Source organism: Saimiri boliviensis, chromosome 1, assembly GCF_048565385.1.
Source record: "Saimiri boliviensis isolate mSaiBol1 chromosome 1, mSaiBol1.pri, whole genome shotgun sequence".
NCBI lineage: Eukaryota > Metazoa > Chordata > Mammalia > Primates > Cebidae > Saimiri > Saimiri boliviensis.
Window position 1 is genome coordinate 25,429,303 of NC_133449.1, and position 230,982 is coordinate 25,660,284.

A 230,982-nucleotide genomic window follows, 5' to 3' on the forward strand; every position below is an offset into this window, starting at 1 on the left:
TCTAGGCTGCAAGGCATATCAAGGCCCAGGCTCCGAAGCTGGTACAATATCACTTCTGCCATTCTTACTGGTCAGAGCAAGTCATAAGATCATCCCATAGACTACTTCCATTAATTCACCTCTATTAATTTTGTTTAGCTATTGTCACTGGCTACCACTTTGAAGAGTCAGTAACAGAATGGACTTAATGTGAGATATAAGTATATCAGCGTGAAAAAAGGTATATTGTACCCTGCACACCTTCCCTTGGCATAAAAGTTCTCACTCTAATGCCTTTTTCCTGCCAGCACCTGTGACCCTTTGTCTGGTGGCTTTCTGTGGCCATAGGTATATATATATATATATATATATTTTTTTTTTTTTTTTTTTTTGAGACGAGTTTCACTCTTGTTTCCCAGGCTGGAGTGCAGCCATGATCTTGGCTCACTGCAACCTCCGCTTCCCAGTTCAAGCAATTCTCCTGCCTCAGCCTCCCAAGTAGCTAGGATTACAGGCAGGCACCACTATGCCAGGCTAATTTTGTATTTTTATTTATTTATTTTTTTAACTTTTGTATTTTTAGTAGAGAACAGAGTTTCTCCATGTTGGTTAGGCCGATCTTGAACTCCCAACCTCAGGGGATCCACCTACCTTGGCCTCCCAAAGTGCTGGTATTATAGGCATGAGCTACCACACCCAGCTTGCCATAGGTATGTATTTAACCCACACTTGAGGCAGACTGCAATCACTATGGTGTTAATGTACTCAGAAGGAACCTTCAACCAACAACTGAAAGGAGTTGGTGTATAATAAATACCCCAACTTATTTTTTGAGACAGTGTCTCACTGTGTCGCCCAGGGTGGTAGGCAGTGGCACAGTATCAGTTCACTACAACCTCCGCCTCCTGGGTTCAAGTGATTCTCTGGCCTCAGCCTCCCAAGTAGCTGGGATTACAGGTGTGAGCCACCACGCACATCTAATTTTTTGTGTTTTTAGTAGACATGGGGTTTTGCCATGTTGGCTAGGCTGTCTCAAACTCCTGGCCTCAGGTGATCTGCCCGCCTCAGCTTCCCAAAGTGCTGGGATTATAGGCGTGAACCACTGTGCCCAGCCTATACATTTTTTAGTGTTTTTTAATCCTGTTCTATTTCTTTAGTGACATAGATTGTTAAAAATGACTCCTAATAATATGAACAATAAAATAATCATCAGCTGGGCGCAGTGGCTCATGCCTATAATCCCAGCACTTTGGAAGGCTGAGGCAGGCGGATCACAAGGTCAAGAGATCAAGACCATCCTGGCCAATGTGGTAAAACCCCATCTCTACTAAAAATACAAAAATGAGCTTTGTGTGGTGGCACACACCTGTAGTCCCAGCTACTCCGGAGGCTAAGGCAGGAGAATTGCCTGAGCCTGGGAGGCAGAGGTTGTGGTGAGCTGAGATCATGCTGTTGCACTCCAGCCTGGGTGACAGAGTGAGACTCTGTTTCAATAATAATAATAATAATAATAAAATAATAATCAGAAGTGTAAAATAAATACCCATGAGTCCATACTGATATAAATGACTAAAAAATAAATAAATAGGAGAAGAGACAAATTTTCTGTGAAAAAGAATTCCAAATAATGCATTAGATGATCCTTCACCCTTAAGGAGGTGGGGCATAGCTCCCACTGCTCGTATGGGCTACTCACAGTGGCTTCCTTCCAAAGAGCACAGTAAGGAAAGTGGATAAAAGAGAATAACTTTCAGCTGGACGAAGTGGCTCACGCCTGTAATCCTAGCACTTTGGGAGGCTGAAGGGGTCAGTTCAGGAGTTCGAGACTAGCCTGACCAACATGGTAAAACTCCGTCTCTACTAAATATACAAAATTTAGTTAAGCTTGGGGGCATGTGCCTGTAAACCCAGCTACTCAGGAGGCTGAGGCAGGAGAATTGCTTGAACCTGGGAGGTGGAGGTTGCAGTGAGCTGAGATCGCACCACCGTACTCCAGCCTGGGCAACAGAGCAAGACTCCATCTCAAAAAAAAAGAAAGAAAGAAAGAAAGAAACTTTACAGTGGAGAAACCTAATAATCACTACCTCAGCCAGGTGCTCAAGGTCAACATCAGCAGTGATAAGTCATGTTGATAGTATATATATGATGTGATGAAAATGGCACTTTTGGGAAGAAGACCTCTGTGGTCTTCACCACTAGGTTCAACCCTTCTCCTCTCAGGTTCAAGCTATTCTCCTATCTCAGCCTCGTGAGTAGCTGGGACTGCAGGTGCACACCGCCACACTTGGCTAAATTTTTTTTGTATTTTTAGTAGAGATGGGGTTTCACCATATTGGTCAGGCTGGTCTTGAACTCTTTGCTCTGTTGCCCAGGCTGGAGTGCAGTGGCACAATATCAGCTCATTGCAAACTCCGTCTCCAGGCTCAAGCGATCCTCCTTTCTCAGCCTCCCGAGTAGCTGGGACTACAGGTGCATACCACCATACTTGGCTAATTTTTGTAGTTTTAGTAGAGATGGGGTTTGACCATGTTGGCCAGGCTAGTCTCAAAATCCTAACCTTAGGAGGTAATTCACCCACCTCAGCTTCCAAAGTGCTGGGATGGCAGGTGTGAACCACCATGCCTGGCCCTAGAGATTACTTAAGTGGTTGTGATCAGAATGCTGGTTGAAATATGGTCAGTAAACACTATTTTAATGAGATCTTAGATAAAAATTAGGAACAGGGCCGGGCGCGGTGGCTCAAGCCTGTAATCCCAGCACTTTGGGAAGCCGAGGCGGGTGGATCACGAGGTCAAGAGATCGAGACCATCCTGGTCAACATGGTGAAACCCCATCTCTACTAAAAATACAAAAAAAAAAAAATAGCTGGGCATGGTGGCACATGCCTGTAATCCCAGCTACTCAGGAGGCTGAGGCAGGAGAATTGCCTGAGCCCAGGAGGCGGAGGTTGCGGTGAGCCGAGATTGCGCCATTGCACTCCAGCCTGGGTAACAAGAGCGAAACTCCGTCTCAAAAAAAAAAAAAAAAAAAAAAAAATTAGGAACAGGGTACACGCTGGATGTTAGCCAGAGCTCTCCTGTAGGAGGTATCCATCAGCTCCTGCTGGGAGGTCTCTCCCAGTCAGGATACGTGGGGTCAGGGAGCCACTTGAGACAGTCCGACCCTTATGGGAGCTCAAGCAAAAAACAAAACAAAACAAACAAAAAACCCACAAAAATTAGGTCTCTCAAAAGGAGAGTTAAAAAAAAAAAAAGGAACAAGGTATTGCAAACTGTAGGAAAGGCCATCGTTCTGTAAAGTGGCAGAGAACTTGGCTGAGTTGTATTTGTGTTTTAATGCTTTATTGAAGGGAGAATTTGCAAGTGATGAACTAGGAGATTTGGCAGAAGTATCTAAACAAAATGTTGAGGATGCTGCATGCTTTCTCTTGATTGCTTAAAGTAAACTGTGAGGAGAAAGAAGCAACCTAAAGACATAATTTATAATAAAAGGAAAGCAGAAAAAGATTTGAAAAATTCATAGCCTTCCCACATTGTAAAAACATGTTTGGAAGAGAACATTGAGGAACTGTTGGATAAGAAGATTCACATGGCTAGAAGAAACCCAAATGCTATTTATCAGGATAATAAAAGCATGTCCCCGAAGGCATTTCAGAGATTATTGGTGCTGCCCCTCTCATCACAGGCCCAGAGTTCTGACCTGATGGACAGAACTATGTCAAAAGAAGGGTCTTGGGTGCCCACATGAGAACTTAGCATTTACTGCCCCATGCTGCCTCAAGTCTCTGCTCCCTGAATTCTGGTGCAACACTCCATGGCCACCCCAGTTGTGTTTCAAACAAGGTGCAAGTGCAGTTTAGGTTGCCACTCTGGAGAGCACAAACAATAAACCTTGGCAGCATCCATACAGTGCTAACTGTGCAAGCACCCAGAGTCCAAGAGTTGTGCAAGTATGGCTCTCTCCACCTAGATTTCAAAGGATACCTCAAAGAGCCTTGAGGCCCAGGTAGAGAACTTCCGTGATGCAGGGATACAGCAGAGAGCCCCACTAGGGCAAAGTTTAGTGAAGCCATGGGGGCAGAGTTGCCTTAACACCCCAGAACTCTGGAGCCACTGGCATGCAATGCCAGCCTGGGAGAGCCACAGGATTGTGACTCCGATCGCTCTGGCAAGCAAAGCCATGGTAACAGGGCTACCTAGGGTTTTAGGGGCCAGTGCATACCCCAGTTTGTCTGGAAGGCAGGACATAGAGTCAAAGATTATTCTTGGCTGGGTGCGGTGGCTCACGCCTGTAATCCCAGCACTTTAGGAGGCTGAGGCAGGCAGAACACGAGGTCAGGAGTTTGAGACCAGCCTGACCAACATGGTGAAACCCCTGTCTCCACTAAAAATGCAAAAGAATTAGCTGGGCATGGTGGTGCACGCCTGTAATCCCAGCTACTCGAGAGGCCGAGGCAGGGGAATTGCTTGAACCAGGGAGGCGGAGGTTGCAGTGAGTCAAGATCACGCCACTGCACTCCAGCCTGGGTGACAGAGCAAGGCTCTGTCTCAAAAAAATAAAAATAAACAAAGATTATTCTCAAGCCTCAAGATTTAATATTGTTTGCCTTGTTGACTTTTATACTCACTTGGGACATTTTAACCCTTCTTTCTTGCTGATTTCTCCCTTTTGGAATGGGAATATCTATCTTTTTTTTTTTTTTTTTTTTTTTTTTTTTTTTTTTTTTGAGATGGAGTTTCGCTCTTGTTACCCAGGCTGGGGTGCAATGGTGTGATCTCGGCTCACCGCAACCTCCGCCTCCTGAGTTCAGGCAATTCTCCTGCCTCAGCCTCCCGAGTAGCTGGGACTACAGGCACGCAGCACCATGCCCAGCTAATTTTTGTATTTTTAGTAGAGACGGGGTTTCACCTTGTTGACCAGGATGGTCTCGATCTCTTGACCTCGTGATCCACCCACCTCGGCCTCCCAAAGTGCTGGGATTACAGGCATGAGCCACCGCGCCCGGCCCTGGAATGTCTATCTTATGTCTGTCCTGCCATTGTATTCTGGCAGCACATAAATTTGTTTGATTTCACAGACTCACAGCTAGAGAGCAATTTGCGTCAGGATGAATTATACGTTGAGTCTGACTCATATATTTATTAACTGATATTTAGGTGAGACTTTGTACTTAGATTTGAAAGTTGATGCTGGAACAAATTATGACTTTTGGGGCTATTGGGATGGAATGAATGCATTTTGTATGTGAGAACAACAAGAGTTTTGGGGGCCTGGGGTGGAATGCTATGGTTTAAATATGTGTCGCTCCAAAATTCATATGTTGGATCTTAAACCCCAATGTGAAATTTTTTTTTGAGACAGAGTGTTGCCCTCTTGCCCAATCTAGAGTGCAGTGGTGCCATTTTGGCTCACTGCAACATCCACCCCCTGGGTTCAAGTGATTCTCCTGCCTCAGCCTCCCAAGTAGCTGGGATTACAGGCCCCTGCCACTGAGCCTGGCTGATTTTTGTATATTTAGTAGAGTCAGGGTTTCACCATCTTGGTCAGGCTGATCTCAAACTCCTGACCTCCTGATCCAACTGCCTTGGCCTCCCAAAGTGCTGGGATTACAGGCGTGAGCCACCTTGCCCAGCCCCAATGTGCTACTATTAACAGGTGTTACCTGTAGAGTGATTAAGTCACGAGAACAGAAGACTCATGAGTGGATTAGTGACTTTATAAAAAGGTTGAAGAGGCTGGGCACCGTGGCTCACACCTTTAATCCCAGCAGTTTGGGAGGCCGAGGCAGGGGGTATCACAAGATCAGGAGTTCGAGACCAGCCTGGGCAACATGGTGAAACCCTGTCTGTACTAAAAATAGCAAAATTAGGCCGGGCACAGTGGCTCACGCCTGTAATCCCAGCACTTTGGGAGGCTGAGGCAGGTGGATCACGAGGTCAAGAGTTCAAGACCAGTCTGGTCAATATGGTGAAATCCCATTGATAAATAAATAATTTCTATATTTTCTACTTAAAATATAGAAATTAGCTGGGCATGGCAGTGGGTACCTGTAATCCCAGCTGCTTGGGAGGCTGAGGCAGAAGAACTGCTTGAACCCAGGAGGTGGAGGTTGCAGTGAGCCAGGATTGCGCCGCTGCACTCTAGCCTGGGTGACAGATCGAGACTCCATCTCAAAAAACAAAACAAAACAAAATTAGCCGGGAGTGGTGGCACGCGCCTGTAATCCCAGCTACTCAGGAGGCTGAGGGAGGAGAATTGCTTGAACCCGGGAGGCAGAGGTTGCAGTGAGCTGAGACTGTGCCATTGCACTCCAGCCTGGGCGACAGAATGAGACTTCAGTTTTTTTCAAAAAAGAAGGTTGAAAAGCGGCCGGGCGCGGTGGCTCAAGCCTGTAATCCCAGCACTTTGGGAGGCCGAGGTGGGCGGATCACGAGGTCAAGAGATCGAGACCATCCTGGTCAACATGGTGAAACCCCGTCTCTACTAAAAATACAAAAAATTAGCTGGGCATGGTGGCGCGTGCCTGTAATCCCAGCTACTCAGGAGGCTGAGGCAGGAGCATTGCCTGAACCCAGGAGGCGGAGGTTGCGGTGAGCCGAGATCGCGCCATTGCACTCCAGCCTGGGTAACAAGAGCGAAACTCCGTCTCAAAAAAAAAAAAAAAAAAAAAAAAAAAAAAAAAAAAAAGAAAAGAACTCCAGTTTCTTTTGCCCTTCTGCATTTTATCATGGAAGGATAAAGCAACAGGGCACCATTTTAGGGGCAGAGATTGGGCTCTCACCAGACACTGAACCTGCTGGTGCCTTCATCTTAGACTTCCCAGCCTCCAGAACTGTGAGCGATACATTTCTATTATTATCATTATTAGCATTATTTGAGAGAGGATCTCTGTGCCCCAGGCTGGAGTGCAGTAGTGCTATCTCAGCTCACTGCGACCTCCACTTCCTGGGCTCAGGCCATGCTCTGGAGTACCTGGGACTGCAAACATGCCACCACACCCAACTAAACTTTTGAATATTCTGTAGAGATGAGGTTTTTCCATGTGGCCCAAAATTAATAGAAATAGTAATTTATTGCATTGGAACTGAAAAAAAAAAGAAATAATAATTTATATTATGGATAAATTACTCAGTTGTGGTATTTTATTATAGCAGCAGGAACAGACTAAGAGAGCAAGGTCAACCCTGAGAAGGCTAAATTTCCTGCCTTCTGTGAGTCCAGGGGTTGGAGCCGTAGCTCAGCCCTTATCAAGTATGTCTCATCTCTCAGACTGGCCTTCAGGATTCCTGGGAGATAAACCGGCATACACTTTGGGGGCCAAGAGCCTCTCTTGTGCAAATCCATAGTGAAAGGCTACTCCTGTGTCTTTGCTTCAAATTGTGTGTAACACAGTACCCCCCAGGAAGCAGGGCTCAGCCTAGGAAAAGCATCAGGTGGCTCACTCAGCTTTTCCCTCCAGCTCGTGCCTGTGAGTAGCATGGTGATCGTATCTAGTGACACATCAAAGAAAGCAAGAAAAAAAAAATCAATGTTTGTCGAATGTTTGTTATAATGGTAGCTACTGTTCTAGGCAGTGTTTCTCTTTCTCTCTCTCTCTCTTAGCTTTTTCTTGTGAAAAGTTCCAAATACAGCTCGGTGTCGTGGCTCATGCCTGTAATCCCAGCACTTTGGGAGGCTGAGGCAGGCGGATCACGGGGTCAAGAGATCGAGACCATCCTGCCCAACATGGTGAAACCCCGTCTCTACTAAAAATACAAAAATTAGCTGGGCATGGTGGCAGGCGACTGTAGTTCTGGCTACTTGGGAAGCTGAGGCAGGAGAATTGCTTGAACCTGGGAGGCGGTGGTTGCGATGACTCAAGATTGCGCCACTGCACTTTAGCCGGGCAACAGAGCAAGACTCCATCTCAAAAAAAAAAAAGTTCCAAACATATACGGAAGTATAAAAAATAGTATAATGGGCTGGATGTGGTGGCTCACGCCTGTAATCCCAACACTTTGGGAGGCTGAGGTGAGCACATCACCTGAAGTCAGGAGTTCAACACTAGCCTGGCCAACAAGGTGAAACCCTATCTCTACTAAAAATACAAAAATTAGCAGGGCATGGTGGCACACGCCTGTAGTCTCAGCTACTCAGAAGGTTGAAGCAGGAGAATCACTTGAACCTGGGAGGCAGAGATTGCAGTGAGCCGAGATTGAGACACTATACTTCAGTCTGGGCAACAGAGGGAGACTCTGTCTCAAAAAGAATTGGTATAATGACCTCCCATGTATCATTACACAGTTTCAACAAGTATTCGTAATGCATGACCACCCTGATTTTACTTTTAATCTCTGCCCTCCCCTAACCGCTCCATATTATGTATGTGTGTGTAGGTATACATATATATATATACATATATGTATATATATATGTGTGTATATATGTGTGTGTGTATATATATATATATATATATTTTTTTTTTTTTTTTTTTGAGATGAAGTCTCACTCTGTTACCCATGCTGAAGTACAGTGATGCAATCTCGGCTCACTGCAGCCTCCGCCTTTTGGGCTCAGGTGATTCTCTGCCTCAGCCTCCCAAGTAGCTGGGATTACAGGCGCAAGTCACCACGCCTGGCTAATTTTGTATTTTTAGTAGAGATCTGGGTACACCATGTTGGCCAGACTGGTCTCAAACTCCTGACCTCAGGTGATCTGCCTGCCTAAGCCTCTTAAAGTGCTGGGTTTACAGGCATGAGCCACTGCTCCTGGCTCCCCTCCGTATTATATTGAAGCAAATTTCAGATATCATCATTTTACCCAGAAATAATATTTCAGTCTGTGTCTCCAAAAGATAAGGACTCTTTTACAACATAACCACAATGGTATTAACATACCTTTCAAAACTTACAACTTCTTAGTCTCATGAAGTAGCCAGTCCGTATTCAAATTTTCCTAATGTGTGTGTATACATATTATATATATACGCACTGTATGTGTGTATAAATTCTTCACTTCTCTGAACTAGTTTCGAACCCATCCTTACGCTTTTACATCTCGGTGCTTTTCTGTTTGTCATCCTTTCTGCCTAGATTGTCGTTCCTTTCATGCCTAACTGACAAGACACAGTCTTCCAGATCTGTTCAAATATCACCTCCTCCAGCAATCTTTCCCTGGCAAAACTCAGGAGTTAGTCATTCCTACAGCACTAACACTCTGCACTCTGCCCTGGGTATTTGTCTACATGTTTATCTGTTCTCCAGATTGTGAGCTCTGTGAAGACTTGAACCATATTCTTGTGGCCTTTGAGAACCCCAGCACCTGGCATGGTGCCTGGCCCACACTATTTGCTTCAAGCCAGCCTATTATTTCTAAGGAGGGGCTCCCGAGGCCTCTTGCATGGTTCTTGGTGTTGATTTATCCTTTTTAAAGTTCACCGTCTTTTGCAAAGATAATGGCCTCTCCACTTTTCCCATTTGAGCTGGGAGTTGACCAAATGTTTTCAATCTTTCGCTTTAAGAAGCCACTGGAGGCAGAATTAATTGGTTTAGAGGTGGTGTTTTTGTTTTTGTTTTTTTCTTTTTTAAGATCCCCGGATTGATATAAAGCAGAAAGACTGAGACACAGAAAGCCACTTGTCAGTCGGCAGTCACTCTGGGATTAATATCATAAGAGCTGTACAGAATTTAAAAGCAGAAAGCATTGTCTTCATCCTCTAATTGAATACGATCCACAAACCTTCTGGTTCTCTGAGGAGGACATTGGAATGTGCTTGCAGTTTCCAAACTAATTAATAACAGTTCAAATCATAGTTTTCAAGTGATCCTTTTACCTCAGAACCCCTTCCTCAGTTTTTTTTTTTTTTTTTTTTGAGACGGAGTTTCGCTCTTGTTACCCAGGCTGGAGTGCAATGGCGCGATCTCGGCTCACCGCAACCTCCGCCTCCCGGGTTCAGGCAATTCTCCTGCCTCAGCCTCCTGAGTAGCTGGGATTACAGGTACGTGCCACCATGCCCAGCTAATTTTTTGTATTTTTAGTAGAGATGGGGTTTCACCATGTTGACCAGGATGGTCTCGATCTCTTGACCTTGTGATCCACCCGCCTCTGCCTCCCAAAGTGCTGGGATTACAGGCTTGAGCCACCGTGCCCGGCTATCCTCAGTTTTATCTACCTGGAAAATCTGTTACACAGATAAAAGCTCTGGTGGGGCCAGGTGCAGTGGCACAAGCCTGTGGTCTCTGCTATTTATTTTTTGAGGCAGGGTCTCATTCTGTCACCCAGGCTGGAGTGCAGTGGCACCATCTTCGCTCACTGCAACCTCCACCTCCTGGATTCAAGCAATTCTCCTGCCTCAGCCTCCTGAGTAGCTGGGATTACAGGCGTGAACCACAGCACTTGACAAATTTTTGTATGTTGAGTAGAGACAGGGTTTATCATGTTGGCCAGGCTGGTCTCAAACTCCTGACCTCAGGTGATCCACCTGCCTTGGCCTCCCAAAGTGCTGGGATTACAGGTGTGAGCCACCATGTCCAGCCTAGTCTCTGCCATTTCACAGGCTAAGGTGGGAGGATCGCTTGAGCCCAGGAGTTCAAGTTTGAGGCTACAGTGCACTATGATTATGCCTGTCAATAAGCATTGTACTCCATCCTGAGCAACATAGCCAGACTGTGGTGGAAAGGTGGCAGACAGGTCCCTGGGACTCAGTTTTATTGGACCATCTGCTAGGCCTTCCCGGACATGGCTCCTGAGACACGGATCCAGAGCAGTTGCTCAATCATTCATCAATCTCTCAATCTTCCATCATACAACTGTTTATTGAGTGCCTGCCACATGTGGTGCTGGAGGTACTGTACTGAACAAGACAGATGGACTTCCATTTTCTTGGAGTTTACGTTCTAGGTCAGGCATGAGAGAGAGAGGAGAAATAATCACTGTAAACCAGTGCAGTGGTTTGAATGTGTCCTCCAAAAGTTCATGTGTTGAAAAGTTAATTATTATTGTAACACTATTAAGAGGTGGGGCCTTTCAGAGGTGATTATCAGGCCATGAGTACTCTCCCCTCATGAATGAATTAATGCTATTATTGAGGAGGTGGGTTACTTATCATGGGAGTGGCCTCTTGATAAAAAGGAAAAGTTTGGCCCAATTTCTACACTGTCTGTTTCACATGTTCACTTGCCCTTCTGCCTTCTGCCATGGGTGACCCTCTTCAAATGCCAGTGCCATACTTTTGGACCTCCCGGTCTCTAGAACTGTGAGCCATGTAAACATCCATTGTTTATAAATTACCTGTCTGTGGTATTCTGATGTTGCAGCAGAAGATGGACTAAGAGTGCCAGTGGTTGCCAAACTTTAATTTTCATCAAAATCATGTGGAAAGTTTGTTACATACAGATCTTTGGATCCTATGCTCACAACTTCTGATTCAAAACGTCTAGAGTAGGGCCTGAGAATATGCAGTTAGAACTAGATCCTGGTGATGATAACACTGCTGGTCCCAGGACCAAACATTAAGAGCTACTAAGGTAAACAATCAAGGAAGTAAAAGACCTTCAGACACTGGTAAGTGCTATACTTTCAGAAAATCAAATAGGGAAACAGAATAGGAAGTTATCTGGTGGTGGGTAGCTACTTTAGGTTGGGTAGCCAGGGAAAGACTCTCTGAGAAGGTGATGTTTGATCTGAGCAGGCCACCTACAAATCTGGGGGAAGGGCATTTCTATGAAAAGGACATATCAAGTGGGTGGGTGCAGTAGCTCATGCCTGTAATCCTAGCACATTGGGAGGCTGAGGCAGCCAGATCACCTGAGGCCAGGAGTTTGAGACCAACCTGGCTAACATGGCAAAACCTCATCTCTACTAAAAATAAAAAAATTAGCTGGGTGTGGTAGTGCACGCCTGTAGTCCCAGCTACTCGGGAAGCCGAGGCCGAAGAATCGCTTGAACCTGGGAAGCAGAGGTTGCCATGAGCTGAGATCGTGCCACTGCACTCCAGCCTGGGTGACAAAGCAAGACTCTGTCTTGGAAAAAAACAAAAAAGCCAGGCCCAGTGGCTCACATCTGTAATCCCAGCACACTGGGAGGCCAAGGCAGGCAGATCACAAGGTCAGGTGTTCCAACGAGCCTAACCAATATAGTGAAACCCCGTCTCTACTAAAAATACAAAAATTTAGCCAGATGTGTTGGTGTCTGTAATCCCAGCTACTTGGGAGGCTGAGGCACGAGAATTGCTTGAATCGGTAGGTGGGGGTTGCAGTGAGCTGAGATCACACGTAACTGCACTCCAGCCCGGGTGACAGAGCAAGACTCAGTCTCAAAAAAAAAAAAAAAAAAAAAAAAGAGGCCAAGCGTGGTGTCTCACATCCCAGCACTTTGGGAGGCTAAGGCGGGCAGATCACGAGGTCAGGAGTTCAAGACCAGACTGACCAACTCTCTCTACTAAATATGCAAAAATTAGCCAGGCATGGTGCCTCGCGCCTGTAATCCCCGCTACTTGGGAGGCTGAGGCAGGAGAATTGCTTGAACCCTGGAGATGGAGGTTGCAGTAAGCCAAGAGTGTGCCATTGTACTCCAGCCTGGTGACAGACTCAATCTCAAAAAAAAAAAAAAAAAAAAAGGACATAGCAAGGGCAAAGCCCCTAAGCAGAAAACAAGCACAACCTGTGCTTTTTGTTTTAAGAAACAAAGTAAGACATTCAAAGTGCCAGGACAGCTGCACGGTTTTGTTTTTGTTTTTTGGGACCGAGTTTTGCTCATTACCCAGGCTGGAGTACGATGGTGCACTCTTGGCTCACTGCAACCTCCACCTCCCTGGTTCAAGTGATTCTCCTGCCTTGACCTTCTGAGTAGCAGGGATTACAGGCACACACCACCACACATGGCTAATTTTTGTTATTTTTTGCAGAGACGAGGTTTCACCATGTTGACCAGGCTGGTTTCCAGCGCCACAAGTGATCCACCTGCCTCGATCTCCCAAAGTGCTGGGATTACAGGCATGAGCCACGACACCCGGCTTCATTTTTTTTTTTCCTAAGATGGAGTTTCACCCTTGTTGCCCAGGCTAGAGTGCAATGGCATGATCTGGGCTCACCGCAACCTCTGCCTCCTGGGTTCAAGCGATTCTCCTGCCTCAGCCCCCTGAATAGCTGGTATTACAGACAAGCGCCACCACATCCAGGTAATTTTGTATTCTTTTTTTTTTTTTTTTTTTTTTGAGACGGAGTTTCGGTCTTGTTACCCAGGCTGGAGTGCAATGGCGCGATCTCAGCTCACCGCAACCTTCGCCTCCTGGGCTCAGGCAATTCTCCTGCCTCAGCCTCCTGAGTAGCTGGGATTACAGGCACGCGCCACCATGCCCAGCTAATTTTTTGTATTTTTAGTAGAGACGGGGTTTTACCATGTTGACCAGGATGGTCTCGATCTCTTGACCTCGTGATCCACCCACCTCGGCCTCCCAAAGTGCTGGGATTACAGGCTTGAGCCACCGCGCCCGGTCAATTTTGTATTCTTTAGTAGAGACGGGGTTTCTCCGTGTTGATCAGGCTGGTCTTGAACTTCCGACCTCAAGTGATCTGCCCGCCTTGGCCTCCCAAAGTGCTGGGATTACAGGTGTGAGCCACCGCACCCAGCTATTTTACATTTTAAATAGGAATTATTTGCTATATCTTTTTTGGCTATTGTGTGGAGAGTACCACGGAGGATGGTGGTGATGAGGATAACAGGGTGTATGGGAAAGCAACGAGAAACTGAGAGACCAGTCAGGAGGTCTTGCAGTATCCTGGGGAGGGGAAGCAGCAATAGATATGGTGAGAAATGGTCATTTATGCAGCAGTGAGGACTTGCTAATGAGAACGACACTTAGCATAATGTCTTGCACATGGTAGGTATTCAGGTAACAGTCATTGAATTAATGAATGAATGAAGCCCCCTTCCTTTCTGAAATGCATGATTATAATCCTTCACTTTACTGATAAAGCAAAGAATGTTGTAAATTGTTCTCCAAATTGGATTCCATTGTCTTGTTGGTAACAGTGGTTTTGTGTATGTGTGGGTGGGTGGGTGTGCTTGTGTTACTTGAATTTTTTTGGATTTAATATTCCCCTCCACTCTCTAGCTCACTTATTAAATATTTCACTCCTACCCCTTCCCTTTTTTTTTTGGGTACAATGCAGGTTTCCAACAGCTTGCTAAGAATTATTTTCCCTTTGTAAAGCAAATTGAGTGGGGGTGGCTCCAGAGCTTGGCAATTCTCTAGGGAGGTAGAAGGGGTTGGTTGGTCTCCAGGGCCTCTGGTTGCTGGGAGAGGTGAATTGTGAGTGCTGGGAGTGACACAAAACTCTTCCTAGTGCACTGAGGGCAATAAATTGCAAGCTATTCCTCTAAGTCTATTTCTTGGAAGTGTTTTTATTGTTTCCACGGTATTTCATCCCTACTGCAACCAAAGGCAATCAACATATGGGTTTAATTTGACAAGGGAAAAGGGCCATAAACAACTGTAAATTGTCAAAACTGGCAGATGACAGCCCTGATCTCTGCAATAGCAAAGATGAGCCAAGCAGCCTGCTTTCGCACATCAAAGAGAGCTGTCACACTGCTCAACTGATGACGCTGGTTAGGTGTGGAAGAAAATATCTCAAACACAAGTCGTCTCATCCAAGGAAAGAAACTATTGTTTCAGCACAAGTTTCAAAAATTAAATAATAAAGGCAGAAAATCCGTTTTTTCTTTGCAGAGACGACATCGAAATCCTTCCACCAGCCAATAGGATTGATTTCAAGGTCGGTTTTAACTTGCTTTCCTGCTGGGGCCCTGGAGGTCTGCGGAGCACAGTGGGCCTCCTGCTGAGCCTCTTCTCAGTCTCTCAGAGACTGCATTTCTCCCTGCATGTTTCCTTTCTGAATATTGTTTTCTTTATTTCTTCCTTTCTTTCACAGGGTCTTGCTCTATCGCCCAGGCTGGAGTGTGGTGGCACAATCCTGTGGGACCACAGGCACATGTGCCACCCTGTCTGGCTAATTTACTTTTATGTTTTTGTAGAGATCTTACCATGGGGGGGGCGTGTCTTACCATGTTGCCCAGCCTGGTCTTGAACTCCTGGCTCATGTGTCCAACCCCCTCAGCCTCTCAAAGTGCTGGGATTACAGGCATGAGCCACCGCACCTGGCCTCTGAATGCCATTTTCTAGGTGATGTCTCAGGACAGTGTTTTCACTTATGTCTGTCTGTCTTTATTGCTTTCCTGCAAACCCATTTCTTCTCCCCCCATCTTGAATAGGCATGTATTACAAATCTTAAATAGCAAAACATGTAACTAGCCAAAGGCCATGCATGGTGGCTCATGCCTATAATCCCAGCACTTTGGGAGGCCAAGGCAGGCGGATCATCTGAGGTCGGAGGTTCGAGACCATCCTGCCCAACATGGAGAAACCCCATCTCTACTAAAATTACAAAATTAGCCGGGCATGGTGACACATGCCTGTAATCCCAGCTACTCAGGAGTCTGAGGCAGAAGAATAGCTGGAATCTTGGAGGCAGAGTTTGCCGTGAGTCGAGATGGCGCCATTGTACTCCGGCCTGGGAAACAAGAGCAAAACTCTGTCTCTAACTAAGTAAATAAATAAAACTAGCCAAGTTGCACAACTGAAGTTGTTTTTTCCTTTTTCTTTACTTTTTTCCTTTTTTTTTTTTTTTTTACTTTACTGGGTAGCTGGGACTACGGGCATGCACCACCATACCCAGCTAATTTTTAAATTTTTTATATAGAAATGAGGTCTTCCTATATTGCCAAGGCTGGTTGCAAACTCCTGGGCTCAAGGGATCCTCCTGCCTTGCCCTCTCAAAGTTCTGGTATTACAGGCCTGAGTCACCTCATGCAGCTATTTTATAATTTTTTTTTTTTTTTTTGAGATGGAGTATTGCTCTGTCACCCAGGCTGGACTGCAGTGGCATGACCTTGGCTCACAGAAACCTCCGCCTCAGGGGTTGAAGCAATTCTTGTGCCTCAGCCTCCTGAGTAGCTGGGACTATAGGTGACTGCCACCACACCTGCCAATTTTTATCTATCTATCTATAGATATCTAGATATAAATATAGATACAGATATAGATATCTAGATATCTATAGATATCAATCTATTGATATCTAGATAGATATCAATCTATTGATATCTAGATAGATATCTAGATAGATATCTATCTATCTAGATATCTATAGATATCAATCTATAGATAGATATCTAGATATCTAGATAGATATCGATAGATATCTAGATAGATAGATATAGATATAGATATCTATAGATAGACAGATAGATAGATAGTAGAGTCTACTACTAAAATGTGCCATCCTGTTGGCCAGGCTGGTCTCAAACTACTGATCTCAAGTGATCTGCCTGCCTCAGCCTCCCAAAGTGCTTAGATTACAAATGTGAGCCACTGTGCCTAGCCTGCATACTTTTTACATGTTTTTTCTCATAAAAATATTTTTCTCAGATATATATGTAATTTTTTTCATAATTTTTATGCTTTTACTTAATGAGAGTTGTTCTCTGGTCCCTCTCCTCCCAAGTCCCACAAACCTTGGCTCTTCTCCTGGCTGAGATGATTGGACTTTGCAGAGAGACCAGAGCCTAAGGAATACAGGAACAGGAACAGGGCCATGCATACAGCTGTGGCTAGAGCACACAGGTTAAAGTGCAGTGGTGCTATCACAGCTCACTGCAGCCTTGGCCTCATGGGCTGAGGCAATCCTCCCACCTTAGCCCCCCGAGTAGCTGAGATATCAGGCCTGTGTCACTACATCTGGCTAACTTTTGTATTTTTAGTAAAGATGTGGTTTTGTCATGTTGGCCATGCTAGTCTTGAACTCCTCACCTCATGTGATCCACCCGCCTCAGCCTCCCAAGGTGCTAGGTGCTGGGATTACAGGCATGACCTGCTTTGCCCGGCCAATATAAATGATGATGATGATGATGATGATGATGATGATGATGATGATGATGATTTGAGACAGAGTCTTGCCTTGTTGCTCAAGTTGGAGTACAGTGGCACAATCTCAGCTCACTGCAACCTCCATCTCCACCTCCACCTCCCTAATTCAAGTGATTCTCCTGTCTCAGCCTCCCACGTGAGCAGCCATGCCCAGGCCATACATTCTTTAACAAATAAGGAGACAAGAAAGTTGTTGCCAGGCACTGTGACTCATGCCTATAATCCCAACACTTTGGGAGGCCGAGGTGGGTGAAATACTTGAGACCAGGAGTTCAAGACCAGCTTGGCCAACATGGCAAAACCCCGTCTCTACTAAAAATACAAAAGTTAGCCCAGTGTGGTGGTGGGTGCCTATAGTCCCAGCCAGTTGGGAGGCTGAGCCAGGAGAATCGCTTGATTCAGGAGGCAGAGGTTGCAGTGAGCAGAGATTGTGCCACTGCCCTCCAGCCTGGGCAACAGAGGGAGACTGTGTCTCAAAAAAATAAAAAGAGAGACAATTGTTTCTCACAAGTTAATGCTGATGAATACGTGTAGAAAAAATAATGGCGGAGTACGGCTGCATCTTCGAGTGGTGAGAAGGAGAAGGAGCGGCTGGGAGGCGGTTTGGGAGTGGCAAGCGGTAGCGGCTGCTGTCTGCACTTGAGGATTTGAAGTCCTGTCTAGGGAACTTATAGAAATGCTGGCAATTTCAAGAAACCAAAAGTTGTTAAAGGCTGGAGAAGAAAACCAGGTCCTGGAATTGTTAATTCATTGAGATGGGGAATTTCAAGAACTAATGAAATTGGCAGTTAATCAGGGAAAAATCCATCATGAAATGCAAGTTTTGGAAAAAGAAGTAGAGAAGAGAGACAGTGATATTCAGCAACTACAAAAACAGCTAAAGGAAGCAGAACAAATACTGGCAACAGCTGTTTACTAAGCAAAAGAGAAACTCAAGTCAACAGAAAAAGCAAGAAAAGGTGCTATCTCCTCTGAAGAAATAATTAAGTGTGCACATAGGATCAGTGCAAGTAATGCTGTATGTGCTTCACTAACCTGGGTTCCAGGGGATCCCTGGAGACCTTACCAAACTGATTTAGAGATGAGAAGTGGTCAAAATAACACACACACACACAAACACACACACACACACACACACACACACACACGAGATGAGAAGTGGTTTACTGGGTCAGATGAACAATCCTTCCACTAATGGTGTGAATGGCCATTTACCAGGGGATGCACTCGCAGCAGGAAGATTGCCAGATGTCCTTGCTCCTCAGTATCTATGGCAGTCAAATGACATGTCAATGAATATGTTACCACCAAATTAGAGTAGTGACTTTTTGTTGGAACCTCCTGGGCATAATAAAGAAAATGAAGACGATGTAGAGATTATGTCAACGGACGCCTCAAGCAGTAGTAGTGAGTCTGATTAAAAAACTGTAAAAGACAATATACAGAATTGAATACTGTCAAATTCTGTTTCTTTAACAGTAGCAGGGTAGGATAAACTACAGATGGCAAAGAATACCCAGGTAAACACTGGCTTTGGTAGAATTGTGCAGCCATTAAAAGTCAAAATGAACTTCCTTTTTGAAGCCAAAGATTATAGTTTTAGTGTTAAGCCCCTAGGCAGATATTTAGGGGAAGAGTCAAAATTTACTATTGTAAAGAAAAAGCAGTTCCTAAGTGCTGTTTACCCTGATCTGTTCCAGTTGTGCTGGATTCGTCACCTTCCTCTTCTTGCAGTTTCCCAGAAGTCACTTTTAACCACTTTTAATTTCTGGTGGTTAACCTCTGTGTTTAAGTGATATGCGTATATAACTATTTCTTGATGTATGAGTTTTAGACAATGTATCTTTTTCCTGATTTCAAAGGTAATACAACATATTATCAAACATTAAGCGAATACAGTAAAGCACAAAGGAAATACAGCTGAGGGAAATGATCCATGTACTTATCACTCATAGGCTTCCTGGAATTATTTAGAAAAGCATTTTTAAACTGGCAGTGGATAACTAAATAGGGATCATATTTTTGTGTGTCATTTAAAAATGACAAAAACTCTTATTTGACAGTAAAGGCTCTTGGCTTCTGTTGGAGGAATGGGAAACTGTCTCAATTTGTACAGTTTGTCATTTTTGTAAATAAATTTACTTTTGTTTGTAAAAAAAAAAAGAAAGAAAGAAAGAAAAAATAATGGCATTTAAAAGCCACAATTTAGCAATCATCATAGCAGTAATTATTTTGTGCAAGAAATGTCACAAAATGTTACAACTAGTGGGTGAAATTCAGAGGAGGAGTGGGGATATTTACATAGTTACATAATATCTCCTCATAAAATGCTTATTAATTAAAAGGGGCAAATAGTAACTGTATAATAGGGAATCCTGGCAGATACCATCTGAATCAAGTGCTCAAAGTTAACATTGCCAGTAATGGGTCAAGGCAATGTCATCATATGCACCTGTGGGATAACGTGAAAAGACCACAGCGTCAGTTCTGTGTACCACCTGAATCTAATCATGAGACAGTAGACAAACCTGAATTGAAGGACTGTCTGCAAATTAACTTGCCTGGACTACCAGAGTCTGTTAAAGCATTAAGGTCATTAAGGTCATGAATGGACTGCGGAACTTTAGATAGCAGACTAAAGAGATATGACGATGAAGTGCAACCCAGGATCTGGGTTGGATCCTTTTGCTGTAACGGTCATTCTCAGGACAGTTGGCAAAACTTGAATGGGGTCCTTAGATTAACAGTATATGCGCCGGGCGCGGTGGCTCAAGCCTGTAATCCCAGCACTTTGGGAGGCTGAGGCGGGTGGATCACGAGGTCAAGAGATCGAGACCATCCCGGTCAACACAGTGAAACCCCGTCTCTACTAAAAATACAAAAAATTAGCTGGGCATGGTGGCACATGCCTGTAATCCTAGCTACTCAGGAGGCTGAGGCAGGAGAATTGCCTGAACCCAGGAGGCGGAGGTTGCAGTGAGCCAAGATTGCGCCATTGCACTCCAACCTGGGTAACAAGAGTGAAACTCTATCTCAAAAAAAAAAAAAAAAAAAAGAGTATATGCAAGTTCTTAGTGCAATATCCTTCTTGCAGCTGTTCTGTGAGTTTTATTTATTCCTTTTAAATGTGTTTTTGAGATGGAGTCTCACTCTGGAACCCAGGCTAGAGTGCAGTGGCATGATCTTGGCTCACTGCAACCTGTGCCTCCTAGGTTCAAGCAATTCTCCTGCCTCAGCTTCCCGAGTAGCTGGGATTACAGGCACCCAGCACCATGCCCAGCTTATTTTTTGTATTCTTAGTAGAAGCGGGGCTTTACCACGTCAGCCAGGCTGGTCTCAAACTCCTGATCTCAGGTGATCCAGTTGCCTCAGCCTTCCAAAGCGCTGAGACTATAGATGTGAGCCACCATGCCAGGCCTGTTCTGTGAGGTTTTTGTTTGTTTGTTTGTTTGTTTTGAGAGGGAGTCTGGCTCTGTCACCTAAGCTGGAGTGCAGTGGTACAATCTTGGCTCACTGCAACCTCTGATTCCCAGGTTCAAACAATTCTCCTGCCTCAGCCTCCCGAGTAGCTGGGATTACAGGCATGTGCCACCGCAACTGGCTAACTTTTGTATTCTTCGAAGGGACAGGATTTCACTATGTTGGCCAGGCTGGTCTCGAACTCTTGACCTCATGATCTGCCCGCCTTGGCCTCCTAAAGTGCTGGGATTACAGGCGTGAGCTACTGTGCCTGGCCCTGTTCTATGAGTTTTCAATTATTTAAAAAGTAAAAAAAAAATACTTGGGTGGGCACAGTATTGGTTGGTTGGCTCACACCTGTAATCCCAGCACTTTGGGAGGCCGAGGTAGGCAGATCACTTGAAGTATGGAGTTTGAGACCAGCCTGACTAATATGGAGAAACCCTGTCTCTACTAAAAATACAAAAAAAAAAAAAAAAAAAAAAATTAGTCAGGCATGGTGGCACATGCCTATAATCCCAGCTATTCAGGAGGCTGAGGCAGGAGAAAAGCTTGAACCGAGGAGGCAGAGGTTGCTGTGAGCCAAGATCACTCCTTTGCACTCCAGCCTGGGCAACCACAGTGAAACTCTGTCTCTAAATAAATAAATAAATACAAATAAAAAAATAGCGGAGTGGGAGGGGGTGGCAGGTGCCTGTAATCCCAGCTACTCTGGAAGCTGAGGCAGGAGAATCGCTTGAACCCAGGAGGCAGCAGTTGCAGTGAGCCGAGGTCGTGCCATTACACTCCAGCCTAGGCAGCAGAGTGAGACTCTGTCTCAAATAAAATACAATAAAATAAAATAAACACACAACAAAAACCATAAACAGTGTGTCTGACTCATCCGTCCTCATGCCTTCCAGGCCCATCTCGCCTGCCAATCATTTGTGCGACTTTCCAGAATCACTTTCCTTTTCTTGGCCTACTTTTCCCTATTGCAAAATAAGGGCTTTGGATATAACAAATAATCACTTCAGGCTGGCATAGTGGCTCATGCCTGTCATCCCAGCACTTTGGGGGGGCTGAGATGGGGAGATTGCTCGATGCCAGGAGTTTGCAACCAGCCTGGACAGTATAGCAAGACCCCAATTCTACAAAAAATACAAAAACTAGTTGGGCATAGATACAGGTGGCATGCACCTCAGTCCCAGCTACTTGGGAGGCTGAGGTGGGAAGATACTTGAGCCCAGGAGTAGGAGGTTACAGCTATGATTGCTCCACTGCACTCCAAGCTGAGTGTCAACCATTTTTAATTATTGTCATTAATCAAAAACTAATAACAATAATCATCATCATCACTTTGGTTTCCTAGTCCAAAGAGGGAAGCACCCCGCCCCTCCCTCCACCATGTTGTGAAGAAGGGAAACCACCAGGGTGCCTTCGAATGGCTTTGTGCCCTCTTTGTGCTCTACTACTCCGGAGCCCAACCCTAGTGTCACATAAACAGTGAGGCCCCAGTGCTGGGCCTATTGAAGAGCAGGCCCACTGTGAGGATGGCTCTGAATAACAAAGCTGGGACTGAGATTCTCACACTTCAGTGAGTAGTCCCAGAGATCACCTGGAGGGAGCAGGCATGGTGGCTCATACCTATAATCCCAGCATTTTGGGAGGCCAGGGAAGGCAGATCACTTTAAGGTCAGGAGTTCAAGACCAGCCCGGCCAACATTGTGAAACCCTGCCTCTACTGAAAACATACAAAAATTAGCCAGGCATGGTGCCATGTGTGTGTAATCCCAGCTACCTGGGAGGCTGAGGTAAGAGAATCCCTTGAACCTGGGAAGTGGAGGTTGCAGGGAGCCAAGATTGTGTAACTGCACTCTAGCCTGTGCAACAAGAGTGAAACTCCATCTCAAAAAAAAAAAAGAAAAAAGAAAAAGAAATTGGCCAGGCACAGTGGCTTGCTCACACCTGTAATCCCAGCACTTTGGGAGGCTGAGGTGGGTCGATCATGAGGTCAGGAGTTTGAGACTAGCCTGGCCAACATGGTGAAACCTCATTTCTACTAAAAATACAAAAATTAGCTGGGTGTGGTGGCATGTGCCCGTAATCCCAGCTACTCACGAGGCTGAGGCAGGAGAATTGCTTGAACCCAGGATACAGAGGTTGCAGTGAGCCAAGATCACACCACTGCACTCCAGCCTGGGCAACAGAGTGAGACTACATCTCAAAAAAAAGAAAAGGAAAAAGAAATCACCAGAAGGTGCTCATTTACGCTTATTTTTTTTTTTTTGTCTTTTTGTTTTTTTCCTTTTTGTGGAGAACAGGGTCTCGCTATGTTGCCCAGGCAGGTCTCGAACTCCTGGGCTCAAGCTATCCTCCCGCCTCTGCCTCCCTAAGAGCTGGGATTACAGGCGTGAGCCACAGCGCCCGGCCAGAAGGTGCTCATTTAAGTTCAAGACTGCAGTGAGCTATGATTGCCCCACTGCACTCCAGCCTGGGTGACAGAGCAAGACTCTGTCATAAACAAAACAAAACAAAACAAAAAAACCCACACTTATCATTATCCAACGTGCAATAAGTTTTCTTGTTTAAATAAGTCTTTCTTACCACGCTAGAATGTTAAGCACCATGAAGACAGGGACTTTTTTTTTTTTGAGACCGTCTCACTCTGTTACCCAGGCTGGAATGCAGCCATCTTGACTCACTGCAACCTCTGCCTTCTGGATTCAAGCAATTCTCCTGCCTCAACTCTCCCAGGTAGCTGGGATTACAGGTGCACACCAGCATGCCCAGCTAATTTTGGGGGTATTTTTAGTAGAGATGGGGTTTCGTCATTTTGACCAACTTGGTCTTGAATTCCTGGCCTCAAGTGATTCACCTGCCTAAGCCTCTGAAAGTGCTGGGATTACACGCATGAGCCACCGCACCCAGCCAGGGATTGTCTTTTCTGTTCATTGCTATATTCCCAGCACTTAGAACGTTACCTGGAACGTACAGGTCCCCAAATCAAAGGACCCTCGGGAGCCAGGCTAGCTTTGGAGGTTCCAGGCAGGCTCAGGGATTAGGTCTGGGCCCGAGGAATCCAGGATCCACTGGAGACAATCTGGACTCTGCGACTATGTGGTGGGAGCAACAGCACGTCCCCGCCAGCTCCCTTCCCAGGGGAGGCATGGTGGGCTGCAGTCTTACTGCCAGCAGCCCAGTCCTTGGGTCTAGACCTGCCATTCCCCATCCACACCATCTCACGCTCACCTGACTCTGAGCGCTCTCTTGTCCAGATCCCCCCTACCTTTGAGATGCTGCAATGCCCTGGTCCACAGTCTTATGGGCAGCTAATAACAGGGTTTCCAGCAGGATCTTGGTGGCACTTCCACCCTTCATCTGGGAGGAGCTGCTGAGACCCTCAGGCTGAAGAAGGCGAAGACACCCAAGAGGAACTGGGAGAGGATGAAGACTCCGGAGACCGCTTGTTAGCGACCCCCGGCCGTGCATGTGATAGTACTGCTGGCCCCCAGTGTGCCTGTGAGGAAGGGTGCTGGGGTGCGCTTGACTAAGAGGAAGAGTGGAAAGAGGGAAAAGGCCTCCTCTGGTCATTCCTGGGTATATATTCAGGACTTTCTGGGGACGAAGTCACAGTGACTGGGTCTCTTGTCAGCTGGGTCAAGGGTTTTTCATAAAGTGCTTTCCTTTTCTTTCTTTTTGTTTTTGAGACAGAGTCTTGCTCTGCCACCCAGACTGGAGTGCAGTGGTGCGATCTTGGCTCACTGCAACCTCCACCTCCCAAATTCAAGTGATTCTCCTGCCTCAGCCTCCCAAGTAACTGGGATTACAGGAACCTGCCACCATACCTGGCTAATTTTTATATTTTTAGTAGAGATATGGTTTTACCATGTTGGCCAGGCTGGTCTCAAACTCTTGACCCCAAGTGATCTGCCCACCTTGGCCTCTCAAAGTACTGGTATTACAGGCATGAGACATCACACTTGGCGCAGAGAGCACTTTTCTTTCCAAGAAATTTCTCCCCCACCTCCGTCACCTCCACCAATTTCTGTGGTAGTTTATCAGTCCAAATACCACATGTCACATGCTTTGGACAGACCAATGAAGCAGCTGTTGCAGGGTCCAGATGTGGAACACAGCACACCGGACAGCAAAGAGATTCCAGCAAACAGAATGATAACAGTAGTGACTGAGAAAAGATTGAAAGTCAACATTTGCAGAGAGGAGGAAAGAGAGATGAGTATTTGGGAGGTCAAAGCTACGGAATTCCTATGTCATATGGAATTCTACCTTCCTATCTTACAAAAGGAAGATGGAGGAGAAAGTCTCAGATCGCATGGCCATCACTGGTAGAGGGAGGCACTGGCTGGAATTTGGCTAAGGCCCAAGTGAGGAGAAACGGGGCTAGTGAAATGTATCCAGAAGCCAGATGAGAAAAAAGGAACAGGAGAAAACAGCTTTCAAGCTAAGAAGGGCCAGCCAATTTTGGAGAGGATTTAGAAGGCAAAATGAAACAAAACTGCACCCCATTTTTTAAAGCCCATATTTAAAATGTAAATACATAAGACAGACTGAGACATAACCGTGGCTATTCAACACTGTCTATATATAGATGGCAAAGAGCTTCTTTAAACAGAAACTGCCCCCGACCACTAAAGTGCTTAATGATTACCGATTTGAGAGACAGAGTTGGAATCAAGATGAAACATCTTAAGGTGAAAAAGTAAATGGGAAAATAGGATTTGGTTTATAACATTTTAGCTGACTCACAATGCCTCAGGAATTTAAACAAGATGTAACAGAACCTAAAATCAGAGGCCCCAAGGAGGTGGCAAGCAGTTCCCAGGCGTTGAGGGGTTGGAGAACATGAAAAAGGAGAAGCCCTACCCTGATGGTAGGATTGAGCACAAAAGCTGTCTGTTTCTCCTGCATTTTCTGCATCCGCTCTGCCACTTGTCGGAATGTTGAATTCCAGTCTTCAACGGGGTCATTTCTGGGGTCCAGAGAGACACAAGGTGGGGAGATTGTCTGTGAGGATTTCAAAGAAGGACCTCAGCTGGGAGTCATGATCAAAGACTTGAGGATTGAGGTCAGAGGTCAACAACTTCACACAGACTTATGCTTTGGAGCTTTTAGAGGCACTGTGTCCCTGAACCCCAAGGACGGGGGTTAATAAAACATTCAGCACCTCAAGCCCAGAACAAAGCCAACACTCCAGTTTAAAGTTCCAGCCTGAGACCCAAACTGTCTTGTATAAGCCCCAGTGCCATGGCCACAGTAACCTCACCCTCTGCAGGCCCCTTAGGGAATGCCTGTCATTCAAATGTCAAAGTTGCCACCTTATTTTCCATCTTAAGGTTCATCAGAAGCCCTTCCCATTCACAGAAATACATTCTGGAAATCCCTTCAAAGAGTGAACCCTCAGTACTGGAGGGAGGGATAACAGTGAGGGAACCAAGCTGCAAGGTAGATGGAGCACCTCGCAGTTGTTAAACATTCCTTGAATGAATTGATCAGGAACAAATCAATGTGTTAATAATGCAGACTTGTTATCTGCTTAGTTACAAAGCATGGAATCTCAAAGAATGAGGATCTTCTTTAGTTGATTTCTTTTTTTTTTTTTGAGACGGAGTTTTCGCTCTTGTTACCCAGGCTGGAGTGCAATGGTGCGATCTTGGCTCACCGCAACCTCCGCCTCCTGTGTTCAGGCAATTCTCCTGCCTCAGCCTCCCAAGTAGCTGGGACTACAGGCGTGCACCACCATGCCCAGCTAATTTTTGTATTTTTAGTAGAGACGGGGTTTCACCATGTTGACCAGGATGGTCTCGATCTCTTGACCTCATGATCCACCCGTCTCGGCCTCCCAAAGTGCTGGGATTATAGGCGTGAGCCACCGCGCTCGGCTTCTTTAGTTGATTTCTAATGGCTTTGGTAAAGGATAATTTGTGAATCGTCCATTATGGCAGGACCTCAAAGAGTTAGTTACCTCTGTACACGGCACCCCACATTTCGCCTTACCATCCCATCCTGTAAAGTTTCCATCCCTTCTTGAACTATTTTTGTATCACTGCTAGGGCAGATGAGTTTCACATATTTCATGTCCATTGTGTAAAATGTCTTCTGTCATTTGTCCTCAAACTATTTCTGAAACTTGCTAGAGATCTAAGAAAGAGGAGACTAAAGCAGAAAGCAGAGACAGGGTTCATATTGTATGGTTTAACGTCTAGATTCCTAAACACAGCTGGGCATCCAAATAATCTGGGGAGTTTTGTTTTTTATAACTACCCATTTCTGGGTACCACATCCACCCTAAGATTCAGATTCAGTAGTTCTGGAGTGGAGCCCCAAAATTTGTATTTTTAGAAAGCTTCCCAGATGAGTCTGAAAATCAGCCAAGTTTGGGAGCCACTGATTTAAGGAACAACTGGAAGATCTCCACGCCTACACTGTTTTGAAATTCTTCATTTCGCTTAGTCATAGGGCCTGAAATTAGCATCCACTGCAGCAGATACAATTTTGGTGAAGGAGGGCCCTCCATGAAAAGGATCAGGGTTAGGGTATTTCAGATTCATTTACACCATCGTATGAATTATACAGCCTAGAATCTGGGAGGTGGAAAAGCACCTTTCAAAAAAACCCGCTGGTCTCCCTTCCCAAGGCCACCGCTAAATATAAAAAGCTGCTCTAAAATCATCACCAAGCCTCTGCCGCATCCCTCTGGTGTCAAGAAGCCCTCAGCTTTGTCAGGTGGCCCACTCCAATGGTTTATTTAGCAGAGTTCCCCAATTCTGGCTCTGCATCAGAATCTCCAGGGATGCTTTCAAAAAATAGATATTTCAGGGCCTTACTCCAAACCTACAAAACCAGACCTCTTACACAAGGAACTAAGAATCTTCTTTATTTTTCTGTAACATTCCCCCAATGGAGCTCATGCACAGAACCACATCTGAGCATGGCAGGGGGAGGCTGCAGCGAGCTGAGATCACACCATTGCACTGCAGCCTGGGTGACAGAGCGAGACTTCATCTCAAAATAAATAAAACAGGCAGCTGGCTGCATTGGCCAGCCACTATAGTTCACTTACCCCTGGACCAGTCCACCTATCTTGGTTGTTGATTGATTGATACAGTTATTCTGAAACAGAATCCCTTCCCCATCTTCCCACGTTCATAAAACTCGATCCAAGTTAGTGAAACGAAAACCAAAATTCCTTGAGCAAACTTCCTGCTTTCTAGCACCCACCTCATTGATCTAGCTCCCATGCTATTCCATTCCCACTCACTTCCTGTCTCTAAAATTCATCCACTCAACCCATCTTTCTACTCACAGAGAGTCCCACAGAAATGCCAACGACAATCACCCTCTTCTTCCCGGCGGCCACCTAGGAGAGGAGGATGGACAACGTGGTGTAACTGGGAGGATTCCAGGCCAGGAACAGGGGAGGGAGGGAACAGGCTTTGGCTGAATGCTGGGGCTTTTATGTCCCCATGAGAAGGAACAGATAGAGGTCTCTGGTCAGGTAGCAGTGGGAAGCACAGACCTTCTTCAGTTCCTCAATCCCGTGCAAGGCACTGTCTTCCGTCCCCTCCCTAGAGGCCACCACAGACCTAAGAGGACAGACTCGAGGTCAGTGGCACTGGCTGGGAAGCAGAAGCCTATGGTTTATTAGGGCAGGCTACATTAAGAGATGGGAATAAAGGGAAAACTGTCATTGAATCAGCACCCATTGTTTGTTGGGCACCATGACAGACACTCCACAGAGTTGAAAAACCCAAATACCTACAACAGCCGGTCAGGCAACATAAGTATGTAAAGTGGACCAAGTGTAAGGCAATAAGGAATGGGGGGACTAAGGCGAGCTGGGCACGATCTCTGCCTAAAGGCATTCAACTCAATTTCTAAGAAGCACCATTCAGGCCAAACAAAATATTCACAGGCTAGCTTGGCTTACCTGTCACCCCCTGCAATGAGGTAGGTGTAAAGAGGTTTCTGTCCCAGACCCTTCATCAGCTGATTAAAGGACACCTGTCAAGGGGGAGAGGATGTGAAGGGGTAATGACAGAGAAGAAACAATTATCCTGGATGTTCAACTCCTAGAGGACAGAGACTATGTAATGATTCTCTTAGACCAGTGCTTAACGCAGTCCTACATGGAATGTGGCGCTTAAAGCTGCCACTTGGGGATGATTAGTTGGCGGTGCATGGGATGTAGAGACATTGACAACAGACTGGTGGGACTCAGATGGGCTCAGAAGAAATGGGACTTCATGGTGACGTCTAGCTTTTGGAAGAGAGAGAGAGAGCCGGGCTTGGAGTCCAGGTCGAGTGAGGGGGGCACCTGGGAGCTCAGTTATGGTGATCTTTATGGTCCTGAGGGTCACCTCAAGAAGTGGAGAGGGAAGAAAACCGGGGACCAGGGTGCTCACCGACATGAGGAATGCCATCCGGCCAGAGGTGCCCCCTCCACTCAATACAACCAGCCCCCCATCTGGCTCCTGAAGAAGGAAAAAAGCATATATCACCAGGCCCTGGCTTAGGTTGGGGGAAGCATATTCTTAGTCAGTAATGCAAGAGGAACTGAAAAGACTCCTTATCCCTCCTCTCATCACAAAGGTGAACAAATACACGCAGTGTAGTGTAGCAAAAAGACACGGATTAGAGAAACCAGTTTGACTCCCATGTCTTGCTCCACTACTTATTCAAATCCTTACTTATCCCTGAAAGAACTGAGAGCAGCTTTGTCATCTAAATGAAAGTACATAATAAAAGCAGCGTTATCCAGCAATTATTAGCTGGGTGTATTTGAGCGAGCTACAGTGATTGTCTTTCTAAGCATTTGTTTTTTCATCTGATAAAAACAAACAAACAGAAATCATATCAACTTCACAGGTTTTTGTGAGGGTAATAGCTGTGAAAGTAGATTATCAATTATAAAGTATTAAGCAGGTAAGTTATTATTAATAATAAGATAAAAATAAGGACCCAAAAGGGAGGATCTCCAAAAGGGACAAAGGAGAATGAGATCTATTTTTTTGGTGAAATAGACACCAAAAAAAAGGAGAAAGAGGGAAACAGAAAAGCTGAGGCAGGGAGCAGAAGGAAGGTGGTACCTTCAGCACTTCCTGAACTTTTCCAGCCACTTGCACCATGGTGGTCAGAATGGATTCGCTGTAGAGTCTCTGCAGGGAACAGGCAGGAATCAGAAGCCAAGAAGAGGCGGACGGTGGATGGGGGAGGAGGTCTCGGAGTTTCCAATATCAGGAGCCATGGTCAGGGAGGGCAGAGGTGGGATTGGGGTTGGCATGTTTATTTGCAGGGTCCAGGGCACGGGTCTGGGTTACCTGGTATGTGGGCAGGGCTTGCCCCTCCTCCTGGAAGATCTCAGCATCACGTTGCCCCAGCAGTCGAACAATTTTCTCAGCATCTGCTTTGTCTAGGTCCCGGGTCAGTGGATTTGACTTCTCTGTGATTGGCACAGCTGCCTCATACCCAGACAACTAGAAGGAAGAGGCGACAAGGAAGGAGCAGGAAGCCACCGCCTCATTCATGCCTGCTGAGCTGGAGGTGGGAGTGGCAGCAGGCACAGAGTTTGTACACACACACACACACACACACACACACACACACACACACCCCACACCAGAAACTCAGCCTGCACTTGCTACTCCAGGCATATTAGGGAAAGAATATCAGGAAAGAAAAAGAGGTGAGCAGAAACCCAGGGCAGAGGGAAGACTGGATGAAGAATAATTCTAGGAATCAGCACGGAAAGCCAACATGGAGAAGGGGTCTCACCTCCCACTGGCCAGGCTCTGGGGTCTCAATGACGTGTTGAAACCGTTTTGTGGCTGGCATGGTCCCGCGCTGTGGATACACTGTTCTGCCTGCCTCTTCAGCTGCACAAACCCCTCTGGTCACAGTGACTCTGCTTCCAGTTGGCAGGGCCTTACCTGAGCCACAGTGATGATTAACCCAAGCACCCTGGGCTCTCAGGGCACCCCCCACCCCATACCACCACCTGCACCACCCTTTCCTGGTCACTAGGCCCCAGCCTTCTGGTAACCTCAGGGAAACTCCTCTTTGCATTCACCCTGACTCCCCAGCCACTGCTTTGGCCCCTGAAGAGGAAGACCTGAGGCTCGTGACTCTTGCCCTACAGGGACAATGCCCTCTTCTCCGGAGGACCTAGAGCCTGGGAGTGCAGGACAACACCCAGGGCAGTGAGAATCCCTGGGCAGGTGTCCTCCAAGGCCAGAGATCAGGTCTACAGGTCAGAAGTCAGAGGACCTGGCCCATGACTTGATCACATGCTCCACAGGCAAAGTCCCACTGGTCCCATTTTACCCTCTCCTCTCAGAAAGGAAGGCAGCTGAAGCTTCTGAGCCCCAAGTGTGCACACACTGTATTGAATATTACAGCTGGAAAAATGCCACAGAGACAGAAATACTGCATGGAGAATTAGAAACCAAAGGATCTGCCCTAAACACAATGTTAGCCAGCAGCTATTTACACTGAACAAGACACTTTTCACAGACAGTAATTCATGGGATACACCAACACGAAGATGTTGGCCAATATCGACACCTTCATTTTTCAGATGATGAAACAGGCTCCGAGTAGTTGAGCTGGTTGCTTAAGATCACACAGCTGGACAAATTGGGACTCACACCCAGGTTCTCACTCCAGCAGACTTCAAGCTCAACCAAAGCATGAAATAATGTAAGGGCTTACATGCTTATTGAGCAAAGGAAGTAACCAAAAAATTGGTGCAAATTTACGATCATGATCCATTCACACATTGTTGTGAGATTTATGTATTTATTTATTTATTTAGAGACAGAGTTTCGCTCTTGTTATCCAGGCTGGAGTGCAATGGCGCCATCTCGGCTCACCGCAACCTCCGCCTCCTGGGTTCAGGCAATTCTCCTGCCTCAGCCTCCTGAGTAGCTGGGATTACAGGCACGTGCCACCATGCCCAGCTAATTTTTTGTATTTTTAGTAGAGACGGGGTTTCACCAGGTTGACCAGGATGGTCTCGATCTCTTGACCTCATGATCCACCCGCCTCGGCCTCCCAAAGTGCTGGGATTACAGGCTTAAGGGATCGCACCCTGTTGTGAGATTTAAAAAGATCTTTCCCCAGCATTGGTTCATTTGAGCCTCACAACAACCCTGTGAAGTTTCACTTGCTTTGCTTTACATGTGGGAAACCTGCGGTACAGATAAACCAATTTCTCCAAAACCACACTGTAAGTGGCAGAGCTTTAGAAAAACAAAAACCAAAACGAACAAACAAAAAAGACAGAAAGGAATAATTTTTTTTTTTTTTTTAAGCCATAGGTCGGCTGGGCGCGGTGGCTCACGCCTGTAATCCCAGCACTTTGGGAGGTCAAGGCGGGTGGATCACAAGGTCAAGAGATCGAGACCATCCTGGTCAACATGGTGAAACCCCGTCTCTACTAAAAGTGCAAAAAATTAGCTGGGCATGGTGGCAGGTGCCTGTAATCCCAGCTACTCAGGAGACTGAGGCAGGAGAATTGCCTGAACCAAGGAGTCGGAGGTTGCGGTGAGCCGAGATCGCGCCATTGCACTCCAGCCTGGGTGACAAGAGCCAAACTCCGTCTCAAAAAAAAAAAAAAAAAAAAAAAAAAAAAGATGCTCAATAAACATTTGCTGAATAAAAGAATGAATGAGAAAGCGAACGGAATGAAATCAGATTATGAATGGGAAAGAGACTTAAAAGCTGACGCAGTCTGTAAGTAACGGATTGTTAAAGCAATTATTATCTCCATGACTCTGTCCGCTCTCCTCCTAGCCCCTCGGGCACTGGAGGTGGAATTCCTCCTCCCAACTTGGCTCTTCCACGCGGGGAGGAAGGGGCTCTCCCAGGTGCCGGAGACCCTCGCACCCGAGCCTCCCCCGACGCCCCCGCCGGCTCCTCCGCCTGAGCTGGGAGAGAGAAGGGATAAGGGATGGAGGCGCCGGAGGCGCCATTGGGAGGGTCGTGGGAGGAGCCCCGACAGGACGGAGGTGGGGGGCTGAAGGGGAATGACGGCGGCCAGAACCCCGGCGGGGCGGAGCGGGCCCGCGCGTCCCGGTCGGGGCCAGCGCTGCAGAAGGCGGCTGGCTCTCCGGGACGGTCATATCCCGCTGCAGGGGCGGGCGGACGCCGCCGCACTGCCTCCCGCACCGCGGACCCAGGCCAGCGTCCGGGCAACGCCCCCCGCCCCGGGACAGACTCCCCGCCCGCCCGAGCTCTGGGGGCTCCGCAGACCCGCGCCCGCTCGGCCCGCAGCTCGGGGCCCCGCGCTGCCCGCCTCGCCGGGCCCGCGCCAGGATGGGGTAGGGGCAGCGCCACCGAGTCGGGCGATGGGCCGCCCTCTGGACACCGAGCAGCCCCCGGAGGCCTGACCGACCGCGAAAACCGGCGGAGGTGGGTGTGGGCAGGGCTGACCGCGCTCTGGGGGCGCCCGGGCAATGCGGGGGCGGGAGGACGCGGGGAAAATAAGGCTGTTGTGAGCTGTAGGGAGCCCAGGAGAGCTGCTACCCTCCCCCTCGTGCGTTCTGGGCAGTCCTTGACCCCCCACAACTCCTGCGACCTCCAGGAGCCCCGCCTGGATGTCAAGCGGATGCCCCAGTGCCCCCCCAGCGGACTCGGTGGGGACATGGCTTCGCTGATGCCCCTTTCCCCATATCTAAGCCCCACGGTCCTCCTGCAGGTCAGCTGTGACCTGGGCTTCGTGCCAGCAGGTGAGTAGAGGGGAACGGGGCTGAGGGTCCACCAGAGCTAGTCAGAGGGTGAACCTATTAACACCCTGGCTCCTGCAGACCGGCCTCCCTCTCCTGTGAATGTGACGGTCACTCACCTCAGAGCCAACTGGGCCACTGTGTCCTGGGACGTCCCAGAAGGCAACATCGTCATTGGCTACTCCATTTCCCAGCAAGTATGAATCACCCTTCTGCTCCCCCAACCTGTGTCCTTGGATTTCTGCACATTCCTTCACTTAGGTGGGGGGATCTGGAAGCAGGGCAGCTCAGGCTGCCCTTTTCACGCCACTCCCACGGAGTGCTTGGATGTTGAAGAGTCTCGGCTGAGCCTTGTGGCCTGGCACTGGGTTGAGGCTGTCCTCCTCTCTCCTCATCTCCCTGCAGCGGCAGAATGGCCCCGGGCAGCGTGTGATTCGGGAGGTGAACACCACCACCCGGGCTTGTGCCCTCTGGGGCCTGGCTGAAGACAGTGACTACACGGTGCAGGTCAGGAGCATCGGCCTTCGGGGAGAGAGCCCCCCAGGGCCCCGGGTGCACTTTCGAACTCTCAAGGGCTCTGACCGGCTACCTTCAAACAGCTCAGGCCCAGGTGAGGGTCTGTGCTGTTGGATTCTTTGGCTGCTTACCCGGCTTGCAGCCTCTTACTTCCCCAAGACAAGAAACAGTCTAGCTGAGGTGAATAGGATGATTTAATTCATTGTACTGCCAGGAAAGGAAGGAAAAGCAGGTGAGAAGGGGTCTGGGTATAGACAGGCTGCTATTGAGCACAGACAGGCTGGTACTGAGTTGTTCAGGGGAAAGGCTTCTAAGCTTCCTGTTACCCAACTTCACATCAGCTGCAGCCTGCATGAGTGAGTAATTAACCTGCAGCCATCTGCTTTTTGGTCGCTAACCACCTGTCCACCAGGCTTCCTCCCAGGGAAAGGCTACCCTACACTCCAAGGGCAACATTATGACGGTCTGCCCTCTCTAATCCCCAGCATCTCCATCCTGCATATGTCTGCACAGAGAGCTATTCCCCAGTAACCTGGAGTCTGCCTTCTCCCTTCTCAGGTGACATCACAGTGGAGGGTCTTGATGGAGAGCGACCACTGCAGACTGGGGAAGTGGTCATCACTGTGGTGGTGTTGCTCGTGTGGGCTGGTGAGTAAGCAGCTAGACAGCGGACCAGGGACTCAGTAAAGGTGGGAGGTGGCAAAGGTTGTCAGGAGAAAAAGAAGTGAGAGAATTGAGCTGGTCGAGGTGGCTCATGCCTGTAATTCCAGCACTTTGGGAGGCTGAGGCAGGCAGATCACCTGAGGTTAGGAGTTTGAGACCAGCCTGGCCAACATGGTGAAACCCCATCTCTAGTAAAAATATGAAAATTAGTGGGATGTGGTGAAGGACGCCTGTAATCCCAGCTACTAGGGAGGGTGAGGCAGGAGAATCGCTTGAACTCAGGAGGTGAAAGTTGCAGTGAGCTGAGATTGTGCCACTGCACCCCAACCTGGGTGACAGACTGAGACTCTGTCTCAAAGGAAAAAAAAAGAGATGTGAAAGAAATGGAGTGGGGAGATACTCAGTTGAGAAGGGATGATTCGAAGTTTGCAGAGAGGGAGAGGAGGCTGTTGAGAGCCCAGAGAGGAGGACTGCATTGGGCACCAGGAATTCAGGATGTTCTTCACGGATTTTTCTAGAAGCCATGTGGGTATCTACCTGTTGGGGGAGATGAAGGCTCAGACTGTATTGTGTTTCAGCTGTAATTGGGCTGTTCTGCCGTCAGTGTGACATCATCAAGGACAACGACTCCACAACAATTCCAAGGAGAAGGGAAAGGGGCCAGAACAGAGTCCTCAGGGAAGGCCAGTGGGGACAAGACAGGTGATGTGGGGGCCAGTGAGGGCAGAAAGGGTGCTTTTGCCCCCGAGGGGCAGCCAGGGAAAGGAAGAAGGTCAAAGAGGGGCAGAAAAAGCTGGAGAATGGAAGACCTGGGATGGGGGAGGCTGGAGAGAAAGGGTGGCACCTATTACCTTCCTGAAATTGAGACTCAGACCATTTTCTTTCACAGAAAAAGTCACCATCCATCAACACCATCGACGTTTGAGGGAAGAAACACAGCCAGAAGAGAGATGCACTAACAACTTGGGGATGGGGGTGGGGTCAGGGAAAGCCCAAGATGGTGATCTGCTGGAGACTCCGAGGGTAATAACACGCCCACAATCTCAGGCCTGGTACCCATCCTCTTTCCACCGTGAGCAGAGCCAGTCTGTTAAGAGTCTGTGCCCCTGGACCTGGGGAGCGGATATCAGATGGGACATCTCCTCCCATCCCCTGGTCCAGGGGAGAGTCACTTGTTCTACCCTATCCCATTAGGTCCCAAATGGGGGCCCCATTCCACCTGTATCAGGACTCTCAGCATCCCCAGCTGCCCCCACATCTTGCCTCTGGGCCTCAGAGGGCGGTGTTTCTGTGGGTACTCCTCTTTCCCCAGCAAACAAAAGGAATTGTCACAGCCTAGAGGCAGATGCTGCACTGCACTACTCCAGTGTCTTCCATGGAGCCTCAGGTGCTCCCCCTCTCACCTGGCAGCCCCTTCAGCTGCCAGTGATCTCACTCCTTGGACATTTTTCCGATAAAGGTTCGTGGACAAACTGGAGCTGACTGCATAGTATGCCGAAGACATTTCCTCACCTCGTCTCTCTCCTGACCCTCCAAGGGCCCCTCACACCACCACCTACTTGACAGGAGCGGATTCTCATTGCAAGGTGTAGTCATACTCCACCCTGGGATAGGGACCAGGAAGAAGAGGTGTAGAAAACTAGAACCCCAGATTCTGTTGCTTTGTTGGGTGAGAAGGAGAAAAAGACAAGAGAAAGATTAAGTTCCAGCACCACTGGAGACTAAGGCATGTCATATGAGAGGGCAGTAGCTTTTTTATCTTCACTTCTTGCATCAACAGCACAGCTCCTCACCACTTATTCTTCTGACCCCTCCATCAACCCGGGGTTAACGGTCAGAAAAGAACTAAGCAGTGTCTTGGGGACTAATGAATGGACAGCTACACTCGTGGATTCCTGGTGCCACATGCTCCTATCCTATGTGTTCCTGTGGCTGTTCCTCCCTCCTTTGCGTTCCCTTTCTGCTCTGTCTCTGTTTAGTCAAAGTCAATAATAACTGTAAATCATAAGTGAGTTTACATTCATGCTCTGCCACCATATCCAGAGGAAGATTCTGAAAATAAAACTGAGGGGTTGAGACTCCCCTGTCAAAAGAATTTTTTTTTTTTTTTTTTTTTTTTTTTTTTTTTTTTTTTTTTTTTTGTGAGACAGAGTTTCGCTCTTGTTACCCAGGCTGGAGTGCAATGGCGCGATCTCGACTCACCGCAACCTCCGCCCCCTGGGTTCAGGCAATTCTCCTGCCTCAGCCTCCTGAGTAGCTGGGATTACAAGCATGCGCCACCATGCCCAGCTAATTTTTTGTATTTTTAGTAGAGACGGGGTTTCACCATGTTGACCAGGATGGTCTCGATCTCTTGACCTTGTGATCCACCCGCCTCGGCCTCCCAAAGTGCTGGGATTACAGGCTTGAGCCACCGCGCCCGGCCCAAAAGAATTATCATTTGAGCTCTGAGGCCTACTTGTTTCCTGTGAAAATAGCGGCTGTCCTCTACTCTTTCCTATTTTCTTTTTTTTTTTTTTAATTGCACATGAGGACAACAAACATATTAAAAAACTTCTCATCATCACTGGTCATTAGAGAAATGCAAATCAAAACTACATTGAGATACCATCTCATGCCAGTTAGAATGGTGATCATTAAAAAGTCTGGAGACAGCCGGGTGCGGTGGCTCAAGCTTGTAATCCCAGCACTTTGGGAGGCCCAGGCGGGTGGATCACAAGGTCGAGAGATCGAGACCATCCTGGTCAACATGGTGAAACCCCGTCTCTACTATAAATACAAAAAATTAGCTGGGCATGGTGGTACGTGCCTGTAATCCCAGCTACTCAGGAGGCTGAGGCAGGAGAATTGCCTGAACCCAGGAGGCGGAGGTTGCGGTGAGCCGAGATGGCGCCATTGCACTCCAGCCTGGGTAACAAGAGCGAAACTCTGTCTTAAAAAAAAAAAAAAAAAAAAAAAAAGTCTGGAGACAACAGATGCTGGAGAGGATGTGGAGAAATAGGAACACTTTTATACTGTTGGTGGGAGTGTAAATCAGTTCAACCACTGTGGAAGACAGTGTGGCGATTCCTCAAGGACCTAGAAATAGAAATTCCATTTGACCCAGCAATCCCATTACTGGGTATATATCCAAAGGATTATAAATTGTTCTACTATAAGGGCATATGCACACGAATGTTCATTGCAGCACTGTTTACAATAGCAAAGACCTGGATCCAACCCAAATGCCCATCCATGATAGAGTGGACAGGGAAAATGTGGCACATATACACCATGGAATACTCTCTCCTATTTTGTAAGGGGTGGTTGGTGGCCATGAGACAAACACCTGTTGACATTTGCAACCACTGTCGGCGAAGGCTTCTGGACCCACAGTCTCTCTAGAGAGCATATGCTACACTTTCTGGAGAGGCACAGATCTTCCCAGCTTTGGATCATTTCAGAGCAGGCTTCTGAGTAACTCCTTTTCTGCGTTTCAATATCTCTGGTATGTTAGAAGATAGGCCAAAAATTCGGAAAGGAACTCCAATCCAAACAAAGATCAACAAGTCAGTATCTTTTCTACTTAACCAACCTCCAGCCCCAGGTATCACAAGACAACTATCAGGTGAGCCAAGTCTGGCCTGCCCTCAAAACTGAACCATAAAAGCATCCCAGTGTAAACAGCAGTCTTTAACCCACCATTACCCAATTTGGAAGTAGGGTACCTTACATTTCTCTGGCAGCTGGTTCGAAAACATTCATCTCTCAGATTCTGAGAATAAATATCGTCATTTATTGGGATGGGAGTGTCACAGGGTATAGTATCATGGCATGGAGAGAGCGAGCTAGGGGTCGAGAAGGAACATAAAAGGTGTTTAAAGCTACCAACTCTGGGTTGAATCCCAGTTCCAAGTCCTTTGCTGACTGTGTTAGTTTGAGCCAGTGCCCTGAGTCTCCTGTTATGTAAAATGAGACTAATAATAACCCTATCCCCTTCAAAAGGCGGTTTTGGGATTAAATGACATAAATACATGTTTAACACTTTGCATAGTACCTGGCAGACACATACTGAGCGTTAATCGTTAGCTATAGTTATTAGCCTTGCGATCCCGAGCAAGTCATGTAAACTAACCTATTTGGGCACAATTCCGTCAACTGCAAAAGGCCTATCAAGGCAATCGCCCTACTTTCCTCCAGGGTTGTGAGAATTAAAAGACTGCACTCGGCAACAGCCAGGTATGACAAGGAGCAAGAGGGACCGCGATGACTTAGGACTCAGGGCGGGCCGAAGGCTTGTGGGCGGGGCTTGATCTTGGGTTTGCAAGCGGCGACAGGATTGGTGAAGAAGAGCATTCATCAAGCCCTCTCAAGGTCCCGCCCCAGATGTCACTGCGCTTGCGCACCTTCTGTTTGATTCGCCGCAAAGCTACGTGTGACCTTGCGACGCTTGTTCCGCTAGAGTCGCAGAAGCGTCAGTGGCTGTCTCTGCGGCTGCGTGGCGGGTTGTCCAGGTAACCACGGGAGTTGTCGCTGTCCGGTAGCATCTGAGCAATAGTTGCGCGTCAGGCAGTTGAAGCACCTGAGGACCCTGCTGAGCTCTCAGGTGAGGAGTTGCGTGCCCGTCCCTCCCCCTTTCGCTTTACGTTCCGAGAAAAGTGGGGAAACTGAAGTTTGTTAGTTTGTTTTTTCTTTTTTCGTTTTTGTCTTAGTACCTGGGTGCCAAGAAACTGAAGTTTAATGATGTGGAGCTCCTACTTTGTGCAGAAGGCTGGAAAACGGAAGGCTGGAAAGGATATAGCGATGACCCAGACCCTGTCCTGTCGATACAGTTCAGGAGGTGAGATGCAACGCTAAGCTTTCCTTATATTTCATTCACATCAGTTGTGTACAGGCCCTGGCCCCGTGCTGGCGCTCGAAGGAATTCCAAACCACCGGACTTACTGCCCCTGCCTTCAGGAGGCTCGTATTACAGGGAGAGGTGCACGTGTAAGCAGCGAGTATACACCCACCCATAATTAAATAAGCGCCTTAGGTGCAAGCCGTGAAGGGCGAGTGCAAAGACCGAGCGGTGTATACTGATGGTAGAGATCTAATCTCCTCCACTGAGGAGAGGCAGGGCCCTAGGGGAGGAGCCCTGGAACAGGGTGAAGAAAGGGTGAGCTTTGGAGTTAGCACACCAGAACTTGAGGCCTAGCTGCTCCACCACTGCTTTCTTACTTGCTTTTTAAGATTTCTTACCTTGCCCTTATTTCAGATCCACCACTATATTTATTTAACAATTTATTTGAGGCTGAGTCTTGCCCTGTCGCCCAGGCTGCAGTGCAGTGGCACGATTTCACAACCTCTGCCTCCTGGGTTCAAGTGATTCTCCTGCCTCAGTCTCCTGAGTAGCTGGGATTACAGACATACGATAGCACGCCCGGGTAATTTTATTTTTTTGGTTTTTATTTATTTATTTTTGTGGACATGGGGTTTCCTCATGTTGCCCAGCCTGGCCACCACATCTTTAACCAAACGACCCGATATCTCTAACTTTAGCCTTCATCATACGGTGTCTCTGAGCACTCACCAGCTTCTTCATTTGGAAAATATGAGTACTAATAGCAACTTTAGGGGACTTGGGTAAGAGTTCGAGTAATATACACAAAAGAGCACTGTAAACTGAAAAGCAGTGTGAAAAACTCATAGACAACAGGAAAGGGCATTCAAAAGTCAAAGGATGGAATAATACAAAGCTAGTAAGAATAAGATGTCTGGTCAGACACAGTGGCTCACACCTGTAATCCGAGCAATTTGGGAGGCCAAGGTGGGAGGATCACTTGAGCCCAGGAGTCCAAGACCTCTACAAAACATTTTTAAATTAGCCACATGTGGCGGTGAGCACCTATAGGCCCAACTAGTAGGGTCACTGAAGTAGGAGGATCTCCTGAACCCAGGAGGTCGAGGCTGCAGTGAGACATGATCGCACTCCAGCCTGGGTGACAGAGTGAGACTGTGTCTCAAAAATTAACTAATTAATTAAATCGTGGTTCTACCAGTTACAAACTGTGTATGGGAACTTGGGCAAATTACTTAATCTTCTTGGGCTTTCATTCCTCCATCTGCAAAACGGGGATAATAATAGCATCTACCTCAGTGTTATGAGGTAAAATGAGATTATGCTTGTCAGCCACTTATCAAAATGCCTGTTCTATGGTAGGTACTTGTCAAAGGCAAGCTCTTATTATTTTATTCCCTACCTCACTCAATAAAACAATTTAGTCAGGTACATATTGTAGAGAAAGGAGAATTAATTGATTATGGGAATAAGGAAGGCTTCACTTCATACCTACTGTGGCATCTGGACAATAGAAGGAAATTCGAACACGGGCCGGGCATGGTGGCTCATGCCTGTAATCCCAGCACTTTGGGAGCTCCATTAAGACAATTGAGCCCACCCTGGATGCCTGCCGATGGAAGAAGGCAATTTATATATTAGATCTGCAGGACCAGAACACTGCATCCAAATACTGTCCTCTTGTGGCCCAACACTCTGCATCTCTGCAGGAGTATGAGGTGAGGGACAGTCCTTTCCGCAGCACGAGGTGGCGCAGTAGAGGATAACAGTGAGAGAACCCAAAACAGGAAGTGGAGGCCAGTTCGCCTGATCCTGCTTTCTGGGCCCCAAACAGCATCGCCACCTTGAATGAGAAAAGAACAGTTTACTTTCCCAGTTTCATTCCAGCGTGACACAGATACCTCCCTTCACCCCAGATATATAAAGTGAGTCTCTAGCTCTATTCCAGCCAGCATGAGTGATTCTTCATGAATAACTCTTTTTTTTTTTTTTTGAGACGGAGTTTCGCTCTTGTTACCCAGGCTGGAGTGCAATGGCGCGATCTCGGCTCACCGCAACCTCCGCCTCCTGGGTTCAGGCAATTCTCCTGCCTCAGCCTCCTGAGTAGCTGGGATTACAGGCACGTGCCACCATGCCCAGCTAATTTTTTGTATTTTTAGTAGAGACGGGGTTTCACCATGTTGACCAGGATGGTCTCGATCTCTTGACCTCGTGATCCGCCCGCCTCAGCCTCCCAAAGTGCTGGGATTACAGGCGTGAGCCACCATGCCCGGCTTCTTCATGAATAACTCTAACATAGTTACAATATAAAATTGCTTTGTATTTCAGGAACATGAGGTCCTTTTGAATTCCACTGTATTGTCCTTGTACTGTTTGGGGCTGGCCTTTCTTTTTAAATGGTAGACTGTATGAGACACCCATACTCATCTTTTCTTCTCTATTACTATAAGGTCATATTGCAGGCTCTCCACCATCCCAGCTGAGGTTTGTTCTTTCCTCGTTTAAGCTGCTTTAAGTCTGTTACTCTGACTTTTGTATCTACCTGTCATCAACTACAGATTGCTGAGGAGCTTTATACTAAGGGAGACTGGACAAAAGACGCTATAGACGTGAACACCCAGGCTGGCCGTTGGGAACAAGCCCGCAAGGTAGAGATGGGTGGAGTTTATGGCAAAAGAACTCTGCCTTAGTGGCAGTGTGGCCTCATTCCTGGGTCTGTTTCTCCTCTTTGCCTGACTCCCTGAAAGTTGACAGAGAGAACCAAAAAAACAGTCTGAGCCACGTTGATGTATACCTGAAAAATATTTCCAGAAGCGGAGGCAAGAATGAAGAAATGTGGTAAAGGAAGATCCTTGGAAGGACATGATAGAGTGGCAAGAATAAATTAACTGCTCCTATTCCCTAGGAGTCAGAACAGTGTTTAATTTTTGGCCGTTTTAAGAAGAGTGGAGAGGAAACAGATTGTAAAGCTGGCACTGCAGACTGCACTAAGCCAGTCACTTGTTTCTGGGTAGCGGAAGTGTGATTCTGTCAAATGCAAAGTGAACTTTTCTTTTTTTTTTGGAAGCACCAGAGCTCATGAGGTATTTTATTTGTAAATACGTATTACATCTCTAGAAAAAGAATCCCAGGATTTTCCCTCTGATGTGTTGTTGTCTTGCTTCTTCATGGTTCATGATGCCAGCCTCTGAGGCTGTCAGTACAATAAAACCAAACCGGTGGCCTGGTGCGGTGGCTCACGCAGCACTTTGGGAGGCCAAGGCGAGCGGATCACAAGGTCCAGAGTTCGAGACCAGCCTGGCCGTTATGGTGAAACCCCATCTCTACTAAAAATACAAAAATTAGCCAGGCATGGTGATCGGTGTCTGTAGTCCCAGCTACTTGGGAGGCTGAGGGATGAGAATCGCTTGAACCTGGGAGATGGAGGTTGCAGCAAGCCAAGATCCTGCCATTGCACTCGAGCCTGGGCAACTGAGCGAGACTCCATCTCAACAACAACAAAAAACCAAATTGGCAGGATGGGAGCAGATTATTCTGCCATTTTTCTAGATCTCTGAGTTGCATGTCGAATCTGGGGCTAATTACTCCACACTTGTTCAGCCTGCCTGTGAGGTTCACAACAATTTTCCTGGCTCTGTGATCATCAGTGTTTTCAAATCCGCCCAATGTAACCATATTTCATCATCACACTTAGAAACCGGATGATGACTTTGGAGCACAGCCTGATAAGAGCCTGGTGTTCGCCTCTTTTTGGCATTGCTGATGCTCTTGAGAGTATCAACTAGGACATTCATGCGCACCATTGTGGTGGCACAGAAAGATGGCGGAAAGAGAAAAGTGAACTTTTTTTTTTTTTTTTTTTGAGACAGAGTTTCGCTCTTGTTACCCAGGCTGGAGTGCAAAGGCGTGATCTCGGCTCACCGCAACCTCCGCCTCCCGGGTTCAGGCAATTCTCCTGCCTCGGCCTCCTGAGTAGCTGGGATTACAGGCATGTGCCACCATGCCCAGCTAATTTTTTGTATTTTTAGTAGAGACAGGGTTTCACCCTGTTGACCAGGATGGTCTCGATCTCTTGACCTCGTGATCCACCCGCCTCGGCCTCCTAAAGTGCTGGGATTACAGGCGTGAGCCACCATGCCCGGCCTAAAAGTGAACTTTTCTTAAGCAACTGTTATAAATGGCAATCGTGGAGTCTGATGCTGAGGGTGATCTTGCTCATTTTTTGGAGAGACTGTGTTTCCGATAATGTAGCTGGGGCTCAGGAGGAGGTGGTGAGCACCAGGAGCCCTCCTGGCCCTGTCGGCAGAGGACTTCGAGGCTCACTCCTCCCTTCCCCTTCGCAGGCGCGTTCTCCTTCCTCAGGAGCAGCTGGCCTCGGGGAAGGCGTAGGTTTTTCCAGACGTCTCTTGATCCACACCGACAGTGACGTCGTCTTTACAGGGCTGCCTGCCTGTCTTCCTTTTTGTCTCTATTCTTTTCTGTCACTTCATGTCTGTTATCCTTAAGCCAGTCACTTTTTCTCCTCTCAACCCTGTCCTTTCTCTGTTTTGTCTTGTCTTGAAGGGAGGTGTGAGGTAAGAAAACTTTATCTGCACCTTCTGTTTCAGTTCCTTTGAATTTGCTTTTGAACTCTCTCGGCTGGCCCTCAAGCACAAAACCCCCGAGATCCATCTCAAATACGCCATGTACCTGGAGGATGAGGTATGGGTGTGATGTGGACCCTGACCGCAGAGCCCTCTTGTTCCATCCCTTAGTGCACTGCTGCCTGGTGTGCAGACCCCAGTCTCCTGGCTGCCTGTGATGCCAGTCTCCTTCCCATCACACACGGCTGCCTTTCTCCCTGTAGGGTAAATTGGAAGAGGCTGAAGCTGAATTCATCAGAGCTGGTAAACCCGAGGAAGCAGTCCTGATGTGAGTTACCCCATACATTCCTTAATCCTGTTTCCCCAGTCACAGTCCCAGGATCTTTCATGACTATCTTGACTTCATTCAAACCTAGAACAAATCAGTGTTACACCCCTCAGTGACATGGCTGTTTTTCTCCCAGAATTGGGGCCTCAGTCCTATACTCAGTCTCTCCTCTGTCCCCATCTGGGGGCGAGTTTGTCCATAACCAGGACCGGGAGGCAGCTCAGCGTGTGGCCGAGGCCCATGACCCTGACAGTGTCGCCGAGGTGCTTGTGGGACAAGCCCGGAGGGCCTTGGAGGAGAAGGACTTTCAGAAAGCAGAAGGGCTGCTGCTCCGGGCCCAGAGACCAGGCCTGACTCTCAATTATTATAAGGTGGGGCACTGGATTCAGGGCCATGAGGGGATGGGGAGAGTCTGAGAGCCCACAGAGAGCCACACTGACCCCTGGTATGAAGAAAGATCAGGGAGGTTAGTACTGGGGAGTGGGAAAGACAGGAAAGATGAAGGAAAAGAGAGGTCTAACGACCCAGGAGTCCGTGGGCCAGGGCACCTGTGTGGCAGTGGGAAGCTGTCCTGCCTGCCTCTGCCATCTTGATACCTGGAAATCTGAGCAGGAGGCTGGATGATGGAGTGACGCGCTGCGGATCTGCAAGGACTATGCGCCCGGCCAGCTGGAGGCTCTGCAGGAGGAGTATGAGCGGGAAGCTACTAAGAAGGGGGCCAGGTATGAGGCCAGAGGTCCAGCAGCAGTGGGAGGGCTGGGAGGGTCATGAGGCGTGCACAGGGTAGAGCACACTGCCCCCCCCACCCCCCGTGCCTAGTCCCAGTGCTCTAATCTCCACAGGGGTGTGGAGGGACTCGTGGAACAAGCTCGACACTGGGAGCAGGCTGGAGAGTACAGTCGTGCCGTGGACTGCTACCTCCGAGTGCGAGACTCTGGAAACAGCGGCCTGATGGAGAAGTGCTGGATGAAGGTGAGGGCAGCAGGCTCTTTCTGGCCCTCCTCCTTCCTAGGCCTCCATTCACACTCAGCTTCCCTTCTCACATCTGCAGCTGTCTCCTCTGTGTCTTTTCCTTTTCAGTCAGGTAGCAGGAATCTGTAGAGCTCCTGCTGGATGGCAGAGCCAGAACCTCTGAAGGCTGTTAGGCAGACATAAGACAGAGCCCTGACAGCTCAAAGTTAGGGGAGCTGGACTAACATGGCTCAGTTAATATCATATCAGAGTAAAGACCAAAGTGCATGACTTAGAGTTAGGTATTATGGTGAGCAAAGAAAAGTCAAACTTGGTGTTTCCGAAGTGATTTTTACAACTTTAAAAATCATTGGGCTGGGCACGGAGGATCACACCTGTAATCCCAGCACTTTGGGAGGGTGAGGCGGGTGGATCTTCTGAGGTCAGGAGTTTGAGATTCACCTGGCTAACATGGAGAAACCCTATTTCTTCTAAAACTACAAAAAATTATCCGGCCATGGTGGCCAACACCTATAATCCCAGCTACTCGGGTGTGGTGGCGCATGCCTGTAATCCCAGCTATTCAGGAGGTTGATGCAGCAGAATCGCTTGAACCTGGGAGACAGAGGTTCAGGTCTCCCAACTTCAATCCTCTTTTTTGAGACATAGTTTTTCTCTTGTTGCTCAGGTTACAGTGAGCTGAGATCGCACCACTGAACTCTGGCTTAGACAACAAGAGTGAAACTCCAGCTCAAAAAAGAAAAAAAAAAAATCGTGTCTTGATATGCTATCCTTTCCAACTTTATTCCTGCAGTATTACCTAATTCATTTTTCTAAAATACCATTCTGTTGGCTTCTGGTCAACAACCTTCACAGTGATGACCCCGTGCCATCTCTATATTGTCCAAAATGCTTTCATTCTCTTAATGGCCCCAGACAAGGCTTTTAGAAAGCTCTGTGCTGCATTCTGGAGTGTGTGGTGGCGTGAGCCTGTAGTCCCAGCTACTCAGGAAGCTGAGGCAGGAGAATCACTTGAACACAGTAGGCGGAGGTTGTGGTGAACTGAGATCATGCCACTGCACTCCAGCCTGTGACAAAGTGAGACTCTGTCCCAAGAAAGAGAAAAAAAAAAAGGAAAAAGAATGCTTTGGCTTGTTTTATTAATCTTTGTTATAGCATGAATTGATTCCTTGTACACTTTTTGTGTAGTGAATTAGCCCTGGAGAATCCAGTCACATCTGGATGACCTGACAGAATAAATGTTCCAGACTTGGAAAGTGAGACTGTAGATTCTGGAGCAGAGCGATCCTTTAAGTTCATTTAATTTCCCTCTCTGACATCTCTTTTCTGTCCCAGTGCAATAGCAGCTAGGAAATGTGTCAAGCCTTAGATTTAGGAAACCGTATATCTCTAATGTTCTGAGAGTACCTACTTAAAATATCCTAGATTTCTTTAATTTACTTGATCTTGTATTCTAGTTTGTGGTTTGGGACATTTAACCCCATACCTGGACTTATAGGAAGTGATTGGCCCTAGAGAAAATGCTTGTAGAGCAGAACAGTCCACTTGGAAGGCCTGCGTCTTTGAAACCTTGCCCCTATACTCCCTACTTAATGACAAGCTGTCTAGCCCAATCCTAGAAGAGTCATAAAGGAGTTCTTCCCTGAGTCTGGCTGTCAGAGCAGAGCCTATGGACAGCTGCAGGAAGGGGCAGCAGATGCTACTTTGGGTGTGGCTCAGAGAAGAGATCTAAGCAGCATGCACACTGACTGCATGCTGTCAGATTTCCCTTGGAAAGCCCATTGTGATGTCACATGAAGTCACAGCCTGGAGGCAGAAAACTCTTCGGCTGAGAAGAGCATCTGGTTGAAAAATGGCACCATTTGGGGGATGGACATCCCACTGCCATCATGTATCAGCCTTTTATTATTTTTGGGGGGGAGGGGTTCTGAATGCTGTTTTCTGGAAATCAGAGCTGGAAGCAGTTGCCAGCCAAGATAAACTCAAGAGGTATGCAATGTAGCCCTCCCTTGCAACTCACTGGTCCCTGCTCCTGAGGCCATAGAAACTCCTATACTTTGGGTCAGGGAAGGAATTGGATGTGGGGAGAGGGAAACAGAGACAGTGCCCATGGATGTCTTCCTATAGGTCACTATAAATCATTTTTCCTTCAATTCATTTCAACAGACCGTGAGCACCTATTATATATGGCAGTGTAGTAGACATTGAGGAAGAATAAAAAACTATCCCCACTTTCTAGAAGCTCGAGGTGAAGTGGGGGAGACAGATAGACACATAACTTCAAGGAAAGAGAATGTGTTAAGAGTTAATAGATGTATAAATGTTGCTAAAGACATGGGAGGTAGACAGCATTTGAACTAGGGGCTCTATAAAATGCCATCTGGGAGAGCTCAGGTTTGAGTATGCTTCAGAGGAAGAGTGGGATTTGGAAGGTGATTGGGGTGAATACATTGGAAAAAAGGCATGGGAAAGGGAAGAGTGTTGGATGTGTTTGAGGAGAGAGTGTAGTCCTGTGAGGACTGCATTCACCAATCTGGATGGAATATAGAACTGTAGGGACTCAGAGCTAGAAAAGGGTGAGAAGTTGACAGAGGTCACATTGTAGTTTTGAACGCCAGGCTGAATACTTTGTGTAAATACGACTCTGTGCAGTTTGAAAGATATCAAAGATTTTAAAGCCAGGCAAAAATGTGCTTAGATCTGTGCTTTAGAGCAATGCTTCTCAAACTTTAACATGCATATGTATCACCTGGGGGGGTCTTATTAAAAAGCAGATTCTGATGTAGGAAGTCTGAGGTAGGGATTGAGTTTCTACAGTTCTAACAAGCTCCCAGGTGATGCTGCTGCCCTTGGACCAGGACCACACTTTAAGAGTGAGGCTTCAAATACCTCCAGCAAGCTTTTATTATAGTTCTCTGGCATAGCTAGGCCATTTTAATGGTTTAGTGGGAAGAAGGGAGGAAATAAGAGCAGTTTGGTGAAAAAGAGAACATAGCCAGGTGGGGGGCTCACACCTGTAATCCCAGCACTTTGGGAGGTAGAGGTGGGTGGATCACTTGAGGTCAAGAGTTCCAGACCAGCCTGGCCAACATGGTGAAACCCTGTCTCTACTAAAAATACTAAATTAGCCAGGCGTGGTGGCATGCACCTGTAGTCCCAGCTACTGTGGAGGCTGAGGCACGAAAATCACTTGAACCCAGGAGGTGGAATTTGCAGTGAGCTGAGATCATGCCACTGCGCTCTAGCTTGGGCAACAAGAGAGAAACACCATCTCAAAAAAAAAGAGAACATAAATTAATTCCCCAAATATTTATCCCCCACCCCTACCCCCGTTTACACTCCTCTGTGCACTATTGATACAGCAGTAAGTGGAAGAGATGGAAGTATCTGCTGTCAGGGCTGTGAAAGTGGAGGCGGTCTTGGGGTGAACATCTGCATGTGGAAGGTGATGCAAGACTCCCTTGCAAAGGAGGGAGAAGGGACTGAGTCTATTTTTCTTTAAGCAAAGAGTCAGTCATAAACATTATCATCATTTTCTATGAGGACTACATTCATCATGGCATTTCCAGTGCCTAGTACACTGCCTGGCATATTAGTAAGTGCTCTGTAGTTGTTTGTGAAATGAATGAAAGACTTCTCGGCCGGATGCGGTGGCTCAAGCCTGTAATCCCAGCACTTTGGGAGGCCGAGGCGGGTGGATCACGAGGTCAAGAGATCGAGACCATCCTGGTCAACAGGGTGAAACCCCGTCTCTACTAAAAATACAAAAAAATTAGCTGGACATGGTGGCGCGTGCCTGTAATCCCAGCTACTCAGAAGGCTGAGGCAGGAGAATTGCCTGAACCCAGGAGGCGGAGGTTGCGGTGAGCTGAGATCGCGCCATTGCACTCCAGCCTGGGTAACAAGAGCGAAACTACGTCTCAAAAAAAAAAGAAAAGACTTCTCAAATTTAACCCTGAATGACTCACAAGATGATGATGTTTTAAACAGCATAGGCAACATTAGACAGGAAAAGTTGTGAATATGGTGGAAGGCAGAAAATCAACTATTGTATTGAAAGTGCTTGTAGAATTTATGTGGAGATACTCATCAAGCATCTCAAATTAATGACTGAGCCTGTGATGTTCAATATTGTATCCATTAGTCATATGTGACCATTTAAATTTTTTATTTTTGAGACAGGGTCTCACTCTGTCACCCAGGATGGAGTACAACTCACGGCTCACTGCAGCCTTGAACTCCGAAATTCAAGTGATTCTCCCATCTGAGTCTCCTGATTAGCAGAGACTACAGACCTATGCCATCATGCCTGGCTATTTTTTGTATTTTTTTGATAGAGACAGGGTATCGCCATGGTGCCCAGGCTGGTCTCAAACTCCTAGGCTCAAGCAATCCACACACCTCCGCCTCCCAAAGTGCTGGGACTACAGGCATGAGTCACCACACCTGGCCGTAAATTAATTAAAATTAAATGAAATTTAAAAATCAGTTTCTGGCTGGGCATGGTGGCTCACACCTGTAATCCCAGCACTTTGGGAGGCCGAGATGTGTGGATCACATGAGGTCAGAAGTTGGAGACTACCCTGTCTCTACTGAAAATACAAAAATTAGCTGGGTATGGTGGCACGTATCTGTAGTCCTAGCTACTCGGGAGGCTGAGGCAGGAGAATGACCTGAACCTGGGAGGTGGAGGCTGCAGTGAGCCAGGATGGTGCCACTGCACTGCACTCCAGCCTGGATGACAGAGCAAGACACTGTCACAAACAAATAAAGACAGCACACACAGAACCCCCAAAGCTGATTGTGTCACTCTGCTAAAAGTAACTAAGCACACAAAAATTTTCTGTACTCTGCTGTCTGCAGCGGCATTTTCAAACTTTTTGACTCTCAAACTTCTTTCACTCTCATAATTTTGTCTACCTCCTTAGGAACTTAAGTATTTTGTCCATTTTTTCATAACATGTAAGTTATATTAGATAAATTTTATTTTAAAACAATAACTTTTTATAATTGGAAAGTTATTTTAACATCATCTTAAAGTATAAAGTCAAATGACATTTTTTTTTTTTTTTTTTTTTTTTTTTTGAGACGGAGTTTCGCTCTTGTTACCCAGGCTGGAGTGCAATGGCACGATCTCAGCTCACCGCAACCTCCGCCTCCTGGGTTCAGGCAATTCTCCTGCCTCAGCCTCCTGAGTAGCTGGGATTACAGGCACATGCCACCATGCCCAGCTAATTTTTTGTATTTTTAGTAGAGACGGGGTTTCATCATGTTGACCAGGATGGTCTCGATCTCTTGACCTCGTGATCCACCCACCTCGGCCTCCCAAAGTGCTGGGATTACAGGTGTGAGCCACCGCGCCTGGCCCAAAGTCAAATGACATTTAATTGACTTTAAGTGTATTAGGTATAACAATTTTCACAACAGTTGGGTATGAGAAATGGCAAAGGTTTTGTTTTTGTTTTTGTTTTTTGTCTATATCAAACATAATCTGGCTTACTCCTCCCTTTACCTAGGTTGGCAAAAAATGTCCAACCTTTGCGTTGTATAAGAATTCCAGAGTTACTCGGGAGGCTGAGGTAGAAGAATCGCTTGAACCCAGGAGGCAGAGGTTGCAGTGAGCCAAGATTTCGCCATTGCACTCCAGCCTGGTGACAGAGCAAGACTCCATTCAAAAATAAAAAAATAAAAATAAGAGTTCCAGAGTTTCTGCAGTTTATCCAGAGTAGAAGTGAGTCAGGCCCTTAAGCCACAGGCATAGCTCTTGCTTTTCTTCTTAGCCATCTGAAGGCAAAAACTATGTCTCAACTCCTCTCTGTCAAGTTCGGTCTCCAGGGTCTTTGCTAAGGTCCCTAAACTGCTGCATCTGGGCTCTTAACACCAGAAGGGCTCCAAGACCCCCTACCCAGGGTCCTCCTACCCAGTGCACCTGAGGCTTCAAGACTGCTGGTATTTCAGGGAGCCAGCTTCCTTCCTGTCTCAACCCTCTGGGACGCTTCAGCTTAAAATTTTCACAAATCTACACTTATTTGAGCATTGGTTTTTAGGTTCCTGACCATTTTTTCAGCCCTGAAAAACTAACTCCCTGCTGTGCATTGGGAGTTCCAAGACCCTATGAACAAAGGCCTGGTTACCTTCTTTGGTACAGGGAAGCATGAATCTACTTCCTTTGTCAGAAAGATGCTGCAATAAAAATATAGTGTAAATTACTCAGGAAGTCACTATGCCTCATAAAACAATGAATACAATTTCTTTCTTTTTTTGCTTGAAAAAGTCAACCATGTTTAATTGCTCACACAATTTTAATTGCAAGATACATAATTTCCAATATATACTATTCAATTACCATTTTTATGTGCTGGAATGAGACCCAGGAGTATTTTGCTTATGACTTTTCTGTCCTTTTAAACTAGTTTTTGCAGTTAACAATGTGGAGAATTCAGCACAAAAGCCACCTTAGCCTTTTTTTTCTTTGTAATCACTACTTATCCCTTCAAAGATCCCTTTGCAGCCATACGCATTTCCAGGTTGCTCTCCCTGTGGAAGGCTGCGTTTTCCAAGCGGCAGGAGACTTTACTTCTCACTCTCTACTACTCCAGCCTTGGCCAGCTCTCTTGAATTGTGGTTTCCATCCTCTGACTTCTTTTTCTTCCGTGGCTTTCTCTCTCGGTTAATTTGAGCAATCTCTTCACTTTTGTCTGTGATGTATTTTAGCAGTGAATTACTTCTCCTGGCTAAGAGCTTCACATCTTCGGTGTTTTTTTTTTGTTTGTTTTTGTTTTTTTTTTTTTTTGAGACGGAGTTTCGCTCTTGTTACCCAGGCTGGAGTGCAATGGCGTGATCTCGGCTCACCGCAACCTCCGCCTCCTGGGTTCAGGCAATTCTCCTGCCTCAGCCTCCTGAGTAGCTGGGATTACAGGCACGTGCCACCATGCCCAGCTGATTTTTTGTATTTTTAATAGAGACGGGGTTTCACCATGTTGACCAGGATGGTCTCGATCTCTCGACCTCGTGATCCACCCGCCTCGGCCTTCCAAAGTGCTGGGATTACAATCTTCAGTGTTTTTACATGATCGAAAGAGTGAGAGATATCTCTGGAGTTTTTTTGTTTTTTTGTTTTTTTGTTGTTTTTTTTTTGAGACAGAGTCTCTCTCTGTTGCCGAGGCTGGAGTGCAGTGACATGATCTCAGCTCACTGTAACCTCCTCCTCCTAGGTTCAGGCAATTCTCATGCCTCAGCCACTTGAATAGCTGGGATTACAGGCATGTCCCACCACACCTAGCTAATTTTTTTATTTTTAGTAGAGATAGGGTTTTGCTATGTTGGCCAGGCTGGTCTCAAACTCCTGACCTTAAGTGATCCACACGCCTCAGCTTCCCAAAGTTCTGGGATTACAGGTGTGAGCCACCATGCTCAGTCCTCTGGAGAATTTTTTGTAAGGACATTAATTCCATTCAAGAGGGAAACCCCTTATGACCTAATCACTTCCCAAAGGCCCCATCTGCTAATACATTTCATTGAGGGTGAGGATTTAAACAAATGAATTTTGGGGGGACATAAACATTGGGTCCATTGCAATGTTCTTTATACTGCTAAGGAAGTCTCCTTCTATTCCTATTTGGTTATGTTTTTTTTTTTTTTTTTGTCATAAATCATTGTTGGATTATGTCGAATGCTTTTTTCTATGTTGATTTATATGATCATGTGAGTTTTTTTCTTAAGTTATTAATGTGGTATATTACAATGATTTATTTTCTTATGTTAAAAAACCTTTGCGTTTTTGGGAAAAATCCTGTTTTCACTACTTCTATTCAACATTGCTTTGAAACTTCTAGGCAGACCAATTAGGCAGGCATACTGTGAATAGTTTGCTTTTCTTTGACTGAAAATTTCCCTATTTTGCCTTATATTTTGAAGGGTAGTTTCGCTAAGTATAAAAGTCTAAGGCCGTGTGCTATGGTTCATGCCTGTAATCCCAGTACTTCAAGAAGCCAAGACAGAGGGATCATTTGAGACCAGCTTGGGAAACATACTAAGATCCCATCTCTCCAAAAACCAAAAAAAAAAAAAAAAAAAAAAAAAAATGCTGGGTGTGGTGGTATGCACCTGTAGTCCTAGCTACTCGGGAGCCTGAGACAGGATGATTGCTTGAGCCCAAGAATTTGAGGTTACACTGAGCTATGATTACGCCGCTGCACTGCAACTTGGGCAACAGAGAGAGACCTGGTCTCTAAAAGGAAAAAAAAATCTAGGTAGGCAGTTGTTTTATTTTAGCACATTAAGGGATGTTATTCTATTGTTTTCTGGCTTCCAATATTCCTGAAAATTATAAACTATTCATCTTATTCTTCTTTTGAATAAAATGTGTCTTTTAATTTTGCCTGTTAAGAGTCATTGTGCGGGTGTTCAGCATTCTGTAATGTACTTAAGTTTAGGTTTTCTTTGTCTTCATGCTGCTTCATAACACTTCCCGAATCTAAGGTTTTCTCAGTTTTGGAAAGCTTTTAGCTATTCCCTTAAAAAAAAAGATAGACTACATTTTGAAGCAGTGTTTAGGTTCACAGCGAAATTGAGCAGAAAGTACAGAGAGTTACCATACACTCCCTGACTTTTAAGTTTCAAATATTATTTTTGCTCACCTTTCTGTCTGGGACTCCTATGCTGTCTCCCTTTCCTTCTGGGACTCCTATTACTCTGTCCCTATGTCTATTGGCTCTTATATCTATTTTCTTTCCATGCTTCATTATGGATAATTTCTTCAGACATTTCTTCAGTTTTGTCTAATCTGTACCCCTTTCTGAGTTCTTTATTTCTTCTGTTATGCAATTTCCATTAGATATTTTATTTTTAGTTTTTAGTTCTTGGCCAAAATTATCCATCTTGTCATCTAATTTCTTGTATATTTAAAGCACATATATTTTTAAAACCATGTTTCATTACTCTACTATCTGGATTGCCTATGAATTTGTTTTTATTCCCTAGGTTTATCTTAGTCTTCAGTCATTCAGTCTTGTCTTCCAGTAAGTAGGGCAATTTTTGATTTAATACCAGAAAATTTATATATAAATTTGAAGAAAAAAATTCAAGGTTCTGGATAAAGTTACTATCCTCCAGAGAGTAGAGCTATTTTAGCTTCTGGCAGTCATTTAGATTAGGAATCATCTCAATCCAATAAAGGATTGAATTTATCAGAGGCTGAGCCTCCCATTTTTGAGCCTGGTTTATTTCAGGTTTATTCTTACTCCTAAGTAAGCCCTTAGGGGTCCCAACTGAAAGCCTGCAATATTAAGGCCCTCAATTCACTTTTTTGTTCATCTATCCCATAAAACGGTGAAATTTCAATTTAGCTGGGCTTATTTACCTCCACTTCCTTTTTCTCTGGGATCTTGGCTCCTCTGGTTTTTGATCCCTTGATATGTCTCTACTGACTTTAAATAGATATTTTAAAACAGATATTTGTCCAACTTTTCTTGTTGTTTTATTTGAAGGGTTCAAACCACTACTATAAATTGAAATCCCAAACTGGTGCTTTTTTTCTTTCCATTTTTTCCCTTCTACTAGTTTGGAAGTTATGAACTCTTGTTTCTATTCTTTTAGTGGTTACTCGTCAGACTTAAATATATGTACATATCCATTCTTTATTCAGAAGTATTTTTTTTTTTTTTTTTTTTTTTTTGAGACGGAGTTTCGCCCTTGTTACCCAGGCTGGAGTGCAATGGCGCGATCTCGGCTCACCGCAACCTCCGCCTCCTGGGCTCAGGCAATTCTCCTGCCTCAGCCTCCTGAGTAGCTGGGATTACAGGCACGTGCCACCATGCCCAGCTAATTTTTTGCACTTTTTAGTAGAGACGGGGTTTCACCATATTGACCAGGATGGTCTTGATCTCTTGACCTCGTGATCCACCCGCCTCGGCCTCCCAAAGTGCTGGGATTACAGGCTTGAGCCACCGCGCCCGGCCCAGAAGTATTTTATCAATGATAATAAGTCCATCCATTTCAGTACTTTGCATTCTTATTAATTTCTGGAAGTAAGATTTGATTCTTTTTTCAAATGTGCTATGGGCTTCTGTTTCTTACAAAGTTTATTTATACTTGCATTTTATTTCTTTAAATATAATATGCATAGGGGTTTTCTAATCTACATCAGGTAATTCCAGTACCTGACATCTTTGCAGGTTTGTTTCTGTGCTTGTGTGTTTTTTTTTTTTAATAGTTAACATTTCTGAAGTTGGGGTATGTCTTACAACTGATGGTACTTAATAATTTAATTAAAAATTTTTTTCATTCTACTAGCATATAAGTTGATGGTATATTTATAATCATTAGCATCTTAAATTTACTAAAATAGAATATTTGTGGGGATTTTGAAGCCTAAGATAAAGATTTTCCTCAGAGAGCATTTCATTTACTTTTGACTGGCACCATCAGTCCAGGAGCATTTTAAATTCATGGCTTAAAGAGTTTTTGGGACAACTCAGTTAATTTGAACTTGAGCTGCCAAATATACAGAAGCCAGCCTGTAGTTATGGCTTCCCAGAGTCTTCACCCCAGACCTCTGAACTTAGTGTGAAGGCAACTTTCTTTGCAGTCACCTGAGCGAGTGGTAGATTTGTCATTTTGAATGAGTGGTAGATTTGAGTGGTAGATTTGTCATTTTGAGTGAGTGGTAGATTAGGAGTGAGTGGTAGATTTGTCATTTTGAGGTTCCATTTGAATGTAGGAGGTTCTTCTACTGGATTAAAAAAATTTTGAGAGGCCGGGTATGGTGGCTCACACCTGTAATCCCAGCACTTTGGGAGATCAAGGCAGGTGGATCACTTGAGGTCAAGAGTTTGAGACCAGCCTAGCCAACACGGTAAAACCCCATCTCTACAAAAAATACAAAAATTAGCAGGGCATGATGGTGCATGCCTGTAATCCCAGCTTCCCCCAGAGGCTGAGGCATGTGAATCACTTGACCCCGGGAGGCAGAGGTTGCTATGAACTTAGATTGAGCCATTGCACTCCAGCCTGGGTGACAGAGGGAAACTCTATCTCAAAAAAAAAAATTTTTTTTTTTTTAAATTTGAGACATACTAATGTATACATTTGCGGGATATAATGTGATGGTTTGCTGCATGTTTACATTGTGGATTGACTAAATCAAGTGAATTAATATAGCCATCTCACTTATCTGTTTTGCCTGTGGCGGAAACATTTAAATTCTTCTCTTTTAGCAATTATGCCTATGGTTTATTTTTCTGAAGTTTTCCTTAAGGAGTTCTCTGCTTTAGGTCACAAAGATTTTCTCTTACCTTTTTTTCTATGTTCCATTCTTACATTTCACATTTTAGTTTTTAATATACTTGGAGTCCACCTCTATATGCGGTATTAGGAAGTGATCCAGTTTTATTTTTCTCTATAGTGAGCCAGTTTTCCCATAACCATTTATTTATTTATTTATTTTATTTATTTATTTTTTTGAGACGGAGTTTTGCTCTTGTTACCCAGGCTGGAGTGCAATGGCGCGATCTCGGCTCACCACAACCTCCACCTCCTGGGCTCAGGCAATTCTCCTGCCTCAGCTTCCTAAGTAGCTGGGATTACAGGCACGCACCACCACGCCCAGCTAGTTTTTTTTGTATTTTTAGTAGAGACGGGGTTTCACCATGTTGACCAGGATGGTCTTGATCTCTCGACCTTGTGATCCACCCGCCTCGGCCTCCCAAAGTGCTGGGATTGCAGGCTTGAGCCACCGCTCCCGGCCTTATTTTTTTTTTAGACAGGGTTTCACTCTTTCACTCAGGTTGGAGTGCAAGGATACCGTCCCAGCTCACTGCAACCTCTGCTTCTCAGGTTCAAGTGACTCTCCCACCTAAGTCTCTTGAGTAGCTGGGACCACAGGCATGTGCCACCACACCTGGCTAATTTTGTGTATTTTTGTGTAGAGATGGAGTTTCACCATATCGCCCAGGCTGGTCTGGAACTCCTTAGCTCAAACAATATGCCCGCTTTGGCCTCCCACAGTGCTGGGATTATAGGTGCGAGTCACTGTGCCCGGCTCTCATCACTGTTTGCTAAACAGTCATTTTCCCATTGATTTATGGAACTCCCTTTATTATAAAAATTTGCCATGTATACATAAGTTTGTCTCTGAGCTCTCTATCTGTCCCATTGGTCTATTTGTTTGTGTTTTTATTTCCTACAGCTTTGTCTTAGTGTTTCGTATGTTTGCTGTTTGGTATAGCAAGTCACTCTTTTGCTGTTCTTTTTAAGATTGATTTAGCTATCAGTAGAACTTTATTTTGTCATATTAATTTTAGAGCATTTAACAAGTTCTTGAAACAAATGAAATATGAATTGGGAATGCATTAAAATATTATTTAAGCCTGAGCAACATAACAAGAGCTTATCTCTACAAAAAATGAAAACAGGGCCGGGCGCGGTGGCTCACGCCTGTAATCCCAGCACTTTGGGAGGCCGAGGCGGGTGGATCACGCGGTCGAGAGATCGAGACCATCCTGGTCAACAAGGTGAAACCCCGTCTCTACTAAAAATACAAAAAATTAGCTGGACATGGTGGCGCGTGCCTGTAATCCCAGCTACTCAGGAGGCTGAGGCAGGAGAATTGCTTGAACCCAGGGGGCGGAGGTTGCGGTGAGCCGAGATCGCGCCATTGCACTCCAGCCTGGGTAACAAGAGCAAAACTCTGTCTCCAAAAAAATAAATAAATAAATAAAAAATAAAAACAAAATAAAAACAAAAAAAATTAGCCAGGTGTGGTAGGGTCATGCACCCGTAGTTCCAGCTCCTTGGGAGGCTGAGGCAAGAGAATTACTTGAGTCCAGGATGTTGAGGCTGTAGTGAATCATGCCATTGCACTCCAGCCTAGGCAATAGAGCAAGACCTTGTCTCAAAAAAATAAACAAACTAAAAAAAAATATGTGTCTGTATACAGACACACACACACACACACACACACACACACACACATATAATTTAATTTGGCTGGGCATGGTGGCTCACGCCTATAATCCTAGCACTTTGGTAGGCCAAGGCAGGTGGATCATGAGGTCAGGAGTTCAAGACCAGCTTGGCCAACATGGTGAAACCCTGTCTCTACTCAAAATACAAAAATTAGCCAGGCTTGGTGGTGCACATGTTTAGTCCCAGCTACTCAGGCAGCTGAGGCAGGAGAGTTGCTTGAACCCAGGAAGCAAAGGTTACAGTGAGCAGAGATCACACCACTGTGCTCCAGCCTGGCTGACAGAGCAAGACTGTCTTAAAAAAATAATAAATTGGGGAGTAATGACATCTTTGTAATTTCAAGTTATTCCAACCAACAACTTGGACTATCTCTCCATTTATTCTGATCATCTTCTATGTCTTTTATTAGCATTTTATAGTTTTCTACATGGAAGTCTTCTGTATTCTTGGTTTAGTTAACACCTTGCTACTTTTATCATTTTCTATTGCTATTGTGAAGAATATATTTTATTATTTTAAATAATATTTATATTTTTTATTGTGGTAGAGAAATGTTATTGATATCTTAAGTTGTTCTGGTATTCAGAAACCTTGGTGAATTATTTTATTATGTCTGATGAATGTCTGATTATCATTTCAACTGCTTTCATACTTACTGGTCTACTCAAATGATCTATTCCTTTTTGCCCAATTTTGGTATCTTATTTTTTTCTAGGAATTTAACTATTTCATCAGAGTTTTCACATTATTAATGTGTACTTATTCAAACTGTTTTCTTCTTCCTCCTCTCTCTCTCTCTCTCTCTCTCCTGCCTGCCCTCTTTCTCTCTCTCTCTCTCTCTCTCTCTTTCTCTTCTTTTTTTCTGACAGGGTCTTGCTGTGTCACCCAGGCTGGAGAGTGCAGTGGCAGGATCACAGCTCACTGCAGCCTTGACTTCCTGGGCTCAAGAGATCCTCCTACCTCAGCCACCCACGTATCTGGGACCACAGGCATACACCACAACACCCAGCTAATTTTTTTTTTTTTTTTTTTTTTTGAAACTGACTCTTGCTCTGTTGCCCAGGCTGGAGTGCAGTGGCATGATCTTGGCTCACTGCAACCTCCACCTCCTGGGTTCAAGTGATTCTTCTGCCTCAGCCTCCTGAGTAGTTGGGATTACAGGCATGCACCACCATGCCTGGCTAATTTTTGTATTTTTAGTAGAGATGGGGTTTACCATGTTGGTCAGGCTGGTCTGGAACTCAGAGTACCTGGTACTCTGTTTTACTTCCTTCACTGTGATAGCTTTCTCTTTTCTAAGTTAAATCTCTCTTACTGTTTTCCTTACTGGTATTTTAATGAGACTTCAATTACATTGACATACAATGTTGCATCCAGTGTTTCAGAACTCCCGGGGGACTGGATCCAGGAATATATACTCTGGTCAATGAAGCGGAGTCTTCAACAGATCTTCTGATACCTGGAAAGCACAAGGTCAGGCATTGTAGTTCTGGATGAGGACTGAAGGTGGTAGAGGTTTTAAAAAGAAGGAAGGAAGGGGAGGAAGGAAGGAGGGAGAGAGTTCGTTTTGTCTGTGGAGGAAGTTCTGGGTTCAAAGTGGTTGAAGGGTCATTTCTGGGTGGAATGGGAAGAGTTTCCTCCCTTTATCCTGGTAGAGGAATTCTTTCTATAAGTAACTGATGTTGGGGTAAGAAACTTTTTTTTTTTCCCCAATTCTCCTTGAGGCCAAAAATATTTTGCATTTGAAATGGCCACTTTTTTCCTTTTCCTATTTCAATGCAAACTGAAACATTTCTCTTTATTTCTTTCTTTTTTTTTTTTTTTTTTGAGATGGAGTTTCGCTCTTGTTACCCAGGCTGGAGTGCAATGTCACGATCTCGGCTCACCGCAACCTCCGCCTCCTGGGTTCAGGCAATTCTCCTGCCTCAGCCTCCTGAGTAGCTGGGATTACAGGCACACGCCACCATGCCCAGCTAATTTTTTGTATTTTTTTTTGGTAGAGATGGAGTTTCACCATGTTGACCTGGATGGTTTTGATCTCTTGACCTCATGATCCACACGCCTCGGCCTCCCAAAGTGCTGGGATTACAGGCTTGAGCCACCGCGCCCGGCCCATTTCTCTTTATTTCTTAGATCAAGGCTTATGGAACAGGATTTGCCTGAACCACAGGATACAATTTCTTCCTCTACCTCCTCTGTTCTTGTGGCTCAGAAGACTGTTCTACGCTGTTGTGACTATCAGAAAGCAACACATTCTACGGACCGCAGCATCTCCTTTAGGTCATCATGCAGTAACTCCAGTCTGTCTCATCTTCCTGTCTTTTCTGAAGGAACAACTTGGGAATACCAGAGCCACAGTTTACCTGTTTCCCACAAAAAGCAGCCATCTGTATTCGGGAACCGAGGCACAACCCTGCCTCCTTTTCGGCTATCAGAGCCCCAGAAATCAAAACTTTTTCAGAATTTGACAGATCTTTCACCCTTACAATCTCAGAGCTCTTTTATCAACACTATTTCTGAGCCTCAAAATAGCTGCAAACAAAAAAGGAAAAAAAAAAGATGAGAGATGGAGCAAGAGTCATTTGACATCAGATCATGAGCCAAATTCTGTTTCCAAGGAGAGACCACGACTTCCAAGGTGGGCTCCATTCAAGCTCTCTCCTTCGGTCAGAAAGGAGCTAGAAGGACACATGTCTGAGAAGGTTTTCACCTTGCGGCAACAAACAGTACCTTTACCTGTGAGGAAATCATGGGCGATGCTCAATTATTTAACTGAAGTACGAGGAGGAGTTGCTGAATCAAATAAACTCCAAACTCAGTTATCTATGCCCATTCATCAAAACACTGAGCAAAATATTAACAAAAATTCCCCAGACCTTCCATCATTTCCACTTCATGTGAATGCTGAAGTGGGATCTGGAACAAATAGCACAGAAACAAAACCTTCACAGTCACTTATCTCAGGCAAGCAGTTACAACCTGGGGATGGCCCCCAAATCCTTGGATTGAAGCCTTTAGTTACATCAATGGGCACTCTACCTCCAAGAAGTTTAGGAGTTAATGTGATTCCAGAGGAAATTGCTTTACTGAAGAAAGAGCCAAAACACATACTAGAGCTTAGTATGGAGAAGAGGGTCATAGGTTTTCCAGAAAAAAGGATACAGCAGCGCAAGACACAAATGACTACTGTGGACTTGACACCAGGTCTACCACATCAAGTCAAGGACAGCATAAAGGTAACTCCATTGGCATTACTTTGGGTCATGGATACAATGGAGATGATCCCAGAATCACATTCAGAATCCGTGGGTTTGTTCCCACAGCTGCCAAGTCAAGTTGTGAAACCAATGAAAACTATGAAAACAATGAACATAACCCCCAAACCACCAAATCAAGTCATTCAGTCAATGGAGGCAGCCCCAAGGCCAAAGCACCAAGTTGTGGAATCAGAGAGGATGGCCACAAGATCACTGAATCAAGTCACAGATAATGAGAAAGTAACTCCTGTAGCACTGCTTCAAGTTACGGATTCTATGGGGATGATTAACAAATCACATCCACATACAGAATCAGTGGGAACGACTCCAACACCACAACATCAAGCCATAGAGTCAGTGAAGATGAACACATTATTGAGCCATCAAATCACAAAACCAGAAAAGATGAATCTAAGGCCACAATGTGCAGTTATGGAAACTGTGGAAACGATGCCAGGGCCACAGCATAAAGTCATGGAATCAGCTGGCAAGACCTCAGGATTACAAAGTCAAGTCAAGGACCAAGGAAAGACTATTCCAGGGCCAATATGTCAAGACACAAAATCATTGGAAACGATCTCAGCACCATTACATCAAGTCATGGACTATGTGAAAGTAACTCCAGTAGCACTATTACAAGCCATGGATTCCATGGGGATAATTCCACCAGCACAGCCACATGTTACAGAATCTAGGGGTTTGACCCCAGCTTCACAGTTGCAAGGTAGAAGATCTGTTCACCTGGTCCTACCACCAGAGTTACAAGATATAAACACTGTGACGCTGACACTAAGACCATCAATGGAAGACACAAAATCTGTGGAGTTGGCCCCAAAGCCATGGTTACAAAATGTCAGATCTGAGAAGATAGTCCCAGTACTATTGTTTGAAGATGTGAAAACTCCTCAAATGGTAGAATGTAGGAGGTTAATTCCTGAGACACATGTGCAAGGTATGAAATATGGGGAATTGGCCAAAGGGACACAACTTCAGGCAGTAAAAGCTGCAGAGATGAGCCCCAAACCAAATGATTAAGCCACAGAGCCTGAAAGATTGACCTGATGGCATCAAGCCTCAGAATCTTTAGAGATGATCTCAGAGCCAGGATATCAAGGAAGAGAAGCAAAGTTGACCTCTGACACTTGTCACCAAGTGGAAAAATCTATTGGGTTGACCCAACCATCTTTAGGAACTACCCCAGGGCCACTGAGCCAAACTTCAGAATCTGTGGAGATGAGCTCAATGTCATTCCAAGACACTCTTAAGACAGTGCACCAACTTGGAAAAGCAATGGGGGAAACTCCAGTATCACAACACACAACAAAAGAATCTCTGGATTTGATACCAGGATCAGAGATACAAAGTGTGAAATCAGAGGTGTTGACCACAGAGCCACAACCCCATGATATGAAGTTTGTTCATTGCAATCTAGGGCCATGCTCAGAAATTACTGAGTTGTCAGAGACACCCTCCATGTTAGATTATAAAGACACAAACTGTGGGGTTGGCATTGCCTCAAGTTGGTAAGACCCGGGGAGTTATCTCAGTACCACCAGATTCGGAAACAGGAGTTCTGGAGTTGACTCCAGGACCAGGCATGCAATATGAGAAATCAGAGCCACTACTGCAAAACTTGAAATCTGTGGAGTTAACCAGTGAGTCATCTCCATTAGTGATAGGATCTAAAAAGTTGATTACAGAACCAAAACCACATGTTATGGACCTGACCCCAGGGCCACAGGTCCAGGGAGGAAAGTCTATGCAGTTGGATCTAGAGTCACAGTTGCAAGATGTAAAACGTGAATTTAATCCAACAGTCAACTACATGAGTGGTAGAATCAGAGGAGATACCAGAGCTACTGCTATAAAGTATGCCATTGGAGGATTTGACTAAGAGAGCAGAAATCCAAGATGTAAAATCTGTGGATTTAAATGTAGGCCCATGTCAGCCAAGTGTCAAATCTTCTTCATTGACCCCAGGGCCACTGTTGCAAAGTGTCAGATTTTCAAAGGTATTTCCAGGGCCACTTCTTCAAGGAGAAAAACCTGTAGATTTAATCTCACGACCCCTACATTATGGTGCAAAATCGGATGAATTGTCCTCAGATTCCCCAGTTCAGTACATCAAATCCCAGACCTAACACCTCAAAGTGTCAAATTTGTACAGCTGACTCCAGAACCACAACCTCAAGGTGTGAAATTTGTGGAACTAAACCCAGGACTAGGCTTGCAAGATGTCACATTTTCTGATTTGATCCCAGGGTCAAAGCACCAAGGTTTCAAACATATGCAGATGACACCAGGAGCTCAGCCTGAAGATATAAAGTCTCTAGGTTTCATACCAGAGTCATCTTTGCAGTTAAGCCAAGGGCCACATGTTGAAGACATGAAATCTGTTCTATCTACTGAAGGATCCAAGTTTCACAGCATGAAATCTGCGAAACTGACCTCAGAACTACCATTTCAAAGTGTAAAATCTGAGGAAGTAAACCTAGGGCCTTGGCAGCAATATCTCAAATTTTCTGAATTGACTTCAAGGCCAAAGCTGCAAGGTGTCAAATTTGGGGATCAAACTCCAGGATCAGTGTTTCATAGTGTGAATTCTGTAGAGGTGGTTTCAGATTTAGGGCTGCAAGATTCCAAACTAGCAAAGACGTCTCAAGGAACTCAAAGTATGAAACAGGAAGGGCTTAACCCAGAGCTGCAGCTATGAAATGTCAAAATTTTTGATTTAGTACCAGGAACTTAACCTCAGGGTGTGAAATCTTTAGAGTTAAACTCAGGGCCACAGCTACAACGTGTACAATTTTTAGAGTTGACCCCAGGGCCAAAGATGCAAGGGGCACCACCTCTGCCAATGGCTCCAGGGCAAGAGGGGCAAGGGGTTAAGCCTGAGTTGTTAGTACCAGAGACACTGTTCCAAGATGTAAAATATGTAGTAGGCAATCAAGTGCCAAGCCTTGAAGTTGAAGTTTCCAGTAAATTAGTCTCAGAGCCACAAATGCCAGATGCAGAATCCATGGAGTTGACTCCGGGGCCACATTTGCCCAGTGTAAATCATTCTGAGTTGACCAGAAAACCACAGTTACAAGGTGACTCCGGGGCCACATTTGCCCAGTGTAAATCATTCTGAGTTGACCAGAAAACCACAGTTACAAGGTATGATATCTTCTGGATTGATACAAGGACCACAGTTCCAAGATGTAAATCCTGTGGAGGAGAGCCCAGTCTTAAAACTTCAAGGTCAGCTAACCCCAGAGCCACAGCTAGAAGATATGAAATCTGTGGAATTAATCCCAGGGCCACGTTTGGGAGATATGAAAACTAGGCAGTTAACACCAGAGCCAGAATTGAAAGATGTCATGATTGGAATTGGAAGATCTATGTTGTTAACCCCAGAGCCACAGGCAGGAGGTGTAAAACTTGAGGAGGTAACCTCAGGCTCAAAGCTGACCTCAGGGTCACAGTTAGAAGATATGAAATCAATGACCTTAACTCCAGGACCATGCCTGGAAGGGATGAAATCTATGGAAATATCTCCAAGTCCACAGCTGGAAGGTAGGAAATCAATCTGTGGTGATAACCTTAGGGTCACAGAGAGAAGATGTCAGAGCTGTGGAATTCATCCCTGATTCGGAGCTTCAAGGTATAAAATCTGTGGAGTTAACTCCAGGTTCAAGAATTCAAGATTTTAAAACTGAGGAGTTGGTCCCAGGTACACAGCTGCAACATATGAAAGCTGCGGAATTAAAATTTGGGCAAAAGATGCAAGGTGAGAAGTCTATGGCTTTTGCACCAGAGCCGTTGCTTCAAGGGGTTAAATCTATGGAGACGCTTCAAAGGCCTCAGCTACAAAGTGTGAAGCCTGAGGAACTGACTTCAGTCTCACAAATGCAAGATATGAAATTTGTGGAGATTACTCCATGTTTAAAGCTTTGAAGTTTAAAATCTATAAAAGAGACTCATGATCCACATCTGCAATGTGTAAAATCTGTAGCATTTGCTCCAAGGTGGAAAAGACTGGTAGTAAAATCTGTGAATGTAACCAGAGGACGAGAGTTTGAAGGAGTAAAACCTGTGGATTTAGCCCTAAAGCAACAGTTTCAAGCACCTGTGGATTTAACCCTTGAGCCAGAACAGGATGGTCAGATATCTGTAAACTCACCAGAACAGCAATGTGTGAATTTTGAGCAAGTAAAGAGAGGGTCTGAGTCAGAAGGTGTAATGTCTTTGGAGTTAATTCCAGAGCAGAGCCAAAATCTGAATGTATAAAATCTGTAGACCTCAAGTCTGACCTGCAGTCAAAAGGTCTAAAATCATCTGAATTTACTCCAGAACCAGATATGCAAGATATGAAAGCTAAAGAGTTCAAACGTGCACCACAGTTGCAAAGTCTGAAATCTCCCAAGTTGACCCCAGGACCACAGTTGCACCAAGCAAAACCCTTGGGCTCAACTGTAAATCCACAGCTTCAGAGTGCAAAAATTGTGGAGTTAAAGAGCCAGAGCTTGGAAGAATTAAATCTGTTCAGTGGATAACAAGACCTGAGTTCCAAGGTGTAAAATCTGTAGGATTAAATCTTGCACCACAGTCTTGAAATGTCAAACCTGCAGAGTTAAAACTTTCCGTACAGTTGGGAAATATAATAGCATCTAAATTAGTTCTAGCGCCAAAACTTCAAGATGCAAAACCGATGGAGTTTAACCTTGGGCCCCAGTTGCAGTATATAAAAATCTCTGAGTTGTCTTCAGGGCCTCAGCTGCAAAAAGGAAAAATACTGGCATCAACCTCAGAGCCACAACTTCAAGGTTTGCAAACTGTGGAGTTAAACCAAGACTCGCAACTTGGCAGTGTGAAACTTCTGCAGTGGATACCAGGACCTGAGTTCCAAGGTGTAAAATCGATAGCGTTAAATCTTGGTTCACAATCTCAAGGTGTCAAACCTGCAGAATTGAGGACTTCCATACAGTTGGGAGGCATGAAGTCATCTGAACTGACTCTAGGGCCAAAACTTCAAGGTGCAAAACCTATGGAGTTTAACGTTGGGGCACAGTCACAGTGTCTAAAAACCTCTGAGTTGTCTTCAGGATCACAACTGCAAAAGGAAAATTTTGGCATCAGGCTCAGAGCTACAACTTCAAGGTGTGAAAACTGTGGAGTTAAACCAAGACTCACAGCTTGGAAGTGTGAAATCTGTGCAGTGGATACCAGGATCTGAGTTCCAAGGTGTAAAAACTATAGGGTTAAATCTTGGTTCACAATCTCGAGTTGTCAAACCTGCAGAGTTGAAATCTTTCATAGAATCAGGAAGTGTAAAATAATCTCAACTGCCTCTAGGGCCAAAACTTCAAAGTGCAGCATCTATGGAGTTTAACCCTGGGTCACAGTTGCACTGTGTGAAAGCTCCTGAGTCGTCTCAAGGACCACAGCTGCAAAAAAGAAAAATTCCAGTATCAAGCTCAGAGCCACAACTTCAAAGTGTGAAAACCGCGGAGTTAAACCAAGACTCACGGCTTGGAAGTGGAAAATCTCTTTGGTGGATACCAGGACCTGAGTTCCAAGATGTAAAAACTGGAGGGCTGAATCTTGGTTCACAGTCTCGAGGTGTCAAAACTGCAGAGTTAAAATCCTCCATAGAGTCAGGAGGTGTAAAATCATCTGAACTGATTCTAGGGCCAAAAATTCAAGGTGCAAAACCTTTGGAGTTTAACTACGGGCCACAGTTGCAATTTGTGAAAACTCCTAAGTTGTCCCAAGGACCACAGCTGCCGAAAGGGAAAATTCTGGCATCAACTTCAAAGCCACAGCTTCAAGGGGTAGAAACTGTGGAGTTAAACCAAGACTCACAGCTTGGAAATGTGAAATCTGTGCAGTGGATACCAGTACCTGAGTTCCAAGCTAGGAAATCTATGCTAAAATGTGGTTCACAATCTCGAGCTGTCACACATGTAGAATTGAAACCTTCAATACAATTCAGAGATGTGAAGTCATCTGAGTTGACTCCAAGGCCAAAGCTCCAAAGTGTACCACCTTTGACATCACTCCAGGAACATCAGTTGCCAGGGTTCAAAACTATTGATTTGAAATCTGGGTTACAGTTGAGAAGTGTGAAATCATGTGGCTCAGTTTCAACATCAAAGCTCCATGATATAAAATCTATGGCATGCAAACCTGGGCCTCATTTGCAAGATGTGAAATCTTCTGAGTTGACCCCAAGTCCACAGCTGCACAAAGTGAAACCCTTAGAGGCATATCCAAGAACACAGCTGCAAGATGTGAAGTCTCTAGTGTTTACACAAGAGCCACAGTTTTCAGGGGTGAAATCTGGAGTATGAAGCCAAGAGCTACAGTAACAAAGTGATAAAACTGTAGCACTGAACTTCTTACTACACTTGAATAGCACAAAATCATCTGAATTGGCTCATCAGACAAAGCTTCTAGGTACGAAATCTGAGGAGTTTAGATCTGGGCCACAATATCAATGTGTCAAATCTTCTAACTTGAACCCTAAGACAAAGTCCCAAGACATGAAATTTATAGAGTTAAATCCCAGCTCACAGTTGAAATATATCCCACATTCTGATTTGACCATGAAGACCAAGATTCAAGGTGTCAAATCTACAGACTTCAAACCCGAGCCACAGTTGCAAGGAGTGAAATCTTCTGAGTTGATATCAAAGACAAAGTTCAAGAAGTGAAATTAGTGGAATCCAACTCAGGCCCACAGTTGCAAGATTTAAAATCTTCTAGGTTGATCATGGGTATAAAGCTTGAATACATTAAATCTATGGATTTTGGCCAGGTGCAGTGGCTCACGCCTATAATCCCAGCACTTTGGGAGGCCGAGACGGGTGGATCACGAGGTCAAGAGATCGAGACCATCCTGGTCAACATTGTGAAACCTCGTCTCTACTAAAAATACAAAAATTAGCTGGGCATGGTGGTACACGCCTGTAGTCCCAGCTTCTCGGGAGGCTGAGGCGGGAGAACTGGTTGAACCCAGGAGACGGAGGTTGCTGTGAGCCAAGATTGCGCCATTGCACTCCAGCCTGGGTAACAAGAGCAATACTCTGTCTCAAAAAAAAAAAAAAAAAAAAAAAAAAAAAATCTATGGATTTCAGTTCTGGACCACATTTACAGAGTGTGAAATCTTCTGAAATGATACCAGGGGTCAAGCTTCAGGGTGTGAAATCTGTAGACTTCAAACCCAGTCCAAAGTTACAAAGTTAGAAATCTGATTTGACCCTGGGGAGGAAGTCTCCAGGTGTGAAATCTGTAGAGCTGGAATCAGGCCCACAGTTACAAGATATAGAATCTGATCTGATCATGGGTATAAAGCTTCGAGATGTAAAATCTGTGAAGCTCAGTTCTGGGCGACACTTTCAAGGTAGAAAATCTTCTGAGTTAACCTCAGGGACAAGGCTTCAAAGTATGAAATCAATGTATTTTAATTCTGGTCAACAGATACAAGGTGATAAATCTTCTGAGTTGATTCAAAGAACAAACTATCAAGGTGTAAAATCTGTAGAATACAACCATGGTCCAAAGTTACAAGGTGTGGCATCTTCTCAGTTAACTCCAGAGACAAAGCTTCAAAGTGGGGAATTTGTGGAGTTCAACTCAGGCCCACAGTGTCAAGATACTAAATACTGTAACTCAATCAAGATACTAAATATTGTAAGTCAAACAGAGCTTCAAGATGTAAAATCTACGGAGTTCAGTTCTGAATCACAATTGCAAGGTATGAAATCTTCTGAAGAGATCCCAGCAAAAAAGCTTGAAAAAGTGAAATCTGTGGAGCTCATGCCTAGGCCAGTGCAGCAAGATGTAAAATCTTTTGAATTGTCTCTAGGTACAAAGGTACAGGATGGGACATCTTTGGGGTTAAAAACCTCACAGTTACAAGATAGAAAATTATTTATGTTGACACCAGGAATACAACGTCAAGGTGTGAAATCTATAGAATTCAATCCTGGGGCAATGTTGCAAGATAGGAAATCTGGGTTGATAAAGCTTCAGACAGTGAACTCTACAGAGGGCAACCATGACCCAGAATTGCAGGTTGCAGAACTCTCTAAGTTGGCTTCACAGTGTGACACCTTCTGAGTTCAATACTGAAAAGCAGCAGCAAGATGAGAAATCTCAAAAATTGAATCCATGGCCAGACCTTCAAAGTGTTAAATTTACGGTGTTCGATCCTGGGCCACATTTGCAACATAAAAAACCTTCAGAATTATGTACAGGGATACAGCTTCACGATGTAAAATGTATGAAATTCAATCTTCAGGAACAGTTGTAAGGTGTGGAATCTGAGTTGCACTTTGGAACAAGGCTTCAAGGTATACAGTCTTTAGATTTGAACCCTGGGCCTGAGCTTCAAGGTATGAAATCTAAGGTGTTATGCCTTGGACCACATTTGCAAGATGTGAATTCTTGCAAATCTGCCAAGTTTAATCCTGGGCCTGACCTTCAAAGTATGAAATCTAAGGTGTTCTGCCTTAGACCACATTTGCAAGATGTGAATTCTTCTGCATCCATTCCAGAGCCACCACCTCAGTGTGTAAATTCTATTGGGTGCAACCATGGGCCATCTTTGCAAGGTGTAAATTCTTCTGCATCTATTCCAGGCCCTAAACTTCAGTGTATAAGTTCTAATAGGTTCAACTCTGGGCCAAAATTGCAAGATATGAATTCTTCTGCATCCATTCAAGAGCTAACACTTCAGTGTGTAAATTCTATTGAGTGCAAACCTGGGCCATATTTACTAGGTGTAAATTCTGCATCCATTCCAGGCCCTAAACTTCAGTGTGTAAGTTCTAATGGGTTCAACTCTGAGTCAAACTTGCAAGATATGAATTCTTCTGCATCCATTCCAGAGCCACCACTTCAGTGTATAAATTCTATTGAGTATAATTCTAGGCCAGATCCACAGAGTGAATTCTTCCACATCCATTCTAGGGCCCAAACTTCAGTGTGTTAATTTTAATGGGTGCAACCCTGGGTCAAATTTGCAAGGCGTGAAATCTTCTGCATTTACTCCAGAGCCACCACTTCTGTGTGTAGATTTTATTGGGTGCAATCCTGGGCTGAACTTGCAAGGTGTAAATTTCTCTGCACCCATTCCAGGGCCAAAATTTCAGTGTGCAAATTCTATTGGGTGCAGCCCAGGGCTACATTTGCAAGGTGTGAATTCTGCATTCATTCCACAGCGACAAGCTCAGTGAGTAAATTCTACTGGGTGCAACACAGAGCCATATTTACAAGGTATGAAATCTCCTGAATTAACCCCAGTTTCAAAACTTCAAGGTATGAAGTGTTCTGAATTGAACCCAGGGACAGAAATTCAAAGTGAGACATCTATGATGTTCAACCCTAGATCACATTTGCAAGATTTAAAATCTGATTTGGCTCCAGGGTCAAAATTTCTACATGTAGCACCTATGGAATGCAACCCTGGGCCACAGGTGCAGTGTGCGAATTCTTCTGAGTTGAATCTAGGGCTAAAGTTACAATGTGTAAAGGGAGCGCAAACTTGAGCCACACTTGCAAGGTGTAAAATCAGGGTCAAAATTACAAGTTATGAAATCTGAGTTGCATCCAGAGCCAGAGCTTCAAAGTATAAAATCTGTTGTGTTCAGCAATGTGCAACATTTACAAGATGCAAAATGTGAACTGATTTCAGGGACAAAGTTTCAAGATATAACACCAAAGGAGTTCAATTCTGGCCCACAGCTGCAAGGTATGAACTCTTCTGAGTTGAATTCAGAGTCAAAATTTCAATGCATAAATTCTGTCAACTTGAATCCAGCGCCACAGATACAAGACATGAAGCCCTCTGAATTGAACCCTGGGTCAGAATCTCAAGGTACAAAATCTATTCTGTTCAATCCTGGACCACACTTGCAAGGTGTGAAATCTTCTGAGCTAACTCCAGGGACTAAGTTTCAAGGAGTCCAATTTTTGGGGAAGCACCTTGGCTCACAGCAAGCTGTGCAACCTGCATTCACTTTGGGTCCTCAGATAAATGGTACAAAATCTGAGGTATTTTTACCAGAGCCACTGCTTAAAGACGTAAAGTCTGTGGACATAAATAAGCAGCCATTGCTTTATGATGCAAATACTGCAAAGATGATTTCAGCCGCTGAGCTACTGGACTTAAAATATGAGGTATTTACACTAGAGCCATGTTTTCAAAAAGCAAAATCTGTGGAGTTAAAACCAGAACCATATCCTCAAGGTATGAATTCTGAGGAGTTGCATTCATACTTCAGGCAGCATAGTATCAGATCTATGCTATTTGTATCAGAGCCACGTTCTCAAGAGGTGAAATCTGTGAAGTCAACTCTATGGCCATAACCTCAAAGTGTAAATTCTTTGACATCATGCTTTAGGTCACAATGCGTTAAATCTGTGGCCTTTGCACCGAAGCCATGTTTTCAATATATAAAACCTATGGAGCTGACACCAGGGGCCCAACAGCAAGGTATAAATTATCAAGAGTTGACTTCAGGGTGGTAAGATGTGAAATCAATGGTGTTGGCACCAGAGCCAACTTGAAAGTTCCCATCAGGACCATTGTTGACTAGTGTTAGATTTTCAAATTTGTCTCCAGAATCACAGCAACAAGGTGTGAAATCTTTGGAATTTACTCTAGAGCCAAAGTTGCAAAGTGTTAAACATGTGAAATTGTCTTCACAGTGTCTTTGCAGCAAACTATAAAATCTGTGGAATTAGCACAAGGGCCACTGCTTCGAACAGTGAAATATGGGGAGCAAACTCCAAGAATAAATGATCAAATCATGGCATCCTTTGAAATAATCCCTAGACCAGGGCATCAGTTTGCAAAATATATAGAGATGATCCCACAGCCAAAGTATCAAGTCCCTAAATCGGCAAATTTGATTTCAGTACCAATTTATCATGCCACAGAATTTTCAGAAATGGAGCAAAGATTGGCACATACAGGCGTAGATCCTATAGAGAAATCTGTGGGGTTGACCCCAAAGCTAACAGGTAGAGTCACAGTATCTTTAGACATGCTGCTGCAGCCAGATACTCAAGTACCAAAATTTGTTGATCTGACTCCAATGCTAAGCAATCAAGGCCCCAAATTCTTAGAATTAACTCCAGAGAAAAGCCAACAAATCCTAGAAACTATGGAAATGCTCTCTCAGCCACTGCCCCAAGTTAAAGATTTGGACGAGTTATATATAAAGCCATGGCAGCAAATTGTGGAATCTGAAAGGATTACCCCAGAACTCATGCATTACTTTACAGAAGCTATGGGGTTGACCACTGAGGCAAGGATACAAGCAAATCTTTGGAATGACCCCAAAGCCAACAAGTCAAGACCCTGGATTTGCAGAGAGATCCCCAAGGCTCTGTTCTCAAGACTTAGAGGTGATGTCTCAGAAAAGATTGCAAAGGGAAAAATCTGTGGTATTGATTCCAAAGTCATTCTGTCATGTCCCAGATTCTGCTTCAGGGATAACACCTGGGTTAGGACATCAGGTTCCTGAATCTGTGGAGTTGACTTCTGAGTCAGGAATGCAGGTGGAGAAAACTTTGGAATTAACTCCAAAACCACAACATCATGTAGGATCTTCAGAGATAATATTAGGGTTAGGACATCAAGTCCCAGAATCTGTAAATCTGAACTATAAGCAATGGCTGCAAGTAGAGGAATCTTTAGAGGTGCCCCTGAAGCAAACAAGTCAAGTTATAGGACATGAAGAATCTGCAGAGCTCACCTCTGAGGCATGGCAGCACAGGGAGGTATCAATGGGGCTAACAAAGTCAAAGAATCAAAGTATGAAATTTCCAGGGACAATCCCAGGACCATTGGATCAAATTGTAGAATTTATGAGGATTAGTCCAGAACCACTGGATCAAGTCACAGAATCTGCAAGGACACATTGCTCAGTCTGACGAGGTAACCCTTGTAGATGTTCCAAAAGTTGTTCAGTCTGAGAAAGTGACCCCTGGATCACCATTTCAAGTTGTAAAGTCTATGACAATACCAAGGCCAACCCCTCAAGTGGTAGAATATATTGAGTTGACTCCAAAACTGCAGGATGTGAGACCTTCAGAGCTGCCCTCAGGGCCATGTTTCCAAGATGTGAAATCTAAGAAATTAATCACAATGCCAAAACACCAGACTGGAAACAATGGAGTTGACAGGATTTCAAACTGTAAAAACTATGTTAATCCCAGGGCCACCCCTTCAAGTTGTAAAATCTGAGGGATTAGCACCAGGACCGATTCCTCAGGTTGTAGAACCATAGGAGTAGCCCTAGAATCAGGAATTGAAGCAACAAATTCTGTGAATTTACTTCCAAGGCCATATCTTCAAGAACTGATAGTACCTGTAGAATCAACTCTAAGGCCACATATTCAAGTGAAATCTGAAGAATTAACCACACAGCAAACATCTCCATTTAAGGAACATACAATATTGACTTATAAACAAGGACTTCAGGCTGTGAAATCTACAGTGATAAAAATAGAGCCTCTAAAAGTTACGGAATCTGAGGATTTTAATCTAGAACAGGTGTGTCAGAATAGAAACTGAGAAGTTAACAGAAGAGTTACAAGTGGGGACTGACTTCCCTAGGTTTCTACAAAGCTCTTCAACCTCACTTATTTCAAGCTCTGTCAAAACAGCATCTGAATTAGGAGGACTTTGGGATTTTGGGATACAGAAAGTATCCAGAGCTTTGGATGGAAAAAACCTTGGGACAGATACTTTGCAGCCTGGAGAGACCTATCTAGACCCTACTATGATGCAATCTTTAACTCTTCCCTTGGCCCTTCATAATCAGAGCTCTGATAAGACAGCTAACATTGTGGAAAACACATGTCCTGAGATTCCAGGAGTCGATGTCATATCTAAACAGAAAACTAAGAGGAAGCAAATGGAGGAACTAGAGAACTCACTTCAGAGACATCTGTCACAAAGCTGGAGATCACTATCTAGGACATTCCGGGCAGAATCAGGGGTTCAAAAATCCCTCATCAAGTCTTTCCTGGACAGACAACACAACATATGGGAAAGTCATGCCTGGAGGCAGCGACTACCAAGAAAATATCTCTACAGCATGCTAACGCTGGGGAATGTTTTAGGGACCACTATAGAAAGGAAGCTTTGTTCTCAAACATCTCTAGCAGAACAAGCCACTGTTAATCTATTCAGAATGTATTTGGGATTCCAGCTGAACTGATGGAAGCTTCCCATAGGTTGCCACAGAAGGGTCCAGTTACTATTTCTCAGCCTTCAGCGGTCAAAAACTAACTGAGAGGCATACTGCATGTAACATTCATAAGAAAATAACGGCCTTAAAAACGTGGACACGTGGCTCCACATCTTCCGTAATACAGCAATACTCTGGGACGAGAGTGGGAATAAAGAAAACAAGCTCAAGGTTCAGTGGTATATCCCAAGAAGTCATTCAGCCTATGCCTGTCACATGTGCAGGGGGCCAGCTTCCTGTCCTGGTAAAGTCAGAGTCTTCCATCAGCATATTTTACAACAGAGAAGACCTTGTTCCAGTGGAAGAAAGTGAGAACTCACAGAGTGATTCCCAAACAAGGATTTTTGAGTCCGAACACTCCCTCAAGCCAAATTATCTTCCCCAGAGTGACTTCTCAGAACAGCTCCAGTTGCTACAAGATTTGCAGCTAAAAATAGCAGCAAAACTCTTAAGGAGTCAAATACCCCCCGATGTGCCTCCACCTCTAGCTTCAGGTCTAGTCCTAAAGTACCCCATCTGCCTACAGTGTGGCCGATGTTCAGGATTTAACTGCCATCATAAATTACAGACCACTTTGGGGCCTTATCTTCTGATCTATCCACAGCTCCACCTTGTAAGCACTCCTGAAGGCCATGGTGAGATTCGGTTGCACCTTGGCTTTAGGCTGCGAACCAGGAAAAGACCCCAAGTCTCAAAGTATCATGAAAGAGATAAACCCGTCATACGGAGAAGAACTATGTCACCATCACAAAGGAAAGCTAAAATCCATACTCAAGCTTCCAAGAGTCCTGCTTCCACAATAGATTTGCAATCTGGGTCCTCCCAGTCCCCTGCTCCTGTACAAGTCTACATCAGGCGAAGGCAACGCAGCAGCCCTGACCTGGAAGAAAAGACAATAATTAGAGCACCTAGACACTATGAATCCACTCAGGTTCACACCCTATCAGAGAATGACTCTGAAAGCACTCAGAATGAGGAACGGGCTAAAGTGAGAACCAAAAAGGCCTCTGGTTCAAAATATCCAGTGAAGAGAATGACCAAGGGACTTAGAAAACACAGAAAGTTCTACACAAACAGTAGAACCACAATAGAACCTTCCCAACCCAAGTTCATGCAACTGCTTTTTCAGGGCATAAAGTCGGCATTCCAAACATTATACGGAGTTACAGCTTTTGTTGGGCAGAAGCCTGGGGACAGGACAATCCCAGACAATTTCTGGGCAAGCAAAAACTATTATCCAAAGCAAAACGCCAGGGACTACTGCTTACCCAGCAATATCAAAAGAGATAGGAGGTCAGCTGACAAGCTAAGGTCACCAAAAAACACCAAAAACATAGGACTGAAAAGGCTTTGGAGAGGAAGGTAAGAAAACTGACACTCGGCAGCAATTAAATCTCTACAAAGCTTTAAAAAAGTGGGCCAGGTACTGTGGCTCATGCCTGTAATTTCAGCACGTTGGGAGTCTGAGATGGAAGGATCACTTGAACCCAGGAGTTCAAGACCAGCGTGAGCAACACAGGGAGATCTTATCTCTACAAAAAAAAAATTATAAAACTTAGCCAGGTATGGTGGCACATGCCTGTGTTCCAGCTACTCAGGAGGACGAGGTGGGAGAACTGCCTTAGCCAGGGAGACTGAGGCTGCAGTGAGCCGTGATCACACTACTGCATTCCAGCCTAGGCAAGAGTGATGCCTTGTCTCCAGAAAGAAAAAAGAAAAAAAGGAAAAAGGAAGGAGGGAAGGAGTGGACAAGTGAATAGATCATGTGCACAAATGATGTGCATTCCAGTGTGTTTATGCCATAGAAAGGAACACCAAGTGGTCATTAAAAATGATGATGTACAGCTACACCTACTGACAGGGAAAAATATTTAGACTATATAGCTAAGTAAAACAGCAGCATTCCAGAATAGCATTATCCTCTGCAATTTCGGTCCATATGTAACCAAATGCAGGTGCAGATGCTTGCCGCTGGCAGAGTCCAGAAAGTGATTTTATTTTCCAAAACTAGTAAAGGGGACAGGCGCGGTGGCTCACACCTGTAATCCCAAAAGTTTGGCAGGCTGAGGCAGGTGGATAACCTGAGGTCAGGAGTTCAAGACCAGCCTGGCCAACATGGTGAAACCCCGTCTCTACTAAAAAATACAAAAGTTAGCTGGGCGTGATGGCGGGCACCTGCAGTCCCAGCTACTCGGGAGGCTGAGGCAGAGAGAATGGCTTGAACCCAGGAGGCAGAGGTTGCTGTGAGCCGAGATTGCAGCACTGCACTCCAGGGTGGGTGACAAAGCGAGACTCTGTCTCAAAACAAACAAACAAACAAACAAACAAACAAACAAACAAACAAAACAAACAACAACAGCAAAAACTAGTAAAGGAAACGCAGCCAGATTCCTGTCTAAAACAACCACTTCAATTTTCGAAGCGAAGGCAGGAGTTTAAAAGAGAAAACTGGATAAGCAAAGCCTTCAAGAATTGTGGTAAGTACAATGTATGTGTGTCTTGTTCTGGTGGCTCTGTTGGGTCCCAGTCCACCTGGCGCGTGGGCAGGTGTCATCTCAACAGTGACCAGGTTGTTAACTAGCCGCCTTGAAGTCATCTCTGGCATTTTGCAGCTGCGTCTCCTGGCTTGGTCTGTCTCAAGATTCGTCCCTGGAACTTCTAAGAAGCACAATAATTGGAAACTAGTGAACAGTGAGATAAATGTGAGGGAGAATACACCGTGAGACGGGGAGGGACGTGGAGTCTAGTTTAAGGGCAAAGGAAAGGTTTCTGCAGTTTGCTCCAAGTTTATATCTTAAAATTCAAGACAAAGAAAAATAAAAATTTTTAATGCATTTTGAAGTTAAATTGCCTGGTGACATATATGTCCATACGAGTATGAGTGCCTCGAAAAGGGAGAGATATCAAAACATTATCAGTGGGTATCTCTACCTGATTTTTCTCCTTCCTTCCTTCTCTCTCTCTCCTTCCTTCCTTCTTTCTTTCTTTTTCTTCCTTCAGAGTCTTGCTCTGTCACCCAGGTTGGAGTGCAGTAGCACAGTCTTGGCTCACTGCAACCTCCACCTCCTGGGTTCAGGTGATTCTCCTGCCTCAGCCTCCCAAGTAGCTGCGACTACAGGCGTGTGCCATTACACCTCACTAATTTTTTTTTTTTTTTTTTTGTATTTATTCACTATGTTGGCCAGGCTGGTCTCTATCTCCTGACCTCAAATGATCCACCTGCCACAGCCTCCCAAAGTGCTGGAATTACAGGTGTAAGCCACCACGCCCAGCCATGTTCTTTCTACTCTATATTGAGTTACTCTTTTACAATGAGCATCTTTTATTATATATACACCATGAACTGATATTGAAGTCAAGCTGATTAACATATCCATCATCTCATCTTTTGTGTATGTCTGTGTGTGTCTGTGTGTGTAATTAGATCCCTCGGACTTACTCATATATAATTGCTATAATTGCAATAAACTTTTTTTTTTTTTTTTTTAAGGCAGGAGATCTCTGTCACCTAGGCTGGAGTGCAGCCTGAACTTCCTGGGCTCAGGTAATCCTCCCACCTCAGCCTCCCACGTAGCTGGGACTACAGGGACGGGCTGCCACATCTGGCTAAACTTTTCTTTTTTGTAGAGACAAGGTCTCACTATGTTGTCCAGGCTGTTCTTGAACTCTTGGACTCGAGTGATCCTCCCACCTCGGCCTCCCAAAGTGCTGAGATTACAGGTGTGAGCCACCTCACCCAGCCAGCATGTATCTTTTATATTAGATAAAATAAAATGAGAATCAGAGCAGAGGTTACAGTGAGCCAAGATTGCGCCGCTGCTCTCCAGCCCTGAAAGTAGGAAGAAAGAAAGAGAGAGAGGGAAGGATGGAGGGAGGAAGGAAGGAAGGAAGGAAGGAAAGAGGAAATGATTTTGGAAAAGTTCTCTTGAATGTTTTGCATATTTAAAAATATAAACTTGTGCCCTTGCTTTTCATTCCTCAAGAAAGACCAGCATTCGAGAGGCCTGGGGAAAATAAACACAACTGAGAAAGGCTGGGAGAGGCTCTGGAAAGGGGAAGCAAAAAAAGGCAGGAATTTTGGTCTGTTTTCCTGGTTGCTGTAGCCTCAGCATCCAGACTAGTGCCTGACACATAAAAGGCACTCAATAGAACGAATAAATGAATAAAGCATAGAGTACAGAAAGAACATGCAGTTACTTAGAATCAGATACCATCAGAAGCAAATCACCAGGGAATAGGGGGGCCAACCTTTTGAAGTCTGAATGAAGAAGATGAGGACAAATAAAAGGCTCTACTGCCAAATGAAGATTTGGTGGAGCAGAGGCTGTACTTACAGTTAGAGCCTGGTTTGTGATATATACATGCAAGCCTTAAAATACTATGCAGCCTTAAAAAAGAAGGTAATCTTGTGACATGCTACAACATGAGTGGACCTTGAGGACCTTATGCTGAGTGAAGTAAGCCAGTCACAAAAAGGCAAATTCTGTAGAGGCTGGTCTCAAATCATCCTCCTATCTCGGCCTCCCAGAGTGTTGGGATTACAGGCATGAGCCAATGCAACCATTTTCAAATGTACAGTTTAGTAAGGTACATTCACGTTACTGTTCAACCAATCTCTAGGACACTCTTCATCTTTGAAAACTAAATTGTATCCATGAAAACAAGCCCCCTCCCATATCCCCGGTCCCCCCCCCCCTCGGCAGTCACCATTCTACTTTCTGTCTCTGAATGTGACTACTTTAGGTCCCTCATGTCAGTGGAATCCTACAGAATTTGTCCTTTTGTGACTGGCTTATTTCACTCCGCATAGGGTCCTCAAGGTCCACCTGTGTTGTAGAACGTTACAGGATTGCTTTCCTTTTTAAGGCTGTGTCGTCTTCCCTTGTACGTCTATACCAATTTATCTGTATTTTGTTCATCCAGTTATCCATCAGTAGACATTTGAGTTGCTTCCACCTTCTGGCTATTGTGATTAATTCTACTATAAACGTAAAAATACAAATATTTCTCCAAGACTCTGCTTTCAGTTCTTTTGGGTATATGCCCATGAGTGGAATTGGTGGCTCATAGGGTAATTCTATGTTTAATTTTTTAAGGAACTGTCATGCTCTTTTTTTTTTTTTTTTTTTTTTTTTTTTTGAGACGGAGTTTTGCTCTTGTCACCCAGGCTGGAGTGCAATGGCGCGATCTCGGCTCACCGCAACCTCCGCCTCCTGGGTTCAGGCAATTCTCCTGCCTCAGCCTCCTGAGTAGCTGGGATTACAGGCACGCGCCACCATGCCCAGCTAATTTTTTGTATTTTTTGTGGAGACGGGGTTTCACCATGTTGACCAGGTTGGTCTCGATCTCTCGACCTTGTGATCCACCCGCCTCGGCCTCCCAAAGTGCTGGGATTACAGGCTTGAGCCACCGCGCCCGGCCCATCTGTCATGCTGTTTCTATAGCAGCTGTACCATTTTACATTTCTACGAACAGCCCAAAAGAATTTCCATTTTGGCTGGGCATGGTGGCTCATGCCTGTAATCCCAGCACTTTGGGAGGCTGAGGTAGAATTGCTGGAACCTGGGAGGTGGAGGTTGCAGTGAGCTGAGATCACACTATTCCACTCTAGCTTGGGCAACAAGAGTGAAACTCCATCTCAAAAAAAATAAAAATAAAAATTCCATTTCTGCACGTCCTCACCAACGCTTGCTATTTTCTGTTCTTTTGCTAGTAACCGTACTAATGGATTGGTGGCTGTGAAGCGGTCTCTCGTGGTTTTGATTTGCATCTCCCTCATGATTAGTAACGTTGAACATCTTTTCTGGGGCTTATTGGCCATCTGCTTTGGAGATGAAGATATTCAAATTATTTCCCCATTTTTAAATGGGGGTCTTCTGGGTGTGAACTTTAGTTCTTTATATATTCTGAATATTAACCCGTTGTCAGAGACATGATTGGCAAATATTTTCTCCCACTCTATAGGCTACCTTTTCAACTGTTCATTGCACCCTTTGATGCAGCTTTTAATTTTGATGAAATCCAATTTAATCTATGTTTTCCTTTGTTAACTATGCTCTTGGTATCATATCCAAGAAATCATTGCCAAATCTAATGTCATGTATTTTCTCCCATGTTTTCTTCTAAGCGTTTATAAAATTTTATAAAACTATATTTTGTAGCTTTTATCTTTTTTTGTTTTTGAGACGGAGTCTTGCTGTCATTCAGGCTGGAGTGCAGTGGCGTGATCTCAGCTCACTGCAACCTCTGCCTCCCAGGTTCAAGCGATTCTCCTGCCTCAGCCTCCCATGTAACTGGGACTAAGGGCGCGTGCCAACACACCCAGCTAATTTTTGTATTTTTAGTAGAGACAGGGTGTCACTGTGTTAGCCAGGATGGTCTCCATCTCCTGACCTTGTGATCCACCCATCTCGGCCTCCCAAAGCGCTGGGATAAACAGGTGTGAGCCACAGAGCCTGGTGGCTTTTATCTTTCTTTAGGTCTTTGATCCGTTTGAGTTAATTTTTGTATAGGGTGTAAGGTAAGGGTCCAACTTCATTATTTTGCATGTGGATGTTCAGTTTTCCCAACACCATTTGCTGAAAAGACTATCTTTTCCCCATTGAATGGTCTTGGCACTGTTGTCAAAAAGCATTTGATGGCCAAGCACAGTGGCTCACATCTGTAATCCCAGCACTTTGGGAGGCAGAGGCGGGTGGATCACTTGAGGCCAGGAGTTCAAGATCATGTTGGTCTGGCCAACATAGTGAAACCCCATCTCTACTAACACAAAGACGTTTAGCCAGGCATGGTGGTGTGCACCTGTAGTCCCAGCTACTTGGGAGGCTGAGGCAGGAGAATCACTTGAACCTGGGAGGCAGAGGTTGCAGTGAGCCGAGATTGCGCCACTGCACTCCAGCCTGGGCGACACAGTGAGACTCGGTCTCAATACATACATACATACATACATACATACATACAGGACTGTCTTTATGTTCCCAGCAGTCTATCCATTAACCAAAATAGAGCCAAGATTGCGCAAATGCATTCCAGCCCAGGCAAGAGTGAGCCTCCATCTCAATCAGTCGATAAAAACAGGACTGTCTTTATGTTCCCAGCAGCCTAGCCACTGACCAAAATAGAAGTAACAAATGGGTAATTCAAGGGAAAATCTGGTCCTAAGCCAAGAGAACCTCCCTCCCCTGGCCAACAAAAAATGAAGCAAAGAGTTCTCCAATATTTCTCCACTTTATTAAGGCTGACCACCATGATGTTTATGTATCTAAACAGTTTTTGTAAGTTTTCAATGATGTTTAGATTCTGAATTATTTTTCTACAATCAATTTAGGCACATTGGTTTGTATTTTATAGAGAACACTTATCTTTAGGACACAGATAGGAACAAGTATAATTTGCAAATATTACAAAGATAATTTCCAAATTTCAGCTGACCTCTTTCCCAACTGCAAACACTCAAGTCTTTACTGACAACAGAGAGCAAAAACAATCACCCACACAGCTCTGTGTGAGCTTCTGGCGGCTTAGAAATCCCTGAAAGAGCAGTAAACTGTGATTACTGAAAAGCTCAGAACACTGGCAAGGCTTAAGTGCAAAGTATTTAACAGAAGGCCACAAGAATTGTTTTCCTAAGAGGCGCTAGGAACTATAAATGTCACTTAGTAATGCATTGAAATGGCATTGCCTAGTGTGAGTGTTGCACAGAAACTTCAGGTTACTTCCGGATCTATTATTTCGGATAAGCCTCCACTATCATAGCATGGCCCTGTAAGGAAAACAAAGTCCAATTAGAGCAATGAACGGTGACGAATCCAGCTAGTACAGAGAAGCAGAGAACAGTGAGAAAAGTACAGCCTTTGGAGTTTGATCCTGGCTCTGCCATTCAACCACTGTGTGATCTTGGGAAGGTTTGCAGTCAGTCTGAACCTGGATTTCCTCTGTAACATGGGGCTCACAGTGTCTACTTCATAGAGCTTTGGTGGACATTAAATAACACAGTATATTTGTGTGTGTGTGTGTATATATATATACACACACACACATACATATATATATATATATACATATACATATATACATATATGCATCAGGCTGTCTAGTACAGAATCTAATTCCTAGTGAGGCTCTGTAAATGGATGCTGTTAAAATAAGAAATCCAGGGGCTTTTTTATCTATACAAAAATAAACATGATACAGCAAATACCAATAAAAGTAGGTTTCTAGAGGGGAAAGCTGAGGCTCTGAAAGGTTAAGTGACTCACCCAAATCACAAAGCTATTAAGGTAACAGGCCCGGATTTGAAACCAGGTCTACATGATTCCAAAGGCTGGGCTTGTCCCTTGTTCACTATTCTACGTAGGTTAAGGAGATGATCTGAGGGACCACAAAGGGAAGAAGCAGAGTATCTTTTCTCCAGCAGTATGCACAGTGCTATGTACTAGTTATGTCCTTAGTTTAGATGAATCTAAATCCTAACATAGGATTTTTAGACTCCCCGTCTCTAAAAAACAAAAAAGTAAATAAAACTATTATTTACAAAGTGCCAAGCTGAACACTGTGCATGTTTAAAGAGTGGTCTTTGTTCTCAATCAAGTGTACACTGGAGTTTAAAACAACCTGGTAGGTACTTTGGCTTTTTGTTTGTTTGAGACAGGGTCTCCCTCTCTCACAGGCTGGAGTGCAGTGGCCTGATCACGGCTCACTGCAGCCTCAACCTCCTGGGCTCAGGTGATCCTCCCACCTCAGCCTCCTCAGTAGCTGGGACTACAGGCACACACCACCACACCCAGCTAGTTTTTGTATTTTTAGTACAGATGGGGTTTTGCCAGGTCATCCAGGATGGTCTCGGCACTCCTGAGCTCAAGCAATCTGCCCACCTCGGCCTCCCAAAGTGCTGGGATTACAGGTGTGAGCCACTGTGCCCGGCTTGTTCAATACACTGAAAAGGCACAAGCAGATGAAAAAAAAGCAGGGATAGGAAGGTTTGACTGGACGTGGGGGATGTCCTGAAAGAATTCGTAATAAGGTAGAATACACCTCATTTTATTCTATTTTTAAATTTTAATTTATTTGGTTTTGGAGACAAGGTCTCACCCTGTCACCCAGGCTAAAGTGCAGTAGTATGAATACAGCTCACTGTAGCCTCAACATCCCAGGCTCAAGCAATCTTGTCACCTCAGTCGTCCGAGTAGCTGGGACCACAGGTGAATGCAATCATACCTGGCTAATTTTTGTATTTTTGGTAGAGACAAGGTTTTGCCATTTGCCCAGACTGGTCTCGGAACTCTTGGGTTCAAGCTACCCATCCGCCTCAGCCTTCCAAAATGCTGGGATTACAGGCATAAGCCATGGCTCCCGGCCCTCTCTAGCTCTATTTAAAATACACTGTTTTCATGCTCCATGTTTTTTCTTGCTCTAGATTAGATTTGGCAACACCTGGACATACTTCTGGTGGTGCCAGCTGTGTGTACATGCGGCAGGGGTGGGAAGGAGTTTGGTGCTACTGCTATCTGGTTGGTAGAGGCCATGCTGAACATCCTATGACACACAGCATAGCCCCCCACAACATAGAATTATTTTGCCCAAAATGTCAGTGCCGAAGCTGAGAAACCCTGCTCTAGATTCACCATGATGGATTTCTCCTCTGTCTCCAATCATGTTGGTACCGCTCACATGGCTCTTGAGGAAACAATGTCAAGTTTAACTTAGTTTATCAGACGCATCTCACCTTCTCTCTTCACTATACTACAGACTTCTAGAAGAAAGGTGCTAGGTATCATTCCTTGTTCATCCATAAAAGTATCCAGTACTGTGTTATTTATACTCTACATGCTAGAGAAAGAATTAGGGCACACAGACTCAAATCTGCAGGCATCAGCCTATGTGGATTACGCACTATGCCCGTGTGTAATGTGTACAAGTTACCTCCCTGGAAGAAGCCTGGCAAGGAGAGAGAGAGGGATACCACTAATCTTAATGGACCATGGTTTTCTGTAGATGAAATTACACAGATTAGAAAACATTTCTTGGCTGGGCGCGGTGGCTCAAGCCTGTAATCCCAGCACTTTGGGAGGCCCAGGTGGGTGGATCACAAGGGCAAGAGATCGAGATCATCCTGGTCAACATGGTGAAACCCCGTCTCTACTAAAAATACAAAAAATTAGCTGGGCATGGTGGTGCGTGCCTGTAATCCCAGCTACTCAGGAGGCTGAGGCAGGAGAATTGCCTGAACCCAGGAGGCGGAGGTTGCCGTGAGCCGAGATCGCGCCATTGCACTCCAACCTGGGTAACAAGAGCGAAACTCCATCTCAAAAAAAAAAAAAAAGAAAACATTTCTGATCATGAAGTCCAAAATGTTCCTACTGATAAATAACTGACCCTTTGATTTCTGCAAAGTCTCTGAGGAAAATCCATTAAAAAGGGCTCTGAAATGTAATATATATGTATGCTTTTATTTTATTTTTGAGACAGAGTCTCTCTCTCTGTGGCCCAGGTTGGAGTACAGTGGCGCCATCTTGGTTCACTGCAACCTCCTGGGTTCAAGTGATTCCCCTGCCTCATCCTCCCAAGTAGCGGGGATTACAGGTGCATGCCCATGAGCTAGGCTAACTTTTTTATAATTTTAATAGAGAGAAGTTTTCACCATGTTGGCCAGGCTGGTCTCAGACTCCTGACCTCAAGTGATCCACCTGCCTCAACCTCCCAAAGTGTTGGGATTACAGGCATGAGCCACTGTGCCTGGACTGTTTATGCTCTTAAATATTTATTCATTTTGATCAGGAACTAAAAGTTTCTGTAATCTAGAGGAAGAGAAAATTTGTTCACATCGGAATTAAAAAAAATAGGCCAGGCATGGTGGCTCATGCCTGTAATCTCAGCATTTTGGGAGGATGAGGCAGGTGGATAACTTGAGGTCAAGAGTTTGAGACGAGCCTGGCTAATATGGTGAAACCCCATCTCTACTTAAAAAACAAAAAAGATTAGCCAGGCATGGTGGCAGGCGCCTGTAGTTTCAGCTACTCAGGAGGCTGAGGCAGGAGAATCGCTTCAGGCCGGGAGGCAGAGGTTGCAGTCAGCCGAGATGGCACCACTGCACTCCAATCTAGGTGACAGAGAGAGACTCCTTCTCACAACAAAAAACCAAACTACAGTCTTCCTTTTGGATTTTATTCCTAGAGTGAAATGCTACAGCATTCAGGAAGTTGGGTCTGTAGTGCACGTGAGGTAGAAAGGAAAAGAATCTGTCAACAACATAGTTCCCCAGCTGAACAGCAGTTAAGTTATCCAGAGGTAAATTAATTCCCCAATTAAGGTATAATTCAGTTCTGTAGAAAGACAGTTTCCTTCTCTTGGAGAGATTTTATAAAATCTTACGGTGACTAAATAAATAAAAGTTTGTTATTAAAGAAGAAAATATATCAAGATGTTAAACATTTTATTATGGAAAAACAGCTTGAGTTTAAACAGCAGTTTCCTTCCAAAGAATTATCAGAATTATGGCAGGTTATGGTGGATCATACCTGTAACCGCACCACTTTGGGAGGCCAAGGCAGGTGAATCACTTGAGGTCAGGAATTCGAGACCAGCCTGGCTAACATGGCAAAATCCCGTCTCTACTAAAAATACAAAACTTAACCAGGCGTAATCTCAACTACTCAGAAGACTGAGGCACGAGAATCACCCGAATCTGGAAAGTGGATCGCAATGAGCTGAGATTGTACCACTGCATTCCAGCTCGGGTGACAGAGCAAGACTCTGTCTCCAAAAAAAAAAAAAAAAATCCCCAAAGCAAAAAGCAAAGTATTATCATTATTAAAGTTATCTCTCCCCACTCTCCACCCCCAAGATCATCAAAAATATTGATTGCTTTAAAAAGGTTTCACACTAAATCAAACATTTTAGTCATTCCAAGAAAATGGCTCTCTGGAGAGTCCTATGACACACTGTAACGTACCTGCCCTCCAGCTGCACAGGCAGCCACTAAGCCATACTGGCCTCCTTCCTTCCGTAATCTGTTGGCAGCTGCCATGACCAACCTGCAGCCAGTGGCTCCAAATGGGTGTCCCAGGGACAGAGATCCACCCCAGTTATTAAACTTCTCCAAAGGAGGCAATCCAACCTGGCTCCCACAAAGACACAAATGTAAAGATATGTTTTACTTCAGATCAGAATCAAGCCAGACTCTTAGTACTATGAAGTAAGAGAGATAGAGGAAAATACCTAACATCAGACATTACAAATAATTTTACTGCAAAGAAAGTAAGTCTAGGTCAAGATTAAAAGTCAGGAGTTCATTTATTTTTCATCTAATGTCAGAATGAATACAAGGAACAAAATACAACACAGAATTTTATTTTGCTAAAGAATTTCTACTTTTGGCTGGGCGTGGTGGCTCACGCCTGTAATCCAAGCACTTTGGAGGCCAAGGCGCATGGATCACCTGAGGTCGGGCGTTCAAGACCAGCCTGACCAACATGGTGAAACCCCCGTCTTTAAAAAAAAAAAAAAAAAAAGAATTTCTACTTTTAAACTGAAAAATAAATATATTTAATGAAACACAAAATTCTTCAAAAGAAAGAGCAGCTTTCCCTTCATATTCTTAACAGCAGTAACTAAGATCCAATTATTAATGTGCTTTGGAAATTCAAGCATTTTTTAAAATTGGAAACTCACCTTGGTTTTTCTACCCATGTAGTTTTGTGCAAACCAATCAGAATCCATGGCTTTAAAATTTGCCAAAATCTGACCCTAGAAGAGAAAACAACTGAGTAAGAACCTTGTTACTCATGTTCCTCTAGGCTTTCTTACAGGAATGGTTTGCGAAAGTGTAACAACTTGTAGGTATGGTTTAAAGTTGAACAAATCCATGAATCAGTTTTCAGTGGCAATTTCCTAAAGAAACAATTTGGTTCTTTGGAAGGACCTCGAAGAGCCTCAGAAGCTATGTTCTCCCACACTGTATGTGTAGTCCTTGCTTCCCTCCCCTTGTGCCCCTCCCAGCAATGTGAGTCAGTACTTAAAACATACAGGTCCATTCCTGCTTTATTCACATTATAAACCATGCCCTGCTCTCTCTCACAAATATGGGTGACATTTTTAATTACAACAGTCCTTTCATATGTGCCTTTCAAATGACTTACTGAGAAAGCTTCGTGAAATTCAAAAGCATCAATATCATTCAAGGTTAATCCTGCCTTTTCTAGAACTTTTGGAGTAGCATATGTTGGTCTGAAAAGAAAAAATAAATAATATCTTAAAAATTTAATTTTTAAAAAGCTCCTTTATGTTCCCCAAACTGAGTTTTACATAGGTACTCTAATGTCTTTTCACTCATTCTTTGATTTTCCTGTACTAATTAAATGTAAAGATACAATAGTGAACTGGACAGACATGCCCTCTACCCTTATTATGCTGTAGAGTCAGAGAATAAATAAATAAACAATGAGGGGTAAGGACAAGAGAGTTCTTCTAGTTCTTCATATTAATAAATAAACAATGAGGGATAAGGACAAGTTAATACCATGAAGAACTAAAAGAACAGAGTTCACAGAGTTGCAGCTATGCAAGGGAAAGGGCTTGATTGATGTGAAGGTCACAGTGGAGGCCAGTGACGCTACAGCCTTGTGAGGGAGCGGGAGAGAGTCTCAACATTGGGAGGCTTTTATAAAAGGCTATTAGGAAGATTGTGTAGCAGGGTGTGTAGCCATATGAAAAAATGCCCATGATCTCTTAATGGAAAAGAATACAAGTTGTATACTACATATATATATGCACGTGCGTACACACACACACACACACACGTAAAACTTATAGGAAAAAACTGTAAAATGATATACCAACGGAAAGTATTATCAAAAAAAACAACAACAACAAAAAACACCACATAAACCAATTATGAACTCAGGGCTTAATATACTCTCAAACCAGTGTAATAAATAAATAATAGACCAGTGTTAACCATTTATTAACCAGTGTAATAAAATGTGGGCAATCAAATACTTGTGATTATAGTCCAAGGATACAAACTGCTACCTACCCAAGTAATAGTTGATCTTTTGGATCCTGAGACACATACATAAAATCCCTTGAAAAAAAAAAAATAGGGTTAAAAAAATAGATAGGTGAGCTCTGGTAATAAAGAAATCAGAGATGATTTGTTTGAACATTTACTTTACCTCAAATATGCCTTTGGCTTATAACCCATGGCCAGAGCCTTTTCCTCTGCCATAATCAACATTGCAGATGCGCCATCGGTCTGAAATGTCAACCAGCACAATGTTAAAGTTCTTCAGCCTGTCTGGAGGTCTTTCTCCAGCCATCTTATGTATTCTGTAACTGACTCTATTAACTCATTAGACTGATACAGAGATTCTGTAGAACACCACTTACTACACTGGATCCATCATTAAATCATAATCCAAACACACACCAACCGACTCATTTTTGGAGGCTGAGGGTAGAGGAAGCTGTTCAGTAGTATCGTAATGATCAAAATGAATCAACGCCAAGAGGTAACTTGAGAAATAAATGCTCATGGCCCAGCATGGTGGCTCACACGCTTTGGGAGGCCAATGCAGGCTGATCAGGAGATCATGAGATGGAGACCATCCTGGCTAAAACGGTGAAACCCCATCTCTACTAAAAATACAAAAAATTATCTGGGTGTGGTGGCACGTGCCTGTAGTCCTAGCTACCCGCGAGGCTGACGCAGGGACTTGTTTGAATCCAGGACGTGAAGGTTGAAGTGAGCTGAGATTGTACCACTGCACTCCAGCCTGGGTGACAGAGCGAGACTCTGTCTCAAAAAAAAAAGGAAAAAGAAAAAAAGAAATGTTCACAATAAACACTTATTTAAGCCAAAGTTTTTGGCTTTTGGCACAAAACATGAACCAAAATAAACATATCTCTTATTTATTTATTTTTACATTTTCTGGCTGCTTCTCAGCTGCTTTCTGCCCATGGCTTACAGGTCATTCTATTCTACTTATATACTCTGTAATGAGCAAGCCAATGAAACCAATGGGAGAGTCAGCTGAGAACATTAAAACCACAATCTTCCCTCTTTGGATACGTCCCATACATTGCTTCCCAAACAACAACCGAGAAGCTGGAGGACAATGAAGTACTACTGAAAAAAAGTCCTTTATCATACTGCAAAAAAGAAAAGCTCTCCTCAAAAGTCCAGAATTCCAAAGAAAAGGAAACTATTCTTCATAATTTGTAAAATCAAAATAAGTTCTACCACATTCTGTCATATTTTTATAACTCAGCAACCCTGAAGAGACTATGTAGCCACCAACAGGGTGTCCATAAAGTCTGGAGACACAGGTGACCATACGGAATAAACAGTTTACAGACATTACATTAATAACAGGTTGAATGTGCTGTGGAAAACTGCAATGAATGTGGTGCACTAATGCAGTCCCCAAAATCCGCGTATTGTGACATGTCACCTCTGATGATTTGTGTTCTGATTCTTGCTGAATAAACCTGGGCCTTTAGCATACCCCAGAAGTAATCAAAAGGATCCAGATCTAGCATGCGTAGTCCATGCCATGCAGCCCTATCATCCAATTTGGTTTTGCAAATGACCAATCGAACCAGCCCTTTCACACCTGGGCTTAACGGGGTGGCGTTCCATCCTGTTGGAACTACTCCAGGTACCACTCCCATAGCCTATCAAGAGCAGGCATTAATTAGTCACTTACTATGAGCGAATGTCAAACACCTGCCTATGTTTTCAAGACTTTATGGCCAGGTGGGAGAGTTATATTGTAAAAGAAACTTTGACCAGATGGCCTATATCTAGAAGACTATAGCCAAGGTGGTAAGAGAAGAGAAATCACATCTTACAAACAGCAGGAGAATCAATAATGATAGTTTAATTGAGGAGTCAGAAAGGCAAGGACGAATGTGAAGCTACATACTGATAAGTTTAAAAAAAAAATGAGTATATTTGTTTCATGATGCTTACAAGAAAATAATGTTGGGTTCGGAGAGAGATCCAAGATGGCTGATCACTAGCAGCACTGGGATGTGTTTTCACTCCCAGTGAAAACACAAAGAACGAGAGGACGCCACACTTTCACATGAATTCTTGTTGCTCATGCACCAGGAGATTCCCAGCGGAGGAGCCCCATGGGTCGCCAGCGCGACTCTTGTGACCGGCGAGGCGGTTTTGCCGGCGCCTCGGAGCGTCGGTTCTTGGTGCAGAGTCAGAAAAGCACCATCAATCTTAACGCCGCTGACTTAGTCGGCACAGTGGGTTGCTCAGATTTCGGCGCTGAGAATCAATAAGTTGGACGTCCACTCAGAAACCCAATTACAAAGACGGTAAATATAAAGACCACAGATGGATAAATCTACAACGAAGGGAAGAAAACAGTCAAAAAAGGCTGAGAATACCCAAGATCAAAACGCCTCTTCCTCAGCAGGGGATCCCAGTTCCTCATCAGCAACGGAACAAGGCTTGATGGAGAATGAGTGTGTTCCAATTACAGAAGCAGGCTTTAAAACGTGGATAATAAGAAACTTCTGTGAATTAAAAGAACTTATTCTAACACAATCTAAAGAAACTAAGAACTTTGAAAAATGGTTTGACGAAATGTCAACAAGAATACAAAATTTAGAGAGGAAAATAAGTGAATTGATGGAGCTGAAAAACACAATACGAGAACTACGTGAAGTATGCACAAGTTTTAACAGCCGAATTGATCAAGCAGAAGAAAGGATATCAGAGGTCGAAGACCAACTCAATGAAATAAAACTAGAAGATAAGATTAGAGAAAAAAGGATAAAAAGGAACGAGCAAGGTCTCCAAGAAATATGGGACTATGTGAAAAGACCTAATCTACGCTTGATAGGTGTACCTGAATGTGACGAAGAGAATGAATCCAAGCTGGAAAATATGCTTCAGGATATTATTCAGGAAAAATTTCCCAACTTAGTAAGGCAGGATAATATTCAACTCCAGGTAATACAGAGAACACCACAAAGATATTCCTCAAGAAGAGCAACTCCAAGGCACATAATCATCAGATTCACCAGGGTTGAAATGAAGGAGAAAATACTAAGGGCAGCCAGAGAGAAAGGTCAGGTTACCCACAAAGGGAAGCCTATCAGACTTACAGCAGATCTCTCAGCAGAAACCCTACAAGCCAGAAGAGAGTGGGGACCAATATTCAACATCCTTAAAGAAAAGAAATTTCAACCAAGAATTTCACATCCAGCCAAACTAAGCTTCATAAGTGAAGGAAAAATAAAGTTTTTTGTGAACAAGCAAGCACTCAGAGAATTCATCACCACCAGGCCTGCTTTACAAGAGCTTCTGAAAGAACCACTACACATAGAAAGGAACAAACAGTATCAGCCTTTCTAAAAAATACCAAAAAGTAATATCATTATTAATTCTAAATTTAAATTGACTAAATTCCCCAATTCAAAGATATACAGACAATTTGGACAAAAAACTAAAACTGTATGCTGCATCCAGACCCATCTCACATTCAAGGATACACAAAGACTCAAAACAAGGGATGGAGAGAGACTTACCAACCAACCAGAGAGCAAAAATAAATAAATAAAAAGCAGAAGTTACAATTTTTGCCTCTGATAAAATAGTATTTAAAGCAACAAAGATCAAAAGAAGCAAAGAAGGACATTATATAATGATAAAAGAATCAATGCAACAACAAGAAGAGTTAAAGGTCCTAAATATATACGCACCCAATACAGGAATACCCAGACATACAAGACTTATAAAGAGACTTAGACTCCCACACAATAATAGTGGGAGACTTCAACATTAATATTAGACAGATCAATGAGACAGAAAATTAACAACGATGTCCAGGAGTTGAACTCAGATCTGGAACAAGTGGACGTAATGAACATTTACAGAGCTCTCCACTTTACACAAAATGTAAACTCTTATCAGTACCACATCATATCAACTTAGAAGTTTAAACGAAATGTTGGTTGGCTCCTTGTTTGTTACTCTCTTCCCTCATTTTCTTTCATGTCTCCATTATTAAGGACAATTATAGGCATACCCATATTTAGACTGCATTCTAGCCCGGGCAACAAAGCAATACCCCCATTCTCTCTCCCTCTTCCTCTTTCTCTTTCTTCCTCTTCTTTATTCTTTTTCTTATTATTCTTTTCCTCTTTCCAAAAAAAAAAAAAAAAAAAAGAAATAATGTAACTAGCATCCTCAGACCATAAAACAAAAAAATTAGAAATCAACAACAAAACAGACAAACAAAAATGTCCTTCCACACGGAAATTTATACACTTTTAAACCACTCTTAGGTTAAAGGCAACTATACAAAATTCAATTGCAGAATTTCTGGAAAATCGTTATAAAAAAAAAAAAAAAGAAAATAATGTTGGGTTCAGTGTGAAGCAGTTTTCTAATAATCAGAGCTGGAAGAAGTATCCTGTTACTCTTTATGCCAACTTTTCCTTGTCTTCTATGAGTTCCCAGTTCATACCTTATGCTCCAACCTACATTTTTCCCAAAGAAGTCCTTGCCCCTGTACTTCCTTGATTTTGCATTTTGCTGCTCCCTTTGTCCAGAATGCCTGTTAAAAGCCTTCTTAAACTGGCTTTTACTCTTCCTTCAAGATTTGCTGCTCAAGTGTTACCTCTTCCAACAAAACTCTCTATCCCGCCTCTGGGTCAGGGGTTCTCTATTTTCTCCACTAGCCTATGCTTACAGCCATCACAGCATCTCACTATACCGCAATTGTCTATTCTTTTCATTTCCAGGGCCCACCATAGGCCACAAAAGTTTTTTAAGTGCCTGAAGAGAAGCGCTTTTGTAGCAGAATGGTGGCTGGATTAGGTGACTTCTCAGGCCTTAAAACTTAGTCTTAAAATTAAGACTATTAAATGGAGTGTATTTTTTCTTAATGACTCCATTTTAACATAACTATATTTTTAACCGTCTATTCATAATACACACAAGAAAATTTATTTTAGGTTTTTCTTTTCTTTTTTTTTTTTTTGAGACGGAGTTTCGCTCTTGTTACCCAGGCGGGAGTGCAATGGCACGATCTCGGCTCACCGCAACCTCCGCCTCCTGGGTTCAGGCAATTCTCCTGCCTCAGCCTCCTGAGTAGCTGGGATTACAGGCACGTGCCACCATGCCCAGCTAATTTTTTGTATTTTTAGTAGAGACGGGGTTTCACCATGTTGACCAGGATGGTCTCGATCTCTTGACCTCGTGATCCACCCACCTTGGCCTCCCAAAGTGCTGGGATTACAAGCTTGAGCCACCGCGCCCGGCCTTATTTTAGGTTTTTCTATGGAGAGTACAGAAATAGAAGAGTCACCATTAAACACAAATAGCATCAACAGTTACCAAGAAAGAAGAATTTGCGGCTGTCACTGTCCCGTAGGGCTTGATGAATGCAGGTTTTAGTTTGGCCATCTGCTCCAGTGAGGAAGGTCGGATGCCATTATCTTTGGTAACTGTATCTTTTCCTATAGAAAAAAGGGTTTTTAAAAAACTCTATGGAACTACAAGCCTTATATATCTTCTCCAGAGAAATATGCTTTAAAAATTACAAAAACAAATGAAACATAAACTTTACCTATTCACTAGAAGGAAAGTGTTTATAGTTATCATGTATCACCCAAGTTTTAAACTAAACTCTTAAAAGGCATTTGGGAAATCATCTAAATGCTTTACTAAAAATAGGACATCCTATTTTCTTAAGACATTCATTCACTGTTGGCTATTCTATACAGAATTCAAACGATTCAGGAATTTTAAAAACAGGCATGTATAGAAGAACTAAAATATGTCAGCAAGATCTAAAAGGAAACTGTTCGTTTTTCTTTCTTTTTTTTTTAAATTAAAGATGAAGTCTCATTCTGTTGACCAGGCTGGTCTTAAACTCCTGGTCTCAAGTGATCCTTCTGCCCAGCCTCCCAAAGTGCTGAGATTACAGGCATGAGTCATAGTGCTCAGCCCTAAAAAGGACACTCTTATAGAAATTTTTAAAAAATGTTTACCTGTTGATACAACATAAATCAAAATTTGAGTCCATGTTTAAGAATAAAGACTGAATATTTTGGAAACAGAACATACTTATGAAAAATCCATTGGGATTTTTTCGAGTTTTAGGAGCAATTCAGGCAACTCAGAACTCCCAGTAAGTGTCACGAAGCATTTCATTTTACCTGGTACTTTGAAGGGTACAACATCAGAAAGGAGTCCTTCATCCTGTGCCTTCTTGGCCAGACTGTGAGAGCGCAGTGCATATTCATCCTGTTCCAGCCGAGAAACAGCAAAGGCAGCGGCCAGTCGGTCTGCAGAGTGGCCCATGGTCTCACTGGTGGAGAACTCAGCAACTGCAGGGAGCTGGGAAAGGAGATATCCGAGGAGCAGGGACACTGTTAACAGTGTCCTGTTATCCCAACACCTAGGATTGTTCTGTGTTATTGAGAAAAGTTAAAATCCATTTGTAAACTATCAATCAATCAAGACCAAGATAAGGGAAGCTCTTTGTGAGCAGAGGATCTCTAAAGAGGGCTCACAAACGAAAGTTTTCTAATCACCATCTTTTTTTCATCTTGACCAAATAACCCCACCCTGTAACTACAGAATCTATACCTATTAGAGCACAGCAGAGTCCACACTACCATGCCTAATTCTAAATCTCTGCAGTGGGATGCCCTGCAAACGCAAGCCTTACCTCAGGCGCTAGGAAATTCAATCGGAATTTAGAGATTAAAGATAGTCGCTGGCCCACAGATTTGGCCTTATTGAGATCAAGCATCAGTTTTCTCATTTTCCTTGAGTGACGAATAGGAATGTCGGACATCAACTCGACGCCACCTGCCACAACCACATCACACTGGCCAGAAGCAATCAAGCCAACACCTAGAGGGCACAGGTTATACTTCATGAATATCGTTTATAGTAACATACCATTCCAATGTAAGCTTCTTGATTAAAAAGCTGAGTAACAGTTATCAGCTTTGTACAACATCTGTAATTATTAAAGTTTTCAACTGTTCAGAAGAATTAAGATAATTTTTTTAAATGACTAAAAACACTTCAACACGTTAGAGAAAAAAGGTTTCATTCCTGACATATGGACATCCAATTCTGGAAATAATCCATTGGACTAACTCTCAAATCATATTCCAAGCCAAAACATCTTGCATATTTATATGCTCCCAGCTTTAGTTTTAAAAAAGATTTTTTTTTTTTTTGAGACGGAGTTTCACTCATTACCCAGGCTGGAGTGCAATGGCGCGATCTCGGCTCACCGCAACCTCTGCCTCCTGGGTTCAGGCAATTCTCCTGCCTCAGCCTCCTGAGTAGCTGGGATTACAGGCACACGGCACCATGCCCAGCTAATTTTTTGTATTTTTAGTAGAGATGGGGTTTCACCATGTTGACCAGGATGGTCTCGATCTCTTGACCTCGTGATTCACCCGCCTCGGCCTCCCAAAGTGCTAGGATTACAGGCTTGAGCCACCGCGCCTGGCGCTAAAAAAGATTTTTTATCCTATAACGTTAACTTCTGCTACAAAGCAGAGATTCTAGCTGTTGACATGTAAGGCAGGCCCCCTCTCTCCTTATAGCCACTGGCCAGTATTTGGTTTCTCTAACGGGGAGTTGGTCACATGCTGCTTAGAGTGGCAAATGCCCCCAGTCATGGGCATCACTCCCTGCCACACATGAGGTGGGCTGCCCACCTGGGCCTTGATGTTACTAGATGAGCACATGATTACTAAATCTTTCAGGCTTCCTGTCTCCTCACATTAAGGGCTGATGCTACAAAACATCCCACAATTTTGCTAAAGTTTGTTAGGAGAATTTTCAGTGATGTATAAAAATGCCAAGGATGTGGGGAGAAAGTGAAGGAAAGAGCTGTGCTATCTAAAGCAATGATTTACAAGTATGGTAATGGGGAAGGAAGGAAGACCGTAACTTTGTGGGAAAATGTCGTATCTGAACTACTGAGGTTGCAAGCCTGGCAGGTTGTAAACGGTTTATTCATGCCTCAGATGCTGAAGTACTTTCCTAGAGATATACTCCTGCATTGATAATCCCTGCTGCAGCCAGCCACATCCCTCAGGGACGAACCACACCAATGGCAACGTCTCTCGGGTGTGGAGAGCAAAAAAAGAAGTTAACTATGGTCAGAACCCCCAAATTTTAAACCTGATCTTAAAAAAAGAACAACAACAACAACAACAACAACAATGCAAGCACAGAGGCTCATGCCTGTCATCCCAGCACTTTGGAGGCTGACGTAGAACGATCACTTGAGGCCAGAGGTTTAAGACCAGCCTGGGCAACATGGCAAGATCCTGTCTCCACAAAAAATTTTAAAATTAGCCGGATGTGGTAGAGTGCCTGTAGTCCAAGCTACTTGGGAGGCTAAGGCAGGAGAATCCCTTGAGCTCAGGAGTTTGAACCTGCAGTGAGCTATGATGGTGCCACTGCACTCCAGCCTGAGTGACAGAGTGAGATTGTGTCTTAAAAAAAAAAAAAGGTACATTTTTAAATTTAAAAGACAAAGGAAGAAAATTAACATATATCATCTGCTTCCATTTAAACATACCTGTGGTCATGGCTTGGTTGGCAGAGATACAAGCCATGGTGACAGTGTGAGCAGGAGTCTTGTCAGAGAAGCCAGCTCCAAGAGCAGCCTTCAGGAAAGACAGTGAATGAAATGATCACTATAAGGGAAGGGCATCATGTAAATGATGCTTTGAACGCTAATCTTCATGGTCATCTGGAAAGGGTTTCAATTTAAAATTCCCCAAAGCAATATTTAAAATAAAATTAAGCCCATCACAGAAATGGTTTACTAATATTTAATCTTGCCATTAATTGACAGGCATCTGCAAAATTCCTGCTGGCTGGTTTCTAGTGCGTACACAAGGCTACAATACTCCTCTATCTCACCTAATTTCTTATGATGCTTTGCTCAGGGCCTTCAAGGATATCAAAATATAATTTGATTTTAACTTGTTTAATGTTCAAATATACTTAAAGGAACCTATTAAAGAGAGTTGGTGGAATGATGAAATATATTATGGGGTGGAGTCCTCACGATCTGTGTTATCAGGTCTCATGATCGGTCACAAAGCTTAGCAGCAAAGCAAAAGTGATCAAACATGAAAATGATTTCTAAAGAACTGATGATTTATAAACAAGAGTTCCCACGTAGGACCCTGTCTGCTTCACACCTATCTTTCTGCTCACTGCTAGCTAGTCTTACTGACCATCTGATACTTCAGATAGCACACTGCAGACCCAAAGCAAAGATGAATTGGAAAACATGTCAACTATACAGAATCTCAACTCAATGAAAGAAACTGGAGAACAGCCTGGGTTACAGGTGAGCCTGTGAACAAATCAGGGTCAGACCAGTTACCAACTGGCCAGGATGATGGCATAACAGGTGATACAAAGAGAATAATTTGTCATCTGAAAGGCTTTAAGGAAAATTGATGTTATTTATCTTGTAAAGATGGCCTCTATTATGATAGCACAGTGAAAGTGAAGCATGAAATGAGGATGTCTATAATTTTATTATACCATTTATTGGGAGAAATTATGTTGCCAAAAACCAATCAGTGTCTGATTCCATTTTTATTTCTGTAAATAATTAATGCATAGGGTGCATTATAAAACACTTATTTTTACAGTATTAAAGTTTTACTTTAGAAATTAAGCTTCCAGACTCCCCTCCCCCCCACATATACACCCATACATTATTTACTATGAAATACTGGATCCCATTATAAGAAGTTCATTTTCATTGGTCTTTTCCTAAAACGATTTTCCTCAGAATGCAAACTCTCCTATAATTTAGTAAAATAAATATTTCCAAAGTCTCAATTAGAGATTTAATGTCTCTTACTTGACTTTTACCTTTATACTTCTATTACTTTTATGATATTTACCATAATCTATAGAAACAGAAATGTGTTACAGTGATGTACCTGCAACATGACCTCATTCTGGATTTCCAGGTAGGCCTGATTCTAAATGCGCAATGCTGCTTTGTTAAGAACTTCTGCCAGGCACCCGCACGTAAACCAATCCAAAAGGAAGAGAGGCACAAATATCTCAGGGGGCAGGAGAGGAGAGCTCTGCAGTGGGGCAAGTGTAAGGGGCACTTAGGTTGAAATGGCTCAATTCTCACAAGAGCCTTTCTAGTATGTGCTGCCCTTGGCCCTAGATGACTCTCAGGATTGAAAGAGCTTTAAATAGATGTGGCTATTGGTGACCCTTGTCCACACACTTCTATTGAAAGTTTGAATTGCTCTCACGGCACTAAGGGAAAAGGAGGAAGATGCCTCTAAGTTGGAGAACAGGGAAATACGCTGAACTTTTCAATAAAGTCAGGTTCCTGGGAACACCAGAAGCCTTTAGGACTGCATATTAACATTATTAATACAGGTAATAGGGCCTAAAATTTCTTTGGCTGGAAATGTTAGCTTTTAGATTACAATAAGCTTTAAAGTGACATTCTCATAACGTATCCCCTCAACCCAATCTTTTCCTGCAGACGCTGCAAAAATTACCTGGAGCACAACATAACTGGTATTAGTATAGAGCAGGCAGAGAGAATCTACCTCCTGACAACAGCTGAGATCTGCATATGGATATAAAATTTCCAGGAAAAAAAATCAGATAAAAACATTATAGCTTTAGTTTTAGAGAAAAAAAGAACTGAATTACAGAGAAAATGGAAACATTTGTTTTTATTTATCTATTATTTTGAGGTGGAGGAGAAGGAAGAAGAGTGGGATGAAAAGCTGGGCAATAAAAGAAAACAGCAAAAAAATTTACTATTTACATTTTAAGGGCCCTTATATATTATTTTCAGAATATAAAAAGTTGAAAATGTATTGTGAACACCTTGATGTACTCATGAAATTGTCATATTTGAAACATTCAGAAATGTCAAGGTTCAGGGAAAACCAAAAAATTTCAGAGGGGAAATAAAATCTCTTCCTGTTGTGAATTCCTTCCTGTCCCTCAGCAGCACACTGCTGATCTTGGTAGACGTCAGTCATGCCAGGCCTCCAGCAGCGTTAATGTTTCTGACAGGTACAGAGGTGGAGCCGAACAAGCACTTTCAGTCCTGCTCACTTGCCCTTGTCTCTCAGTCAACAGTGACAGAAGTTATTACGCTCACAACTATGCTGAACTCAGCAATGTAACAAGCAAAGACCAGAACTAGAGACAATGCTGAGCACACTGAAATGTGCTTTTGGTGCCAACTTCATCCAAACAATCACTTTCAAACTGAAACAAAGCCCAGAAGACGTGTTTGGACTCTTCACTGTGAAACGCCTGTAGGACACATCCCAGAAATTCCAAGGCCTGTCGTTATCTTGGTTGCCCAATCAACACTACGTGGAACTATGCCAACTAGGGCAAAAGTAAACTCCTGTGAAATAGTTAAAAAAAAAAAAAAAAAAAAACAAAAACTGCCTTACATGCCATCTAGTCAATGGGAACAAATGAGTAAGCAAGGCTAATTCCAGCTAACAAAAACCAAGTCATGAAATTAGTCCTCTGCAAAATGTTGAAATTTCAAATTAATTGGAAGCCATGATATCTAACATTACTAAAAATACTATCAGCCACACTTTGCTTTCTGTTTTCCTAACACAAGAAAAAACGTCCTAAAACAGCTCAAATAATCTGATTTACAGTAAAGTATGAATATAAATATATTATATGTCATTTGATTTATATTATAATTCTTTTATGTATTTAAGTAACACATTACTCAAGCTGTTAAGATCACATTTTAGGTTAAATGTAACTGAATAGATTTTAAAGGCTTTTAAAAAGTAACTTCTATTAGTTGAAATTCAGTGTGATTCTCCTATTTCTCTTTAAATAACATAAACTTTGTTTTACCCACCTCTCTAGCCACATTGCTTGTTTTCACTTCCTGAATAACTGTGCCAAAGATGATATAATCAACTACTTCTTTGGGGACACTGGTCCGATGCAACAAACCCCTGGAAGTACAAACCCGAAGCAAAGAAACATTTCACACATCACGGCAGCACCAGAGTTATCACATAAAACACTGCACTTCTTGAAAAAGGTTAGCCTTGAATTTAAAAGGAGAGAGACTGTATCTTTAATTTGACAAGCATGTGGCACCTGCTCAAAGAAGAAATGAATGAAAGAGTGATTTAAAAGGCAACATTTGATGCTCAACTGGTAATGAGAAGTTGGAGAATAAAAAATAATTTGGAATAGGATAAAATAGATAAGAAATCTATAAATTAATATTAGTAGGAACCAAAGTTTTCAGTAAAAAAGAGACAAATATTCAATCAAAGAGATGAAGTCTCCCTTCAGACTATTAAAAAAAAACAGTAAGTCCCAGATACATTAAATTTTAGTTTGAAATATCAATATGAACAAATGATTGAAATAATATATATATACTAGTTGTGCCCATGGATAGAAACTAGACATAGTAACACTCCAGTAGGAATGAGCACTCCTTGAAAACAGACTTGGTTCCTTTTTTTTTTTTTTGAGAGAGAGTCTTGCTCTGTCACCCAGGCTGGAGTGTAGGGGCGCGATCTTGGCTCACTGCAACCTCCACCTCCCGGGTTTAAGTGATTCTCCTGCCTCAGCCTCCCAAGTAGTTGGGATTACAAGCGCCCGCCAAAACGCCTGGCTAATTTTTGTATTTTTAGTCAAGACAGGGTTTCACCATGTTAGCCAGGCTGGTCTTGAATTTCTGACCACAAGTGATCCCTCTGCCTTGGCTTTCCAAAGTGCTGGAAGTACAGGCATGAGCCACCATGCATGGCCCCAGACTTGGTTTCTAAATGCCATTCTCCATTAAAGAGACAAAAGGTTTTTTAAGAAATGACTGATACCAGGTCCCAAGGAAAGTACAAAGTGAATCTCCACCTTTTTTGTGCCAAAAGTAAGGAAGTACTCAAAGACAAATGGGACCATATCAGCTGGGCACAGTGGCTCATGCCTGTAATCCCAGTACTCTGGGAGGTCAAGCTGGGGGGGTGGATCACTTGAGGTCAGGAGGTCAAGACCAGCCTGGCTAACATGGTGAAACCCCATCTCTACTAAAAAAAAAATTAGCCGGGTGTGATGGTGTGCGCCTGTAATCCCAGCTACTTGGGAGGCTGAGGCAGGAGAGAATTGCTTGAACCCAGAAGGTGAAGGCTGCAGTGAGCCGAGATCGTGCCATTGTACTCCAGCCTGGTAACAAGAGGGAAACTGTCTCGAAGAAGAAGAAGAATAAACACAATGGTTCAAAAACAGGAACATGGGGTATACACATTTATCAAAACTCATCAAATTACACAATTAAAATCTGTGTATCTTATTGCATGCAAATTACACATCAAAAACCAGTATTATAATAAAAAACAAAAGGCACACAGCAGCCAACTTGAAGGAGCTCCGCAGATGAAATGTAGAATAAGCTGAGCTTCAAACTGAGTAATGACTAAACTTATCAATTAAAAAAACTAAAAGAGGTTTAGATACATTGACTCACACCTACAGTCCCAGCTACTTGGGAGGCTGAAGCGAGAGGATCATTTAAGGCCAGGAGTTCGAGGTTGCAGTGAGAACAAGCCACTGCAGCCTTGAACAGAGTGAAACTCTGTCCAGAAAAAAATAAATTATGAATTCAAAGAAAAAATAATTTTTTTTTTGAGAGAAAGTCTTGCATGGAGTACAGTAGTTGGATCATAGCTCACTGCAATCTTCAACTCCTGAGCTCAAGTAATTCTCTTGCTTGGCTAATTAAAAAATTTTTCTGTAGAGATGAAGTCTCGCTGTGTTGCTTAGGCTGGTCTCAAACTCACAGGCTCAAAAGATCCTCCAACCTTGATCCTCTGGCCTTGGTCTCCTAAAGTGCTGGGATTATAGGTGTGAGACACCATGCCCAGCTAGTAGACTTTTAAAGGAAAGTATGCATAAGGAGAAATGCAAAGCTCTAAGGAATGAAACTTGCAAAATGCCTTTAAAAAAGAGAAAGAGGAAGACAGGTTTTTTTTTTTGTTTTTGTTTTTTTAAAGACGGGGTTTCACCATGTTGGCCAGGGTGGTCTCGAACCCCTGACCTCAAATGATCCACCCACCTCGGCCTCCCAAAGTGCTGGGATTACAGGCATGAATTACCATGCCCAGCCAATCCAGCTTTTTTTTTTTAAAAGATAGAGAAGAATCAGTCAGGATACAGAAGAAAAATCATAAAGGCATATTACTAATAAGTCAACAGAAGACAAGTGAGTACAGCTTAAACTGTCAAGTGCTATAAAGTACAGAGACAGAAGACTAAAATCGGTACATTTAGCAATCACAAAACCATTATTAAACAAAGATACCAAAGTATAGTTTCTATAAAACAAAGGGAGAATGAATATAGGTATTATAAAATCAGACAAAGGAAACTGATAGTAAGGAAACAGAATAACCGCTACTTTCACTCATGGCTGACATCTTGCAGGAAGAGAAGGAAAAAAAAAAACAGAGTTAGAATGGGCAGAAAGGTCAACTGGAAGGTTGTGGCTAGCTGAAGACACAAAGGCGGCCGGGCGCGGTGGCTCAAGCCTGTAATCCCAGCACTCTGGGAGGCCAAAGCGGTTGGGTCACAAGGTCAAGAGATCGAGACCATCCTGGTCAACATGGTGAAACCCTGTCTCTACTAAAAATACAAAAATTAGCTGGGCATGGTGGCATACGCCTGTAGTCCCAGCTACTTGGGAGGCTGAGGCAGGAGAATTGCTTGAACTCAGGAGGCGGAGGTTGCAGTGAGCCGAAATCGTGCCATTGTACTCCAGCGAAACTCCGTCTCAAAAAAAAAAACCAAAAAACAAAAAACCAAGACACAAAGGCAATGTGTCAATGGAAAATGAATGAGATAATCCCTTATGTTATTTCCAACCCAGAAACAGTAACACATTTAATGACTCTCACCAAATTATTTATCTAGCCCAATCTTATTTAACTACATCTAATTTTACATTTTTACTTGGTTTGCACATGAATCTTCAAGTGTCTTTTATACTTCTTTCTAGGTAAGTATCTACAGAATCTGTTCAGCTACCCTTACACAAGTTCCTAAGGCAGTCATCAAATACATGTTTAGGCTGATCAATAGAGTCCTGTGGCTAGCTGAGGGAGCATTAAAATAATATTGTCATGCTAAGACACAGTTAAGCTTACAAAGTAAAATTGCCGAAATTCATAAGCTGCTTAAATTTGTGTAGTACAGATGGCTAAAATAAGAACAAATTGCTGTTTTATATGTAAAAACCAGAGAAAGTGCCTTTAATGAAATAAGAACTGAAATAAAACTGCATTTACTTACGTAAGTGCTGCTCTAGCCAAATCATGTGGCATCAGGTCTTTATATCTGGGGAAAGAAAAAAAAAATTAAACCAAACCCTAGAGCTTCAATGAAAAATTTTCATTCTATTTGAAATACCCAGAGATCATCAAACACATGCTGCTACAAACACACTTAACTTTACTATCCAAGGCAGTCCATCATTTCAAATGAAGAAATAGTGTGACTTCACTATTTGTCATCCTTAAAAATTTAGCAAGCATCAATCCCTGCTGAGCTTGCTAAGAATCGAACAAAAATGTTGTCCAATACCTTAATGTTCAGTACAACATATGCTAAATTTTCTTTAAAGTGAAGCCCCACCTTTGAGCTCTCTTTTCCTTTAAACATTTTATTTTAAAAGTATACTATGTATTGATTTTGTAATGCCTACAGGGCCACAGGTGATGTATTAGGACTTTTGATGAAACATTTCGCTTTTAAGTAACTTGAGATTTACCAAAGAATTGGAAAGAGGCCGAGAATGGTGGCTCACACCTAGAATCCCAACACTTTGGGAGGCCGAGGTGATGACTTCTTGAAGCCATGAGTTCAAGATCAGCCTGGGTAACATAGCAAGCGAGATCCTGTCTCTACAAAAAAAAAAAAAAAAAAAAATTGAAAATTAGCCAGGAGTGGTGGCATGCACCTGTAGTCCTAGCTACTCAGGAGGCTGGTGTGAGAAGATTGCTTGAGGCCATGAATTTGAGGCTGTAGTGAGCTAGGATCACACCACTGCACTCTAGTCTGGGCAGCAGAGCAAGACCCTATCTAAATAAATAAATAAATAAGAATTGGAAAGAGAGAGCAGAGTTCCTTTTCCCCCCTGCTTTTTCTGATACTGACATCTTATATAACCATGATGTACTTATTAAAACTAAGAAATTAACACTGGCACAATACTGTTCACTAAGCTACTAACTACCCTCTCTGTTCCAGGATTCAATCCAAGATACCATGTTGCATTTAGCTGTCATGCCTCCTTAGTCTCCTCCAATTTGTGACAGTTTCTCAGTCTTTCCTTGTCTATCATGACCTTGACACTTTTGAAGACTGGGGTTACAGATTTGGGGGAAGAATATCAGAGAGGTAAACTGTGTTTCTCTTGACTTCGTATCAGTGGGTACGGTAGGAGATCAGTCAGAGTGGTGGGAGGCACTACAGGGAAAGGAGCAGGCCTTCTGAAAGGTCAGAAAGCCAAAGGCAGCTGTTCTATAACCCTGAGGCAAAGCAAGGAGAAGGTACAAGGAAGTGTGGGAGAATTTATCTTAAGTTTGTTTTTGTTTACTCATGTTGACCAGGAACTGACTTTTGATCATCCACATGATGTTCCCTGGAAGGGGAACAAGGAATACTACTGTGTACAGGTCGTATTAGCTATAGGCTTTCAGCACTGTGCCTTCACTAAACAAAAATAAGCAGCTTCAGCTTCTCCAGGCTGTTCTCTGGCCACTACAGCCAGGCAGTTTCCTAGCTGCTCTTACATAGCATACCTGCGTCTGAGTACTCATTTCATCCATCGGCCAGGGTCTGCAGTATACACCTGGCAGGATATGTGATATCAACATGACTTACGACCAGTTAACTTGACCATTTGGGTCAAGTGATATCTGCCAGTTTACTCCACTATAAAGTTACTATATTTTCCTTTTACTCAATTTGTCAGAAGTGAGTCACTAAGTCCAGCCCCTGCTCAAGGGGAGAATTAAGTTGTGCCTTCCAATGGCAGGAAGAGCATAGACTTTGCTGACATATATTGAAATCATCACAGTAATTGATAAATATTTTGGGGGAGATACTCTGACTATGCAAATATTCTGTTTCTTCTTAACATTTCACCTAATTTTAGCACTCATTTGTAGATCTTGCAGCAAGTATTATGTGATATTCTAATGATTATTTTCCTCATTCTTTGTCTTACTTGTTTTTATTTTTTGAGACAGAGTCTCACTCTGTCATTCAGGCTGGAATGCAATGGCACAATCAGAGGTAGAATAGCCTCAAACTCATGAGCTCAAGCAATCCTCTCACTTTGGCCTCCCTTGCAGGTAGGACTACAGGTGTCCGCTACCACACCCAGCTAATTTTTCATTTTTCAGTTTCTGCAGAGATGGAGTCTCACTTTGTCCATTTCAGTCTCAAACTCCTGGCCTCAAGCAATCCTCTTACCTCAGCCTCACAAAATGCTGGGATTACATGTGTGAACCACTGTACACAGTCCTCCTGTATTTATTAATTAAAATTCTTCTGTAAGGAATATTTATGCCTTCTTTCTCACTTATTTATTTATTTATTTTTTGGGATACAGAGTCTTACTCCGTTGCCCAGGCTGGAGTGCCGTGGCATCATCTCAGCTCACTGTAACTTCCACCTCCTGGGTTCAAACAATTCTCCTGCCTCAGTCTTCCGAATAGCTGGGATTAAAAGGCGCCTGCTGCCATGCCCAGCTAATTTTTCTATTTTTAGTAGAGACGGGGTTTCACTATGTTGGACAGGCTGGTCTTGAACTCCTGACCTCAAATGATCCGCCATCTTGGCCTCCCAAAGTATATTTATTTATTTCGGATTAGACTCATGGGCATTTGTTTTATTCTTTGGGTTATGTTCCAATACACTGTAATGTATTTTATTGCTCAAATCATTGCAGCGTTGGTGACTGGTAGCTCCTGCAGATCAGTCCTGTGTCTTTTTGACATGACCACCCCCCACCCCATTTTTTTTTAATTGCATTTTAGGTTTTGGGGTACATGTGAAGAACATGCAAGATTATTGCATAGGTACACACATGGCAGTGTGGTTTGCTGTCTTCCGTCCTCTCACCTCTATCTGTCATTTCTCCCCATGCTATCTCTTCCCACCTCCCCACCCCCCCATCCCTCCCCCATTTCCCCCCAACGGACCCCAGTGTGTAGTGCTCCCCTCCCTGTGTCCATGTGTTCTCATTGTTCAACACCCGCCTATGAGTGAGAATATACGGTGTTTGATTTTCTGCTCTTGTGTCAGTTTGCTGAGAATGACGGTTTCCAGGTTCATCCATGTCCCTACAAAGGACGTGAACTCATCGTTTTTGATGGCTGCGTAATATTCCATGGTGTATATGTACCACATTTTCCCTATCCAGTCTATTTGCTCTCCATTTGCTTGGTAGATCTTCCTCCATCCCTTTATTTTGAGCCTTTGTGTATCCTTGCATGTAAGATGGGTTTCCTGGATACAGCACACTGATGGGTTTTGGCTTTTTATCCAATTTGCCAGTCTGTGTCTTTTGATTGGGGCATTTAGTCCATTGACATTTAGGGATAGTATTGTTATGTGTGAATTTGATACTGTCATTTTGATGCTACCTCAATGTTTTGTTGGTTAGTTGATGCAGCTTCTTGATTGTGTTGATGCTCTTTTACCATTTGGTGTGTTTTTGTAGTGGCTGGTACTAGTTGTTCCTTTATATGTGTAGAGCCTCTTTCAGGAGTTCTTGTAGAGCAGGTTTGGTGGTGATGAAATCTCTGAGTGCTTGCTTGTTCACAAAGGATTTTATTTTTCCTTCACTTATGAAGCTTAGTTTGGCTGGAGAGGAGATTCTGGGTTGAAAGTTCTTTTCTTTAAGGATGTCGAATATTGGCTCCCAATCTCTTCTGGCTTGTAGGGTTTCTGCTGAGAGATCTGCTGTGAGTCTAATGGGCTTCCCTTTGTGGGTAACCCGACCTTTCTCTCTGGCTGCCCTTAGCATTTTCTCTTTCATTTCAACCCTGGTGAATCTGACGATTATGTGCCTTGGGGTTGCTCTTCTTGAGGAATATCTTTGTGGTGTTCTCTGTATTTCCTGTATTTGAATATTGGTCTGCCTTGCTAGGTTGGGGAAGTTTTCCTGGATAATATCCTGAAGAGTATTTTCCAGCTTGGATTCATTCTCTTCATCACATTCAGGGACACCTATCAGACGTAGACTAGGTCTTTTCACATAGTCCCACATTTCTTGAAGATTTTGTTCATTCCTTTTTGCGCTTTTTTCTCTGTTCTTGCCTTCTCTTTATTTCATTGAGTTGATCTTTGACTTCTGATATCCTTTCTTCTGCTTGGTCAATTCAGCTGTTGAAGCTTGTGCATGCTTCACGAAGTTCTCGTGTTGTGTTTTTCAGCTCCATCAACTCACTTATATTCCTCTCTATGCTGTCCATTCTCGTTAGCAATTCGTCCAATCTTTTTTCAAGGTTCCTATTTTCTTTGCGTTGGGTTAGAACATGTTCTTTTAGCTCACTGTAGTTTCTTACTACCCACCTTCTGAAGTCTGATTCTGTCATTTCATCACCCTCCTTCTCCATCCGGTCTGGTTCCCTTGCTGGTGAGGAGTTGTGATCCCTTTCAGGAGGAGAGGTGTTCTGGTTTCAGGAGTTTTCATCCTTTTTGCGCTGGTTTCTTCCCATTTTTGTGGGTTTATTCACCTGTTGTCTTTGTAATTACTGTCTTTCAGATTGGGTCTCTGAGTGAGCTTCTAGTTCGTGGATGCTGAAGTTACTTCTTCTTTTTTTTTTTTTTAAGCTTTCCTTCTAACAGTCTGGCCCCTCTGCTGTAGGACTGCTGAGGTCCTCTCCAGGCCCTGCTTGCCTGCGGATCACCTGCAGCAGCTGCAGAACAGTAAGGGTTGCTGCCAGTTTCCTCTTCTGCTATCTTTGTCCCAGAAGGATGCTCGCCTACTGTCAGTCCGTTCTCTCCTTTATGAGGTGAGTCTTTGATCTATGGGGGTCAGGGAGCTCCTTGAGGAGACAGTCTATCTTTTATTGGGGCTTAAGTCCTGAGTTGTGAGCTCCGTTGTTCGTTCAGAGCTGCTGGGCAGGTATGTTTAGGTCTGCTGCAGCTGAACTCATAAAGCACTTTTTGTTCCCAGGTGCTGTGTCCTAGGGAGTTGGAGCTTTATGAGTTTCCATTGCACTACTGCCTTTTTTGATTTTTCTTTCAGGTCTGACCTGCCCAGCTAGCAGCACGCCTAGCCACTGCCTGCCTGCAGGGGCTTTGCTGAGCTGCTGTGGGCTCCGCCCAGCTGCCCTGAGCTCTTCCCTGCAGTCCTGTTTATATGGGTGTAGTTAGAACTGTCTCCGCAACGGTGGCCCCGCCTCTGTTATGGCAGACTCTCTCTGTTGTGGCAGGTTGCCTCGGCAACGGCAGCCTACCTCCATAGCGGTGGAGAGTCTCAGTAATGGCGGAAGCCCCTCCCCCACCGAGCTGGACCGTCCCGGTTCAGCTGTGCTTGGTTTGAAGGGCTCAACCCAGAGGGTTTCCAATTACTGTTTTTGTTTTCATTGTTGTTTGGGGTGGAGGTGTGGGACCAACCGAGCCTGATCACCTGGCTCCCTGACTCAGAGTCTTTTCTTTTAAGTTGAACGACCCCGCGTTCCAGTCGCTTGTTGAAAAGGCGCCGGGATCTCCCGTGCTGCGACTCACTGAGTCAGCTCGAACTGCAGCGCTGGCTCCTGGCGGATTTTTTGCCTAGGAATCTCCTGGCCTGGCTCGCTATTTCAGATGTATGGGCAACTCTGCCGTCTCAGGGCTCCGATCGCCAGCTAAGAGGGCTCCCAGACCAGTGGCTTTTGTATGGAGAACCTCAGCAACAGGGTGTGGTCACAGTAGCCGCGCGGGCGGAATCAGCCCCACGGGGGCCAAAACAGCCGCACCGGCTGGGACTGTGACGCTGGCGACCCCTCTGCCTGGGTATCTCCTGGTCTGTGGGCAATAAGAGTCCGTCTGGAAATGCGGCGTCCACTCACCCTCTGCACTTTCACTGGGAGCTGAAGTCCTGAGCTATTCTTAGGCGGCCATCTTCCCAGCATTCCCCACCCCGGTTTTAAAGTACTTCTTTGCTTTCTGGCACTCCAAGTTCTCCCTGTTCATCCTGTCTTTTCTCTGGCTCAGTCTTGATCACTCTTCAAAGGAGCTCTGGTTCTTTGTATTGAAGAATGCTATTCAGACAAGCCGGGCGAGGAGGCTCATGCCTATAATCCCAGCACTTTGGGAGGCTGAAGCAGGTGGATCACTGTTGGGTAGAAATAGCCCATCCCCCATATCCGGGGCCCACATCCAGCAGGCTGCCTCCGGAGGTTGGTCTGCCCAGCAACAGGACTAGCCAATTGCTTTCCCGTGTCAGCCCGCCAAAACCTGTACACGCCCCGACAGCAGCCCGCCAAAACCTAGCCACGGGGCTCTTCCCTCTTCTTTGTTTAGCCTCCACCAATCACCTCCGCACTTTAGCCTGCCAAAGCTAAGCCAACCCTTGCACACCACGATATTCCCACTCCGCCCATGTCCAACCTCCACCAATCACTCCATGACACCCCACCTACGCGGGCCCCCTCCCTATAAAAACCCTCTCCGGCAGCTGCTGGGGGCAGCTCTTCCCTCTCCCGCTCGAGTTGCCCGCACATCCCAATAAACTTGGACTTGGCCCAACGGCTCCTCGGACTGAATTATTTTGGGAAGGGTCTACGTGGGTCGCACCTTTGGTGCCGAAACCCGGGAGGTGTGGGCGGCTGGTCCACCAGCGGCCCCCTCCCTCCGGCGACCCCCCCTTCCTCTGAATTGGCCTCCACGCTCCGGATAAGGTAAGTCCATTTACTTGCCTATCTTCCCCGCGGTGCGTGTGGTGGCCTCTTTTCCTTTTGCGTCTCCCACTCCACGGATCCCTCGCCAAGCGCCGGCCGGCCCGAGAGTCAGATCCTCCAACCAGGCTCCAGGAGCCTTGGAAGTGATCAGACGAGGGACGCCTCCTCTGGTCCTTCCCCCACTTCCACTTCCACAATAGGAACGGTCAGACGAGGGGACACCCTCCCTGACTCTTCCTACCGCCCTCTAGAGGGGCTGTGGGACAGACGGGACGCCTCTTCCCACACCACTCTAGCCCAATCTCGCTAAAGGGAAGGTCCTGCCACACGCGCCATGGGGAACACGGAGTCTAAAATCCCTAGTAACACCCCCCTCGGGTGCTTACTCCTCAATTTTTCTAGACTGGGATATAAACAAACCTTGTGCAAGAAAAAGCTCATTTTCTTATCCCAGGTTGCTTGGCCCCAATATAAACTTGATAACCAGTCTCATTGGCCTCCGACTGGCACTTTCGATTCCAATGTGTTCCGAGATCTGGACAATTTTTGTCGCCGTACTGGCAAGGATCGCGAGGTGCCGTATGTCCAGGCTTTTTGGGATTTGCGTTCCCACCCCGACCTCTGCTCCTCCTGTTCCACTCATCAAGTTCTCTTAGCTCGCTCCCCTCCCAAGGTCAGCTCTCCCCCTCCTTACGAACAGCAGGAGGAGCTGCCTGACCACCTATCCCATCCCCCTCCTGCTCACTCCAACTCCCTTCCTCCGCCAGTTGCAAACCCTGCCCCCACTCCCGCAGCTCCTCCTCCTCCTTCCTCGTCCTTCTCCTCCCCTCCAACTGTTGCGCCAGTTGCAGACCCTGCCCCCACTCCCACAGCTCCTCCTCCTCCTCCTTTCCCGTCCCCCTCCCCTCCGACCGTAGCGGCGCCGCCCCCTTTAAGTTCTCCAGTTGCGGCCTGTACTCGTTCCCACCCACCAACTGTCTTGGTGCCACTTCGTGAGGTGGCCGGGGCAGAAGGTCTCGTCAGAGTTCATGTTCCCTTCTCCCTCCAAGACCTGGCTCAAATTGAACGCCGGCTTGGATCTTTCTCGGCCGATCCCTCCACCTATATTAAGGAATTTCAGTACCTCACTCAGGCCTATAGTCTCACATGGCATGATATCCGTGTCATTTGCACTTCCACTCTTTCCGCCGAAGAACATGAGCGCATCCTAGCGGCGGCTAGGCATATAGCTGACAGAGACCATGCTATAAACCCCAACCAGGTCCCCGTTGGAACTGAAGTTCTCCCTAGCACAGACCCCCAGTGGATTTATCAGGAGGGACCAGGATCCCACATCCCAGCTCGTGATCGCATGCTCCAATATCTCCTACGGGGCATGGATACTGTCTCCAATAAGGTGGTAAACTATGACAAACTCAGAGAAATAACTCAGAAACCAGATGAAAATCCCGCTCTCTTTCTCAGCCGCTTGCAAGATGCTCTTGTCCGTTTCACCCGGCTAGACCCCGCGTCCCAAAACGGGGCAACTGTTCTCGCCTCCCATTTCATCTCACAGTCTGCCCCTGATATCCGGAAAAAATTAAAAAAGGTTGAGGATGGGCCGGAAACCCCCATACAGGACCTGGCAAAAATGGCCTTTAAAGTTTTTAAAGCCCGGGAAGATGCGGCAGAGGCAGTCCGCCAAGCCCGAATGAAACAGAAGGTCACCCTACAAACCCAAGCCTTGGTAGCAGCTCTGCGGCCGGCAGGAGGCGAAAAAACGGGTGGCCGTCAGCGGCCTCCCCGGGGAACGTGCCCAGGAGCCTGTTTCAAATGTGGAAATGAGGGTCACTGGGCTTCCAACTGCCCACGACCCCGTCCGCCCACTAAGCCTTGCCCCCTTTGTCAGCTCACGGGACATTGGAAGTCAGATTGCCCCAGTGCGTCCAAGGCCCCGGCCATTCTTGGCAGAGGAATTGAACCACGCGGGGCAACCCTGGATAATCCGGTTTCCGGTCAGAGCGCACGGAAGTCGGATTCTTCCGGAGGTTTCTGTCCCAAGTTGCTGGGGCTCTTAGACGATTAGAGAGGCCCTGGCTCCTCAACCCCGGTTACCCTTGCCGAGCCCAGGGTGTCGCTTCAGGTAGCGGGTAAAAGTGTCTCCTTCTTACTCGACACGGGGGCTACCTTTTCTGCACTTCCTTTTTACCATGGCGAAACTCATCCTTCCCAGGTTTCTGTTATGGGAATTGAGGGCACCCCCCATGTCCCACGGCAAACCCCTCCGTTAACTTGCTCGTATGGTCCCACTCTGTTTAGCCATTCCTTCCTAGTCATCCCTTCCTGTCCCGTGCCCCTGTTAGGTCGCGACATTCTTGCCAAACTCCACGCCAGCATCACCTTCTCTCCCACCACCAACTGCAGCCTCCTAGCGCTACTCCACAGTTCTGACCCTACGTCAACCCCCACAAACTCTCTTTCCCTCCTCCCAGACGTCAACCCCCAGGTCTGGAACACTGAAACACCCACAGTTGCCAAACACCACCAGCCTGTCAAAATTTCCCTTAAGGAACATTCTCCCAGATTCCTCTGTCGTCCCCAGTTCCCCATCTCCAGGAAGCATCGCCTTGGACTTTCTCCCATCATTAACAGACTCAAAGGTTGCGGCCTCCTCATTCCCATCAACTCCCCATGTAATACTCCCATCCTCCCTGTTCGCAAACCGTCTGGAGAGTATCGACTGGTCCAGGATCTCCGCCTGGTCAACGATGCCGTCATCCCCATACACCCGGTTGTCCCCAACCCCTACACCTTACTCTCAAAAATCCCCCCCGATGCTACTTTCTTTTCAGTTCTGGATCTCAAGGATGCCTTCTTCACCATTCCCCTTCACCCTGATTCATACTTTATTTTCGCCTTCACCTGGGAGGACCCGCACACAGACCTCTCTCAACAACTCACTTGGACGGTCCTCCCCCAGGGCTTCAGGGACAGCCCACACTTATTTGGGCAAGCTCTGGCTGCTGACCTCCTTGACTGCAACCTCGCTCCTTCTGTTGTCCTTCAATATGTTGATGACCTGCTAGTCTGCTCTCCCAGCCGCCCTGAATGCGTACGGGCCACCACCCTCTTGCTGAATTTTCTGGGCGCGAGGGGGTACCGCGTATCCCCTAAAAAGGCCGAAATAGCCACCCCCTCTGTAACCTACCTGGGCCTGCAAATAACTCCTGGAAAAAAATCTATCACAACTGACCGCTTGCAAGCCCTCAGGTCCCTCCAACCACCCCAGTCGGCAACAGAAATTCTCTCCTTCCTGGGAATGGTTGGGTTCTTCCGCCACTGGGTCCCAAACTTTGCCCTCCTGGCAAAACCGTTATACCAAGCCGCCGCAGACTCTCCTGAGGGACCGTTGTCCTCTCCAGGCGCAGTCACACGAGCCTTCCACACCTTACTCCAAACTCTATGCACCTCCACAGGCCTGGCCTTACCAAACCCTAGCCTTCCCTTCCACCTGTACACCAATGAAAGAGCTCATGTGGCCCTAGGAGTCTTAGCGCAGCCTGTTGGCCCCACCCTTTTTCCCTTAGCCTATCTCTCTAAGCAACTGGGACCCACTGAAAAAGGGCGGCAACCTTGTCTCTGGGCACTGGCGGCAGCCGCTATTCTCACTCCAGAAGCCCTCAAGATAAATTTGCAGCAGCCACTTCAGGTCTTCTCCCCCCATAAGCTCCGAGAACTCCTTTCCCATCAGTCCTTGCCACATCTGGGACCCTCTAAAATCCAGCTCATGCATCTACTTTTTATAGAAAATCCCAACATTACTCTTTCCCACTGTCCTGCCCTAAACCTGGCCACCCTCCTTCCTAATCCCGCTGCTCCCTCCCTGGAGCATAGCTGCCCCGAGGTTCTATCTGAGGCCCAGTCCCCACGATCAGATCTACAGTCTACCCCCATAGAGGCAGCTGTAACCCTCTTCGTAGACGGCAGTTCTTTCTCACGTCCCTCCAAACCTCGTGCAGCTGGGTATGCCGTCGTCACCCATTCTGAAGTCATTGAAACTCACCCCTTACCTTTAGGTACCACCTCCCAACAGGCAGAGCTTGTCGCACTCACTCAAGCTCTTAAATGGGCAAAAGACAAAATTGTCAACATCTACACAGACTCCAAGTATGCCTTTCTTATTGCACATTCTCACTGTATGATCTGGAAGGAAAGAGGCTTCCTCACCACCAAGAGTACCCTGGTAATCAATGGCAAGCTTATCGCTGGCCTCATCGAGGCCATCCAACTGCCCAAACAAGTAGCCATCATTCATTGTCGGGGACATCAGTCCTCCGGGTCTCCTGAGGCACTCGGTAATGCATTTGCCGATAGGACAGCAAGGAACACTGCGCAAAACTGTCCACCCCCAGCCAAAATATATTTTCTATCTCATTGTTACAACCCCCAGTATTCTGACACCGAACTCCAAACCCTGCAACAAACCCCTGGTGTTGCCTTCAGAGATGGATGGGCCTTTAAGCATAACCTATTTATCCTTCCCCAGTCCCAGAAAACCACTATCATACAGGACATCCATAACTCGCTCCATATTGGACCAAAAGCCTTACTTCACTTCCTTACACCTCTGCTACACCCCAGTGGACTTGCTCAAACCATCCACCAAGTCCACGCAAGCTGCTCCACGTGTGCAAAGACCAATTCTCAAGGGGCGTGTCACCTCCGCCAGCAACTCCACCAACTTCGCGGGTTTCTACCGGGTCAGGACTGGCAGATAGACTTCACCCATATGCCTAAACACAAACGCTTTAAGTATTTGTTAACCCTGGTTGACACTTTTTCAGGATGGATAGAGGCTTTCCCTACCACCTCTGAGTCGGCTGACCAAGTGGCCCACCATCTGATCCAGGACATCATTCCTCGTTTTGGACTCCCGGCTACCATCCAGTCCGACAACGGTCCTGCCTTTATCTCCAAAGCCACTAATGCGGTCTCTACCTCCCTAGGAATCCAGTGGAAACTCCACGCTGCCTACCATCCTCAATCTTCTGGTAAGGTGGAACGGGCCAACGGGCTCATAAAGAAGCAGCTCACCAAACTCTCCTTAGAACTCCGACAGTCGTGGATCACCCTGCTTCCCTTAGCCCTTGCCAGGTTGCGGGCACGTCCACGGGGCTCATTACAGCTCAGCCCGTTTGAACTCCTTTACGGGCGCCCCTTTTTGCTGTCCACCCCTCCACCTCCAAATACAACCCCTCTAGAAAACTATCTCCCCTACTTCACCCTCCTCAGAAACCTCCTCAGGGAACACACCAACTCCTCCATACCCCACCCCTCGAATCCTCCTACCAGTTCCAAGGGTATCTCCCCCGGTGACTCAGTCCTCATAAAAAACCTTACCCCAAAGCCCCTAGTTCCTCGGTGGGAGGGTCCTTACACAGTTATCCTCGCCACCCCTTCAGCCATTAAGGTCGCACAAATCCCATCGTGGGTCCACCTGTCCCGAGTGAAGAGGTGCCCTGATGGCTCTCTCTCTCTCTCCGCTGGGAGTGTACTCCTACTGGCCCTCTATCTCTCAAACTTACCAAAACTTAGCTCCTCTCAGTATGTCTGGAGATTCTTCCTTACTGAAAACTATACCAAAACACAGCATATCTGTGACCCTCCCCCTTACTCTCACAATCATCTTCTAGCCACCACTGACTGCCCCACAGCGGGGTGCTCATGCCCCATACAGCTCAACTTTTCTAGGTTTTACAATTCCAGGGTCCCCTTCCCTGTTCTCTGCTACCATTACAAACAGCCTAAAACCTGTAAAACCTCTTCCTGGCATTCTTGTCTGGGCTGTGTCTGGATGAACTCCTGTGCCCTGGAAAAAACTCTGAAAAAAGGCAGAAACAGTCCCTCACTTCTAACCAAAACTGATGCACTCAATTCCCAGGGCGCCCCTACGGGAGACGACCAATTCACTCTGCCCATTCCCGACCCTTGGAACCCAAGATGGACCAGCCCCCAAAAGGCAGCACTCTATGACTTCCCAGGGCAATCGTACCCCTCCTCACACCTTTACATATGGCACGCTTATGTGCTCACCTCTGTAAGCGCCTCTATACGAAAGCAGGAACAAGCGCTAACCACTCAACTCCAATCCCACAATACTCCCTTTTCCTGGATTGCCCTCCTCAGGGAGGGGTTAGCACTTGCTAACCAGTCCGGACTTACTAATTTAACCTCCTGCCTTCTGTGTGCCACTCTTGGGCAGACTCCTCTCGTTGCGGTACCGGTTCCCTTTCCGCGTAATGCTCCGGAATCATCTAACCCCTTTACTCCCATTCCTAATGTACAACTCTATGCCTTACCTGAGTCTCAGCTCCCGGCCTGCTACTCCCTAGGCCACAACTATTCCTATTGTAACCACACCAAGCGGGTTTCAACCAGCCTAACTGCTCCAAGGGGCATCTTCTTCTGGTGTAATGGCACCCTAACAAAAACCCTGTCTTCTAGCCAGCCTCCAACCCTCTTATGTCTTCCAGTCACCCTAGTACCTCGACTCACTGTCTACTCCCCGGCTGAGTTCCTCTTATTACAAGTCCTGCAGGATCCATCTCATCGCACCCGAAGGGCAGCATTCCTCCCGGTGGCAGTAGGTCTGTCCCTCGCAGGTTCGGCGCTGGCCGCAGGACTGGGAGGTGGGGCTCTGCTCCACTCTCACCAAGCCCTCGCCCAACTCTCCTCACAACTTCAGGCAGCCATCGAAGACTCAGCAGCATCTCTTGCATCTCTCCAACGACAAATCACCTCGGTTGCCCAAGTAGCCCTACAGAATCGTAGAGCACTGGACCTACTAACAGCAGAGCGTGGAGGAACCTGCATCTTCCTACAAGAAGAATGCTGCTACTATGTCAACGAATCTGGACTGGTAGAAACGCGAATCGAAAATCTCCAAAAAATCAAAACCAGCCTCCAGAATTACAAGTTTTCAACAGAGGCCTCCGCATGGTGGTCGTCTTCTATGTACACCCTTCTATCCCCACTACTTGGTCCCTTACTAATTATCTGTCTTCTTCTGCTCATTGCTCCTTGTTTTTTCCAGTTCCTCCAACGCCGGTTTCAAGAACTGACCCGAGTTACCATCAACCAAATGATGCTACAGCCAGTCTTCCCCCTCCCGGAGCCGAGCTACAGTAGCACCGCACCAGCGCCTGTTCCCCAGAACAACTACACCACTTCCCCACCAACCTCCCTGGAAAGCTACGCCCTTCTGCCCACTTCTCAGGCTCCGTAAAAATCAGATCCCTCCGCCGCCCACTTTCAGCAGGAAGTAGCCAGAACAACCTCGTCATCCTTTTTCCTTTTTTTTAGGGAGTCGGGAATGTTGGGTAGAAATAGCCCATTCCCCATATCCGGGGCCCACATCCAGCAGGCTGCCTCCGGAGGTTGGTCTGCCCAGCAACAGGACTAGCCAATTGCTTTCCCGTGTCAGCCCGCCAAAACCTGTACACGCCCCGACAGCAGCCCGCCAAAACCTAGCCACGGGGCCCTTCCCTCTTCTTTGTTTAGCCTCCACCAATCATCTCCGCACTTTAGCCCGCCAAAGCTAAGCCAACCCTTGCACACCACGATATTCCCACTCCGCCCATGTCCAACCTCCACCAATCACTCCACGACACCCCACCTACACGGGCCCCCCTCCCTATAAAAACCCTCTCCGGCAGCTGCTGGGGGCAGCTCTTCCCTCTCCCACTCGAGTTGCCCGCACATCCCAATAAACTTGGACTTGGCCCAACGGCTCCTCGGACTGAATTGTTTTGGGAAGGGTCTCCGCGGGTCGCACAATCACCTGAGGTCAGGAGTTCAAGACCAGCCTGACCAACAAGGTGAAACCCTGTCTCTACTAAAAGTACAAAAAATTAGCCAGGCATGGTGGCACATGCCTGTAATTTTAGCTACTCAGGAGGCTGAGACAGGAGAATCACTTGAACCCAGGAGGCAGAGGTTGCAGTGAGCCAAGGTCGCATCATTGAACTCCCAGCCTGCACAAGAGTGAAACTTCTTTCAAAAAAAGAAAAAAAAAAAAAAAGAAACCAAGACCTGGGTTTGAACTCTATTTATTTGTTTGTTTAAAGATTAAAAATAAATTCTCTTTATTTTTAAGTCAAAGTTTTAATCACTGGATTAAATAAGAAGATTCATTCTTCAAGCACCTGAAAACTAAAACTTGAGAACGCCAAAATATTTTTACTTTCATTTTCACTCTGAATCACAGAAGAACCATGAGTAGTTTTCCAAATTTTTCATAGGTAAATCCAGTTTCCTCAAATTTGGAACAGAATGATCTGGAGAAAAGTCATATCAATTTGAAAATGCCTAAGTCATAGATTACTTATCAATTACAATTCTTTTTTTTTTTTTTTTTAAGTCACACTCCATCACCCAGGCTGGAGTACAGTAGTGCAATCTGCCTCCCAGGCTCAAGGGATCCCCTTGCCTTAGCCTACTGAGTAGCTGGGATTACAGGTGCACACCACCATGCCTGGCTAATTTTTGTATTTTTGGTAGAGATGGGTCTCACCATGGTGTCCAGGCTGGTCTTGAACTCCTGAACCTCAGGTGATCTGCCCACCTTGGCCTCCCAAAGTGTTGGGATTACAGGCCTGAGTCACCACACCCACCCAACTTATCGTTTACAATCTTCATTCTCATACTCTCACACTCCTCTACCTGATTGACAGGCTTCTGAATTCCACTGCTAGAGTCTATTCTCAGAAGTGCTTCCCAAATGCCTCTACCCCTAAGAACCTGATCTTCCAAATAACACTCAAGTTGAAAGCAATGTTTCTGCAAATTAAACAGAAAAAGACCTTTTCCACTTAGAAAATGATCTTCTGTTATAGAACATATCTTGAAGGTCTCAGGTCTTCCATGTTAGTACATAAAGATAGGTTTCATTATTTTTAACAGATGCCTAATATTCTGCAGCATTTTTTAAAGGTGGCAACTACCTATTCAAAATATAAACATTAAAACAATCTAAACAGAATAGAACGAACAGTTTAAACCTTGTTATCAAAGTCCATTATCAGCTTTTGGATAGACTAACCCTCACTTGGGGACAGAAAGAAGCATAAAAGGACAAGAAGAAGAGCAGTTTGAATCTAGGGAATTCTGGAGCTGGTCGGGGATCATTCTGGTCCCATACACTTGCGGTTGTTCTATCCAGGGGTTTGGATCAGCCCTATCAACTCCAATTTTAATAATTTCCAGGAGGCTAAACCAGTTGATTATAAATAGGCCCTTCAGAATGCCCCTGGGCCTACATCTTCAGTACTCAAACTTTTGAGGAGGCACAGAGACAATGTACTTGCCTACAGAAAAGCAAAGGATAGCTGTTGGAAGAAAGCTATATGGACCTCTAGGCTTTCAAAATAGAGCTGTTTCAAGTAAAACCATACTAGGCTTATTCATGAGAAGGATAAAAAACAAATGTTACCATATTATTTCACCACTGCCTTAACCTATTCTATGTTAATCTTATGGGACTGCTATCCAAATATTAGTCCACTAACAATATGATTACCTATTGGGTTACATTTACAAAGACCACTTTTGAAAGTGTCTTAGAAGGAAAAGTGTAACACAATCATGTCATACTTACGAAGTGCCTGACAGCAAAAACGGAGTGCGAACACCATCTACCACCACAATATTCCTTATATTGGGTTTGGTTAACGTCTTCTTTGTTTTGGTCTGGACGGCTTTAAGATAAAGTTAAAAAGAAAAAAACTACTAATTAAAATATATAAAGTCTGATGATGTTTACATTTTTTTTTTTTTTTGAGATGGAGTCTTGTTGTTGCCCAGGCTGGAGTGCAGTGGTGCCATCTCGCTTCACTGCAACCTCCACCTCCTGGGTTCAAGCAATTCTCCTGCCTCAGCCTCCCAAGTAGCTGGGATTACAGGCACCTGCCATCATGCTAGCCAAATTTTTACAGAGACAGGGTTTCACCATGTTGGCCAGGCTAGTCTCAAACTCCTGAACTTGGGTGATCTGCCCATCTAGGCCTCCCAAAGTGCTGGGATTATAGGCATGAGCCACCACACCTGGCTGACTTTTATGTTTAAGACAGTCATTTTAAGAATTATTACATTATTGCCGGGCGCAGTGGCTCAAGCCTGTAATCCCAGCACTTTGGGAGGCCGAGGAGGGTGGATCACAAGGTCAAGAGATCAAGACCATCCTGGTCAACATGGTGAAACCCTGTCTCTACTAAAAAAAAATACAAAACATTAGCTGGGCATGGTGGCACGTGCCTGTAATCCCAGCTACTCAGGAGGCTGAGGCAGGAGAATTACCTGAACCCAGGTTGCGGTGGTTGCGGTGAGCCGAGACCGCGCCATTGCACTCCAGCCTGGGTAACAAGAATGAAACTCTGTCTCAAAAAAAAAAAAGAATTATTACATTATTAATGCCAACCCGCATTTGCCATTTACTAAACCACTTTAATATTTTTTTAAAGGCTAAGAAATTGCCTAGCATTTGTAAGTTTCTAAATAGTATTTAAGATAAACAAAACTTATATCCAATGATAAGAGTATTTATGCCATTAACAAAATAGTTTGTTATTATTAAGTGTTTGACAACCTATTTCATTAGAAGTAACCAAGTTTACATGCAAATCTACCCTTAATATTAGAAGCTGCAATAATTGATATTGTTCATTCTTCACATAGCTTGATGTTCTTACCTTTCTATGTGGAAATAAAGGGCCCTTGGTTGGTGACTTGCTATTCTGCAAAAACCTACATGTCTAAATACTTTTTAATCTTAAAAAGGCAAACTTCCTTTAGGTTACTTAAACAATAAAATGTAAATATGTGCCTGTGGTTTTTTTTTTTTTTTGGAGATGGAGTTTCACTCTTGTTACCCAGTCTGGAGTGCAATGGCGCGATCTCGGCTCACCGCAACCTCCGCCTCCTGGGTTCAGGCAATTTTCCTGCCTCAGCCTCCTGAGTAGCTGGGATTACAGGCATGCGCCACCACGCCCAGCTAATTTTTTTGTATTTTTTTTTAAGTAGAGACAGGGTTTCACCATGTTGACCAGGATGGTCTCGATCTCTTGACCTCATGATCCACCCGCCTCGGCCTCCCAAAGTGCTGGGATTACAGGCTTGAGCCACCGCGCCTGGCCGTGCCTGTGGTTTTTTAAAAAAGAAAATAATACTAAACTATGGAGAGTAAAAACCAAAGTTCCCTCTTTATGTCTTCCCCTAGCATATTATTTTCTTCTGAGAGGTAAAGTCTATTTGGTGTATATACTTTCAAATCTTTTCTTTTAGTGCATTTACATGCATATACTTCTACATTATGTATATTTTTTTGGCTTAACAATACAGCTGGAAGAGCCTTCCATGTTAGTATATCAAAATCTAGTTCATTATTTTGTTGTTGTTGTTCATGCTGGAATTTACCTACTTCATCATCATTCCTCCATTAGAAAAAATCCTAAATTACTGGGAATACAATGTCAACAACCACCTTACCACACCTGTCAACGTCACAGAAAAATATTTATAGTAAATATCTACAACCAACTTGAAAGAAATAATAGAGCTAATGGTCATGATCAAATAAGGAAATAGGGCATAAAGATGACTCTGGCAGCATTCATGGAGATGTGCTGCTGGTGAAGGAAATAAAGGCGACAAGGAGGTAAGCAAAGAGACTGGCAAACCCAAGCATGTGGTGCAGAAGGCCAGGGTAAAGGTAGTATCAACGTGAATGAAGAGGAGGGGACCAATGGAAGAGAGTTTATAAAGGAAAACAAGTTATGTTGGCAACCAATCAGATAGAAAGGAAAGAAGAAATCAGGATTATAAAGGAAGCTGAGAGTCTAAGAATACCTAGTTACCCAAAACAAAGTGAGAACTGGTTTTAGAAAAAAAAGGTGACTTTTTTTTTTTTTGAGATGGAGTTTCGCTTGCTTGGTTCCTAACACCTTTCCAGGTGTAGTGCACACAAACCCTGTCATCCTTAACTTGAGGGTCCATCACCACAACAGAAAGACCCTTAGCTTTGTGATGTCCCTACACTGAGAAGGCTGAGGGAAGATGTGAGACAGCAACTTGAGAGGTAGTAGGAGAATCAAGAGAGAACAGTGTACAAGATCAAAGGCTGGAGAGTGTCAAGAACAAGATGGTCAAATGTATCAGTCCTCAAGGAGAATCCTTACTTCAGTAGACTGAAAACAGGCCACTAAATTTAAAGATTTGCAGACTACTCATGACTGACCTTGGAGGTGACAGGTCCAATGATACACCATCATGTCATTCCACTTTTTTTTTTTTTTGAGACGGAGTTTCGCTCTTGTTACCCAGGCTGGAGTGCAATGGCGCGATCTCGGCTCACTGCAACCTCCGCCTCCTGGGTTCAGGCAATTCTCCTGCCTCAGCCTCCTGAGTAGCTGGGATTACAGGCATGTGCCACCATGCCCAGCTAATATTTTTTGTATTTTTAGTAGAGACGGGGTTTCACCATGTTGACCAGGATGGTCTCGATCTCTCGACCTCGTGATCCACCCGCCTCAGCCTCCCAAAGTGCTGGGATTACAGGCTTGAGCCACCGCGCCCAGCGTCATTCCACTTTTTAAAAACTAACCATATATTCCTTTTATACACTTTCAGATAAAATTCAGATCCTTAACTCTTCTAACAAATAGCCTGCTTTACTTGGTTCTACCTTAACTATCCAAAAGTATTTTCCACTACTTCTCAAAATAGAACAAGACAGGCCAGCGCCCAGTCCCTTACAGCCTTGCTCAGGTCAGCCTCCTGGCCTTCGCTCATGGATCTCCTATCTGCCCGGCACCCTTTTTTACCCATCTAATTCTCACCTGTCTCTTGGGCCTCATTCACAGTCTATCTCCTAGTAAAGCGTTCTCTGATAACTGCAGTTACTGACGGTTCCTGCCTGTAAGCCTCTGGGCAACCTCTAGGGCACAAATTGGCTGATCCACATAATTCAGTATAATATAAAGTAATTAAACTACCTCTACAAGCCACATTTTAAAAAATATATTCATTATTATGTATTAGTCACCTAAGGACTCTGGTTCTGCCTCATGTGCACACTGGCTCCTAAGCACATCAAAATTTCCTCAAGGGCAAAACAATACAGCTCCATTTTATATAATCTTCAGTGCTATGGCACACAGCAGTAACGAATTATAAGAATCTGAATTGGGGTGGGGTGTGGTGGCTCACGCCTGTAATCCTAGCACTTCGGAGGCTGAGGCAGGTGGATGATGATCCTGACCAAGATGGTAAAACCCCATCTCTACTAAAAATCCAAAAAAAATTAGCTGGGTGTGGTGGTGTGCGCTTGCAGTCCCAGCTACTCGGGGGGCTGAGGTGGAAGAATCACTCGAACCGGGAGGCGGAGGCTGCAGTGAGCCGAGACTGTGCCTAAACCTACTCAGCACAGGCAGGTGCCTGCTTCCTTCCTCAAATCAGCTGGCCACTTTACATTGTTTTAATCATGTGCCTTCTTGTACCACTATCATCAGCATTAACACAAATTACTTGTAGGACACTGTGTTAGACACCAGGGATACCACAAAACTAATGACTCACAGGGCTTACAAGACAGTTGCAGAGACAGAAACATCAAAAACAGTCATGGGCTGGGTGCAATGGCTCATGCCTATAATCCCAGCACTTTGGGAGGCTGAGGCGGGCAGATTACCTGACGTCAGGAGTTCGAGACCAGCCTGGCCAGCATGGTGAAACCCCATCTCTACTAAAAATACAAAAATTAGCTGGACATGGTGGTGGGCACCTGTAATCCCAGCTACTTGGGAGGCTGAGGCAGGAAAACTGCTTGAACCTGGGAGGTGGAGGTTGCAGTGAGCCAAGATTGTGCCACTGCATTCCAGCCTGGGTGACAGAGTGAGACTCTGTCTCAAAAAACAAAAACCAAAACAAACCAAAAAACAAACAACAACAAAAAAACCAGTTACACAGCAGTATGACGAATAGTCTAAACACCAAATTAATGGTTTCCTCTGCTGGTATTCAGAATGACCTTCTCCCACTTGGCAAGGATCAGGTCTATTTGTGTGATTTTGCAAAGACCTGGGTGAATATTAGAATTAGGGAAAAGGCAAAACAAGACAGACAGGAATTATTTCTCATGGGGCTAATATATATATCCTAGTTAGAATGTAAAGGCCACAGGAAATATATTTGTTATATGACAACATCAATATAACATGTTCCAGTTGGGATTAGGCAACAATAGAAAAATACCATCTTGCACTTATATTGAATTCATAGTTTTTAAAATGCTTTGAGATATCTTCATAACTATATGAGGCTGACAAGACTAGACTTATATTTCTTTTTTAGATGAAGAAACTAAAGCACAGGGAAGTAAAGTGACCAGTTCGAGGTCACACTGCCCAGAAAGAGGTAGAGCTGGGCCGGGCACGGTGGCTCACGCCTGTAATCCCAGCACTTTGGGAGGCCGAAGCGGGTGGATCATGAGGTCAAGAGATCGAGACCATCCTAGTCAACATGGTGAAACCCCATCTCTACTAAAAATACAAAAAATTAGCTGGGCATGGTGGCGCATGCCTGTAATCCCAGCTACTCGGGAGGCTGAGGCAAGAGAATTGCCTGAACCCAGGAGGCAGAGGTTGCGGTGAGCCGAGATCGCGCCATTGCACTCCAGCCTGGGTAACAAGAGCGAAACTCTGACTCAAAAAGAAAAAAAGAGGTAGAGCTGGAAGACAGTACAGGTCTTCGGAATCCTGGAAGGTATTTTTTCTTTCTTTCTTTCTTTTTCTTTTTTTGTGAGCCAGAGTCTCACTGTCACCCAGGTTGGAGTGCAGTGGCGTGATCTCAACTCACTGCAACCTCCACCCCTGTTCAACGATTTCGTGCCTCAGCCTCCCAAGTGGCTAGAACTATGGAAACGTGCCACCACACCCAGCTGATTTTTGTATTTTTAGTAGAGATGGGGTTTCACTATGTTGACCAAGCTGGTCTCAAACTCCTGACCTCAGGTGATCTATCTGCCTCGGCCTTCCAAAGTGCTGGGATTATAGGTGTGAGCCCCAGAGCCTGGCCTGGAAGGTATTTTTTCTATTAAGTTATTATACAAGTAGAAATACCAAAATAAAACCAAATCAAAGGCATGGGTCAATACAGAATCTGGGCAAGAAGGAAAATGTTAAGAATTTGTCAGGGTGTTTTTAGTATCAGCCAGTGAAGATACAAACATACAGCAGATTCTGTAAAAATCTATAGTAAAGAAGCCTAACTCATTGGGTTTACTAAGGGTATAAATGACGACATAAAATCAACACATTTCCTTACTCTTTCATTTCATATTAACTAAACAACTATCTGTTATTAACTAGCTCCCTAATCACCTTTATTTCAGGAATGGGCCCTCTTGCTCCTGGGATAGGAAGATATTCTTGTTTTTTTTTTTTTCTTTTTTTTCCCAAAAGGTGTGAGTTATCAGATAGGAAGATATTCATCAATGGAGAAGCATTTCTCTAATTGCAAATTTTTTAAAAAGTTAAAATTTTAAAAAGTTAACTTTTGGTTCCATAACAGGTCTCAAGAGCATTTGTATGCCATTCAACTCCAGGACGGATAGCAAGAGGGTAAATAAACTGACCAATGAGCTTTATGGTCTCCATGGCTCCAGCAGATTCAAATCCCAGAAAGCAGCCGCCTGTCAACATCCTCAAGCCTAATCTTAAATAATGTAGTATCATTATTGATTGGTCCTATAATTTTTTAATTTGAAGGCAACAGAGATGTTCATGTTGATCATAAAAAGGAGAGAACTAGGAAATTAGTTTTGGTTTTTCTTCAGAGTTTACGAACTACAGAATCTGGAATCTAAACATAAATCAGAAACGTTTATTTTACAAATTACTGTACCTGCGGCAGCTCGCAGCTGGGAGGAACAGCTCAGAGGTCTTATGGCTGGAAGACAAAATAAACTGTTTACAAAAAGCAATACCATTCAGTATCTGTGCAAGATGCTTATAAATCCAAATCCAATCTTTAAAAGTAAAAAAATAATAATAAACTTACAAAATCTGAGGGCCCATTTTGATGTAGTAGGAAGATTTTTAAAAGCGTAAGTCAAGATGGCAGTCATTCTGGAATCTAAAAGGAGAAGAACAAAAATATATCCTGGGTTAGCTGAATAATTCATAGCTTACATTGTCATCTATGAACTCTGATAACCTCGTTCATGGCTGCTAGAAAACATTTAAACTTAATCTAGTATCAACTATTCTTCATCCAATAATATTATTATAATGGCAACACACTGACATGGCTTTCATATTGTACCAATCACTCTTCTAAGCATTAACCATCTAATCTTCACAATGACCTGTAAAGCAGGCATGATTATATCCAATCATGTCTTTGTGAGAGCTAAGGAAATTGAGGAATAGTAGGATTGAGTGACTTGCCCAAAGTCCTACAACTAGCGAGTATGAGTGGCAGAGCTGAAATTTTCTTTGTGTGTGTGTGTGTGTGTGTGTGTGTGTGTGTGTGTGTGTGTGTAGTTTTGCTCTTGTTGCCCAGGCTGGAGTGCAGTGGTGCAATCTCAGCTCACTGCAACCTCCACCCCTCAAGTTAAATCAATTTTCCTCCTCAGCCTCCAGAGTAGCTGGGATTACAGGCGTGCGCCACCATGCTCGCTTAATTTTTTGTATTTTTAGTAGAGACAGGGTATCACCATGTTGGCCAGGCTGCTCTCAAATTCCTGACCTCAGGTGATCCACTGGTCTTGGTCTCCCAAAGTGCTGGGATTATTGGCATGAACCACCGCGCCCGGCCCAGAGCTGGAATTTGAACCCAGGGAGTCTACCTTGAGAGTCTGTGCAGAGAGACTGCTAGGCATGATCGTAAAACCATTAGTGTTAGTTTCACAGTTCTGAAGGTTGTACTATGATTATGTAGAAAGCTTTGTGGAATATTTGTATTTGAAGGGAATACACACTAAATAGGGATGGTGAGGTATGCCAGCAGCTTACTCTCAACTGCTACTAAAAAAAGTTTTGTAGTACAGCACTTGCAACTTTTTTCAAAGTTTAATACTGTATTGTTTCAAAATAATAAAAAAGTAAAACATAATCACCGTATATGTTAAAAATAAAATATATTAACCACTTCCCCCTAACCCCCAAAAAAGACTAAATTTCTAATGAGTTCCTACAGATCACTAAGGAAAACACCAGCAGACAAGTAAGCACAGAATATGAACAGATCATTCATAGAAAAGGAAATACAAAAGTCTCTTAAATACATGAAAAGATGTTCAGTTTCACTCATAAGAGGAATTCAAATTAAAACCACACACGTGTAATTACCTGTCAAAGTAGCAAAGATTCAAAGGTCTGATATACACTCTGTGTAGGTAAGAGTATGTGCAAACAGATACTCTCATATACTGCTGCCAGGAGAACTGGTGCAATCCATAGGGAGTGCAATTTGGTAATTATCCATGAAAACTATAACTGCACCTAATGTTTGAACCAGCAAATCCGCTTCCATGAATTGGCTTCACGGACATTACTCACACACAGGACATGATCTATACTGTCACTGTAATTAATAGTCAAAGATTAGAATAACCAAAAAAATAGGGAAATGGGTAACCAAACCATGCTACCACACCCCTGTAAAATACTATGCAGCTGTAAAAGGTAAGGAAATAATTATGTACCAATACAGAACCATTTTTAAGCTATATTATTAAGTGAAGAAAGCAAGATGCAAAATAGTCATATAGCATGCTTTCATGTTAAAAGAGGAAAAATATTATGTACACTTCCTTGCATCAGTATAAAATCCCCCTGGAAGTACAAAAATGATGTTAAAAATAATTGTTGGCTGGAAGAAAGGGAACTGGGTAACTAGGGGACAGGGGTGGAAGACTAGTCATCACACATCTTTTGTGATTTCTTATTTTGAAGCATGTTTTAACTTAAAAAAAAGAAAAAAAAACCCCCAAGATTTACCAAAAAAGGCTTTGGTAGCCAGCCTCCAAGTTGCCCCCTGCCAATAATCTCTAACTCTTGGTATTCACACCCTTGTCTAGCTGCCTCCCTCTCCATATCACAGAATGTATAAACCAAAGAGTATGTCACAAGTAATGGTATGCCACTTCTGAGATAGGCTATACGAGATATTGCAGCACCTGTTGTGGTCTCTCTCTCAGCTCACTCACTATAGAGGAAGCCAGCTGGTATGTCACGAGCAGCCTTATGAAGAGGCTCCCGTGGTGAGGAACTGATGCTTCTTGCCAACAGCCACGTGAGTGAGCTTGGAAGCAGAGCCTCTAGTGCAGGCAAGCTTTCAGCTGACTCCAGCCCTGGCCAACATTCTGACTGCCATGGGAAACTCTAAATCAGAACAACCCAGCTAAGGTGCCCTTGATTCCTGACCCTCAGAAACTATGAGGTGGTAAACATGTATTGTTTTAAAATGCTAAATTTGACAGTAATTGGCTACATATAAATAGATTAATACAAAAGCTTTAAGGTTTAACTCTTCTTGGGTCTTTAGAGACTCAAAGGAGGATGCCCTATAGCTTCCAAAACGAAAAAAAACAAATCACATGTTCCAAACACGTGGATTGGAAAGAGATGGAGAAACCCAAGCTTTAGAATCACCAGCCTAGGGATATTCAAAGGACTCTAGCCAGAGAAACACAAGAGGCCCACAAGAGAGGCATCACTCAAAGCTACTTACAATACCACAAGGGTCTGGGATACAATTTCCCTTACGTAAAGTTCATCTTGAAATAAAATTCATGAAAATAGTCAAGAACATGTTGAAAAACAAAAGGGGGGACCTTGTTCTAACAGATATCAAAACTTTGTAGGCCAGGCACAGTGGCTTACCTGTAATCCCAGCATTTTGGGAGGCTGAGGTGGAAGGATCACTTGAGCCCAGGAGTTCGATATCAGCCTAGGCAACATAGGGAGACCCTGTCTCTACAAAAAATACAAAAATTAACTGGGCATGGTGGCACGCGCCTGTAGTCGCAGCTACTGAGAAGGCTGAGGTGGGAGGAGCGCCCCTGAGCCAGAAGTTCAAGGCTGCAGTGAGCTGTGATCACGCCACTGTAGTGAAGCCTGGGTTACAGAGTTAAGATCTTGTCTCAAAAGAAAAACAGACAAACACTTTCTATAAACCACTAATAATTAAAACAGAGCAGTTCCAGCACAGGAATAAATGACACTGGTCAACAGAACAAGATGTAGCAGTCCAGAAGCAGACCCATGTATATAAGAATTTAGTGTATAAGGCTGGGCGCGTGGCTCATGCCTGTAATCCCAGCACTTTGGGAGGCCAAGATGGGTGGATCACGAGGTCAGGAGTTCAAAACCAACCTGGCCAAGATGGTAAAACCCAGTCTCTACTAAAAATACAAAAAAAAAACTTAGCCGAGAGTGGTGGTGGATGCCTGTAATCCCAGCTACTTGGCAGGCTGAGGCAGAGAGAATTGCTTGAACCTGAAGGCAGAGGTTGCAGTGAGCAGAGATCACGCCACTGCACTCCAGCCTGGGTGACAGAGTGAGACTCCCATCTCACAAAAAAAAAAAAAGAAAAAAGAAAAAAGAAAAGAATTTAGTGTATAATAAACATAACACTTAACTGAGAGAAAGAAATTATTCCATGAATTCACTGGGAAAATGGCTAAACATTTGGAAAAAATTTTAGGTCCACAGTTCACAGCAGAAGTACAAATAAATTCCAGACAGATTAAATATTTAAATGTATATATTTTAAAAATACAAATTCTAACTATAAAAGTACTAGAGGAAAACACCAGAGAATATGATATATACATAACACATACGTGTATGTATTTTTCAGAGACAGGGTCTCGCTCTGTGGCCCAGGCTGCAGTGCAGTGGTCTGATCATAGCTCACTGCAATCTGGAACTCTTAGGCTCAAGGGATCCTCCTGCTTCAGCCTCCTAAGTAGCTAGGACTATAGGTACATGCCACCATGCCTGGCTAATTTAAAAAAAAAACAAAAACTTAAGACACAGACTGGTCTCAAACTCCCAGCCTCAAGTAATCCTCCCACCTCTGCCTCCCAGCATGCTGGGATTACAGGCAGGAGCCACCATATCCTGCCTCAGGGAATATTTTTTATCACTTAGATGAAGAAGATAGTTCAACATATGGCACAAAACCCAGACGTACAACAGAAAATAATAACTAATAGATCTGATCATACAAACATTCAAAATATACGCATAGTAAAATATACTAAAGTTAAAAGGCAAATAGATTCAGATAAAATATTTGTAACATGTAAAACAGAAAAGAGTTGATACCCACAATCCATAAAGAATTTGTACAAATTACAAGAAAAACAGAAACAATCTATAATGGAATCTGTGGTTTTTACTCTAATATCCATTTCACCCCATATATAGCTGCTATATGTGGTTTACATGGGATTGAATCTAGCCCAACTCCAGGGTTTAAACCAATCAGAATAACCCCATTCGCTTTGCCAAGATCATTGATTGAAGTACCAATACCTAAAACAACCATGCATGGTATTGCCTTGACCACTGGTATTGATTTGTGGATGGTTTCCTCAGTTTAACACTCAAGTCTTTTGCCTGTTATTCTGGAACACAAATCTTTCCTTCTGAGGCCTGGCATGACTACAGCAATTTGCCTTAACAAAGCTAGGCTAAGATAGGAGAGTACAGAGCTGAGAATTTCAGAAAAAGAAACCAGCGTCCTGGCAGAATCTCATCTGAAACCTACCCTCCCACTGTGCTTTTCAGTTTTGTAAGCCAATAAATCCTATTGATTGATTGATTGATTGATTGAAGACCAGTCTTGCTCTGTTGCCCAGGCTGGAGTGCTGTGGTGCAATCTTGGTTTAGTACAACCTCCACTTTATTTATTTATTTATTTACTTATTTACTTATTTGAGACAGAGTCTCACTCTGTTGCCCAGGCTGGAATGCAGTGGTGTGATCTTGGCTCACTGCAATCTCCACCTCCCAGGTTTAAGCGATTCCCCTGCCTCAGCCTCTTGAGTAGCTGGGACTACAGGTGCATGCCACCACACCAGGCTGATTTTTGTATTTTTAGTAGTGACAGGGTTTCACCATGCTGGCCAGGCTGGTCTCAAACTCCTGAGCTCAGGCAATCCACCTGCCTCAGCCTCCCAAAGTTCTAGGATTACAGGTGTGAGCTGCTGTGCCCAACCCAATAAATTCCCTTTAATAAGCCAATTTGATGTGAATCTTCTGTTATTTGCAACTGAAAGATTCCTTCCTGATTCATGACCAAAAGCAATAATGAGAAAACAAGCAATACACAGAAGAAATGAAAATGAGAAATAAAATTTAAAATGTTCAACCTCACTAACAAAATATGTGTGTGTGTTTTTAAACTAAAGCAAGGTATCGTTTTGTGGTTTTCAGATCACCAAACATTTAACATATGGTTAACAAATAATTCTAGTAAGAAGGCATCTAACTAAATAAGCACATCCATACACTAGAAGCCATATAAAATACTAAGGCCTTTTGGGATGACAGTTTTGTAGTTATCAGAATTTAAAATGTGAATTTTTGAGTCAATAATGCCTTCTATTGATCTCTAACCTATAGAAATACTCAAAATGTGTATAGCATATACAGGTCTCTAGCTTATAGAAATACTCAAGGTAGGCCAGGCGTGGTGGCTCACGCCTGTAATCCACAGGCTCACGTACTGAATTCCAGCCTGGAGACACAGCAAGACTCCATCTCGGGGAGAAAAAAAAGAAGTAAGGTGTTCATTGTAGCATTGTTTATATTTGTGGAAAACTGGAACTAATCTAATGCAGATCAATCGGAAACAGTTAAATTATAATATAAACACACCATGAAATACTGTTTGGCAGTGTGGAAAAGAAAATGAAACAAAATTATATACATGTATATAGACTGACATGGAAAAAATGTCCATACTATATATTAAATGCAAGCTACAGAACAATGTATATTAGAATAATAGATTAGAATAATTGGAAAATAGTGAAATGGGTAACTAAATCCTGCTACAATACCCATTTTGTGACAGAAAGAGAGAAAGAGAAAAGAAAGTCCATAAAGCTGTGAGTCTAGATATGGAAGGGATAAAGACAGGCCTTTAATATTCTTCTGTTCTCTTTAGTTTTAAAAAATTAGCATTTTACTTACGCATAATTCCACTTTTATTTAAAATCTATATATATATTTGTCCCTCAGTATCCACGGGGGATTGGTTCCAGAACCACCCTCAGATACCAAACCTCAAGAGTGCTCAAGTCTCTTACATAAAATGGTACAGTATTTATTTCCATGAACTATGCACATCCTCACACATACTTTAAATCATCTCTAGACTACTTATAATACCTAATGCAAATCTGTGTAAGTAGTTGTTATGGTGTATTGTTTAGGGATTATTGATGAGAAAAAAGTCTGTACATGTTCAGGACACATAAAACCATGGTAGGCCTACATTTTCACTCGGATGTTGGTTGAATCTGAGGATGTGGAACTCACAGATACCAAGGGCTGACTGTGCATCAATATCTTATATAAATCTATACAATTATACAAATGCATAAAAATGTACAGAAAATATACATCAAAATGTTAAAAGTAGTTATCTCTGGGTGGTGGAATTATAGATGTCTTTATTTTCTTTAGGCTTTTCTGTAGTTTCTGAATAAAAAATTACATGGAATATGTATCCTTTCAATGATAAATAAGAAAATAGAGATTTCAAAGGTAAGCAAGACTAAACAAATTATCCTACGACAGAGTTGACCTTTATTTCATTTGCTAAGCTTCAGAAAATAGAAATTTTGACAAGAATATTCAAAGCACGGAAACTCCAGAGTAGGGGAGAGGAGGGTCTCATAGGGTATGCCTCAGTAGGGTGTGGAACTATGGAAAGATACATCAAGCTGCAGGTACCTGGGAGCAAGGGAAAGGAAGAACAGTCTAGGCAAGTAATGAAAGCAAAAGCAAGATAGGTTGGCTCTAAGAGCTCATTATTACATCTTTAAGACACAAGAGAACTGACTAAAGCCAGAGTAAGTCCAAATCCTGATTCACCAAGTTGTATGACTTTAAGCCAGTTACTTAACCACATAGGACGGACGGACACACACACACACACACACACACACGTGCATACAACACTTAAATCAGCGCCCCATACAGTTAGGGGTATACCTGTGTTTGCTATTACTAATGGGGTGGTGATACCACCATACTGTTTCCCTCTAGATAAACCATTGGACTAAAGTGCTTAGGGATCAAAGCAACATTATAACATTTTTGGCCTGAGAATTCAGTTTCATGGAGAGAGCACAGGGAGGAAAAAAAAAAGAACTGGAGCCAAATGAGTGATCTAAATCAGAGACAGGTAAGCTGCAATACATGGGCTTCTAGCTAAAAATAGTTTTTCACCTTTTTTTTTTTTTTTTTAGTTTTTCACATTTTTTAGAGTTGTAAGGCCAGCTATGGTGGCTCACGGTTGTAATCCCAGCACTTTGGGAGGCCGAGGTTGGATCACCTGAGGTCAGGAGTTTGAGTCTGACCAACATGGTGAAACTCGTCTCTACTAAAAACACAAAAAATTAGCCCAGTGTGGTGGCGGGCGCTTGTAATCCCAGCTACTCGGGAGGCTGAGGCAGGAGATTCACTTGAACCCGGGAGTTGCAGTGGGCCAAGATCGCGCCATTGCACTCCAGCCTGGGCAACAAGAGTGGAACTCCGTCTCAAAAAAAAAAAAGTTGTGAACAAAGCAAAAGAAACTATATATAACAGAACTATTTACTGTCTGAAGCATTAACAACAAAAAAATGACCACTTACGACCTAAAATAGTGTTAACATGCAGTTAGGTGTTAAAGAAGAAAGCATTACATGGGCAGGAGGCAGGGTTTGAACTGTAAAAACCTTATTAAGATTATCAAGAATCCGTTTTGCAATTTATTCAGAAGTGGTCAGATCATCCAGTTTTTGCTTAAAAGTGCTCACAATGATGAACACTCACTATGTAACTTGAGCTTTAAATAGAAACCTCTCTACTTGTTTCTATACACCTAATTCCAGTTTTAACTTCCCTGCCTCTTGTTTCCTGTCTTGCAGAGCTGTCAGTCTGGTGAGTAGTGAGACTCAGACTTATGCCTGAATTCTAGCTCTATCACAGACCAGAAAAGGTATATAATCTTAGCTTCCCAAACTTCACCTAGAAAATGCAAACGATAATAATGTGGGGAAGGTGAAGATTAAACAAAAAGGTATGAAGGTGCCCAGAGCTCTCCATGTGACTTCCTTTTGAAACTAATCACTCTATTCAGGACTCCAGCTCATCTTTCCAGCACAAAAACAGCTATCATGCAACGAAGAACTCTTCACTAGGAGTTAGTAGACTTAGGCTCCAGTCTTATTTCTACCACTTGGCCATGGGTAAAACCACTCCCTCTGATTCTTAGGCTTCGTACCGTTTCTTCACAGCTAAAGTGAGTGAAGGTGTGAACGACCAGATAATCAATCATCCAGACCGGAAAATCCCGCAGAGCACTGCATTACCAGGATTACCGAGAGGGAGAGGATTGTCTCCGCTCCTCCCACACTCAAGCCCCGAAAGGTCACCTAACCTAGTCTCATTCTTTATAGCAGAAATAGGGCAAACCTGCGGCGCCGTCCACATCTCTAGAGCCGCCAACTTGGCTACAGGCGAAGCAGGTGAAACACACACTCTAACAAAAACCAGGGTTACCATAAGGCCGACACACACCCAAACACACGCAGACTTCGTTAACTTGCGAGGATGAATTAGGACGCAGGTGACACCACTCTCTCGAGCTTCAGCTGCAACGCTAGTCTGAGTCACTGTCCTAACTGCAGCTGGCACTGCCGACCTTGTCCGAGGAGCTTCCTTCCGCTCCCTCAACTCCGACTCTCCCAGGGAGGAGAGGCGGCCGGGGGCACCCACGACACTTGCGGGGAAGGAAGTGGAATCTCGCCTGTGGGAAAGCTCGGGCGGAGGGCTGAGCGCTTGCCATCTCACCTTACCTGACGTCCGCGCGAACTCCTACCCTGAGCAAGGTTCAGATCCAAGTGCCTAGGCTCTGCGGGACCAAAGGGCGGGTCCTGCCCGGAAAGGACCCCTCATCCCGCCGGCGGGTACGGCTAGCCTCTCGGGCTGCCTTCCGGCCGCCTGACTGGAAAACCTGGCACTCTGCCCCCTCCTCTCCAGGGCTCCGTCCTCTTCCGGAGAAAGCGACCTTTCGGCCCGGTTATCCAGAAGCGAGGGCAGGGCTAAGGGGCCAGCGATCACTCGGCGTCTGGGTTTTAGTCAGGCAGCACGGTGGACGCCTGGACGCCCCGGCTACCGCAGGAAAAGTCCCCCCTCCGCCGCACCCGCTGGAAGCGTTCTTAGTTGCTGTCCTCCGCAGCTCAACATGGTGGCCTGCCGGGCGATTGGCATCCTCGGCCGCTTCTCTGCCTTGAGGATCCTCCGCTCCCGAGGTGAGGCCTGGCCTAGGGCATCCCAGACCTCCGGGCAGAATTCCTGCGGGGACTGGGGTGGCACCGGAGCCGCGTCTCCCTTTCGCTGCCGCCGACCCCCGCCCGGGGACCCAGCCCTCAGTGGGGAATACTGCCCTGGATCCCCGTTTCCTGTGTCCTTGTGGAGGGACTGTCACTTCCCCTCTCACTACTCCTGCAGCGATTTCAGGCTCCTTAACTCCCAGACTTTCCGAGTCTGGTGCCACTCGGTGCCACCTTTCCGCGGGTCTCCTGCGTCGCACTTCTGGGCTCACGCCCCTCTTATTTTCTTGATCCGAAGTTCAGGAGAATCGGGATCCATTCTTTCGTATCTTTGTGGCTCCACAGAACCTTACCCGCAACAAGAGCTATCTTAAAAGCTTCTTGGGTGGAATTAAACAGCCTTGCAGATCACTGCCCCTCCCTGGCTCGGTTCCCTCAAAACCATTTTTCTGCTTCCTACCACATTCAAGTAGGGAGCTCAACTCTTGCAGTTTCAGTAATCCCAGTGTGAACGTATAGTATTTTTGAATTTCAGCGGGAGGTTCTGCAACTTACTGGAAGACACACTTTAAAAATACATTAATACCTCTATCTTAAGGAATAAAATGTTAGATCGTTTTGAGAGCGATTTATAATTTTGTTTCTGATGATTCCCAGACAGCCTGTATTAGCTAGTGTTTTTCCTTTTCAAACTGGCAGTGAAGGGGTTAAAGATATAAAGCAGTTTTTCATGGAGTAAGCACTCAGTAAATATTATTAACTCTAGCCTGGAAGGAATTCGATTGTATATACCTGATGATTTTAAAAGTAAAAGTGGTTACAGGAAACCTGGCATTTTCCTTCCATCCCATATCTATAAAGTCAAATGTGAACAACGTTTTCGAAAGTTACTTAATTAGAAATTTTAACTTTTAATTTGTAGTATGAATTACCTCTCTCTCCTCCTCCGGAACCGCTGGAGTAGTGTGCTTTTTTTAGACACGTAGCTGAAATCCCTTTACTGCAAGGGCATTAGTTGAATGATTGAATATTTTTCTGCTGTCTTTTTTCAACTGCTGTTTTTAGTCTCCACAAAACTGTCGCATGTATTTGCCAGTTATATCATAAGCACATTTTAGAACATTGAAATGCTGTCAGGATTGACGAAAGGGATTAAAAAAAAAAACAAAAAAACAAAAAAAAACGAATCGCCCGTGTCTTACTACTCATATGCTTACCTACTGTTAGCCTTGGGTTATATTTCCTTACAGGTTTGGTATTTTTTCCCCCCATTTTCACAACACTTTTGAAAATTCACATTTATAATTTTTATCTTACCCTAGCATTGGTTTGAAAGTATTTCTTATGGATTGGCAGCTGGTGTCACTCGGAAGTGGTAGCCAGTGCATGTGGTTTCTAGTCACTAGCTGTGTAACTTTGGACAAATGCCTTAAACTAAATGGGCTTAATTTTCCTCATCTGCAAAATGAATGATTGAGATGATCCTTTGCATGAGAAGTAGCATGGCAGAGCAATTAAAAACGTTTGAAGTCTGACTTCTGGGTTTGGACCTGGCTCTGCCTTTTACCCTCTGGTGACCTTTGGTAATTAATTTCTGTGTTTGTTTTCTCTTTTGTAAAATGGGGAATAATAACCACCACCTTGTGAGATGGAAGGAGTTATTTTAGATAGAAAGCAGTTTTTCATGGAGTAAGCACTCAGTAAATATTATTAACTCTAGCCTGGAAGAAATTCGATTGTATATACCTGTGAATTTTAAAAGTAAATTTATATTTTATATGTGTAATAAAAAGCTACTAACCTAATTTTTCTCTTTTCTGTATAGAAATGTATAGACATGTAAATATATATTCTGCATTGGGTTTTCACCTGTAAGAAAGTGTCACTCATTACTGGTCCCTTAATAGCAATTTATAAATTTTGAAAAAAGTCTGGAAAATGCATTTAAAATGACTTGCAACTTATATTACCATTTAGACTCAATAGATCCGTCACCCTAAAAGTCGAAAGGCTTTGCCAAACATTTAATGAGATTATGACTTTTGCTGGTAGATGATAAAATTCTCTTGAAACTGGGCCAGGCTCTGTGGCTTGTGCCTATAATCCCAGTATTTTGAGAGGCTGAGGTGTGCAGATCACTTGAGATCAGGAGTTTGAGACCAGCTGGGCCAACATTGTGAATGAAACCCCATCTCTACCAAAAAATACAAAAATTAGCCAGCTGTGGTGACGCATGCCTGTAATCCAAGCTACTTGGGAAGCTGAAGTGAGAGAATCACTCAGTGAGCCAAGATCATGCCTGGGTGACAGAGTGAGACCCTTTCTCACACACACACACACAAAATCTCTTGAAAGAGACTTGTAATTCTTGAAATTTTAAAGCACTCCTTCTCTACAAGTGCTATAATTCCGAATGTGAATATCAAATGAAAATCACTTGACCAGAATATGTTGTCTAATTCACACTCCTAAATCTAAATTCTTAATTATGTAAGTAGTAAAATAATTTCACAGCTGATAAATTTAGAGGCAAATGTCTTAATAGATGGTGTATTTTTTTTTTTTTTTTTTTTTTTTTTTTTTAGATGGAATCTCACTGTCACCCAGCCTGGAGTGCAGTGGTGCAATCTTGGCTCACTGCAACCTCTGCCTCCCAGATTCAAGCTATTCTCCCGTCTCAGGCTCCTGAGAAGCGGGGATTACAGGCACCTTCCACCACGACCAGTTATTTTTATTTATTTATTTATTTATTTTGTATTTTTAGTAGAGACGGGGTTTCACCATGTTCGCCAAGCTGGTCTCAAACTCCTCAGGTGTTCCACCTGCCTCAGCCTTCCAAAGAGCTGGGATTGCAGGCTTGATCCACCTCGCCCGGCCATAGATGGTGTATTTTTAAATTTGATTCTCACTTCCTTGATCCCATCCCTTCTCCCAGCATTAAATCTTGAGAAAAGCTGTTGATTGTTACAACCAAAGTAATGTCTTCAAATTTGAAATTTGTTTTAGCATAATTCCAGCTCTTTCTGCTGACTGTAGTCTTAGGAGCTTTTGTAGGTATTCTTGAGTTACATTACAAAGATAATTAAAAAGTAGGGCAGGGCCAGGCGCAGTGGCTGAATCCTATAATCCCAGCACTTTGGGAGGCCGAGGCGGGTGGATCACGAGGTCAAGAGATCGAGACCATCCTGGTCAACATGGTAAAACCCTATCTCTACTAAAAATACAAAAATTAGGTGGACATGGTGGCAGGTGCCTGTAGTTCCAGCTACTTGGGAGGCTGAGGCAGGAGAATTGCTTGAACCCAGGAGGCGGAAGTTGCTGTGAGCCGAGATCGTGCCATTGCACTCCAGCCCAGGTAACAAGAGCAAAACTCCATCTCCAAAAAAAAAAAAAAAAAAAAGTAGGGCAAAGGTTACTCTCTGCTTTGTTGGCACAGTAGATGTAGGCTAAAGTTCACGCAGCTGCCATAGGGGAAGCTCTGCAGTTATGTAGTGAATAAGGCCAGATTCCAAAAGCAAAGCTGCCTTGTACTCTGACTTGATTTAGTTGACTGATTTGGAATTATTTTCTGTGTATGTTTGTGTATGCACTGATTTTCTATTTGTTTTGGGTCTCGATTTTGGAGACGTTTTGTGTATGAGTGTGCGGGGAACATAGGTAGGTTAGTGGATAGGAGTTAAAATGGTTGAAACTGTTGGCTAATGACCACTAACTTGTCATCTCAAATAGTTGATCTTTAAAACTGCAACCCAGTGGGGCACGGTGGCACATGCCTGTAATCCCAGCTATTCCAAAAGATTACTTGAGCCTAGAAGTTCAAGACCAGCCTGGGCAACATAGGGACATCTTGTCCAAAGGAAAAACAAATTTGAAACATTGCAACTCATGCTCACTCTGTTTCCTTTTTTTGCTTAGGTGCTTATTTTCCAACATATTTGTGTTTCTTGGTTTTTTCCTACCAACCTGCATTCCCAGTCAGTTCATTCCCACTCTATTCCCTGTTCTAGCTAGAATTGCCTATCCCCTGCTTCCCTTCCCACTCGAATTTCTACTTTGCAGGAAAACTTCTTTTATGCCGGGCCTATTTTCGCTTTTCATTTTTATCTTCACTGAGTAGGAACTGATTCTTCCCAGATGTCATATTGCCTGCTGACCTGGAATGTAAGGTCTACCAAGACAGGGATTTTTGTCTTTTTTGTTCACCCCAAGTGCCTTGCTGTACTCCAGATGCCTGGAACAGTGAATGGCACATGGAGGTCATGATATATGTTTTTTGTTGAATGAATATCAGCATATGTTAGAGATTACAATGTGGTTGGCAAAACGCCTGCTACAGATGCAGCAGTTAAAAGACAAAACAGTAAATAATAAAATAAAAAAGCAGGCAGGGAAAGGAAAGATCACTGTAGGCAGAATCCAAAGATGAGTTTTTGTGGAAAAGATTGGTGTCGTGGGGCAAATATAAAAAAGGAAGAGTAGTAAATACAGATGACACAGATATCAAATGATGGAAAAGCAAAGAGGGAAACATACTATTAGTGAAATAGAGGCAGAGGGGATTGAGGAGATGGCTGCCTTCTCCCATCTTCAGACACTGAAGTTCACTTGTAAGAGACATGCCTCATGGTCACACAGCTAGTAAATAAACCTGATGGTTGAGCACGGTCACACAGCTAGTAAATAAACCAGATGGCCACTAAGAGGGCCGGCTTGGATTGCTTAAAGAAGAAATGCAGGCATAACCTGAAATTACCCCATTCTGCTTCTGGTGCTAAACCATGGTTTTCTCTTGCTTTTCTTTTTGTTGAGATGGAGTCTCACTCTGTTGCCCAGGCTGGAGTGCAATGGTGCAATCTTGGCTCACCGCAACCTCCGCCTCCTGGGCTCAGGCAATTCTCCTGCCTCAGCCTCCTGAGTAGCTGGGATTACAGGCATGTGCCACCATGCCCAGCTAATTTTTTGTGTTTTTAGTAGAGACGGGGTTTCACCATGTTGACCAGGATGGTCTCGATCTCTCGACCTCGTGATCCACCCGCCTCGGCCTCCCAAAGTGCTGGGATTACAGGCTTGAGCCACCGTGCCCGGCCGTGGCCAGCATATTTCTAGACTCACTTCTCAATACTGCTGTGGGAATCCTACCTAGTCCAGTTGGAGATATATATATATATATATATATATTTTTTTTTTTTTTTGAGACAGGGTCTCACTCTGTCACCAGGCAGGAGTGCAGTGGTGAAATCTCAGCTCACTGCAACCTCCACCTCCTGGGTTCAAGCAGTTCTCTGCCTTAGCCTCCCAAGTAGCTGGGATCACAGGTACCCACGACCATACCTGGCTAATTTTTTGTATTTTTAGTAGAGATGGGGTTTCATGATCCACCCGCCTCAGCCTCCCAAAGTGCTGGGATTACAGGCGTGAGCCACTGGGCCTGGCCAACTTTTTTTTTTTTTTTTTTTTTTTTTTCAAACAGAGTCTCACTCTGTCACCCAGCCTGGAGTGTAGTGGCATGATCGCCACTCATTGCAACCTCCAACTCCTGGGTTCAAGTGATTCTCCTATCTCAACCTCCTGAGTAGCTGGTATTACAGGCACCTGCCACCATGCCTGGCTAATTTTTGTATTTTTAGTAGAGTCAGGGTTTTACCACATTGGTCAGGCTGGCCTCAAACTTATGACCTCAGGCAATCCACCACCTCAGTCTCCCAAAGCGCTGGGATTACAGGCATGAGCCACCGTGCCCGGCCAAGAATTTTAACTTTTTTTCTCTCTCCCAGGCTGGAGTGCAGTGGCACAATCTCAGCTCATTGCAACCTCCCTGGTTCAAGCCGTCTCCCACCTCAGCCTCCTGAGACGCTGGGATTACAGGCGTGCGCCACCACACCCAGCTAATTTTTGTATTTTCAGTAGAGACGGGGTTTTGCCATGTTTCAGGCTGGTCTTGAAATTCTGACTTCAGATGATCCATCTGCCTCAGCCTCCAAAAGTGCTGGGATTACAGGTGTGGGCTACTGCGCCTGGCCAAGAATTTTAACTTTTTTTTTTAATTTTTTTTTTTTTTTTGAGACAGAGTTTCGTTCTTGTTACCCAGGCTGGAGTGCAGTGGTGCGATTTTAGCTCACCGCAACCTCCGCCTCCTGGGTTCAAGCAATTCTCCTGCCTCAGCCTCCCGAGTAGCTGGGACTACAGGCTCGCACCACCATGCCCAGCTAATTTTTGTATTTTTAGTAGAGACGGGGTTTCACCTTGTTGACCAGGATGGTCTCGATCTCTTGACCTCGTGATCCACCCGCCTCGGCCTCCCAAAGTGCTGGGATTACAGGCGTGAGCCACTGCGCCCGGCCTAACTTTTTTTTTAAAATAGCACTCCTAAATCAGGCAGGCATTCCCCACGCTCCTAAATGATATTTGTGGATTCCAAAGCCTAGTCACAAATGTAGCCCAAATGTTGTGTATTTCTATGAAAATTAAAAACAAAAAGGTTTTAGTACAAATAATTAAGAATTAAATTACTGGGCTGGGCGTGGTGGTTCAAGCCTGTAATCCCAGCACTTTGGGAGGCCAAGGCGGGTGGATCATGAGGTCAAGAGATCGAGACCGTCCTGGTCAAGATGGTGAAACCCCGTCTCTACTAAAAATACAAAAAATTAGCTGGGCATGGTGGCGTGTGACTGTAATCCCAGCTACTCAGGAGGCTGAGGCAGGAGAATTGCCTGAACCCAGGAGGTGGAGATTGCGGTGAGCCAAGATCACACCATTGCACTCCAGCCTGGGTAACTCCATCTCAAAAAAAAAAAAAAAAAAAAAAAAAAAAATTAAATTACTAATACCTGGGAAAAGGTAGTGTAATTAGAGAAGCTGCATGAAGGAACCTCTGGATTTTGTAAAAGCACCAGCTCTTTATTTGCTGTTATTGTAAGACTTATGCCTTTTCCTCAGTGCAGGTGTTTCCATGTGTACTGCTGTTAATCATTTAAGGGGTGGTTTGTTTTTGTTTTTAGAACCAAAGAAAGAGAAAACTTTTTCCTAAGATAACTAGGCAAAATTTGGAAGATGTGGGCGGGGAGAAGGAGTAAGGAGTTAAAGAGGTGCATAAGAGAAATGTTTGAGGTGAACCACGACTGAAAGACAAGGGAAGAAAAAGCAGGGTGTTTTGAAGAAGACTGGAAGTTGTAATTAAGGGATGTTGATCCTGGGCTGCCTCTATAACAGCTTGATTGTCACCTAGAGCAAGATGTTTGGATGAGAGCAGGACCAAGGTAAGCCTTTAATGGTGGAATAGTGGTAGAGTCATGTCTGAAACAAAGTTGGAATGTTTGCCTAGAATTCCCCAGTGTTCCCTACCTTCTGTCTAGGGTCCAGATTGAAAGGCCTTCCACTGGAGTTTCTCTTGTGGTGGTTTGTGCTCAAAAGATCATCTCTTCGTTTTCATCATCTCATCATCATGCTGGAGAGCCTAAACTAGTGAAATGATTAGGAAGGAGAGAGGAGAGTAGCTGGTCTTTATTATCCAAGGAGTAAGAGTATTCTTGTGGCATTCAGTGCAGACCTTTTCAGTTAGAAACGCTTACAATAGCAAAGTATGACATGAACTATTTCATTTATGGTAGCTACTGTTGCTACTTGATTTTACTTTTGAGAATGCTGCAAAGTCCATCTCTTCAAAAAAATGAAAGAGGACATGCCTGGAAAACATAGTTGGGAGATATATTTGGAATACATTTGGAACTGACATTATGGGTTGCTTTGTATATTACTTATTGCTTAGTGTATTAGTTTCCTATTGCTGCTGTAACAGATTACCACATAGTGTCTAGACTTTTTTCTTTTTTTAATTCAGTTCCAATGCAAAAAACACATAGTGTCTAAAATGATAAAAGTATATTACAGTTATGAAGGTCAGAAGTCTGAAATGGGTCTCACTTGGGTAAAATCAAAGGTAATTGGCAGGGCTATGTTTATTCGGGATGCTTTAGGGGAAAATCCATTACCTTACCTTTTCCAGCTTCTGGAAGCTGCCTGCATTCTTTGACTCATTGCCTGCTTCCACATGGGGCCAAGTCATTCTCATATTGCTATCTCTCTGGTTCTCTTTGCCTCCTCCTTCCCTTTTGTGATTACACTGGGCCCACCTGGATAATCCATGATAAACTTTCTTTATTAAGGCCAACTGATTAGCAACCTTAACCCTCCCTTTGCCATGTAACCTAACATATTCACAGATTCTGGGGATGTAGATTTGGAGAGGGGCAGTCTTCCTCTTTTAGTATCTGAATAATCATCTGACCTAATAATTGAAATGGAAAAAATATGGCAGTATTCACAGTAATGGCTTAGAATACATTGTACTGATTTGGGGGTTTTGTTGTTGTTATTGTAAATTACAGCTTTGTTATATATAAAAAGTACTACAGAAATTGTTTTGCAGTTCATTTTGAAATATCTTTTTCTTGTAGGTTATATATGTCGCAATTTTACAGAGTCTTCTGCTTTGCTGAGTAAGTTTAATTTCTTGTTGATATGTATGCTTATGTTGCTTTTTGGATTTATGTTGCAATAAATATCTTTACAAATAAACTTTTATTTTCTTTTTAGCCAGAACCCATATTAACTATGGAGTCAAAGGGGATGTGGCAGTTATTCGAATTAACTCTCCTAATTCAAAGGTATCTCATTTAATTTGCAGTTTATTTCTACTAACCACATTGTGAATCTAGTCCTGAATTTGGGAAAGATTGTTTCCCAAATTCACCAACTTGGCAGTAGCCTTATATAAATTTACAGTTTTGATAGTTATATGGAAGTTTGACAGATTGCCCAAGGAAGCCAGTTTTCTAAAGTAGAGGTTCTTGTGTAAGAATTCCTCTTGTTGACCTTAGATGCCAGATAAACATCAAGGATTAGCAAGACTAGCTAGTCTTCAGGTTATAATGTAAAATGAGGAGGTGACTCATCCTCTTAAAGGATGTTCTTCTCTAGTAAGTCACTTCCTCATTCTACATTATAACCTGAAGGCTAGCTAGTCAAGCTTTGTTGATAAGACTCAGGGCAGGGTGCAGTGGCTCACATCTGTAATCCCAGCACTTTGGGAGGCTGAGGCAGGTGGATAACCTGAGGTTGGTAGTTCGAGACCAGCCTGACCAACATGGAGAAACCCTGTCTCTACTAAAAATACAAAAAATTAGCCAGGCATGATGGCACATGCCTATAATCCCAGCCACTCTAGAGACTGAGGCAGGAGAATCATTTGAACCCAGGGGGCGGAGGTTGTGGTGAGCTGAGATCGCGCCATTGCACTCCAGCCTGGGCAACAGGAGGAAAACTCCATCTCAAAAAATAAAAAAGACTCACAATTTGCCTACTCATCTTAAATATGAGGTAGTTAAATCCGTTTTCTTCATTACCTGCCTGACGTAAGTCACTATTCATAGTAAATTGGCTGGGTGAAATGTGGATACTTGTCTCTTAAGTTTCCTGAGAGATCTGAATGACTCAGTGCAATACGCATATTGGAAATCAAGTTCTGCTCAAACTGAAACTCATTTATCTTCGGCAGCTTCAACAAAGTGTGTAACATTAATCCATTATTTTGCCAATAAGAGCTTTATTGTGGGAGTCCATGCTTTTCTCCAATCTAAATTTGGTGTAAAGAATTCTTTAAAAATCGATCTTGTAGCCAGGCTGGACACTGTGACTCACACTTATAATCCCAACACTGGATGGCCGAGGCAGGAGGATCGCTTTAGCCCAGGAGTTTGAGACCACCCTGTGCAGCGTAGCAAGACTTGTCTCTATAAAAAATAAAAAATAATTGGGTTTGGTGACATTCACCTGTAGTGCTAGCTACTCTGGAGGCTGAGGTGGAAAGATCGCTTGAACCTAGGAGTTCAAGGTTACAGTGGGATATGATTACACTACTGCACTCCAGCCTGGGAGACAGCAAGTCCCTGTCTTTCTAAAAAAACAAAAACAAACAACAAAAACTGGCTGGGTGCAGTGGCTCACACCTGTAATCCCAGCACTTTGGGAGGCCGAGGTGGGCAGATCACCTGAGGTCAGGAGTTCGAAACCAGCCCGGCCAACATGGAGAAACCCTGTCTCTACTAAAAATACAGAATTAGTCAGGTATAGTGGTACATGCCTGTAATCCCAGCTACTCGGCGGGCTGAGGCAAGAGAATTGCGTGAACCCAGGAGGTGGAGATTGCGATGAGCCGAGATTGTGCCATTGCACTCCAGCCTGGGCAACAAGAGTGAAACTCTGTCTCAAAAAAATAAAGAAAGAAGAAAATAGTAATCATTCATAATTCAAACCCAAAGATAATCACATTGTTTTTCTTGGTATCTTCCATGGGATAACCATATTTAATTCAGTGTCAACGAATAATTGCAAAGCTAAGATCATACTGTATGGTTTTTTGTTTGTTTGTTTTTGGGACATAGGGTCTCATTCTGTTACCTAGGCTGGAATGCAGTGGCACAATCACAGCTCATAGCAGCCTCAGCCTTCTCAAGCTAAGGTGATCCTCTCAGCTAAGTCTCCTGAGTATCTGAGACTATAGCCGTGTTCCACCAGGCCCAGCTAATTTTTGTATTTTCTGTAGAGACAGGGTTTCACTATGTTGCGTAGGCTGGTCTTGAACTCCTGAGCTCAAGTGATCTGCCCGCGTTGGCCTCCCAAAGTGCAGGGATTATAGGGATGAGCCACCATGCCTGGCCTATATATTTTATTTTTATTTCATTTTTTTCTTAACATTATACAGATTTTTTTTCCATGCCAATAAATGTAGAACTATTTGTTTATAGCCTACATATGATTTAAACTCTGAGGATGACCCTGAGTTCCTCCCTTGAGGAGACCTATTTTTAAAGGAAGGAGTGCTTACAGTGGGCCAAAGCTGCCTGAATAGAAAGCTGCTGACTTGCTGGGAGGATGTTATTTCTTATTCTCTTCTAACAGTATATTTCTGCTGGATACATATATTTCTTATAATCAAAATAGCTTTTGATGGTGATCTGTACATCTGGTACTTCAAATTTAAACCCTTAGCTGTATATATTTCTCTTTGGCAGGTAAATACACTGAATAAAGAGCTGCATTCAGAGTTCATAGAAGTTATGAATGAAATCTGGGCTAGCGATCAAATCAGAAGTGCCGTCCTTATCTCATCAAAGCCAGGCTGCTTTATTGCAGGTGCTGATATCAAGTAAGTTTTAGAAAACTTGAAGTCATCTTTTATCTTGGTTTGTTTCTTGGTGTGTTTCTTAGGCCTAATAATTTCTCCTTTTAAAAGAACGTAGAATTGCTGAGCACAGTGACACAGGCCTGTAGTATCAACTCCTTAGGATGCTGAGGTGGGAGAATTGATTGAGCCCAGGAGTTCAAGACCACTTGGCAACTTAGCAAGACCTTGTCTCTAAAAGAAAAAAAAAAAAAAGTAGTTAGAAGTAAATTCTCTGAAAGTTTTTAAACTTATTTTTATGAGTATAATAAAGTTGAGAAAATAGAAGGGCTTATTGCTTCAACCACGGAAGACTAAATAATTGCCTTCCCTTAAAAAAGCTGAAACTAGTTTCTGAGAGAAGCTAACAATGAGATGCCGTTTTTTACCCATGAGACCAGGAAACATTTAGAAGTTTGAAAATATCATGTGTTAGCCAGAACTTGGGGAAAATGAGAAAGTTAATATGTTACTAGTAGGAATGCCAGTTGTTAGAGCAACCTTGGAGAGCAACTTGGCAGCATTCAGTAAAATTGAAAATATACATATCAGACTGGATGTGGTGGCTCTTGCCTGTAATCCCAGCACTTTGGGAGACCGAGGCAGGCAGATCACATGAGGCCAAGAGCTCGAAATCAGCGTGGCCAACATGGTGAAACCCCATCTCTACTAAAAATACAAAAATTAGGCATGGTGGCACACGCCTGGAATCCCAACTACTCAGGGGGGCTGCGGCACAAGATTCCCTTGGGAGATGGAGGTTTCAATGAGCTGAGATCGCACCACTGCACTCCATCCAGGGTGACAGAGCGAGATTCTGTCTAATAAAAAATACACATATATGTACATATATATATATGCACACACACATATACACACACACACACACACACACACATCATATGATCTAGAGAAATCTCACCCCTTGTTTATAAGAACCAGTGTACAAGGATGTTTGGTTTTGTATAGTTTAAAATAATGAAGAATTTAAAAACAAATGTCAGTCAATAGGAAAATGGATGAGTAAAATGTGAACTATTCACACAATAGAATACTACAAAACAGGTAAAAGGAATTAACTAGATCCACAATATGATGTTAGAACTCAAAAATAAGCCGGGCGCGGTGGCTCAAGCCTGTAATCCCAGCACTTTGGGAGGCCGAGGCGGGTGGATCACAAGGTCGAGAGATCGAGACCAACCTGGTCAACATGGTGAAACCCCGTCTCTACTAAAAATACAAAAAAAATTAGCTGGGCATGGTGGCGTGTGCCTGTAATCCCAGCTACTTAGGAGGCTGAGGCAGGAGAATTGCCTGAACCCAGGAGGCGGAGGTTGCGGTGAGCCGAGATCGCGCCATTGCACTCCAGCCTGGGTAACAAGAGTGAAACTCCGTCTCAAAAAAAAAAAAAAAAAAAAAAAGAACTCAAAAATAAGGTTAAGGTAAAATAAAAGCAAATTACAGAACGTTTCTATAAATGTTTGAAAACCAAACCTGGAATAATTCTTGATACTGTTAATGGACACAAGCATAGTTAGTCTGGAAGGAGACACTACAAAAATGAAGATGGCCGCTTCGGGGAAATGAAGTGGGTGGGAGGACTTGAGACTGTTGAAGGAAACTTTACAGATGCAGCTACTATTTTCTTTCCCTATTGTAAATGGTGGAATGCATGCTTATATTAACTTAATTTACAATTGTTTACACATGTATAAGAAGGGGAAAAGCTATTTTCATGTTAATTTAATATGTTAAAATTGTAAGTTGTTAATTCCGTTGAAATATGGGTATTTTTATATTCTTTGTATTTTAGACAGTGATAGCCAGCATTGTAGATTTAGTAATTTGTACTTGAAGTGTAATTATTTATGTATAGTAGTCAGTGTCTTGTTAGGCACGAACAATTCAGCTAGAAGAAAAACCACTTGATAAGATAATTTTGCATCTTCTAAAAAATAAACAGTAAACAGAACATTTATAAAGTCTAACAAGACACCGATATACCTGGCAGTAGCAACCTATATCCAGAGGAAAATACATGTAGCTTCTGTGAGGCCAGCTGAGCAACTCTTAGTGTATAAAATAACAGAAAATACTAGTTATCCTTGGTCAAAAGTACAAAATCCATATCTAAATGTGTTTACAAAGTAGCAAATGAAACAAACTGAAATTAAAGGGCATTGAGTAAAACATCATTGCACCTGATCATTTTTATTTACTTATTTATTTTTGAAACAGCGTCTTGCTCTGCCAGCCAGGCTGGAGTGCAGTGGTGCGATCTTGGCTCATTGCAGCCTCTACCTCCCGGGTTGCAGTGATTCTTCTGCCTCAGCCTCCCGAGTAGCTGGGACTACAGGTGTGCACCAACATGCCTGGCTAATTTTTGTATTTTTAGTAGAGACAGGGTTTCACCATGTTGACCAGGCTGGTCTCGAAACCCTGACCTCAAGTGATCCACCTCCCTCGGCCTCCCAAAGTGCTGGGATTACAGGTGTGAGCCATCATGCCCAGCCTACCTGATCATTTTTAATCATTAGGGGGATTTATTACAAGGTTTTAGATTTCTCTAAACCACTTGGGAGCTTTTCTTTTGCTGTCATTTTTATTGCTGTTTAACCTAACTGCCTGATAGAGAAATGTTTGATCTGATTGTGAAATTATTTACCAAAGATGATTTTCTCATGTACCAAGCTTTGTGATTTAATGATTTGTTACAGAAGTAAAAATAAATTATGCAACACATTTATGTTTTCTGGATCCAGAAAAATTTAACACTCTTTATAGAGAGATGATGTTGCTGATATTGTGCTATTTGAAGCAAAATCATTCTTAACCTTCTGAGTATTTGAAGATTAATTACCAAATATTGATGTATGATGGGATAAGTATATAGTGGTAAGTACTGAACCAAATAGGTTATAGTTTTATCTCTTTCTCTCTTCTCTACTTTTGTGGATAATGCAGCATGTTAGCCGCTTGCAAGACCCCGCAAGAAGTAACACAGATCTCACAAGAAGCACAGAGAACATTTGAGAAACTTGAAAAGTCCACAAAGCCTGTTGTGGCTGCCATTAGTGGATCCTGCCTGGGAGGAGGACTTGAGGTATAGATACTCCGAAGTGAGGGAGACACTGTCCAACTCATTGGTGGCATTCATCAGCTGTAAATCCTTAGGCTACTGCTTTGCCTGAAAAAAGTTCCTGGAGGACAATCAGCTTTGGTTTTCCTGCCTCAGCCACTCCAGTAGCTGGGATTACAGGCCCACGTCATCATGCCCAGCTAATTTTTGTATCTTTAGTAGAGAAGGGGTTTCACCATGTTGGCCAGGCTGGTCTCAAACTCCTGTCCTCAGGCGATCCGCCCACTTCGATCTTCCAAAGTGCTGGGATTACAGGCGTGAGCCACTGCACCCAACCAGCTTTGTTTTTAGTTATCAAACTTCTAGATAGATTTTAATCCTTAATCCGCATGACACAGAGCAAGTGACATAGAGCAGGTAAATGAAGGTGTGATGTTTTCATTGGAACTGCATCTCTAACGTCCTTTTCAGTTTTAAAAATCTGGTTCAAGTTTGCAGGGCAAAGATTCAGAAGTGTGATCTATGCTCTTAAGCTACTTAAGTCTGGTTGAGACACGCAAAGTATAATGTAATTGCTTTGTGAGTAGTAAAGATGGTAAATAATAGAAGATTTGAGGGAAGAGATACTTACCAGATCAGAACATATAGGAAAAAAGCAAGGGAAAAGAAAACATTTATTGAGCATGCTTTTCACATGCTGCACCCTGTGCCAGACACTTTTCACATGTACAGTCACTTGCCATATAACGTTTCAGTGACCAATTGCATATACAACAGTGGTCCTATAATACTGTAACACTGCATTTTTACTATGCCTTTTCTGTATTTAGATACAGAAATGTTTATCACTGTGTCACAGTTGCCTACAGTATTCAGTACAGTCACATGCTGTCCAAGTTTGTAGCTCCTTAGAACAGGGGTCCCCAGTCCCCAGGCCAGAGCCTGTTAGGAACTGGGCCTCACAGCAGGAGGTGAGCTGTGGGCAAGTGAACATTACTGCCTGAGTTCTGCCTGTCATATCAACAGTGGCATTAGATTCTCATAAGAGCATGAACCCTGTTGTGAACTGCACATGCAAGGGATCCAGGTTGCACATTCTATCAGCCTTTAATGCCTGTTAATTTGAAGAAGGACGGTTTCATTCTGAAACCACCTCCTCCTCCCACCCCACCCTAGTTCTTGGAAAAATTGTCTTCCACGAAACCAGTCCCTGGTGTCAAAAAGGTTGGGAACTGCTGGCCTAGGAGCAATAGGCTATGCCGTATAGTGTAGATGTGTAGCAGGCTATGCCAGCTGGGTTTGTGTAAGTACACTCTACGATGTTCACACAACAACAAAATTGCCTAATGTTGCATTTCTCAGAACACATCTCCCCCGTTATGTGACACATGACTCTATTAATTAAGGAACCTGTGCCTGGGCCTAAACTATAAGCAGAATTTGATTAACCAGAATATGGATGGAAAAGGATTCCGCGTATGGTATGGTGTGAGCAAAGGCAACAGCAAAGCCAGCTAGGACACTATAAGTAGATATGCTTGATTGGAGAGTACAGGGCTTTTTAACCTGGGGTCCATATAAAATTATATGTGCATTTTTCTCTTGAGAGCTTCTGTAGCTTTCAGTAGATTTTTAAGGAGATCTACAGCCCAAAAAGAGGTTGGTAAATTAGAGGGAAGTGTGAAAAAAAGACTAAAAAGGTGAATTCTAGAAAGTATTAAATGCCAGCCTAAGGAATTTCAGTTTTTTCTGTGGGCACATTCCTGCTTTATAAGTAATCTTTAGAACCTCATAGGTCTCAAGTTGCTACTAAGTTATATTTTCTAACATTCTGATTTTCTTTCATTGGTTCAAAGCTTGCTGTTTCATGCCAATACAGAATAGCAACAAAAGACAGAAAAACAGTATTAGGTACCCCTGAAGTCTTGTTGGGGATCTTACCAGGAGCAGGGGGCACACAAAGGCTGCCCAAAATGGTGAGTCTAACATTCCCTTTGTGAACCTATATGCCCTCTTTAGATCTGTTTTCTGTATAAAATGCATAATGTGGGCCTTCATTGTAGAATTTTTTTTTTTTTTTTTGAGACGGAGTTTCGCTCTTGTTACCCAGGCTGGAGTGCAATGACGCGATCTCGGCTCACCGCAACCTCCGCCTCCTGGGCTCAGGCAATTCTCCTGCCTCAGCCTCCTGAGTAGCTGGGATTACAGGCACGTGCCACCATGCCCAGCTAATTTTTTGTATCTTTAGTAGAGACGGGGTTTCACCATGTTGACCAGGATGGTCTCGATCTCTCGACCTCGTGATCTACCCGCCTCAGCCTCCCAAAGTGCTGGGATTACAGGCTTGAGCCACCGCGCCCGGCCATTGTAGAATTTAAAAACCAAATAAAATATGAATATATGGGATCAATGATAGACTTTTATTCCTGGTATTTATTTTTTCAATTCCACAGAATTATTGATCAAGGTCCTTTGTTAGTCCTTGAGGAAGGATGAAGATAACTAAGATATGTCTTGCTTTTCTGGAGCTTATGGTTTAACTGATTCCCTTTCCACATAGTACTGTCTTAACAGTTTTTCAAAACCATGAGTTATATTAATATTTCATAATAAATTTAAGAGGCAGACCTTTTTCTGTCATTATTTGATTTGGATGTTCTCATTGCTGTGTTTTGTGGAACCAAAAGAGGCTCAGCAGGCTTTGAATTCCAAGGAGAAGGGAAGAACAGTCAGACCTCGATGCTCCAGCGCAATCTTAATGTCAATCCAAGGGCCCAGTGAACTCATAGCTTCTGGCACTATAGATTTCTCAGTGAAAACAAGGCTCAACAGAAATACTCTTTGCAGGGAAGTTCATCTCAATTGAGTACAAAAGAAAACAAGGTGTATGGTGGTAATTTTCTAATAATAATAATGTGCTTTCCTTCATAGGAATGTCAAAAGGATTTATTGAAAGAATGAATATGTATATATGTGTATCAAAAATATTTGCTGAGTTTCTTTCTTATTTTTTTTCCTTAAACTATAGCTGGTATTTGAATGTTGCCAGAAGCCTTTCTTCTAGTATACCATAAAAGCAGCCCTAGCTGAGTTCTATTTTTGTTAAGCTTAAAATTCTTTTTTAAAGACTTTGTCAAAACTATCAAGTTTCTCAGAGTCTTCACTAGTTTCAATATGAGAATTTTATTTTATTTTACTTCAGTTTTGAGACAGAGTATCACTCTGTTGCTGAGGCTGGAGTGCAGTGGCATGATCTTGGCTCACTGCAACCTCTGCCTCTGGCTTCAAGTAATTCTCGTGCCTCAGTCTCCTGTGTAGCTGCGACTACAGGTGTGCGCCACCATGCCTGGCTAATTTTTTGTATTTTTAGTAAAGACGGGGTTTCACCATGTTGGCCAGGCTGCTCTTGAACTCCTCCTGACCTCAGGTGACCCACCCACCTCAGCCTCCCAAAGTGCTGGGATTATAGGCGTGAGCCACTGCACCTGGCCAGAATTTAAAATATTATATAAATGATAGAAAAAAACCCCAGAAATGCATAATTTTAGGAAACATGAGATTGATTCTTTACCATATCAGTATAAGAATCCTATATATTGAATTAAAAGAAGAAATAAAGACATTTTTGCTTCAGCTAGAGGTAATCCCCAAAACTACCCAAATATTATCAGTATATTAAATATAACTTATGTATGTTATTGATAAATAGCATAAACATACGGTTTGACTTTTCTCATTTTAATATTTGTTCATTTGATGATTGATCACTCTTGATTTTCCCCCTAAACTCTCATCCTTGCTTGCATGTTAGGTGGGTGTGCCTGCTGCTTTTGACATGATGCTGACTGGTAGAAACATTCGTGCAGACAGGGCAAAGAAAATGGGACTGGTTGACCAATTGGTGGAACCCCTGGGTAAGTGTTAGCACATCTCATAGTCGGGCCTTATAAAGTTACTTATTTTCTTAAAGAGTTAACCTCACTGGACCGCGTGCCTATGGTCCCAGCTACTAGGGAGACTGAGGCTGGAGAACCCCTTGAGTTCAGGAGTTCTGGGCTGTAGGGCGCTATACCAATCGGGTATGCACACTAAGTTCAGCATCAATATGGTGACCTCCCGGAAGCAGGGAACCACTAGGTTGCCTAAGGAGGGGTGGACCAGCCCAGGTTGGAAACGGAGCAGCTTAAAACTCCCGTGCTGATCGGTAGTGGGATTGCGCCTGCGAATAGCCACTGCACTCCAGCCTCAGCAACATAGTGAGACTCACCCTCTTTAAAAAAAAAAAAAAAAAAAAAAAAGTTAACCTCTTAGGCCAGGCATGGTGGCTCACACATGTAATGCCAGCACTTTGGAAAGCTGACGTGGGAAGATCATTTGAGGTCAGGAGTTTGAGACCAGCCTTGCCAACATGATGAAACCCTGTCTCCACTAAAAATACAAAAATTAGCTAGGCGAGGTGGTATGAACCTCTAGTCCCAGCTACTTGGGAGACCAAGGCAGGAGGATTGCTTGAACCTGGTGGGGCTGAGGTTGCAGTGAGCCAAGATCGTGCCATTGCACTTCAGCCTGGGCAACAGAGACAGACTCTGTCTCAAAAGAAAAAAGGGGTTAACCTCTTGAATATCACAGGAAGCACAGAGTGAAGCTCAAACTCTTAAGAAATGAGTCATTATTCTGAGGAAGTTTTCTAAAATAGCTAATACTAAATCATACTCAACATTACCATGATTTTTATTTTGCTTTATAATTAGAATGTTAAGAGTACAGAAATCAATCAAGTCATTATTTTTGGTTCTTAAATTACCTGTATCATTATCCATGCTTAACCTTCCTTCAGTTTCTTGTGTCGTTTCAATAATATAATAAATGAAACAACCAATTTGAGACTATTAACAATAATTGACATCTACTGATGGGCTACTTCCTCTCATTCAATTTCTTTGCCTCCCTTTATCCAAGGAAGCCATTATTCTGACTTGTTTGTTCATCGCCCTCTTATATTTCTTGAAAATCAGCATTATTAAGATACTATTTACCTAATAGTAAATGTATTAATTTTCTGTGTGTATGTGCATGTTGGGGTCTCACTCTGTTGCCCAGACTGGAGTGTAATGGTGTAAATATGGCTCAGTGCAACCTCAACCTCTTGGGCTCAAATGATCCTCCCACCTCCATGCCCCAGGTAGCTGAGACCACAGGCGTACACTGCCACGCTAATGTTTTATTTTTCATAGAGATGAGATCTCACTCTTTTGTCCAGGCTAGTCTTAAACTCCTGGGCTCAGGCAATCCTCTTGCCTCAGGCAGCCAAAGTGCTGAGATTACAGGTGTGAACCACTGTGTCTGGTGAAATTGACCAATTTTTATGCACACTTTGAGTTTTGGAAATGTATATAGCTGTGTAAACACTGCGACAATCAAAAAATATCCATGCTCAGTGGCTAACACTTGTAACCCTAGCACTTTAGGAGGCTGATGTGGGAGGATTGCTTGAGGCCAGGAATTCAAGACTGGCCTAGACAGCAGAGCAAGATCCCATCTCTTAAAAAAGATTTTTTTTTTAAAATTAGCTGGGTGTCGTAGTGTATGCCTGTAGTCCCAGCTAGTCATGAGGCTGAGGCAGGAATATCGTTTTAGCCCACTGGTTCAAGGCTGTAGTGAGCTATGATCACACCACTGCACTCCAGTCTGGGAAGCAGAGCAAGACCCCATCTTTTAAAAAAATTTTTAAAACATTATGTAGCTTGTTTTAGTCTTCTTTCACTTAGCATAATGCTTTAGAGATGCATCCATATTGTTGCATATATCAGCAGTTTGTTCCTTCCTATTGCTGAGTGTTACTCCATTGTAGAAATGTGCCATAGTTTATTCACCAAATGATGAGCATTTGAGTTGTTTCCAATTTGGGACTATTCAGAATAAAGCTGCTATGAACATTCATCTTCAAGTCTTTATGTGGACGTGGCTGGGTGTGGTGGCTCACACCTGTAATCTCAGCACTTTGGGAGGCTGAGTCAGACTGATCACCTGAGGTCAGGGGTTCAAAACCATCCTGACAAACATGGTGAAACCCTTGTCTCTACTAAAAATGCAAAAGTTAGCTGGGTGTGGTAGTGTGCCCCTCTGGTCCCAGATACTTGGGAGGCTAAGGCAAGATAATTGCTTGAACCGAGGAAGCAGAGGTTGCAGTGAGCCGAGATCGTGCCACTGCACTCCAGCCTGAGTAACAGGGCAAGACTCTCTCTCTCAAAAATATCTTTATGTGGACATATGTTTCATTTCTGTTGGGTAAATACTGAAGTGTGGATTGGCTAGTCCATATAACAGATATATTTTAGCTTTTGAAAAAAAAATTTAGCCTGAGCAACATAACAAGACTCTGTCTCTACAAAATAAAGTTTTAACTAGTTGGGTGTGGTGGCACATGCCTGTAGTCCTAGCTACTAGGAAGGCTAAGGCAGGATGATTGCTTGAACTCAGGAGTTTAAGGTTACACTGAGTTATGATCAGGTCTCCGCACTCCAGCCTGGGTGACAGAGCGAGACCTTGTCTCTTGGGAAACAAAAAAAAAATTTAGAGATGAGTCTTTGAGTCTTGCTATGTCACACAGGCTGGCCTCAAACTTTCGGGCTCTAGCACTTCTCCTGCCTCAGCCTCTCAAGAAGCTGGGATTACAAGGCATGTGCCACTAGCATGTTAGGTATGTGTTTGCTTTTCTGTCAGACTATTATCCCAAAGTGGGATAATACTGTTCCTACTATTACTATTTGGCATTCCTACCAGCAGTGATGAGAGTTGTAGTTACCAACCACTTTGCAGAGTCAGTCTTTTTAATTTTAGACATTCTAATAGGAATGTAGTAATAATTCTTTGTTTGAGACAGAGTCTCACTCTGTTGCCCAGGCTGGAGTGCAGTGGTGCCGTCTTGGCTCACTGCAACCTGTGCCTCCCAGGCTCAAGCGATTTTCCTGCCTCAGCCTCCTAAGTAGCTGGACTACAGGCTCCCACCACCATGCCCAGCTAATTTTTGTATTTTTAGTAGAAATGGGGTTTTGCCATGTTGTCAGGGCTGGTCTGAAATTCCTGACCTCAAGTGATATGCCCGCCGCAGCCTCCGAAAGTGCTGAAATTACAGGTGTGAGCCACTGTGCCCAGCTGGAATGTAGTAACATTTCATTGTAGTTTTATATTACCCTAATTACCAAAGATACTGAATATCTGTATATCTTCTTTTTTTTTTTTTTCCTTTTTTGAGATGGAGTCTTGCTTTGTTGCCAGGCTGGAGTGCAGTGGTGCAGTCTCAGCTCATCTCAACCTCCACCTCCTGGGTTCAAGCAATTCTTTTCCCTCAGCCTCTTGAGTAGCTGGGATTACAGGCATGGGCCACGAGGCCCAGCTAATTTTTGTATTTTTAGTAGAGACAGGGTTTCACCATGTTGGCCGGGATGGTCTCGATCTCTTGACCTCATGATCCACCTGCATCAGCCTCCCAAGGTCCTGGGATTATAGGCGTGAGCCACCGCGCCCAGCCTGTATGTCTTCTTTGATAAAGTGTTTCTTCAAATTTTTTGCCCATTTTGTTTGACTGAGTTGTTTTTCTTGAGTTTTCAGAGTTCTTTTTATATTAGGATACAAGTCCTTTATCAAATACGTGATTTGCAAATACTTCCTCACAGTCTGTGGCTTGTCTTTTCACTATGTAAGAGCAGAAATTCTTAATTTTAATGAAGTTCGGTTTATCAAGGTTTTTTTTTTATGAATCATGCTATTAGTGTGGTATCTAAAAAATATTTTTCTGACTAAAGATCACTAAGATTTTCCTGTATACTTCTAGACATTTTCTAGTTTTAGCTTTTGTATTTTGGTCTATGATTCATTTCAAGTTTATATATTGTGTGAGGTAAGGATTGAAGGCCTTTTCTTCCCTTTTTGCATATGAATATCCAAATGTCTTGGCACCATTTGTTGAGAAGACTACTATTTCCTCAGTGAACTACCTTCACCCCTTGATCGGAAATCAACTGACCTTGTCTATTTGGGTTAATTGGATTTCCTATTCCTAGTTATCTACGTGTCTTTCGTTAAACCAATACTACACTGCCTTGATTATTGTATTTTATAGGGAATCCTGAAATGAGGCAGTATAAGTCCTCTAACTCAGGTCTTTTCTTTCAAAATTATTTTGCTCATGCTAGTTCCTTTGCTTTTGCATATAAATTTTATAATCATCTTGTCCATATCTAAAAAAATACCTGCTGGGATTTTTATTGGAATTGCATTGAATCAGTATATAAATTTGGGGAGAACTGACACCTTAAAAGTATTGAGTCATTTCATCCATGAACATGGCGAAGCTCTCTGTTTATTTAGGTGGTGCTTAAATTTCTCTCGGCAGCGTTTGTACTTTTCAGTAAATAGATCTTGAACACATTTTGTTAAATTTATGCCTAGATATTTCATACTTTTAGACTGTTTTACTTTTTTAAATTTTAATCTCTCACTAGAATATAGAAATACGAAGACTTTTAGACATGGACCTTGTATCTTGTGGTTTAGCTGAATTCATTTACTAGTTCTAGTAGCTTTTTTTTTTTTTTTTTTTAATATAGATTCCTGAGGATTTTCTACATAGATAATTATGTTGTCTATAAGTAAAGACAGTTTGGCTTCTTTCTTTCCAATATGGATGCCATTTCTTTCTTTCTTTCTTTTTTTTTTTTTTTTTTTTGACTTACCACAATGTCTAAGACCTTTGTACAACATTGGATAGAAGTCATGAGAACAAGTATCAACTTGTTCCCAGTCTTAGGAGGAAAGCATTCACTAGTTTTTATAGTTTTTTTTCTTTCCTTTCTTTCTTTTTTTTTTAAAGATGGGATTTCACCATGATGGCCAGGCTAGTCTTGAACTCCTGACCTCAGGTGATCCACCCACCTCGGCCTCCCAAAGTGCTAGGATTACAGGTGTGAGCCACCGCGCCCGGCCTCTTTTTTCTTTCTTTTTTTTTCTTTTTGAGACGGAGTTTTTCTCTTCTTGCCCAGGTTGGAGTGCAGTGACATGATCTCGGTTCACTGCAACCTCCACCTCTTGGGTTCAAGCGATTCTTTTGCCTCAGCCTCCCGAGTAACTGGGACTACAGGCACCAGCCACCGCACCCGACTAATTTTTATATTTTTAGTAGAGATAGGGTTTCACCATGTTGGCCAGGCTGATCTTGAACTCCTGACTGCAGGTGATCCACTCACCTTGGCCTCTCAAACTGCTGGGATTACAGGTGCGAGCCCCCACACCCGGCCCTTAGCATTCACTATTAAGTATGATATTAGTTGTTGGTTTTTTATATGTGCTCTTTGTCAGGTTTGTTGAGAATGAGTATTGAATTTTGTCATGCCTTTTCTCCATCTACTGAGATAATTGTGGGTTTTTTTTTCTTTTTTAGTCTATTAATAATGTCAGTCACATTGATTTTTGAATGTTGAACCAGCCTTGCTTTTTGGAATAAACTCCCTTTTGTTGTCGTGTAAAGGATTTTTATGTCTGGTCATGAGTGATAAGGTCTCAAGGATAATTTTCTTTTCTTACTATATTTTTGCCTGGTGTTGGTATCAGGGTAATGCCGGCTTCATAAAATGAGAAATGTTCTCTCCTCTTGTATTTTCTGGAAGATTTTATGTAGAGTTGGTATTATTAAATGCTCGATAGAATTAACCGGTAATTCCTGGGCTCCTAGTTTTCTTTGTTGGGAAAATTTTTATCTATGAATTCCATTAATAGATACAGGGCTCTTCAGGTTCTCCATTTCTTTTCTTTCTTTTTTTTTTTTTTTGAGACGGAGTTTCGCTTTTGTTACCCAGGCTGGAGTGCAATGGTGCGATCTCAGCTCACTGCAACCTCCACCTCCTGGGTTCAAGCAATTCTCCTGCCTCAGCCTCTTGAGTAGGTGGGACTACAGGCGCACTCCACCACGCCCGGCTAATTTTTGCATTTTTAGTAGAGACGGGGTTTCACTATGTTGACCAGGATGGTCTCAATCTCTTCACCTCTTGATCCACCCGCCTCGGCTTCCCAGAGTGCTGGGATTACAGGCATGAGCCACCGCGCCTGGCCCAGGTTCTCCATTTCTGGAGTGAGCTATGGCAATTTGTGTCTTTCAAATAATTTGTTCATTTCATCTATTAATTTTCCAAATTTATTGCAATAAAGCTGTTCATAATACTTCCTCGTCACTTTAATATTTTTATACTCTATAATGATGTCTCCTCATTCATTCCTTATATTGATCGTTTTTCAGCTGATATGGACTTTAATCACTTACGAAATACCTTATAGTAACATCTAGGTTAATGTTTATTGAATAAACTGGGCTGTAGCCTAGCCAAGTTGACATATCTGAAGACTGTCATACTCTACCCCTTGTCTATTTGATACCCATACACATCTGCTAAAGCCATACTTAGTCTCCAAATAAAGGCAATGACAAGAGTCATACTTCATCCTGACATAATGCAACTCTCCTTTATACAACCAAAAATACACTGATCCCTTCCCGAGAAGAGGATGCAGAGTTCTTGGGTGAAATTCAATCTTCTCTCATATTCTGTAACATAAATGCTATTATATAAAGTTAACTATTACGGGTACATCTTATATTAGATGATAAGGAGATAGAGAAGAAAACACTAATATTTAGTTAATTATATAAATTCATAACAAAATAAGGAAGAAATTCTTATAAAGAGTACAATATTTATTTCTGTATTCAGAAATGAATATTTATAGTATTTCCAGATCGGTATTCAGCTGATCTGGAAAGAGCACTGAGCTATCAAATGTCAGAGTAAATGATTAAAGCAACAACCCAAAAGGAAAGTAACAGTGGAGCCTTTATTCACTTACTGTGATAGTTTACACAGAAGGCTAAAACCAAAGAAAGCGTCAGCTCCTCCCTATACCATTTTCCCCATGGAGTGGTATGCTGGTTGAGGGTCTCATAGATTAGCACACAAGTAGGGGCCATCTCACTGTGGCAAAAGCCCTGAGCAAAAGGTTCCTGCAGCTTTATGGACCCTGGGTGAGGAGAGTGGAAGACACTGGGAGAAGTGCCTTTAAGATTTCCCATTCTGTGAACAGGAATTTCTGAAAAAGCAAAAGAAAAAAGGAAAAAAAAAGATTTCCCCTTCCAACCAGGCAGCACGGTGGCTCACATCTGTAATCCTAGCACTTTGGGAGGCCAAAGCAGGTGAATTGCCTGAGCTCAGGAGTTCGAGACCAGCCTAGGCAACACAGTGAAACCCTGTCTCTACTAAAATACAGAAAAAAAATTATCCAGGTATAGCACCGTGCACCTATAGTCCCAGCCACTCAGGAGGCTGAGGCAGGAGAATTGCTAGAACCTGGGAGGCAGAGGTTGCAGTGAGCCGAGATCGCTCCACTGCTCTCCAGCCTGGGTGGCAAAGCAAGGCTCCATCTCAAAAAAAAAAAAAAACAAAACCAAAAAAACAAAAATTAGCCAGGTGTGTTGGCATATGCCTGTTTAATCCCAGCTACTCAGGAGGTTGAGGCAGGAGAATCACTTGAACCCGGGAGGCAGAGGTTGCAGTGAGTTGAGATTGTGCCACTGCATTCCAACCTTGGCAACAGAGTGAGACTCCGTGTCAAAAAAAAAAAAAAAAATGTATCCTTCTTCCCTCAACAAGATCTCAGCAGAGGCACCTGAAGAAGGCCTAAGCCAAAGGCCACATATAAAAGACCTAGGAATAGAAGGGATCTAGGCTAGGAGTGCAAATTTGTGTAAGAGCTTAGCCAGCCCCAGAGACCCAAGTCCTTGACTGCAGCTCCCTCAGAGACCGCAGAGCACTGGCTGTGCACCAGGTCTGGTGTGGAAAGGGTAATGTTTCTACTCCCCTTTCCATATTCCCTTTGCTCTCAGGAAATACCTCAGTTGGTCATAGTTCTTTGCCTGGTGGGGTGACCTTCATTCCTAAAATGTCTTCTAGGCCAATAGCAGTCCTGTACGAATTGGGTTGTGATTTTCTACTGACTAATTACAGATCATGTCAGTACTAAGGGACACCCTAAGAGATCTGCCACATTTGAGACATACTCTTCCTTACATCTATTATATAGAAGCAACCTAATTTTCCCCCTTGGTAATCAGGATTAATTACCCAGCGAGTATAGTACCCGCCCTCTGCTGCCTGTTGATTCTGAGGCATGATGAGTCCAAAGTGGCCAGATGGCAGTGTTAACTTCCAGTTCAGTAGAATCATTGTTGTGTCTCCTGGTGGAAGCCTTTCCCCATTTGGAACTAAGCCCTATAGACAGACAGAGCCTAAAGTTTAAGGGACAAGAAGCAGAAATTTTGCCGGTAGATTAGATCACTAGGGTTAATAGTGAACAGGGCCATTTCTGTTTTCTGTCCTTGATTTTTGGACCCATGAATCCTGGGGGAAAAATAGCACCCTATATTGGAAGCTGACTTAAAACATTTGCAGCATCCTGGAGGATGTTGACTCTGCAAAATACTGCCACTTAGCTGGCACTGTGATGGAGTCTTCAGTAGTCTATCTCACCATTCTGTTGAGCCACCTGCTCCCCGATGATTCAGTAAGATCAGTGTTTCGTGAGCGTGACCCATTGCTGCACTTCACTTGCTGAGAAGTGAGTTCCTTAATAAGAAGCAGTGCTCTGTGGAATAACACGATGGTGGATAAGGCACTAAGTCCACAAATCGTGGTTTTGGCAGAAGCGTTGCATGCCAGGAAAGCAAATTGATATTCACAGTTAATGTTTCAGTAAAAACCTTTCCATCGCAGCCCTTTCCATGAGAGAAGCAGTGCAAAGTAATCAACCTGCCACAAGGTGGCTCCCTGATCACCCTAGAGACTCCCCGTGTGAGGGATTCAGTATAGGTTTCTGCTGCTGGCTGATAGGGCACTCAATACTGGCTGTAGCCAGATGGGCCTTGGTAAGTGCAAGTCTGTATTGCCTAAGCCCCTGCATAACCTCCACACCCACCATCATGGCCACTGTTCATGAAGCAGTGACAAGAGTGACTAGGGAAAGGTGCTGACTGGTACCCATAGAATGAGTCGTTCCAGCCACTTGATCATTGAAATCCTTGGCTAAGTCCACTCTGATGGGCATTTACATGGGACACAAGTGTTTTCACATCATTTGCCTATTGAGAGAGGTCTATCCACTTACCTATTCCTCAGGTGTCCTTGTGTATTAGTTTGTTAGGGCTGCCATAACAAATACTAGACTGAATGGCTTCAATAACAGAAACTTAACAGGTTCTCACATTTCTGGAAACTAGAAGTCTAAGATGAGGTGTTAGCAGGTTTGGCTTCTTCTGAGGCATCTCTCTTTGGCTTGCAGATGGCACTGGCTTCTTACTGTGTCTGCATATCACTGGCATCTCTTTTGTGTGTCAAAATTTTTTATAAAGACACCAGTCAGATTGGATCAGGGCACAGCCTAATGGCCTCATTTTAAAGTAATTACTTCTTTAAAGGCCCTATCCCCAGTTGCAGTCACATTCTGAGATACTGGAGGTTGGGACTTCAACATACAAATGTGGTTGGGAGGCACAATTCAGCCCATAACACCTTGCCAGCAGTTTTTCATCTGTGTCCCCACTAAGTTCCTGACCATCCAGGCAAACCGTTGGTCACAGCCTGTGAGTGTAGACCCTTAGCTCAGGCCATTTTTCTTTCTAGGCAAAATGAACAACCATGTGCACTGCTAGAAATAACTGCCCGCTGGGAGGATATCCCTTCACCACTGTCTTTAAAGGGTGTCCCCGAAGGGATTGTAGTGTTACAGCTGTCCACTTCCAGATGATACCTGCATGTCATGCAAAAGTATCTACAAACCAAGTCCGAGTTTTCCTTTACCAATCAACTGGCTATAGAGAGGTCCCCATTAGGCCATAGGTGCAGGCTGGGAGAGAAAAAGAAGAACAGGGTGGGGCCATGGGGTATTTCAGCCACTTCCTCATGCAGCTTGTGTCTTTAGGGTCTGTTCAAGCCCAGTCATACATATACCACTTCCATTTGATAATGGAGTGCTACCATGTACACCCCACTTTCTGGCTTAGTGGGTCAGACAACATCCGTTACATGATCAGCAGCTCAGGTCACCTGGTAACTTGATGCCCCATGGTTAAGCTTTGAATCGCTATGAATTCTAACAAGCCAAACACTGTTTCCCAAAAGGAGAGTAGTTATTCACAGAGGATGGCAGGGCTTTTTCTAAAATCCTGAGTATGCATTGTGATTGACCTATAGAGATCCACTGAAGACTCCAGACAGCATCTCTGTCTGTTGCCGACACTTCAGGTGCCATCGAGTTTGAATCACATGGCCCAAATGGCAGAACAGCTTCTCTTGTTCTGGGTCCCACTTAAACTAGCAGCTTTTTTAGTTACTCAGTAAATGGGCTGGAGTAGCACACCCAAATGAGGAATATGTTGTCTCCAAAATTTGAAGCAGCCCACCAAGTATTATGTCTGTTTTCTTGTGGTATGAGGGGTCAGGTGTAGCACTAACCCCTTACCTTAGAAGGGATGTCTTTGTATGCCCCAGACCACTGGATCTCTAGAAATTTCACTAACACGGGAGGCCCTGAATTTGGGGCGCTTTATGTCCCACCTTCTGACACGCACGCCTTACCAGTATATCTAGAGTAGTTAATACTTCCTGCTCACCAGATCCATTCAGCATAATATCACAGTGTAGAGAACCAGCATGATGTCTGTGGAAGGACAAGGTATCAGGCTCTTTGTGGACTAAATTATGTTATATGGTTGAAAACAATATACCCACCCGTAAGGTAAGACATTGAAGGTATATTGCTGAAAGCAAACTGCTTCTGGTGGTCTTTACAAACATATGCCAAGAACAAAAAAGCTTCTGTCAGATCAGTCACTGCATACTAGGTCCAAGGATGTATGTTAATTTGTTCAATAAAACAACATCTGGAACACCAGTTAGAATCGCAGTTGCCATCTGATTAAGTTTACAATAATCCACTGTCATTGTATAAGATCTGTTTTCTACACTGTTCAGAGTAGGCAAGTTGAATGAGAATGAAGTGGGAATCACCAGCCCTACCCCTTTCAAGTGCTTGATGGTGATACTAATCTCTGCAGTCCCTCCAGGATTGTGGTGTTGCTTTTGGTTTACTGTTTTCTAGGTAGAGGCAATTTTAGTGGCTTTCACTTGGACTTTCCCACCGTAATGGCCCTTACTGTATAAGTCAGAGAACTAATACAGTGATATTACTAATTACTAAGTATGTCTGTTCCGATTGTGCTTTCTGAAACTGGTAAAATAACCACAGGATGGGCTCAGAGGACCACAAGGCCCCCTGTGAGACAGACCTGAGCTAAAACTCCGTTGATCACTTGACTTCATAAGCCCCTACTCTGACTACTGGACCACGGCAATATTTGGGTCCCACAGAATTAGTGTTAGTTCAGAAGCCAGTGTCTAGTAATCCTCAAAAAAATCATTGTTTCCCTTTCCCCAAGGTAGATAGCCATAGGTCCCTTTGGGGAAGGGTAGGAGAAAGATAAATGGGAAAGTCTCCTCAAAAAGACACAGCTTCCCTTTCATTAAGGAGATTCTGGGTCTGTAAACTAGCTCATTTCTGGGAACTGATTAAGAGGCCATAACTCTCTTTGGGTGATTCAAGTTATGCTCCTGTTTACCAGATCTAGAATTATTCGCTTATACAAATCAAGAGTGTAGTAGACTACCCATCTATTTCTTTTCTAGGGACACCATGATCTAGGGACGCCCAATACCTTAGGTCTCTGCCAGTCAGACTATTGTGATTACTACTTTGGCTCCATTATTTATTACAGTGTCCATGCCCACCTTGATTTGGCATGGTACTGCCACTTGGCCCCTGCCACTCCGGGACTACTCTGGAGGCTGCGGCAGGAAAATTGCTTGAACCTGGGAGTCAGAGGTTGCAGTGAGCCAAGATTGCAACACTGCACTCCAGCCTTGGTGACAGAGCAAGACTCTGTCTCAAAAACAACAACAACAACAACAACAACAACAACAACAAAATAGGGCAAATGTCTTAAGGGAAAGATTGGTTGTACGTTTGCCGTAGGTTCCCTTGGTTGGGATTTTGTTTCCTAACTACCACAGTACTGCACAAGATTGCCATTTTGACCCCAGCCATCTCCTCCTATGTGGCTCTTACAGACTTGATTGAGAGCCTGGTAGGTGTCTGTGATGTCTGTTTTCACAGCACTGTAATTTCTGTTCTCTGGATATTTTTTAAATAGAGGTGGGATCTCACCGTGTCTCCCAGACTGGTCTCAAACTCCTGATCTCAAGCAGTCTTCCTGTGTCAGTCTTCCAAAGTGCTGGGATTGTAGGCATGAGCCACTATACCTGTTCTTCAGATTTTTTTTGAGCCTAGCTCTGTAACCTCTTGCCCCAAGCAGGTTCAAAATCTGGCAGAGGCCTTGAGTGGAAAATCAGTTGCATATTGGTTCCATAGAAGTACCTTATCTATTAAACATCACAAAACTATGAGAGATTTCACTCGACCTCTCTGAGCTAGCCCCTTCCTCCTTGTGTACCATCTTAGAACCTCACAATTGTTCCATGGGGAAAACTGGCTTTGCACTTGGTTTCTTCTAGCTTCTGATCTGCTGTACGTGACCACCAAAAACTCTGATGGTTTCACTTTTCTTCTGCTTGAGTCAAGTCCAGTCTTCAGTCCATGCCTAAAAGTATTACATATCCCTAAAAAGGATCAGCAATCATCAGTTCAGCTAAGACAGGCTCTTGCTCTCTAGAATTTTAGTTCGTATTGTCCTTGTTACTTCTGCAGCTCCCCAGTGTCTTTACAAATGATTGCATGATTTATTCTTTTTTTCTCGCCAGTTTGGCAGCAAGAATGCAGGTTGCAGTTGCGTAATACATTCTTTTTGTATGTATGACATACTACATTTTGCTTGGAAGTAGAAGCCAAATGAAACAGTTTAAGACTGTGTTTTCTACCTAGAGCATATTGTTGCTCCTCTACTCAGCGTGATTTCCCTTCTTTGAGTTCATGGTTTATGACTCTGCCACCTACCAGTCTCCAGTCTGAAATGGAAAATTTTTGACTTTGGCAAGCCTGGGTTTTTCACTACCTGGGACTGGTCTAAGCCTGATTTGCATTCCAGTGTTGCATTCATTTTTATAGGACCAGGACTAAAACCTCCAGAGGAACGGACAATCGAATACCTAGAAGAAGTTGCAATTACTTTCGCCAAAGGACTAGCTGATAAGAAGATCTCTCCAAAGAGAGACAAGGGATTGGTGGAAAGTGAGTGTCATTGTTAAAGAACAAAGGCAAAGCTTCTTTCCTGGGAAATTAATTTTATTTGCTGTAGATTCAAAATGAAGAAGTGGTAAATGCATTATTTACTCAAAGCATAAAATCAGCCTTAGGAGATGTAACAACTCCTCAACTTTATACTAGCCAGTTAAAGCACGTTTTTAAAATCTTTTTTTTTCCTTATGATGACCCTTGAGTCATAGAAAACTTTTCATTTTAGAAAATGTTAAGTATCAACACAAAAAGATAGGATAATAGTGTAAAAAACACTCATGTACCCAAGGCCCAGCTTTAACATTAATCACTAAGCATGTTTAAGGAAGTGCTTAGGTTGAAATTTATGTTGTGTGTATCAGAATAAAGAGCAGTTATTGCAGATAGCTAGAATTACTTCGTTTTTATAGAGTTTGGAGAATAAACTAACAAAGGAATATAGGGTTTTTATAATAAGTATCTAAAAGCATTTTACCTTACAGAATTGACAGCGTACGCCATGACTATTCCATTTGTCAGGCAACAGGTTTACAAAAAAGTGGAAGAAAAAGTGCGAAAGCAGACTAAAGGCCTTTATCCTGCACCTCTGAAAATAATTGATGTGAGTCTTACCCAGTATTCCCACTTTTCTCATATTTCCTTCCTTTATGTATAGCACTCCACTTATTGCCATTCCGGACCATGTATGTTCAGTATTACATTTCTTAATTCTGCTGTTAAAGTATTTACCAAAAATAAGGGAAGGGCATAGCAAGTGCTAAGGACTCATATAAAGTGATATATTTGGGGAAATTTAGTGCTGGACATACTCATTGGTTGATGAACTTAAATCTATCAGTAACAAACCAGAAAACCAGGAAAGGAACCTAAGTCCTATCAGTATAACAAGGCCATTAGAGTGTCAGGCACTACCAAAAGGTGGTTGAAACAAAATTGATGGCTCTATTCTTTCCTTAGTCAACATCATTGTCAGTATCTAAAATCCCTCCAGGAATTCTTCATTGCTGTAATTATAAAAAAGATAGAATGATGCAGAGAAGTTTTGCAAAAGATCAATGAGGAAAATTAAAATGATCACAGGATTGAAGAAATCTAATAGTAGACTAAAACTTAGAACTTTTCAGTTTGGAAAGTTCAAGATTAAGAGTATATAACCAAAGACTTCAGAATTGGTGAATGGGTCAGTCAACAAATACATTTTGAGCAGAAGGCACCAAAGTACATAAAATGTGAAACACGTCCCCTGCCTTCGTCTCACAGTCTGGACTGGGGAAGTTAGACACATACATGTGTTAAGGTAGATAGCCTTGTAAGAGATATAAGGCAGCGTAAGATTAATGCCAGATAACTGGGAAAGAGGAGGCAACAATTACCATGAGACAAAGAGATCAGTAAGTATCTTGTGGGATCTGACCTGAGCCCTGAAAGATGGGTGGAGGATAGGTGAAGGGAAGGTAGTGCCAGGGAGGGTGGGCATTTAGAGCAAAGTTACAGACACTGGAAAACAAGCTCTTCAAGGAACATTAATGAGATCAGTGTTTGAGGGGATAATGAGCTGTTAGTCTGAAGAAAGGCAAACTGAAGCTAGATTCTAGAAGGTTGCTATTAATGAAGTGAGAAATTTTACCTTTGTCTGATAAAGATTATAGAGAGCCATTTTAGGTAAAAATGGATTTGAAGGAGAGACAAATAGAGCAGTGAATTAGCAAACTGTCTTGATAATTTAGGCTTGAACTTTGAATAAGGTCCTGAGATATAATAGTGAAGTAAAAATATGAAAGCAGCAACAGACTTGCCAAAGAGATTATGAGTTAGGTTCAGATATATTGAGTTCAGTTATTACGGGAAATCCAAGCAACCAGTAGTTAGAGATGTCAGTTGGCTTATTTTTAAAAATTTGCCATTCCCATGAATTATGCCATTGTGTAAGTACAGGGTCATTTTTTCATCTTTTATACTTGCCATCATACTTAGGATAGTACTTACCCCAGATGTTACATTAAACTTTGTAGACTTCATGATTAATGTGATAAACTAGGTCGTGCATCTGAGGAAGAAAGTGTAGAGAGCAAAAAGGGCTGAAAGTGGAAGTTGAGGATTGCATTTGAAGATAGGAGAGAAGCCAGAGGAAGAGTAATTCAAGCTTTGTCTTTCCTTCTTCTTCCATGTTATGCTAGATTTAGCAGTAGCCTCAGAGATGGAGAATTAAGTCAGTCAAAAGCAGCCAGACCCTCAGTCCTTTTCTCTTTCTCATTCCAATCTAGACTTTTGACTTACTCTTTGAGGACTAACAACACTGGCAATTTTATTTACCATTATTGTACATCTCGCCAATCTATTCCAACTCTGAGCAAGTGCTTTATATGTTTTTTAGGTGGTAAAGACTGGAATTGAGCAAGGGAGTGATGCTGGTTATCTCTCTGAATCTCAGGTAAACTTATTTCCTTCCAGTGTTTTATTATCAGTTCAGAGAAAACTAAAGATCCAATCTTCTATATAAAGCTGGAAAAGGAAAAAATATCCAAAGCCTAGTAAAACTTTTTTTCTTCCAGTGCTTATCATCCTTATGATTAATCTCAGTGAGCAAGTGGATGCTAAGAATACACTAATGGGGCCAGGCATGGTGGTTTACCCCTGTAATCCCAACACTCTGGAAGGCCGAGGTGGGCAGATCACTTGAGCTCAGGAGTTCAAGACCAGCATGGGCAACATGGCAAAACACCATCTTTTCAAAAAATACAAAAAATAGCCAGGCCTGGTGATGTACCTGTAGTCCCAGCTACTTGTGGTGCTGAGGCAGGAGAATTAAACCGTCCAGGAGGTCAAGGCAGCAGTGAGCTAAGTAAGATCATACCACTGTACTCCAACCTGGGTGACAAAGTGAGACCTTGTCTCCAAAAAAAAGTTGAAAAGAGAAAACCCTGATGGTCTGTAGATATTTGAACTTACTCTCAGTAATAAGGTTGTCACTACAGGAACAGAGTTATAATCCTTTCAAAACAAGTCACTTGGGTGTTTTTGGTTCTGCACTTAGGCAGGTTTTATTGAGACAAAATGAATACAAAGATAGAAAAATATTTTTCTTACATGCTAGGGCCTAGAGATGATGAAACAATTTTTGATAAATTGGAAAATGAAAGGAAGTATCTTGTACCCACTAAAAGACGAAGACAGGAAGGATGCATGTACCAGATTTACCCTTCTACTTTTCTAGCAATTTGGTGATGTTGCAGATTTAAGTGATTTGTGTTTGTTTTTAAGTTTTAAGTGATCATTGAAGAATGGTTGCTCTTTTATAAAATTGAATATCTCTTATCTAAAATGTTTGGGACTAGAAATATTTCAGATTTCAGGCTTTTTCAGATTTTGGAATATTTGCATATATGTGATGAGAGATCCTGGGAATGGGATCAGAGTCTAAACATGAAATTAATTTCATATACGCCTTATACACGTAGCCTGATAGTAATATCATATATTATTTTTAATAATTTTGCACATGAAACAGTTTCGACTGCAGCTCATCACATGTGTAATATTTGGCCGGTGACATCATATTGGCACTCAAAAAGTTTTGGATTTTGGAGAATTCTGGATTTTAGATTTTCAGATTAGGGATGCTCAATCTGTAAAAGGACAAAAATATCTGAAAAGCTCAGGACAGGTACCAGAAAAACACTTCTGGCACTAGATGTTTTATTGGGCATTTCTGATTTTTAAAAAATATTATAACCAAGTGCACATATACATACATACAGAAAAATTCAGGAATAAGTTTAACGAATCAATAACTGTCCTCACTGGGTGCATTCTGCTCAGTATTCTCTGTGTATTCCTCTTTTTATATATGTCATGCTTATTGCAACCCACTAAATTTCTGACCATTGATGAATCTTTTGCCCACAGTTTGAAAATCACTGGTTTATTGGATAAAACATGCTGTATCACGATTACATTGATTGTGTGAAATATTGTTTTATGTTCTATTGGGTCATGAAAGCAACTTTATTAGAGGGATTCTTTTGAAATGCTCTTTGTTGTAACCATGTAATCTTACCAGTATATGCTACTGATATTAATAATAGCTAACCTTGAGACCCTGGTCATTTTACTAGTGTTCTCATTTAATACCCAGAACATGGGGTATTGTTTTTCCCATTTTTAAGGATGAAGAGAGCTTCACAAGGGGGCAATGGCAGAGCCAGGATCTGTCAAACCCTAAATGTTATGCCTTTAAACACCAAGTTGAGATTTTTCTCCATAACTAGGACCTTGAGAGCTTGTTTGGAGGTTCTAGCAGGGGAGCGCAATTACTCGTATACCCTTGACCAAAGACCGGTCCTCCTCTGTCGGGGATGGTTGTCCTCTTTGACTGAGCGCGCAGCTTCAGGAGGGGATGCACATGGAGCAGTGAGGGAGGAAGGGGACACCCGCCTAGCCAGCCAGATCAGCCAAATCAACCCTGGTGATCCATGGGGTGACAGGTGTCGCAGCCAGATTGCCCTCACATCCATAAATTAGGATACTTTTAAAAGTGGTAAGTCCCACGTGGGCGGCCTGTTACAGTGGAAAAAGAACTGAGTTAGGAGTCATACTGTCTTGGTTCAAGTTCCATTTCTGCCACTTTGAGGCAGTATGGTCTTGAGCAAAGTCACTCCATTTCTTTGGACCTCCTCTTCCCAATCTGTAAAATGAGAGGGTTGGTTTGAGATGACTGTGGAGGCTCATTCTGGCCCTGAGATTCTAATTTTATGACAAAGGTTACCACACCTGTGGTGTAAAGAATCTGAGAGCTTAGTTATATTCAAAACTCTTCAACACAGTAGTCGGAAAGTGCTCCAGGTAAGACAAGTAAAGACTACATTATCAGTGAGAGACAGACTTCTGCAGCACTGAACCCCCAACCTCCCCCGAATCCCAGGAACTCAGGCTTCACGTGCATTACCTCTGCTCTTCAGAGGAACCTGAACTGAAGGAATCCATATGCCCTATTCTGTAAAGTTCTACCTTTTCTCATTCCCCTTTACTTTTCAGAAATTTGGAGAGCTTGCAATGACCAAAGAATCAAAGGCCTTGATGGGACTCTACCATGGTCAGGTCCTGTGCAAGAAGAATAAATTTGGAGCTCCACAGAAGGATGTTAAGTAAGTTTAACTCTACCTAGGAAGCCCTTGTGAATTTTACTATGTGCAAAGCTCACAGAGGCTTTGAAGATCTACAGAGCTAGATCTATATCTTAATTCAGTCTTACCCTCAACCTCTTCTTTCCTGAGCACACTTGAGCCCTTATTTCTACTCAAACCTTTTTGGCTTTCAAAGTTTTGCCTGTTCTGAGTTTTTTCCAAACCCTTCTGGTCATTCCTATACAGGTATCTTGTCACATATTGATGTCGCCTAGAAGTCTGGTTTCGGTCTCCCTTCCCAAACCATGCACGCTCCCTCTGCACTGTTCAATGGTCGTCTCTCCCCCGTGATTTGAGATGCCATCTCTGGGAACTCACACTTCTTCCTCATGAAAAAAACATAAAGCCTCATTGTAATTGTTAAAATCTTGTCTTTTTTTTAGCTTACAACCAAAGTATTGGATAGTCTGATTGCCTCTTTCATGGTATATCGCCATAAGCAAGGCTTTTTCCATATTATGCTGCCTTGTATCTCTTCCAAGTCTACATCTAATGATGCCCCTAAACTTACCTTGTAGCTCTGTGGTTCTCAGCGTGGACAATTTTGCTTCCCAGGGGACATTTGACAATGTCTGGACACATTTTTGGTTGTCACAACTGGGGAGGGAGGGATGCTGCTGGCATATAGCGTGTAGAGGCCAGAGATGCTGCTAATCATCCTACAGTACACAGATAGTCCCCACCATAAAGAATTATCCAGTTGAAAAAAAAAAAAAGAATTATCCATTTGAAATGTCAGTAGTGTAAGGTTGAAAAACTCTGTCTTAGCTGAACTTCTGTGGGGATCTAAGGGAAGCAGTTAATGATACTACCTTCTCCATCCCCTCACCTTTAATAAGATTACAAAACAAAATACAAAATAAAATGGATAAGAAGTCTGGGTGAAACAGGTAAGATTCTAACCAAGAGGACTGATTTCAAATTAGAATCTGAAATACAACCTTAACTGCTTCTCTCAAACATTTAGTGACCGCTATCAATCCCATCTGGAGAGCCAATTGCATTTGTTCCGCCTAACATCTTTAGTACCTTGCATTTGATGAGTGGGGTAAATTAATTCCATGTTGCAGGAGGAGAATTATGGCCACTTAAATCTGTATCTTTTTACACATTCTACAAAAATCAAATAGATTAATAAGGAAAACAAAGCCACCCATTCCCCATGGACAGCATAAATAGAAGGCAGAGAAGCATCCTGCAAAATTACAAAACCTAGACACACCTTCTACCCCTCCCCACCGCATCCCTCCATGTACACCAAGAATGCTGTCAATTAAAGAAACTAGACTTTCCAATAGAAGAGGGTACTCTTAAATTAAGAAACCTAGTGTCGCCGGGCGCGGTGGCTCAAGCCTGTAATCCCAGCACTTTGGGAGGCCGAGGCGGGTGGATCACGAGGTCGAGAGATCGAGACCATCCTGGTCAACATGGTGAAACCCCGTCTCTACTAAAAATACAAAAAACTAGCTGGGCGTGGTGGCGCGTGCCTGTAATCCCAGCTACTTAGGAAGCTGAGGCAGGAGAATTGCCTGAGCCCAGGAGGCGGAGGTTGCGGTGAGCCGAGATCGCGCCATTGCACTCCGGCCTGGGTAACAAGAGCGAAACTCTGTCTCAAAAAAAAAAAAAAACAAAAAAGAAACCTAGTGTCTTAATTTATTAACTCCAGACTCCTCCTGCCTGAGTGTTTATTGTTTTATGAAGATACTACACATCTCCATATAACAATAAAATACCCCTTAGAGAAAGTGGTAGTGTGTAGTAAGTACACAAAAAAGAAAGACAGCACCCACAAAAAGCTAATAGAAGAAAAGAGAAAATGAGAATCAGAATGCTTCAGTTTATGAAAATTCTGTCCCCCAAAAAGCCACCACAATGCAGATGAAAACTATAACAGAACACTCCCAAACTTGATTTAAATATTCTTTTTTTTTTTTTTTTTTGAGACAGTCTTGCTCTTTCGCCAGGCTGGAGTGCAGTGACATGATCTCAGCTCACTTCAACCTCCATCTTCTGGATTCAAGCAGTTACCCTGCCTCAGCCTCCTGAGCAGCTGGGACTACAGGCGCATGCCACCATGCCCGGCTAATTTTTTTTTTGCATTTTAGTAAAGACAGGATTTCACCACGGCCAGGATGATCTCGATCTCCTGACTTCATGATCTGCCTGCCTCGGCCTCCCAAAGTGCTGAGATTACAGGGGTGAGCCACCGTGCCCAGCCAATTTAAATATTCTTAAATCAGCATTTGCAGATCAGAAAAAAAAATGACCTTGAAGGCCAGGCACAGTGGCACATGCATGTAATCCCAGCACTTTGGGAGGCCAGGGTGGTCAGATAACAGTCAAGAGATTGAGACCATCCTGACCAACATGGTGAAACCCTGTCTCCACTAAAAATCCCAGCTACTTGGGAGGCTGAGGCAGGAGAATTGCTTGAACCTGGGAGGTGGAGGTACCCAAGGCAGAATCGGTTAAACTGAAAATTGAATAACAAACATTGTAGATAGGGTGTGCCCCTTCCTGCTTTCCCAGTTGTCAGTAATTCTTCCGCTTTCATCTCTCTAGGCCCCTTTCTCCTTGTCTTGGATGATAACTGGAATTCCTTACCTATTATCCTATAAATTAATCTTTCATATGAGTAATGCATTCCATCAGTTCTAATAAGTGAAGAGCAGTACTTATGAAAAAAATACTGAACTACAAATTTGAATACAGACAAAGTGCTATATTATGCATTCTTCAAATCTCAACATTTCTGTGTAATCAACCCTCAAAAGTTCATGTCACCCAGCAGTTGGCTTATAAAGCATCATGCACCATAGATGTTAGCCTGCTGGGTAATTACACAAGTGGGTCATTTCAGGGATGCTAAAGATGTTTATCAGAAGGATTCCATAGATTGTGAAGTGTGTTAATTTAACTCTACATTGTTGTAGACAAATATTAAACAACTTTAAAGCCATCATGAAAATTCTCGTGTTAACGAAGCAGAGGATAACGGTTAAGAAATGAGTGATATTTGAGCTGTGGACTCTGTTATACCAAAAAAGCTTTAAACACAGTTTTAGATTTTACTATTATTGTTATTAACAGCTAAAGTTAACATTCCAGCAAATGACCCTCCCACCAAAAAACAAAACAAAACAAAACAAAAAACCTAGCAAATAATGCCTTCTTTTTTTCCTTTCACAAAAACTACATAAATAAGATAACTGCTTGATGATACTGTTTTGTGTTTATGGGATTTTTTTGTAGAGGGGGCAGGTTTGTTTTTTAGAGACAGGGTCTCATTCTGTCTCCCAGGCTGAAGTGCAATGGCATAATCACTGTAACCTTGAACTCCTGGGCTCACACAGTCTTCCCATCCCTGTCTCCTGGGTATCTGGCTCTCCAGGCACTACACCGGCTACTTTTCAAATATTTTATAGAGACGAGCTCTTGATAAGTTGCGCAGGCTGGTCTCAAAATCCTGGCCTCAAGCAATCCTGCTGCCTCATCCTCCCAAAGCACTAGGATTATAGGCATGAGCCACCAGGCCTGGCCTATATCTATGACATGTTTTAACATAAAAGGAATCCTTCTGTATGAATCCTATAGCTTGTACTTTTTACTCAGTGATATGACTTGAAGATGTAGATTGGCACATATCAGGTAACTCATTCCTTTTAATCCCCTGTTGATGAATTGCTGGCTGTTTCCAGTTTTTCATTACAAACATTATTATGCAGCTGTTCATCTCAGCATGTCATCTTGTGTATAAGTGCATCTCTATAGAGTAGCTAATGACTAGGTTATAGAGTATGCAGTTCTTGGTTTTAACGAATTTGCCCCCCAAAGTAGGACAAAATATACTTCCATCAACCATGCATGAAAAACCAATTTTTTGTACATTCTAACTGATACTTTAAAATTTTTGGCCAGGCATGGTGGCTCATGCCTGTAATCCCAGCACTTTGGGAGGCCATGGTGGGTGGATCACTGGTGGTCAGGAGTTCTAGACCAGCCTGCCCAACATGGTGAACCCTCATCTCTACTAAAAATACAAAAATTAGCTGGGCATGGTGGTAGGCACCTGTAATCCCAGCTACTTGGGAGGGTGAGACAGGAGGATCGCTTGAACCCAGGAGGTGGAGGTTGCAGTGAGCTGAGATTGCACTATTGCATTCCAGCCTGCGCGGCAAGAGTGAAAACTTCATCAAAAAAAAAAAAAAAAAAAAAAAGCCAGTCTGATGTATCTTATTTTAATTTGCATTGCCTCAATTATTAGGGAAATTGAACATCTTTTTATTATTATTTTCTTAACAGAGACAAGGTCTCACTATGTTGCCCAGGCCGGTTTTGAACTCCTGAGCTCAAGTGATTCTCCCTTCTAGGCCTCCCAAAGTGTTAGGATTACAGGCATGAGCTGTTGTGCCTGGCTGAAATTCAGCATCTCTGTTGACAATTTGTTTTGTTCTTGTATGAATTGCTTTATATTCCTTGCCCATTTTATTTGGTTGTCCTTTTAAATTGATACATGTATGTTCTATTTTATCCTTTGCTATATATGTCACAAATTCTTCCCATTCTATGGTTGTCTTAATTTTGTGGAGTCGTTTGTCAAACGGAAATTTTTAATTTTGATGCAGCAAATGTATCAATCTTTCTTCAGTCCCTATTTTTTGTTTCTCTACTGTATTTTCTCATTGTCCTGGAATTTCTTACCACTCACCATATAAATGTTTGTATTATTACAAAGCCACATTTACAAGATGCTCCTAGGACTTGAAGTTAGAGTTTCTTTTCAGAATGTTCATGATTTTGAACATTATAATAAAAATGGTTAGGAATGAAACTTTATCCCTCATTACAACTCTAATTTGATTAACAATGCTGTAAACCTGGGCTTCTTTTATGAAAGAAGAGATTCTTAAAAAAATTTTCTTAGTTATTTACTATGGGAATTTGGCAAATATTCCAGAACTAGAGGGAACTAAAATGAATAATCAGATATGATCTCTGGTCCTCAAAAGGCTTAGAATTTAATTGAGGAGATACATTATGGACATGAAGCCATTCCAGAAGACTCTGGGATTAAATCAAGTGGTCCTGACAAGTTCTAGCGGAATTCAGGGACAAGAAAAGGTAGTGGTATGCATACATGGAGGTGTTTAAGGAAGGGGTAAGATCTGGAAGCAAAGACACCATCAAGGAGACTTTGAACTCATCCAGACAAGGTGTGATAAAGGCACAGATTTCGGGAGAAATGAAAGATGAGGGCTGGGCATGATGGCTCACACCTATAATTCCAACTCTGGGAGGCTGATGTGGAAGATCATTTAAAGCCAGGCCAAGACTTCAAGACCAGCTTGGGCATCATAGCGAGAACCTATTGCTACAAAAAACTTAAAAATTAGCCAGGAGTGATGATATGTACCTGCAGTCCCAGCTACTCAGGAAACTGAGGTGGAAGGATCACTTGAACCCAGGATTTCAAGGCTGCAGTGAGCCTAGGATTGCACCACTGCACTCCAGCCTAGGTGAGGGAGCAAAACCATGTCTCTGGGGAAAACAACAACAACAACAACAACAAAGAAAGCTGACCGGAAAATAGTCAAAATCACTAACAAGTTGTTCAATAAGAAAAGAGGTTGGTCTTTGGGCATATCACTGCAAGTTGGCTTTTGTTCAGAAAACAAAAATACTCATGTTGACTTAAGCATAAACTGGTTGTTTTCAGTGATTTTGAAGCATGATTGAAGATTAGTATAATTCTATCTTCTTGGGTAGACCAGTTCTTTTAGACCTGGTGGGTTTTTGCACTTAACTTTTAAAATGGATTATTTATTAAATCTGTGTTTTTATTTATTTATTTATTTGGTCACAATCTCTTGCCCAAAAAGCTGTGTTTTTAATAAATAAAATTTATTTGAAACACCTTAAGAGTTGTGGCTGCTTTATTGGTTTATTGGGTAACTTAGGCAATCTTCCACTTCTACTGAAATGAGTTAAGAGCTGTTTACCAAAAGTCATTTTGTCCTTTCCTTGCAGGCATCTGGCTATTCTTGGTGCAGGGCTGATGGGAGCAGGCATCGCCCAAGTCTCTGTGGATAAGGGGCTAAAGACTATGCTTAAAGATGCCACACTCACTGGGCTAGGCCGAGGACAGCAACAAGTGTTCAAAGGGTAAGTCTGCTCTCTGTCTTTGCAAGTTAGAATGTCCTTTGTTTCTTGGTTGGTTGTCTTTTGCATGGTTTGGTGGGTTTTTTTGTTTGTTTTGTCATCATGGATTCCTTTTTCCTGAACATGAGTTCTAGATACTTCATAGTGAAGCCAAGTTTCTTTTGATTTTTAGAGATACCAGTTCCTTCTTTTACTTTGTTTTGTTATAGATATTATAGATAATTAACATCCTTGAAGTCTGTAGTCTTTGAATGCAGAAGGGAAAATTTTATCTAGTAGATATTTGTTAATACCATTTACACTTTAGTATCAGGCCTGTGGATTTTGATACAGTTTGCATGTAATTGCTGTATTATTAAGGATTATTGAAATAGCATGACTGTCTGTTGAGAAGACTGAGTGAAGTTAGGATGTAAGGAAATGGGTGCCGGGATCAGGACTCTTTTTTGTTGTTGTTGTTGTTGTTGTTGTTGTTGTTGTTATTGTTGTTTTTTGTTTGTTTTTTTTTTTTTTTGAGGTGGAGTTTCGCTCTTGTTACCCAGGCTGGAGTGCAATGGCACGATCTCAGCTCACCGCAACCTCCGCCTCCTGGGTTCAGGCAATTCTCCTGCCTCAGCCTCCTGAGTAGCTGGGATTACAGGCACGCGGCACCATGCCCAGCTAATTTTTTGTATTTTTAGTAGAGTCGGGGTTTCACCATGTTGACCAGGATGGTCTCGATCTCTTGACCTCGTGATCCACCCGCCTCGGCCTCCCAAAGTGCTGGGATTACAGGCGTGAGCCACCGTGCCCGGCTGGGATCAGGACTCTTGAGCCTTGTATTTCCTGATGGCATTACAGAGAGAAGTAGTGAACTGATTCCTCCACAGTGTCTGGGGCTTTACAGACTATCTCCATCTTATCTCTGAATTAATAAAGGGGGAATAATATTCCCACCTTTATTCCACCTGCCTCTCACTGCCACACGCCTACTGTCTGTTCTGCAGGTGGGGAGATGGAGTAGCCACTTGGCCAGATGGGGGGTTGGTTTTATCACAGGTTTCTGCTCATATTTAATGGATAGGCTGCCTGCACTTAAACCATCCTGCATGTGATTTTTAGCTGAGTGAGCTTTTTTGTTTCTTAAATGGATTATGTAGCTTAGGCATGTTGTTATCCCTTTTCTGCAGAGAAGCTCACATATTGCTGCCATAATGCCAACCAGGAGCTGGCAGGTTTAATCATGTTGGCAGATTGTTGTAAGATAACAAGTTAGAGTAGAAGATTCTGACCAGAAAGATGGCATATGCTAGATAGCAGCACTGCCCTGAAACTAGCATGCAAGCATCCCAAACAGCATTCCATACCATCACCCAAGAAACTGTTGCTCTAAAATAGTTTCCTCCCCTAGTCTCTCTTGAATAGTGTCCTGGGTTCCCCTTTTTGTCTTAGAAACATCAGGTTCTGGTGAGTGCCATTCACCACACTGCTGATTTGAGACATAATAGTTCCTGTCCTTTCTTGGGAATAGTTTCATCAGGCATTAGAATTAGAGCAACTAATGCTGACTGCTGTCATGATTGTCAAAAACCAAAGAGGGTTTGAACCCATAGTTTTAAGACCTTATTTGATGTTTTTGTTTCTTTTGATACAGAGTCTCGCTCTGTTGCCCATGCTGGAGTGCAATGGCACGATCTCGGCTCACTGCAACCTCTGCCTCCTGAATTCAAGTGATTCTTGTGCCTCAGCCTCACAACAAGCTGAGACTACAGGCATGCGCCACCATGCACAGCTAATTTTTGTTTTTCTTGTAGAGATGGAATTTCACCATGTTGGCCAGGCTGGTCTTGAACTCCTGGCCTCAAGTGATCTGCCCACTGCAACCTCCAAAAGTGCTGGGATTACAGGTGTGAGCCACCACACCCAGCCCTTAACTCCTTACTTGAATACTCTTCTGTATTTATCTTGTGGCCTTAATTTTTCTTTTGGTTAGAGAAATTAGTGAATGGGGTTTAGCTTCATTCTTGATTTAGAGGAAAACTCTAGGTCAGGCGATTCCAGACTACGGCCCAAGGGCTGCATGTGGCCCCCTGAGGCCATTTATCCGGCTCCCCACAGCACTTCAGGAAGGGGCACCTCTTTCATTGGTGGTCAGTGAGAGGAGCACAGTATGTGGCGGCCCTCCAACGGTCTGAGGGACAGTGAGCTGGCCCCCTGTGTAAAAAGTCTGGGGACGCCTGCTCTAGGTGATTTATTCCAAAAGTGTGGTCAGATAGAATCTAAGAGAGTCTGTTTCCCTTGGCAATGAAAAATAATCAGTTAAATGCCTAAAAAGCAGGAATCCTTTTCTGCTCCCTATGGGAAAAAAGAAACCTTGAGTTAATATTTTATGTAATCAGTGCAATGTGTTACTAGCTAATGAGTGGGAAGTAGATGGAGAATATAGGAAATAATGCTTGGTCTCTGTTCTTTAGAAAATGACAATAATACAGAATAACATAATTGCTATATTTGCTGTAAGCAAATATCCAACTATGTGGTCTCAAACACACTTCGGCTACTTCCCCTGTCATAGGTAGAGAATTACCAGAGCTGCTCTTTTGTGTTGCCGTTCTGGTATTCGTGTTGTTTCCTCTCCTTGGCAAATTTAACTGGTTTAAGAGTGATTTAGTTTATGTAAGTTGGGCATTTGGAGGCATTCTGTGGTAGAAAGAATGTGCACTTGGGGGTTAACAGGTCTTCGAATTCTAGCACCCTCCCTTATCAAGCTATTTGACCAGAGGTCCCTCTGAGACTCTTTAAACAACTTAGAAATCTCTCTCACAATAAGGGCAATAGAACAACTACTTCACAGGAGTTGGTGAAGAACACATGCGTACTGTGGCCCATGGACACTCAATAAATGTTAGTTTCCTTTTCTTCCCATCTAACTAGGAATGTGTTTTTTCTAGATTGAATGATAAAGTGAAGAAGAAAGCGCTAACATCATTTGAAAGGGATTCCATCTTCAGCAACTTGACTGGGCAGCTTGATTACCAAGGTTTTGAAAAGGCCGACATGGTGATTGAAGCTGTGTTTGAGGACCTTAGTCTTAAGCACAGAGTGCTGAAGGAAGTAGAAGCGGTAAGCAAGGGGCTGCTGTACTTGAATTCTAGTGTAGTGAGCAAAAAACACTGAGGTGGGTTTTTTTTAAAGGAGCTGTAGGAAACTCATGGCTGCTTTTATAAAAAGGACTATTTATTATCAAAGTTAAGTTTTTTTTTGTTTTTTTTTTGAGACGGAGTTTCGCTCTTGTTACCCCGGCTGGAGTGCAATGGCGCAATCTCGGCTCACCGCAACCTCCGCCTCCTGGGTTCAGGCAATTCTCCTGCCTCAGCCTCCTGAGTAGCTGGGATTACAGGCACATACCACCATGCCCAGCTAATTTTTTGTATTTTTAGTAGAGACGGGGTTTCACCATGTTGACCAGGATGGTCTCGATCTCTTGACCTCGTGATCCACCCGCCTCGGCCTCCCAAAGTGCTGGGATTACAGGCTTGAGCCACCGCGCCCGGCCTCAAAGTGAAGTTTTTATGTGTGCTCATGCACACTGCATATGTTATAAAGGTCAAGTCTAAATCCTAAAGGAAGAAAATTAAGTAGTTTATTGCCATAAGCACAGGATTCATTCGCCTTATTCATGTAGGAGCTCTGTCACCCAAACATACAGATGACCTCCTGGAGGACAGCCAAATGCTTGGTAAGATTTTTTGGTTAGCCGCAAGCCATAACCAAACCTCTTCAGGTCTAAGGCTGCAAAGGAAATAGGGAGGACAGTTCCTCCAGATGCCTGTTCTGTGGAAATGCTGCTTCGGCCCAGCTCCCTAATGTTCTCCAGAACCGCTTCTTGAGATGGGCTGACATGAACAAAATGAGTACTTAAAGTGGGGAGTAGGAAGAGTGAGCCCCAAGAAGTAGTAATGGCAGTAATTCAGGCAGGAGGTAGGACCGACACCTAGTCTACAGTTGGATAAACAGAATGTGGGTTACTAAAAGATGAACATGAAATGATTCTGACTTGGCAACGTGCTGGGTATAATGAGCAGCGAGCTGCGAGGAAGTAGGTGGCACTCTTAAGATGCCCTTCCATGTAGGGACGGTCCGTGCTCCACTAAGACTGAACTTAAGGCCAGGCATGATGGCTCATGCCTGTAATCCTAGCACTTGGGAGGCCGAGGCAAGAGGGTCACTTGAGACTAGGAGTTTAAGACCAGACTAAGAAACAGAGGGAGACCCTGTCTCAAAAAAAAAAAAAAAAAAAAAAAAAAAAAAAAAGTCTGAACCTAAGGGGGTTTAAAAACTAAGGATGAGCAGCTCTGTTGGGGACACGTTCCCCTTGTGAGACACACATTCCAAAATCTTTTCCTTAGGCAAAGTGTAATGCTAGATTCAAGTGAGGGAGAAAGTTCAGATGAGGTTGGTGGATCTGTGTTCCATCTGTGCTAGATGGCATTTCAACTTAGACATCCAGATGATGTTCCTGGGGCTTTGAGGGCACTGCAGACACAGCCACGGTGCAGAGAAGAGCACTTACTGACTAGGACATGGTATTTGCTTTTGGAAAATCTGGCTTTGGGAGGATCAGAATAGAGAAAAGTTGTCTGGGCATAGTGGCTCACGCTTGTAATCCCAACACTTTGGGAGCTGAGGCAGGAGGATCACCTGAGGTCAGGAGTTTGGGACCAGCCTGACCAACATGGTGAAACCCTGTCTCTACTAAAAATAAAAAAACTAGCCGGGCTAATTTTTGGTGGTGTACACCTGTAGTCCTAGCTATTTGGGAGGCTGAGGCAGGAGAATCTCTTCAACCAGGGAGGAAGAGGTTGCAGTGAGCCGAGATTGTGCCACTGCACTCCAGCCTGGGCAACAGTGAGACTCCAACTAAAAAAAAAAAAAAAGAGAAAAGTTTGTTAGTTTTAGCCATTGGGATGCCAGTGGTAAGAGGGATCAAATCAAGAGAAGTGCAGACTAGGCTGGGCGCGGTGGCTCACACCTGTAATCCCAGCACTTTGGGAGGCCGAGGCGGGTGGATCACGAGGTCAAGAGATCGAGACCATCCTGGTCAACATGGTGAAACCCCGTCTCTACTAAAAATACAAAAAATTAGCTGGGCATGGTGGCGCGTGCCTGTAATCCCAGCTACTCAGGAGGCTGAGGCAGGAGAATTGCCTGAACCCAGGAGGTGGAGGTTGCGGTGAGCCAAGATCGCGCCATTGCACTCCAGCCTGGGTAACAAGAGTGAAACTCCGTCTCAAAAAAAAAAAAAAAGAGAAGTGCAGACTAGAAACCAATCAAGATAATAGTCACAACTGAAACATGAAGTGAAGTTAAAGGCAGCAAGGAGATGAGACAGAACCCAGCAGGCAAGGAGAAGGAAGATACAAGGGTGGTGGTGTGTGCTTATATAATCCCAGCTACTCAGGAGGCTGAGGCAGGAGAATCCCGGAGGTTGCAGGGAGCTGAGATCACACCACTGCACTCCAGCCTGGCGACAGAGCAAGACTCCATCTCAAAAAATAAACAAACAAACATTATCTTCTCTTATTGCCCATAGAACTAACAAAACCCATTCCTTTGAACATTCTTCCACAGACATTAACTCTAGACCACCCCATTTCAGTTATCCTCTCTAGTATCTTCTTATGTCTTGGTTTTCTACTGCTGTGTTTACAACAACTGTCTTTTCATAATTCTGCTATCTGGGCAGGGCTCTGCAGAGACAGCTGGTGCTTAAGTCCATTAATTTCAGGGCTGGGGTCACTCCTGGGACTGCATTCCACTGGAAGCGGGCTTGGGCACCTCACTGCTTCCGCCACATCTGTCCTGGCCTGTCCTCACTTAGCATCTCACCAGAACTTTGCCTTTTGCTGCACTCAGGCTTCTGAGAGAACAAAAGCAGAAGCTACTGGGCTTCCTAAGTTTATTGTAGGAAGAAAAAAAGGTAAAAAATTTAAAAAATAAAAAAAGAAGACTGGGCTTCACAGAGCTAGGTAGAACTGGAACTGGCAAGGTAACATCTGCCGCATTCTGTTGATTAAGAACAAGTCACAAGACCAGCTCAGATTCAAGGAGAAGGGAAACAGACTCTGCTTCTAGCTGGGAGAAAAGACGTACATGTCTAAGGAAGGGCAGAATTTTTGACAGCCAGCTTTAGACACATTAATTTGCTCTTTAGAAAGGATTTCACCACCAGCATTAGACACAATACTACTAAGAAAGTAAACTGACATTGTGTAAGCTTTCTGGCAGTCGTGCTGTACTGTCAACTCATACAACTTTTTTTGTTTTTTTTTAAGAGACAGGGTCTCACTCTGTCACTCAGGCTGGAATGTAGTGGCATGATGTAACCTTGAACTCCTGGGCTCAAGTGATCCTCTCACTTCAGCCTCTGGAGTAGCTAGGACTACGGGCATGTGCCACCATGCCTGGCTAATTTTTTAAAGTTATTTTTTGTAGATATAGGGTCTCACTGTGAGGCCCAGGCTGGTCTTGAACTCCTGGCCTCAAGCAATCCTCCATCCTTGGCCTCCTTATTGGTATTACAGTTGTGAGCCGCCATGCCCAGACTCCACTCTTGATTAACTAAAATCACGGGATCTTTATCACAAATACTGCCAAGCCAGGTCTTGTCCTTGAAGTGCCTATACAGTTCTTTCCTTTTTAAAAAAAACTTAATGCTTTACTTCACATTTATTGCATTATAATTGATCTTATTTTGTACTCAGCTTTTCAGTGTGTTGAACGTATCTTCCTCCTTGATTCTCATCTGTTAAGATTCCGTGTATTCCAGATTTGCACACATTTCACAGGTGTGCCTTCTACATTTTTCATCCAACCATCTGAATAAAAACATGAATAACTGGGAAGTGGAGGTTTTAGTGAGCCTAGGTTGCACCACTGCACTCCAGCCTGGGCAACAGAACGAGACTCTGTTTAAAAAAAAAAAAACAAAAAACAACAACAAAAAAAAACATGAATAAGTTGGGATCATGGCCAGAATGCTGAGACAATCTGCATTAGAGACTATTCTCCAGGTTGATAAGGCTAATAGTTAATAGTATTCATGTACTGTAGCTGTAATTATAGTGGTATACTGTTTAGTAACACTGTATAAAATGAGACAGGCATGCACATTTTGGCTTGTTCTTATAAAAGTGAAGTGGGGGAGTGTTTCATAAGCTTCCAGACTCCAGGGCCGATCCAAACAAGAAGAGGAGTTGACACCCATGCTGGGTGTTGAAATGAATAAATTGGGATTCAAGGCTGTCTTTTCAGTGTTTAAGCTGTTTTATTGACCCAGCTGCTGACATGTAGTCTCCAGGTCAGTATAAGGTGACCTTAATGATGGGCCATAACTAGAGGGAAGGCTGAATGGGAAAAGGAACAAGGTCAACATATTCCCCAACACAAAAGCCCCTGGGTGCCCCGCCAGTGTCTGGGTGAGCGGCATCTACTGTCTGAGCAGTTGGGGGTGAGAGAGTGGGCTGGCCCAGATGTCACTCATTAGCTTTGCTATGGCCTCTAGTCATCTCCCAGGCCTACCTGACATATTCCTAAATGCTTTTCCCTGCAGGTGATTCCAGATCACTGTGTCTTTGCCAGTAACACATCTGCTCTCCCAATCAGTGAAATCGCTGCTGTCAGCAAAAGACCTGAGAAGGTAAACTTGGAACAAAGAAAAACCCTGAGATGTTTTATTGCTTCAGATTCACCGATAAAGACTTACAGCTTGAGTACAGAAGAGACTGGTGTGGATTATCAAGTGGCTGTGGGTGGTTCCTAAACACCAGACACGTAAATGCTAATCCTATGACTAGTGTGAGATGCAGGAATAAGTTAAGTACAACCAAAAATATCCTTTACAAGGATCCCAGATGGGCATGATTTTTCAGGTCCAGGATATAAAGCCTACCTGTATCTTACAATTGGGCATTGAGGGACAGGACCTACAATAAGAAAGGATGCTCCAAATTAATCAGTTCCGCTACAGAGCAGAGTCAGTGACTGTTGAGAGCAGGTTTGCTTCCAACTCCAGATAAGGAATGGCAGGAATGGTGGGATGTATCTGCCTGCGGGTTTGCTTACACCTTCTACCCAGGACATGAAAGGGCTGGGTATAGAAGCACTTTCTGTGAGTATTTGGAATGATGCCCAGAAATTTATTTTTGCTCTCAACCAGAGTAATTAAGGGGAAGTGAAATCATTCAAAGAAAAATAAAACAACTCACTTCTCTGGAGAATACCAGTTAGCCTCCGCTAAGCAGAACCAGCCGAAAGTAGGCAAAATAAAAGAACTTTAAGCAGCTGATAGTGTTAACACAAATTCTGTGTACTGAAAACACAAAAGCCTATTTATTCCTACTCTTCTAGCTTGCTAATGCAGGGTAATCTGGTTTCCTAGCACACAGCAGATTAGAAGTGATGCAGGGGCCTGACAGAGGCAGGCTCAATGATGGCAGGAAAAAGGTCATAAGGGAGAAGTGGCAGCTGTAGTCTACAGATGGACAGTCTGGCCATGCCACATCACTCAAGGCACCTGTGTGGCATCTAAAATCAGTACAGGCGATGCTGTTGCTGTTCATTTGATGCTAACCTCTCCCCGCCATCGGAGCTGAGCAAACATCACACTTTGCAGCTCTGGCCTCCAAGTATCTCGGATAGCTTTCCTCACCTGCTTGCCTTATGTTCTTTTAATAGTAAGGCCAAAAATGCAAAGTAGGGTGATCAGCCATCTCGGTTTGCCTGAGACTGAGGGACATAGGACCCTCAGTGCCACAATTGGGAAATCCCCAGCCATCTAGGATGCATTGGTCATCTTTGGCACAGCTTTCTGAGTGATGTAAATGTATTTTGCTTGGGGTAATGATTATGTGGATGTATACGCAGTTGTCCGAACGCATCGACGTCAACACTTTTAAGATCGGTGCATTTTATTATGTAGAAATTCTATGTCACTAAAGGCTAATTCCTTTTGCTCAGGAGTACTGAGTCTGAACTAGGTCCTAAGTATTTCAGACATAAGTAAAAGAACAGTTTAGGGGTTAGAAGCAACTTTTGGATTGGTAAGTTTACGTAACATTTAATTGATCTGTGTATGCCACAGTGGCACTGGAGACAGACCTGTGATGGAATCCCATCCTGTCATTTGCTGACTGACTCTGAACTACTAACCTCTTAATACCTTTTCTCCTCATCTAGATAAGTAGGCTGACCAGTTCACAGGGTTGTAATGGATTAAATGTAAGGAATAAGTGGTAAATGTATTGAAGAACAGGTGGCTAATGAGCACTCAGAAATTAGAGATATTACTTGTTGTACCTTATAGCTAAAGTGGAGGGAGAGAGCAAAACTATAAATTACTGAATTAGACTTTAGCAGTTCTGTTGTGAAGACTATGTAACTGTTAGCTCAATGAGGCGGTTCTCTGAAACCTTAGCATGCATCAGAATCGCCAGGAGGGATTATTAAAACAAATCTGGGCCCCACCCGTGAAGTTTCTGATTCAGTTGGGCTGGGCTAGGCCTGAGACTGTGCAGGCCTAACGTTCCCAGCTGATGCCAATGCTTGTTGGGCCGGGTACGACACTTGGAGGAATTGCTGGTTTAATGAGTCTTCAAGTGCATCTGATTGTTGAAGACTGTTAAACCTAGTATCCTGGTGGTGAGACCCATCTGTGTAAAACGCAAATGCATCTCTGACAGTCCAGCACATTAATTCTGCCTGCCCCACCCTCCCAAAAAATGGATCCTCTTACCTAAACCATCAGTATCATTCATATAAGTGGAACCTTCATCCGTTGTTCCCCAATAAATCTAGTTTGGCTTCGAGCTGTGGTTTTCGCATTGATTGTTGGGAGGATCAGATGTCTGTAGTGAAAAATTTAGAAGCAAGTGGAAAAGGAGGATTCCAATATGCTCTCCCTAAACATACTGAACTTTTATTGAAGACCCATGGAACCAAACTACTCAGCTATGTCAGGCAGTATTCCTGTATCACAGCCACCTTTCTTTCCAGTGTTTTCCTAGCAGAGAAGGAATGCATTAGGTTCATCAGCAATCCTCCAATCTGTCGGCTTTTGGCTCCCCTTGCCAGGTGATTGGCATGCACTACTTCTCTCCTGTGGACAAGATGCAGCTGCTGGAGATTATCACAACCGAAAAAACTTCCAAAGACGCCAGTGCTTCAGCTGTAGCAGTCGGTCTCAAGCAGGGGAAGGTCATCATTGTAGTTAAGGTAAGAGGCTGTGTACAGATCTGCAGAGTTTGAAAAGTTCTAATAAAACTCCTTTACCTCCAGGCTTGTTTATAAATAATCTGGGGCAAATGACCAGATTTTGATACGATTTTCTCCGGGGTTGTCTCCAGGATGGATGGTGGTATTGACTGTCCCACTGCGTCAGGGTGGGAGTGGGAAGTATCTAGAGTGTGTCAGGGTTCTCTCAGCCATCCCAGACCTTGAAGGTGACCATGAAACTACATGCTGTTGTTTGATTCCTGCCAGACTACTCCTAGTATGGCTTCCCCTGAAATTTCATTTTTAAGGATTCTGATTGAGATTTTAAGTTACCTTAAGTTTTATAGTGACTTTCAAATGATTTTGAAGTGACCCTTGGAAAGGCAGAGTGTTTCAGACTCTGGTAGTTCCAGCAGCAGGGCCAGTGAGCTCATGTTCTCTCCCTTGGCAGGATGGACCTGGCTTCTATACCACCAGGTGTCTTGCACCCATGATGTCTGAAGTCATCCGAATCCTCCAGGTAGGTATTGCACTCTGGAGTATTTGAAGCATCTTCTACTCCTTCAGTCACTCCAAAACTCATAATTTATGTCAAGGTAAGGACCAAGCTTCCTTCTGATAAACCAACTCCTGCTCTTGTCCAGGAAGGTCCCTCGTTCCCTCTCCCTCCACAGAAGTGGGAAGTTGGGCTCATACTGCACCGAAAGGGGCAAAGCTTTCCCTCTCCCCTGCAGCCTCTCACTGTTCTGGCAAGCCAGAGGCCCCCCAGCCTGTCTTCTGTGTTGTTTCTGCACCTCTCTGAGGCAGGGATCGTCCAGAATAGGGCCTGCTTGGTCCAACTGGTGCTGCATCTGTTTCTGCAGCACACAGACCCCTCTAGTAGCCATCGAGGTCCTTCTGGCAGGAAAGGAGAGGGCCCCTGCTCGCTGCGCACACCCAGACTCAGGGATCACAGGGCTTTTAGCGCTGCTTTTTGATAATGTTTCTTCTGTTGGTCATGACACACTCAGCCGTCTGTCATGGAATCTCTTTATTATTGAAATTCAGAAATACAAGAAGAAAATGAATTTATTCATCTCTAAATGTCTTAAAGTGCTGTAGATTAGAGAAGGCTCAGATCAGACTTTCCACTTGTGGCCTCAAACTTGTTTATGCTTCCCTGAATGAAATAGCACCAGTCCTGAGCCTGGTCAGGTGACACTCAGAAGTGGGTTTTATACAGGCAGTGTTTGGAGCCAGTACAGGGACCCCTTTAGGGGGATTTGGGCTGGCCTTCCCCTGAGGTCCCTGCTTCACTTTCTTTTCAGGAAGGAGTTGACCCAAAGAAGCTGGATTCCCTGACCACAAGCTTTGGCTTTCCTGTGGGTGCTGCGACACTGGTGGATGAAGTTGGCGTGGATGTAGCGAAACATGTGGCAGAAGATCTGGGCAAAGCCTTTGGGGAGCGGTTTGGAGGTGGAAACCCAGAACTGCTGACACAGATGGTCTCCAAGGGCTTCCTAGGTGAATAACCTCAAAGAAACATAACTAGAACCATTAGTTACAAAGTTCTGAGCAGTTTCCTGAGACCAAAGAGTTGTAGAAGCTCTCATGGAGGAAAGTTTTCTAAAGCAAACTTTAGAAAGAGCACTTGGCATTGGAGATTTTTTTTTTTCCTTTTCTTTTTTTTTTTTTTTTTTGTTGTTGTTGTTGTTGAGATGCTCTTATTGCCCAGGCTAGAGTACAGTGGTGCGCACTGCAACTTCCGCCTCCCAGGTTCAAGCGATTCTCCTGCCTTAGCCTCCCAAGTAGCTGGAATTCAGGCATGCGCCACCATGCCCAGATAATTTTATATTTTTAGTAGAGACTGGGTGGGGTTTCTCCATGGTGGCCAGGCTGGTCTCAAACTCTCGACCACAGGTGATCCACCTGCCTCAGCCTCCCAAAGTGCCGGGATTACAGGCATGAGCCACTGCATCCAGCCATCATTGAAGATTTCAAAAATGATTTCATGAGTCAGGCGTGGTGGCAACCACTTATGGTCTTAGCTGCTTAGGAGGCTGAAGTGGGAGGATTGCTTGAGCCAAAGAGCTGGAAGCCAGCCTGGGCAACATAGCAAGATCCCTTCTCTTTAAAAAAGAAAAAGATTTCATGAGAACCTTCTAAGGGCTAGGACTATAGATTATGGACAAAAGGCAGAGTTCTACCCTTCTAGGGCTCTACCATCTCCTGGTCCAAGTTATGCCAGATGTACAAGCATTTTTATTCCCCCAGAGACAATAGTGCAGAAGCAAGCTCTACATCCAGGCTTTGCCATGTTGTCTGGCCACCTGTGGGGAGAAAGTATAAGCTCAAAATACACAGTATACAGTTGAGGCCCACAAAGAGGTAACTTTCTCTCTTGGCAAAATAGCAAAATCAGCATTACAGCCTGGGTGTCCTGCGGCTTGGTGTTGCATGTCTGGATGTTAGAACTCACCCAGGCGGCCTTTCTCATCCAGGTACACAGATGCCCAAGCTCCAGGTCACAAGATCTTCCTTCCTTCTCTGCCTATTCTTCTGACAAAGACTAATTTGCTAGGGTTAGCTAGCTAGACAAATTCAGGAATTCAGAAGAGGCCAGAGCTTTACAGTACACCAACAGAGACAAGAATTCTCAGGCCAGGTTTTTGTTTTTTGGGTTTTTTTGAGACAGTCTTGCTCTGTCGCTCAAGCTGGAATGCAGTGGCATGATCTCAGCTCACTTCAACACCCACCTCCTGGGTTCAACCAATTCTCCTGCCTAAGCCCCCGGAGTAGGTGTGACTACAGGCTCCCACCACCACACCCAGCAAATTTTTGTATTTTTAGTAGAGGTGGGGGTTTCACCATGTTGGCCAGGCTGGTCTCGAACTCCTGACCGCAAATGATCCACCCACCTTGGCCTCCCAAAGTGCTGGGATTACAGGCATGAACCACCACTCCTGGCCAGGCCAGGGTTCTGAGAACAAATAGTAACACTCCCTTTTCTTGCCTCTTCTAGGTCGAAAGTCCGGGAAGGGCTTTTACATCTATCAGGAGGGTGTGAAGAATAAGAATTTGAATTCTGACATGGATAGTATTTTAGCGAGTCTGAAGATACCTCCGAAGTCTGAAGTGTAAGTCCATTTGAGTGGCTAATGCCTGGAAACATACATTTCTTTGATATCCCAAAGCTTCCCAGCCCCTCTTCCATTTTCTTTGTGACCACCATACCTGAACAGGAGGACCACTCCTTATGCTGGCATGGTGCTTTCCATGCACGGGCTGCCTTGGTCTCTGCCCGGCATCAAGGTGAGAACCAGGCCACATCTGGTGAAGGTCCTCCCTGCTCCAGCCTTCCCTGGGAAGGTCCTAGAGAGCAGCTGGAAGGACTCATGCTCCTGGGCCCCTTCACCCTCCCAGATCTTTGTCATGTGTGAACAGCTTACCGTTGTTGATGTCAAGAGGTATTGATTGTCTTCTCGGCACCAGGCCCTATTCTAGGTGCTCAGTTTCATGTTAATTCAGGGAAGTGACTCTCCACTTTTTCCCTGGGAAAGTTTGGCCCACGCAGGCAGCATCTTCTCTGAGGGCCAGCACTGACCCGCCCACAGAGCTCCCCGTGCACCCATCCCGACTTCCATTCTGCATCTGCAGCTCTGGCTTTTCTTCCCTTTTCCTCTTCTTCTACCTAAACATCTCTTTCTGTTGGCAGCTCCTCAGACGAAGATATCCAGTTCCGCCTGGTGACAAGATTTGTGAATGAGGCAGTTATGTGCCTCCAGGAGGGGATCTTGGCCACACCTGCAGAGGGAGACATTGGAGCCGTCTTTGGGCTCGGCTTCCCGCCCTGTCTTGGAGGGCCTTTCCGCTTTGTGGATCTGTATGGCGCCCAGAAGCTAGTGGACCGGCTCAAGAAGTATGAGGCTGCCTATGGAAAACAGTTCACGCCCTGCCAGCTGCTCGCTGACCATGCTAACAGCCCTAACAAGAAGTTCTACCAATAAGCAGGTCTCATGCCTCACTCAGTCAGTCAGTGCACTAACCCCAGATGCTGGCAGTGCTGGTTCTCCAACAGAGTGGCATCTAGATTTATCAGAGTAACGAGAAGGAAGACAAACCCCGGCATTGGGTTTGCTTCCCAATTAAAGTGCCTTCAGCCAAGACCACCTCTCCCTCCTGGTGAAGTCTGTGAATTAGAGTTTACACTTCCTACTGGAAGGTGGAACCCACTGTGCTCACTGTGTAGGTCCCGAGGCCTAGAGTGGCAGCCAAGAGCCATCTGGAGCCATCTCTGTGCCTGTGCCTCCCTGGAGGCCAGGGTGGGCGGGGTGGTGACGGCAAATTCTGCACCCAACCAAACACATAACAATAAAAACCAAACTCTGTATCAGCGTCTTTGCCCTTCTGGTTTAAATGCCTCCTTCAAAAAGCAAGCTGGAAGAAAGCCCTGTGTTTTGGGAGTAAGAATATGTGTGCAGAATTCTAGATGGCACCTTAGGGAGGGGCTGTGATGAAAGTGGGACCTGATGGGCTCAAAACCACCACACCTGCCTGAGTAGACGCTTTGCCTGGGCTTCTGCTCACCATGGTATACCAGGATATTAAAGCTCTTTCCCCAGCCTGGATTTCCTCATTGTGTGATCTTACCCATTTCTTTTCTGGGTGAGCCTCATCCACAGGTGCTTCTTGAGATGTTTGAGGGAACACTGGCACTAAGAAGAGGTGCGGATACTTCCCTTGATGTTTAGCACTCGTACCACTCCTGGCTGCCTGATTACTGCACGTCGGGCCTGCCCCAGAGATGCCTGTGCAGTAATCAGGCAGCCAGGCGCGGTAAGAGGAGTGCTGACTCCCCCCACAGCACCTGCACTCCCCCATAGCCTCAGCCCCTCCCCACCCCATCCCTCTGTGGTGGAAAGTTCCTATACTTATGTTCTGGCAGAAGCAATGCCCAGTCTGGGTAAACAGTGTTGGGGCTCCTAAGTGGGTCTGGCAGGATTCATGCTGTGTGTGTGTGGAATCGTAATTCCAGTCCCCATCACATTCTGCACTCTAAACTGTCAGATATTACCAGTTACTTCTGCCTCTGCTCCAGTTGCGAGTACTTCAAATATGTCCCTGGTCCCAGCTCTGTAACTGGGACTGGCAGGCAGGGAGCTCAGCTCTGGCTCTGCTTGGTCACTAGGAAGGCAGATCCTAAAACCAAGTTACCTCTGAGTTGGAATTTTCAGATGACCGGTGAGAGCAGAGAGCCGATCCCTTGTACCAAAGCCATTAGTAGGCTTCCAAATGTGGTCTGAGGGAGCCTGAAGTTGGCATTCTGCCAATCCAGGAAGCTAAGCTTGGGCCCTGGTTGGTGACATTGAGCTTTGAGCCTGGGTCTTTCCCTTCAGTAACACCAGGTAGTTGTGAATTATGTCCAAACTAATAGGGGCCGGGCGCAGTGGCTCAAGCCTGTAATCCCAGCACTTTGGGAGGCCGAGGCGGGTGGATCACGAGGTCAAGAGATCGAGACCGTCCTGGTCAACATGGTGAAACCCCGTCTCTACTAAAAATACAAAAAGTTAGCTGGGCATGGTGGTGCGTGCCTGTAATCCCAGCTACTCAGGAGGCTGAGACAGGGGAATTGCCTGAACCCAGGAGGCGGAGGTTGCGGTGAGCCGAGATCGCGCCATTGCACTCCAGCCGGGGTAACAAGAGCGAAACTCCGTCTCAAAAAAAAAAAAAAAAAAAAAAAATACTAATAGGAACAGGGGGGTTCTTACAGGGTAGGGAGGGGCTGGCAAGAGCCCTGCAGAAGGGAATGAAGGCTGCTACCAGCGGCCTCCACAGACATGTGAATGGTCACATGCACACATCATTCCAAAGTCCGCTCCTGCCCAGAGGCATATATACACTGTGCCTATGGGTCCCCATGGCCCTGTTTTCAAAAGAAGAAAGCAGCTGACACCCAGAATGCCACTTGTATTATTCTTCAGCAGTCTAGGATTTATTTCACTAGTCCTTGAGGATTCATTAAATGATCTGCAAGAAAACCAAATGTCCTCACATACCAGGTACTGTGCTCTGCTCTCTGACCACTTCTCTGAGCTGAGGCAGGCTGCTTGGAGCATGGACCCCAGCATGGCTTAGCTACTCTAAAGATACAAAGTGGAGGAAATAAATATCTAGGTAAACTAGGTAAGGCGGGAAAGAAGGCTGTAACCTTGGGCCTGACACTAGTGGGCACCCTGTGATTGTGGGTGGGTGAGATGAAGAAGGGCACAGGGGTGGGGTGGGTTGTGGTTGGACACCATGACCAGAGCTCTGGGTACCAAACAGATCCCCATGTTGATTCAAGGGCATAAAGACCTGCTCTGAAGCACGTGAACAATGGCAGGAGGCCTCAGCTCCAGGACGGCACATTCTCCCAACTGTACCCTCCTGTGCCAGCGACAGAAAACCAGGGAGACACCAAGCATCATCACAGCCAAATGATGGGGGCAAGAGATTGGCAGAATTGGGGGTGGTTGACTACCACTTGCTTCTAGAATCAAGGAGGACCTGACCTAAATCGAGCTGCTCTTCCACAGAGTTAGTATTCTGAGGCTGAACCCCACCTGATGGATGGATGGCTAATTGCAGTGAAGTCTGAACAGAAACCAAGGTGCTAGAGCCATCGGAGCCATGTCTGGCTTCCTAACCAAATAAGTGGGTCGGGTCAATAGCAGAGCTGTGTTTTTCCAAAGTTGTCATCCATAAACCAGGACCCAGAGGTGGAACCTCTGAGGTGCCATAGGCCAGGCTGGTACACGACTCATCTGTGTGCAGGGCCAGGCCCCTCAACCGCACTGGAGCAGAGGGGGAAAGGAAAGGCATCCCAGACATACAGAAATCTACACCCGGACTCTGGGGCAGTTTTAGACCAAAAGCCCACAGAGCACAAAGGAGAGTGGGCACTTGGGAAATTTGTGCTTAAATTATCGGCCATCTTCCCGTCTTTAAATGGAACCTACAGGCTTGAACAGTGCAAGTCATTTGTGAAGGTCTGTAGCCAGCCATGAGAAGGTGTTAGCTCACTCTGAAGGCCAGCTTTTGACCTCGCTGTGGGAATCACAGCAAATGCCTCACAGGGCCAGGTGAACAGTGGTGGCCCTTCCCCTTCCCCATTATTCTGCACACTCAAAGGCAAGCTGTCCTGTGCAGGGGTCTCACCCGAGACAACCACATTTCCACATGGTTCTCCCCTGGATTCGCTCAGTGGCTGCTGAGCAGCCTCAGTCTCAAAATAGATCCTCCCTGCAGGCAGCACCTGCCACTCCGGAGTTCTGTCCCCTGGGCCCCCGAGCCAGCATTCCAGCTGTGCAGCTCTGGCTGGGGAGTTCAGATCTTGGGCCTCCAGCCTTTGATGAACTGCATGATCTTCTTGACCTGCAGCTTGGTGAGGTGGAAGTCATCTGCCAGGATGTCCTCACTGAGCTGCACAAAGATGCTACCATCAATGCGCTCTCGGGCAAAGAAGCTCACCACATCCTCTGAGAGCCCGATGAAACGCAGGCTGCGAGAGACCTCCTCCAGGGAGAGTGCAGACAGGTCAGCAGGGGGCTGCCAGGAGGAGGCGTCCCGGACTCCAAAGCCTGTGGCTCCATCCCGGGGACTGGCAGGAGGCCCTTCTAAGCGCCCTTGGGTGAGAAAAAGTCGTGCTCCTCCTGCCTCAGGTCCCTGGAGAGCAGCTGGTGACAGTGGGGTGGGGATCTGACGCAGCACCAAACCTTCAGGCTCAAAGGCCTTGTGGGGGCCAAGTGGTGAAAGGTGGGGTCCAGGCCCAGGCGTCCCCACCACTCTGGGATCCTGAGAGTGCAGCAGCTCAGGCTCTGGAGAGCTGCCCTGCCCCAGCTCAAAGGGATCAAAGGGCTCCAGGGCGGGTTCCTGCCATTCAGAAGAAGAGGAGGAGGAGGGGGCGCAGGAGGATGAGGGAGCAGCCGAATAGGACTGGCCTGGTGAGGCCAGGCCTGGGGAATACGCAGGGCTGGAGGTAGCCACAGGACCTGAGGTGGTTGTGGGCCCAGAAGAGGAGGCCACTGAAGAGCCTGAGGGGTAGGGAGGCCCAGAAAAAGGGTTGAGGGCTCCAAATGGAGCAAAGCGCTTCTGGGCATGTGAGGGCTTGAATAGAGGTGGGCAACTGTGATAGGTCTTGACAGGGGTGTCGACCCCTAGGAGGGAGGCAGCTCGACCACTCAGAGGCTCTGTGAGGGTCCGGGAGGCCTGGCTAGGCTGTGTGGTTGAGGGCAGGGGTCCAGGGGGCGGGCAGCTAGAGGACTCGCCCACCTTGCAGTCCCCCCAGGTGCATGGGTAGCAATAGAGGGAGTATGTGTCCGGTGACGGGGAGCCACTGCCACTGCGGGAACCCGCCCTGTGGACAGAGATAGACACACACATATAGGACAGGTGAGGCTCAGCGAGAGGAAACTCAAGAGGGTCACACATGCAACACAGCCAAGCACCACTGTGACCTCAGCAGCATGGGCCTGCACCCTGGCCCTGGCCCAAGACCCTCCGGGATGGCCCTGTTCTTCCTTTCAGCATCCCCCAGCCCAGGTCAGAAAACACACAGGAAAAACGAAACAGAACTGAACTTAATAAAATTTTTTTTTTTTTTTTTTTTTTTTTTTTTTTTTTTTAGATGGAGTCTTACTCTATTACCCAGGCTGAAGTGCAGTGGCACGATCTTGGCTCACAGCAACCTCCGCCTCCCGGGTTCAAGAGGTTCTCCTGCTTCAGCCTCCTGAGTAGCTGGGCTTACAGGCACACACTACCATGCCCGGCTAATATTTGTATTTTAGTAGAAATGGAGTTTCACCACTTTAGCCAGGCTGGTCTTGAACTCCTGACCTCCAGTGATTCATCGGCCTCGATCTCCCAAAGTGCTGGGATTACAGGCGTGAGCCACTGCACCCGGCCTGAACTTAATAAAAATCTCAAAACAGCAAGGCGCTCTCTCTCTTCTGCAGCAGAGTCCTCACCTTGAGGGAACCAGGAAGATGCTCTTATCCATTCCTCAACATTTAGGAAAGAAGCTGAAGCCGGCAGAACCGGCCACTGGGCCCCAAGACACTCAAAAACAGCAGTGCCCCTCCCTCAGCCACTACACGGGGACCTGCATCCTCGGAGCCTCCCAGGCCTGAAGCCTTCTTCCTCAGCGCTGTCCTCCCCCTCTTCACCCTTCCCTGCCTCAATCTACCTTGGAACGCAGGACCAAGGGAAGGCAGGGACTCACCCATCCTGGAGGCCAGAGGAGTAGTATGAGAGGCTGGAGCTGGGGCAATGCACAGGCTGCAGCTTGGGGAAGCGAGGAGGAACCGGGGGGCTGCCCGAGAGCTGGCCGCTGCCATGGCCACCCCGGGGAGGCACTGGAGGAGCATTGAGCAGGCGGCATTCCTCCTTCACCTACAAGCAGAGGGTGGTGATGCTACCTCGTCTCCAGGCAGCTGGCACTGCTTATCCTCCCCTTCCCAAGCAGCTGGGCAAGGGGGCCGTCTGGGCCTGACACCTGCCCCACTTTGCCAATGGGCTATCTGGCACCCCGACTGCTCACCCAGCCAGCCACCCACCCCACCCTTCCTGGCCTCCCCAGCCTCCCTCATGCACCCACACCCTGTCCCGACACATGCACAGCCTCCTATTCCTTGGAAATCCATTATGGATGTAAGAAAAAGCATACAGAGGTGGATAAAACCTCCCTCCTCAAGGAAAAGGACAGAAAACAGAGGACAAAGGCAGACCGAGGGGACAGAAGGAAGTGTCTGCCACCTGCATCCTTCCCTTACAGATCATGTACCCTAAAGAGGACTCCATGGGATGCTGACGGGTGTCATGGGCAGGGAGAAAATGTTCTGATACACAGGTTTCCTTAGTGCAGGACTTCTCAGAGCCTTTAATATACCAATGCACCGTGACTCCAACATGAGGAGGAGGGGAAAGGGCTGGAAATCATTCACAGCATTTCAAAGCTTATGTTGCCAAGGAGCCTTCTTTTCACGGGACATCTTAAAGGACCCCAGCTCCGTGAGACCTTCTAGGTTCAGTGTTTCGAGGCTCCTCCCAAATTATCTGGGACTGGGGACCTACAGGCATCTCTGTCCCGCAGCCCCACCGCCACCGCCCGCCCCAGTGCCCCTTACTACAAATGCTCTTGCCTGGCATGTCTCTGCGCTTTCCTTCTCCCCTTCCCCACCCCGCCACCTCCTCTGCCACAGACTCCGGGGCTGGGGCCCAGGAGAACGGGCTTTGGGCCCTAACTGAGCCCGAGGCTCGGGCCTCAGTGCGCTCACTCACCGCCTCGGATTTGGGAGGGACGGGAGGCGGCAGCGCCTCGGTCTCCCGACGCCGCGGTCCGGCGGTCCCGAAGGAGATGAGGTCGGGCCCTGGGGGCGGCCGGGAGAGGCCCTCGGGCCCCTGGTGCGCCCACAGCTCCTCGTAGGGGATCTCGGCGGGCGGCGCGGCGGGCTCGGGCGAGGCGGCCCAGTCCGGGCTCACGTACTCCTGGTCGCAGTCGCCGGCAGGCACGGGCGCTAGCGGGCCGGGGGCGCGGGCGAGCCCGGGAGCGCGCGGCGCGGGCAAGCAGAGGCGCACGCGGCGGGGGCTGGCGCAGTCTTCGGCGAGCTCGGCAGGCGCCTCGCGCACGGCGGTGGAGTACTCGTCGGGGTCGAAGCGCTCGCGGCAGTAGGAGGCGCTATCGCGCACCAGGCGCTCGACGCGCGGGTCCCCGGCCAGCAGGCCCTGCGGCAGCGCGAAGCGCGGCGTGTCCGTGAGCAGCAGGAAGTGCAGCGGCGCCGGGCCCTCGCGGCGCAGCGCCAGCCCCAGCACCACCGTCTTGGAGATGATGCTCACCAGCTTGTAGCAGTGGCCCTCCCGCACCGGGTGCAGGTCGTAGGGGTTGCGCGGCGGCCGGCTGGGCACCAGCACGTTCACCGGCAGCCGCACGCGCTCGATGATGGCGCGCACCGTGTGCTCGCCCTCCTGCATCTGCAGCTCCAGCGGGCTGCGGGTGCTGAAGCGGCCCTGGCACTGGAAGGGTAGGCTCAGGCTCTCGTTGGTGCGGTGGTTCATGCAGATGAGGCAGGGCATCTTGCCTTTGACCGACCTGGCGCCGCCGCCGCCGCTGCCTCCCGCAGCCCCCGCGCCCCCCGGGCCGCCGCCGCCCATCCCGGCCAGCGCCCCGGCCCGGCCCAGCTTGCGCAGGAGGGTGGTGAAGCGGGAGCGCTCCTTGGTGGTCTTGGCGCACAGGATCTCCGCCTGGCCCATGAGAGTGAGCTCGTCGCCCGCATGCAGTGTGAAGTTGTACACCTCGCTGTCCTCGCTGAACTCGCCCGACACCACCTGGGGATCCCAGAAACAGGGCAGGGCCTTAGCCAGTCCCCAGGGCCTGGAAAGGGAAAGCAGCCTTCCTCTTCCGTCCTCGGGACTCGGACCAGATGGAGAGCATTGGGCTGCAGGCCAGGAGATCCACGTTCATCCTGGAGAGACCACTAGCAGCTGTGCCACCTTAAATGAGTTGCCCCTCCACGCCTTAGCGGCCATATCTGATCATTGTTACTTCGAAGAACTAATGGATTAAGAAGACTATGTGCAGTGACATATTTTTCTTTTCTTTTCTTCCCCACTGCTTGGGTAAGCAACGTATTTTTAAAGTATTCAGTAAATGACTTTTATTATCATTGTCTTTACCACTTCTACTATCATAATTCTCTACCCATCCAACAATGCTAAGCTAAGACAAATGAATTGATGGATAAAAGGGGGCCGAGCGCAGTGGCTCACACCTGTAATTCCAGCACTTTGGAAGGCCAAGGCAGGTGGATCACCTGAGGTCAGGAGTTCAAGACCAGCCTGGCCAACATGGCAAAACCCATCTCAACTAAAGAAAAATACAAAAATTAGCCAGGCGTGGTGGCCGGCGCCTATAATCCCAGCTACTCAGGAGGCTGAGGTAGGAGAATCGCTTGAATCCAGGAGGCAGAGGTTCTGGTGAGCTGAGATTGTGCCATTGCACTCTAGCCTGGGCGACAGTGCAAGACTCTGTCTCAAAAAAAAAAAAAAAAAAAAAAAGAGAGAGAGAGAAAGAAAAGAAATCGGTCTGTAAACAGAATAGCTCTATCTGCACACAGCAGGAACTGTTTTTAGTTCTTTTGGGGGGTAGGGACAGAGTCTCACTCTGTCATCCAGGCTAGAGTGCAGTGGTGCGATCTCGGCTCACCACAACCTCTGCCTCCTAGGTACAAACAATTCTCTTGCCTCAGCCTCTTGAATAGCTGGGATTACAGGTGTGTGCCAACACGCCTGGCTAGTTTTTTCTATTTTTAGTAGAGATAGGCTTTCACCATGTTGGTCAGGCTGGTCTCAAACTCCTGACCTCGTAAGCTGCCCACCTTGGCCTCGCAAAATGCTGGGATTACAGGTGTGAACCACCATGCCTGGCCTGTTTTTAGCTCCAGAGACTGGGTCTTGCTCTGTCGTCCAGGCTAGAGGGCAGTGGCACATTCACAGCTCAGTACAGCCTCAAACTCCTGGCAGCAGTCCTCCTGCCTCAGCCTCCCAAGGAGCAAGGACTACAGATAACCACCATGCCCAGCTAATTTTTCCTAGAGACGGAGTCTGTCCACATTGCCCAGGCTGGTCTCAAACTCCTGGCCTCAATCGATCCTCTGTCCTCAGCCTCCCAAAGTGTTGGGATTACAGGCATGAACCACTGCTCCCACTCCACTACAGGGGCTTATTTGCACTGCATGCCACAACCACCACCTCTACAAGTGGGTGCTGGGGCAGCTAGGGACAGGCTGTCCTGAAAAGTCTCCAAGTCAGGACATGACCCTTCCAGCCACTCCCTCCTGCTCCACTTTTCACAAGAAGTCCTTCAGCCCAGGGGGTCCTATTCCCTACTCTTCTGACATGGCTCAGTTGTGCCAAAGGCCCCCGAGGGGTCCCCAGAAGCCACTCGCCTTCTTGGATCCTGAGGGCAAACTTCCAACCAGGGCAACCTTCCAGCCAGGGTCAGGGTTGCCCCTGAGGCAAGGAGTAAGAGTGGGGACCCCAGACCTGGTGAGGGAATGACTGACCTTGACGCTGAAGGTGATGGCTTCCATCACAAAGATGCGGTCGGGGAAGACGCTGGCCACCTCCTCCACGCTGCTGAAGTACCTCACTGGCTCCCGCACATCCCGGGCCTGCTCCAGGAGCTTGAACTTCCCTGCATAGGGAGTGACAAAAGTTGCTGGAGTGGGCCTGCCTGCTGGGAGTCTCACCTGCATCCCAAGAGCCTTCATGGTCCCCAGCTACCACAATCTCAGGCAGTCCCTTGGGAACTCAGGAGGGCCAAAGGGCAGGTTTCCACTGGCATGGGCTGAAGGGGGCTGGTCATCTGGCTCCAACCTCAGCGAGGTGAGCACAGATCCCTAGCAACTACAGCTCAGCCCTCACCCAATAGAGAGCCTGTGGGTGTACAGTGAGGCTAACGGCTGCCTGCCCAGAGAATCCGACTGCAAATAGCCCCAAACATGTGGACACAGAGCTGGCCTCTGATCAACTATCAGTGTGGCACCGGGATGCTGGCTCCTCACTCGGTCCCAGCCTGACCTCTGACTTGCCATCAGAGTTCCTTTCCCTCTCTGGGCCTCATCTAAAGGGTTGGGGACAGATGATTGTGGGTCCTGCCTGGATCTGGCATCCTTTGCCTCTGCCCTGGGCTGCTGATCCACATGGAGATGGCACTGGACAGAGCAGGGCCTGGCCCAGGCCTTGAAAGCCCTGGGAGAGCCACTCTGACCCCAGCTCTGTTCCCACACCCTGCCCTGGTCCAATATACAATCTTACTGTCCCACAGGCTCTGACCTGAACTCAGCAAAGCCACCTCCCTGAGAGGAGGCCTTCCCAACCTGCAGTTTGGGGCTGTGTGCTTTGCCAAGCTCAGCGCATGCACCTAGGAGACACAGACTTCAAAGAAGTGATACCAGTCTGTGAAGCTGACAACCCTGTGTAAGCTGTCTCACCTCACTAGCCAAACACCTTCTATATGCACACTCACATGAGCACAGAGACAAGCTCTAAATGCCTGGCATCAGATGGCTGGCCTCCCTCAGGCTTTTTATAGCAGGAAGAGAGTCGTGAATAGGTAAGGAAACAGCAGATCTAGAGAAAACAAGGTGACCCTTTAGCCTCTGGGTCTTTTTGTTTTTTTAAACAGAGTCTTGCTCTGTCACCCAGGCTGGAATACAGTGGCATGATCACAAATCACTGCAGCTTCGACCTTCTGGGTTCAAGGGATCCTCCTGCCTCAGCCTCTCAAGCAGCTGGTACCACAGGCATGTGCCACCATGCCCGGCTACTTTTTTATTTTTATTAGAGATGAGATCTCATTATGTTGCCCGGGCTGGTCTCGAACTCCTGGGCTCAAGCGATCCTCCTGCTGTGGCCTCCCAAAGTGCTGGGATTACAGGTGTGAGCCACTGTACTGGGCCTTCTTTAGGTTCTGAAGCCCCCTTGGTAGTTACTTCTGTCACAATTCATTCATTTAATTACTGCACAGACATTGAAGGAGCACTCACTATATGTCAGCCACTATGTTAGGCCACACGGAGGGTACAAATCTGTGTAAAATACAGTCTGCCCTTGAAGAAATCCAGATACAGTGAGTGAGACAATGAGTACCCAGTGATGGTAGGATGTGATAAGTGCTACAACAGACTTGTGACAAAAGAGTCAGAAGACTGCTGGGTAGGAGAAACCTGCCTGGTGGAATCTCAGAGGATCACTGAGCTGCACCTTAAGAATGAAAGGGAATTCATCAGCTGGGCACAGTGGCTCACACCTGTAATCCCAGCATTTTGGGAGGCCAAGGCGGGCAGCTCACAAGGTCAGGAGTTCGAGACCAGCCTGGCCAACATAGTGAAACCCTGTCTCTACTAAAAATACAAAAAATTAGCCAGGCATGGTGGCACACACCCATAGTCCCAGCTACTTGGGAGACTGAGGCAGGAGAATCACTTGAACGTGGGACGTGGAGGTTGTGGTGAGCTGAGATCGCGTCACTGTAGTCCAGCCTGGGCAAAAGAGCGAGATTCCATCTAAAAAAAAAAAAAAAAACAAGAAAAGAAAAGAAAAAAAAAGGGAATTCACAGAACGGGCATTCTGAGCCCCTGCCCCTGCCCCTGTCCCTGTGGAAGAAATAGTGTGAACAAAACAGAGAGACACAAAAGCAGACCACCTGCCCCAAATGGTGAGTGCCTGCAGGGAAGGACTTAGAGAGAGGGCAGACGGGAGGGGATACAGACAGCAACTGGGATTTGAAAGGCTCTGAATGCCTTGCTAAAGTGGTAAGACTTTCTTCTGTACAAAATGAGACCCACTGGAGTGCTCTGAGCAAAGAAATACCAGGATCCAGGTTGAGCTCTATTAAAATAACCAGGAGACCAGTCAGGCAAATGAACCAGTACAGGGTTCTGGAGAAGAGCCAGGGAACAGCAGAAACAGACCAAGAGATACTAGGAAGGGAGGCCCAGCAGGCTTGGGTGACTGAATGAGGGGGAGGTGGGGAAGGAAGGGACTCCAGATGATGTACTCAGGCCACCAACCTGGTCAGAAATAGAGATGGCAGGCTGGGCATGGTGGCTCACGCTTATAATCCCAGTACTTAGGGAGGCTGAAGTGGGTGGATCACTTGAGGTCAGCAGTTGGAGACCAGCCTAGCCACCATGGTAAATCCCTAACTCTACTAAAAATATAAAAACTATCCAGATGTGGTGGCACACACCTGTAGTCCCAGCTACTTGGGAGGCTGAGGCAGGGGAATCACTTGAACCTGGGAGACAGAGGTTGCAGTGAGCCGAGATCATACCACTGCACTCCAGCCTGGGCAACAGAGCAAGACTCTGTCTTCAAAAAAAAAAAAAAGGAGATAGCAGAGCTGTTAACCAGAACCAGGAACCCAGAAGGAATGTGCTGTGGGGCCAAGGCAGATCCTGGAGAGGCCAAGGAAGGGGCCTCCAGGTGGTACTCCAGGGTGGATGCCACCAGTGTGTGTGCAGAACTTGGGGGCATCTGGTCACCAGCCCACAGGTGGCAGTCTTGGCTGTGAGGCAGGTGAGATGACTCAGGGAAGAGGAACAGCAGAGGGGATGTTCATCCCAGAAAAATGCCCACACTGTGCTCCTAGCATGAACACGCACACAATCGTGCATGCAGTGCGGGGCTTCCTGGAGACCCCCAAATCCAGCGAGAGACCCAGATGATGCAGGGTAAAAGGAGCAGAGGGGCAGAGCCTGAAGCATTATCACAGAGCAGGGAGAGAAATGAGGGCCCCAAACAAGGGGAAATGGCCAGGAGAACGCTGGTGCGGGAGACCCCAGGCCTGCCCTCACTGCCCTGGGACCCTCTTGGGAAGAGGCCTCTGAAGTGCCACAGCCCTAGAGGGCAACAGGGAAAACCCGGGGAGGGGGGGGGGCAGGCAAGGAGCAGGGGTCTAGGACTTGAGAAGCAGGAACTGCAGGCACTGAGTAGCTCGCCTCCCTCCTGCTGCCTCCTCCCCCAGGTCGACATACAACTCCCCACCCCCCACCCCTGCCCCAACCACAAGTAGCCAGGCAGGGAGCAATGCCCACTGCCCCCTGTGGGGAGATTTGGAGCCAAGTCAGGGCTGGAGCTGGGGGAGGATGTGTCAGGGAAGATCGATGTAACCATGGCATCCAGCACCATCCCCCTCCACGGCAGCCCGAAGCCCAGCGCTGGTCATCACCGCCGGAGGAAGGAAGGGAGCTCTCCAGGGAGTGACGCTCTGGACCCTGGAAGCCTTTTCCTCCGCGCCAGCCAGGGGCAGCTTCCTCTCCTGCCTCCTCCTATGTGGGACCTGAGGTACCCCCTGGCTCTAGGGACCTGCCCCATCCTGGCCTGCCCCTCCTCCTTGTCCTTGCGATCAGAGCACACTGCTGCCTCGCTCCTCCCTTCCAGCCCCAAGCACCTAAGGGCTGCGGCAGGGGCCTGGGGACCGCCCTTCTCCACCCCTGCCCCACAGCACATACTCAGTAAAGAACGTGGGTGAAAGCTCAGACTTCGGAGTGCGACAGATCTGGCGGAATCCCACCCTGCCACCAGCTATGTGACCTTGGGCAAATTATTTAATGTCTCTCGGCTTCGGTTTTCCCATCTGTAAAATGGAAACATCCCTATTGGCCCACAGGCGCATCTGCCAAGTGCTGAGCAGGAAACAAGGCCAGCACTGGGGCAGTGGCACCTCGCTCCGGGAAGACGCCTGGCCCCTCCCGCGGGGCCGCTGGGGACAACAGGGTCCAGGCCAGGTCTCCCAGGCTCCTGGAGCAGAGCGCTGCTTGGAGACCCGGTCACCCGGCAGTGCCCCCCCCAGCCCCACCCCACGCCAGGCGCCGTCCTCCTCCCTCCCCAGCCTTCCCCGCGGCTCTCTCCGCGGTCCGCAGCCAGCCGCCCCCGCCTGCCCAGCGCCATTATTTATTCATTAGGCGAAATCAGCGTGGAACCCAGCCGTGCACTCAGCGCCGCCTCCTCGTTAACCCGCCGGCCAGCGCCCTCCTAGGGGCCTCTGCCTCCCCTCCCCCGTGCAGGCTGACAGCAGCAGCCCCGCGAAAAGATGGGGCTGGGGCCGCGCCCCCCAAGACCACCACCGTACACAGATAGGCAGGGACGCCAGAGATCTGAGAGGAAGAGCTAGGAGCCCCGGACCCACGGTTTCCTGGGAGACTCTGTGCCTCGGGTTCCCAGAGTGTTAATGACACAACCAAAATGAAGTCCCTAAAGTCACGTTTTTTTTTTCAGTGAGGGATTTTCCCAACCTTTCTTTTTATTCTTTTTAATTTTTAATTTTTATTTCTTTATGTTAGAAACATGGTCTGGCTCTGTCTCCCAGGCTGGAGTGTAATGGCACCATCATAGCTCACTGCAGCCTCAAACTCCTGGACTGAAGGGATCCCCCACCCGCCTTCCCAGTAGCCAGACTACAGGCCTGCACCACCACACCTAGCTAATTTATTTGTTGTTGTTTGTACAGAACAGTTCTCACTATGTTGCCCAAGCTGGCCTGGAACTCCTGGCAAGGATCCTCCTGCCTCAGCCTCCTAAAGCACTGGGACTACATATACGAGCCACTGCTCAGGCAACCTTTTTTTTTTTTAAAATCCCAGGAAGACCTGGGACCTCTCCCTGAACCAAGCTGGGAAATTTCTGTCTTGAGCAGGCCCGCGGTGAGCTCCAAGCCCAAGACAGAACCCCAGGTCAGAGAGACACCTGAGATGAGTTTCCACATCTTTTAAGGGGTTGGGGTGGGTACCAACTTCCCAGGTGGTAAAAGGCAAAAGCCTCTGAAAAGGGTTCAGTCCTGTTCACCTGGCTCAGGGGGACCCAGGGCCAGAGGGGACAGGGGTACCTGTGAGGAAGCGATGGAGCCTTCCCAGCCTTGGTGAGGGGGTTGTCAGGAGCAGCTGGGCACAGCAGTTAAAAACACAGAACTGGGCTGGGTGTGGTGGTTCGCACCTGTTATGTCAGCAATTTGGGAGGCTGAGGCGAGCAGACCACCGCTTGAGGTCGGGAGTTTGAGACCAGTCTGGCCAACATCGTGAAACTCTGTCTCTACTAAAAATACAAAAATTAGCCAAGCATGGTGGCAGGTGCCTGTAATCCCAGCTACTCAGTAGGCTGAGGCAGGGGAATCACCTGAGCCTGGGAAGCAGAGGTTGCAGTGAGCCAATATGGTGCCTCCACACTCCTGCCTGGGCAACAGAGCAAGACTCCATCTCAAAATACACACACACACACACACACACACACACAGCTCTGCACTCCTGCCTGGGCAACAGAGCAAGACTCCATCTCAAAATACACACACACACACACACACAGCTCTGCACTCCTGCCTGGGCAACAGAGCAAGACTCCATCTCAAAATACACACACACACACACACACACACACACACACAGCTCTGCACTCCTGCCTGGGCAACAGAGCAAGACTCCATCTCAAAATACACATACACACACACACACACACACACACACACACAGCTGAGCCTGGCACAGTGGATCACACCTAGAGTCCCAGCACTCTGGGAGGCTGAGGCAGAAGGCATAATTGAGACCAGGAGTTCAAGGCCATCCCAAGCAACATAAGGAGACTATCTCTAAAAACAAACAAACAAAAAAAACGCAGCACTAGGCAACCCACTGAAACTCCTGGAGCATCTGTTTCCTGGTGAGTTAAATGGAATTGATAAGACTTTCTCACCAGGTTGCCATGAGGATGAAATGACAAAAATGTTTGGCTCAGCATATGAAATGCAGCTTATGCTTAACGCATGGCAGCTGTGGGATCTGGGGCTCACACAGGACGTCTCTGGGATGGGGCCACCAGACTCCCATCCCTCCCACACAGGGGACAGCAAGCACACGTTCCTGGTATGGTGCCTCGGATGCCAGCCATCAGTTGAGATACCTGGAACCCGCCATGCTCGTCCTTTCCTAGCTGTGTGACACTGGGCAAGTCGCCTCCCCTCCAAGCCCTCCATTTCATCATCTGTAAAATGAATGGGCTATACTTCCTTTTTTTGGCAACAGAATCCTTTCTCCAAACAAAATCTTATTATATGTCAACATCACATATAAAACTAATAAAGATTGTCCATTAGCATAATCTTTAAAAGTCTAAAATTTTTAACATTCACTTATAAAGTCAACCAATGGAAACCATAGGTTTAACACAAAAATTGGGAAAAACAGGATTGGCATGGACAGATGCAGCCATGTCATAACCTGGGCACTCCTTGGTTTCTGCAGCGTTTGGTTGCGCAGAACTGAAAAGGCCCTGGCAGGACATGTTCTCTTGAAGGGTCTTCACAAAAAAGGGTTACCGTGGCAGCTGAAGGTACACACTGAAGGCCTCTGATTAGGGTTAAGCTCTGACTCATAGTGACTTAAGAGTGTGGGTTTTTTTTTTTTTTGAGACGGATTCTTACTCTGTCGCCCAGGCTGGAGTACAGTGGCACGATCTAGGCTCACTGCAACCTCCGCCTCCTGGGTTCATGCGGTTCCCCTGCCTCAGCCTCCCGAGTAGCTGGGACTACAGGTGTGTGCCACCACAGCCGGCTAATCTTTGTATTTTTTAGTAGAAACAGGGTTTCACCATATTGGCCAGGTGGTCTCAAACTCCTGACCTTGTGATCTGCCTGCCTTGGCCTCCCAAAGTGCTGGGATTATAAGCATAAGCTACTGCGCCCTGCCGAGTGTGGGTATTTTTAATCATTGGTTTCAAATCTACTTTAAAATAAAATGTGACTCCAAAAACCTGTGAACTACCTCTCTAAAAACCCAGGGGTCCACAAAACACATGAAAACTGCTGGGCCCTGCCTGACTCCAACCTAACCCTAATCACCGCCTCGTTTCACCCCCACAGGCTTTATGACAGCTTTCCATGGCTGGACACACCTGGGTACTGCAGGGGGATGTCGATCTTGGGCCCAATGACGTAGTGGCCTTCCTCCAGGGTATGAGCTGTCACCGTGGTCCACTGGCGGCAGGAGTGGATGAGCAGGATGTCTCGCTCACTGACGCCCTCGGCGTACTCCCCTGGGAGGAGAGAGGAGGACAGAGAAGGGGGGGAAGGAAGACAGGACGTTAGAGGAGCAGAAAGAAGAGATAGGGTGACCTCCCCACCAAGACCATCCCCCCACAGGGACAGCTCCCCACGATCCCTGTCCAGGTCAGTAAAGCTCAAGGGACAGGCGGGCTGCCAGCCAGGGCCTGGGGCTGTGGGTCTGGCTGTGAGCCTCTCAGGCTGTGACTCCCGACAGGGCCCCTTGTTCATCAGTGGCTGGAATGCCTGCTATCCCTAGCTCTGTTCTGGGGCAGGGAGCTCTCCACGGATGATCCCAGACGACCCCTGAGGAGGTGCGCAGAGATGTAGCAGAACTAGGCAAGTTTGAGGCCCTGCCTGGAGCATGACTGGGGACTTAGAGGGCAGCAGCAGGCTCTGGCTGGAGGTAGGGGTGGGGGGTGAAGGGAGACTTTAATGAGCAGATGATGCTAAAGAAGGGCCCTGTTGGGGCAACAGAGAGGGCCCAGATGGGACTGTCCCTTACAGGTCCCAGCTGTGAGAGCTCCCCAAGAACCACAGGTCGCTGGGGTTGGGAGAATGACAGGGGATAGAGCAGCTGATTACTGAGTCTCCCAAGGGCAGCCCTTCCTTTTCACCCACTGCCTTGTTCAGGGGACCCTGAAGGAGAAGGAGGGAGTCCCCAGAAACCCCCAACCCCATCTCAGAGGGGTGAGATGTTGGAGGAGTTGGGATAGGAGGTTTAAAAGGCAGGAGTGAGAGGCCCCGTCCTGGGGCCTAGGGGAAGCCGCTCTGGGGCAGAGGTGTTGGGAGTTGGCAGAGGTGTTAGGAGGGGTCTGGGCCTGGAGGCTCCAACCCCAGCAACGGTTTCCAGGGGAGCAGGAGGGGCAGCCCAGCTTCCAGGAGGCAGAAGGGGCCGCATCCTGGCTGCAGCTGGTGGGGAGGGTGGGGGCGGGGAGCACCTCCTTCCTTGCTCCTTCAGGCACAACTTAGGACATTTCTGCCAATCAAATGGGAAATGCTTTCCTCTGACACTGGGGTTTCCATAAAGTGTGTGCTTGTGGGGTGTGTGTGTGTGGCAGGGTGGGGGACGGTTCAAGGGCTCGGTTCCCACTACGTGTGTGGTGGGGGTGTTGTCTGAGCCTTCGTCTGCACTTCGTCACCTCTGGGGGCACAGGAAGCTCTCCTCCAACTCTGCTCCCTGCTTTGAGAGCTGTCCTAGCTCCCAGCCCCATCTTCCACAGCCACACAGGCACATGGCAGTAACCAGGGCTCGAGACCACCAACAGCTGAACCACAATAGCCCACAGTGACAGGTGCTTGTCACCCAAACGACACAACTCAGTCTCAGGCCAAGGGGCCCCTCCCAAATGCACAGGCATGCAGGCACCTACCCTTCAAGGCCATCCAATTTTGACCACATATTCACATTCTTAAGGTGACCCAGCCATAGCCACACACTGTCACACACAACAGATGGGGTGGGGGGGTGCCATCACACCAGTCGTTCATTCACTTACCCATTCATTCATTTATTCAATCCATAATCTTTATTGGGCAAGGATACCTGTCTCAAGGAGCCCGCAGCCAGGTGGGAAGACAATAAACTGGCCATTATAATGGGTGTGCAGTAGGAGATAAGACGGGGCTGGCACCAGGTGTCAGGGGAGCCCAAAGGGAGGCCCTGCCCAAGACCGAGGAGCTCAGAAAGGGAAGATGCCAAAAAAGATGTGTGGGAAATGGCCGGAAGACCCCAGGGCAGCGTCCCCCATTGACAGGCGGACACAGTACCACACTTTGACCACCCGGCCGTGAGCCGGAGAACCAGACGCTGGCCTGCCCGACGGCCGGGGCGCCGATGCTCCCCCCGAACCTGCTCCCGGGACAGCTGACGCCCACTGTGCCCACTCCTGGCCGCCGCGGGCCGGAGGAGGGGCTGCCGGGCCCTGCAGGGAGTAGAGGAGCCTGCGGCTGCGGGCCCCATTAGCATTCAGGGAAGTGAGTGTGCCAACGCGGGCCAAACCCCTATTCTTCTCACACACAAAACCCCCGGCCTGGCTGCCAGCCCCGGCTCCCGCCCCTCCCCCAACCAAGCAGCACCCCCTCTCCCCGCAAACGGTTTCCTTGCTCCATGCAGCCTCCGGCCGTCCCCTCTCGGACCCCCAGGCGTAGTTCTATCAGCAGAGCGGCCGGGGGCCCCAGGTCCTATTAAGAAGTGGGACAAGATTAGGGGGAGGACCGGGGTTTGGGGGTCACCCCAGGAGGCAGACCCGGCTCCCGCGGGCCTCTCCCGAAGGTGGCCTGCCCGCTCCAGGACCCAGGGCTAATCCCCAAGACGCGAAAGGAGGTGCGAGAATGGTCCCCAGAAGGGAGGAACGGGACTGGTGGTGGCAGTAGGGGAAAGACAGAGTCCGGGTCCCAGGGATGAGGGAGGACAGAGGTGAGAGGCCTGGGACAAAGGGACTGAGGGGGCGCGGCCGGTGCGGGGGGCCCAGGGGCAGCGAGGGAAAAGGGGGCACCGACGGGGCGGGAGCAGGGGTTCGGCCCCTTCCCGGACTCCAACTGGGCCGGAAAACTGTCCCTGGCCCTGTCCCCGCAGTCTGTGCCTGTGTCTGTCCGCGGGGCCCAGGAGGCGGACCTGGCGGGTGGGCCCCGCGTCTCCCGGGAGGCGCGCCAGGAACCGCTCGGGGCCGGCGCCGGGGAGCCAGGAGAGCGCGGGGGCCGCACCCTCCTCACGATCCATCCCTCTGGCCCCTGCCTGGAGAGCCCACAATTTCCCTGCGGACCCCGGTCCCCATCCCCAGCGACCCCAGTACCTGGCCCAAGGCAGGCGAGCGTGGGCAGGCGGCAGCGGCTGACGATGAGGTCGAGCGGGAAGGCGCCCATGCTCCAGCGCAGGCCGGCCAGCCCGGCCGCCAGCTTCTCCATGGCATGGGCGCCCCGGGGCCGCCGTCCCGGGGCCCCGACGGTCAGTCCCGCGCGGCCCAGGCTCCCGCGCCCGCAGCCACCTCCGGGGACCGCAGCGGTGCTCGCCGCCTGGCAGCCCCGCCGGGCCGCGGGCGTCACGTGGCCGGCCTTCCAGCGGGGCGCCGACCCCGGCCCCGCCCCCGGCCCCGCCCCCTCTCCGGGCCCCCGCCCCCCGCTCCGTCCTCCCGGACCCGGACTCGCCCCTGGACCCCCACCCCTAGCCCTGTCCGCCAGGCCCCGCCCCTTTCCTCGGACCCGTGCCCCCGCGCCCCCTTCTGGGATCCCCGGTCCCCTGCCCCGCGCTCCGTCCGCCCGCCCTCGCCACACTCTCAGGGCCCGGGCTCTCCGCCAAGCCCTGCCTCCCCTCCGGCCAGCTCCCCCGCGCCCAGGTGAAGTCGGCTGATGGAGGACCCCCTGGGAGGGCGCCTGGAGAGACAAGGAAGACCCGAACCGCATCTGCGGGGTCGGCGAGGGCTCGGTCTCTTCCTCCTGGCTGGGCGTGTCCGGGCCCCGCCGCGCCCCCTCGTGCCGGCCTCCCGGAGGCCGCGCCCACCCGCGCCCGGTCCGGCTCCGCTGCCCAAAGCTCAGGTTCTGAATTCCCCTCCTCCAGGACCTCCGTCACCTCCCGCTTCATGGAGCTGGGGGAGGCAGCCTTCTTAACCCTGTTTCACTGATGAGCAAACTGAGGCGCCGAGGTCAGGTGGCAGCCAGGACTTCAACCCGGGTTTGACTCCAGCCCTACTGCCCAATAGCACCCCGCCACGCCCCAGCATAGAGCACCGTCTAGGTTACCAGCGCCCCCTTAGCCGATGGCCCAGTGTCCCGGCGCTCCAGCACTTCCACGGCACGCGGTGTGGATTGGGTCCATGCAGTAGATGAGGAGGCTGAGGTTCCGGCGCGTAGCGGGTGCTGCTGGCCCCGCTCGGATCCTACAAGAACCGCCCCCGCACCGCCACCATCCTTTCTCTCTTTTCCTTCTTTTTTTTCGAGACAGGGTCTCCCTGTGTCACCACCTCTTTCACCTTGGTGATAGAGGCCAGGATGGTCTCCAACATCTGACCTCGTGATCCACCTGCGTCCGCCTCCCAAAGTGCTGGGATTATAGGCATGAGCCACCGCGCCCGGCCTTCATTCTCGTCTTTTAATTTGCCTTTCCTTTTCTGCTCTCCTCACCTCTTCCTTCCAAACTCTTTGGACTCCAGCTCCGGGCTCCCTTTGGGACCCCCTTCCCAGAAGCTTCGATGGACTCTGCCTCTCCCTCGCTGTCTGCGGCGCCCTCTGCAGGTAATCGGGGCATGGTGCGGGCCTGGCTGACCTGGGACGTGCAGCCACCAAGTGGGGCTTAGCTCCTAGGCTGCTCCCTCACGGACTCCATTGACCCCAGTCCTCAGCCTCGGTACCCCAGGGAAACCACCACCAAGTACACACAAAACCCTCTCTTCTGAGGTGACTGACACTTGGCACCTTATGGCTTGGACCCCATGAGAAATGGCAGCTGACAAGAGGAACACCACCTCTCAGCGAAAGGGACGTTTTATATCAGGGGTTCAATCTTCATCTGCTGCAGAGGAAAAAACTGAGACTCCAAGAGCAGAAATGCTTTGCTCTAAGGTCACACGGCAGGAAAGAGGCAGCGCTGTGACCAGAAGGCAGGACCCCTGCCTGCCCGCTTGTCCAAGGCCCTTCCCCAGCCTGGCCCACACCCCAGGCCACCCAGGTGACTCCGAAGGCCCAGATGGACTTGGCTCTGCTGGGTCTGTAGGGGTGGGGTGGGTTCTTTCCCAAGGAAGTGGGAAGGAGAAGCGTAGCGGGAGGGAAAAAGAAAATAAAGTGAAAATATAGGAGTCTAAGAAGGGAATGGGCTGGGAGCAGTGGCTCACACCTGTAATCTCAACACTTTGGGAGGCTGAGGCAGGTGGATCCTTTGAGGTCAGGAGTTTGAGACCTGCCTGGCCAACATGGTAAAACCCTGTCTCTACTAAAAATACAAAAATTAGCCAGGGGAAAAATTAGCCGGGCATGGTGGTGCTTGTCTGTAATCCCAGCTATGTCTATAATCTCAGCTACTCGGGAATCTGAGGCAGGAAAATTGCTTGAACCTGGGAGGTGGAGGTTGCAGTGAGCCGAGATCATGCCACTACACTCCAGCCTGGTGACAGAGCGAAACTCTGTCTCAAAAACAAAGAAAAGGAGGGAATGGAAGGTCTGAGATAGGAGGGTGAAGAGACTGGAAGAAGCAAGTGAACAAGAATGGCACTGCCTTCGATCTGCTTTGCTTTCCCTACCCTGTAGGGTCTCTCTTTAGGGTGACCGTGTGTCATCCTAAATGGGAGATTTTGAGAGGGAAGAGAGTATTAACTGCCTCCCCACCCAGCTGGGACAACAGGCGCAGGTAGCCCAGGCTCCAAACAGCAGGTAGAAACTGACATTGAGCCACATGATCACCTACTATCTGTGCCCTGGACAGAGATGACACATCTACAGTGGCTTCTTCTACTCAGCATAGCTGGCTCTCCTCAACTCCTGACCTCAGCTTCCAGCTCTACCCCTTCACCCCCACAAGGTGTTCACAGCCACTTCCATCTTCACAATCACACTTGAGCCTGGTCCCCTTTTGTTTTTTATCCCAGCTGAGGACATGTCTTTTACCGTGATCCCCCAACCTGGAAATCTCCCTAAACTTCATACCAAACGAGTCACCAAGTCCTGGCAATTCCTCTTCCCCCAGGTGTCATGGAGCCCCAGCCCCCTCTTCCCACGAGCTCCAGTCCCAGCCCGGCTTTGGTTCACAGTTCCCCGTTGGATCTTTTCTCTCCCAGGCACCCTGCCTATTTCACACCCAAACCGCATAACCCTGGATTTTGGCTGAGTTGGCGACAACACTGGTGTAAGACACCAGGCAGGTTCACCTAACTAAATGGACCCACTTCCTCACTGTTGCAGAATGTTCCAGAGCCTTTCTAGGGCATCTTAACTGTTGTCAGGTCTCCAGGGACCTGACACAAGTGTCCAGACACATACATGCCTTGATTTGCTGAGACTCAGGAGCCCTGCAGGAAGGAACTCAGCTTCTCTTGGAGGCAGAAATGTTGAGAGCTTTCCTTGGGCTTATATTGCAGGAAGGAGAGCCAAGAAGGCATCAAGAAGGAGAAAGATGCTGGGCAGAGAAGTCCAGGCTGTGTGGCTGGGTGTGGCCATGGGAGAACCCGGGGCCTAGGGGCTGTGTGCAGCTGGGGCTGTGCTTCCGGCTCCAGGAGAGTCTGCTGGGGAAAGAAACGGAGCAGGAACAGAGGAAAGAGCGCAGCCAAGGGGATCCCAGCTCCTCTGCCGTGGGCTCCACTCTGACAGAACTGGCAGTGACAAGTGGGTGGAGCCTGACCCAGCACGGTGGCTCACACCTGTAATCCCAGCACTTTGGGAGTCCAAGGTGGGTGGATCGCCTGTGGTCAGGCGTTTGAGACCAGCCCGGCAACGTGGTGAAACCCTGTCTCTACAAACAAATACAAAAGCTAGCCTGGTGTGGTGGTGTGCACCTAAGGTCCCAGCTACTCGGGAAGCGGAGGCAGGAGGATCACTTGAGCCTGAGGTTCAACTTGGGAGGTTGAGGCTGCAGTGAGCCGCGATCATGCCACTGCATTCCAGCCTGGGTGATGGGGCCAGACACTGTCTCAAAAAAAGAAAGAGAGAGAGAGAGAGAGAGAGAGAGAGAGAGAGGAGAGAAAAAGAAAGAGGTGCCCTACTGGCTGGAGTTGGGGAAAAGGAAAAATAGGGGCCAGGCTGTGGCAGAGGCTGGCCAAGCTGCCCATGAGCAGAGCATAGAGGCCAATAGAGTAGAGGCAGGGAAAACTGCCCACAGCAGCTAGGGTTATGATTTATAAAGTACCCTGTCCCACCCCATCTAGTGGACAGATGGCCTTTTCTGGGCCCACGGACTGGGTGAGGCCAGGGAATATTTAGAAAAGGACCTCCAAGAATTCTAGGTAAACTGTATTTAACTTTTTATTTCAGAACATTCTAAATGAAGACATAACTGGAGATAATAGCATGTGACTTCCATGTGCTCATCTCCCAGCTTTAGCACTTACCGATCCAAGGCTGATCTGATTTCTGTGTACCTGCTAACACCCCTTCCTCATTGAACTTAAAAAAAAAAAACAAAACAGCTTTTTTTCCCCTTTTTTCTTTTTAGAGACAGGGTCTCCCTTTATCACCCCATGTTGGAGTGTTAAAAACAGCTTTATTGAAATGTAATTCACATATTATACAATTCACCCATCTAAGTGTACCATTTAGTGTTTTTAGTATTCATCGTATCTTGCAAACATCATTGCAATCGAGTCTTCTTTTTCTTTTTTTTTAGACAGTCTTGCTATGTAGCCCAGGCTAGAATACAATGGCACAATCTTGGCTCACTGCAACCTCCAGTTCTGGAGTTCAAGCAGTTCTTAGGCCTCAGCCTTCTGGGTAGCTGGGACTACAGATAGCCTTGTGCCACCACACCTGGCCAATTCTTTTTGGCATTTTTGGTAGAGATGGTGTTTCACCATGTTGGCCAGGTTAGTCTCAAACTCCTGTCCTCAAGTGATCTGCCCACCTTGGCCTCCCAAAGTGCTGAGATTACAGATGTGAGCCACCACACCCAGCCTACAATCTAATTTTCTTTTCTTTTTTTTTTTTTTTGAGACGGAGTTTCACTCTTGTTACCCAGGCTCGAGTGCAATGGCGCGATCTCGGCTCACCGCAACCTCCGCCTCCTGAGTTCAGGCAATTCTCCTGCCTCAGCCTCCTGAGTAGCTGGGATTACAGGCACGCGCCACCATGCCCAGCTAATTTTTCATATTTTTAGTAGAGATGGGGTTTCACCATGTTGACCGGGATGGTCTCGATCTCTTGACCTCGTGATCCACCCGCCTCGGCCTCCCAAAGTGCTGGGATTACAGGCTTGAGCCACTGCACCCGGCCTACAATCTAATTTTCAAACATGTTCATCCCCCATACCCATGAGCAGTCAATGCCTCTCATCATTCTTCCACTCAACCCTACACAACCACTAATCTACTTTCTGTGACTTAAAATTTGCTGATTCCATACATTTTCATGAAAAGGGACTAATAAACTATGTGGTCTTCAGTAGCTGGCTTCTTTCACTTAGCGTAAGTCTTCAGTCTTCATGGTTCAACAGGTATCAGTATTTCATTCCTCTTTAATTGCTGAGTAACATCCCATAATATGAATGTATCACATTTTATTTTTTCATTTAGCAATTGGGATGGAATTTGGATTATTTCAATTTTGGGGGGTGTCATGAATAATGCCACTATGAATATTTATGTACAAGTTTTTGTGTGGACATATGTTTTTATTTCTCTCCCTAGGGGTGGAATTGCTGGATTGTAGAGTAAATCTACGTTGAACTTTTAGAGGAATTGCCAAATCGTTTTCCAAAGTGGCTGTACCATTTAATATTTCCCACCAGCACTGTATGACAGTTCCAATTTCCAATTTCTCCACATCCTTGCCAAAACTTGTTATTGTTCATCTTTTTTATTGTAGTTGGCCTAGTGAGTATGAATTGACATTTCACTTTGGTTTTGATTTGCATTTTCCCTAATGACTAATGATTCTTGATATCTTTTCATGTATTTATTGGACATTTTTATATCTTCTTTGAAAAAATGTTTATTCTAATCCCTTGCTCATTAATTCATTCCAAGCTTTCAGCACCACACAAAAAAACAACACACACACACAAAAAGTCCTTTGCCATTTTTTTTTTTTTTTTTTTTTTTTTGAGACGGAGTTTTGCTCTTGTTACCCAGGCTGGAGTGCAATGGTGCGATCTCGGTTCACCACAACCTCCGCCTCCTGGGTTCAGGCAATTATCCTGCCTCAGCCTCCTGAGTAGCTGGGACTACAGGCATGTGCCACCATGCCCAGCTAATTTTTTGTATTTTTAGTAGAGACGGGGTTTCACCATGTTGACCAGAATGGTCTTGATCTCTTGACCTCGTGATCCACCCGCCTCGGCCTCCCAAAGTGCTGGGATTACAGGCTTGAGCCACCGTGCCCGGCCTTTGCCATTTTTAAGTAGGGTTATTTGTCTTTTTATTGTTGAGTTGCAAGAGTTCTTTATATATTTTGGATAAGTCCTTTATCAGAGACTTCATTTTCAAATATTTTCTTCTGTTCTGTGGGCAGTTTTCACTTGTTATTGTTTTCGGCACAAAAATTTTTTATTATGATGCAGTCCAATTTATCTATTTTTTCTTATGTTTGTGCTTGTGGTGTCATATCTAAGAAACCATTGTCTAACCCAAGGAGTTACTTATACTCTGTAAGTAAGTAAGGAGACTTACTCCTATATTTTCCTCTAAGAGTGATACAGTTGTAGCTCTTACATTTAGAACTACAATCCATATGGTGTGAGGTAGGAGTCCATCCCAGCATCATTTGTTGAAGAGACTATTTTTTGGTCTGTTTAATTGTCTCAGCCATAAATGTCATCATAGAACTTTAAAAAATATCTTAGATATCTTATTTTATCTATAAATATTTCTTTTTTTTTTTTTAAAGAGAGATTCTTACTATACTTTCCAGGCTGGTCTTGAAATCCTGGGCTCAAACAATCATCCTAAGAGGGTGGGACTACAGGCTTGGGCCACTGAGCCCAGTATTTTATTTGTAAATATCTCTATATCTACCTCTAAAGATAGAAACTCTTGTTTTTTTTTTTAATGATGTCTTGCTATTTTGCCAGGCTACGCTGGAACTTGAGACACTCCTACCTCAGCTTACTGAGTAGCTAGAGCTACAAGCATGGACCACCATGCCCAGCTTAGAAACTTTTGTTGTTTTTTTACACTATAATCACAATAATGTTTCACAACTAAAAACCTTAGCAATTGGCCAGGCGTAGGCATAGTGGCTAATGCCTGTAATCCTACCACTTTGGGAGGCTGAGGCAGATGGATCACTTAAGCCCAGGAGTTTGAGACCAGCCTGGGCAACATGATGACACTGTCTCTAGAAAAAATGCAAAAATTAGCTGGGCATGGTAGTGCTTGCCTATAGTCTCAGCTACTTGGGAGGTTGAGGTAGGAGGATCACCTGAGTCTCGGAGGTCTCGGCTGCAGTGAGCCATGATTGTGCCACTACACTCCAGCCTGGGCAACAGAGTGAGACCCGGTATCATAAAACAAACAAATAACAGTCTAACTCCCAAAGATAAATCAGATTCCTCTCTCAGTGTGCATATCACACCACTGCCATAACACTTACTATGCTGCATTATAGTCATTTACTTCTATACACCTCCCCAGACACCATGTCTGTCCCTGTGTGGAATAGATATACATCTATTCCAAATTGATTACCCACAGGGACTAACATGGTGCCTGGCTAACCGCAGGCATTGGCAGAGGGGCAAAGTGGTCTATGACTGGAAGGATGATTGGCTGTGGAAGTTACTTGCCCAGTGGTGGCAAAGGCTAATTGTCAGGCTGGGCATGGAGGCTCATGTCTGTAATCCCAGTACTTTGGGAGGCTGAGGCAGGTGGATTGCTCGAACCCAGGAGTTCAAGATCAGCCTGGCCAATGTGACAAAACCCCATCTCTACTAAAAATACAAAAATTAGTTGGGTGTGGTGGCTCCAGCCTGTAATCCCAGCTACTCAGGAGGCTGAGGCACAAGAATTGCTTGAACCTGGGAAGCAGAGGTTGCAGTGCTGAGATCATACCACTGCAGTCCAGCCTGGGTGACAGAGTGAGACTCTGTCTCAAATAAATAAATAAATAAGTAAATAAACATTTAAGAAATTTTTAAAAAGCTAATTGTCAAAATTTCAGGAATTTTGCAAGTAGATTATTAAAGACAGCCATCATTTTAAATTAAATTATAAAAATTTACAAGTAGCCGGGTGCGGTGGCTCACGCCTGTAATCCCAGCACTTTGGGAGGCCGAGGAAGGTGGATCACGAGGTCAAGAGATCAAGACCATCCTGGTCAACATGGTGAAACCCCGTCTCTACTAAAAATACAAAATATTAGCTGGGCATGGTGGCGCATGCCTGTAATCCCGCTACTCAGGAGGCTGAGGCAGGAGAATTGCCTGAACTCAGGAGGCGGAGGTTGCGGTGAGCCGAGATCATGCCATTACACTCCAGCCTGGGTAACAAGAGCGAAATTCCATCTAAAAAAAAAAAAATTACAATTATATGACACAACCATGATATTGGACTCATCACTTCCTCATTATTATATTACATTCTATTCTTTTCTTTTCTTTCTTTTTTTTTTTTTTTGGAGACAGTGTCTTGCTGTGTTGCCCAGGCTGGAGGGCAGTGGCCCAATCATGGCTCACTGCAGCCTTGACCTCCAGGGCTCAACCAATCCTCCCACCTCATCCTCCCAAAGTGCTGGGATTACAGCTGGGCTACCGTGCCAGGCCCATTTTACTATCTTCTATGCTCTTGAGATTATTTACGTCATCATATCTGCATAGTAGAAAAACTATGTACGTAATGTTGTGCTGCTATGCATTTCTTTCCAACTCTGTGTCCAGGAGTAGAATGTTAATAGCTTGAAATTGACTATGGTGGGAGTATTTACACCACAGAAACTGGCAAATCTCATGAATCGGGACTTTTTTTTTTTTTCCTGGAGTGTGGTTGTAAAACATTTCCCAGCACATCACTGTCTCTCATTGTAAAATAGGAATTAAAAGAGCATTCATGGCAGGGTACAGTGGCTCATGCCTGTAATCCCGGCACTTTGGGAGGCCAAGGCAGGTGGATCGCTTGAGCCCAGGAGTTCCAGACCAGCCTGGGCAACATAGAGAGACCCCATCTATTAAAAAAAATACACACACACACACACACACACACACACACACACACACACACTAGTCAAGTGTGGTGTTGCAAGCTTGTGGTCCAGTTACTTGGGAGGATCACTTGAGATGGGGAGGTCGAGGCTGCAGTGAGCCAAGGCTTTGTTTGCCTGGGAAACAGAGCAAGATTCTATGTCAAAAAAAAGAGAGAAAGAAAGAATGGTAGCACTGGGTCTCACAGCCCAGCTGTTCCCCACTAGGGCAAAAGCTTGTTGGGCAGAGTCCCTGGGAAACAGGGGTCAAGATGGTCCTCCACAGCAGGGCACAGCCAGCTGCCCTCCTCAAAGGCCACCCAGGGAGGTGACCACTGTGTCCTCATTCACCCTAAGTTTCTTTGCTAAGAGAAAGTCTTTCACTACATCTTTATTTCAAATGTAGGCATTTATTACTTGCACCAAACATACATAATGTTTTGATTTGTTTGGAGCTGTCTTTCATTTCATTCACAAGCACTGGCCGGGCGCGGTGGCTCAAGCCTGTAATCCCAGCACTTTGGGAGGCCGAGGTGGGTGGATCACGAGGTCAAGAGACGGAGACCATCCTGGTCAACATGGTGAAACTCCGTCTCTACTAAAAATACAAAAAAATCAGCTGGGCATGGTGGTGCATGCCTGTAATCCCAGCTACTCAGGAGGCTGAGGCAGGAGAACTGCCTGAACCCAGGAGGTGGAGGTTGTGGTGGGCCAAGATCACGACATTGCACTCCAGCCTGGGTAACAAGAGCAAAACTCCGTCTCAAAAAAAAAAAAAAAAAAAAAAAAAAAGACACAATCACTAAGTAATTTCCATGGATACAGTTTCAACATTTTGTTCAAGCTGTATTTTCTATTCTCCTTCAGCTTCTCTTTTGCAAGACTAGGATCAGACAGTGTATGGGGTATATGATTGAGGTAATTATTACCCCACTGAGCGACTCTGGCTGGGCGTTGTACAGACTCAGAATTGTGACTGTGTCCTCAGATGGCTGTCAGCTGATGTCCTCGGGTTGGCAGCAGGGTTTGCAGTTACAATCCCATGGCAGTTGCCTGAAATGGGCAACAGAAATAGGTCCCAGTTATATAAGGAATCGGTATGTCAGCTCCTAGGAGTTGCTGCCACCTTCAAAACGTCAGGTCTTAAATCTGGAGAAGGAGGTCAGACCATGATTTTGAAGCCATTAATATTATCAAATCTATTATTTTAAGCAAATAATGTATGTTTAGCCAAAAAAAAAAAAAAACTGACTCAAAATACTATTTTAAACTTAAGGGGAAAAGTCATAAATGATAATGTTTTATTCTATTCACTACTCTATATTTTTATTTATTCTAACTTAGAGACAAGGCTCACTACGTTGCTCAGGCTGACCTTAAACTCCTGGTCTCAAACAATCCTCCTGCCTCGACCTCCCAAGTAGCTGAGACTACAGGTGCTCACCAATGCACCTGGCTCATTCTATATTTTTAGTTTTGTAAAATTTAGTTTAATTAAGCTCTGTAATCACTATGATATTTTTGTTTGTTTGCAATTTCAACCATCAATAATATTTTATTTTGGAAGTTTCTATGTATTACATAGGCATTATATTAACTTTCTTCCTTCCCTACTCCTCCCTCCAAAATCCAGAAAAAATTCAACAACTTAATGTATAAAAATCTCATATCTAATTTCTCTAAAGTCTTAGGTTAAGAAAACTTAAGTGACACTCCTCCTTTTTGAGAGTTCTACTTTTTACAGATAATTCATAGTCTGGCCTTATGCTCACTCCAGATTTCTCCTCTTTTCTGGGACAAAGATGTTCAATACTCCTGCTTCCTTTTAATAAATTCTTTTTTTATTATTACACATTATTATTCACCACTTCCTGGAAACTTGATTGTTGAATGTATTTTTCATTTGGCAAAAATTCAGTGTGGCTTTGTGTGGGATGTCTGTCAGAAAGAGCAGTGTTGATGGTCTGGTTTTTGTGGGTTGGTTGGTTTGTTTTTGAGATGGAGTCTTGCTCTGTCTCCCAGGCTGGAGTGCAGTGGCTCCATCTCGGCTCACTGCAACCTCTGCCTCCCAGGTTTAAGCGATTCTCCAGCCTCAGCCTCTCCAATAGCTCAAACTACAGGCATGCACCACTACGTCTAACTAATTTGGGTATTTTTAGTAGAGACTGGCTCACACCATGTTAACCAGGCGGGTCTCAAACTCCTGACTTCAGGTGAGCTGCCTGCCTTGGCCTCCCAAAGTGCTGGGATTACAGGCATGAGCTACCGCACCCAGCCGATGTTCTGTTTTTTTGTTTTTTTGTTTTTCTTTTTCTTTCTTTCTTTCTTTCTTTCTTCTTTCTTTTTTTTTTTTTAATGTTCTGGTTTTGAGAGAGAAAATATATAGAGAGATACACACATTTCCTAGAAGAACAAATGTAGGAGACTGAAATGCGGTGTGCACAAAGTTAAGAGGGCTGATAGACAGTACTTGGTTTTGAATTCTTTGGCTGTCAGCTATCAAAGTTTGCAGTATAGGCCAGAATATAAACCTCCTCAGGAAGAAGTTTGGTTAGGCAAGAACACAGAAATGACAGCATCTGTTGCATTTTGTTCCAAGAATTTCAGAGCAGCCAGGCACAAGAAGCGCTATGGGTCATCTGCAGGAAGTATTAACCTGCGGATAAACGGCAAAATGCTCTGTCAACCTAGGCAGTGAGGGAAGAGAAAAGAAGCATCCTATTAAAATGCACTTCCATCTCTAACTCACCTAAGACTGCAGACTTCCTAAGCATCATGATTTGCAAGGCCAAAATGAAATTTAGCATTACCTGTCAATCTAGGTCATTGGGAACCTGGTTCCCTGGGGCCATCTCAGAAGATCTGCTCAGGGATCGAGACCATCCTGGTCAACATGGTGAAACCCCGTCTCTACTAAAAATACAAAAAAATTAGCTGCACATGGTGGCACGTGCCTGTAATCCCAGCTACTCAGGAGGCAGGAGAATTGCCTGAACCCAGGAGGTGGCGGTTGCAGTGAGCCGAGATCGCGCCATTGCACTCCAGCCCGGGTAACAAGAGCGAAACTCCATCTCAAAAAAAAAAAAAAAAAAGATCTGCTCAGGATAGCAGCAAGTCTACCCAGAAGGGTATGCCTCAATAATCTTCACATCGTTCACAGGGCAGTCCTGGGACTCTGTTTCTACCATTCCTACTCAGTTCACCGTTCCTATCCCCTGGCACACTCGGCCAGGAATGGTGTGTTTGCTGTTGAGCCACTGGGTGGGGCGAGGGTCACAAAGAACTGGCTGCCATTGGTGTCTGGCCCTGCGTTGGTCATTGTGAAAATTCCAGCGACCGTGAATTTCAGGTCTGGATGAAGTTCATCTTCAAACTGTGTGCCGTAGATAAATGCACCGCCTCAACCTCCCCCTGTTGGGTCTCCTTTTTGGATCACGAAATCTTTGACGATTCTGTGGAATTTTGTGCCACTGCAGTCACCTCAACGAACCATCTCAGCGGTTCTTACAGGTCTTTGGAGCATGCTTCCAGTACAGCTCCAGTACAATGATTCCCATGCTGGTTTCCAAGCAAATACTCGGTGGCTGCCAGGGGTCTGGAGGAAGTGCCGCCATAGTGAAGCGGGCTCAGTGCTTCTCTGGCAATTGCGTTTCCGGCGTCGATTAGCTGGGGACCCGCTGCTGCGCTCACTTCTGGTCCCCACCATTCAACCCTTTCAGTGACAGGATTTAGGGCCTCAGGACAAGGAAGAGGACGGACCTTTCTTCCAATGCCGGGAAGCTAGGGTGCGAGGTGAGAAGACGCTGGGCGCAAGAACAAAAATGCATGCTTCATTCTAACACATTTTTAAACTGAAGCTTTATTGTCCTTTTCATCTCTTGCCAGCTATGTATTTTATTTTTTTGAGACAAGAGTCTCACTCTGTCACCCAAGCTGGAGTGACCTCGGCTCACTGCAAACTTTGCCTCTCGGGTTCAAGCAATTCTCGTGCCTTAGCCTCCAGGTAACTGGGATTACAAGCGTGCACCACCACGCCTGGCTAATTTTTGTATTTAGTACAGACAGGGTTTTGCCATGTTGGCTGGACAGGTCTCCAACTCCTGACCTCAAGTGATCCACCCGCCTCAGCCTCCCAAAGTGCTGGGATTACAGGCATGTGCCACCACATCCAACCCATCTCTTGCTTTTTCAAGACATGGAAAGTTTCAGAATCCTTTAAAAATTACTTTATTCGGGCCAGGCATGGTGGCTCATGTAATCCCAGCACTTTGAGAGGCTGAGGCGGGTGGATTGCTTGAGACCATGAGTTCAAGACCAGCCTGGTCAACATGGCGAGACCCTGCTAAAAATACAAAATTAACAGGACGTGGTAGTGGGTGCCTATAATCCCAACTATTCAGGAGGCCGAGGCAGGAAAATCGCTTGAACCCAGGAAGCAGAGTTTACAGTGAGCCAAGATCACACCACTGCACCCTAGCCTGGGTGACAGAGCGAGACTAGAGCGAGACTCTGTCTCAAAAAATAAATAAGTAAATAAATAAATTACTTTATTCAAACTGTTTCCCAAAAGAGAGTTTTTGTGTCAGTGGTCTTTCACACCATTTCAGAACCACACTTGCCTGAATGAACATTTCAGATGAACTTGGTGTCATCTGGGCTTCAGTGATAGCAAATGATGGAGTAAAATTGTAGAAATTATCCAACATCTTTTCCATGAGCCACATCAGTAATTAGCTGGGATCCAACAGCTTTGCCTTTGTCACCTGAGACAGATTGTCCAACAATTTCCCTGAAATTCTAATCTGTGCAGTAAGACAAATACATCCGTGGAACAGAATAGAGAGCTCAGAAATAGATCCACACTACCGGGCGCGGTGGCTCAAGCCTGTAATCCCAGCACTTTGGGAGGCCGAGGCGGGTGGATCATGAGGTCGAGAGATCGAGACCATCCTGGTCAACATGGTGAAACCCCGTCTCTACTAAAAATACAAAAAATTAGCTGGGCGTGGTGGCGCGTGCCTGTAATCCCAGCTACTTAGGAGGCTGAGGCAGGAGAGTTGCCTGAGCCCAGGAGGCGGAGGTTGTGGTGAGCCGAGATCGTGCCATTGCACTCCAGCCTGGGTAACAAGAGCGAAACTCCGTCTCAAAAAAAAAAAAAAGAAAAGAAAAGAAAAAAAGAAATAGATCCACACAAATATAGTCAACTGACCTTTGACAAAGGAGCAGAGACAATTCAATGAAAAAAGCACAGTCTTTTCCAACAAATGGCACTGGAACGATTGGACATACACAGACTGAAAAAACTAATCTAGACACAGACCTTACATCCTTCATAAACGTTATTTCAAAATGGATCATACACCAAAATGTAAAATGTAAAATAATAACACTCCTAAAGAATAACACAAGAGGAAATCTAGGTGACCTTGGGTTGGGTGATGACTTATTTTAAGATAAAACACCAGGCCGGGTGCGGTGGCTCATGCCTGTAATCCTAGCACTTTGGGAAGCCAAGGTGGGTGGATCACCTGAGGTCAGGAGCTCAAGACCAGCCTGTCCAACATGGTGAAACCCCATCTTTAAAATAAATAAATAAATAAATAAAATAAAACAACAACACTCCAAAAGCACTCCTTTGCTAATCTGAGCAATAGATAGATCTGGATAATATGCATGATTCCAAAAGTGTGCTGTAGCTTCCTTCTCCAGATTTAAGACCTGACATCTTGAAGACAGCAGCAAATTCTAGGAGTTGACACTCTGGCACTCCATTTGAATCAGAACAGGAAAAGGAGCAAGATCCCCCAGTTCCTGGGGAAATGGAGTTGTTCTCAGCAGAAAAACCATAGCATACTTTTTTTTTTTTTTGAGACAGTTTCTCTGGCTTTGTCACCTAGGCTGGAGGCTGGAATGGAGTGGCATGATAGCTCACTGTAGCCTTCACTTCCCAGGTTCAAGCAATTCGCCTGCCTCAGCCTCCCGAGGCTGGGATTACAGTCATGTACCACCATGCCCGGCTCACTTTTTCACTTTTTTTTTTTTTTTTTTTTTTTTTTTTGGTGAGTGTATTTTTAGTAGAGACGCGGTTTCACCATGTTAGCCAGGCTGGTCTCGAACTTCTGACTTCAAGTGATCTGCCTCCCAAAGTACTGGGATTACAGTGAACCACCATGCCTGGCCAATTGTTACTTTTGTAATAAGACAAGTCTACTATAAATTTACCCGGACCACCTGCTTGCCTTGCAGGGGTTTGCACCAGCGTCCCCACAACCAAGCAGCCAAACCTGGCAGCAGTAATGGAAGTCAGCAACTCAGAAACTGGGATTTACTGCTCTAGGCAAACCAAGGAGTTTCCAGAAGTTGTCAGAAAGCTCCCACCCAGTCACCTACAAAGTGACTGAACAGCTGGTGGGAATGCCTTTGTGGTCTATTGGAATATCTTTCATGTTATGGTCCTGGCCTCACAAGTAAACCCAGTGCAAACTCAAAACTCACTGTGATATCACTGGTTATTACATGACATGAGAATCTCTCATTTTATTTATTTATTTTTGAGACGGAGTCTCACTCTGTCACCAGGCTGGAGTGCAGTGGTGTGACCTCAGCTCACCACAATTTCTGCCTCCTGGGTTCAAGTGATTCTCCTGCCTCAGCCTCCCGAGTAGCTCGGACTACAGGTGTGTGCCATCATACCCGGCTAATTTTTGTGTTTTTAGTAGAGACGGGGTTTCACCATGTTGGCCAGAATGGTCTCAATCTCTTGACCTCGTGATCTGCCCACCTCAGCCTCCTAAGTGCTGTGATTACAGGCATGAGTCACTGTGCCCGGCCAAGAATCTCTCATTTTTAATCAAATTACAGATTTCAATTTATTTGTGTTGTCAGTGGGTTTTTTTTTTGAGACGAAGTCTTGCTCTGTCGCCCAGGCTGGAGTGTGAGTGCAGTGGCACAATCTCGGCTCACTGCAACCTCCACCTCCCAGGTTGAAGCGATTCTCCTGCCTCAGCCTCTCAAGTAGTTGGGATTACAGACTCACCCCACCACACCCAGCTAATTTTTGTATTTTTAGTAAAGAGGGGGTTCTCTATGTTGGCCAGACAGGGACGGGGGGTACTTACCATGTTGGCCAGGCTGGTCTCAAATTCCTAGACTCAGGTGATCCGCCCTCCTCAGCCTTCTGAAGTGCTGGAATTATGGGTGTGAGCCACCATGCCCAGCCAACTGTTTCTCTAAAGTAATAATTGGTTACAGCTGGTGCCAGGGAAGGACGGTATCCTAATAGATAGAAAATACCTGAAACTGATCAGCAGCTTCCCAATAAGATCTCAAGAGTGGGGAGAAGTAACGCAAGATCCTGGAAGTATGCCAGCATATAAAGCCAGAGGTTAAGCTGCACACTTGGTTTCTCAGGTCACCCACCTGGCTCTCTTGCAAGCTGTGCTTCCTTTCTGTCCTTTCCTCAGTGTTCTAAAGCTTTTTGATCAACTTCCACTCCTGCTCCGAAACGTGCCTCCATCTCTTCTGCCTTACGCCCCTCAGCTGAATTTTTTCTTCCGAGGAGGCAAGAATTGAGGTCTGTATAGATTCTCGGTGGATAATTCTGGGTAACTCAGATCTCTTCCACTGCTCACAAAGCTGTTTAATTTACTAATGAACTATTGATTCAATTACGTAACACTATTTTTTAAAATCATGGTAACATTCACATAAATTTACGTTCACATAAATTTAAACTTCATCATTTAAAAATGTATAATTCACATACAAATTTAAAATTCATCATTAAAAATGTACAGCACAGTGGTTCATGCCTGCAGTATCAACACTTTGAGACAGAAGGCTGAGACAGGAGGATTGCTTGAGGCCAGGAGTTTGAGACCAGGCTGGGCAATATAGAAAGACCTTGTCTCCAGAAAAAAATAGAAACATTAGCCAGGTGCGGTGGTACATGCCCATAGTCCCAGCTAGTAGGGAGGCCGAGGCAGAAGGATCACTTGAGCCCAGGAGTTCAAAGTCACAGTGAGCTATGATCAAGCCACTTCATTCTAGCCTAGACAAAAGGGAGAGACCCTGTCTCTGAAAAAAAAAAAAGTACAATTCAGTGGCATGTAGTACATTTGCAGTGTTGTGCAAACATCCTCACTAGTTCCGGGACATTTTCATCACCCAAAAGGAAATTCTATTCCCATTAACCAGTCACTCTCCATTGCCGTCCCCCGCCCTGGCAACCACTAATCTGCTTCTGTCTCTCTAGATCAGGCGTCCCCAAACTTTTCACACAGGGGGCCAGTTCACTGTCCCTCAGACCGTTGGAGGGCCGCCACATACTGTGCTCCTCTCACTGACCACCAATGAAAGAGGTACCCCTTCCTGAAGTGCGGCGGGGGGCCGGATAAATGGCCTCAGGGGGCCACATGCAGCCCGCGGGCCATAGTTTGGGGACACCTGTTGTAGATGTACCTCTTCTGGCTGTTTCATATGATGAAATTATATAACACGTGGCCTTTTCCATCTGACTTAACTCATTTACCATAATATTTTCCATGTTCATCTGTACTGTAGTGTGTATCAATACTGTGTTAAGTTTTATGACTGAATAACATTCTAAAGTATGGATACCCCACATGTGTTATCCTTTATCCTTACCCCACACATGTTATCCTACTGAAAGGATAGTTGATGGACAGTTGCGTTGTTCTACCTTTTTTTCTGCTTCATATTCATGTATTCTTGTTTTTCTTCATCAGTGACATCTTGCTATATGCCACCAATAATCTTGCCAGTCTCCCACATCTTTAGGTGAGGGCTGGGAAACTTTGCTTGGTCCCAGACCTTTCTGCTGTACCTCATGTAGGGCATCAGGGGCTCATCGGGTGGCTTTGGGGGTTTGGAATTGTAATACCAAAGGACGCCGTGACTCAGGTGTTGGTGCCGGGTTGCCTCCCAGCCTGTAGTTGTTGAAGGTGAGATGACTTTATGGATTGTATCCCACAAACTCTGGTGTACTGGCACTCGTGTTACAGGAGCTGGGGTGGAAGGTGGGGTATAAGATGGCCTTTCTGACATTTTGGAAGATTAAGTTCTCAGCTCCTTAAGAATGAATCTGAGACATCACTGGTAGAAAAAGTGCCCAAAATTTCGGCTTCACTTCTATGTGTTCCATGCACGCCCCGCCTCCTCCAATTTTTTGATTTTTTTTTTTTTTTTGAGACAGAGTTTCGCTCTTGTTACCCAGGCTGGAGTGCAATGGCGCGATCTCGGCTCACCGCAACCTCCGCCTCCTGGGTTCAGA

The 230,982-nt window shown here is 45.1% G+C and overlaps 7 protein-coding genes and 2 pseudogenes across 10 annotated transcripts; 5 read left to right on the top strand and 4 right to left on the bottom strand.

Annotated features, from left to right (window-relative positions):
* Positions 1 to 17,578: 17,578 nt before the first annotated feature.
* On the top strand, positions 17,579 to 18,488 carry LOC120368114 (mediator of RNA polymerase II transcription subunit 4-like; annotated as a pseudogene).
* Positions 18,489 to 27,399: 8,911 nt separating this feature from the next.
* Positions 27,400 to 30,275, bottom strand: LOC120368112 (glucokinase regulatory protein-like). Its single transcript, XM_039480081.2, has 7 exons — positions 30,179 to 30,275; positions 29,725 to 29,880; positions 29,494 to 29,562; positions 28,810 to 28,878; positions 28,335 to 28,408; positions 27,924 to 27,990; positions 27,400 to 27,764 (listed from the first exon to the last, which is right to left on the bottom strand). Exons 1-7 carry the CDS (start codon positions 30,236 to 30,238, stop codon positions 27,690 to 27,692), a joined length of 570 nt encoding a protein of 189 aa, XP_039336015.2. The 5' UTR covers positions 30,239 to 30,275; the 3' UTR covers positions 27,400 to 27,689.
* Positions 30,276 to 32,497: 2,222 nt separating this feature from the next.
* On the top strand, positions 32,498 to 35,318 carry LOC120368484 (fibronectin type III domain-containing protein 4-like). The gene is given in 8 exon segments (XM_074395113.1): positions 32,498 to 32,815; positions 32,988 to 33,132; positions 33,211 to 33,326; positions 33,535 to 33,739; positions 34,204 to 34,293; positions 34,887 to 34,937; positions 34,940 to 35,010; positions 35,198 to 35,318. Coding segments are annotated over 7 exon segments (690 nt in total). The 5' UTR covers positions 32,498 to 32,815; positions 32,988 to 33,011; the 3' UTR covers positions 35,234 to 35,318.
* A 29,076-nt stretch (positions 35,319 to 64,394) lies between these two features.
* Positions 64,395 to 88,735, top strand: LOC141583649 (uncharacterized). The gene is given in 4 exon segments (XM_074394104.1): positions 64,395 to 64,791; positions 65,231 to 65,427; positions 66,300 to 67,917; positions 67,920 to 88,735. Coding segments are annotated over 4 exon segments (2,442 nt in total). The 3' UTR covers positions 68,150 to 88,735.
* Positions 69,278 to 88,735, top strand: LOC141583662 (uncharacterized). The gene is given in 3 exon segments (XM_074394166.1): positions 69,278 to 69,528; positions 70,142 to 70,750; positions 70,752 to 88,735. Coding segments are annotated over 3 exon segments (1,698 nt in total). The 3' UTR covers positions 71,590 to 88,735.
* On the bottom strand, positions 81,692 to 135,679 carry HADHB (hydroxyacyl-CoA dehydrogenase trifunctional multienzyme complex subunit beta). Of its 3 annotated transcripts, none has more exons than XM_039480343.2 (16): positions 135,563 to 135,679; positions 126,540 to 126,614; positions 126,384 to 126,428; positions 120,085 to 120,184; positions 103,843 to 103,887; positions 100,397 to 100,496; positions 97,067 to 97,154; positions 95,183 to 95,370; positions 94,668 to 94,848; positions 93,844 to 93,965; positions 88,655 to 88,734; positions 88,516 to 88,563; positions 87,620 to 87,707; positions 87,153 to 87,227; positions 86,434 to 86,598; positions 81,692 to 82,245 (listed from the first exon to the last, which is right to left on the bottom strand). In XM_039480343.2, exons 2-16 carry the CDS (start codon positions 126,604 to 126,606, stop codon positions 82,210 to 82,212), a joined length of 1,428 nt encoding a protein of 475 aa, XP_039336277.1. In that variant the 5' UTR covers positions 126,607 to 126,614; positions 135,563 to 135,679; the 3' UTR covers positions 81,692 to 82,209. The 3 variants fall into 3 exon arrangements, with proteins under 3 accessions (XP_039336277.1, XP_039336273.1, XP_039336283.1); XM_039480339.2 differs by having other exon boundaries at positions 135,568 to 135,678; XM_039480349.2 differs by lacking the exon at positions 135,563 to 135,679 and adding an exon at positions 135,290 to 135,484.
* A 94-nt stretch (positions 135,680 to 135,773) lies between these two features.
* HADHA (hydroxyacyl-CoA dehydrogenase trifunctional multienzyme complex subunit alpha) lies at positions 135,774 to 193,657 on the top strand. Its single transcript, XM_003935271.4, has 19 exons — positions 135,774 to 136,023; positions 144,498 to 144,539; positions 144,637 to 144,707; positions 147,114 to 147,247; positions 150,227 to 150,365; positions 152,198 to 152,317; positions 154,153 to 154,255; positions 167,559 to 167,681; positions 168,170 to 168,288; positions 170,062 to 170,118; positions 172,722 to 172,831; positions 178,898 to 179,032; positions 181,960 to 182,131; positions 186,621 to 186,707; positions 189,140 to 189,280; positions 189,732 to 189,800; positions 190,588 to 190,783; positions 192,282 to 192,396; positions 192,975 to 193,657. The coding sequence occupies exons 1-19, from the start codon at positions 135,957 to 135,959 to the stop codon at positions 193,264 to 193,266; spliced, it is 2,292 nt and encodes a 763-aa protein (XP_003935320.1). The 5' UTR covers positions 135,774 to 135,956; the 3' UTR covers positions 193,267 to 193,657.
* Positions 193,658 to 193,700: 43 nt separating this feature from the next.
* On the bottom strand, positions 193,701 to 212,925 carry GAREM2 (GRB2 associated regulator of MAPK1 subtype 2). 2 transcript variants are annotated; one of them, XM_039480334.2, is made up of 6 exons: positions 212,681 to 212,925; positions 209,738 to 209,878; positions 202,357 to 202,487; positions 199,577 to 200,620; positions 198,519 to 198,688; positions 193,701 to 197,654 (listed from the first exon to the last, which is right to left on the bottom strand). In XM_039480334.2, exons 1-6 carry the CDS (start codon positions 212,790 to 212,792, stop codon positions 196,625 to 196,627), a joined length of 2,628 nt encoding a protein of 875 aa, XP_039336268.1. In that variant the 5' UTR covers positions 212,793 to 212,925; the 3' UTR covers positions 193,701 to 196,624. The 2 variants fall into 2 exon arrangements, with proteins under 2 accessions (XP_039336268.1, XP_074251272.1); XM_074395171.1 differs by lacking the exons at positions 209,738 to 209,878; positions 212,681 to 212,925 and adding an exon at positions 206,311 to 206,402.
* Positions 212,926 to 224,411: 11,486 nt separating this feature from the next.
* On the bottom strand, positions 224,412 to 225,361 carry LOC101046761 (peptidyl-prolyl cis-trans isomerase-like 1 pseudogene; annotated as a pseudogene).
* Positions 225,362 to 230,982: the final 5,621 nt, after the last annotated feature.

Coding starts and splice junctions, on each gene's coding strand:
- HADHB (XM_039480343.2), bottom strand. CDS start 126,606: ATGACTGCCATCTTGACTTACGCTTTTAAAAATCTTCCTACTACATCA. Junction 88,735..93,843: donor CCGCAAATTCTTCTTTCTTG/GTAACTGTTGAT, acceptor TTGACATTTCAG/ACCGATGGCGCATCTGCAAT. Junction 86,599..87,152: donor ACATGGGTAGAAAAACCAAG/GTGAGTTTCCAA, acceptor TGTGGGAGCCAG/GTTGGATTGCCTCCTTTGGA.
- GAREM2 (XM_039480334.2), bottom strand. CDS start 212,792: ATGGAGAAGCTGGCGGCCGGGCTGGCCGGCCTGCGCTGGAGCATGGGC. Junction 202,488..209,737: donor CATCCCCCTGCAGTACCCAG/GTGTGTCCAGCC, acceptor CTCCCTATGCAG/GGAAGTTCAAGCTCCTGGAG. Junction 200,621..202,356: donor CCATCACCTTCAGCGTCAAG/GTCAGTCATTCC, acceptor TGGGATCCCCAG/GTGGTGTCGGGCGAGTTCAG.
- LOC120368112 (XM_039480081.2), bottom strand. CDS start 30,238: ATGCCAGCCACAAAACGGTTTCAACACGTCATTGAGACCCCAGAGCCT. Junction 28,409..28,809: donor GGATGGCATTCCTCATGTCG/GTGAGCACCCTG, acceptor CCCCCTTGACAG/GTGTCCTTTAATCAGCTGAT. Junction 27,991..28,334: donor CTCATTGCAGGGGGTGACAG/GTAAGCCAAGCT, acceptor CTGTCCTCTTAG/GTCTGTGGTGGCCTCTAGGG.
- HADHA (XM_003935271.4), top strand. CDS start 135,957: ATGGTGGCCTGCCGGGCGATTGGCATCCTCGGCCGCTTCTCTGCCTTG. Junction 150,366..152,197: donor GCCTGGGAGGAGGACTTGAG/GTATAGATACTC, acceptor ATTGGTTCAAAG/CTTGCTGTTTCATGCCAATA. Junction 172,832..178,897: donor GCTCCACAGAAGGATGTTAA/GTAAGTTTAACT, acceptor CTTTCCTTGCAG/GCATCTGGCTATTCTTGGTG.